Genomic DNA, 281,484 nt, shown 5'->3' with positions numbered 1-281,484 from the left:
GAGTCTGCAGGCGGAAAGCTTTGGTTCCAACCACTTCTTCCAGAGCCAGGGCTGCTGGGTGGTCTAGGGGCAGGAGGGCAGAACCCGGGCGGGGCAGGGCAGGCCGGGGAGGAGTGAGGGGTGGGAGTCCTGGGGTGGGGGAAGGTGGAATCCCTGTGAGTGGGGGTGGGGATGGGGAGAGCTGGGGGTCGGGGAAAGTTTGGGGGCACTGGGGGAGGGCAGGGGGGACTGGACACCGGACCACAGGGAGGGTCCTTGCCGTGCAGATGGAGATGACACCCCCTCCCTCCACCCCACAATCCCAGGTGGCTAGCGGGAGGGCCCATGGCCCGCACCGGCCCTCACTTTGTGTCTGGGGCTCCAGAACATGTGGCCCACACGCCCCCCTCCCCAAAGGGCTGCCATTTGGAACACATTTGCAGACACATGGATTGTTTTTAAGTTAATGCTTTTTAATTCACTGTTTCCCAGTTGTCGTTTTTTATTGCACAGGCGGATTCTGCCGGTGTGTGTTCCTTTCCAGGCGCCGGGGGCGGGGTGCAGCTTCGGGCAGAGATCCGCAGAGACAGCGAGAGGTAGACACAGAGACAAAGAGACGCCGGGAAACCGGCCAACAGTGCCTGGCCGGGGACACAGACCCCAGCGAGTGGAGAGTCCCAGCGGCTAGGCAGCAATGAGCCTCGGGCAGCCGGGAAACCCGGCTCCGGGGACCGGCGGATGCCTCCACCCAGGCCCCGGGCCCCTGGGTTTGAGCTGGCTTTCCTCCGGCGCTGAGGACGCAGGACCAGGCTCGGGAAGGGCTGCGGGACCCGAGATCAGAGGGAGGGAAGAGGCCCCAGGGGTCGGGGGCGTCCCTGCTATGGCGTGCTGTTTAGGAGCCGAGTCTGAATCCCGAGCACCCGCACTCACGAGGGGCGGCGCCCTTGCCCCAACCTCAGCGAGCCCTAGCTCCGCCACTTGTAGGACCAGAGGGGCCGTGGGGGCGCTGGTGGCCGCCACGCAGGCACAAAACGGCTTCGGGTCGGGGACCAGGGCTCTCGGGAACCGGAATCGCGGGGACTGTGGACCCGGCAGTTACCCAGAGGCTCCTGTCGTTACCGGTTGGTGGCTCACCCCCTCCCCTATCCGCGCCTAAATGCACGCAGCGCCAACGGCGTGGCAGCACGTGGCTGCCGTGGAGACAGCGCCCGCGCGCACAAGGCGCGCGGTCCTGGTTTCGGATGGAGCCTGTCCGGGGTCCCTGCCGGATTGCAGAGACGCGCGCGCTGGGGCAGCGGCTCCCTGGCGGGTCCACACTAGCGCGCGGCGTTCGGGCCGCAGGCGGCGGGCTGAGAGGCCGGGATAATGCGAGCTAATTGCCTGTTTGCAAACAGCCGCAGCCGGTCCCTGCCTGACCTCGGCTACCCCACCCGGCGCAGCTCGGGCCCATGGCTGGGGGCAGGGCGCGCAGGCAGCCCCGGGGACCAGTCGGGGTGCAGCGTCCTCCTCCCGAGCGCCCCTACACCACACACTGTGTGCAAGGCCTGGGCGTCCCGGGGTGGTGGGTGGAGGATCAATAGGGCAGAGCCGGGTCCGGGCACCCCTGCTCTTTGCACGGAGCGCTTCGGCCCGCCGCTGTTCCATCCCCTGAGCACCTCGCCCTCTGCGGAAGATCGGAAGCGCCTTTCGGGCCTGCAGCTCGCGGCCAGCATCGCGGCCAGGATCGGGCCGCCGGACCAGGACGGGTCGGGCCTTGGAGCCCGCGCGGGGAAAAGCCACGCAATTCCCGAAAGAGCAACATCTCTAAGCCATAGTTTCTAAGCCATAAGAAAGGAATGCGGCGCCACGCGTGCCGGGTCTGGTGCTGAGTGCAAGGCGGAGGACGGGTTTTACACCAATCCCGCCCGTGTGGACGGGGTCAACGATCTCGCGTTGTGGGTTTAAGGAGCCCTTGGCGGGCTGGGTTGGAAGGGTAGCGGGAAGGGAGTTATATTAATCAGGGGTGAAACTCAGAGAGGTCAAACTTCTCCCCTGAGGACACACAGCAGGGAGAGGTGGCTGGGTTTTCCGATTTCAAAAGTTAGGTTCGGACCGTGCGCACGCTCCTCCAGCCCTAGCGCACGCCCCCTTGCGCGCTCTGCGGAGTTGGGGGAGCCGCCGCGGCCGGCTCCCAGCGGGACCAGGGCGCCCTCTTGCGCTCGCGACCGGAGGCGCGCCCGCCGGGCCCCAGGGGGTTCTGAGGCTTTTTGCGTTTGTGCAGGCGAGGGGATGGAACGAGGTGGCACTTTGCTTTGCACACTGCCAGCGCGGTGCGCTGTAGGCCCCAGCGTTGAACACCGCTGCTTCCCACGCACTCCCATCTCGGCCCGTGGTTTTCTGCGGGAATCCATGAGGCTGCTAAGGTAAAGGTAAGTGTTCGCAGTGTACAGCCGGGGCTAGCAAGGCAGGCCCAAGGCCTCAGAAGCAGGAGCGGACACAGAGCCTGGATGTGTCTTCCCTCCGCCAGGCGCGCCTGGGCCGGTGCTGGGCTTGCGGCTCTCAGCCAGGTTAAAGAGGGCTGGAGTCTGGTTGACTCAGGCTCGAATTCCAATCTTGCTGTGAGAGCTCCAGCAAGCACAGACCCTCTCTGGGGTAGTCGGAGCGGTGTATCCAGAGCCGGCACCCGGAAGGCTAGGTCCTTCCTGGGGCAGAGCGCAGGCCTGGGACTTTAGGGGTGGGGCAGCTCCAGGGACCTGAGCCGCGGGGCTGGTGCTGACCTCAGCAGCCCTGCGCGCCACACACCTCTGGAGGGCGCCACCTCCTCCATACAGGAAGGATTGCAGAAGCGCCAACGTGGAAGCTGCTCCTGGAAGGCACACAAGAAAAGGCGTGCACCCTGCCCCCAGACTCGTGGAGGGCAAGGGCACCCTGGGACTCGCCGGGGAAATGAACAACCGAGGAGGTGGCAGGCACAACCCTTGCTCTACAGCGATGAGGCCCAGAAGGTCTCAAGGGCGCTCAGTGGGGACACGGTGCGAGGGCTGAGGACAGAAGACACATTTGGGGACCAGCAATAAGAATTGCAAGCCCCGTGTAGGGAGGGAGAGGCTGCCTGTGGAGATGGGTGCTGGGCGTGGTGCAGGTGCAGGTGACCCTCCAAGGGTTGCATGTGTTCATGGCAGGGACTCGCGGGAGCAGCGGCCCGGGGTGTGCAGTGAGCACTCAGGTGCATGAACCCTTGCCGACCTGGAGAGGGTCCCTCAGCCGGTGGATCAAACAGGGGCAGGGCAGGGTGGCCCGAGCAGCTGCCGCCCTGCCTTGGTTTCTCCACGTGAGGCTTTCGCGTCCTGTATCTGCCGGCTCCCTGCCCTTCCCAAGCTGCCTGCAGGATAATATATGGAAATTGCTTTGACCTCCTGAGAAAAGAGGGTCTCTAGGAATAGAGAGTTCAGCTGCTAATCCCGTCCCCCCAGACTTCCCACTAATTCCTGCTTCCGATGTCAGCCTGGCAGGTTGAGTTTAGCCAAAGAAAGAACAACTTAGAGGGATGATGGTTTTTCTAATGGCCCCGCTTCTCCAAACACACCCACACACAATACACACGCACACACAGCCTGGTCACACACCCACCTCACGCGCTGCCTTGCCTCGACCCCCACTCACACACGCGCCTCCCGCGGAGCGCTCATAATTGTGGAGAATAATGAGAGCTAACATTTGCACAGTGCCCGGCCGACAGGAGAGGGGTCCACCCCGCCCTGTGGCTTAATCCTAGCACCGGCCAGAGAGGCAGGGATTATTGCGATTATTAACTGAGGCTCGGCAAGGTTAAGTGACTCGCCTAAGGTCACTCAGCCAGTGGGTGATGGGCATGGCTTCAACTGGGGTCTCCTGGCACCAAATGCCATCCTCCTGCTTTTGTCCATTTCACTTCCTCCCCTCTTCCTCTCTCCCTCCCTCCCCTTCCTCCCCCTTCCTCCCCTCTTCCTCTCTCCCTCCCTTCCTCCTTCCTTCCTCACTTAGTGATTCCCTTGGAGTGGCACTGGCGGGCCAGGCTCTGTGCTAAGTTCTCAGCGCTTCACTGCACCTTGCACCTTTACGTCTCCACTTTACAGCAGAAGTCGGGCAGAGCTAGTAAGTGACAGAGCTGAGACTGGTCCCACAGAGTGCCTCGGGGGCCCCCTGGTGCTGCACCTCCCTGCTGCATGGCTGACCATCCCCAGAGGGACAAACTCATCTCTGCTGGTGTACGCCCCCCCCCCCCGGATCCTCCCAGGGCAGGGGCTGGGACAGCAGGTGGCCTGCCTTGGGCCCTGTAGCAGAGACCCCAGCCTGTCTCTGTCACCCACCCAGGCATTTCAATGGAACAGGCCCAGAAAATCAAGGATAGGATTTTCTCCAAAATGCCACTGGCATCTCTGGGGACAGAGTCACATTTTCCTAGTGATTACACAACACGGTAGCATTTACAATAGTCAGTCCATCCATCAATACCAGTCGGAAGCAGCAAGAACGTCCTCCCCACACCCACCCTGTGCTGACCCAGGCTGAGAGCCAATGCAGGACAGAGGGGAGGGGGAGAGAGCCCCGCCCTCCACAGAGCCAGGAAGGGCGAGATTTGCTCCTTTGAGGGTGGGGGGCTTCCTGTCATTGGCACCACGGATGCCCGGGTCCCACAGACCTGGATTCTGATCTGGGTCTTGTGCGCTCCAGCTGTGCGACCTTGGGCAGTTGTCACTTCTCCTTCAGGGACTTTGGCCTCCTCCCGTACAAACGGTTGCCTGTGCAAACTGAACGAGGCCAGGTTGCAAGCAGTGAAGACTTGCTGGCTGCTTGGTCCAATTTCCACAAGGAATTATCTACAGTCTCTTCTGCTCTATGCCCCAAAGAGGATGGAAGGAAGGCAGGTGGCAAAGGGGGTGACATTTGCTGTGCACTTGCCATGCCAGTCCGGAGGCCTCTGCCCTAGATGCCGAGCTGGAGGCTCAGGAAGAGCAGGGATGGGTGACCTGGTGCAGGCAAGCCCAGGAAGCAGAGACGGGGCAAGACTTCAAGGACAGGGATGAGGAGCCCCGCCCGCACGACTGACCCGAGTGACCTGGGTTTCTGAGGCTTGGGTTTCTTTGCTTATTTATTTAGTGAGTGTCCTGTGTGTTGAATGATGCCTACTGGGCACTGTATCTGTCCATTTTCTGTTGCTATAGCAAAATACCTGAGGGTCCTTTATAAAGAGAACAGGTTTGATTAGTTCACAGAATTGGGGACTGAAAGTCTTGGCTTGGGTGGCCCCAGCATCCAGCCTTGGTTGAGGGCATGATGAGGGCAGCTGGTGTCCCAGTGGCTGTAGTGAAGGCTGGACGAGGACATGGTGAACTGGCAGGCCAGAGAGACTTGGGGGCCAGGCTCACTCTACCCTGAATAAACTCCATTAATCCCTTCAGACAACCCTGTCCCCAGTGACCTAAGCTCCTCCCACCAGGCCCTGCCCCTTAATGCCCCCCCAATATTGCCACTCTGGGGACCCAGTTTCCAACAAATGAGCCTTGGGGGGCACAGCCAAGCCATCATAAGCACTTACTTGCTGGGACTGTTCTGGATGCTTGGTCTACAACCATGAATTGTGAGCAAAATTGCAGACATCATGGAGGCTGGATTCCAGTCACTGGGACAATGTTTATGCAAACAGTAGCAAACAGTGGATTCTGGCTGTGCTGTGTGTCTTTGGGCAAGCCACTCGGCCTCTCTGGGCATGCAGGTCAGTCTCTGGGGTGTTGCAGAACGACTCCTGCCTCGCGAGCATGGGTGTAAGCGGTGCTTTGCCAGCTGACAGGCCCGGTGCTCACGTGTACCACTCTGGGTCCATACACACGCGTGTGCTAGCCGGCACCAGGCTTCCCTGGCCCAGTAAGCACAGCACCTGGGGGACTCCAGAGCTGGTCCCACATTCCGTAGCATCCACAACTCCTCCCGGTAGAAATGTAGGGAGGAAACCATATGGCTCTGATATCCTGCCTTTGGGTTTGGTTTTGCCCCAAGACAACACATTCTGTTAGTTTCTCTGCTTGGAAATGATTTCCCAAGCTTCTTGCTCTAATAGATTTCAATTATTTTTCTAAAGTATATTTATTGGGGGGTGGGGAGGGAGAGAGAGAGAGAGAAGTGAACTGTCATATACTGGTCCCCAAATGCCTGCAATGGCCAGCCAGGAGCAAGGAGTCACAATCCAGATCCCTCATGTGGGTGGCAGGGACCCAGTTTTGGAGCCAACCCCCTTGGCTCCCAGGCCCTGCACTGGCAGGAAGCTGGAGTCGGGAGCTAGAGCCAGAATGGACCTAGGTACTCATGTGTGATGCAGGTGTCTCGACAGCTAGGCTAGGTGCCCATCCAATGGACTTCACCTTAAGGAGGCACTGGATGTTGAACCGGACACTGGAACTCCCTAAGCCTGGGCACAGGTCTGGCTTGAGGGAAAGGGACTTGGCCCTGGCCCAGATGCTGGAGGGGAAGCCTGATGAGGGCAGACAGATAGGGGTGTGACTGCCGTTGGTAATGTCAGCCTGGCTCTGGATCAAACCCTCAGACCCCACCAGCCTCAAAGAGCTTGAGACCGGTGTCTAAGCTTTGCTGACCTAGTGGCTCCCAACCCAAATCACCCATCACAATCCACCTCCTTCCAACAGTGGCCAACCCAGCTCAGCCACAGGCAGCCTAGCCCTTCCACCTATTCCTACCCCTCTTCACCCATTCTAGCCCGAACCAGGCCAACCGCACCCCTCCCAGCTCAGCCTGCCTTATGCCCAGCTAGCTCCAGGAGTCTGGCCCATTCAGCATCTCGCTCCCTCCTCCCAGTGTGCCTTTTTATCCTGCAGAGGCTGAACGGCTACCAACTATGTATTTCCTAGCCTGCCCGAGTTAGAGCTCAGGCTGTGATGGACGTTTCCCTAAATGCCAGATGTTCGTGCAAGGTCTGAATGCAGAATCAAGTGGGCAGAGAGGCAGGGGATGAGGCAGCCGCCCAAAATAATATTTGTAGAAACAAACGTGCAGAAAGAGAGACAGTCGCATCACTCAGCTTCAACAATCAGGAGCGTTTTCCCGGTTTTTTGTTATCTAGCCAAATAATTTCCTTGCCCCGTGTTTTGGAGACGAAGCCTGGCAGCACTTTGCTGCTGAGGTGTGCCTGCAGCTGGTGCGGACACGCAGACCGGCATGTCTCTGGAGCCAGCAACTGGGCTGGCGGCTTCCTGCCTTGGCAGCTGGCCTCCTGGTGGCTGCAGAAGGAGCGGCTGCCTTGGTGGTCCAGCTCTGCAGCCCAGCCTGGGGAGCTGGTGCTGAAGATGCAGCCCTGAGTCTGTTGTTTCAGCTTTCCAAATATTCTGCAAGCCATTAAATGCCATTAGTACATTTATTTCTGCTTAAACCATCCACACTGTGTTCTGTCTCTGCACCTAGAAGCTGATGAATCCCAAACCTAACCTAGTTTCAACTCAGTCTAGCTCCGCCCCAAACCAATCCATCCTAAAACCACCCAGCCCATCCTAGCATGTTCACTGTAGCGTGATTCAAATCAGCGGCGCCCAGCTGGACCCAGCCCTAACCAGCACACCCGACTCGCCTCTTTCCCTCTCCGTCCTTCTAAACTCACTGTAGCCCAGCCTGAGCCGACTCCCTCAACTCGTCACTTATTTCCAGCCAACCTGTATGACCCCATCAACTCACCCCAACACAATACTTTCCCAGGCCTGCTGCCAGCTCCTTACTCAGTGACGCTCAGCTCGACCCATCCCATGGGAATTGCGCGACACAGCCCATGGGATTTCAGACGTGTTTACTGAGCATCTCTGCGAGCCACCACGAGGGAGCAGAGGGAAGCGGAACTTCTCTGCACCACGTTGGGAACATTCCCGTCCTCCTCCCGTCTTCTTCCCGCACATTTCTCCCCCCGCCACAGGCCTTGCTACTTGGCTCTGTCCTGTGCTTCTGTCCACCCGGCAGCCTCACGGTGCTTTCTGGGTGTTGAAGACCTCCAAGGGAAGCCTCTCTCTCTCACAGCCCTGCCTGCCTGGAGCTCCAAATTCTATGGCTACAAAGCATACCCACTGTAGCAGGCAGACTTTCGAAAACAGACCCCAAAGATGACCTGCCCCCATCCCTGCAGCTTGTGACCTTGTGAGACACTGCTCCGCCACTACTTCCTGTCTGTGGTGAGGCTGACTTACCACTGTGGTGAGGGTGCCCACTGCATTCACACGAGCCCCTGCTCTCTCCAGCTGGTGGCAGAGGAAAACTCAGAGATGCACAGACGGGGAACCTAGAGATGTCTGTGGAGACACAGGACTTGCTGCTCGGCTGCTGGCTTTGAAAGGGAGGGCACCATGTTCGCAGGAATGTGTGTGGCCTGAAGGGGCTGCAAGTCAGCAAGGAAGCAGGGCCCTCGGCCGGCACTGCAAGACCTGGATTTTGCCAGCAACACGAATGAACTTGGAAGTGCAATCTCGACAGAGCCATCCGCAAGACCCCAGCCGGCTGACCGTGGTGTTGTGGCTCATGGAGACCCTGGGTGGCAGGACCCAAGTGCTTGAGCCATCAGCTGCTGCCTCCCAGGGTGTGCATCTGCAGACAGCCAGAATCAGGAGCCGAGCTGGGACTCAGACCCAGCACTGTGATACGGGCTGCAGGTGAACTAAATCTTGCTGTCCCTCAAGAACGCCAAGCAAGCAGAAGTGTGCGCACCCCGCCGCAGCCTGCAGATGGGATTAGCAGGAATCCGGCCACAGCCCTTTTCTCCCCAAGTCTAAATGTTATGAGGGTGTTTCAAAAAGTTCATGGAAAATGCACCTTTATATATATATATTTTTGTGTGTGTGTGTGTATAAAGATTTATTTACTTATTTGAAAGACAGAAAGGCGGATCAGTAAAGGAGAAGCCAGGACTTGAATCAGCGCCCATGGGATGCTGGTGTGGCAGGTGGCAGCTTAAGCTGCAGGGCCACAGTGCCGGCCCCAGGCATTATCTTTGCATTGCATTGTCTGTGAACTCATCCAAGTCACTGGACAATGGCTGCAGCCCGCAGTGCTTGCTCCAGAGAAGGGCATGCAGGCTTACAAGTGACAGAAGGCCTGCTGCCCTTGAGAAGGACTGTGATGGCCTGGGCATGTGGAGCAGAGACCCCGCCCAGTCTCTGCGGGGTCTCCAGCCTCAGCACCATGCCCGTCTTCCCTTCTTCCTCTGCCACAGCCTCCACCTCCCACCTGCACCACCCCTCAGGGCTGCTGGTCTGCACTGCTGCCCACCCCTCTCTTTGCTGACCTCACTCTGCCGGTGAGAGGACACTGTGGGGACCGGTGGGGGCTGAGGCCAGGCGTTCCCAGTCCTGGGGAGCTGACGCTGAGCATTTAGCAGAGTGTTCATGCCTCTAGCCTGGGGGGGGGGGTCCTACCCATCTCTGGGCCTCAGTTTCCTCTTTAGCCAGTGCCTTAGCTGCCCTTTCAAGAGCCTTTTTTTTTCTTTTTAAAGCTCTCACCAAGGGAAAGAGATGAAGTGGTGGTAACAAAATCATTGCTTTCACAGCAAAGCTGTATCAATCAAAGCAAAATAGCCCCATTCAGAAAGCGCTCTCTGTGCTAAGCACCTGAGAACCCGCCATGGGCTTCGGCTAAGTCCCCTGCCTTATTAAACCGCACACACCTTACTCAGCCGGCCAGCGAGCCGCTCGGGGCTGAAAATACTTCCCCGCTGACTCTGAAAGTTGAGGGCCTGCATCACAGCACCCTGGGCCCCTCCAGTGTCCTCAGTCGCTTTGATGAAGTTACCTGGCTGCTCCCTGAGCTGTAGAATGGGGGTGACACTAACAAAGCCACTGCTCAGCGCTGTCAGAGCACCAAGTGAGAACATGCACGTGAACGCTTAGGTTAGTGCTACATACATGGTACCTGTTGGTATTCTTGTGTCTCTGGGCCAGGCAGGCTGGGTCTGTGGAGGGTGCCTAGTACGTGTATAGGAAAAGGAGGGAGGAACACAGGGACAAGATCAGGAACCCCCCCCCCCCATATATAGATATAGATATCTATCTATCTGGGGGGAGGGGAGAGGACCCCTTGTGCTTAGACAGTCTCCTTCATTTTCCTAAGTCCCTGACATCAGCAGTAAAATGGAGAGGTGGGGGAACACCTGCCTGCTTCCAGGTTTGCGTGGAGGTGTGTAAGGGGCGGAGGGGAGGCCTGTGCGGGCCCTTAGGGCCAAGGCTGAGAAGAGAGGAGAACGCTGATGCCTGGTCAGTTCCGCGCTTAACAGAGGAGAGCCTGTGCTCATTTTGTGTGTAAACTGAGGCAGACTCCTCCCACGCCCCCTGCCCCCCCACGCCTGTGATGAAGGAGCATGGTCCAGCCCAGATCTGGACTCTCTGCCTTCCACACGGGGCCTTGTCCAGGCAAGAGGAGAAGCCACTGGGGTCGCCAGGCGGTAGGAGGCCGGGCAGGCGGTACTCTGGGCAGGGGCACGGGTCTGGGCCAGAGACTGTGGCGAGCCTCGCCTGGGAGAGCCAGCCAGCCCCACGCACGTCCCACAAGCAGAGGTGCCGGTGGGGGGGGGGGGGCAGGGGCAGGGGCTCACCACGGGCTGCTCCAGGGCAGGGCTAGAGTTTCACTTTTTACCCAGCTCAGATGGGGAGTGACAGGGCTGGGGGCTGCCTGACAGTTCAAAGAGGATGTGTGGCTCCCGGGGTCGCAGTTCAGGGGGAAGTCATTCCCCAGCCCCTCGGCTGGGAAAAATGTCTTCAAGCTGTTCCCTCCTGGAGGGCTCTTTCCTGGCACCCTCGCCCCGCCCCCACCCTCTCCCTGCACTGCTGGGTGTGGGGCAAGGTGGGGTGGAGGGAGCAGGGGCGTGACTCTAGCCCCTCCTGCCACAGGAGGCCTGGCCCAAACATGGCCTATCAAGCTCTCTCCTTCCCGCTCATCTCACTGGGCAGCTTCTCAGGGTAGGCTGGGTGTCGGGCGCTGGCGGCGCTGAAAGTGGTGGGTCGTGGGTTGGGTGAGAGCAACAGACAGCAAAGAGGAGAGCCCGGGTAACAGGATAAACAGAGCTTCTGCCCACGGAGTGTTTGTCAGGAGCCATGGGTCTGACAGTTGGTCTAGCCTCTGAGCTTCTGGCGACCGTAGCCCCCCAAAGCCCAAGGCTGCTGGAAGGCAGCCTGGCTGCGTCCCACGGCGAGCATTGCCAGCTGTGCTCCTGCGCAGGGGCTCTGCAGGCCTGGGGGCCTTGCTCGCTCTGGGAGGAGAGGTGAGCCAGGGAAGCTTCCGAGAGAGACTGCACTGGGCTGTGGTGACGGAGCAGGCGTGGGGTGCTGGCTTGGTGGAGGAAGCACGCCCAACAGCAGAGTTGGTGCGAGGACCCAGTGGTGCGATGCCAGTCCCCTCTTTGAGGAGTACTTCACTCATGTGACTGCTTCCTCTCGGGTCCTCTGCTGGTGCTCCCCTCCTCCCAGGCCTTGCCATGTTGTTCTTCTTTCTAACCCACAAATCCTCCTCCATGTCCTTAACTTCAGCTGCCAAGTCTCTGCCAAGGTCACAAACTTATCTCCTCTAAACTGAGAACAGCACATCCTACTGCCTTCTTGACCTCTTCAATCTTATGCCAAAGCCCCCACCACCCCCCACCCCAGAAGGCCCCGGGGCCAGGGCTCCTGTCTGCCTGTACCAGCATCTGGCCAGCAGCCCCTCCCCAGGTCCCCAGGACAGCGGCTGCCTGCCCCTGTGCCCAGCTACCCGGCTGAGCCACCAGTAGCCACAGGCTGCCCACGCTTTCCCCATCCACCTTGCCCACGGCCATCCTGCCCATCTTGCGTAGGCCAGCATCTCAGGCCTACACCACAGCAACAGCCCCCCAGCAGGGCTCCCCGGTCCCTGCACTCTGGCTTGCAGTCTCATCCAGTCCTCATCGCTGTCACCAACATGGTCTCTCAAACACATCTCACACTGCTGCAGGCACTCACGGCTTGCTCTTGCTTTTAGGATAAGTTTCCAGTGGCTCCTGTGGCTCCGGGGGCCCGTGGTTCTCAGCCAGTGCCTTTTGCAGGTTTATCTTGCACGTGGCTCCCACTGAGCCATCACACAAGCAGTGGACTCTTTCTAGTTGTCTGGATGCTCCCGACTGCCTCCCACCCAAGTGCCTTTGAATGCACATGTGCCGCTGCTGGGAAGGCCGCTCCGGAGCCAGCCAGCAGGACGGTGTGCATCTGGCTCTGCACCGTGTCTGTCCCCAGTGCCAGCACAGCCGGTGTTTCTCCAGGGGAGTCCCCTCTCCTTTCCGGTCATGTTCTGCCGTCCAGCAGGCTGTGAGCTCCTGCAGGGCAGGGCCCAGGCCCTCAGCCAGCAGCAGCTCGGCAGATCCTAGCATCTGGAACAGTTCGGGTGCAGACCGAGGTTGGCCAGGGAAGCACCAAGGGGCCTCTGAGAACAGCACTGAGTTACCACCCACGCTTCACGTCTCAGCGAACACAGGCGCTCGAGCTCCACCAGGGCTGGCTGTGTGGCCTGGGCCCAGATCTGCACCTCTCTGGGCTTTCACTGACTGTCATGTTTGGGCTCGTGAGCTGGTGGCTCAGTCTCCGATTCCACACTAGTAAATGCTCTGATCTTGGAAAGAAGACTGGGGTCTGGAGAGCCCACTTGTAGAAGCCTCTGGACAGAGTTGAACGGTTCTGAGGCTGTGGAGGAGGAACATGTGGGGCGGGCTCATGGTCCATGAAACCCCCCTTTCCTGCTCCTGCTGCAAATGGGAGGTGACCACAATAAGCCCCACCCTCCACTCCCTGTTCTTCCCACACCCCTGACTGTTAGCCCTCACCTCTGGGGAGCAGCCCAGAAACCTCCAAGGTCATTGTCATAACAGGTGAGTGGCAGCAGTAAATGGAGGCCTTGGCCTCTCAGAGGGGTGAGCACTACCAGCGATGCCTTTATTCCTTATCCAGGACTGGGGTGATCACTTTTATTTTACAGTGGGGTAAACTGAGGCACAGAAGGGGGGAGGTCATGAGCAACGGAGTTGGCCCCATCTGAGGTCATTGCTCAGGGAGATACTGATTGATAAACCAAGATCAGCTGTGTGCAGGGGCAGACGCACTGGGCAGAGCCCTGGGAGTGGAGTCCGGAGACTCAGGTCCTAGATGCCCTGATTCAGTGCGGTGACCTGGGCAAGTCCCTCTGCTTCTCTGTGTCCATGATTCTTAGCTGCCTGCTGAGAGCAGAGCAAAGGATCAGGCCAAGCTGGCACAGCACGGGGAGAGCATTAGGATGGTGGTCTCAGCTCCTAGAGCTCCAAGAGGGGACGCTGGGCCCTCTGGGCAGCCCCACTGCTCTTATGATAACCTGCCCAGTGTGGGTGGGGCCTCTTTCACTCCCCCGGTCACTGATCAGGACAGAGGTGGGCTATTCTTACCAGGAAGCGGGGGCTGGGGGCTGAGGAGGGATCAGAGGAAGGAGCCCACTCCCCGCCCCTGAAGCTGCCAGCTTTTTAGAACTTGGCTCAGGTGCCCCTGGGCACGGCTGGCATTCTTTTGTGCAGGGTGTTGTCATCCCCGGGCATCCCTGGGTGACAGAGTGCCCGCAGTGCCTAATGTCACCCCTCTGCCCACGCCAGCACCTCTGTTGCTCAGAGCTCAGGGGTCCTTCTGTCCCATGCACTAATTGGAGATGCGCACCAAGATGGCCAGGCCTGTGCAGGGGAGAGCAAGCCGGGACACTGGTCGTCTTTCCCACCTGAGCCTGTGATGCTCAGACTGCTAGCCCAGGCCCTCCTGCAGCACCACAAACAGCCAGGACCCTCCTCTCCCGGGCTTCACCCCTGCTCTGACGCCCACCTGCTGGGGCACTCTCTTCCTGCTTTTACTTTGTACACAGTAGGGAGAACAGGTGTGGAGTTCAGGGGGCACCATTGCAGGGCTGGGCCTCTGGGGAGCTCCGCACGGGCATTCATTAAATCTGCAGCGTGGCCACTGCCCACCTCATGCAGGCGGAGCCAGAAGGTGCCGGCCAACTGGGAGAGGTGTGTGCTGGATGCTCCAGGAACCCAACCAGACCGGTTCCGACAGGCTGTGGCAGCGCGAGGGCGCTTGTCACAGTCACCACCCGTCCATGCCCACAGCCCATGTGTGCACTCACAGCCTGGCTGCCCACAAACACGAGTGTGCATAGAAGTTTGTCTTCCAGCCCCCCCCCCCCCATTTCAGGGGAACAGCCGGAGGCTGAGAAGGGAGAAGGGACCTAGGGGAAGAGAGAGAGGCAGGGGCAGAACCAGGGCAGCGCACGGGCGCCGGCTGCCCACACGGTGGCGTGGGGACCACCATTCACATGGTGCCCCTGCAAAAAGGAACGGCACCCACCTCCAGCCCAGCTGGACCCCCAGCGGGGCGACCCGGAACCAGCCAGACCCAGGCATTGCACCCCTCCCCCCGCGCGCTGGCGCGGCCCTTCGGCCTCCCCTAACCTGGGCGCGGGGCCGGCTGGGCCGGGGCCATTATGCGGGCGCATGGCCGGCCGCGCCGGGGCGCAGAGCAAACTTAACCTTCATTTGGGAGCGCCCAGCGGCCGGAGCGCGCGGCGCAGCCATCGATCGTCGCTAATGGCCTCGTCTAAATGCGAAGCCGCTGCCTCCGCCCCCCGGGTCAGGGCGCCCCCGCCCTCGCCCCGCGCTCCCTGCAAAATGGTGTTTACCAAAGTCAATATTGGCCCCGGCGCCCGCCCGGGGCAACCCGCAGCTCCGCTGGCCTCGCCCAGCCCAGGGCCAGAGCCTGGTGTCCCAATTGGCCCTGGCCCTGACCAGGAGTCTGAGGGCCAGGCACGCGCTGGTGTGGAAGGGTCACCTGCAGGGAGGAGGGGCGAGCGGTATGGCCTGAGACACCCTTTGGCCTCTCTCCTGGCCCCATCGGTGGGTGCCTCTGGGCCCCTTCCCCTTGGAGCCCTCTGGCCTGCCTGGCAGTAGAGGCCATGCAGGTTAGGTGCAGAGCGAAGAGGTGGACCCACAGGGGCATCTTAGCCAGAAGCTGCTCTAACAGGACCCGCACCATGACTCCCTCCTGGGTCCTTTTCAAGGCACAAGGACACAGCGCCGACTCCGGAAGTTTCTCCTGAATCCTGGCTCACCAACGAAGGGACCAAGGCCAAGCCTCAGCCCCTGGACTTGCTCACTCCTGAGCCCTGTGCCGCATCGCGCTGTCCACTGGGGACCCCTGGCCAGATCTGCTCTCCCAGACAGGTGGGTGTCTGAACTGGGGGGTGTGGAGGACCACACAGCCAGACCGCCAGGCAGTGGGTGGTGTTTCTGAGAGGCTAGCCATGTGGCCACGCCCTGCCCTTGCCTTTCCGTGCTCCCGCCGGTGAAGCTGGCAACGAGGTGGCCTTGAAGCTCATTGCACAGTGAAACCACCCTTTTCTTTCTTGCATTGCGGAACTTCCGGTTGATAAAGAAAACGTAGCGATTCCAACTGTCTCTTCACTCCTCCTTCCCTCTCTGTTCTCATTACGGAAAGGAACTTCTAAAGGAGAGCCAGAGACCACTTTGGGGGGCTGCTTCCAGAGACCCTGCTCCTTGACTCACCCTGCCTGTCAGGGAGACCGGTGACCCAAGCCTGCCATCTGGTGGCCGCGGCTGTGGTGACAGCCCTGCTCCTAGAAAGGGGGTGGCTGGGAATTCTCATACCTAGTATCTGGGAAACAGGAACTCCTGGAATCCCGGAGGAGCACTCCCTCAGGACTGGGGGATTGCAGAGTCCTGGCATCTTGTGATCACAGTAACAGCACCTACTATTCTTCGACAGCTTTCTCTGTGCCAGTGCATTGTGGGAGCTATGTATGTGAACCGGCTCTGCACACCTGCGTGTGGCCACACCCTCTGTCCCCATCACACAAGTGAGGTTCTCCTTGAGCCGTTTGTCCAAAATCATGTGGGGTGAGCACTGGGGGGACTGTGAGCCCTCGCTCTCCTGACCCCAGACACATGCTGTCAATCATATACCTACCTTTAGAATCGCAGGATAATACAGCGTGAAACAAAGTTTACAGTCTTAGAATTGTAGGACACCAGACTCCTACAACTGGAGACACTTGAGCCTTAGGAGCCGTGGAATACTGGGAAGAGACTATCTCAGATTTTCAGACTTAAGAACCACGGTTGGGGTGGGGGGCTGGGGAGGGTCTTTGGGGGTCTCTGGTTCTGCCCGTGGGCTCAGCCAGGGTAGGCACCTGGCTGGAGGTACAGGGCAGGGGGCGGGAAATGTGGGCTTCCTGTCTCCTGACCCAGGGTTCTTTCCCCTGTGGGTTTCTCAATCAAGGCTTTTCCAATCATACTCTTTTACAGCTGCTGCCATAAAGCTGTGGACTTTTGCTCCAGAAAGCACATAAAATAACCCATTATTTGCCTCTTAACCCGAGCTTCTGTTTTACATCTTAAGTCTAAAGTGTAAGCCTCATAAAAGGTAATCATCTAAGGCCTGTTCAAAGAGAAGTCATAAATTGGTCATTTAGCCCAATCAGTCTTTATTGTGCTCCTACGGGATCCCCAACCAGTCCAAGCCTGTGCCGCGTGGCGAGGAAGGGGGTGCAGAAGCCTCTGTCCCGTGTCCCACACGCGGAGCTGCCAGACTGCTCTGGGGAGGAGTGCAGGGATGCAGAGGCAACCCGGTGACCGACAAGTCACAGGAGGCCAGATAGCCTGAGGTGGGGGCCCGGGCGGGCCAGGGCGGGCCGTGCAAACCAGAAAGTGGAGGAGGTGCTTTCTGCCTTGCATTTTTCTGCTGCTGGTTCTGAAGCCTTGCCTTGGCCCTGGGCCCCGGGTCTGCAGGCCATTTCCATTATCACACGGAGTCCCCTCCGTCCTCGGTCAGCTTGCATGGGCACACGGAGCTTTCCCCAGGATCTCCCAGCTAGCGGTGGGGAAGCAGGGATCTGCTTTCTCAGCCTTTGCTTTCAGCCATGGTGCAACACTGCTTTAGAGCTGGGCCTCTCGTGACCACAGGTTTACGGTGGGTGATGTGCCAGGTGTGCAGGGCTGGAGGGCAGGAAGAGAGAGGGCCTGGCTAGCGAATCGCAGCTCCTCCACACCCCGGCTCACCCCCGGCCCTTGCTCTGAGCTTCCTTGCCACCTGGTGGATGAAGCAGACAGACCCCGGGGCTGGAGTCAGGCTGTCCTAGGGTGGGCCTAGACCCACCTGCCCCCGGCAAGCCAGACTCCCTGGAATCATCAGTTCTCGTTCCAAAACTCCTCACCAGAGGGTCCTCCCTGCTGTCTCCTTCCCTCTCCCTAGCTCCCCAGTCTCCCCAAAGACTAGGAGAGTCCAGGGAAGGCCCTGGCTGCCCCTCCTGTGGAGTGTGTGCCTGGGAGATGCTGGTCACTCACGCCCTGAGAGTGTCTGCTGCGGGCTCCAGGGGGACTGGGAGACGCCTGCGCCTGGGACGAGGCCCTTGGTCACTCCCCTCACATCGGGAAGTTACCAGCCCCTGCTCGATTCCTTCTCCTGACTGTAGATCCTTCCCTCTTCACACCCCAGGCCCCAGGCCATGTGACCCATGCCTAGGTTCACGTGGGAGTCTCCTCGCTCATTCCCCCTATCCTGCCCCTCAAACCAATGTGGTGGGCACTGCTCGGCGGAGACCCCCCGTTGCTCTCAGGATGCCATCGTGGCGCCTTTGTGGGGCTACCAGGCTACCCAGCATCTGTATCTGCTGCCTCTTGGGCTTTCCTTCATCCTCGTCTCTTTTATACCCTGGGGCCGGGACCTGGATCTGAATCCTCGCCTCCCCACTGCGGGCAGTGTGATCTTGCCCAGGTTACTCAGCCTGTTAATCTATAAACTGGGTGTGATGAGAAAACTTCCCAGACTTGTTGCGAAGATTCAATAACAAAACACTAACGTACTTACAACCTTGGCACCTCGTAAGCACCCAAGTTGCTGATCATTCGGGTTGAGTCGCAGTCGTGTGCATGAAGGCGCGCGCAGTCCCGAGTCGCTACTTCACAGCCTCCTGGAAGAGGCTGCTGCAGGATGGAGACAGATTCAAGAGGCACTGTGGGCTGGCCCGTGGCTGCTGTGCCTGGCAGTGTGCGGCAGAAGTGACCCTGTGCCGGCTCTGGGTCTGCTTCTAAGAGAGCGGGTGGGGTTCCACTTTGATCTCGGGTGCCTTGGCCCACCCTGCAAGGAGTCTGCGGGAGAGGCCCTGACACACAGGCCCAGAGCGCCCAGGGCTCTGATCACGCCCCCCAGGATCCGGACGCCTTGCCCCACTGCTAGCTGAGAGCTACTGAGTGACCCCAGGTGACTTGTGTGCAGCTGATGACCCGGCCAGCCCAGCCCTGCCTGAATTCTTGACCCATGAAATCAAGGGGTCATAATAAAATGATTACTGCTCTGAGCTACTGAGCTTTGGGGCAGTTTGTGCAGGGCAGGAGACAGTGGAAGCCATGGCCAAGGGGGGGGCTGGGCTCGCAGAGGAAGACTGCTACCAAGTGACACTAAAAGTGTTTATCAGTGTATTATTAAACATCTAGGGGCCGGCGCTGTAGTGCAGTGGGTTAACACCCTGGCCCAAAGCACCAGCATCCCATATGGGCATCGGTTCGAGACTCGGCTGCTCCATTTCCGATCCAGCTTTCTGCTGTGGCCTGGGAAAGCAGTGAAGGATGGCCCTGGTCTTTGGGCCCCTGTACCCACATGGGAGACGCGGAGGAGGCTCCTGGCTCCTGGCTTCGGATCGGCGCAGTCCCGACCATTGCGGCCAACTGGGGAGTGAGCCATCAGATGGAAGTCCTCTCTCTCTCTCTCTCTCTCTCTCTCTCTCTCTCTCTCTCTCTCTGCCTCTCCTCTCTCTGTGTAACTCTGACTTTCAAATAAATAAATAAATCTTTAAAAAATCTAATAATAAGAGATTGAAACAAAGTTTTAGAAAATATCTTAACATGTTATGAACTTAAATGAGCACATTGGTTTGCATAGCTTAAGCTGCAGTTACAAATGCTGCATTTTTGAATTCTCCAAATTTATGAAGCAAACAGATGAAACATATACAGAGTGGTTAAAATGGTCGGCTACGTTTCCACTTACAGCTATCCTGAAAGCCTGAGTTTCATGGTTTAATTCATTTCTTTATTACCTCTGTACTCAATGCTATATCTTACTAGGATTTTCTAAAATAAGATTTATTTATTTATTTATTTGAAAGGTAGAGGTAGAGAGAGTGAGAACGAGAGTGAAAGCGAGAGCGAGAGCGAGACAGGGAGTTACGGAGAGAATCTTCCACCCACTGGTTCACTCCTCAAATGGCCACAATGGCTGGGGCTGAGCCAGGCTGAAGCCAGGAGCCAGGAGCTTCTTTTAGGTCTCCCACATGGGTGCAGGGGCCCAGGCACCCAGGCCACCCTCCACTGCTCTTCCAAGCACATTAGCAGGGAGCTGGATCAGAAGTGGAGCAGTGGGGACTCGAACTGGCACCCATTTGGGATTCAGGCACTAAAGGCAGCAGCTTTATCTGCTGCATCACAGAGCCAGCCACTCTTAATAGATATTTAGATATGGATTTTGATACCTGGCTAGGGTGCAATAACCTTCAAATTGAAAAATAATACGGACTCAGACCAGGATTTGGGTCACCAACTGTTTCTCTCTCCTTTTCTTTTCTTTCTCTCTTTTAGATTTATGTATTTATTTGAAAGGCAGAGTGACAGAGAGAAAGAGGGGGAGACAGATATAGTCCCTCTTCTGGTTCACTCCCCAAATGACTGCAATGGCCAGGGCTGGGCCAGGCTGAAGCCAGGAGCCAGGTACTCCTCTCTCCCCCATGGGGGCAAGAGCCCAAGTACTTAGGCCACCTTTGGCTGCTTTCCCAGGCACATTAGCAGGAAGCCGGATTTGAAGTGGAGCAGCTGGACTCGAACCAGAACTCTTTCATGGGATGCCAGCTTTGCCAGCAGTGACTTCAGCCACTGCACCTCAACGCTGCCCCCCACCATTGATTCTTGACTGGGCATGGGCTGTGGTTGCTTCTCCCAGGAGTTTCAAGACAGAGCCAGCGGCTGACAGAACAGGCTGCCTTTTGGGGCTTAGTTCTCACTTGCTGCAATAGTCCAGTTTGTAAGTGCGGGTCTTTCACACCGTGTCCAGCAGCTGTGTTGCAACCTGCTTCTGTCTCCCCCAAAATGTTCTACAGTGCAAGTCTCACCCTGCCAGTGTTACATAACCCACTGTGCTGTCGCTGCGACATACGGATGGGGTCTGCGAGCAGTGTTTGAGACTTCAGATACTTCTTGTTTTCTTATCATTAGTGGGGTCATCTGGAGGTTTCATGAGAGGTGAGGGACTGGGCTGCCTGTTTTTCCTCCCCCCTAAAGCAGTCCGGTGATTCATCACTGAGAAGCCCCGGGAGGAATGCATGCCCTACTCGATTCCAGGGCCCAGGGCCTGCTGGGCCAGGTCCCCCGGGGCTCATCTTCCACCTGACTGCCCGCCTCCCCGCCCAGGCCTTTAGGTTCTCAACGTGCTTCTTACCTTTTCCATGACGTGGTGGCTTGCGCGTGGTTCCCTGTGGTTTTCCTGTCCCGTCTCCATAGCTAGAAACAGATACACGACAGTGTTTTATGAAGACTGACATTCACTAGAAAAAATAAAATAGGCTGTGTAAACATTCCCGGGCTTATTGAAATAATAAAAGTGAATAGATCTTATTATGTTTACCTTCTAATTACAGCCACCTTTTTGTCTGCTCCGTGTTCACTTTCCGGGGGAGTGTCATGGAGGCACAGCTTCGCGGGAACTTGCCTCCTCCTTATGAGCCAGGTGGTTCCTCCCCTGCCTCTCTGCTTTGTCCCCGTGATCACAGCTTGGCTGGTGGAAGGCACTAAGGCACCTCACGCCGCTGGCCGCTTTGGAAACACGCGGCCCTGGCAACCGCTAGAGAACCCTGCTTTCTGGCAGCAGCCGCGCTCACCCTCTGCTTTGCTCTCCGAGGCGCAGGCGCACCGCCCTCCCACCAGATTCCTGTTCTTTTCTGCAGAAAATGGCACGGCTGCCAGGCCTGGGTGCTGGGAGAGAAAATCTGGCCCTGCTGCCCTGGCCCAGCTCTTCCGCAGGGTCTCCTGCTGTGCTGCCCACAGGTGGCCGCTCTGCCACGATGCACAGCTCTTACCCGTGTGGGCGGAGCCATGGGTGCCGCCCCCCCCTACAGCTCACTCCCAACGTTCCTCAAGGATAGAAGCGTGGGGAGCCCCCCCCCATTTGTTTGATGGAAACGGTCGGGAACGATGGAAGAGTAATCAGTCGAGGATAATATAGCTATACTCTCTGTGCTTTCTCTTGCAGCCCTGGTGGGTGAGTCCATTCTAAGATCACTTTTAAAGCATTCCCTGCCTACCTCCCAGTCCACCTCTAGAGAGAGCCTGGGTCCCGCCCGACTCGCCCCTGCCCCTGCCCAGACTCCCCCCAGCATGTCTGTGTCAGAAATTTGCACTAGTTCCCTAAGGGTGGATAAAAATGAGTTTGCTCTCATTCCCAGTCTGGTGGACACTGGTCCACTCTCCCCGGTGTTAGGACCGACGGCTGGCCTGGATGATTAACGCTAGAAATGCCCACCTGCTTGTCCTCAGGATGGGCCCAAGACAATGGATATCAACAATTGAACTCCAGTCGGCACATTTCCCAAGTTCAAGCTACTTAGGCCCAGGTGACACGGGAGGGACATGCACACTCAAGCTCCGGGTGAACTGTGTCCCATGCAGCCCTGCCATTTGCTAGCACTAGTCCTCTAGGTATTGTGTCCGGATAGCTTTCTACCTTCTAGCTTAGACTATTTGGTGAACTACTGTTAAATAACGCACACACACACACACACACACACACACGAGCAGGATGGCATTTAACACAGCCAGAGCAAAGAATAGCATGTTTTGTGTCCTTTCACTTTTAAGGCGGTAATAAAAATCTATAGAAATACATCACCGAACACAACCACATGTGATAATTTACATGTGCTAATACCTACTTCAACTCTGTAGATGTTCCCAGAAGGGGACTGGAGGGCACTTGCTATATGCGATGCCACCAAGTGGCCTGTTCTGTGGTTGCCCGAGACAAGTGGATATTCTGCTCCCAGGGCAGAAGTCACACATAGCTTGCTCTTTTTTTTTTTTAATTCTTTTTTACTTGTTTTAAAACTGGGATACATTCTCATGACTTCAGAGAAGTTTTAAAGGACGCACCATATATTGAAAAGCCCCGTTGCCCACTGCTGTGTCCTGCCGCCCAGCCACTGCCCCCAGAGGGTCCAAGGCCACCGGCATCTTGTGCCCCTTTGCTGAGCTATTTTATGCACTGTCGGATGCATGTGCACATGTGGTCTCCCCCACTCGTTTTAAGAAACCTAAGTGAAAGCACACCACATGTGCTGTGCAGCGCACGTGTTCCCGCTCCTGGCGCAGCAAGAGGATCGGTCCCGCGCACCTCATGAGCAGTTGCAGGCGTGGCGCTGGTGAGGGTTTCTTAGCGTATGTGCCTCTCTGCCATTGACCGACGCTAATGCTCCACCATTACAGACAACGCGACCACCGGGAAGTCTTATATGGCCATCACTGCACACAGGTGCTCTCTGCAAGGGTGAATTCCTGGCCCTGGGGCTGCTGGGACACCGTGTGTGCACATGGGTTTGATGTTGCAGAATTGCCGTCCAGGGGACACTTCTGTGGGCGTGGGAGGCAGGTGGCCTCTACAAATCCTTGCCGACAGGGCACAGTACTGAAGTTTTTCATCACAGCCAGCCTGGTCGGTGCAACATAGATCCGACTGAGGTCTTAATTTGCCTTCCTGTTGTAATCATGCGCGTCTTTCTGGATAGTTCAGAGCTGCTTGTGTTTCTGCAAATGGTGTGTTTTAAATCCTTTGTCTATCTGGGGAGGTGGGGGTAAGATGTGGATCTTTTTAATTGATTTTCAGAGTTTACCTTTTGAAGGAAATTTACTTTGCCTGTGTTATGAGTTGGAAGTATTTTTTCCCAGTTCATAATCTGCTCTTCAACTCCCTTATAAATAGTTTTTGCATGTTTGCTTTTCCATATGAACTTTAGCAAGACTTTGTGAAGTTCCAAAAAAAATTCTGCTGATACTTTTATTGAGTGTTTTTCCCACTGAAGAAAATTTATAGTCTTTTATAGTCAAATTTATCAGCTCCCTCCCCCACCCCCCGTGTGCCGTCTCAGTTTTGTTGTGTTTAGAAAGGTCACCTTTTCTCTGAAGTTATGAAATCCTTCCCTGTGCTTCTTCCGAGCGTTCTCGCACTCAAGTCTTTGATCCTTTTGGAACTTGTCCTGTGGTAAGATGTGAGGCTGCACTCGGCTTTAATTGGCTGCAGGGACTGCTTGCTGTTTCCATGCTGTTTATTGAGAGCTTCATCCCCCCCCGCCCCACCCCTTTCTCGATGCCACCTTCAGGATACACACATCCTAGCTGGCAGTTTAGACTCTTGCTGGATTTTTCCCTCCATCCTGGTGCTCTGTTTGTGTGCCAGCGCCATATTGTTTTAATAAATGTGGCTTTAGAAATGTTGTTTTAACTATACGGTTGGCCATCCCTCGTTACTCTTCCTTTTTAGACTTTTCTGGAATAGTATTGCATACTTACATTGCCATATAAACTTTAGAATGGACTTACTCAGTTCAAAAAAAAAAAAAAAACCCACTGTTGATCTTTCCATTGGGATTGCATTAAATTTTATATTAACCCAGAGGGAATCGACATCTTTATGACGCTGTGTCTTCCCCTTCGGGATCATTCCCCTTTGTTCCAGTATGTTTTTATGTCTCTCAGGAGTGCTTTAAAGTTTTCTTCACATAGATCATGCGCATTTCTGGTTATTATTCCTTAATATTTTGCCTTTATTGTTGTTATTGTAAGTTTTGTTCCTGTCACGCTGTAGGCTCTGAACAAATGATATGTGTATATATTCGAGCTACTTATTTTCTATCCAGTTGAGTTACTACTCTCAGTCTCTTGGTTGATTCTCATCTCTTCATTTTTTTGGGTTTTCTGGTCTACTTTACTGCATTGGCTAGGACTGGAGCCAACTGGACTGGTGCTGGAGATCCGGAGGTGAACCAGGTATTATTTCTGTTCCCAGGGAATCTCAGTCTAGTGGGGAGATAGTTCCAGAAGTAGATTGTCTGAACACGCTGTGCCGGGTAAGACGAGAGAGCAGAGTGAGTCCTGGTTCCAGGGCTGCCCAAGGTCCAGATGCTGAGGTTTCCGCTGGAGGGTCCAGGAAGTGGCCTCCTGCCCCCAAATCCGCACCGACACCTGCATTCCCTCCTGTGAGCTGAAGGGGGCGCCCCTCCCCGTGCCACCCGCAGCCCCTCTGCTGGGATCCAGGCCCCTCCTGCCCGCCTGGGACCATTCGTTGTTCAGCCTCAGGCTTGCTGCCTGGCCCGCTCAGCTGGCTCCTTCACAGCACGCTCCCTCCTCACCCATCCTTAAACACCAAGAAACCCTCACATGCCAGCTAGAACTGCGATCTCCTGTAGTGCCGCTCTCCCCTGCCTGGGACAACTGGGTGTTCTCCTCTCAATCCAAAGGTCAGCAGCAGTGACCTTAGGAGGCTCCTTCTACTAAGCACCAGGTCCCTCGTAGGAATGCCCTTCTTGACCCCACTGCCTGCTGACCTCCTGCTCGTGTCTGAGGACCCAGCTTGCAGGTCACTTCCTCCGTGAAGCCCTCCCGGACGTTCTGGACCTTGTGAGCCCCTTCTGCTCTGGAAGCCCCCTGCCTATCAGCCGAGTGTGGTGAATGACGTTGTCTCCCGGCAGAGAGAAGGCCTTGGGGCAGAGCTGTCGACTCTCGCAGCTCCAGAACACACGTCTGACGAGCGGAATGATCTGGTGTTTTTTAAGATTTATTTATTTATTTGAAAGTCAGAGTTACATAGAGAGAGGAAAGGCAGAGAGAGAGAGAGAGAGAGGTCTTCCATCCGCTGGTTCATTCCCTAATTGGCCGTAACGGCCAGAGCTGCGCCGATCTGAAGCCAGGAGCCAGGAGCTTCTTCCAGGTCTCTCATGCAGGTGCAGGGGCCCAAGGACTTGGGGCCATTTTCTACTGCTTTTCTAGGCCATAGCAGGGAGCTGGATCAGAAGTGGCGCATCTGGGACTTGAACCGGCACCCATGTGGGATGTCGGCACTGCAGGCGATGGCTTTACCCTCTAGGCCACAGCGCCGGCCCCCAGAATGATCTGTTTAACACCCACAGTAATTCTGCAAGGCACAGATGAGGAAACTAAGGCTCAACATAGGTTGTCACTCAAAGTCCCAGGGTGAATCAGTGGGGAAGACACTTGGGTCAAGTCCAAGTTCAGGTCCAAGTCATGTCTCATCTACTCTCTGTCAGGACAGAGGATGCTGAGCTTGGAGCAAACAGGTGTGGCATCTCAGCTGGGAACTTTCCAGAGGGCGCCCTTTAACAAACCGCTCCACCCCCACGTGTTCCGTCCTTTCTCTGTAAAATGGGCACAGTCACGCCCTCTTCCCGCTGGGGCTGCTGTGCAGAGCCAATGAGCATCCGTGCAGGCTCCTGGCAGAGAAGGACTCAGATTCAGCCAGTGTTTAACTAAGTCCCCCACCGTGTGCCCGGGGCTGTAATTACCCAACCTCAACCCAAGGGATTGCTCTGTGAGTGTCAAGGTGGCGGAGGGGCTGGGGGCCGTCTGCAGCGGCAGCCCTCACGCTCTTGCTCCTCTCAGCAGCCCGCGATGCTCTGTGGCGGGCATGGGGGCTGAGACGGGATCCCTGCTGCAGCACCCAGCTACATTCCCAAGCACCTGCAGATGCTGGCTGAGCCTCCGGGCCAGGGGCACACACTCGGGCCTCTCGCCCTTGGATCTCAGAGGCTGCAGCCGGCCGTGGGCTCTCTGCGGAGAGGAGATGGCGCAGAGACAGCCCTGATGAAGAGTTTTACCAAATGTTCAAGGAACCATTTTAATTCAGAATTGTCCTTGATGTGCCTCAAATTTCCTTCAGAGTATTCTAGAAAGTTTTACATTTATTCCGATATTGAATTGTAAATAGAAATCAAACACAGTCTAATGATGCTAAGAACTGGAAAAGGGAAAGTAAATCATTAAGGATCAGTGAGAGGGTTCTCTCTTAATGTTCCCACATGTGTATTTTCATTTTACGTGGTCGAGACAACACTTCGTACATAGATTATAAACTGTCTTTCTGCTCCAAACTAGCTTGCAAGCAAGTCCTCAATTAGGATCAAGCTGTGTGTGGTTATTTCTAGTAGCTGCCCAGCACTCGGGCTGCGTCTCCTTTCCCCCGCCAGGCTTCTGTTGTTGGGCGCTTTGTGTTCACGCATGCGCTGTTGCGCGGATGCCGCCCTGGGCGTCCTTATGTGCGAGTCTCGGACCAGCGGTGGAATTAGGAGGGCGAGTGTGAAGATGCTTGGTCCAAGCTTCCAGAGTAAAACCTGCCACTTTAGAGAAAGAGAAATACTGGTTGAAATACGGAAAAAGACTTGCTTCCTTTCATACGGCTTCTTCCGCAACTGTGAGTTCCTCTCAACACGCGTGGGGCCTTAAATACTATTGTATTGTTGCATTCGCTCCGTGGTAATATCAACCGAGTGCATTAGCACAAGCTGAGTAGAGAGAAACAGCTGGAGAGGCAGAGCAAGTGTTAGGGGAAGGCACCATTGTTGCACATCCGTGCTTCTTCCTGCCCTGCTTTCTGCTTCCGTCCCCACCAGGCACTTGGGGTACTTTGGAGATGGTGATGTTTCGAAGCCAGGAAAATGAGGGCTGAAGACCCGGAGATGTGCCCAGAACATGGGGTGGAGCAGGCAGGCCAAGGCAGACTCCAGCAAGACCGGTCTGGGAAGCTGCCACCTGCTGCGGGCTTGGCCCATCTCACAGACAGACTCTAGGTGGCGCTGTGGGCGCAAAAGTTTTGAGTTGAGGAATCTGGGGCAAAGTTGTTAGGTATCTGGGAGGAACAGAGGAAGGAGGTGAGCAGAAAGGATTGGAGAGAGAGAGAGAGAGAGAGAGAGAGAGAGAGAGAGAGAGAGAGAGAGAAACAGAGAGAGGGTGCCTCAGGCTGTGCTTGGTCCTGAAGCCACAAAGTTAGCTGAGGGCTCACTCCTTCCGTCACCCAATAAGCATTGCTGAAGGCCCACCTTGCCCTGGCCATGGCAGATAAAATCCTGGCTGGGCAGCCCATCCCTGGGGTCGTGTGGCTTATGGAAAGCAAGAGGGGCCGACATCAGCTAACCCCCAAGTGAGCAGACAGTGGCATCCACTCAGCCTAGAGGCTGGGGGCTGGCAGTGGAGGAAGTGAGCGGTTTGCCCAGTGGAAGGTCCCTGAGGCAGAGGTGAAGGTAGCCAGGAGAGGAGCAGGGGAGAGAGACGAGCAGGTGCAGAGGCTGTGAGGAGAAGAGACAGGCATGGTGGAGGAACAGAAAGGAGCATCAGGGTCAGCTTGGGGGTGGGGGCAGGGAGAGGGCGGGATGAGAGATCCCGTGTGGCCCATGCAGCCTCGTCAGCTGAATGTGGACACGGACGGGGACTATGTGTGTCTCCCGCGCTGAGGGCCGTCCCTCTCGCTGGCCTCTGGACTTGGACACATGGAGGGGTGTCGGTGCCGCCGTGCAGGTCTTGGAAGAGGAAGGTCGTGAATGTGACTTGGGGTACCTTTGTGGGACAACCATTTTCTCTCTGCTCTTCCTTTCTTGAGTCACAAAACAGGGGCACCCAGGCTGGGAAGCCCCTGAGAATACAGTGGACAGGTGCAGCCTGGCTGCCCTCTCCCTCTCCTGACCTGGAGGGTGGTCAAGTTCCCCTCCGCTCCCCTTCCATGTGGAGAGGCCGTGGGGGCCAGGACCCTTGAACCCTCACTGTTCCCATTCTTGGGGCTCAACAGGCCAACCCCGGGGCCTGCAGGGTTCGCTCCGCTGAGCCATGCTCACCTCACTGCCCCACCCACTTGCCTGGGGGCAGTTGTAAGAAGCAGGGTGGTGGCCACACAGTCACACAGCCACGTTAGCCGACTACTGACGCGCTCTGCTCATCTCCCTCTGTGTGATTCCCAGTCTTCCTCTTTGCTGCCTCAGGCTGGGAGAGACGGGTCGGCTTACTGCCCTAGAGCCAGCTTAGTGCCGGTGCCAGATGGGTCTGAAGCTTGGAGAAGAGGCCCTGACCAGAGGACAAATCAGAGCCACCAGTGGGAGATGGGACTGGGGGAGAGGCGCCGAGGCCGGGGGCTGAGCCACGCAGAGCTCAGCACCTAAGGCCTGGGAGAGAAAGGCGGTGGGCACAGTCGCCAACACAGGATGGGTAGAAGGGAATTCCCGAGGGGCCGGTGTCACGGAAGCCTGCAGAAGAGGGACTGGCCAGCAGGGGCACCTAGATTAAGTGACAGGGAGGCCACTGTGATCTTAGCAAGCCATGTGTGGCCGAGTGGCAGAGATGGCTTAGCCAGCCTACAGTGGAGAAAGGGACTCGGAGACGGGACGGAAGTAGCCGGTGTGGACAACCCCGTGGATCAGACACCTGCCATTCGTTTCCGGGGCCTGATTGCTACAACATCTCCCCAGTTTGCAGACTGCCCTGCTGCTGGGTCTTGCTGAGAAGCAGAGCCTGCTGACCGCTACACATCAGGAAGGTGCCAGATACTTGTCTTCCCAGCTGGCCTGTGCCGAGTGAGCTCAGGGCAGGGCCTGGCAGACAGGAGCCTCACCCCAGATGTGGGGTGGGGAGCTAGATCTGGAGACGTGTCCTGCAGCGAGGGTGGCTGTGGAAGGGAGCTCTCCTGGCTGGCAGGGCAGCAGAGGTGGTGGCCGGTGCAGGGCTCGCCGTGGCACAGGAGCTCGGGGAGTGATGATGGAGGTGAACATGTAATCCCTGGCCCATCTCCCAAGCTGCTGCCAGTCCTGTGAGCCAGCCCAGTGCTCACGCACCTGCCTCCCGGCCAGGCCTGGTGTATCTGCCGCTTCTGTAACGGATCTTATTGAGGAGCAGCTCAAGTTCATATTAAGGTGCATAACATGCCTGTCACCCTCAAAGTTACCTGTGCCTTTCACCATTTCCTCTCCCATCTCTGACTCCACTGAAGCACTTGTTTCTAGGTTTATCGATTAGTTTTCCTGTTTCAGAGGGCTTTTGCTTTGTTTTAAATTTTTATGTATTTGCTAGAGGCAGGAAGAGATAGAGATGATACGGAGATAGCGATAGGGAGAGCGAGAGCGAGAGCGAGAGAGAGAGAGAGAGAGAGAGAAATTCCCATCCACTCCTTCACTCCCCAAATGCCCACAGTAGCCAGTGCTGGGCAGAGGCCAGAAGCCCCGAACTCAATGTGGGGGGCAGGGACTCAAGTACTTGAGCCCTGACCTATATCTCGCAGGTTGCACATTTGTAGGAAGCTGGAAATGTCAGCTGGGACTCCAACCCAGGCCGTCTAATGTAGGCTGCGGGTGTAGTAACTGGGTCTCACGGCGGAAGAGAGGCGTGGACTTGCCATCCTCGAGGCATCTGAGCACAGGTGTTGGGTGGGTGAGAAGCTTGGACTTTCAGGGAAACTCAAACATCTCTTCCCTGGCCTCTTTCCGCCCGCTCGCTGATGCTGAGCTCCGTCTGTGCAGGTGCTGGCTCACCTGCAGGGGGCGTGTTTGTAGGAGAGGGCTTTCCTTCTTGCCCCTGAGGAGGGCATTGCCCTACCTGATATACCACAAGTGTGGCCGTCCCCGGCCCTGTTGGTGAACAGAGCGGTGTCCCGTCTCTGGCTACTGTGAGTGAAGCTGTTACAAACGTCTGTGGAATGGTCTTTGTATGGACATATGTTTCAATATCCTTTTAATCAGTTCCATTTTTGCTGAAACCAGCCAGAGCTGACTTCGGATGCTCATGGCCGTGAGCTCCGGCTGCAGCAGAAGGGCAGCCGTGAAAGTACCTGGCAGCTGGGCGGGGATGCGGATCAAGGAGAGGACTGTGCTTGTAGGCTCTAGAGGACTGCAGGATGCTTGTGTAGGGTGGCTCAGGATCTGGCGGGGCGGGGCGGGGCTGGGGACAGTTGTTGAGAGAAGTCCTCGGCCTGACCCCCTGCAGAAGTGCGTGCGGAGAGAGCCTGGAGCCCAGCGTGGAGCAGCAGGAAGCTGAGGGAGCCCTGTGGAGGGATGGAGAGAGGTCTAACAGGCTCAATCCTGTTTCCACTGGTGGCTCAGGGCGAGCTGCTTTACTGTTGGAAAGCATTCCTTCCCCACTTTAAAGAAAGGGAAACTGAGTCTCAGAGACATTCCACAGGGAGCCTTAAGATGTTAGGCGGGAGCAGCAGAGCAGGGATTTCACACGCTCCCCCATTTAGTCGATATTGACTGGGTCCTGCTGTAGTCTCAGTGGTGGTCCCGGCCTTCGCACCACTCTACCAGGGCTGCGCATCCTCACTCTTGCCTTGTGCGTTCCTGATGATGCTGGGCTCGGCCAGCAGAGTCCTTAAAGGAGCTGTGTTTTCATGATTGCCGCTAGAAACACGTGCTCAGAAAGGCACAGCAGGCTAATCCTCCGTCTGCGGCGCCAGCATCGCATATGGGCGCTGGTTCTAGTCCTGGCTATTCCTCTTCCAATCCAGCTCTCTGCTGTGGCCTGGGATAGCAGTAGAAGATGGCTCAAGTCCTTGGGCCCCTGCATGCACATGGCAGACCCAGAAGAAGCTCCTGGCTCCTGGCTTCGGATTGGCACAGCTCCGGCTGTTGCGGGCAACTGGGAAGTGAACCAACAGACGGAAGACCTTTCTCTCTGTCTCTCCCTCTCACTGTCTGTAACTCTACCTCTTAAATAAATAAATAAAAATCTTTAAAAAGAAAGGCGTTGCGCCTTCGGCCTGTCCCAGGAGGAACACAGCTGGGCCAGACCTGAGCCCAGTGCAGCTGGGGGCACTCAGCAGCTCTCAGCGTGCGTCCCGGTGCACCGCTGCACCGGGAACAGCCAGGCAGCTCCTGAGCACAACCATGCCTGTTGCTGTGAGCTGCTAGCCGGGGGCGTGCGTCACTGATGGGTACGGGACAGGTCCTGTGCCGACTGCAGAGATGCACCAGGTGCTGTCACTCTTCTCGGACTCCCCGTTTACTGAAGGGGAGGGTGGCGTCATCTGAGATTTAAAAAAACAAATTCTAATTTCTGAAATTCATATCTACATCTAAGAGACAAAATGCAAATTTTCTCAAGGCTTTCTTTTAAGGGGAAGCAGTTGGCAGGTGAGAACTGTCCTTGCTGAGCTGCAGGGAGCACTTAGCAGAGCCTGGTCTGTGCTGCCAAGAGGCAGGCGAGCTGGCGGGGTCTCTCTGGAATGATGTTGCCAAACACTGGGCTCAGCAGCTCCACGACCAGCACCAGCAACTGGCTTAGGAAGTGACATGAGCTGGGTTCTTTATTCTGGAGTTGGATGGAAGCACAGATGTTAATTATTTGACCACTTTATTATTTTTCTCAATACATAACAATGATGTCTCTGAAAACGTTGTAGCTTGCAGAGGTCTTTTTAAAATCAATTAATTTTAATTTATTTGAAAAGTTGGTGGAGGAAGGGAGAGGGAGAGGGAGAGCGAGAGGGAGGGAGGGAGGGGGAGAGAGAGAGAGAGAGAGAGAGAAAGAGAGAGAGATTGATTCCATCTGCTGGTTCACTCCCACAAAGGCCCCCCAACAGCTGGAAGAGTATTTGGGGTAGAAGGAACAATGCGTGTGAAATCCTAACACAGAAAGACTCTGGGATGGTTGGGAGTCATATGGAGACCAGGGTGATTGATAGAGGTTGAGCATGGAGAGGGGTGGAGTGGGTGGTATCAGAGGGATGACCAGGGCACTGGTGGGACTGGTGATTTCACTCTAAGTCTGGGGTTCCCTGAGCAGGAAAAGTACAGGCTGTGATTTCCACCATGAAGGAGCACATGGCCTTGTGGTGTGCAGGTGGAGGGTGGGTGGTGACCTGGGCCATGGGGACCTGGATGGGAGGCTGGCAAGAGAGGGTGGCTGGCTCAGGGCAGCCGCAGTAGGGATGAGAGGTCCATTTCTGGGTGTGCTCTGACAGTTGAATCATCAGGATGGACAGAGCACAGGGGACGTGTGCTCGGAAGGACCCTGTGTGTGGGGGCACCATTGCAGGGACATGGTGCTGGGGATGTGGGGGCAGACATCCCAAGCTGGGCTTTGAATATGCTGAGTTGGAGATGCCTTCTGATGTCCAAGTGCAGGGGTTCCAGTGGTGGCTGGGTGTCAGGGGAGGGGGGCTGTTAAGGGACTGGGGAGAGTGTTCAGTGTTATGGAGTGCCCGAGGCACTAAGGGAGGGAGCATGCCTAGGGAAGATGCCATTTAGGCAAGATCTTGGCCACCTGCACGTGCCATCCCGTGGGTCGAGTGGACAGACATGTGCGGGAAGAGGAGGCAGGAGGCGCTGTGATAGGGATCTGAGGAGGGCAGGGTCAGGCTGGGAGCCACGAGCCGGGATGACTGGTACAGGGCAGCTTGGGCTCCACAAGGGAGAGGCTGGGCCGTGCCAGTGCCTGGCTTAGAGTAGCTGGGAAAGCACACGCGGTCTTCCGGCTCTCTGTGCGCATGCCTGCAGCCACTGCCTGCCTGTGCAGTGTGGGGAAGTCACTCTTGTCTTGCAAAACCTCAGTGTCCGTGTCCGTAAAAGAGGGCCAGCAGCACCGACTTCTCGGCGTCCCTGGTGGCCTGCGAGCGAGATGTTAGGAGAGCTCTTAAGACACTGGGTATTAATGGATGTTTGTTGCTGGCCATGGCTGTGTGAGATGAGAGCTTGAACGCTGTTTGTGAATGCAGATCTTATTTAAGCCAATGAGAAGTGATTTTTCTTTACTGTTTTTGTTTGTATAAAAGGAACAAATTTCATGTATTTCATATATAGTTTTTTTTCTTGACAGCTAGAGTTAGTGAGAGAGAGAGACAGAGAGAAAGGTCCTCCATCCGATGGTTCACCCCTCAAATGGCCACTACGGCCAGAGCTACATCGATCCAAAGCCAGGAGCCAGGTCTCCCACGCGGGTGCAGGGACCCGAGCACTTGGGCCATCCTCCACTGCCCTCCCAGGCCACAGCAGAGAGCTGGACTGGAAGAGGAGCAACTGGGACTAGAACCGGCACCCAAATGGGATGCCAGCGCCACAGGCGGAGGTTTAACCAAGTGAGCCACGGTGCCGGCCCTCATATATAGTTTTAAAGAAGATAATGATACTTCCCACCCTCCCCTCCCCCCTCCCCCTCACTCCTACCCTCCCGGCTCCTTTTCTTTCTTATTTTTATTTTAATTTTTACAATGACGAGATTGGTGAAGCCACTCCTAAGGTCTCATGTGCAGTCTGTTGCTATAACGTGTCGCCGTAAGGAGGAGCCGGGAGCTTGTGGATGAACTGAAAATGCTGCCCAGCTGACCGTGTGGCTAACACGACCTTGATTACGGGCAGTTGCTGTGGCGTGTTGCATCAGTGTGTTCTCAGAGGGGTCTCCCGGAGAGAATGCTCACTCCAGGAGCCTTTCCCTGCGCCCCCTGCCAGTGGCCTGCTGTCCAAATGTCACCTGCCGATTGATCTGCTGGAACTCTGCGAGGTACTAAGAGGAAAGAACTTCACTTTTCTTCCAGCCAGCCCTTCAGTGGGGCCCATGGCAGACCCTCCCCACCCCGAGGGCCTCTCCCGGGGTCCCACCGCCTTTCTCGTCACTCTCAGCTCCTGGAAGAGGCTCCTTTCTGTGGATTGATAATTCCTGGAAGTTTCTCACTGAATTCAGGGTAACTCCAGACCTCTTATCCTCACTGGAGGCTACCCCGCCCCTCCCCCAGGGAAGGACCCTTCATGGGTGAGGTTCGAACGCTGCCTCTTTCCTCTCCTCCTCCCTGCTGCACTGGTGTCGGCTCCCTTAGCTGGTCCAGGCACAGCTTCTGCTTGCCCCACTGGGTGTTGGCTCTCCTTGCTGGTCCAGGCACAGCCTCTCCTGTCACTCCCCTGGCCTGCAGGGTGCCCCTGGGCAGTGGCACTTAGTCCATGCTGAGCATCGGGCTCTTACTTCCTGCAGGACAGATACTAGCATCATCCCCATTTACAGATGACAACTCAGAGAGGTTGAGTCACTTGCGCCAGGTCAAACAGGTTATCAGTAGCAGGATGGGGGCTTGACTCTAGGCCTGTCTGATTCTAGACTTGTGTGTTCTACCACTCATCTGCCTCCCTCACCAGCTCACTCTTAAAAAAAAAAAAAAGATTTATTTATTTATTTGAAAGGCAAAGTTACAGAGGGGGTTGGGGAGAGAGAGAGAGAGAGAGCCTTCCATCTGCTGGTTCACTCCCCAAATGGCCACAACAGCCAGAGCTGGGCCAATCCAAAGCCAGGAGCCAGAATCCTCCTCCAGGTCTCCCACGTTGGTGCAGGGGCCCAAGGACTTGGGTCATCTTCCACTGCCCTCCCAGGCCACTGGCAGGGAGCTGGATCAGAAGCAGAGCAGCTGGGACCTGAACTGGCACCCACATGAGATGTGGACGCCATCCATTACGCCACAGCACTGGCCCTACTGGCTCACTCTTTATCTCTTGGCTCACTCTGCCAAGAATTACTCTTTTGTATTCTATGGGCATAATGGGGATTCTTTGAATGAAGTCACTTCCTGGAGTGCACCTTGGAAACACGACCCCACGGTTCAGTAGAATGAGGCTTCCTGTGTCGCATCATAACCTGTCCCCACTGCAGCTTCCTAGAGGTGCTATTTATTCCATCCACTTCCTGTGTGCTGTTACTTACATTTTATAAAGTTGCATTTTGCATGAAAAGCATCTCCTGAGTGTTGATTCAGCATCTATTCGATGTCCAACACTGGTTCAGTTCAAGAGGGAAGGTAGTTTCCGAACTTCGACATGGAATGTGTTTGGAAAGTTGAAACATGTACAAAGCTTGCCAACAATCCCAGGATGTATGTGGTCACCACCCATGTCGGGTGCAGGAGCTCGAAGTAGAGGCCGGGAGGATGGGAAAGGGCAGGGTCTGGAAGAGGACGTCACAAACGTCTTCCTGGAGAATATGGGGCTGGAACTGAGCCTCGCAGGCCTGGTGGAAGTCGGAGCAGTGAAGGTGAGAAAGACATGTTTCGTGTGTTTGCCACAAGGAGGGAGCAGGGGCCCTGCGAGGGAGAGACCGACCCAGCGTGGGTGCAGGAGGCCTCCTTCCAAAGGAGCCTCGCTTTCAGAACCCTGAGCCTCTTTGCTCCCTGCTTGGGGATTTTTATGACCCCATCCATCTGTTTGCAGTCAGCCTCAGGTTTGCTTTGAAATTCGAAAGCTGAAAGGGAAGTGTTATATTGGAGCCAGAGCAGGAGGCTGGGCAGCTCTCTCGGAGCAGAAGGGAGCGGCTCCGGCGAGCACAAAGAACATAAACCACGCAGGCCGAGCACCTCTGCTGCTGGCCTGCATCCTGGGGAGAATGGGATCCGGGTGCTCGCAGGGGTGGTGGAGGATCCGCCGGGGGCGGGACTTCCGCAGCCTCCACGCCACCAGCAGGGAGCCTGCGAGGGTGCGTGGCCCAGCATGGAGATGCGAGGGTCCTCCAACGGGGGGCTCGGTGCCTGATCCGGATCCGGCCGGTCTCTGTTTGTTTCTCTTTCCTGCTCTGGCAGACGGGCCTGGGCCCGCTGGGAGAGTTGGCTCGGCCTGCGTGCCTCCTGACTTCTTCGGCCCAGCTGCCACCCCCTGCATTCCTTAGGAGTCTCCAGATCCCAGAGGGACAAGAGTTGTTTCCATCCTCTCGAATAAAATGGCAGTCATTGATCAAATCCAAGATCCACAGTAGGGCCTCCAAGCGCAGCCCCGAGCCCTTACTCCCTCAGGGCCACTGGCCCGGAGGCCACTTCCTACCTCCTATGCTTTGTGGGGCTCCAGCCCGCTCCCCGAGTCCTCTCTCCACACCCTCCTGCTCTGTCACTCACAGAGCCACCAGACGCTCCCAGCCCCTCCACCCCGGCCCCGTGTATTTTGGAAGTCCTCCTGGCAGGCTCTGTCTGATCCGTCCCGTCCACACTCCACCCTGCATGGCTGCTTTCCCTGCCTCCTGTTGCAAATACCCCCTAAGCCTGCTCTCTCTGCGCCACAACCAACCTTGCACCCTGGGTGTGCTGAGGCATTCACTGCAGTGTGCTTGGCATAACTGCTTCCAACACAGATCTGGAGCGCCTCCCCATGTGCTGGGGAAATGCGCTTTCAAATTTACTTTCATTTTATTAGAATGAGGTGAGGGGGAGAGAGGGAGAGAGGAGAAGACAGGAGAGGGGAGGGGAGGGGAGGGAGGGAGGGAGGGAGGGGAAGGGAGGGAGGGAAGAATCTTTCATCTGCTTGTTCACTCCCCAAATGCCGCAACAGCTGGGGCTAGACCAGGCAAAAGTCAGGATCTGGGAATTCAATCTGGGTCACCCATATGGGTGGCAGGCACCCAAGTATTTGAGTCATCACCTGCCTCTCAGGATATACGTTAGCAGGAAGCTGAAATCAGAAGCAGAGCCAAGACTTGAACCTAGGTATTCGGATGTGGGGTGGGAATAGCCCAAGCAGGGACCCAACCATTGTGCCAAATGCCTGTCCCAGACGGTCGCCTTAAAAGCTAGTCGAAGGGCTGGAATTGTGGTGCAGGGGGTTAAGCCACAGCCTGCAGTGCTGGCGTCCTCCATCACAGTGCTGCTTCCAGTCCTGGCTGCTCTGATTCTTCCCAGCTTCCTGCTAATGCTCCTGGGAAAGCAGCAAAGTTGGCCCAAGGACCTGGGCCCCTGCCACCGGGATGGGAGACCAGGATGGAGCTCCTGGCTGCTAGCTTCAGCCTGGCCCAGCGCTGGCTGTTGCAGTCATGCAGAGGCGGGAGTCAACCAATGGACAGAACTTCTCTCTCTCTCCCTCCCCTTGTCCTCTCTGTCATGCTGCCTTTGAAATAAATAAATAAATCTTAAAAAAAAAAAAAAAAGGCTCCAGCCACCAGGCAGCAGCTAGTTGGTAGGCTTGAGCATTTGATACAAAGAAAATATTTTTTTTCCTAGGAGGTGGCTTTCAAAGCCCGGCAGTTAAATGCAAAGGTGGGAGGGTGGAGCAAGACCCTGAAATTCGCTCCAGACAAAGCTGGAAGGCGGATTAAAGATCACCCACCGCAATCCCTGCATCTGTCACACGGGGCCCCTGCGTCTCAGTGATGTTCCCTGTGAAGTCAGGGGCAGAGCGGGCTGGAAGCCAGTGTGGGGCCTGAGTTGGCCACACCTCTCCATTTGTGCCATTTGGGGTCCCTGACTGAAGGCTGGGGGGTTGAGGGTTGAGGACATGTGCTGTATCCATGACCACAGCGGGTCTGGGCCCGGGCCGCCTGCCTTTGAGCACATCATGCTGCTTCCCACCCTGGACAGCTGCCGCTCTGTTAAGGAAACCACGCAGGGCTTGGGAAGAAAGCAGGACCGCTCAGGATGCTTCCTTTCCCACAGTGGAAGCGTCAGCGGCTCTCAGCCTTCCCGATCCAACGTCTCATTGTATTGCGGATGTCTCACAGTGACTGCACTGAGGTGAGACTCAGGGATCATGGAGCACACCTACCAGAGGAGTTTTAAAGTTAATATGGGGAGGGGCAGTGCTGTGGCACAGCAGGTAATCCTTCACCTACAGCGCTGGCATCCCATACAGGCGACAGTTCTAGTCCCAGCTGCTCCTCTTCTGATCCAGCTCTCTGCCGTGGCCTGGGAAAGCGGTAGAAGATGGTCCCCCTGCACCCATGTGGGGGACCCAGAAGAAGCTCTGGGCTGCTGGCTTTGGCCTGACCCTGTCCCAGCTGTTATGGCCATTTTGGGAATGAACCAATGGACGGAAGAGCTCTCTATTTCTGTCTCTCCCTCTCTCTGTTACTCTGACTTTCAAATAAATAAATAAATCTTTAAAAATGTTAATGTAATGGCCCAGCTATCAGGAAGAAGAAATACAAGGAAAGTAGCTTACAGTAACACCACGTGTCATTCGGCATATCGGCATCAAACGTGCACAGTACCACTTGCAAACATAACGCAGCCGTCAAAGCTTGCACCCGTGAGTCACTCCACGTGTGACAGCTGAAGTGCAGGGTGCCTGTGTGTGCCGCTCCATTGTCAGTCGGGGGCTTTTTGGAAATGGCAAACAACTCTCGGTCAAGTTAGGAACAGAACACAGTCTTCTGTCAACACACGTGCATTCCTGTGAGGTCCCATGCACATTACAACGTTGCAAGTAAATACTTTGTGTTGTGTTAAAGGATTTAGCTTCCAGGCTCAGATAATCACAAATGGGCTTTGCTCTCCTAGTGAATGTTTGGCAAAGCTTGGACAAATTGTGCAAGATGGTAGACAATTCTTCCTCTAGGGCTCTTTGCCGGTCACCAGACATGAATGACCTGTGACCACAACCTCTCTCCTCAAACTGTGTGAAATGCCCAGCCCTCCACAAGCTTCCCAAACACCCCTGAGCAGTGACACAGCCCCCAGTGGGAAGCACTAACTCAGAAGTGTTCTGGAAGCCGAGTCAGGGCGGGAGGCTCCCACCTGTGCTGGGCCTGGCCGTTGGCATTTCTTTCCGTTCTGCTTGTGGGGAACACAGTCTTGGACAGCACTTATCAAGCACATGCCTGTATTTTTAAGACTGTTCACTCAGGGTATGTAACAATGAGCGAGTCTAGATTCTGCAGACATGGGCCTTGTTTTCAAAAGCTGTTTAAGGGTGTAAGGTACACCAAATCCATAACTCAAGATCGAATGCCTACAGAGCCGGGGACATGTGTGGTGTGAGGCGGGGCAGACCCAGGGCCGGCTTCCACGGGGAGGTAGCAATTCAGCTAGGCCCCGAAGAACAGAAGGGCCGAGAGATGGACGTGGTGACTGGTGGGAGCCGGGGTGGTTCCACCTGGCTGGATTGTGGTGTCCAGGGGAGGGCAGGGGCCACATGGTTGGGGAGGTCGCCTGGGCAGACTGCAGAGGGCGAGGGAAGTAGGATCCCAGGGAAGGAGGGAGCAGCACCGTCCCCTGTTAATTCCTGCTCTTTGAGGAAGTGTCCTGGCCTAATGGTGAGCTCCATGTGTTTTGTTTTTGCCACTCAGTGTCTGCTTCTGGGAAGGATGTGTCTCCAGCTCTGCCCAGGGCAAGGCCGGCTCCTGATGGCTCTTCGCAGCATGCATGTGTTTTTTATACCGTGTCTACATGAGCGGGCTCTGAGCACAGGGCTCTGTTTTGGAGCAGCAGGCTTTGGGAACCCAGGGGAACCAGACTTCGGCCCAGGGCTCCGAGTCTAGGTGAGCCACAGTGTGCCAGAAGAGGGGAGTCCAAAACTCAGGCTCTGCCTCCACCTGAAGGCACCGAGAGCCCTGGGGAGACGCCTCTTGGCGATCCTGTCTGTTCAGGCTGGGCCTGAGTCCCAAGGTGGAGACCCAGCCTCTCCAGCCCCCCCACCCCCCCAGCCTCGCTCCTCCCTCATCACCTGTTGGGAGCCCACTATCACAGGCCAGGCCGAGCAAACACTGCCCCCTGGTGGCGGGTTCTAGCAGGCAGGCGAGCCACTGCCTTTCCTTCTTTTCTTTTCTTTTCTTTTCTTATTTATTTATTTTATTTGAAAGGCAGAGTTACGGAGAGCCAGAGAGAGAGAGAGAGAGAGAGAGATCTTCCATCTGCTGGTTCACTTCCCAGATGGCCACAACGGCTGGAGCTGTGCTGATCCGAAGCCAGGAGCCAGGAGCTTCTGCCAGGTCTCCCATACCGGTGCAGGGGCCCAAGCACTTGGGCCGTCTTCTACTGCTTTCTCAAGCCATAGCAGAGAGCTGGATGGGAAGTGGGGCAGCCGGGACTCAAACAAGCGCCCATATGGGATGCCGGCACTGCAGGTGGCGGCTTCACCCACTATGCCACAGCGCCGGCCTTCTGCCACTGCCTTTCAAGTCCAAATTCCTGTTAGGTCCAGGGAGGCACCTAGGGTGTGTGCCTTTGGGTGTGGCTCCGGTGGGCGAGCTGCTGCAGAGGGGCCGAGCGAGGGCAGCTGAGCAGAGGCCACCCTTCTTGGGGGAACCCTCAGTAGTGGTCAAGGCCTTTCCACTCCTGGCCCTTCACATGACTTCATGGAGCAGGCATAGGACAGAGGGGCGGGCGGGGCTCAGTAACTACCTTCCTTCCTCCTCCTCATCATGGCCACCACCACAAGCACAGCACCACAAGCACTCGGGTTCTACAAAGCACAGGTGCACCCACTTCACCCTAGGTCCTCATGGTAACTCTGGGGTTGGGGCTCTCCTTTTCCATTTTTTAATGGGAAAACTGAGACTCGAGGGGAGGTAGAGATTGGCCCGGGGACATCAGGCTTTTACGCTACACCCTGCCACTCCTCCATGTTTCCTGCGGCTCCCTGCTGCCTGTTGGGCAGCGTCCCCCAAGCCTCAGCCTGTGGGCCACAGCCCCTGCTCCTGAGCCCAGCTGGGAGGCCCCCAGCGGCAGTGGCAGCGGCGGCGGCGGCTGCTGCTTCAGGGCCTGGCCTGTGCTGCCTGCAGGGGCGGCTGCGGTAACAGCTAACAGGGGCGGGGGCCTTGGTCTGCAAGGCATTTTCACATCTGCTATGACTTGAAAACCTCATCACCACCTGGGCCAGGACGCTTTAATCGCCCCCGCTACAGAGATGAAGGAGTGGAGCCTGGGCGAGGGCAAGGGACAAGGTCGGGGCTCAAGGGGGAGGGCTGCCCGGCTGAGTCCCAGAGCCTGACCTCAAGGCGCCTGGCCTCCTGGGAAGCTGGGTCACGAGTCCCTGGGTGAGGATCCCCCTTGCCCAGTCGGTTGCGGCCACTCAGCCTGGGTCCCAGCCTGCACTGTCTGCCTGGACCTGCTGAGTCTGACCCCAAGCAGTCCCTTCTCCCTGCATCCACCCCCTCTTGCCTGTTTCTCTGTCTCCCCGCCCAGGCCCCTTCCAGGCGACTTCCTTGTTCAGTCTCCCTCTTTGTCTCCACCCTGTGTGTCTATCTGTCTGTCACTCTGGTGCCCCATTCTCCTCGAAGTCTGCACGTGTTTCCCTTGTACCTCTCTAGGTATTTCCCCCTTGTTGCTGTCTCCTCCTGCTGCTCCCCGCCCAGCCCACCTCAACCCCAGTGTCTGGTCTGGGGGTCTGCGTGCCCGCCTGTCCTGGCCTGGGAGCACCCGTCTTCTGGTTTTAAGCTGTATTGCTCTCTGTTGGTGACGGATCAGGGAGGAAGAGATGGAAAAATAAGAAAATAGGAAACACAAGAACTGTTTGGCAAGCCCAGAGCCGACCGACATCAAACATGATTTTAGGAATATTTTCTGAAAATAATTTCATTTTACGATGCCACAACAGTGGCGGCCCGGCCTGCCTGGCTTGCTGCTGGCGGCAGTGAGTGCAGCTGGAGCCCCCGCCCTGGGCTCCACCCGGCCGGCCCTGCCCCAATTCCCAATTCCAGAATTCCATCCTGCAGGCCAGGCCACAGGGCTCCCTCTGCTTTGGCAGGCCTGGAAGGGAGGGAGGAGGGAAGGGCCTCCTGCCCGGCTCAGCCAGCCCTGGAGCTCCCACAGCCCTCAGTTCCTGGAGCCCAGGTGAGCAGTCCGGGCTTCCTGTTCCCATCTACCTGTAGCCTAGACGCGCAGCTGTCCACACACCTCCTGTATTAGAGAGCTCCATGAGCAGTGGGGTCTGGGAAGCCCCGCCCCTCACTCAGCCAAAGCTCCTCCCTGAGCTCCCCCTGCCCCCTGGGCCGGGCTCCTGGCTCTGTGGCTGTGCAGAGGGGCCTCCCATCTGGTGTGGCTTATGGGATGGGGGTCCCCTGGCCCCAGGGATCTCTTCTCAGCTGAGGTGGCCTGTTTCTCCACAGCGGGCTCTTTAGAGGGAGCGGCTCGGTGCAGGGACTCCGTCTGGCAGCGCAGCAGAGGTGGGCCAGGGCTCCTGGGGCTCCCGCTGCCACAGGGCTCAGGGGAGCTCCTTGGCCGCTCTGTACCCGAGACCCTGTTCCTGGGTCGCAGCTTCTCCTCCAGGAAGGTCAGCAACTGGGGAGCACCCAGAGGACTGCGGCCCCCAGGGCAGGTCACTGGGCCTCTGGGCAGCTGGAGGGCAGAACCCAAGGTCCTGAAGGCAATCCCGGCCCTGGACGGGGTGGGAAGCAGGACCAGGCTTCCTCGCTGCAGCTCCGGGACTCTGTCCCATTGTGGGCGTGGCCCTGGGACGTGGGAGGGGCTGGCAGCATGGAGCCCCAGTTGGGTCCTGTGGGCCTGGTGCCTGCCTGGCCCAGCCTGCAGCACAGAGGGGCTGGACGAAGGTGAGGAGAAAGGGTTGGGTGCTTTTCTACCTGGGTTCCGGTCCTGCCTGCAGCACGTGCACGCTGTGCAAACATGGTCAAAGCACTTAGCCTCTCCCTGCCTCTGTGACTGCATCTGTAAAATGGGGCCAAGGCAGAGCAGCTGTGAGAATTAAGTGATTTGATACCTGTGACCACCGATGGGCACCTCCAGGTGCTCAGAAGACCGGAGCTCCCCGCTGCCATGTTGCCGGTAGCCTTCGTCTGGGGTGCAGCCACACACCCCATCTTCCAGGGCCAACGAGCGGTCTGGTGAAGACGGCTGGGGTTTTAGAAACAGAGCTCTTCCACTGCAGCTCTCCTTCCCCCGCGTTCCAGGGACAAAGGCCGGCCCCGTGGGACTTGTAGCCCCGACGCCCCGTGCGGGCCCCAGGCAGCTCCCGCACTGTCCTCTCCTCCACCATTCTTCCTCACGCACCCACCATCCGTGAGGCTGCTTCTAATCACTCGGCAAATTCACATTACCCTTCAATCCCATTCCTCCGTGGACATTTTCTTTTTTATTTATTTATTTATTTATTTATTTATTTATTTATTTTTATTTTTTGACAGGCAGAGTGGACAGTGAGAGAGACAGAGAGAAAGGTCTTCCTTTGCCGTTGGTTCACCCTCCAATGGCCGCCGCGGCCGGCGCGCTGCGGCTGGTGCACCGTGCTGATCCGATGGCAGGAGCCAGGAGCCAGGTGCTTTTCCTGGTCTCCCATGGGGTGCAGGGCCCAAGCACCTGGGCCATCCTCCACTGCACTCCCTGGCCACAGCAGAGAGCTGGCCTGGAAGAGGGGCAACCGGGACAGAATCCGGCGCCCCGACCGGGACTAGAACCCGGTGTGCTGGCGCCGCTAGGCGGAGGATTAGCCTAGTGAGCCGCGGCGCCGGCCCCTCCGTGGACATTTTCAAGTCCCTTCGGATGGTGTGTCTACAGCGGATGCAAACCGCTGGGTGTGGGGCTGACGCGACAGAGACACACACCTGCGGTCCCGGCCTAACAGGGGGCTGATGGGACAGTTGGCCCTCCCAGCGGGGAGGGACGACTCCTGCACAGCATCTCGGAACCAACAGTGCTGGGCTGTGCAGGAGCTGTAGGAGTTCAGCAGACCAATGAGCGGGCTGGGCAGGTCTCAGGGAGCCCTGTGTCACTCCCCGATCACTGAGGAAGTCTCAAAGCCGGCGGCGGACACTGTCCCTTCTGTCGTCTATGGGGGTCCCTTTGGCTGCAGAGGGGGTGGGGGCTGGACGGGGCACAGGGGGAGGTGGCAGTGGCTCCAGTGATGGCCTGGGAGAGCAATGCGGGACATCTCCAGGTCTTGGCGTGGGAGGGAGGGCGGGCCCAGGTAGGAGCCCTGTTATAGCTCCCGGGCAGCCCCTTGCCCTCGCCTGTGGGCAGCTCAGGCGCCTGGTGGGGTGATCCCCACCTCCCTGGTATGAGGCCTCTGCAGCCGCCGGGCTGCTCTCGAGCTGCACTCCCAGATCCTGCCTGATTCTCTGCTTGGAAAACAGGCCTTCCAGTGGCTCCACTCCCCTGCCGCAGCTCTGCCCTGGAAGCAAAGGCAGTTCCCCTCCCAGCTCCCCCAAGAGGCACGCCTTCCGCACACACAAACACACCAAGCCGCGGGCTCCATAGTGTCTTTTATTAATATATTATGCTACAAAAATATTTTTGGCAAAATAACATTAATAGCATCTTTCTTTGTCTTCCATTATACTCTTAAAGAACTCTTGGTGAGAATTCACAGCGGAGACCAGAGAATACCTTCCAGATACAGTAAGATCCAAAGCTCGTGTCACACAGGGAGTCGGGGTGGGGGCCATCTGCGATCTCAGTGAGGCTCAGGTAAGGGCCAAGGCTCTGGCGAACCCTCCTCTGGCCAGGGCCGGTCCTTGTCACCAGGGACCGAGATGTCAGAGTGCTGTCGGTCCCTGGCGGCTCACTGGCAGCATCTGAGGCTTGGATCCTGTACTCATTCCTGCTGCAGGATGGGGGATAGAAGGGACCATCAGGGGACACTACTCTGTCGCCCTTCGGCCTACTGCACACTCCCAGCCCTACGCCAGCCTGGGGGTCCCGGGAGGAAAGCCACACGTGAGCCTGAGGAGGGGTCGCACCTCACAGCCATGGAGCCCCAGGATTGCACACGGCCTACCTACCCGCAGCCCCGGACAGCCCAGGCAGGAAATGGGGTCTCTGTTTGACAGATGGAGAACTGGGGGTCCAGAGAGGGGCCAGGACTTGCCCAAGGTCACCGAGCAGAGTGAAGCAGTATGGAAAGGCTAGGGAGAGGTGCTGCTGCCTGGAAAAGGCTGGTGGGGGGATCCCTCTGTTCTCAGGACTCCCCCCCTCCGCCGAAGTCCCCCAAGCCCCCGCCCGCTTGAGGGGAGCGGGCAAGCCTGGCTGGCTTGTTGAGCAGCAGGGAGGGGCTGGCGGGGCTGGCGGGGCTGGCGGGAGAGTGGGAGGCTGGACTGAGTCCTGAGCCGTACCCGCTTAGGCGGCCAGCGGGGGTGATTTTTTTGGCTGCTTGGACGGATTTTTGTAAAAATAACAACGTTCAAAGAACCTGAGCAGTACAGAGCCATCAGGGACCTAGGAAGTCAACTACGCCAGAGCCCCTCCAAGACCTCCACTCTACTCCCACGTCTGCGGCGTGGGCCCCACGGCCCTGCTCGCACACCTCTGCTGACGGGCACCTTACCACCACCTTCCCACAGCTCTTGCTTGGTGGAAATGACTCCTCTGGCAGAGCTAAGCTTTGCCTCTGCTTTCTTTCCTTCATTCCTCTCTTCCTCCCCCTCTCTCTGCTTTCTTGCCTCTCTACACAGCTGTTGAGCACAACTGTGAAGTCACGTGACCCCTGCCACTCAGCTGCTCGTAGTCCGATGGGGAGCAGACACACCATCAGACAGTCGCAGCTCTGGGCAGTGGGTATTGCAATAGATGCTGAAAAAACACAAGGAAATCTGACAGGCTTCCCGGAAGAGGTGCTATCCGGGTTGATCCTCAAAGGATGAGTAGCTAGGGGGATGAGAAGGGAGTTTCCAGGTTAGGGGGCAGCAGGTATGGAGCGTCCTGTCTGTTCTAGAAACACGATTCCATCTGGCCAGGCATAGGTGGGAGAGAGGAGAGACATGGCCGACGAGGCCAGCAGAGATGGACCAAGGAGGATCTAGAAGTCCAGGCTGAGGACTTCGGTTCTTACCCCAGGGCCACTGAGTACCCAACACCAGCCCTGCGAAGGGCAGGTGTGCTCACAGCCAGCACAAGCCCCTACACGTCTCCAATTCCCATCTCAGGCCCAGCGCCGCAGGGCCCTCAGCTGCCCTTGGGGCTCCCTGGCGGCCTGATTCTGCCACCTCCGCCCTGGGTGACGGGGCTCTTGCTGCCCCTACCTGCTGCAGGGACCTCAGACAGGCCACTGGAGGGAGGCCAGGAGACGAGGCTGTTCAGGGCTCTTGGCCATAGGGTCAGGGCTCCTGAGACTGGGGGCTGGGCCACGGCTGAGCTGCCAGGCCTTCACCAGCTTGGCGGTGGGCCTTGAGGTCAAGCAGCAGAGTCCCGAGGAAGGTCCACAAAGCCCTTCGAGGAGCAGGGCCACTGGGTGAGGCCAGGTGCACAGAGCATTCTGGAAGAGAGGTTGAGTGGCTGCTCCTGCAGGCTGATTCCCTGGCCTGGGACGGGAGGGCTGCAGTGCCCAGCCCCTGCCGATTCCTGTCTGTGTGCCTCTTCTCCTGGGACTTAAGTGAGCTGAGGGTACCCGCAGCCTGACCCAAAGGGATCCGTGAGCTCCATTTGGCTCCGGGTGCCTGGCACACAGTGGCTCTGCTCGCTCTTGGCATGCGCCCGTCTAATCAGCTCACGGCCTCTTGTTCTCTAAACTCTCACGTACTTGGTCGAGGGGGACTTCGGAGTCCCCAGGCTGCCCAGAGGAGGGCGATGGCAGAGACGAGGGCTGGGTCTGCCTGAAGCCAGGGCCAGGCCAGGACACTGCAGGGCGTAGCTGCTCGTCCCATCTACGTGGGCAGTGAGTTCCTGTAGGCCAAGGAAGGGGCTCAGACTCAGCCCCGGCACAGGGCCCGGCGCTGCCCGTCCTCCGCAGTTCCCTTCTGTGTTCACTGACGTTTTTGGCCCCAGGCCTGGCACAGCTCTGGGCACACGGTCAGGTGCCTGGACTGTTTACCCAAGTGCTTCATCTTTAATTAACCTCAAGCTCCCTCCCAACATGTCTCATGCCGTACTCTGCCCCAAACACAGCGGTATCTGGCCTGTGTGTTTCTAATTCCTTGACGCTTATCTCATTCGCCTCGCTCTCGACACAATCCGTTTGATGTCCAACTTCTGACTCTGTTTTCTAAGTCAGCTAAGCTCCTTCCTGCTCGGAAAGAGGAAGGCGCATCTGTGCCAAGGAGAAGCGTGCTCCAGCGCTGGCTGAGGTCAAGTTCAGTTTAGAGTGTGGTGCCCACGGGGTTGCCTGGCCCGTCTGAAGCACAGCTCCTGGCTCCTGCCAGGTCTCAGGCTCAAACACGTCCATCTGGGCTGAGCTGAAAGGAATTCAGCTGCCGGCCAGGATGCCCCAGGGGCCTCTGGCTCTCTAACGAGCTGCCTAGACTTCCAGCATCTCAGACGGGAGACAGCTACCATGCTGGGCGTGATGGCCGGGTGGCCCAGCCGCTGCCTTCCAGGAGTCCCCGTGTAGCGAGGCTGGGCGCATCCCCGGCTATGCCGCCTTGGAGAAGTGTCTTGCTTCTCTGGGCCTTACACTTGCTCTTACTGGTATTCTGATCTGTCCAGAGAGGGTTCCTGTGCGCATCCGGGTCCCAGGGAGCCATCAGTCCAGCTGCCTGGGGCCTCTGGCCCTGCAGCCACCACCCTGGGCACACAGGGTGAGGTGAGTCTCTGAGTCTCAGTCACCTGCCTGCCCCCATGTGGCCGCTCTGCCTCCCCAGGCCCCACAGCTGTCCCCAGCCCCAGCCCCAGCCTGCTTTAGCAGGGACAGCTCTCAGGAGCTCCTGGATTTGATGAGTGAGGCACGGGATAGGTGGGACCCTCAGTTGGGGGGCCTTCAGTCAGGAGGGCCAGGAATGACCAGTGAGACAGCCTGCCTGGCTGCACTGAAAAGCTAGTGCCCGCCCCTGTTTGGGCCACACCCACCTCCCTTGGAGTTGCCTGGGCAGGCAATGTGGCAGAAATGACCGTGAGGGGCTGGGTGACCTTGAGCAAGTCCCTCCTCCTCTTTGGGGATCCAGTTTCTTCATCTGTGAAACGGGGCTGACCACACCGCACAGATCTCGAGTGACGATGTGAGTGTGCAAAGTGCCTGCCCTGCTGCAGGCTTGGGACACACGGTGGCTCTCCTCACCGCTAGGACAATGCCACTCCTAGAGCCCATGTCCCTGTGCCGGTCCTTCTGTGCCCACACCTGTGCTGTGGCCCAGCTCACCCCGCGTAGCTGGGACTTCAACAGCTTCCCAGGGGTGCGTGCCGGACCCAGGACACCAAATCAGGGAGGGGCTGGCCTCGGGCAGCCCCTCAGGGCCCACTGTCTTTGGCTTTCAGCTGGTTCATCTGCCATTTGGTTGGGGCTACCTTCCCCCTGCCCCGCCCCCACCCCAGGCCCTTGGAGGTTCACAGACACTCAGGGGGTCCAAAATAGCAGCATTCTCTTTCCTAAACCCCTCCCCAGGCCTGGGACGTGCCCTTCCAGGGCAGGGGAGCAGGTGGGTGTTCACACCGCCAGCTCCCACATCCAGCTTCACAAAAGCTAAGCCTGTCTGCCTGCCCCTCTCTCGGAGCACCCCATGGTGGGAGAAGCCAAACCCGGACCCAGGGGCCCCAGGCGAGGCGATGAGGGAGCGAGCTGAGTTCAAAGCCATGGTCCACATGGGGCCACAGACGTGCTGGGTTGGCATTGCGGCTAATTCAGGGGTTATGACATAGGCCACATAGAAATAGCTTTATCGGTAGAATAAATACATTTTTCTTTTTTAATATGGACACATATTTTACAAGAGAGCCCCATAGCACTATGGGAAATTAAGATCCTTCTACAAAAAAGAAGATGTAACTCGGGCACGATAAAGCTCTAGTGTTCTAGCCAATCCCGTCAGCTGCTCAGCTGCCCGTGCAGGGCTGGTGCCCCCTGGGGGGGGGGCGGGGGCCGGGTGGCATGGGGTGGCCGAGGTCAGGAGGGCCCGAGGCTGTGCAGCAGGAAGGGGGCCGCCAGGGCGGCCGCGAAAGTAGGGAGGAGCCCAGGGGCGGGACGAGGGCGGCTGGGCGCGGAGCTGCTGGCCGGGCCTGGCGGCGGGTCCTGCTGCTGGAGCTGCTCAGACGGCTGGAAGGGCGGCTTGGCAGTCCCGGAGCTGTGGGTGGGCTCGAGGGGCAGCGGGGGCGGCGAGGCGGTGGTGCTGGGCGGGAGGAGACACAGGGCAGAGTGACCGTCAGCAGCGGTGACCTGGGCACAGGCCTGGGGGCTCACGCCTGACCGGACAGCCCTTTTTTTTTCTTTTTTAATAAAATGGGGAGGGCACCAGGTGCTTGGGCAAGGGCAGGTGAGTGGCCCGGGGTGGGTGAGCGGCTTGGGGCCACCGGGACAGGCTGGCTGAGCTCTGCCCTCCTGTGCCAGGCCCTGGGGCTCAGGCTTCTAATGTGGTCACCCTGGGGGCAGGTCCTGGGCAGGAGGAGCTGCAGGGAGGAGATAACTCGGTGACGGCATTCTCACCGCTGTCTATGCAGCCTGGACCTGCCACTCTCCCCTCCCCGGCTGCTGAGATAAATGGAACAAAAGAAACAGCTCTCATTCCTTCTCAGCCCTCCTCGCTGGAACCACCCTGCTTTGGGGGTGCACGGGGAGCCCAGAGCCTGGGTTTGGGGCTCCCTCTCAGCAGATGAGCAAACTGGGGCTCGGAGGGGCCACCTGGGAGCCAGGGTGCAGAAGAAAGGGCAGGTGCCCGCACGAGGCAGGTGCCCTGGGGCCCAGCCTACTGGGCTGAACTGCAGGGCAAGCAAAGATGCAGCTCTCCTTGAGATTTTAAAAACAGAATCCAGGGGCCAGCATCGTGGCGCAGCAGGTTAAACTGCAGCCTGTGGTGCCGGCATCCTGTATCAGAGCTCCAGTTTGAGTCCCGGCTGCTCTGCTCCCCGTCCAGCTTCCTGCTGATGCACCTGGGAAAGTAGTGAATGACGGTGCAAGTGCTTGAGCCCCTGCCACCTACGTGGGACACATAGAGACCAGGATGGAGTTCCTGGCTCTTGTCTTTGTCCTGGCCCAGCATCAGCCACTGCAGCCATTTGAGGAGTGATGAGTGAATGGCATATGGAAGATCTCTCTCCCTCTCTCTAGCTCTGCCTTTGAAATAAATAAATCTTTTTTTTTTTTTTTTTTTTTTTAAAGCAGAAGTCAGTTGGGGAGGTAAGGGTGGGATTCTTGGCCCCAGAAAGCTGGGCATGGCAGACAGGGCCCTCGGCCCCTGGGAAGGCAGGAGCCTGCTCCAGCTGGTGTGTGCTGTGCCGCTGGCTTGCTGGGTGACTTAGGACAAGCACTGCTCTCAGGGCTTCAGTTTCCCTGTCCACACACTGAGGTCAGAACCACCCACTGACTTCAAGTTGCTTTCCAGCGGTGGCAGCAGAAGCCAAGGTGCGACCCTGGGCAGAAGCCCAAGGCAGAAAGCAGAGCACAGAAGGCCAGTGCCTGTGGCAGCGTCGGCACAACCGCAGAAGGCCCTCCTGGAGCAGGGCTGAACTGGAGCCAAGCGGATCCCTAAGAGCTGTTGGGGGCCAGCCCCAGGCCTCAGCTTTCATACCAAGGCACGGGGCAGTGGGCTATGCCCTATGGGGTCTCCTTACGGAGCTTCAAGGAGAGGCACGGGAGACCAGGCTTGGGGTGCCCAGCGCCTGGGGACAGGGCTGTGCTGCCTGGGGGTGGAGCCCTGGATGTGACTGGGCGGCAGGGAACGTCCTGTAATCCCAGTCTGGGCCTCTGCATCTCTGAGCCAACAGGTCAGAGGGAGGCAGAGATCCAGAGAGGCCGACTGGCTGCAGCCTGGCCTCCAGATATCCAGAGCCCTGCACACCTTCTCGTATCTTCCTCCAGGCTGGGAAGGTCTCCACCGTTCCCTGATCCTTTCTGGGGCACAGGCAGACAGCTTCCGTCCCTGGGGCTCTCCCTGGGGCTGAGGCAGTTTCTCTGTGCTGGGACTCCGTACTGGACAGCTGTCTGTCCTGCTGTGACCCGAGACTCTTCCTGCTCCTGTCCTGCATGGGCACTAACCATGGAGCTGCACAACTAGTCTGGGTCCAGCATGGTCCTGCCAGGCCGGGGAGCTCACAGCACCCACCCAGGGTAGGGGTGGGGACCGGAGGATCTCAGATCACACGATGACAGTCAAAGACATCAACATCAGTGACAACTGACAGTGTCACTGGACACCTCGGTGCGCTCCAAGCTTTGTCTCCATTGCTAAGTCCCCAAGTGTGTACAAGGAGAGTCTGGGATTTGAACCCTGTTCTGCTACATTTGTGCTTTTATTCACTGAACGCCTCTCTCTCTGGTTTCTTATCTTCTGCCTCTATTCAGATGGGGGCCTGGCCTCACACAGGAGCCTTGAGCATCTGAGGAGGAGGCGGGGAGGTGCTCGGAGGCACTGGGGCTGGCCAGCTCCAGCAGGAAGGACCGGCAGGCAGGAGGTGGGCAGGGCCCTTCCCTGGGGGACACGGTGTTTCCACTCCTCCTGGGGGCTGCTCGAACCTCAGCGGAGATGAGCTGGGACACGTGTGTCCTGGGCTCCTGCCCTTGCCTGCTGGCACTCCCCAAGGCTCTGCATCCATCACATACGGATGTCACCTCTGTCCCTTGCACTTAGGAGATCCTCGCTTCCCTACCCTGTCCATAATCCCTGTCCTTCCAGTACTGATGGACCAGCCTCTGCCCCCTTCTTATGTTCCTCAACCCCCACCCCCGCCACGTCCTCCCACACCTGAGAGTGCCAGCCGGGGACTGGGAGAGCAGGAGCCGGCCTGAGCCCAGAGCTCGCTCAAGGCTCTGACTGCACAGTGGGAGACACCGACAGATGGGCCGGTCAAATCCCGTGCTGCACGGGAATGGCCTCTGCCCTGCTTAGCCCCTGGCCCCTTGCTGCCCTGCTGTCCCCCGCCCTGGCTCTCAGATGAGAGGGTTCCCTAAGGATGCGCTGCCCCTGTGTAGCCATCCGTGAACCCAGCCTGGGCCCTTTTCATGGGGCCCCATAAATCCTCCTGCCACGGGCTGCTGCTTCTCTAAACTTCCTCCGCTGTGTTTACATCGTGGGTAATGAGGGGCGAGAGGAGGCCGGCCTGCTCCACGTGGGGGCCCGGCCAGCCACTGGCAGCCTGCACCCTCCCCCAGCACTCCCAAGCCCCCAACAAGGCCTGGGGCAGCCCCAGCAGTGCAGACAGCGCTGGTCCCCAGGGCCTCCCAGTGAGGACCTGCAGTCAGGGTGATTGTGCAGGCACAGGGGCACCCAGGTGGGCTGCAGGGAGGAAGGGGCAGTTACACGATGGTCATCGATGAATGTGGCCTCTGTGTTAGACAGCCCTGGACGGCATTTGGGCTCCATGACCCTTATGTGGTCTCAGGCAAGCCACCTGGCCTGGCAGGGGTATGGAACCAGCTACCTCCCCTGATTCTGGTCAGGACTGGGGACACCATCGAGGTGAATGCCTGGCATACAAAGAGCTTGACAAATGTCTACTTGCACCCCACCCTGAGCAGAGAGGGAAAGGTGTGGAGGAGGCCAGGGCATGGCCTGTGGCAGGTGGCAGCCCCGGGAGGATGAGGTAGGCAATCCCCGGGAGAGAAGGGGTGGGGGAAGGAGAGGGAGGCTCTGCCTGGGGTTGGGGGACCTTTCCCACTGGGGGGCGGGGGACACTGCAGGGTCTCCAATTGAGGAGGGGCAACGGCCAAGGGCAAGACTCGGGTCAGGACACCCCACGGGAGTCCGGGTTGCAGGATCACAAGCAGAAGATGCGCTGGGAAGGAGACGGGGGTGGGGTGAGGAGCTCCCATGTGCTGGTTCACTCCCCAGGGGCCTGCAGTGGTGAAGCTAGGCCAGGCCGCTGGGCTAAGTGCCTGTCCTTCCCCAGGGAGACCGAGGAGCAGACAGCACTGGACGAAAGATGCCCCAAGGAAGACGATGCTGTTGGAAGGGTTACAAGTGGGCCCTGCTCCCAGACAGCGCTTCTCGCTTGCTCTCTCGGGAGACTGGCAACGTGGGGATCCCGGGCCTCTGGGGCCATCAGAGCCTGCTTCCGTAAGCAGCAGGCAGGGGTTTCCAACCAACGGGCCGCTCGTCGGTTGGAAACTGGCTCTCCTACCCAAGCAGACGCGGGAGAGTTAGCCAAGCACAATTTACCTGCTGGGATGGAGAAGGCGCTCCCCTCTCGCCAAAGAAAAGCTGCTCTTTTCTGCCGAAGCTGGGCTCTGTGCTTCAGAGCTTTGTGTTGCAGAAAGGAAACTGTTTGGAGTCATTTGCCGAAATTTACCTTTCAGACATGGTTAGGGGCCAGGGCCCGTGGCCGGAGCTGACAAGCCCAGCCTCTGTGCGCTGCGGGCTGGACCTGCCGCTGGCAGGGTTTCTCGCAGACCCTGGGCAAGGCGATCAGGGCTCTGAGTGGCCAGCCTAAGGGGGGTCCCGAGGGCTGTTTGGCCATTCCTTCACCCTGCCCTACCACCGCAAGGAGGCGCTCTCGCTCCCAGCTAGAAGGGGGGCGGTCCATGCTGGGTGCCTGACCCAAATGCGTCACAGCCAATGTATCTATGGCGATGCCTCCTGCTTGGGCAGGGCCAGCCAGGGCGCTGCAGAAGTTCATTTCCTGGTAACCCAAGTCAGGCTTTTGGAAGTCAACACCCATGGGCTCCCCGGGCTGGACTTCCTCAGAGTGCAGAGCCCACCCTTCAGGACAGTGGGTGGGGCCGTGTCAACCTCTGTTAACTGCTCAGCTACCTCCACACCAATTAGAAAGTGCGAATGGGGGCCCTTGCTTGCTCGTAGGGTCCTGAACAAACTCCCCTCCTAGGGACCTTGGCTCACCACCCAGAAACTCAAGATTGGGTCAGCGTTTCGCACAGCTGCTCAGGTACGCCCTCGAGAACAGCTACCCTGGCCCCCACCCTGCAGATTCTGATTCGTGGGGTCTGTGGTGGGGCCCGGGGATTTCCTTCTTGGACAAGTACCCCAGGTGATTCTCTCCGAGGTTGCTGATGGATCTGAAGGGCCCACATGGAGACTCTGAGACTCCTGGGCCCACAGCAGGGAGCGCCATGTCCAGCACTGGGTTACTGCAGTTGGAAGGACTCTATCCCTCCTTGGGACACCCTGGTGCCCAGGTCACACTGTTCCCAGATATGGGAGTTCCTGCCGCACAGCGGTATCTGCTCTGTATCGAAAGCACAGGTAGAGTTTGCAGGAAACAACCTGGTGACAGGCAGGCTGTGGGGTTGGGGGTGCAGGTGGCGGGAGAGACATCCAGGAAGAGGATGGAGGGGTCTTAGCAAGGCAGGAGGGCTTCTGCACCCGGCCACTTTCAACAAGGTTCATCACGAGTTCTGCATTTGTTCCTGAGACCAAGGGCATCAAGCACCATTTAGCAGGTCGGGTCCCCCTGCGGCCTCCTGCCGGGCACTGATCCCACAGGCCCCCCAGGCACAGGGAGCTCACACCATTTAGGCATAGCCAGCCTATTGCAGTCTCTCCTGGTGTCACCTCTAGTCCATGGCAAATGGAGCCCACTAGGTGTGTCCTTGGAAAGCTGAGTGCAAAGCAGATCCTGGCCAGCAAAGTACCTGCCTTTCCTAATAGAAGCTTCTGTCTCCTTCATTTTAAAATTATTTAAAAAAAAATTTATTTGAGATGCAGAGGGAGAGAGAGAGGGAGAGAGTGCGAGTGAGCTCATCTGCTTGGTTTTAGCCCCAAATGCCTACAACAGCCAGGGCTGAGCCAGGTTGCAGTTAAGAGGTTGGAACTAAATCTGGGTCTCACCTTGAGTGGCAGGGACCCACGCACGTAAGCCATCACCTACTGCCTACCAAGGTGCACGTCAGCGGGAAGCTGGGGTCAGCAGCAGAGCCGGGACTCGAAGCCACGGGCTCTGATGTGGGATGCAGCCGTCCCAGAGGGTGGCTTCACAGCTAGGCCAAGCACCTGTCCCAGCTTCCTCATCTCTGAAATGTGGACAACTGGGCTTGCCCTGCCATGAGGACAGAAAGCAAACAGGATGAGAGTGTGCTCTAAGAACCCCACAGATGACCAGAGGCCCTCGGGGATGGCAGAGAGCAGATCTTGGCTTCTGCTGGGTCCCTGTAGGCCACACCAGCTCAGAGCAGGCCTTGCCTGGCAACAGTGCCTGGCCATGGCGGGTGCCGGTGGTTCCCAGAGGCAGCTGCCCCTCCCCCAGCTCACCTGTCCTCGAGGCGGACCCAGAGGTCATTGAACTGCCGTGGCCGCTGGTGTCTGTTGTGCCTCTTGTGCCACTTCTTCTGCCGTCCGAACTCTTCCAGCTGGCTGAGGCTGTCTGGCAGCAGGAGGTGTGGGGACAGGGCCGGGTCCTCCTCCTCAGCGGGGGCTGTAGGGGTCGCGGAGGCCGCCGAGGAGACGGCTGCGGTGGGGGTCACTGGGGCTGGGCTCGCTGAGGTCCCCTCTGGAAGGGGTGCAGGGCTCCCGGAGGCAGGGCTGCAGAGGGGTGAGGGGACAGCGTGTGAGGCACACATGTGTGGGAGCGACGAGGAGGGTGACTCGGTGGGGAGGTCGTCACAGCCAGAGACCAGATAAGGGTGCCCTGCTGGCCGGCCTGAGCCTCTGCCCGGTGCTGCCACGCCCTCTTCCATGGCTTAGTCAGGGACTCCCTACGGAGCACCGCCCTGCAGCGGGGACAGGATCACAGCACACACGACCCTCCGGGCGTGCTTCCTGAAGACCAAGTCGGAATGGAACACGGGGGTTGCTGGAAGGCATGGACTGTTCAGGAGATGGGAAAGCATGGGTGGGGGTGCTGCTTGGGGCAGGGGTGGGGGCTCGCCAGAAGCCCACCTTTTCATTACACCTAGCAGGTGTGCCATTTGTTTAGGAGCCATTTGTCTTATTACAACAGTTACGAATCTAACAGCACCTGCTGGGTCCCAACACCAAACAGGGGAGCCCAGACAAGGAGGAAGCGAGGCGGCAAAGCCTGGGGCTGTTCTCTGGGGCACTGTAGATCTTTGTTAGGGTCTAATTTATTCAACCATCCTGGCCAAAGGGGCTGTAGGGGAGCTACCTAAGTTTGCTGTGACTCAGTCTTTCATTATATGAAATGGGCGGGGGTGGGGTCTCTCAGGCAGTGCCTCACTGGGAGCCGTGTAAGTGCTGTGTAGGCGGATGCAGGCGAAACACATAGGAGAGTGCCTGGCAGCGGGGAGCAGCCGAGCAGCTCACAGGCCGAGCGCCGCTGGCCGTGGTCTCAGCCCAGCAACCTCGCTGCCCTCAGTGCCTAGACTGTGCACCTGCCAGCGGAGGCAGGCGCAGGTGAAGCAGTCAGCGCTGAGCAGCAGGGTTCGCATCCCGGCCCTGCCACTCACAGGCGGCGTGGCCATGGGCAAGTTATCGGCCGTCTGGAGCAGTCGTCAGCTGCACCACGGTGGCAACACTGCTGCCTGCCTCTCAGGGGACGTCCCGAGGACAAATGAGATGAAGTCTCCACACAGGGCCTGGCTCACCGCAGGCACAGCAGCCCGCTGCAAGGCAGACACTCCCGCGTCACCCGGCCGTGTCTGTGGCACTCGGGCTCTGCACAGAGGGCTGTGCCTCCACTTCCCTGTCTGCCTTTCTCCTCTTAATTCCCTCCCATCCACGGCCCCCACGGAATTCTTTCTGGGAACAACGGGCTTTGGGAGAAGACCGCGAGTGGCCTCAAACTGTGCCCGGGTGGGCAGCCCACCCCGGGAGGCCGTGCCCGAGACAGCAAGCAGCCCATCTGACCCTCCATTCTCGCACTGCATGGTGGGTGAGGGGCTTCTCTCTGGAGGAAAGAAGGCCATCAACTCGGCCCCCGCGGCAGCCCCAGATTCCCGGGACCCAGGCTGCTGGGAGATGCTGCAGCTGTCGGGGAGCTAATTCAAAACGGGCCGACAAAGAGAGAGAGCTCCAAGGAGCACCTGTGGCCGGGGATGCTCTCACTGTGGCGGCCTCCTGGCTGTCCCCCCGTCTCCGCCCTGTGCAGGGGACTGAGGCTGGGTGGGGGTCCTGGCAGCAGAGCCCACGCAGCAGGAGCGCCTGGGCTCCCATGTGAACAGGAAGCTCCCAGCCCTGCCGGCCTCCCCTGCCCTGGCCAGGACAGACACAGAGTGGTGGGGTAGGCTGAGGGGAGAGAAGAGGAACTGAGGTTACCCTGGAACCCGCGCCCTTCAAACGCATGCCTGCCTCTGGCCCCCATACCAATTGCTTTGGGCTGGGCTCCAACAGTGCAGGCTGGCAGAGCAGTCCTGGCGGCTTGACTCAGGGGACAAGAGGAAGGAGACCAGGCTGGAGCCCCAGTGCAAGGCCGGCAATAACTCTACCAGGGCCCTGCAGCCAGGGCAGTGCCAGCTTGGGGCCAGGCAGCTGGCGGGTGGCTCAGTGCTCCGGGTGACTCCAGAAAGTCCTGCCTTTCTCTAGGTGGCCCTGGCCTCGTCTCGGAAGATCAGGGTCTCAGGCATTTCTGAGCAGGAACAAAGAGTGGTCAGGATCTCAGGGAAGCCCTAGAGCCAGGCGGCCACTTAGATGAGCTGGGTGTCTTTTTGCAAGTGACTCCACCTCTCTGGGCTCAGATAGGGATGTGAGGTCCCCCTGCTCTGGGTTGTGGTGAGGACTGCATGAGTGACCAGCGCTCACAGCCCAGCCCACGGCCAGCAGTCAGGATTGGCTACGAGGATTCAGGCTGCTTTGGGACTCTCGGAGTCTCGTGAGGTCAGGGACGGGGCAGAGGTCACTCTGTGGCTGCCCTGTGGGTTGGTAAAGAAGGTCTCCAGGTAAAGGCTGGAGCAGGCACTGAGTCTCAGCATCTCAGCCTTGACCTCCAGGGCTGCCCAGGACCTAGGGGCCAGCTGCCGCTGACACCTCTGCTGTGCCCAGGCTGGGGCTGGTGCTGTGGGCCCACAGAAGGGTGAAGCTGGTCCTTTGCCCTTGGGCAGTGCCCCTAGGGGGGTTGTGGGTGGGGCAGGACCCCGCTGTGGGAAAGGAGAGTGGCTGGTGGTGGGCAGAGGGGTGTGCCCTGGCTGCAAGTTGAGGCTGAGGGCACGGCTGGAGGTGGCAGCGGAGGTGCCACCTGCAGTGTCAGGAGGTGAGGAGCAGGCGGGGAGGGGGCAGCAGGGCTGGTGTGGGTCTGGACACGGAGGAATGACCAGACATCCTCTGTAGTCTGGGCTGGGCACCCACCCAGTCCCCGAGGCAGTGACCCCCGAGTCATACAGAGTCCTCCCACCCCTACCCACTCTCCAGTCTCTAAATCCAAAGCTGCTCTCAAATCCCAAGGCTGCTGGAATTCCCACGGCCACACCCGGCCCCACCCTGACCACTGGTCAGTGGTGCACCGTGTCTCACTCCCATCACCCCTGCAGCCCAGGCCTCCACCCTTGGCAGCTTGGTCGTGAGTTGTGTCTCCACGAGGCCTGTTTCGCCTGCTTTTCCGAGCTCTCCCCTGCAGGCCTGGGCAGAAAGGCAGGGGGCAGCCCGTCACCGCTGGTCCTGAGACGACCGCTTACCTGAGGATAGCCTGCCCCGCGGGGGTGTGGTCCACCTCCAGCCCTGCCTGCCGCAGGACATCGATGACGGTGTTGTTCCCCAGAAAGTGACCTGAAACACAGGGACGGGGCAGGCTCAGCCACCAGCCACCAGAGACAGCTTCGGGCAATCCCCAGGGCTTGCCTCTGTACCAGCGACCCACACCTAAGTCGAGGGCCCAGACTCCCTGAGAGGTAGTATGGCTCAGTGGGTAGTGTGTGGTTCTGGAGCTAACCCTGCCTGGGTCCAAATGCTGGCTCTGCTGCTAACAGGCTGCACCTCTCCACGCCTGTTTTCTCATCTGGACAGTGGGAGCGATCGCGGTTAGCAGCTGCCAGTGTTGTGACAATTACAGGCAACAGCGCCTGGGGGTGGTAAGGGCTCCCAAGTGCTTCTGGGTATGCCCCTGCTTCAGGCATTAGCCAATCCCAGCTCCCGACTGTCCAGTGGGGCAGCTGCCAGCAGGCATGCAAGGGTCAGCTCCAAGGTCTACGGCTCCTCTTTGTAAAATGCCTTCCTCCCTTAGCTCAGCTCGGGTGTTCATAGGTGTTCGTGTTGCTCACTGTCTATTCAACCTTTGAGCACACAGGGTATCCCAGGCCCAGGGAGCCTCTGAGGACTTGCCAAGGTGTAAGATCTCAGTGGGGGAGACCACCCAAACCCCGCTGACTGCAGGGCCCAGCGCTGACAGAGGCCTTGGGGAGGTAGAACACAGAACAGAGCCCTCCAGGGGCGGGTCGCTCAGCGGACACTTATGGTGCACTTGCTCTGCAGCCAGCTCTGCCCTAGGCATGGATACAGAGAGGCACAGTGTAGCCCAAAGCCTCAGAGGCGGGGTAGCAGGGGGCGGGAAAGGATCCCCAGGGGGCCGGGTGCTGTGGATGTTGAATGCCCTGGGACACCCCTGTGCCCCCCCCAGGCCTCAGTCTCCCCACCTGTTCAATGTGAGCAGGGTGTGGGTGGTCAGGGCGCTACTCACAGGGACAGCCCTCTCCCCTCCTGCTCACCATGCACCCTGGAACCTTGGGGGAACCCCTGCACCTTCACTCTGATTGCCTGTGAAGGGTGGTGACAGGAAGCCAGAGATCAGCGTGCTGACAGCCTGGGAGGTCCAGGAGAACAGGAAGTGGAGGAGCTGTCTGGGGGCAGAGACTCAGTGGGGAGCCAGGCTGGAGTCACAGGGGCTGCAGCCCTCCACCCACAAGCCTGCGCTCCTCTAGGCCGGCTTCACACCATGCCCCCCCCAGCCCCAAGCCCCTGAAGTTCCACCTGGAGGTCGCTAGGAGAGATCACCGGACTGCACTTGGTCCAGCATCCCCCAGACTCACTGTGAGGCCCCAGGCGCACCCACGGCCCTCTAGTGCTCTCAGGAGCTCCCCGTGTAAAAGGGAGAACAGTCACTATCAGCAGGCCCCTCAAGCTCTCGGACCCCCGGGGAGGCTCTGGTTTGCTCCAGAGGCCCTGATGAAAGAATATTCCCTTTCCGCCCCTCCCCCCGGCCCTCCCCTGCCTATCCATCATTCACTGAACAAATACTGAGTGCCCACTGCACCGCACAGTGCGGAAGAGGTAGGGTCCTGTTCCAGGCACTCCCAGTCTGGAGAGGCAGGCTCCTGTAGCCTGGGCACTAGCTGGGATACAGACAAGCATGGGAGATCCTGGGGCACCCAAGAGGCATGTAAGCCGTCTAGGGGCAGGCGGACGGCCTGGAGGAGGCGTTGCTAGCTGAAGAGTGGGAGGGGCCAGCTGGGTGAGGATGGGAGCCCAAGGCACGGAGCACAGAGTGTGCACAGACTAGGAAGGCAGTGGGGTCGGAGTCTCAGGCTGCCCACAGAAGGGATGTGGACAACACAGCAGCAGCAGCCGCTCCTGAGCTCGGGGTCCACACGCAAGCGGCTTCCCTGCCACCAGCCTCAGTCTTCCCTGGGTGTCAAAGGGACCCAATGCCCCCTGACTGGTTCCTGGGGGCAGCTGCACAGCCCTGACGGGGCGGAGGAGCGAGTGTCTTCTACCAGAGTGCAGTCCTGAGAGAGGGGCTGCAGCCGGCCCTGGGCTGGGCAGTAGGGACCCCTTCGCGTGTCCCCATTGCATGATGGGATCGAAGGGCGGCAGGAGCCCTGGACTGCACTCCTGCTGGAAGACAAGCGTCCCCAGGCCCCAGGGTTCCTACAGCTCCAGGGACACCAGCCCAGCCTTGGGCGACAGAAGCAGCAGCAGCCACAGACTTCAGGGCTGGGCAGGCTCTTAGGTCCTGCTGGCGCGGCCATCGACGGCCTCAACCTCAAGCACTTAAGTCCAGTCAAGACCTTGACTGCTCTCCACACGAGCCTGACAGAGGAAGTCACACACTGAGGCCACAGAAGTAAGTTACCAGAGCCCACTCTTCCAGATCCTGGCTGCGCCTTCTTGAAGCCACACCCACCTCCTCCTTGCACACCTCCAGGAGGCGCTGACCCCATGCTGTCTGTGCCAGAACCCATGACCCATTCCTGCTCTCTCTGTGGTCCTCTCAACACGCCCTGTCCGGGGGTGGGGGTTCCTCTTACTCACGCCCAGTACACGTGGGGGCCTGGGATCCTGGACCCCTCTATCGCTCTGCTCACACGACAGGGACAACAAACCCCGCCCACAGCTGGTTTCAGTGGCCGCACAAGGCTGCTGCCGTTGCCTGACCCAAATGCCCAGCAGCCCACAGGACGTCTCTACCTACCCAGCCTCAGAACTGGCAAAACCCATCCCCCTTCTCTCCAGGGCTGCCTGCTACCCAAGCCCTCCCAGCCTCCTGTGCACTCTTCTCCCCTCCCCTGCTAGCCAGAGCCCTGGCTATCACCTCAAATCTCACAGAAGTCGCCCTCCGTGTTGGCCAGCTCCCCTCCTTCCTGCAGCTGGCTGTCACAGGGAGCTGACAACAAGCCACCGGAGGGAGACTGTGAACTTGTCGAGGGCAAGGGCTTGCCTGGTTCATCTTTGTCTAAGAGCTAAGCCCACATCTGGCACAGCATGGCAGTGTCTCCGTGAATGTTTGTTGAATGAATGAGCGACAAATCCTGTTACTCCACCTTCTCTCCATGATCTCATGCTATCCCTGGGAGACTTGAGCTCACGGATTTCCCCGGTGCAGCCCAGCCCTGGTCCTCGGTGATGCTCTTCAGACTGCACCAACCCCAGGAGCTCAGCCGCTGGCCCAGCGCCTGAGTTGGGGCCCAGTGCATGCTGACCCCAGGGGCTGGTAGAAGGCCTGGGGCTTGTCTCTGAGGTCAGAACACCTGAGCAAGGCTCCACACCCAGCCTGGGACCTGCACAGAAGGTCCTGGAAGGTTTCCAGTGGAGCCGCCAGCACTGGGGCTCGGCCTGCAGGACTTGCCCAGGCCCCGCCGGCCTCCTGGCCACCGCTCAGCTGCCCCTTCCAGAACCGACAGCTGTTCTCGGGCCAGCGCTCTGCAGGAAGGCACATTCCATTTCATCTGCTGGGGTCCTGTGGGCAGCGGAGGAGGGGAGAAGGGAGGCCCGTGGGGATGGGGCACAGAGGGAGGGCAGAAAGACACCGAGAGGATCGTGGGAGAGGAAGAGAGCTGAGATCGAGGGAGACAGAGGGCAGAAATCAGAGAGGAGAGGGCAGAGGGCCCAGAGACAATGGTGTGTGTGTGGGGGAGACACACTGAGACAAGGATGCAAAGATGCAGACATAGGGGGAGGACAGGAGAGAGAAGAGAGACATCAGGGGAGGCTTCCTGGAGGAGGGGTTCATATTGCGAGGGCTCCCAGGATTTGCGGGGTCCAGAGCAAGATGCGAGGAAGAAGAAGAGGAGCGTGGAGCTGGAGGGGGAATTGCAGGTTGCAGAAATGGGGAGGCTGGGCTGGCGATTGTGTCTCCTGATGCCCTAAGCTAGGTCTCACTTAAGGGACACTTCTGTACAAGCAGGAGAAGTGTCCCTGCCCGAGCTGGGGCACGAGCTCTGGGAGCCATGCAAGGTGGGCTGGGCACAGCCTGAAGCCGCAGCTGACCCTCGACACACCGGGAGGTGGGGCGGACAGAGAACCTGGGGGTCTTCCCCGGGGGTTTCCTTTCCTTCTCTGTGCCTCAGTCTCCACCCCCCCCCCCCCCCGCCAACCCCGACCTGTGGGGCTGGGCCACGTGGCCTCCCAGGTCCTGCAACCCCTCTGATGCCATCATTTGATGGCCTGAACACAAGCTCCCGCTCAGGGAGTCTCCCCGTACCTGGAGCTTCTCAAACACAACCTCGTCTCGCACTTGGAGCAGCCCTTGGAGGGGCCCCCATTTTACAGATGTGGAGACCCTGACACCGGAGGGGACTTGCCCAGGTTCTCCCGGCTGGGGACTCCTTTCACCGCACAGCCCAGTGCTCGCCCACCGGAGGCTGCGAGGGCAGGAAGTTGTCAGAAACACACATACCTTCCTAGGTCCACCAGACTGGGAGAGAAGCCCTGAGCCTCAGCGAGAACAATGCAGCAATTAACAGGGCAATTTCGAGGCCTTGCTGGGGGCCGGGCGGGGAGGAGGGAGAGCCAGATGTTCCCACAGAGGCTCCAGGCCATTGGGCTCCCCTCGGCCAGCCCACGTGTTTTCTCTCCAGCAAGTACGCTGGGTTCCAGTTCTCTCCTCCTGGAAGAGGCACCCTGGCAGTATTTACGTTCTGTCTGAAATTAATGCAAGGGAAACTTGCAAACGTGGGCGGAGCTGCCAGGAGCAGCCTGCCGGATGTCAGGCCACCTCGAAGTTTGTTTTCCCGAGGAAGTGTGACAGGAGGGGTGGACAGTGGCCCCCTTGGGGACACCGAATCTCCTAGGGAGCGTGTGGCGGGACGCGGGCAGGCCCAGCAAGGACTGAGGTGATGCCTCCTCTGTACCCAGGCTCACCCCAGGAGCTGAGGAGCACAGCCCCCACCCCGAGGCGCTCACGGTGGAGGCATAGATGAACAAGCACATCCTGCTGGGACAACCTGGTGAGCTCTGCCCGCCTGCAGAGGGGCGGGGCCTGGGGCGGGTCCGGGTGGTAGGGATGTGAAGTGAAGGGGGGCTGGGCAGCAGCGAGGGGCAGGTGGGACACGCCCTGGAATCCTGGTGGCTGCAGGACAAGGCCGAGGGCCAGGTTTCAGCTGTGTCTCCGGGCAACGGTCCCGCTGTAAGGGAGTGAGTGCTCCATGATGGGGGAGTGTAAGCAGAGGGTGGACAAGTGCCTGACAGGCCCGTGAGCCGCAGGGGCTGCCCTTCTCTGCAGGCTGCTAGCCCCGGGGATGCAGGGCTGAGCCGGCCCTGGGCTCCAGCTGGCCAGCTTTTGCCTGCAGCCAGCATTGCGCAGGGGGACGGAAGTCCCGAGAAGGGCAGCTCAGCTGGCCATCCCTCCCTCACACAGGAGGGGCCAGGTGCCGGTTCATTTGCTCACAGCAATCCTGCTTGCCAAGGCCACAGAGTTGCCCAGTGTGGCAGAGAGGGGCAGAGGTGGCCCAAGCCCTGGCATGTCACAGGCTGTCTGGGTCAAGGGTACCCCGTGGAGGCGGATGCCGAGGTGGGGGCTCCCTGGGGCGGATGCCGAGGTGGGGGCTCCCTGGGGCGTGGAGGATCTGCTCTGGGGCCTCTGACGCCTGCCTGACACTTGTCCAGGCTAAAGTCCCCTCCAGGGCCTCCCCAGGGCATGAGCCGGTCTCCCAGCTATCTCAGCCAACTCTCTTGTCTAAAACCTCCAGGGTTGGAGCCTTTCATTTCCTTTGGACCAAGTTGTACTTTAATTAACACTTGACTTAGCAGCCAGGAAGCCCCCCACTCCCTACCCCCAGGGAGTCCTGTCCAGCACGGGAGGCATAAGCAGGTGAGGGAGGGGGGTTGACTGTCCTGTGCCTGGGACCTGCTACAGGTCAGGCACGTGCTAGGCCCTGAGAGTCAGACGTGGCCACCTTCCTCCTGAGACCGTCCAGACACAGGCAGTGACTCCTGGGAGTCCCAGTGCCCAGCCCAGGGTCCCCATCACCATGGTAACCACTCTTTCCAACCTCCAGAGGCTCCATTCCTAGAACTGCAGCAGCCCAGAGCCCCAGGGAGCCTGGTGCCAGACACTGAGGCCTGTCCTCTTAGCCAGCCACGTGGGTAGGGACAGGGGCCCACCTCTGCTGAGCCTCACTGTCACCTGGAGCTAAGCCCAGCTCCCAGGATTTCTGGGCCTGGCTGGCCTAAGCCTGTCCCATGTGGGGGTCCTCGGAGGACCACAGGTTCCCAGGGGTTCTGGAATAACAGGGGCAAGAGCAGAGCTCCCATTCACAGGGTGCCTGCGCCCCGCAAGTGCAGGTGCATCGACAGAGGGGACCCGCCCAGGGCTACTCCCAGGGGGAAGTGCTGGGCTCCCAACTCGGGCAGTCTGGCTGCCCCGCCCCCCGCTCTTCTCCTCCCACACCTTCCCTTGCCTTCCCTGTACCAGCAGGTGTGCTGAGCCCATAGCTGAGATTCACGGGTGCTTGCTCACCGGGAGAGCAGCCTTAGAGACACAGCTGGGACACAGGCACTGTGTCCCTCCCAACTCTCCACTGTCACAGAGAGAGATAGCTGGGGACAAGCCAGGGTAGGCTGGCCGCTCTAAAATGGGGATAGCGACCCTGGCCAGGGATCGCAGCCCATGGTGGGCGAGCCAGCTGCCGGGTATTGGGCGGCCGGGCCCTGTGAGGCACCATGGGCAATTCAGTGACACTGTGGCCTTCTGCTCCACTTGGGGACGTGACAGGCCGTGGGTGCTCCCCTGGGAGAGGAGAGAGCAGCTGGGCGCGTGCTCTCTGTGACCAGCCGTGAGCTCAGGGTGTCTCTGTTCCTGAGACGCGACCGCGTGGAGAAGCGGGGCTGGGGGCAGCAGGGTGGGGGTGGGTGGGGCTTGTCCCGAGGACTCTGGGGATGATGAGAGGCAATGGAACACAGCGGGACCAGCCTCCAGGAAGTTTAACTGCTTCTTACCTCCTCCAGGAAGCCTTCTCTGACTGACTCTGCTTCCTTTCCGCACCAATCACTCAAACCTCTATCAGGCAAGCATGGAGCTGCTGAATGTGGGGGATGGACAGCTCTCGGAAGGCCACAGGGAAGGTCTACCGGGCTGTTCCGTTCCCACCCTGTGGCTTTCACTAGACTCTCACTCGTACCCCCACTCCCCTTCTCTGCTGGCTGATTCTCTCCCTAACCATTCTGCTGTCTTAAACCCCACCCTTCTCAGCACGGAAGCCCCTCCTCTGGCCTCTGCCTGCATGGTTTACTCAGCAGGGCCTGGAACTCGTTTTCTTGGTGGCTCTCAGACCTTCTCTCTGGTTGCCCCAGCCTCACTTTCCAAGGGTAGAGGTGATGATGCCACTGGGCCCCCTGGCTCCCACAAGGGCGACAGAGTGCGGTGGTGGCAAGGGGCTCCTGTGTTCAGGGACTTCAGGGTCGCTGCATCCAATCCTTCATTCCACACGTGGGTCATGGGCGCCTTCCCAGTGCTCGGGGGTGGACAGCCCAGACAGTGAGCTGACAAACCGGGAAGCCAGCAGGATGGGGGAGCCCCAGGAGGAGGCCATGGAGGGCGGGCAGGGGAGGGGCAGGGCATTCTCAGAAGAGGCCCCAGCAGTAGCTGGCTGGTTTAAGGGAGGCTGGCGCGAGGGAGGAGAGCCCAGACAGCGTGACCACCGCTCACTCTGGTTCTAAGCCTCTCTGACCGCCCACCTGTACCTCCCGTTACCTGTCTGCCCAATGGCACAGTAAACACCATCCCGCCTCCCTCCACAAGGAGCCGAGGGCGGAGCGGGTCCTAAGTGCAGATTTGTATGGTGTTCTCCATGCAGAATGGTGCCCACCCTCTGGGAGCAACGCTGCTGTCACTAATAAAACACACACCAACAGGCACTGGGGCTGGCGGCCTCATATCTCTCCCTTCTCTCAAGCCCGAGTCTTCACTGCGGGTCTGCTTGCCCCGACTGTGGCCCATAGCACTTCCGCTGAGGCTGCTGGGAGACTGCAGGCTGAGTGTGCTGGCTGTGCGGGCGCCTGGGGTACAGACACAGCGTGTCTGCACTGTCATACACTTCCCTCCCGCTCTGCAAGTCCTGCTGCCGCGGGCATCGGAACCAGCCGACGGGAGATCTCTGCGTCTCTCCCTGTCACCCTGCCTTTCAAATAAATAAATAAACCAGTCTTTAAAAACTCCTGCTTGCTGTCTGGGCTTCTGCCTCTGGTGGGGCGGGTGGTAGCAGTGCTACGGAGGGGATTTGCAGGTCCCAGAAGGCTCTTTCTGGGCCAGGAAACAATGATAAATCGCATCAGAGCTCAGCAAAGAGGAAATCCTGATGGATTGGTGATGTCTGCTATGCACCGGGGCCCAGGCACAAGCCTGCCACACACCTGCCTGTCTGTGCTAGGGACGGGGGATGCTGGCTGGCAGCGAGGGCCCCTGAACCTGCCACAGTCCCAAGTCTCGATAGAAGACTTTGTCCAGCAACACCGAACAGCTAGGGTGTGCGTGTGGACGTGTCCACCAGCCTGCCTCCTGCTTTTCCCGTGCACCCTCTCAGGGATCGTCTCTTGGCATGTGAGCCGCGCCAGCTCAGGACGCACTCACCCCAGAATTGCCAACACCTGGCAGGTGCTCCATGAAGCCATGCATGGGCCAAATCCCAGGCAATCAAGTGCAATCCTTCAGCCACACAGTACCTCCTGGGCCCCGGCCTGCTGGGGAGCTGGTGGGTGGGTGGAAGGCAGTCTCATTCCCAGACACTGGAAGGAAATGACGGCTGCCTTCCTAGGTCCTGGGATGTGGGTTTTCTCAGCATCTTCCCTTGTTCAGCCCCCCAGGAACCCTCTAGCCTGATTCTTCTCCTGCAGGAGAATGAGTAATGCAGGAATGAGAGAAGCTGGGTGGAGACATGAGGCAGACAAGGCAGACCAGGGATCCGGCATCTCCAGCACCCATGCATTTCAAACTCCGAGAACCAGTGGTCGTCATGCATTCTATTACCCCAGGGGGCTACAGAATTCTAACTTCCTAAAATCCAAAACGCTTTGACCCAAACATCCCACTGTCCAGAGAGCACCTGGTTCTAACACCTATCTCACATCATTGCATTCTAACATCCTGGCCCATAAGAGCCTTCTGGGACCTGCAAATCCCCTCTGTAGCACTGCTACCACCCACCCCACCAGAGGCGGAAGCCCAGACAGCAAGCAGGAGTTTTTAAAGACTGGTTTATTTATTTATTCGAAAGGCAGGGTGACAGACAGGGAGAGACACAGAGATCTCCCATCGGCTGGTTCCGATGCCCGCGGCAGCAGGACTTGCAGAGCGGGAGGGAAGTGTATGACAGTGCAGACACGCTGTGTCTGTACCCCAGGCGCCCGCACAGCCAGCACACTCAGCCTGCAGTCTCCCAGCAGCCTCAGCGGAAGTGCTATGGGCCACAGTCGGGGCAAGCAGACCCGCAGTGAAGACTCAGGCTTGAGAGAAGGGGGAGGTACAAGGCCACCATCCCCTGCCTGTTGGTGTGTGTTTTATTAGTGACAGCAGCGTTGCTCCCAGAGGGTGGGCACCGTTCTGCTTGGAGAACACCACAAAGATGGTGCAGGAGATGAAATCTAGGGGACTTCCTGTCCTGGTCAGATGTGGGGCTGCCCCTGGCATGTGTGTCAAATGCTCTCCCCTCTCAAACCAAGGTCTCTCTCTGCAGGAGACCTCACCGTCTGCATCAGTGTGGAATTTGGAGCCATCAGCTGCAGGTTCCTTACTTCTCCCCATTAGACGACTGCCTGCCTGCCGCACCTCCTCCCCTTTGGCTATAGGTGAGGCGGTGCCCTCCTCCAACCAAGGACAACCTGGGCACTGGCCCCAGGCCCTGGCCTTCTTGGAGGCTGGGGTTAGCAATTCTTCCCCCTCTCTCTGCACCCTCGGCCTCAGCCACCCTAGACTCTCCTTCCCACTGTATGAAGCATGCTTGGTTATCTTCCAGTTCTAAAAACAGGTGGGTAGGTAGGGCCGGGCAACAGCACGGTCACTGACTTCATTTCTCCAGGTAAGGATTTTGAGACCCATTTTTTGTTTTAAACAGTTTTCCCTTCACACGCAGCAGAAAGGAGACACTTTCAGACCAGAGGAAACCTGCTGGCACCTGCAGCCTCCTGGACTAGAAGATCATGGGGCGAGGGGCTGTTCAGGCTCAGCCTGGCCAAATGCACGGCCCCCTGGGCTGGCGCAGCCTCGGCAGCACAAGCCCGGTGTATTATGGAAGGCCTGGGCTTGCACAGGGACCACAGCCGCCTACTGGAGAGGCAGGCTTCAGTGTGGGCCCCCAGATGTCGCCCAGGCCTGCTCACCGCATCTGCTGAGGTGTCCCTGGAGGGGGCGTGTCTGAGGAAGGACAGACGCACTGCCCTTCCCACAAAGCTGCCGGCGCTCCTGAGGATCTACAAGGGTGCCCTATGTGGGGGACCACGGCCGGACTCGGAGGCGAAAGTGTGCCCACAAGGCCTTGGGGAAGCCATTCGTCCCCTGTGCGTCTCAGCGTTCGTCTGTAACAAAAACTCCTTTGGTGGAGTTACCGCGAGGGTCAGAGGTGACGTGGTAAGACAGCCTGGAGCCGTGGCTGCCACACAGTGGGAGAGTGGGTCTTTGGTTATCAGCGCCCTCTACACGGCAAACAGCTTAGCCCTGGGCTCTAATACGTCTGGACCAATCCATGGAGGCAGGTGCACTATCCCCATTTCACAGATGGGAGACTGAGGCCCTGGGAGATCTTCCCTGCCGTCCCTTGGCGCTTGGCGCTGGAGCCTCCCCTTGCACCCCGGCTGCCAGACTCCAGAGCTCCTGCCCTTCACACAGAAGCGCCTTTGGAGCAGAAGAGGGGCGTGGTCAGACTGCTGCCAGACTGCAAATCCCTGCCTGTCCTGCGGAACCCTTGGGTGGGATTCTGGAGCCAGCGTGGACTGGGTGGGGTCTTAAGGAGCACTGGAGGGCCAGGCTGGCAGAGACTCAGTCGCTCACCTTCGCTTGGCCCGCCCTCCCTGAGCTCCAGGCCCCCGGGGGCTTCCCGCTGGACTCTGAACTGAGCCCGTACTAGAACGACAGCCCAGTGGGGCCTGGCTCGGACACGTGGGAAGGGTGGACTGGGGGTGGCTGGGGCATCTCCCAAGCACGTTTCTGCTTCCTGGGACACTTCCTAAGGTCTGGTTCGCAGAGACCTTGGCACAGTGGACCAGCGCCCTGGGGAGGGGAGGGGCGAGGCCAGGCGGTTTCCTGGTGGTGTGGAGCCTTCCTCTCTCCTCCTCCTCCCCCCACCCCCTGCCACATCAGGTCCTCTGCATTCTCTGAGGACCCAGAAGGGTATGGATGACAAGCATCCAGCTGAGACCCGAAGTCCCCACTGCCTGGCAATCTGGGGAGGTCCCAGAATGGCCTGCAGGAGGAACCCGGACTCAGCAGGAGGAGATGGGAGGGTGTCCCTGCAGGTGCAGTGCACAGACAGAGCACTGGCCCCGGCCTGCACTTAAATCCTGCCGCCTGTCATCAGACATGGGAGTTACATGCCAAAGACTTTCGGCAGGCGGGAGGGGACTTCTCTCCCTATAGACTTCATGGGGCTGCATGCCGTACCAACACGCTGACTCTGTGCCAGGCCTGCTCTGTGCCTCCCCGCCCCACACATGGACACAGAGCCCTTGGGGCCCAGCTCTCAGGCTAGGATCCAGCCTTGAGAGCCCCTGACTGTTCCTGAGTTTTTCCCATGCCAGTGCCCTCGTCGGTGGGCAGGCCTGAGCTCCAAGGCTCTGTTCAGCTTCGAGGTTCTCCGTTTGAGAGGACAGTGGCTGCATAGTGTGGGCCATCGGCTGCAGTGCGGCTGAGCCAGAAGGGGCCCTGCTGTGCCCTGACTTTTCTGCTGTCCTGTGTGAATCTGCTCACAGGCCTGGGAGCAGGCCCAGGACAGGGTATCACTTCTGTCCTTCTCTCATTCACCGGCTTGTTCATGTACTGCTACGGCACGAATATGGCTTGTGTGTGTCCCTGGGAAGTTCAGGTACTGGGAGTTTGGTCCCCAGTGTGGCTCTGCTAAGCGGTGGGGCCCAGTGCGGGGAGGTCCTTAGGCCCCCTGGTTGCTCTCACCCCTGCGCATGCACCGCCATGATGCATGCCATCCATCATGAGCTGTTAGAGCTGGGGCGCCCTCACAGGGACTTGCAGTCTGCACAGTCCACGGGCCAAGTAAGCGCCTTTTCTTTATAAACACCAGCCTCAGGGATCTCGTTACGGTCCCGGAAAATGACAGCTCTGCTCCCCCTGCTCACACCTGTTACATGCTCCCAAGGACACAACAATGATTAAGTGAATCCTGCCCCTCTGCAGCCCGAGGCAGGGTGTGGACAGAGCAGTCTGGGGTGGGGAGAGGGCCGGGGCCTGGGGCTCATGGATGCTTGGACCTGGACACAGCAGTGGAGATGGACAGAGTGGACGGGTGAGGTCTTCCTGGTGGCCTGCGTACACTGGCCAGGCAGCGACGACTGAATTTTGGGAAACACTGGAGCCGGGCATGATGGCTGCGTGCTGGCTTGGTGCCTGCAGGGACATTTACGTCTCCATGAACTTGGGGTTTCTGGAAAAGGAGGTTGGCGACCAGGGCTGCTAGCAGCCTGGGATTTTTGTCTTTAGACTCTCCCACTTCCTGGTCCACAGGGGTGAGCAGGTGTTGACCCCCCCAGGCCCTAGGTAACCCTGGTCCTGGATGCTGGGGCAGGGGTACAATCACCGAGGTGGGCCATGTGGAACATTGGGTCCCTCAAGGACTGGGGAGCAACCTGGGGGTTGGCTGGATTCCCCCCGTGAAAGTCAGCTGGGGACTATCCCAGTGCAGGACTCACGAGGGAGGCTGCGGGAGGCAGCTGGATAGCGGGTGGGGGAGGGGCTGGAGTGGTCTTGCCTTCTCCACCCGGTCAGCCAAGGTCCAGTACCAGTAGGCTCCCCCCAGGAAGCTCTTCTAGGCCACCCTGCAGGAATCCCACCCTTCCCGGAAGCCTGTGTGTGAGCAACCTCCAAGCCAGGGCTGCCTCCTCTTGCTCCGATGAGGAAACCATGGCTGCAAGATGGGAAGGGCCTTGCCAGCGGCCACAACTGGCAACGACAGGCTCCAACAGGAGCACAAAATGCTTCTTGTCCAGCTGCTGTGGCCTTAAAGAAGCTGTACCAGAGGACTGCGTCCCCCCCGGGCCCCTCGCACCTGTCTTCACTGCACTGAGGGCCACAGAAGAGGAAGAGGGGCCCAGACGGATGCACCCTTTACTCTTACTCAAGTTCAAGAGAAGTATTTGTAACTGAACTGGGGAGGAGGTAGACCTTTTATTTAATTTTTTAAATGATTTTATTTATTTGAAAGGCAGAGTTACAGAGAGAGAGAGGAAAGACAGAGAGGGATGAGAGAGAGAGAGAGAGAGGAGAGAGAGAGATTTTCTGTCTGCTGGTTTACTTCCCAAAAGGTCACAAGCACCAGGGCTGAAGCCTGGAGCCAGGAGCTTCTTCCAGGTCTCCCACACAGGTGCAGGGACCCAAGGGCTTGGGTTATCCTCCACTGCTTTACAAGGTGCATTAACAGGGGGCTGGATCGGAAGTGGGACAGCTGGGACTTGAACCGGCGTCCATATGGGATGTGGGCTTAACCCAGTGTGCCATAGCGCCAGCCCCGGGGGTAGACCTGAAACAGTGGACATGCCCCATTGTGAGTCAGAATGCCCACAAGGGAGGCCTGGCTGTGGGCCCTGCAGGGCAGCCTGTGGGTGACAGGCCCTGGACGGGGAGGGCAAAGGTTGCAGGACTGAGTGCAGCGGCGGACATGGCAAGCACGCCTGAAATTCTCACAAAAGAGGAGGTGACAGCTGGCAACCCGGACTGCAGATGACACGAGTAAGAAATCAGTGTTTGTTGCCATCAGCCACTGAGCAAAACTGCCTACTACGAGAGGCAAACACAATATCCTGGTCCTAACCTGGATACTGCTGTCACCAACAAAGCCAGACACGGCAAAAGGAAGAAAGAGTGAGGGAGGACAAGAGGGAAGAAAGGAAAGAGGGAGAAAAATGCCGAGTGGGTCCTGCACCTAACCACAGGGACTTCCTTTGGCAAGAAGAGGGTAGATCCACTAGCACAAAGTGTCAAGTTCAAGGTTCCACATCGTGATGCTAATGCCTGTATTCATTATTCTAATACTCACCATACGGTGGCTGCCCTTTTGAGTTCTTTCCACTTAGCCAGTTATTTAAATAACCTTTAAACTATTCTACAAGGGGGGTCTTTTCCATCCATCAAATAGTGGTTGTAATCACTGCCCACTGATAGGAGAGGGGATGGAGCCTTTGAGAAGTGCAGGGGTTGGGCTGGGCTCTGCAGCCATGAGCCCTCCTGGTTTAGCCCTGGCTCCTGTGGGTGGACAGGAGGCTGGGCTGAACCATGTGAGCTGCCATTGTCTGGGCTCCCGGCATGGCCACCTGGCCTTGGGAAGGGTTGAAATCCAGCCTATGCTGCGCCTTGGATGCAGAGGTTGAGACCACCACGTTTTAGACTCCCACCTTTGACCAGGAGTGGGAGGTCGGCCCTGGGTCCCGGCTCTGCCATGGAGCAGGGTGTGGCTTTTCCTGCCCTCTGTGGGCCTCCACGTGCCCCTCGCTGAAGAAGAGCTCAGGATTCGGGTCTAGCAAACCTTCCCAGACTCTGCCCATTCTCTTGCCCACTCGGGTCCAAACCTGCTCCGAAGGCAAAGAAGCAGATCTTGTCTTCGTTCTCCCGCAGAAGCGCCATGACCCGCTTCCCCATGCGCTCGTTCCTCTTGTAGATGAGCTCCTGGCGGAAGTAGCTGTCGATCTCCTGGGCGGTCACCTGCTCGTGCGGGGGCAGCGTGGTGTTGATGAAGTTGGGCAGCTGCAAGGGCAAGACAGAGGCCGCCTTCAGCGCTGGGCGGGGCCAGCAGGTGCAGGGAGCTACGCACAGCCTGGTGGGGCCCGGCGTGTGACTTTCACAGGCTCCCCCCAACCCTCCAACCCCCAGTGGGCTAGGTGTCTGTCAACTGCAGGAACCTTGGCGGTGAGCACCGCTACTCCAGGCTCACAAGTGAAGCAAGCAGGCCTGGAGGCGCTCAGGGACCACGTGGAAAGTGAGCTGGGGCAGAGCCTCGCGCGGGCACTGAGCAGCCTGCCCTGTGGCTCAGCCTTGCTCACTCAGCTCCCAGACACCAAGGCCCAGGGAGCCTGGGATGGGGCTCATGTCCTTAACTGCTTCCCTTCAGCAGGCAGCCCAGGGCTCCCAGGCCCAGCTGTGTGGGATGGAGGGGCACCCCAGGGGTCCACTGTAGCAGGAAGGCCACGGGCTATGGGGTCAGGCCGGCCTGGATTTCCGTCCCTGTCTGACACTGGGTGGTGCTGGGAAAGTTACTCAAGTTTTCTGAGCCCCGGTTTTCTCATGAATTAGGTGGGACTGACAGTGCTGAGGGGATTAAATGAGATGGTGGGTGCTGTTGTGGCTGCGCTGGACCTGTCCCACCCTAGAGAGATGCGAGGGGGCAGTCATCACCTTTGGTTTTCCCAATGCCTGAGCCACCATCCACAGCCACTATATCTCCCAGTCCCTGGCTCCACTACTGCCTAGGACACAACCCAGATTCCTCCATCCCAGGACCACAGCTTCCTCCGACAAGGATGGCTCACTCAGCAACCTGGCTTGGAACTGTCCCACTCCCTCACCTCTGGGGCGGTCACCCCACCGTCATCATGAAGCCATGCAGTCAACGCCACGTGCTCTTGACCTAGGCAGAGAGCCCCTGGATTCAAGGACAGAGCCTTGGAGATTCTTGGAACTCAAAGCCTGGGTGAGGAAGGTGCCCGGTAGAGGTGGCTTGAGCTTGAACGCGACGTGGTGCTGACAGCTGCTCCCCCTCCCGTGCTCTCCCCACCTCCGTAGCAGGTCCAGGTGCTCCAGCACCATCCCCGCCAGCGTGTGCGGGCCACCGAGGAAACAGGCAGGCAGTCGGAACCCTCTCTCCCCACACCCATCAGTGTCATCCAGGTCATGGTGGCGGACAAAGTCCATGGAGGCCTGGTATGAGCAGACTGATGTGCAGATCTTAGTCCCCTGCAGGGTCACCCATCCTGTCACCTGGCTTCTAGAGTCACTGCCAAGCCATTAACTCTTACTCCAGGGAAAACAGAGTGGTTCAATGGAGGCCGAACCCCAAGGGACTCTGAGGAGCCTGAGACTTTGGCCTCTGCACTCTACTGGCCAAGAGCCAGGGAACCCACTCTCCTCCCCGACCCAGAGTGACAGAGGAGGCACCGGTGTTGTGGTGTAGCGGGTAAAGCTGCCGCCTGCGACACTGGCATCACATATGGGTGCCAGTTTGTGTCCCAGCTGCTTCAATTTTGATCCAGCTCCCTGCTAATGCACCTGGGAAAGCAGTGGAAGATGGCCCAAGTGCTTGAGCCCCTGCATCCACGTGGGAGACCTGGAAGATGCTCCTGGATCCTGGCTTCAGATCGGGGCAGCTCTGGCCATTGCAGCCATTTGGGGAGTGAGCCAGTGGATGGAAGATCTCTTCTCTCTCTCTCTCTCTCTCTCTGCCTCTCTGTAACTCTGCCTTGCAAATACATAAATAAATCTTTATAAAAAAGAAAAAAATTAAGTGCGGCATGGAACTCTTCTTTCAGAAAGACCCTGTTTGCTGTTCTGGGATAAGCAAGGCACTGACACAAGTGGTATCGCTAAACTTATGCAGTGCACAACCTGTGTAGCTGTACACAGCAGCCTTGACAGCGCCCCATCAATCAGGGCCTGCACAGAGCTCAAGTCAGACAGCAGGATGACTTGGGTTGGAATCCCTCTTTCGCTGTTTACTAGAAAGTTACTTGGCCTCCTGGAGACTCAGTTTCCAAACTGGCAAAGTGGGGGTACTCTACCTTGTTGTAGGGACTAAACAGATGCATTTAGGAAAGTACTTAGCACAGTGCATGGGCAGCGGCTGGGACACACCTCGCCTGGGGACTGGAGCTGGCTTCACCTCCTTTCCCTTTACTGTCAGCAAAGGGAGGCCTGGGGCAAGGGGTAGAGACCAGGCATCAAGGGAAGACAGCATCCTGCTCCCCGCCCCCTCTGCCAAGGGTCCCTGGGGACTGTGGACACTCCCCCCTGCCCCGGCCCCCCACTTCCTGGCCACAGATGTGCACTTGTGCTGAGATGAATTCCCATTCATTCCTCAGGGGGGCTGAAGAACATTAACAAGGACAAGAGCCACAAAGTTCAATTTCAAAGCCGTGCAGGCGTTGGGCCAGACGCGCAGGTTCCCCAGGCTGCCAGGCCTTCTCTGTGTGTCTCCTGCTGATGGGCCTTGGCTCCGGGCCAGGGCTGGGGGCCTGGGTTTGGGCCAGGGCTGGGGTGGAAGCAAATTAATGATGTCATTAGGAACGTCAGGGGGCCTTAAATCTCCAGTGACAAGTTTAAGTGCAGGATGCACAATCACATTTTCAAGAGCACTTCCAAGGTCTCCAGGGGCCTGGAGTGAGAGATCTGGGCAGGGCTGGGGTGCAGCCGAGGGGGAGGACTTGGGGTAGGCTCCTTTGACTGGCAGCACCAGCTGCGTCAGGTCTGCCGATGCCCTTGACCTCAAGAAGCCCCTTCCCTTTCCCCCATGCATCCAGCAGCCGCTCTGGGAACTGACGTGTGTCTGGCTTTGGGGCCACAGGACTGCCTCCAGTTGGGTCTGTGGTCCTCGGTGAGGCTGACAGGCCAGCAAGGGGGCCAGACATGCACACAGGAGCACTGTGGGGGGCGGCAGTGAGCGAGGTGGGAGCAGGAGCAGGCACCAGAGGGGAGACCCCGTGTCTGGGCTTGTGCAGCCAGGCCGGGGTCGTGGCTGCAGGAGATGGCTCATTCTCGCCTGTTCAATATTTGGAGGCTGACTTGCATTTGAACATTCACTCTCAAAGGCTCTGGGGTTGGACAGCACATCTATCTATGTGGCTACTCTCCACTGAAGGTGGGCTGGGGGCTCAGGAAGGCTTCCCAGGGGAGCCCTTGGATGTCCCTGCCCGTGCCAGGGCATCCACAGCGTTGGTGACCTGGGGCCTGCAGAGGCCAGGGCCATAGCCACTTCTTTCTTTCTCTCTTGCTCTTTTTTTAAGATTCATTTATTTATTTGAAAGGCAGAGTTACAGAGAGAGGGAGAGACAGAGAGAAAGGAGAGAGCAGTTGAGCTTCCATCTGCTGCTTCACTCCTCAAATGGCCGCAATGGCCGGGGCTGGGCCAGGCTGAAGCCAGGAGCCAGGAGCTTCTTCCAGGTCTCCCATGTGGGTGCAGGGGCCCAAGGACTTGGGCTATTTTCAGCTGGTTTCCCAGATGCATTAGCAGGGAGCTGGACTGGAAGTGGAGCAGCTGGAATTTGAAACAGTGCCCACATGGGATGCCAGTGTTGCAAGAGGAAGCTTAACCCGCTGCACCACAACGCCGGCCCCCATAACCATTTCTGAAGGTGGGGACTCTGTACTGGGGACACAGCCTGTGCCCCACTGTGTTCAACCTGGGCCCCGCATCTGCCCCCGGCCTCCAGGAGCACCTCATCATCTTCTATACCGCAGCCTGGGGTGTTGTTCCACCGGACAGCGTCCTGCTCTGATTCCCCAAGGCTGCCGGCCCTCAGCACGCATCCCCGCGGGACCTGCCCCCTGCCCTGTAGATGGCTCCTTCAGGGACTCCCACGTCCCCTTCCCTTGCTCACACAGCCTGCTGCACCTGCCGTCCCTCCCTGCCTCTGCACCTGGGGACCTCCACCCTCAAACTGCTTCCCCTGTCACCTTCTCCGGGAAGCATTCCCTGACTACAGCTCCATAGCCTCCGCAGGGTTTGAGGCCTCCCCACCCCTTGTGGGCTCACCCTAGCTACCCTAGGTCTCCCTGGGTCTGGGGGTTGCCCAGGCCCTGCTCAGTGGGCCGGGTTATGCCCGTGTCCCCCTTGCGTGTAGCCTGGGTTAGGTTCTAGACTGGGTGGGCCAAGCCACTCACCCTCTGTCCCACTTCGTATGTGGGCACTGCCTGGTGACCCCCAACACAGCTCCTGCCTGCCAAGGACAAACCAGTGCCCTGGACAGAGACTCACAAAAAATCGGAGTCTGCCACCTCCTGAGGTCTCCTCATGTCTCCCTCTCTCGGCTGAGAAGCAGCCACAGCCTGGTCAGGGCCCTGACCTGCACACCTCTGCCCCTCAGCCTGGCCACTTCATGGCCAGGCCATCCAGAGTGATGGCCAGGGCCCCTCTGCCACACAGCTCCCTTGGCCTCCGTCGCAGGAGACCACACAGGGCAAGTGCCACGAAGTGGATGACTGGTGAGATTCCTTTCAGCCTCCCGGTGTGAGGGCTCTTCCCTCCTCCACCTGCCGCCACCTCCACTGAGTCAGAGCTCCCTTTGAAGCCTGCGTCACCTGAGGCATGGCTCTGCTCTTTCTTTCTTTGTAAAACATCTGTATTTAAAAGGCAGGTGAGGGAGAAACAGAGACAGAAAGAGGGAGGGAGGCAGATGGGGAGAGAGATCTTTCATTTCATTTGCTAATTCACTCCTCAAAGCCAGGAACCAGGAACTCCACGGGTCTCCCACAAGTATGGCAAAACTCAAGTACTTGAGTTATCATCTGCTGCCTCGCAGGTGCATTAGCAGGGAGCTGGATCAGAAGCGGAGCAGCTGGGACTTGAACAGGCACTCTGATATGGGGCGTGGTGTCCCAAGGGGCAGCCTAACTCCCTGTGCCACGACGCTGGCCCTGTGCCTTCCTCCTTTGTGCTCGCATGACACAGCTGCACTCGCTCGTGGGACAGTCACTCACCTGGGCAGCACACCCTTGCCTGCGAGGACTATGGCCCGGGTTGGGTGGACAGCACAGACACAGCATCACAGCCTGGCCCCTGGCTGTGTCTCCAGCTTAACTCTCACCCTTCCTCCTGCTCTCTCTTGTCCTTGGTGAATCAAGTACACAGGACTCTTTCTCTGGAACATTCCTCCTGCCCCGTCTGTGGCCAGCTCGGGTTCTGGCAGGCACCGTTCCTCCTCTGCCTCCCAGCCCCAGCCCCTACCCCCAGCCCATGCACACACGTGAGCTGTTCCTTCCTCGGGCTCCTCTGCACCCACTCCTCCCTGCCTCCCGCAAGGCCAGGGTCCCATGTGGCTGCAATTGCTTGTTGGACTTCCCGTCTCCCCTGTGAAGCTGTGGAGTCCACCTCAAGGGTGGCTCTCCCTGATGATGCCCCTTTTCATGTGCCGTGCCTGGCATCTCCAAACCACTTCATTCATTCAAGAGTCAGCAACTCAGTCAGCAACTATTTACAGAGCCACACCTTGGGCCGGGCGCTGCTCCAGCCAGTTTATATATCGGCGAAAGCAGCAGACCAGATCCCTGGGTGCAGGGAGCTTGCATTCCAGAAAGGAGGAACGGAAAAGAGGGAGGAGCCTGTGAAGCAGGTGTAGAGTGTGGTAGAAGATGACGGGGGTCACAGGGAGAGCGGAGCTCAACAGCGGAAATGAGTGTGAGGGGGCTGCAGGTGCACTCCTCCATGGGGGGGGGCGGCCGCATCCAGACTTAAGTGTTGAAGGCAGAGAGGGAGGGAGCTGTGGTGATACCTGGGAAGAGCACCCCCAGCAGGGCAGAGGGTGTGGCCAGTGACCAGGTGCCAGCAGCTGAGGGTGTGTGGGAGGCAGGGGGGAGGGCGGTTTGGGAGTGGGGCTGAGCATGGGGCACACGGGCTGTCGCAGAGCCTGGCTTCCAGCCTGAAGTGTCCTGAGCTGGGAACTGGCCCGATCTGCTGAAGTCACCTAATGCACGGCCAAGCACCGTGACAGAGGGAGCACGGGGCCTCGGGGCTCCTGGGGGAACATCCGACTCCCTCTGGGGGCTTGATAAGGTTTCCCAGAGGAGGCAGCACTGGACCAACCACAGCCCAGTGTGAAGGATGCAGGGCTGAGGGGGAGGAGCTGGACGAAGGCAGTGTGAAAGGATTGGCTGTGCTAGCACAGGGGTCCCAGAATAAGGTCTGGGGGGAGGGGCATCTAGGTCATCCTGGAGGGCCTTGAACGCTGCAGGAAGGGTCTCAGAATTTGCCCCGGGAGGTCTGGAGAGGCCTGCCGGAGGCTGAGCAGGGCTGAGCTGCTCTGGAGCCCCTGGTGGCTGCTGTCTGGCCCTGGGCCGGCCTCTTCCTTTCCTGCTCTATGGAGGCTGATAACGCTAGGCTCTGCTTGCCTTGGCTGGAGAGACGGCCCATGCCTGGCACATAGTAGGTAGCTAAACACAGTTGGGGGGGGGGGTTCCTGGGGGCTGGAGGAGGGGCCTCACCTGGGACGTGTCATGGTTGAAGATGACGGCGTTGAGGTCTCCGCAGTTGTAGTGTTTGATGAGATCCTCTGTGGTGTAGGGCGCCTGCAGGCTCCCGGCCCGCACGCTCTCGTGCTGCAGCAGGGTCTGGTTCAGAGCAAACAGCACCTGCGCCGAGGAGACAGACAGCCGTGAGGGCGGTGCCCAGGGCCCTGGCTGGCCTCTGGGCCTGGCCCTCCACCCTGTGGACCTCAGGCAACAGGCCTGAAAGAGGGAAGGAGCGTGGAGCCCAGGCAGGGTGCTTCTGCACTCCTGTTCCTGATGCCGGGCCAGCCGGCTCCCATCACAGCCCTCTGCCCCTGCAGGTTCCCACTCCTGCTCCGGGTCTCACGGCCCTACTGGTAACGCACTGGCATGTCAGTGTGGTTGGGAGTAATGGGGGAGATTCTTTTTATTACAGTGCTTAGAAGTGTCCTAGAGGGGCTGGCATTGTGATGTGGTTAAGCCACTGCCTGAGACACTGACATCCCATATGCACGCTGGCTCAAATTCAGGTTCAAGTCTACTTCCCATCTGGCTCCCTGCTAATGCACCTAGGAAAGCAGCAGATGATGGTCCAAGTCCTTGGGCCCCTGCCACCCATGCAGGAACCTTGGATGGATTTCTAGGCTCCTGGCTTCATCCTGGTCCAGGCTTGGCTGTTGGCAGCCACTCGGAGGGAGTGAGCTAGTGGCTGAATGATCTCTCCCTCTCCTCTATGTAACTCTGCCTTTCAAATAAATAGATCTTAAAAGAAAAAAAAATGAGGTGTCCTAGAATGAGCATGGACTCACTTTGTAATCAGGAGCGCTGCAGACAAAGCAAAACAAACTCAGGAACAGAAACAAACAAAAAGCCCAGGCAGCAGTCAGGGCCCCCTTCCGAGGCAGCCTCTCTGGAAGCCCTCCTCTCCCAGGGCAGGGCCTGAAGCCCTGCGATCCCACAGCCAGACCCATACTGCCCTCTGGGCCACTGAGCCTGGCTCCTGGGGGCACAGCTGTGCCCAGCCATCCCCGTTGGCGGGCAGGACGATTTGGCATGCCATGATAAAAGGCCAGGTGCCCGGGGCCACACCCTGGAATCAGAGTCCTTGCATTTTTATGGGGCTCCTGGGGCATTTCCTAAGCAGCCTGCCTGTGCCTGGCCCTGGAGGGAGGATGGCGGCTGTCATGGACACAGCCTTCCTAGGAACAAGATCCCAAAAAGGCAGCCTGCCCAGCACTAGCTGGAGAAACTGAGCCCCGCGGAAGGGAGGGGCCTTGCCCAGTGCACACACAGCTGCAGGTGGAATCGCTTTATGGGGCAAGCATTCCGGACTCCTCTGGCCAGCAAGGAAGGAGGAGCTGCTCAGAACCGGGGTTAGTGAGTCTGCAGCAGACCTGTGCATCATTGTGCACAGCCGTGTGTCCCCGGGCGCAGCCCACGCCTGCAGTCCTCAGGCCCTGCTCATTCGTTTCCCACAGTGCCTTGGGCAGCAGGCCCCCAGCCCCTTGGCTCAACCCATTGGTCTCTCACTGGGTTCACTGCCACAGTGCCCCCCTGCAACCTCCCGTCTCCCAGCCGGCCCATCTTCTTCTGCCACAGCCCTCTCTGAGACACACAAATGAGATGCCCCCCCACTTTCTGATTTTGCTCATACTTTCGTGGGTCCCTGCCGCCTGTAGGTTCAAGGGCGAGTTCATCAGTAGAACCTGACCACCACCTGGACTTTGCTGTCAGCAACCTCCTTGCCCACATGATCCTCATGCCGCTACACACTCCAGCGCTCAGCATCCCCCCAGCACAGCAGCTCCTACCCCTGTGCCTCTGTGCGTGCTGCTCCTCACCCATGGGAATCCTGCCCCCGGCATCTTCCTCTTCACACTCAGGCCGGGCCAGCCCGTGAAACCGCCCAGGCTGCTGCCTTCTCCATGATGGCGGACTGACCAAAGGATGACCCCCAATTTAACCTTCCCCTTGATTCGCGCCCTTTGCCATGAACTTTGTAGCTCCTGCCTGCTGACGCGGGGCTTGCTTCAGCCTATGGGATGTCAGCAACCATCACAAAGGCCTGGAAAGCAAATGGGTGCTGCTGCCACCACTACTCCGTGCACCTCCGCCCGCGCGCTGAGAACAGCCCAGGCTAGCCTGCTGGAGGAGGCAGACATGCAGGGCTGGCTCGCCCAGCCAAGGCCTTCCTAGGCCAGCCTCCAGCCAGCTGGCTCCCAGCCATGTGAGTGAGCCCAGCCAAGATCGGCAGAGCATTCCTGCAACTGGGCCCGGGGACAGCAGCAGCGAAGGCTACTGCTATTGTAACGCAGCATCATAGTGGCGACAGGCAAGTGACACCACGCTTCCTCCCAGCGTGGTGAGAACAGCCCAATGTCTTTGCTGCTTAGCTGCCTACCTCAGTAGGCTGTGAGCTTCTAGAAGACCCAGAGGGCACCTTCATTCTGAATCTGCAGCACACGGCACAGTGCCCCATAAAAAAGAGGGTGGCACTTTACCCTATCTTCATCACTATGATATCCGCCGTGCTCACTTCACACTCCGAGGATGCCCCACGAGCCCTGGAACTCCAGCCCTCTGCGTGTGTTTTGGGGCACACCACTGCCACATGGCAGCAACCACTAGGGTCCAGAAACACACAATCTGAACAACGCAAGCTCAGGCCATAGACATACACACACAGCTTGGTCGAAACGCTGACACAGGCAGCAGGGCCACGCGTGTGCTCCAGGACTACCAAGCTGCTCCCCTTCCCGAGCTGGCTGGAGATGAGGTCACACCCCCAGCCCCACCTCTGGACTTTCTCCAGGCCTCTAGGCTCTGGCTGCCACCACTGAAATCCGATCTGTAGCCATCTGGCTCAGGGTGTCGATGGCAGCGCCGTGGCTGGGGATGGATTGCAGGAGGCAGTGGCCCTGTTGCTGTGGACATTGCCAAGGCAACAGCCACTTCCTCCCACCCGGCACATGCCTGGGATGAAAGTATCCGTATCGAGCTGATCCCCGCTCTGCCCCTGGGGGCCCTGGGACATGAGGACTTCCCGTGACCACACCCGTCCGCGGTGCACACCTGCCCCACTGCTTCTCAGAGTCAGCTGGGCCAAGGCCCCATCTGACCCGTGGTGATGTCATTGGCTTGGACGGCCTGACGACCTGGCTGGGGCTCAGAGGCTCCCTTGGACCTTGCTTGAGTCCTGGAGTGGCTTCTGCAGTGGTGAGAGCCCCGGGGAGCCGGGAGGCCATCGAGTGAATGAAGTGTGTTACAGTCCATCAGGTGGGCAGTGCAGCCCAGGCACAGAGGGAGTGTGGGGCTGAGTATTCCTTAACTGCAATACAGAGGAGAGCAGACCAGTCCTTCTGGGCTTGGAGCTAGACGAGCCCCGAGAAGTCATGTGCGCAGGGGAGCTTCAAACCTTTCTTAGCCATGGAATCTTTTTGCTGTTTTGTTATTGTTTCCCAAAGGAACCTTGCTTGGAACTCAGAATGTGCAGCAGTAAAAATGGAAACTTCCCTGGCTGATGTAAGGGAGGCAGGTTGCAGCCTGAAGTCCTGCTGGCTCAATGCCCCCCTGGGCAGGGACTCCCCAGGCCTCCCCGTGGAGCCCACAGGTACCTGGAGCCCAGTTAGAGAACCACGGATCTCACCCTGTACCCTCAATCATACAACAGAGGAGAGCAGGCAGGTGGGATGGGGCTTTTTGGCCACACGGTATTATGGGCAGGGCAGGCTCAACCTCAAGTCTCCTGACTGTCGGCCCTGGGACCCTTTGCAGTGCCCTGGGCCACAAGTCCGAGGCTGGATTCCCTGAAGACCATCTGCATCCACACCCTTGTTCTCTCTGGGGCTGTGGGACACAGTCAGACACCACCAGGGAGGATTTGCTGTTGATATATCACAGACAGAAAGCAGAGGCCAGGTGCCAGGGGTGTCTCCGATGGAGGCCACAGGGCTCTCAGAGGGTCTGGTGCTTCCCTGGGTCCCCAATCCTCCCTGCTCCTGCCTACTGAACCTCCAGGTCTTCCATGAAGGGTGCTCGCTGATCTTGCATCATAGGCTCTCCCCCCACACCTCCAGCCTGGGAGCCACCCTTTGTGATTCATAAAGAAGTCTTGTTTATAAAGATCTTTGTTTATGGAGCACTTACTACGTGGCAGGCACTTTCTAAGCTCATGGTGACATCTTTAACCTTTACAGAAGCTCTGAGGCAAGTCCATGGTCAGCCCCACTTCACAGAGTTAAAAACCAAAAAGCTGCAGGAAAGACAGTCAGAACCTTGCCAAGGTAACAAGGCGGAGAGGGGTGGAAGCAGCATTGGGTTCCTCTCTGAAACCCGACCCCTAGTTCAGCACGGCTCACCAGGGCCTCCTCCTGTTCTTCCTGGGAGCCAGCCAGCAGGGACCCTGTCCCTGTTCCTAGAGGGGGTGGGGGTGACAGGCCAGAGGCCACAGGGCTGCTGAAGGCCAGAGGTGTACATGCAAGGACAGCAGTCTGGCTGCAGCCAGTTCTCGCCAGGACGTCAAAGCCACGCGGGCTCCTTCACAGGCACTGTGGGTGCTCCCGACTAATGAGGGAGCCACACTCAGCTGTCCGTCCGTGCGGCACACACCCACTTTCAGCTGCTTCTCCGTGGGGATCCGAGATGGGCGGAGCATCTGGGCATGCTGTCCACCTGCACGCAGCTCCTCCTGGAGGCAGCAAGGCCGGCATTGCAGCCAGGGCGGTCAGTGTCACCAAGGGCTGGCCCTGACCTCTGCCACCCCCTCCGTTGCCTGGAATTCCCAGGCTAGTGCTGCTCGGACTCCCAGACCCATAAGCTTTCTGCTCCTGGCCACCTTGGAATAAGAAACCTTGCATGCAAGTCGGCCCTCGCTAGGATAATGTTTATGATGAAGCTCTGACATGGAATAACAAACACTGCTGGGGGCAAGAGCTGCCTTGCTGCCCCTGGCTGGCTGGTGGGAGGTGCAGCCACCTCACCCCCCCACCAACTGTGGCCAGGGCCTCTGCTGAGTGTGGGTCTGGAAGTTAAACCCGTCTTTGAACCCCAAGCCCCAGGGCCGGCATGGGGCGGCACGAGGCAGGCGCCAGGGGTGGGGAGCAGGGTGGGGCAGGCTTGCGCTTGCAGGGCAGTCCAGGAAACAGCTCCCGAGGCCTGGCCCAGCACTGTCATTGTGAGGGGAAGGCAGCCAGAGAAGGAGGGAGGTTGAGAGCTAGGGCCCCTCGGGCCAGGTCTGGCTCTCAGGTGGGGGATGTGAGGTGGACCCATGACCACTGGCAAGGCCCCTGCAGCCCGGGGGAATCAGAGCAAGGATGGGCATGGTAGGTGCTGCGAAAAGACAGACACAAAGCACCCCTTGCAGAGTCCACCTGCTGGAGGGGTCAACAGAGGATCAACAAAACCATCAGCAGACTCCTGACACAGGCGCATCATGGCCGCAACAATGGCTCCATTGAAGGGAAAGCTGAGACGGCCTCAGGCCACGGGGGATTCCTCGTGCCTCTGAGTCAACACACAAAGAAAGCAGTTACTGTGCAGCCCGTGACCCGTCCTGACTAGCAGAGAGGCTGGACTGCCGCCCCACAGAGAGGGGAGGAAGAGCGGGGAACGCAGGAGACCCTCACGAGGTTGCTGGTGGTACCCTGCCCTATGATCAAGGCCAGTAGAAAAGGACGGCCCCCACGCCGGCAGGACCCTGGCGGCCCAGACCCTTTGGGGGTAAAGGCTTAGGTCACCTGCCAGGTTAGCAACCATGACCAGGGGCCGGCGTTGTGATGCAGTGGGTTATGCTGCTGCCTGCAGTGCAGGCATCCCATATGGGTGCCAGTTGGAGTCCCAGCTGCTCCACTTCCAACCCAGCTCGCTGCTAATGCATCTGGGAAAGCAGAAGATGGCCCAAGTCCTTGGGACCCTGTACCCACCTGGGAGACCAGAATGAAGCTCCAGGCTCCTGGCTTCAGCTTGGCCCACCCCAGTTGCTGCAGCCATTTGGGGAATGAACCAGCAGAAGGAAGATCTCTCTCTGTGTCTCTCCTCCTCTCTGTGTAACTCTACCTTTTAAATAAGTAAATACATACATAAATATTTACAAAAGCAGAAGCATGCCTAGCTGAGGTACAGGCTGAAGGCAAAGGGGAACAGGGAACAGATACGAGAAGGTAGTAATGGGCCCCAGCTCCAACCACGTGATCAGGCACAGCATCAAGAGGTTTCCTTGTACTTGTTCTATGTTTGTGAGTGTATGTGTGTCTATCTCAAACACCTTTGCTTTCTTCCCTCTCTTAACCACTCATCCTGTAACAGAACATTCATTGACTGTTTTTTAAAGATTTATTTGTTTACTTGAAAGCAGAGTGACAGAGAGAGAAAAGGGGGGAGGCAGAGAGAGATTGATTTTCCATCTGCAAGTTCATTCCCCAAATGGCTACAATGGCCGGGGCTAAGCCATGCGGAATCCAGGATCCTGGAACTCCAACTGTGTCTCGCTTGTGGGTGCAGGGGCCCAAGCACTAGCGCCATCTTCCACTGCTTTCCCAGGTGCATTAGCAGGAAGCTGGATCGGAAGTGGAGCAGCAGGGACTCAAATCAATTTTCTGATGAGAGATGCTGGCTTTATAAGTGGTGGCTTAACCGCTGCACCACAACACCAGCCTGCTATTGACCCTGCATGATAGCACTTATGTATGGTTAGTGCAACATCACAGTAATTAAGTTACAGGATATCAAGGGAGCAGGAAACATCACCAAGGACTTGATATTCTCTTCTGGGGGAAAGTTCATTCGTGTATTAGTGCTTTTCCGGTTGGACATAAGACAGCAGCCTCATGGAGGGCGTGCTGTGACTTGCTGCCGTCTTCATTTGGAGACAAAGTGTGGATTAGGGAAAAGCACATGGGGGCTTGAAAAGGAGTGGGCTTGTGAGGGTTTATTTTATGGGCCAACTTGGCCAAGTCAAAGTACGCACATATTTGGTCAGACATTTTTCCAGATGTTTCTGCCAAGGTATTTTTAAAATAGATTGACATTTAAATCAGTAGACTTTGAGTAAAGCAAATTACTCTCCATAATGTGGGTGGGACTCATCCAATTAGCAATGGGAGAAGTCTGATCTCCTTCAAAGAAGGAGAATTCTGCCAGCAGACTGCCCCTGCGCTTGAGCTGCAGCATTGATTCCCTCCTGGATTTCCAGCCTGTGACCTACCCTGCAGGCTTTGGACTTGCCGGCCTTGCAATGAATCCATCCGCATCTCTACACACGAACCTTTAGACAGATGCATACGTTCCCTTGGTTATTTTTGTCTGGAGAACTACTAGAGTAGGTGCTGCAGGAAAGGGGACAGAGAGCGCTCAAGGAAGGGGGATCAGCAGATGCAAAGGCCCTGCACACAAGCAAGCAGACGCAGAGGCCAGGGCGCCGGGAGCTGTGTAAACAGGAGAGCAGTGGGCGGTGAGGTCGGAGTTGGGCACGCCCGACCGCAGGCGCCATTGCAGAGGTGCTGGGACGGTACTGCACACCATAATCCTTCCAGATCCGGACTGTTATCCCCAAACGCTGACCAGTGAGGAAGCTGAGGCCTGGAGGAGGGACCTGAACTCAGGTCCAGCTGAGAGGTCCTGGGTTCTTCCTGGTCTCCCGGGCCCGAGTTGCCAAGCTGTGGTCTTCAGCCACAGGTAGGAAGGACAGACATAAACAGACAGGGAGGGGCATGTCCATGGGGCCCAGATTCAGAGCAGTGAGCTGGGCAGGAGGAGGGACGTCAGAGCCTCAGCCGTGGGGCGCCATCACGGCTGACACAGAGGCGAGGAGGGAGGCCAGCTTTGCCAGAGTGACCATGCCCCCCTGTATGGCCTCCCTGCGGCGTTTCACTCGGGACTCTACCCAGCAGAGCCTCCTGCCCAGCCCAGGAGCACTGTCTCTACCTGGAAGCCTGGAACATATTCCCCCCTCCCCGCCCCGTTTACACCGTCCCTTGTAGTAGAGGCTCCTTCCTTCAGGGAGACTCCTCTGGGACTAGGCTCTAAGGGGGGGGGGGGCCCTGGCCAGGTCCCCCAAAGCCCGTTACGCTGCCAGGGCAGTGGCACCCGAGGTTGTCCTACTGGTCAATGCCGGTCCTTCCTGCCGGAGGGGCTGAGTGCTCCCAGGGCAGCCACTCCCCGGTTTCAGGCTTGGCTGTTCCCGCCATGGCACAGCGCCCGGCATTTCCAGAGGGGAGGCGTGAGCCGCATGGGTAGAAGGCACTGACGGCCGAGAAGCTTGCGAGTCGCTCGCCCCAGGACCTTCATCCTGAGCAGCGCTATGCTAGGACCAGCTCGCAGCTTGCAGCCGAGCCCTGGAGCCTGGGCCAGATGGCTCTGTGAGAGCTTGGAGGCGTGGGGGCTGCGCTTCCCAGGCTGTCTCCTCCGGCCCACAGGGACGAAGCCTCAAAGGTTAGAGCCTGCCAGGCTCTGGCGGAAATTTACTTATTTATTTTCCTCGCACCATCGACGGGCACCAGAGCAGTGCCGACTGCTGCCCGCTTCCTGTTCAGGACTCTGGGGCTCCCAGGCTTCCGGCTCAGAGTCCCGTCTCCGGACCCCGGCTACCAAGCAGCAGGCGTCCAAATAAACACAGGGTTTCCTGGAGCTGGGCCTGGCTCTGTGCGGGTGTGCGGGGTCAGGGATCCAGGTATCATCAGACTCTTCACTATTGCCCTGGGCAAGCTGGCTTCCTTCCCTGGGCGCTGGTTTACCCACCAGGAGAAAGGAGCAAATCACACATTCATTGAACAGATACGAGGATTTTTTTTGAGCACTTCCGTATCAGATTCTGTACCAGGCCCTGGAGCTACAGCAGGAAACGCATCACCTGAAGATCCCTGCCTTGATGACCGGAAAGACATTGGAGTGAGGGCTGCTACGTAGAAAACCAAGCAGGGCACTGTGTATGTGTGCGAGCACGCATGCGTGTGCACGTGTGCGCATTTAAAATCGTACGCAGGACGATGCCAGGGAAGGTCATGATGAGAAGCGACACTGCAGGAGACATCTGAAGGAGGTGAGGGAGGGGGCCGGTTGGGTGTCTGAGAGAAGAGTGTATGGGGCAGCGGGAACAGAAAGTGCAAAGGCCCTGAGGCCTGGTTTTGAGGAGCAGGAGGGGCCGGCACGGTGCACAGCAGTGAGCAAGCCGGAGCCAAGAGAGGAGCTCTGAATTGGGCAGGTGCCCCACAGGAAGCAGACGGCTCACTGCCAGTGAAGTGAGTTTCGATGAAGTGACTCCAACGGAAAGAGTGATGGAAGAGTGCTGAGTGATGGGACTGTTTGCAAAGGCACGGGCAGGGGCTGGTGCTTCAGTGAAAAGCAGCCATTGGGGGGGGGGGATGCTTTTCTGCTCCTAAACCTTCAGGAGAAGGGAGGGGACCACGGACTTGGATGTGGCCAGAGCCATAGGCTTTGGAGAGGAGTCTGGCTACTGGACCCAGGCCTGGGCCACTGCCAAGGAGAGGGTGGGGCGGGTGGAGGCAAGAAACACCCCAACGTCCTTCCCTTCCGGCCTGCCTGTCCCTGCCAGCCCAGGGCACACAGCAGGGGTGGGAGGGCGCGTCCGGCAGGCCGGGGCGTTTCCAGCGCAAGCTGAGAGGTGATGGGGAGGGGGCCAGGTCTGCAGGACCCACTGGACTCAGGAGATCTTTGGCTCCCCCGAGTAAGACAGGAAGGCAGGGGGTGTTTGAGCAGAGGCCCGCGGGGGCAGCTGTGCCAGTCCTAGAGCCGAGGGCGGCGGGGGTGAAGCCAGGAGGTCAGACTGAAGATGAAGCAGCTCTGCCCACCTCACTTCCCGTCGAGCCCCAGGCACAACCCGCAGAACCATGGACTGGGCTTCAGGCACAGCTGTCCCCTGCTGTGTGCGATGCCGGCTGCCTCCTCCACCCGGCCTGCGGCGGGGCTGGCTGAGCCTCTGTTTCCTGGGCGGGCATCGGGAGGCCTGACTCATCTGGCTTTTCTGTCCTTTTCTTTGAATGCTTCGTTTCTCCACCCAAAGACCACCCTTAAAGATCCCAGTGTTCTCTGTCCTTCAAGTCGTGCCAGGAAATGCTCATAAATCCGGAGCCACCCACATGATGACAGCAGTCCTGGGCCTGCAGGGAGGCAGCTAGCTGGGACTGCTGAGCAAGGCCTGCAGGCCAGGGGTCTCCAGGAGAGGAGCTTACGTGGGCTCCGTCCTGTTGGTGTGTGCAGAGGTCCCCTGGTTTTTAGGTCTGGGGACTCCAGAGGCCCGGAGTCCAGTGCTGTCAGCTCCTGCCCAGGCCAGCTGTGAGCCCACGCTCTGGGCACAGTATGCTCCGGACTGAAATGAGAGGCGTGGGAGTACCTTCGGCTCTGGGAGTCCCATTCATCAGGCCCCGTGTCTCAGGACCTGGCCGCCCTCCATCTCACAAGTTCAAGGCCATGGTTCCAGGCACTTTGCATAGGGACACTCATTTATCCCTCATCACAGTCCTGTGGGCCAGCACTATGGATCCCATCTCACAGACAGGAGCCCGAGGGACTGAGAAGTGACGTAGCTGTTTCCCAGTGCTGGGGCTTTGTGCCCAGGGCTGTGGCTCTACCCTGGGCCTGACCCTCTGAGCTTGCCCTGCTTCCTCTCCTTCTGCTGTGAATTCTCTGTTCCCCGTTCGTGACCACCTCCGAGTCCTGAATGGGACACCCTGTGTATGGGGCAAAGAAACAAATAGCATCCGGAAGTCCCAGAGAATCATCTAGATGCAACCATTCTCTGGTAGAGCTTGGAGCAACTTCAGGGTGATGGAGGAGGCAGGAGAAAGAGGTAAGAATGACACCAAGTGGTCAGCTAATGATAAAAGGAAACTCGGGGCGGGGGTCAGTGCCTGCACCCCGGCCTAGGTGTCGGTGAAGCTGGCACGTACTTTAAGTTGGGCTGAGGGGGTGCAGAGGGAGGTGTGCCCATGGCACAGGTGGCGGCGTAAAGGTGCGTCAGTCTGACTCTATCCAAGCGGCCCACACGGCCCTTCTCAGCCTGGACCTGGGACAGTGCACACATCCCCTGGAAGCTGACAGAATGGGTGGGAACCAGAAACGAGCCGACCAAGACCTAGGGAGGGACAATGGTCTTGGTGGGAGGTGATTAGGCGGCGGCGGCCATGGTTAAGTCATCGCCGTGACTGCTGCTCAGCTGCCGCCGCCATTGGTTCCAAGCACATCGCTTTTATTTTTCCTGCTGTCCCAAGCCCTGCCCTGCTGACACAGCTGCTTCGACTTCAAAAGACAAGTCTGTATTTTCATTTGCAAAATCAGTATGAAATTCCTCGAGGGCCTAATTCCTCTGGTCTGACCACACAGCAATTACCCATTTCCAGAGAGGGTGTGGGGGCCTCACGAGTCCCTCGGTGGTGTGCAGACCTCCGCTGTGCTTTGGTCCTGGGCAGGGGCCAGGGAGCTGGATCGGAGCGGGCACCTCCTGGTGGCCCAGGGTGGAAGGAGAGGAGCTGGCTCTGTGAACACCCAGTGCTGCTGGGAGAAACCCTAATGCGCCCCAGGCACGTCTGCTAAGCCATGGTCACCAAGCGTTTCAAACAGCTGCAGAAAGGACAGGGTTCTGGCTTCAAACACGGGGCCTGCACCAGGCCAGCACGGGAAGTTCTTGCTCCAGCTGCTCCAGGGACGTGGTGTGCTGTGTGAATGTGAAACAGGCCCTGGGCCTCAGCTTACCCACCTGCCAAGTGGGGAGAATATTCTGTCCTACCTCGTGGGAATCAGCAACCTACAAAGCTTGTACAGCATTATCGCCTTTCCTTAGGATGGACGTACATATGCACACGTGTGTGCGCGCACACACACACACACACACTTTCAGGAACATCTGTTCCCTAGGCACAGCAGGAGGTCCTGGAAGGCTCTCCTGCAGGTGTTCTGAGGGAACCCAGAGTTCAGCACTTAAGGACTGGATCCCTCCCTACTTCGTGGTTCAATAAGCACTAGTGGCCTTGCGCTGGGTGCTGGGGCCACAGATCCAGATCAGTACCCTTTCCGCCCCCGAGGAGTTCACAGCCATGGGTGGGACTGGACAGGAGGACTTGCCACAAGATTAAGCAACACTCATTAAAGCTAGGGCCGCAGGCGGGACAAGGTGGGATGGGAGCTGGGGGGGTGGTGGGGTGACTCTGCAGAGATCCCTGCAGGAGTAGCACCTGCCATGCACAAGAGACAGAAAAGGACTTCCAGGTAGCGTCCACAGCCCATGCAAAGGAACAGTGGCTGGGTGAGCTCAAGGATGGGCCGGGGGCCACGAGAAGCAACGAGAAGCTATGAGAAGCAGTGGGAGCAAGGAGCAGAGGCAGGCACTGAAGCTCAGACTTCCAGTGGGTTATGGGGAGCCACTGAAGGTCCTGAGCAGGGTGACCAGTTGGCCTTCTGAGTTAGAAACTTCCCTCCGGCTGCTACGGGGACAAACAGCCCTGGTGCAGGAGGTGTTACTGGGCCCCAGGGACTTTTGGGACAGGGAGGAAGTGAGGAGCAGCCACCCTCCAACCGAGACTGCCCATCACTGCCCCCTCTCCTTCCTGGATTTGAGGAATCAGAGAAGCTACTGGATGATGGAGGAGCAGAGCCCAAGTGGCAGGAAGAGAAGGAGACCGTGTGTGTGGGGGGGGAGGCGGGGCCCTGTGACACTGAGTGTCCAGGCCTGGAGGCCCCTCCAAGGGCACAGCCAAGGACGCTGCTGCCTCACAGACAACTTCTCTTGCTTTTTGCGGGCTTGAAGTCACAGGAGACACTTCTGGCGACAGGATGGGAGCCCTGGAGACTTGGGTGCTGCCGTGAGACTGTCTAGTGAGTGAGAGTCCCGAGATCCCGCCCGGGGCTCTGCAGGGTGCATGGAGCACCGCAGGCTGCAGAGGGCAGCCAGGCAGCCAGGTCGCACAGCGAGCCGGGGGACGCAGCGGGTGGCAGAGGAGGTGGCCGTCTGCTGCACTTGGGCAGCTCAGCTCTCCCGTGCCTCCTTATCCCCTCCTTCCCCCACCACAGAACAGGAACGTGTTTTTAAACCCAAGGCAAAAGGCTGTGAAGCTGAAATCCGAGCCTTGGTCTTGGGGAAAGAACACAGAGAAGTGAGACACATTCTGGAAGAGCAAAGACCTGCTCCCACGCAGCCGGGAGAGACTTGGCGCTGCCTGCAGCTTCCCTGATGGGCAGGTCTGACTTGGGAGGGGGCTGCGGCGAGGTGAGGGGAGCAGAGGGGGACCCTCAGAATCGCTGGCTCAAGGGGCTGCTCTGCCTCCAGGATCCATGCCAGGCACCGGGAGGGCAGCTCCAGCCTTACAACTCCTTCTAGAATCTTCTGGGGGAGGCTGAGGCACTCCTCTGCCCTGCTGGTGCAGCCACTGGTTGTGCCAGGTCAGTGGCACGGGTCCTTGCCAACCCCTACTTGTCTGTGGCCCACATCTGGATGCACACCTCCTCTGGGAAGGCCTCCCAGCCTATGTCGACCCTTGCCCTTGTGAGCCCCTGCAACCAGCAAGCACAGCGCAGTCGCGGTGCCAGCCTGTGGCATCAGGGGCTCTAGGAGACGGAGGGCTGCATGAGAACCTGTGTGGGCACCAGAGAGCTGCAGCTGGGCTGGTTCAGGACGGGAGTGTGGGCTGAGCTGTGCGCTACCCCAGCCAGAGAGGCTAACCACAGACGAAGGTGCATGCCTATTCCCAGCTGGGAGACTGAGATGAATGTGACTCAGTGACCTGCTTCCTAACACCAGGGGCACCCCCCACGCAGCCCGACCACTCCCCACGGTCCCGTCTTAGACAGGCCTGCCAGGCCCGCTGTGACCTGGCCCCTAACGGTTTATGTCTTCAACCTCACTCACCCTCTGCACTCTCCCTTTGTCTTCCTCTGGGCTGTTGGGACACACCGTACCCTGGGAGCTTCACCCTGAAGCCCAGGTTCAGGCTGCACTTCCTGTTCCGGGCACTCTGCTCCTACTCAGGGCGCAGTCGTTCTAACAAATCACAAAGGAGACCACCGTGTCCCCAGGCTCAGTCCCTTTCTGCCCTGGGAACAGCAACGCCTTTCGGCTCAGCCTCTGCACGACCTCAGGGCCTTGTTATTCTCCCAGACTCCTCCTGCCCCTCCTGCTCTGTGATTTCACAGATTTGTCGAATGTGTTCTCCCACCGCAGGGCCTTGGCACACATTGGTGTGCCCTTCCCAGCATGCCCCTCTTTCGCCTCAGTGAGGTCTAGGCATGCTGCAGACACTGGCTGAAAACCCTCCTGCTCACAGCTCTCCTGTGCCCTGACCCTCTGCCATCTGTCTTCACACAGGTATGTAGTCATCTGCTTGCTCAGTGTCTTCTAAGGACTGCAACCACCACTGGCCATCACCTCTGCCTCCCAGGGTCTGCACTGGCAGGAAGCTGGAATCAGGAGCCTGAGCCGGGACCCAAACCCAGGCACTCTGGTGTGGGATGCAGGTTCTTCACCCCTAGGCTAGAAGCCCACGCTGGTGGTTCCCGTTGTTCTCCCCATTTTACCGACCAGCAAAGGACAGGGTGGGTAAGTGACTTGCCTGGGGTCTCCCAGCAAGAGGGTGGTGGGTGCATAAACACAGTGTGGCGATTTTAGCCACATTTCCCTAGCAACTGCTCTGCAGACACAGGGAGAGTGAGTGGGCCCCTGATCCAGTCATCCTCAGGGTCTCAGCAGCAGTCCAGGAGCTGCCCCTTGCAGTAACCTCCTAAAGTGAAGAAAGCAATGGGGAATGGATTGGGAAGGAGGAAGAGGTCCTGGGGCAGCCGGCTCCTTTCCTGTTCGGGGCCTCCTGGATGGCCAGAGCCAGCGTTCAGAGCCCGTGGCTGGCGCTGCTGTGGGTACCTTCTCTGGTCCCGAACAGACGTCCCTCCGGAGATCCACCCTGCCTCTCCACAGCGCCCCCTCCTGGCCGGCGACCCGGCCCAGCAGCTCTCAGCCTGGTCTGGGGGCCTGCACCCAGCGGCAGCAAGCCCGGGTGCACGGGTGCGGGGTGGGTGGCTTCAACCCCGGCTCCTCCTCTGCCCCTCTTTGAAGGGGATCAGATTCCCCCACAAACATAACTGAAGGAAAATATAAGAGAGAAAAGGTCTTTGTTCTCCCATTTACAGCGTCAGAAAATATGTAACAAATTAGCCATTTATGAGGCAAGAGAGGGGCGCCGGCAGGCGCGCACGCGGGAACCTTTCGCGGCGGCGCAAGGGGGCGACCCAGGAGGAGTGCGCGGTATAGGTCTGCCACTCCCCGCAGCCGGCACCCACGGCGCGAAGGGCGAAGCCAGGCCCCGGCCCGTCCACGCTGGGCTCTGAGACAGGCTTCCGGAGCGACGGACGGCCCCAAGCAGCTCCACGCACAAGCCGCGCTTGCAGAGTCGCGGCGCATGCGCTGGGACGCCTCTGCACACTGGGCTCCCAGCCCTCTGGCCTCTGGCCTTTCCTCAGTGGTTCCCCCCACCCCCGCCCCCACCTTTCCTCTCCTTCCCCATCTCTGACTGGAGCGGTTTCTGCAGATATCTCTAAGGTCCGCCTAGGCGCTCAGGACGCCCTAACTCTGGCTTTGGCACCTGGGAAGTGCGCATGACTTTTCTCCCAAACCTTTTCCTTTTGCTCCCATTCCAGCTACAGCATCGGTGTGAAGGCGCTGTGCGTGCGCACAGGGAGGGTGGCTGGCTGGGCGGGAAGGGCCCTCAGCTGGGGCCGGGAAGCCCAGGATCACCACCAGGCCGGATGGGAGCAACTGGGCAGGTGCCCCTAGGGCTGCCGGGCTGGGTGTCTTGACCCAGTTCTGGGTTTGATGGCGTGGTGCTGAGGGCACACGCTGGGCCTCTCACATTCTGTGGCTTTGGTACCTCTTGGTTTGGAGTTTCTGATTCCAGGGTCAGCCCACATGGCTAGGGCCTTGTTTCCCGCGCTTGATGCTGTGGCAGGGCTGGGCCCTTGGCTGGGCGGCAAGTGCTCTGCAGATTTGTCCCTGCCACCAGCCATGGGGACAGGGCTCGACTCCGCTCAGGAGGACTGCTGGCCTTGGAGAGGGAAGAGGTGGGAGCCCGCGGGCTACGCCTGGCTCGGGTAAGGAATCCCCCGATGAGCGGGGAGCTGGGCTTCTGCGGGAATCTCTCGAGTGTTTGGTCTGCGGTTACAAACACGTCGCCTTCCCGGACTGGATTTTATTTATTTTGATTGGATAACTATTCTTCACAAGGCTGAAACTGAAGCAGCCTGGGGTCCCTGGGACCCTTTCTCAAACTTTGGCCTCACCCACTTTAGAGGAGCAGCTTGGAAGTACTCAGCAGCGAGGAGCCATCAGCCTCATTGTTCCCGGTCCTGGAACTCGGCGGCAGCTGGACTTGTGACTCGCAGCAGGGTCAGTTGCCCCTGGGTTTGTCCATGGGGATGGGCTGATAGCTCCTCTGAGGGTGGGTGGTGCCCAGAAGGACTTCCCATTTTGGGAAACAAAGGTGACACCTACCCCTCCCCCATCTCTCAAGTTCAAGGCCACCGCTGCTGACAGTGTGGGTCAATCCTTCACCTAAGTGGCTGGGCTCTGCACGGGTCCTGGGGATGCAGAAGTAGAAGTGGACATAGCTGCTGTCCTCCAGCATGCAGGCCAGGGGCACAGGAGCAGATCCTCGCAGGAAGGGGCAGCTGTGGCTGGGCCCCTTGCCACCAAGCCACAGAGGACCAGTGTGCCGAACTGGCCTTCACTTTCTCCCTGAGGTCCACGTACAACGGCAGCCCCTCCCCACGCACTTGCTCTGCTGTGCCTCTCCGGAGCCTGCATCCACCTGCTATAGCGCCACATTAGCTACTGGTTCACTGTGTTTACTGTTCTTCCCATCATGCCCACTGGGAGGTAAGGCCTGTCTGAGGGCTGGCATCCTTGTTTGGTCTGTCTGCAGCCCTTGCCACAACAGAGCTCCATAAGTGTAGCATGAATGAGCCACAGTCCTGGGTCCTCCCATGCAAGTTCAATGTTCCCACTCCTCCATCCCTGAGCACAGGGGACTGCTAGTGCCTGCTAGTGACTGCTAGTGCAGGTGGTGCTGACACGGCCAAGTGCAGGGCTTACTGATAGACAGAGCTCAGACAGCAGGAGCTTCTCGGAGGCCCCACAGCAAAGGAGCCCGTGTTCGTGCTCGGGCTGCACCTATAGAGCTGTCCGATCCCCGGCTGGGCCAGTGAGGGCTTGGCCCACTCCAAGCGTGGTGGGGGCACCAGGAGGGAGCTCCCACAGGCAAGGACTGGGCGTGCCCAGTGAGCCAGCAGCAGCGGGCAGGACACTTCCCACTTTCCTTGCTTCCCGAGCTGGCCGCCCTTCTCGCTGCTCCCCAAACCCCAGGCCCTTTGACTCAGGTGCCCACCCTACTCTGCTGGTCCCAGTTCGTATCCTCTCTCGCCAGGCAGGATTCATGATGATGTTAAATCGACAGATACAGTTCACTGAGAACTTAGAACTGTATGCAGACACACACACACACACACACACATGCAATCTCATTTAAGCTTCCCAATTCCTGCAGATCCGTTATTAACACTCCGGTTTTTAAGATAACAAAACTAAGGCTCTGAGAGGTTGCACAAGTTACCAGGTCACACAGGTACTGGCAGGAAGTTTGGACCCTCAGTGATCTTCCCCCGCTCTTGGGCCTGTCCTTGGCTCCCCTGGACAGGTGCCTATTGGGAGAGCGCCCCTGCCTGGTGTTTCGGTCCCCTCCTCATGGCCTCTCCTTGTAGAAAGTCTGGCCACCCCATGAGCACAGGTTCTCCCCATCTGAGCCGAGAGGGGCTCCTGTGTGTCCCAGCAGCCTGGAGAAGCCCAAGGCTTGTTTTTCACCCAGTGGTGCTGAGTAGGCAGCAGGCCGGGGGCTGTTCTGTGTAAGGCCTTGGGCTCTGGAGCCTGCTAGGGGACAGAGAACCCCATTAGCAGTCACAGACTCTGGCTCGACTTTCCCTGGGCATGCAGGTGGCAATCAGTTCACCTCCTCCATGTGCTCACCTTGGGAGCAGGAAATCCCAGGGCTACCTGAGGAGTGTGTGTGTGTGTGTGTGTGTGTGGCGGGGACCATTGGATCCTGACTCAGCTCCAGCACCTGGCTGTGGGAGCAGGGATCAGCCCCAGGCCTGGGGCCTGGAAGGAACCTCTCTGCCTCTGCAGAGCAGAGTCACCTGCCAGTGTCCCTGCCAGGCAGGCACTCGGGGCTGACCACACCTGTGCAGCAGGAGCTCCATGCTGCCAAGTGGATGTCACATCCCTAGACCTCTCCAACAGACAGCATCGTTCACACTGAGATGGGGGGACAGGGACCCCCATCTACGCAGTCCCCTGGCCCTCCAAACTCATGTGTACCCCACGGTCCTGAAAATGCTGGCAGAGATTTGGGGCAGAACCACCTGTGGCAGCCAGTCCTCCTCCAGCATGCGGCCCAGTCACCCGCTGGACACCCCTCATCTGTCATCATCCCTCTTCAAAGCAGCGCTTGCAGACATTTGAGGGAAAAGCGTTCTAAGGAGCAGGAACAATGAGGAGCTGCTGATTAACTCCCAGCCAACCAGAAAATGTAATTAACCTCGCCGCCCGCCCCCGGAGCACTGTGTGCTGTGTGTTCCCTTTCTCCTGCACACATTCACACGCACACATACACGTGCCCACGCACACGCTCAGCCACATTCAGACTGCAAAACTCACCACTGAGGCCCCACACAAACCTCCCACCCGGACACACACCTAGACGCACACAGCCGCCCAGCATGCGTGCACACACGCACAAACCCGCACACTCCTCTAGTGGCCATCCCGAGACCCTTGCCTGATCATTCTGCTCTTCTGGCCTCTCTTGCTCCCCCCCACCCAGAGCAGGGCCCATTCCGAGGGTGACCTCTGCACCCCGCTCCCCCGGCCATTTATGAACATTAGAAATGAGGTCACTGCTGGGGTGTTAGTTCTGGGGCAGAGTGCACACAGGGAGCAGGCCCCTGGGCTCTGAGCTGTTTTCATGGGCAGTGAAGGGTGGGGCCTGTGGGGAGCTGGGCTGTGGCGACGAGTCCCGGTTGTGCTGCTTGCTCAGTGCCCTCGGCTGCACCCTTGACCTCTCCTGGGTAGGTGCTCATCGTAAAGTGGGTTTTCTTGGAGGCTTGTGTTACAGGGACACGCACAGTGCTTTTCAGTGGAACCCCTTCACCCAGTGAAATAGGTGCTGTTAACATCCTCCTGGTAAACAGTAGGAAATGAAGGCACACAGACGTTCAACTGCAAAACACAATGCTCTTCTGTAGCCTTATCCTTTCCCAAGAAGCCTTTGCAGGGGCCAGTGTTGTGGCACAGCAAGTTAAACCACAGCCTGCGATGCTGGCATCCCAAGTGGGTGCCCATTCAAGCCCCAGCTGCTCCACTTCCGATCTAGCTCCCTGCTAATGCACCTGAGATGGCCGTGGAAGACGGCCCAAGTGCTTGGGCCCCTGTACCCACGTGGGAGACCCGAGTGGAGTTCTGGGCTTCTGGCTTTGGCCCAGCTCAGACCCAGCCCTGACCGTTGTGGCCATTTAGGGAGTGAATCTGCGGATGGGAGCACTCTCTTTCTCTCTCTCCCTTTCTCCCTGCAACTCTGCCTTCCAAACAAGTAAATCTTCTTTTAAAAACACAAAAACCAAAAAGCCTTTGCATTGTATTGCCAGAAGCTGAGGGCCAGGAGACCAATAATAAGGACACACTTTTTGTGCACCACAGGTGGTGTGCAGGGGAGGCTGTGGCCGCTCTCAGCATGTCACACAAAGGGTTACCCAGGCCACCGGGGCCCCTGGAGCATCTGAGGGCCTCCAGGGTATTTATGCCCAGAAAGCTCCCACCCCAGGACTGATCCCCCCCCCACCTCGAGGGAGGATGGGAGGTGACACTGGTGTGGCCATCAGGACCTGGTGGAACCATCAGTGTGATGGGTCTATTGTGGGCTAGGCTAGGCCTAATTTCCTATTCCAGGCTCTTGCTTTTTACTTAGAGAAGAATTCTAAGTACAGGCACAAGCACTACATGCAGCATGATAAGGTTTATTTACGGAGTGAGAAGAATACACAGGCTCTTGTGGGTTTTATTTAGGGAGAGTGGGCCAGGAAGAGCAAAGAGGGACTTCCATAGCCTGCTTTCCCTGGGTCCACGAGCGGAGAGAGAAAGCCCCCTCCCTTCACCGAGCTTCTGTGAGCTTCAAAAGGGGAGTGGTTACATAGTACTGCCCCAGGACCCAGGTAAGGACCCAGGGACACCTGATTGACAGGTGGGTTGATAGGATTACAGGGGGGTGTGTGGGGGGATGGGCTGCAGCTCATGAACTATCTGTCTCCCTGACTTCTCCCACATCAGGCTGGTGCTGGTGCTGGTGTTGATGCAGCCCTGGAGAATGCAGGCTCTTGCCTGGAGATCTGGCGCAGGCAGGGAAGGCACAGGGACTGCACACGCCGCTGCACGGGAGCAGCCGGCGGAAGGCCTGCCCGGCCACCACAGCATCAGCACGTTCCCGCAGAGAACGCACTGCAAATCCTGCCCTCCAACCCTGCTGCGCCCAGGGTCCTGCCTGGGGCTGCAGGCGTGGGGGAGAGGGAGAGGCCATGAGGCAGGCCCTGATGGGCTCTGTCCATCACACACAAGCCAAGACAGAAAGGCTGGCTTGGGGCCGAGACTAGAGACTTAGCTGAGGTCGAAGGAGAAATACCTATCTTACTAGGTCAGGGATGGGGAACCTCTCTTTGCCCAGGCCCGTTTGGGTATTTATAACACCATGAGGGCCATGCAAAATTATCAGCTTAAAAGTTAGCCTGCCATAGATTTACTGCTTTTCAAGTGCAGCCTGTGGCAGGGCCAGACCACACGATCTGAGGGCCTCACACAGCCCACGGGCTGGACATTCCCCATCCCCATCCTAGATGAAAAGACAAGGCTACTTTTATCATTGTGTTTGGCTGTGGTCTAACTCATGACATGCAATTTATTTAAACTAAAATATAATTAAGTAATGATATGTCATGTATTTTACACATGTGATTGATTTGAAAAATCTTTTTCTTTCTTTCTTCTTTCTTTCTTTCTTTCTTTTTTTTTTTTTGACAGGCAGAGTTAAAGAGTGAGAGAGAGAGAGAAAGGTCTTCCTTCTGTGGGCTCACCCCCCAAATGGTTGCTAAGGCCAGCACGCTGCGCCGATCCGAAGCCAGGAGCTAGGTGCCTCCTCCTGGTCTCCCATGCGGGTGCAGGGCCCAAGCACTTGGGCCATCCTCCACTGCACTCCTGGGCCACAGCAGAGAGCTGGCCCGGAAGAGGAGCAACCTGGACAGAATCTGGCGCCCCGACCGGGACTAGAACCCGGGGTGCCAGCGCCACAGGTGGAGGATTAGCCTAGTGAGCCGTGGCACTGGCTGAAAATTCTTTATTTACGATATACAACAGAGAATCTGAGACGTTCCTCCTGAGTCAGAAGGCGTTATGGTGTGAAGACACACAGCTGGGGCAGGCGCTGTGTGGCACAGGGCCAAGCTGTGGCTAGCAACATGGGCGTGCCATGTCAGAGCCCTGGTTGAGTCCTGGCTGCTCTGCTTCTGATCCAGCTCCCTGCTCAGGTGCCTGGGAAAACAGTAGAAGATGGCCCAAGTACCTGGGCTCCTGTCACCCACTTGGGAGATCTGGATGGAGTTCCAGGCTCCTGACTTTGGCCTGGCTCAGCCCAAGCCATTGCAACAATTTGGGTAAAGAACCAGCAGATGGAAGATATTTCTCTCTCTCTCTCTATTTCCGCACCCCCCCTTTTGTTGCTCTGCCTTTCAAATATATAAAATAAATCTTAAAAAAAAAAAGGCACAGCTGAGAATCTGGGCCCTGGTGAAGGGATGCTTCCAGGGATCTGGTGTGTGGAACGTGGTGTTCAGGAAGCCAGCCAGTTCCCTGGGTTCTGCTCTGTGCTGACCCTCCTGTGCAGTGACCTTGGGCAAAGCCAGGCAAATCTTGGGTCCCAGTGTCCTGCTCTGCCGCTGGGTCCCAGCTCTGTGCCTGACCACGAAGGGAGGCTGCAGGATGGGAGCAGGAGGCTGCTCCAGGGGGTGCTCCCCAAGCCAGTCTCTGCTTGACCGCTGGTCTGTGCGTGTGTGAGACAGAGGAGGCAGCCAGGGAGTTTCCCTGGCGGGGCCACTGGCTCGGGCTCTGGAAGTACGAATGGGGCAGGGCAAGCTTCGGGCAGCCTGGAGCAGTGCTGGAATTCCCAGACCCAGAGGTGCACTTTTGGCCTCTCTGCGCTGCAGCTGGAGCTCCTGGCTCGGCTGCGCCGGTTACCACCTCTGTCTGTGTGGCCAGTGGCGAGCCTCTTGGTCTCTCTGCGCTGCACACAAGGCCCTGAAGTTGCCAGAACGTGACACATTTGGGGTGGGGACAGCCAAGGGAGCTCTGACAGGATTAGGGTTCTGGAAAGATTCCTCTAGAGCCTGCATTTCCCTCTCCTCAGATCCCCAAGGGAACTGGCTCGTCCTGCTTGTGGTAAGGTCAAGGCTGCGGGCAGACTGAGCAGGCACCTGTTAGGAAGGTGGTCACCAGAACAGCCACTTGCCGCTGCTCGAAAAGTGGGGGCTGAGGCCCAGCTGGAGCAGTCCCCAGCCCCCGGGGTCACGACAGGTCTTCCCTCTGTTGGGGGGCAATGGCTGGGGCTGGGCCAAGCCAATGCCAGGAGCTGGAAACTCAATTCAGCTCTCCCATGTGGGTGCCAGGGACCTAATAACTTGAGCCATCACCTGCTGCTTCCCGGGGTGTGCATTAGCAGGAAGCTGGAATGGGGAGCAGAGCTGGGACTTGAACCCAGGAACTCTAACAAGGGATGAGGGTATCTTCATTGCCTGCCCCTAAGTAGTTGATTTAATCAAGCCGGGCCATCGCCACCTGAGACAGCCATTCCAAGGCTCAGTCAAACGAGCTGGCCATGGCGGGCAGGAGGTGGAGGGTGTTTGGTGCAGTGGTAAGATGTCACTCGGGGTGTCGGCATCTCATATGGGAGTGCCTGGTTTGAGTCCCAGTTACTCCACACTCCAGATCCAGCCTCCTGCTAATGCACCTTGGGAGGTGACAGGTGATGGGTCAAGTATTTGGGTGCCTGCTACCCATGTGGGAAACCTAAATAGAGTTCCAGGCTCCCAGCTTTGGCCTTGCCCAGTCTTGTCTGTTGTAGGCATTTGGGGAGTGAACCAGTGAATGGAAGATCTCTCTCTCGAGCTCTCTAATTCTCTCCCATTCAAATAAAATGGGAGCAAAAATGTCAGCTGGGATGCTGGGGCCCTTATAAGGAGGTGCGAGTCCCAGCAGGGGGAAACAGCCTCTGTCTCTCCCCAGCCCAGGACCTCAGGCCGGGAGCGTCCAAGTCCTCCTATTTATTGGGAACGGTGGCAGGCCTGCCCGAAGCATTAACCTCAGTGAGGCCAAAGGCAGGCCCTCAGCCAGGGAATCAGGGCCAGGACCTGAACCAGGCACTGTGGTCTGGGATGCTTGTGTCCCAGGCAATGTTTTCACCTCTGTGCCAAAACTGGTCCTGTCAGGGCTTTTTTCTAAGCCAGGATTTAGGCTCGGGGTCAAGGGGTGGGAGTGTGGGGGGAGGTGTGATATCCAGCCTCAGCCTCTCTCAGGAGCTGTCCTGGTCTTTCCTATTCTAGAAGGACTGAATTTTCTCAGTCACAGAGTGAGCCCTGGCATCAGGCACCCACATCCTAGAAAGCAGGGCTCTTAGAAGGCTGGGGTGTTTCAAAGCCTTGTTGGGCAGGTGCAGCCTGGAGTGGCCTCCCAGCAGGGGGCAGAGGCAGGACCAGGGCTCACAACAGGCTTCCTGTGCGTCTCTGTGGTGGATGCACTGCAGGTCCCCTCTTTGGTGTCAGCCCTGAGCCTGTGGTGGGGGCTGGGCAGGGAGCCACAACAGCTGTGGAGACTGAGGCTCGGAGGGGACAACTGCTGGCCCACGATGACCCAGAAAGAGCTTGTGCCCCTCTTGTCCTTTCGGTTGGGACATCAGGACTGGCCTGACCTTGGCTTTTCAAATGCTTCCAAGAAGCTAATTTTACATATCCCTTGGGGCAAGCAGCAAGGAATGTGCTGGCTTCTCAGGCCTCTGGCTGCCCACACAGCCCTATTTGGCTCCAAGGAGAAGCAGCCAGCCAGTTCCTGGAAGAGTTTCACTCCTTGCCCTCCCTGGGGGGAGAGGATTGGCATGGGCTGGTGGGGAGGGGAGCTGCGGAGTCAGGGGCGGCAGGGCCCCTGGCACGTCACTCTCTCTGCCAGTGTCCTCACGGTCAGTGGGGCTTGTGGTTCGGATCCACCTGCAGGAGCGGGTGTCCAGGCCTGGGGTGGTCTGGATGCAGCCCTGTCAGTCTCCACCCTCCCCTGGATGCACCCCTGCAGTGCTCCAGTGCGCCCCCTGCTGTCTGATCTGGCCCTGCTTGGGCCTTGTCTGCAGTCTTTCCTTCCTTCACTTGGTTCTAGGACCCAAACTGGCACCCAGCACCCACGGCACGCTCAGGGAAGACCCTACAAATGACACACACAGGACACCTCGGACGCTCTCCAAGCCACTGCCACCCACACGGCCCTTTGCTGTACTCCCCTGTTCTTGGGATGAAGCCCCCGGTTAGCGTCACGTCCACCTGGCCCCTTGTCACCATTCCCCCCGTGGCTACGCCCAGACTGTGGGGGGCCTTCCCTCCTGCTCACGCCTCTTCCAAGCCCCTCTGCCTGCCTCTCTCCTCCCGTCCTTCGCCATCCCAGCCATACCCATCGCGAGGCCCCTTCCTGCCTCGTGCTCATCTCCTGTGCTCTGGACACTTGAGCTGCTCCTTCTGGGACCTCACTGCCCTGGCCACTCACCGCTGCTCCATTCCTCGGGCTCAGGGGAATGCCCTCAATGCGTTTTGCTGAGCCCATTACAGACGAGGCCCTGGACAGTCAGCACCCAGCCGCTCACATGCCGGAGGTTTGTCCCCGAGAAGCGAAGCGACGTCACAGACTCACTAGCCTGGGAAAACCCTGCAGCCAGGCCTCAGAAGGACGGGACTCGCTCAGAGCCACCAGGGCCCTGGTGTCCCTGCCTCACAAAAGGGGACAAGACCCTGCTCTGCACGCCTTCGGGGATCAGACAAGATGGCGGTGGTGGAAGTGGCGCTAGTGGGTGCAGAGGCCCGGCTGGCCGTCCAGGATAACGGGCTTTATTCAGGCAGAGCGACGTCTCTCCGAGCCCTGCTATCTCTCTCTTTTCGTGCAGGGAACCAGCTCCAAGCAGCCGCCTGCCCGGGCGGGGAGAGAAGGAATCTTTGCGAGACGCTCTCTGGGGGACACTAAGATTTTTACTGCTTTGTGGGTTATGAAGTCAATCTCTGTTCTCCGTATTATATATCGCGCCCGAGCCCGAGAATGTTTAATGAAACTGAAGCAGCGAGCCAGCCGAGAAAGGAAGAAAGACGAGATTCATTCGCAGAGCCGTTTGCTCAGAGAAGCGGCCGGAGGTGGGGGCCCCGACTTGGCCTCACGCCCCCAGCCCTCGAGCGCCTGTCCGCAGCCACTGCCGGCCACCTGGCCTCACCTTTGAAGAGCACAGGCATCTCTCCCACAGCCGATGGGAGGGGTGCTCTCCCTTCACACCGTGGGGAGGGGGGAGAATCCCCAGCAGTTAGGTGGGGGGAAGGCAGCCACAACCCAGGGCCTGAGGGGAGAGCGGGGTTATTAATAGGTCTCACCTAGGCCCCGGAAGAATGCAGGGCTGTGAGCAGTTGAAAAGGTCAGCGTGGGCGACAGACACAGGCTTTCTGGGGAGTCAGGATGGATCCCGCATACACTCAGAGGAGCCTGGTGCTGTGAGCTGCGGTGGGCGCGGCGGGGGCGTCTGCGTGGGGTCGCAGGCGTGTGTGTGCCCCTCTGCCTCTGGAGACCTTGTCAGCGCCCAGGGAGCTTGCTGGAGATTTCAGCCTCAAAGAACGGCAGCTCTGTGGCTGGGCGGCTGCATGCCTGGGCGATCACTCTGCCTCTCTCTATAAAGTGAGGAAGTGGATTAGCTGGTCCTAACGACACTTCCGACGTGGGCACTGGAAGCTGTGCAGGACGGGAGGAACCTGGCTTCTGGCCCTCCAGGGACCCAGGCTCACATCCCCAGGTGGCCACACTACTGGCTGGCTGCACTGCCCTTGGCCTCGGTGTGGGGTCCCCAGGCCACGGCGCAGCAGTGGGGACAAAGGAAGCAGAGTCTGGGGCAGGCCTGGCACAATGAGCACATGGCTCTTTTCCCTTGTGCCAAAGGCTACCTGCATTTGAGTACATTCACTCATCCAATGAGGTGAGTACTTACTGGACACCTACCATGGTCCAAGCACTATTCTAGGTGCTGGGATGCAGTAAAGCACGCACGTGCGTGGGCACATGCACACACACACACACACACCCTTACTCTCTGGAGGTCATGTTTTATGACCATTGGTGTCTGCCTGTCCTGGAGTCCAGTGGGTGGGACCCTTAAAGAAGAGGCTGGATACGGGAGGTGGGGATTGGGGACCTCAGAGGATAGGCCCTAGACTGACATTTGCTATGATGATGGAAGAAGTACATCAGCTCTCGGGATATTGGGTTTTCTAGTCTGCAGAATGGGTCCACCACAGCAGTCCTCTTCTTGGGGATGATTCAGTGCACAGCACTAGTTGGGGCTTAATAAACGCATCCGCATTTGCTAGTGGAGGAGTAAGAGGGGCGAGAACATTTGTAAACTAGGGCTGTGATCCTTCCTTCTCTCTCTTCCTTTCAGAGCCCTCTGCACATATGTTAAGCATCATGTTGAAGGGTTGCACCAAGACACTCAGGAAACTCCAGCAAATACCAAGAGTTTCATGGTGGAGACTGACACTATTTGAGCACTTGCTGTATACAAGTCCTGATGCTGGGTGCTAGGGGGATGGAGATGAAGGACACTTTCCTTGTCCTTTTCACATGCAGTGTCCCTGGGGAGTCAGACAGCGCAGTCATTAATTATTTGTGATTAGTGTAGGGCAGCGGGAGGCTCAGTAGCTCACGGGACCCCAGAGAGGCATCACGCTCTGCCTGGAGGAGCTGGGAAGACCTTGTGACTCCCAGGAAAAGAGCCGTCCACCCGGCCACCGACAGCCACAGGTGACTGTTGGTCACCTTCAGGGTCTCCTGATTTTATGACGGTAGGCCCACATCTTAGGGAGCATATATGGTGCGCCGCACAGTCCACCAGGTCTGACCCACTGGAGCTTTGCCACATCCCTGTGGACAGCTCATGCATCAGCTGTTCCGTCTAAGCTCCGCAGTTAGCCTGCTGCTATCCAATGCTCGGGCTGCTCTGGTTGCTTCTGGCAAACAACCCTGGCAGAAAGGCCGCTAGCCACGAGCAAGCTCTGAGGCAGGTCACACAGAGACAGCCTTGGCGTGGGGTCTTCCAGAGAATGACCAGGACAGTGACACTCCTCGGAACTTGCACTGCAGGAAATCTGAACTCGTGTAAATACAGACGCCCGGACAAGGGAATGCTCGAGTGATGGTGGTGGAGTTCCAGGCACTGTGGGGAATGGCGGCAGAGAGGGTCCAGCCATGGAGTCCCCGCCTGCGTGCTGATCTGTCAAGGGATTCTGAATCCAGATTTACCCGGTGCTGCACCACGCTGCTCACTGATGTCCAAGTCCTTCTCCTTTTGTCCTAATTCCTAAGGATGCTTGGGCGTGAAGGGTAAACTCGAGTATGAGAGAACACGGAGGGAAAAGCTGCAGCCTGTTCCTGGGAACCCAGAAGGCAGCCAGCGTGCATGGGGCTGTGTGGACGCCCACAGCCAGGCCGGGGCTCAGGCCCAGGCTCCCACCTCTCACTGTGTAAGGCATGAAAGGCTCGGGGGAGCGGTGCAGCGCATGGGTGAGTGTCGAAGGCTCCCTGCCCTTGCCTCCACCCCCGCCCCGGCTCTGCATCAATAGTTGGGAGACTTTTAGTTCTAGTTTAAGGAAATCATTAGCTCATCATTAAGCTACCTGAGCAGACTCCAATGGCCACAAATGACAAAGAGTACTTAATGGGATTACTTCAGAAAAGCCACAAATTAAGCAGAAACAACAATAAACAAAAACAATAACAGCAAACCCTAGGGAGGGGAGAGAATCTGACTTCCAGGATTGCCACACTATATTATTGTGAATGTCAGAGCTTCAACAAAAAATAGGAAAAAGGCAGTTAACAGACAGTATCCTTGAGAAAGTCCAAAAGTTGGACTTACTGGACCAAGACTTTAAACCAGTTATTTTAAATGTCATCAAGAACTAAAGAATGACGTCTAAAGAACTAACAAATAAGAACGGTTCTTCACCAAATATGGACTATCAACAACGAAACAGCAACCACGCACACATATTAAAAATGCAAATCAGCACATACATATGTGGAGCTGCAATCTGCAGGACTCAAATGAAAACCTCACCAGAGGCACTCGGCACATTCACTCACGCGGGGGACTCTAACCTTGAAGACAAGGTAACTGGCATCATTCAGTCGGAGGGACAGAAGGATAAAGAAACAAGAAAACTGGGACACCATCAAGGGAAACGACACAGGCATAACGGGATTTCAAGAATAAGGGAGAAAGAGAAAGAATATTGAGGAAATAATGGCTGGAAACGTCCCACGTTTGATGAGCAATAGAAAACCACCTGGACAAGAAGCTCAGTGAACCCCAAGTAAGACAAATCCAAAGAGATTTGGACTCGTCATCATCAAACTGTCAAAAGTCAGGACAGGACGAGAGCAGAACCGTGAAAGCAACAAGCAAGAAGCGACCACCACAAAGCTCAGCGAGATAGACAGCTGAGCTCCTATCAGAAACCCTGGGGCCACGAGGTGAACGCTCAAAGGTGCTCAGAGGAAAAGACGGTCAGCGGATAGTTCCACATCCAGCAAAACTCTCCTTCAAGAATGAAGAAGTTTAGACGTTTTCAGAGAAACAAAAATGAGAGATATTGTCATGAGACGACCTTCAGGCCGAAGGGAAAGGGAGCTGGATTGTCCCTGGACTCCGCAAGGAGAAGTGGAGCATGCTGGGGCAGTAACCATCCGGGTAGATATACAAGAGAGTACTCGGGAATTTTTCATTTGGACCTCTTGTTTCTACTATACAATTAAAAAGCCACCCACTTAAAGCAGTTAGAAACCTCTGCTGATGAACTTGACAATGCCTAGGAAGGCACTTTGCATGACAATGACAGCACCAAGAGGAGGGAGAAAAAGAGGCTAAAAAGGAATGACATTTTTGTATACTACTATAATTAAGTGATATTAACACACATTTGTAATTTCCAGGGCAACCACTAAGACTGTAAGTCAAAAGTCAAGTAGTGAAAGACCTGGGTTCCATGACAGAGCTGTGCTTTCATTCTAGATGACTCTGGGCAGGTCTCTGCGCTGTGTGTGAAACAGCTCATCAGGTAGAATCCACAGGTTCACCTGTGCTGCTAATAAGGTAACGAATGCGCTGTGCACGTTAAGCAGATTCATCTTCACTGGACTGTGGGAGGCTTTGGATGTGAACCTTGCTCCTCGGCCTTCTTAGCTGTGTGACCTTGAGCAAGCTCTTCAGTCTCTCGGAGCCGCAGCTCACGCATCCGTGCCAGATGAAAACAGCTGTCCCTAGTCTCGAGGTCCAATGCGCTCACGTGTGTTGTCCTTATCGAGCAATGTGCTTGGCATCTGGTAGGTACCCCGTGAATGCTGGCGATTTGTCCGAACTGTGGGCAATGCAAGGCAGGGATGTCCTCTGCTTGTGTCCTCTCAGAATGTATGTTGGGGGTTAACCCCCAATGTGCCGGGATTTGGGGGTGGGACACTGGGGGTGATTAGGTCTCAAGAATGAGATTAGTAGTGCTACTGTTATGATCTGGATATGACTTGAGAGTGTCCCCAAGGGCTCATGTGTTGGGAGCTTGGTGCTCAGTGTGGCAGTGTTTGGCTGGGGTGTGCAGCCTTTAGGTAGGGCCTAGCAGGAAGTCCTTAGGTCACTGGGGTCACCGCCCTTGGAAGGAATTGATGGACTTGTGAGACCTGGCTGGTCCTCTTGAGGGGGCTGTTACAAGAGAGCAAGCTTGAACTTCCCTCTCGCTCTGCCTGCCTGGCTTGCCCTGTGAGCTCTCTCTGTAGTGCAGGCAGCTGCCCTGTGATGCCATCTTCCATGAGGGCCCCACAGAGCCACGCCAGGGCTGGAGCCATGCCCTTGAGCCTCTAAAACCATGAAACGGACAAGTGAATCTGCTTTCAAACTGAAGTGCCAAGCTTCAGGTACTTTGTTCTAGAGCAACAGAAAAGGGACTAACACGCTTATCCGAGAGAGCGCCCGTGCCCTCTGTGCTGTGTGAGGGCACAGCGAGGGAGATCCCAGCCATCCGTGACCCGGGAGGCAGTCCGACCCCACACAGGGCATCTGCTGGTGCCGGTGCTGGACAGCCCAGCCTCCAGAGCTCTGAAAGACAAGTCTCTGTTTAGAAGCCGCCCAATCTACGCTGTTCAGTTGCAGCAGCCTGGACTGAGACTGCCTCTTAGTCATCTCTGGGTCCCTGCAGCCCCGCCTGGAGGAGCTTCCCCGTAGACGGGTGTCTGCTCACCTCAACTGAGATGTGCTGTCCCTTCTGTCATCCAGACAGAAGCCTAAGATCCTGGGGAAGGTCACAACCCGGGGGGTGAGGGGGGGGACGGGATCCCAGTAGATCAGGGCTGGAATAAGGGCTGGGGGGGATCCATCTCTGTCCCCTGCTGGGCTCTGGGAGTCCACAGCCAGGCCCAGCAGTGCAGTGCACTCCTTAGCAGGAAATGTCACAACCTCAGCACCAAGAGGGAGCAGCTTTGCGTTTTTCCCACATGAGGACATCTCGCTCAGAATGGGTTCCTGGCCCTGAAAGATTTTTGGAATTCAAGGGTCACCAGGCCCATCTGAAATCTCCAAAAGGGGCCATCATGGCCTCCCTGGACTCTGTGCCACCCTCCCCTCCTTCACGCTGACCATCTCCAAAGTTCCCACTTCCTCTCCACCCAGACCCTGTCCGCGGTCTCCAGGAGCCTTCTCATGCTGGGTGTAAGTTCAGAGCCACCCGCAGGCCCGTGCAGGGCAAGCAGAGCTGCTGGAGCATGGCCATGCCTTCGCGGCCCAACTGCTCCTGAGAGCCCTCAGAGTCAGGGGTGGAAACCCCTCCCGGTCCGTGCAGGAGGGCAAATGGGCAGGGAGCAGGGCTAATGTTCCCTCCGCGGTGGGACCTTTCCCGGGCTCTGAGCTCCACAGGGCTCTCAGGAGAAAGAGGTGCAACTCCCGGTTTACCCCACAAAGAAACTGAGGCAGAAAGCAGTTACATAATGCACTCAAGTGCCCAGTGGGGCCAGAGCTGGCATCCAGGTCACCTCAGGGCAAAGCCCAGGAGCTGAAGCAGAGCCCCCGGCCCCTCCAGGGACGTGGCTGACTGGCAGGTCGGGGCTGCGTCACACAACCCCAGAAGGAAGCCGGCAGGGACAGGAAGAGGGACCACTGGCTTGCAGCCACACTTTGCCGTTGTCCTCCTGTGCGCCTCCCAAGAACATTGATTTCCCCTGTCGCACACATCCGCGGCTGGCTCCCGAGACACGATAACCTTTCTAGAAGTGATTTGCTCACAGATCTGGAGCTGTCCTAGCCAGAAAGAAAATGTTAGTTACCCTGCTTGGCAGGCGGGGCAGGGAGGGCTGAGGCCTCTGTGGGATCAGAATGGCCTTCCCAAGGAGGAGGGGCGCTCCCATCTCTGGAGGGGTCAGCAGTCTGAGCCTCTCAGCAGAGGATGCAGGTCATCTCTGCGGCTCCCGCTGGTCCCGGGAGGCTCTGGTTCTGTCTACAGCCTGCTGGGTGTCCTTGGCCACTTCACCGACCTCGTAGAACCTGGGGGCAGCTCAGGACCTGGCCAGAGCTCCATATTTGCTGCATGAACAGTTGTTTGAGTCTCTTTCAGGTTGTAAGAGTACAGAGGGCAGGACTGGCAAGTCCATTTCACAGATGAGGAAAGTGAGGCCTGCAGATATTTGTGCTCTCCACAGCAGCCCTATCCTCAAGAGTGGCCGCAGCTTTGCATCTTCACAGGGAGGACAGAGGCTGCAAGAGCCTGCTCCAGGGACAACCTCGGAGTCAATCCTGACAACGAGTGTATGCTGAGCCCTGGGCCAGACACTGTCCTCTGCCTCCCCACCCATGGGCACTGAGGCTCTGAGAGCTTCAGGACTTGGTCAAGGTCACACCGGTCAACCTGCGATCAGCCACAACTGCAGCCCAGATCCCCTGAGCGGGAGTCTGTTTCAACAGACCTCTAGGCCCAGCTCCTCATCCCCTCTGACGCAAGATGGGTGTGGGGCGGGCCACAGCCCTGGTCCCCAGCATCTCTCCCAGCACTCGCATGGGAAACAGAACTTGGCAAACCCGGTGGGATTAATTCATTACAGGCCTATCTTCAGGGTGGCCCCGTCGGCTATTGAGGCTGCTGCATACCTGCTGATTGCATAATCCATAAATACGTTTGACATCCTTAATTGGAATCAGGCCCCCCAGGCCCTGCCCACAGTTGAGTTACGAGCAACAAGCTCCCTGTTGGCAGTGCCGAGCTTCTGCCTGAACTGGGGCCCAGGAAGGAGGCATTGACTTGGGGAGCGATGGCATTTCTCAGGGATCAGGAAGCAGAGACGAGTCCGTGGTTCGAGTGTAAGGATGGGCATGGTCCTCGGGCTCTGTGGCTGCGGTCACTTCCCAATCCCCTCTCCAGAAAGTCTCCCAGGCCTTCCAAGCCCTGGTGACAGAGAAGGCTTCCCAGGACCCACACTGGTTTGATTTGTGGCTCTTTAGACTCTCTTGCTGGAATCCCACGCCCATTCTGCCTCCCCCATCTCATCTCCCAGGGTAGAACAAGCCCCTGGCCAGCTCACCACGCACGCCCGATGCTTCAGCACAGGGGGAACCCCCTGCTCCCCTGAGCATAGGCCCTCATCTGTTCCTAGGCCCACAGGGACACCCAGGCCACAGTCTGAACCACGGAACTGTCATACAACCCATCACGTCTTCTTTCACTCACTCATTCACTCAGTCATCAATTACTCCGGACCCCCTACCCCTTGCCAGGTTCCCTGAGGGCTGTGGATAGCAGGCATGGGGAGCCGGCACTGCAGAAGACTCCCTGCAAGAGAAGCCCACGGCCCAGTGGGAAAAGGGGAGGCAGGGGCCAGCGAGTAAGGACCTCAGCATGGACAGAACCAGGCGGATGGAAGGATGGTGCCCAGAGCAAGGGACTTGCCCCCGCTGTGTCACTCGATCACAAGCTGGCTGCTGTGCAGCTGTGAGCCAACAGCCTGGCCCGGTGTGGCTGCGTGACCCTGGGTTCCCTTCTGAGCGTCGCTCCAGGCAGACCACATGGACAACAACAACACTGGCAGGGATGGAAAGCAGAGGCTGCCCAGGGCTGGCCCATGGGCCCCGGCCCCTCCCACCTCACCCGACCATGCTGCAGGTCCAGGTGGTCACATTTTCGTTCACCTGCTAGGGAGCCCTGCCTGCCTGAGATGTCAAAGTCGCATCTTCTCAGCTCCCTGCCTGGCTCTTCTCACTCTGCTGGGGAGGAGATTAGTCCTACAGCCACCTCCCCCTCCTCTTCCTGGGCACCCGCTCGTAAGGAAAGCTTGCAGATGACATGAGCTGCAAGTTCAAACTCCAGCGAAGAGCTGCTTTGCTGCAGGGCAGGCAGGGGGCCAGAGCTGGACGTCATCGGCTCCAGTGTGGCCGGTACTGGCCGTGCAACCCTGGACAGGTGGGTGACATCTCCAAGCCTCATTTTCGTCTGCTCCCATACGTACTGTACGGTGCGCTGGATGACTCATTCATCTGGACATGTCTGCCCCATTCAGATAAGATTCCAGGGACATTACAGTGAACAAAGGAACTCTGGAGCCTTTTGGGATTTCATTCCAGAAGGAGAGACAGGAAGTAAACAAGTAAACGCCTCTCACTGTGGGTGCTGAGAAGCACTAGAGAGCAGCACCCAGCAGGGTGATGCAGACCAGGGGGTGCCGCTCCACGCCATGAGGTCAGGGAGCGCTTGCCTGAGAAGGGGACCCTGCAGCAGACATCTGAAGGGGTTCAGAGGGCAGCCACGGGGGTAACCTGTAGAACATCCCAGACAGAGGGGGAGCCAGGAGGATGGGGCACGGAAACACAGGAGACCAGTGCGCCTGGGAGCGGTGAGAGGGGTAGGGCTGTGAAATGAGTTCTGAGTGGCCGCGGCGGTGCGGGCACAGTGATTAAGGTTCCGACGCACGCAGGAGCTCATGGCATCCTACAGTCACGGCTTTTCTTCAGAGCAGGGAAGGGGCCTTCGGAAGGCCTGAAGCCAGGGCTGGCGGACCTGACTTGCATTTCAGAGCTGCCTCTGACTGATGCCAGTCAGGGCAGAAGCAGGGAGCCCGGGGTTGGGGGAGAGAGGGTGGGCTTTGAGGGCGAGGAGTGAGCCGTGGTTACGCTGGACGCCCCTGGAAGGTACAGCCAACAGGATCTGCTGGACAGCCAGAAGCAGAGTTTGAGGGGAAGAGGGGTCCACTGTGTTGGGCTGAGTACAGCGGCCATGGGGCTCCATCATCTGAGATGAGAAGGAGGCGGCAGGGGCAGGCTGGGGCTGGGGAGCAGCGAGGGGCGGGTCTGGAGGCGCCTGTTGAGAGGTAAACACACAGACCTGTCCAGGACCGGGGCTGGGACATGCCTTCAAAGATGAGTGGTAATGGAGAAGGGAGAGGTTTGAGGACAGAACCCAGGAGCACTCCAAGTTTAGAGGGCAGAGTTAGGGGTCAGGGATGCAAAGGAGGCAGCTGGGAGGAGCTACCCACGCGGGCCAAGCCTGCTGACCGTGAGGTCCCTCGTAGAGGGCCGAGGGGTTGTGTGTGTGGAGCCTGCTCGGCAGGCAGACCCAGACCCAAGGCGATCAACCTGTCTCCCAAGAGGCCAACTCAGAACAGATCTTTCCAGAAAGCCAATGGTCGGGGCTGTTGACTCTCTCAAGGTGGGCACCCAGCCCCAGGCCCACCACTGGTGGAAGAAAGCCCCAATAGAAGCTGACTGCGGCCCTAATTCCTGGAATGTCTTTGAACCCCACGAGGAGAAGCCGGAGCTGGGAAGCCGGTAATTTCAGCCAAGTGCGCTGTGTTTGCTTAGAGTTTGCGTGCAGCGGCCAGTTAATTACTCAAGTAAATCATGTCACCATGCCCTGCAGCCCCAGTGCGACAACATCGTGTTGACCACACTTTTAAGAGTGATATAAGCCTCTGAGTGCCAGCTAAGAGGTTTTATGGGCCACCCTTTGAATGGGCCTCTTTCTCCCAGAGCCCACAAGAGCCTGTGTATCCACGCCTGCTCAGTGCTGGGTTGGGGGGAGGCGGCTCTTGGGGGCCACCTTCTTAGACAAGGTCTATATGAACTGGGCTGGCTGGCAGCCCAGCTGGGAGGTGACAGAAGCCCTCCATCTGTGTCCCCTGCTCACATCATCGGAACACGTCACTCTCACTGCTCAGATGCCATCCAGCTCTCCAGCCCAGATCCATAGCTGTTCAGCAGCATCTGCCGGCCAGGCTCTGTGTGAGTGCTTGGAACTCAGGTGTGCCAAGGAGCAGGGCTCACCCTCCAGGCAAATGCAAGAGACAGGCAGAAGCTGCTAGGGTAAGGTAGCGTGAACTTGGTATTCCACAAGAGGCCGATTCACAAGGCAACGTGAGCACAGGCAGGGTAATGGATTCAGGAACACCTGTGGGGCCTACAAGGATGAGGTGAGGACAGACAAGATCCGGGGGTAGAGGAACTCCAGGCAGTGGAAGCAGCTCGAGCAGAGGCCAGGGGCTAGGGTGTCCTCTCCACTCAGTATCTGCACGAGTGTGGATCCCTCGACTTGGACGTTCAGAACCAAGGACCCTGGGTCCCGGAGTGGCGGGACCGTGGAATGCAAGACGGTGGAATGCACCTGGTCAGCTCTCCCCTGAGGGCAGATCCCTCCACCATCACCAACAGGAGGCACCTCCCAGGGCGGGTGGACATCTGGCTGGGGACTCCAACCTGCACAGGCGTCTTTGTCCCCAGCTAGCAACCTCCTGACGCTAGCCAGGAGCGTGCTCCTGACGGGAGCTATGCTTCGATGACTCGCCCCGCCCCTCCTCCCCACAAGCCAAGCTCACCCTCCTCCTGCCACCCTGGCCGGCTTTCCTGCTGGGTGTCAGGGAAAGTGCGGGTCCATGAGTGTGAGTGTGAGTAATTGATAGGCGGCGAGGGGCTCAGCCAGGAGATCCCAACATCGCCTATCTCTCGAACCCATCATTTCCTCTCTTTACTAAGAGGAGACTGACAACCACAGTGAGTGATTATTAAGCAATTATTTAGTGTCTGGCACTGAGCTAAGAGCTTTGCAGGCACGAGCTCTGGTAATCTTCAAAACAGTCTAGGATATAGGCATCCTTAAGCTCCTCCGACACAGTAGGAGCCAGGGGTTCAGTGAGTTAAACAACTTTCCCACAGTCACCCAGCTCATCAAGGGTGGAGCTGGGGTGGGGAGCAAGGAGCCCAGAGCCTGCTGATAGCTACAGTAAGACCAATAATAGTATCCTATGCTTTTCCAGGCTGATGTGCAGGAAAGCCATTGGGTGAGGGGGGTTTAATGTCTGTCTTTGGAGGCTCCGGGAGTAAGGCATGTGAGCAGACAGCCCGAGGCACTGTGGCTGCTGGGAAATGATTATTTCTCCATGGTAAGGAATAGTATTTTTATAATCTGAGTAATTGCCTCCTAATCCGTTTAGTCGTCATTCAACTCTGAGGAACATGAACACGTCTAATTCAGCCTGGGCTTCCCAGGACAACCCCTGGCACGGCGGGGTGCTTAGCATGCACCTGCTGAACGCACTGTGCCTCCTTCTGCTCCCAGAGGCCCTCCTCCCCCCAGGGCTGAGCCGCACACTGGGCACGGGGAGGAGGCAGGGGGTGCCTCTGTGCTCACCTTTGCAAGGGGACCTGGGGAGCAGCCAGGCCTATGTCTGGCTTTATGGCAACGCTCTCACAGCTGCTGGGCAGGGACTCCCAAGCTCTCTGCGCGGGAACTAACAAAAAAAATCAAAGAAGCAATATCCAGCTAGATGTGGTAACCCATTCAGCGCGTGTGCCCTCTGGTTAATTAGCAAACGTTAGTACAGGAGAGCTGAGGAGGTTTTTCTTTCCAGGGGAAACGCATCAACTGCTGAGGCATGGGAAAGGAGGATGCCAGGAGTGACTGTGAGGCCACTTTCATCCTGCTCACCAGTGCGGGCCTCGACTGCCTGTCCTGCTCATCTGTGAAATGGGCTTGGCCTGCTCCTGGACTGTGAGAAGCATACCCTGCAGGTGGAAGGTCGTGCGCTGGTCAGAGGCCCGAGTTCTGATCCTGTTCCTCCAACTGGCTGCGCAACCATAGCAGGCGTTGGCACCGCTGGGGGCTCTGGTGCCTCACCTGTGAGAGCAACTGACAGCTGCCCCCTGCTCTGAAATGCCTGGGAGACTGCGTGAGACAGTGACATGCATGGAATGTGGAGGCTGGGCTCGTAGCTTCAGGGAACAAAAGGGAAAAAAAAAAAACCCTTGCAGGGGCTCACATGGCCTACCAACACCTGGGGGGCTCACTGGGGTCTCAGGGTTGGAAGCACAGCTGGGTGGGTGCGTGGACACTCGGTGAGTGGCCCCATGGGACTGCACTGCCTGCCTGGAAGCCACTGTGGTGTGATACGTGCAGACCAGGTTAAGTTAAAGCACAGAACCCCACCACGGAGGAAGGGCCAGGTGCCCTCTGACCCTCGCCCAGTAGCTACCTCCCGGCAGTGATCTGGGCAGACAGGAGTGTCCAGATCAAAGCACGGGGAGGAGCAGATTTATGGACCAGCGGGGGTTCCTCCCAGGTGTGTCTGCTTCAGCTCCTCCCCACAGGAGCATCTGCAGAGGGGGTGGCCGCCCTGGGGAGGGGGAGGAAGGACTGTTCCTGGAACCAGCTCCTTCTCCTGAAGCGGGTCCTACACTCAGGGAAGCTGGGCCCACTGCCCAGGCCCCGGTCTGCAGTGCTCCTCCCTGGGCAGGCAAAGCAGACCCATGCTTTGTGGTGCTCCCCAGGAGCACCTCGCTGCAGAGGACTGAGCCGTCACGGTGAGCTCCTGCCTCTTGGAGACAGGGCTCCCACGTCCAGCGCAGGGACAGGCCCTTCCTTCACAGAGCCCACTCATTGCACAGAGAGAGAAGCCACTTGCTTCTCGGAGGAGGTGGCTGCGGGTGTCTGCAGCAGAGGTGGGGCCGAGCCCAGGGACCCCTCCTGCCCACTCTGGCACTGTAGCTCAGGGATCCGGGCTCCAGAGAAAGATCCCCCTGCCCGCTCTGCTTGAATCCACTCGCTGGGCTGTGCACCAGCCCGGTCGGGAGGGGGAAATGTCCACGATATAAAAATCATACGAAAGAAATTATGGATGGAAAAATCATTACCTTATAAATTGGCCGAGCTGTTCAGAACTTGTAGGAAACAGGGCATATAAAATCCGTACGGCACGTTGGGGCTTTGCTAGCGCCTTGTTACAGCCCTCGGGCTGCAGTGAAAAACGTTCTTACCCAGAGAGGCCTCTCTTTCCTTTATTAATGACACAGGGTGGGGCTGACGCTGTAAATTCCAGCCACTGGGGGCCTTGGAGCTTGGGACAGATGCTCTGGTCTCTGCTCCATCCAAAGGAAGCAAGACAGTGGAAGGTGGCCTTCTCCCGCCCGGCCTCCCAGCCTGCAGACCACAGAAGCTCAACGAGGGGAGTGGGGCATTGAGGGCTGGCATTTCTCTGCTGAGCCAGTCCTGCAAGATTAAATCATCTGGCCCATTAATGAGCGGAGAATTTTAGGTGCCAGTCCTGTAACGGGAGTGCTTTGCGTCACATCATTGCACTCTTCACAGTCAGGCTGTGACCAGGATCAGGGCTCAGCCTACACTGACCTCAGTGCTCAGGCTGCAACCAGGACCAAGGCTTAGTCTATGGTTGAGCTCACTGCTCAGGCTTGACCAGGATCAAAGCTTAGTCTGTGTCCAGCGTCAGGGTTCATGCTGTGACCAGGACCAGGGCTCAGGCTATTCTGAGTGGGCAGAACTGGGCCCAGAACTGGTCACAGGCCACAAGGGATTCAAGAACACAGAATCAGAACAGCCAGCAAAGCCGGGCCCTTAGGGCGAGCTCGGCTCCGAGCCTGTGCTTTGCATCTGTTGTGGCTGGGGGCAGCATAGGGTCACACAGCTTGGAGATCTTGCAGCTCCAGTTCTCTCAGCCCATGAGAGAGCAGAGCCAAGCTAGAACCCCCGAGTGTTGCCTGAGTCCCTGGAAGGGCGGGGGCTGTCTGTCCAGGGCACCTGACCTCAGTCCAACATGGTTTCCCAGTTGCCCTCACTTCCTCTGCAGCCGAGCAAGGACTGGAAGCCATGGCCTGTCAAAGCCTGGCTCCGGAGTCCTCACTCCCGGCTCTTCTCCACCACGTGTCATTGCCCTGGGAAAGGTGGGGGCTTTGTCTGTCCTTGACCATCTGCCCTTGGGACGTGGCCTCACCCCCCTGGCTCTCCCACTGGAAGTCCTTTCTGTCCCTGCCCCTAGGAATTCACAGGTGACGCCCCAACCCCAGCACCGGGGCATGTGGCTGTAGCCTTTCTAGACGGGATGGCCCCATCCAACCTGACTACTGTTCCTACAACAAAGGAGACCGGGTACACAGAGACATCAGGGGTGCACTTAAGGGACCGTCGTGAGAAGGGCGAGGCAGCCACCGTCTGCCAGCCAAGCGGAGAGGCCTCAGAGGAAGCCACCCTTGCCAGCACCCTGACCACGGACTCTGCCTCCAGGATGCTGAGAGGCTGCTGTTGAAGCCCCCAGTTCGAGGCGCTCTGTGGGAGAGCCCTGGCAGACCAGCACAGGGGCTCCCCAAAGCTTACCAAGATGGGCCCTGAACCCGAGTCTTCTGCCCCCCCAAGTCGGTGCTCTTCCTTTTGGACCGGTAGGCGCCTCTCCAAGCCCCCACCACCCGGCAAGCAGGCTGTGAGACCACAGGCGCTGCATCTTCCTCCAGGCCCAGATCGCCCTGGGACACTGGCACTGCCCGTCTGCTGTGTTGCTGAACCCCTGGTAAGCCCGTGGGGTTGGCTTGCTGGGTCAGGGGGTGAGCCAGGCAACTTTGGGCTCAGGGGTGGGAGAGAGAGGGCAGAGCAAGCCTGGCCCCTGAAGGCCAAGTTGGCTGCCACTGGCCCCCTTGCCTTTGTTCCGGCTGCGGCTGGCACCCGGCATTACACAACCGCCTTCTTGCTCAGGCTCCACCCTTTGCAGCCAAAAGTGGAATCCCCTGATGGGACATTTGGCTCGACCTGGGCTTTCACAGGCCTGTTCCTTCCAGAAGGACATGCAGACCCAGCCAGCGCTGGCCCACAGACCCACAGGAGAGTTGCAAAACCGAGGCATTCTCCCGGATCAGGTTCCCCTGCCTTGGGTCTTTGAGCCCCTTGTTTATACAGAACAAACCTATTTCCCACCCTGGGCTGGGAGGCACCGGGCCAGGGACAATTGTGTCATTGGGTCAGGGCACAGGAGGGGGCTTCTGGGGGGACCTCCACTAGCTGCAAGCCTTTGAGGGGTGCCCCTGACTCCTCACAGAAGCTGGACTGGCTCTTGTCCGCCAGGCAGAGACAAAGGCCAGGACACTGAGTCAGTGAGCAGGTGACAGATGCTGCAGCATTTTTTTCATAGCGCAGTCTCCCGATGGAGAGGAATGTCTCTGGTGGTGCTCAGCTTGCTGGCAGGGGTGGGACGCAAGATGGGAATTTGAGGAGAGGGCCCAGGCACCACGTGGAAATTGGCCCAATTGGATCTAGATTGGCCTGAATCTTCATGAGTGAGCCTGTGCCCTGGAGGGTTGTTGGTGGTGGTTGTAGGGCCAGAAGATCACAATCCAGTAGCAAGGGCACAGTGACAGATGGCAGTTCAGGAGGTGCCACCCGTGGCATGCCACATGCCCTCACCTGACCCACCCCCAGCCCAGCAGGGGCCTCTCTCAACCTGAGGCTTTCTCCAGCTGTCAGACCCTGATCTGCCTGCACAGGCCAACGCTCAGGAACTAACACCTGCCTCCCCCTGGGCCAACCCACTGCAGAGGTCACAGGGGGACAGCTCACTCCCCGCCTCTTCCATGCACCTGCTCGCTAGTTTCCAGGGCATGTGGCTGACGGAGCTCCTCTGCCCAAGCACAGCACCCTCCATGCTCATCCTTCCACACCCCTCCAGGTTCACATCTCCCCAGAACTGCACACCCAGAGCAAGCGGAAGCTGTTCAAATCCCCACACACACAGAGTGGGAGATGAGGCCAGGGGCAGCTCCTCAGAAGAGACCCCAGGGCCAGCCCCTGCAAGGGAGTTTCTGAGGCGGCTGGGGCAGGGTGTGGAGGACTGAGCCTTCCTGGCAGTGCAGCAGGAGAGGAGGCTGGGGCGGGCCCCGCATGGCTTCCTTGTCCGCCAGCCCAGGGAAGGGGGCTTGCCACCCACTGGCTCGTCCCCTGGGCCTCCTGCCAGCCTCCCTTCCCTTTCTCTAGCCGTCCATACATTGCTGATCTTTGATCCAAATCTCTGCCCAGCTGCCTACGCCTGCCTACCTCCTGCTCTGGAAGTCTAACCCAGTGCCTCTCCTGCTGCCTGATGTCTCGACCCTGGCCCCTCCCTCCAGGCCTGGCTACCTCTCTCACTTCAGAGCCCTTGTGCGTGACTTGGGATATGGCCCATAGCAGGATGTGGGTGCATGTTGGCTGAATGACCACACAGGAGCCGCAGGCAGGCCCGGACACAGCCTGCAGAAGAAGCCCTGCTGGCTCTCAGCTCCTTGGGCTGGTGAGGATGCTCCCCCCGGGAGTGGTGGAAGCGGTGAGCTCTGGGGCAGCCTGCCCGGCCCCTCCTGTCTCGGGACGCCTGGGAGCCTTCTGTGCGCTCGTGACTTTCCCTCTTCCCATGACCAACTCTGCCACCCTCCACAGCCTTCCAGAACAGAAGCACCTTGTCCACACCTCAAACATCATGGACACCAAACAGTCAACACGGGAACCCAGCCCGGTAAATATGGAAGCCTCCTGGGGTAACAGCCAGGGTTTAAGGAGGTTGACAGGGACGTGTCCACGGCGGCAGAGTGGCGAGTACAGAGGTCAGAGACCGGCGGTGGGCATGGGTGCGGGAGAGGGCAAGGGGAGGAGAGAGGGAGGAGACTGAAGTTTGACAATACCCTCAGGAAGAACTGGAGAAGTGTCAGGTTTCCAGAGACAGAGGCTCTGCTTTCTCTGTTGCTTCCTTCGGCAATCGACCCAGTGTCCCCAACACAATGGGAGCGAAAATCAGGCCTTGTGTACCTCTTTCCCGAAGCTCCCATCGGCCCCACGTGGCCGACTGACCGATGAGGAAGCTGAAGCTGGAAGCTGAGACATAGCCCCTGATGACTCAGCTAACCTGGGCTGGGATGACTCAGCTAACCCATGTCAGAGGTGGGACAGAACGCGGGCCACCTGGCTCCAGAGTCTGCACTCTCGGTCCACGTGAGTAACATGGTAGGCCCTTGACAAGCATCTCAGAAGTGCAAAGGAACAACCAGAGAGCAGCAGGAGCAAAAGCAGAGGAAGCTGTCGGGGTCATTTCGGAGCTCGACGCCAAGGTCTACGGCAGGAAAGCAAAACAAAGAAACAGCCACTGTCCAGAGACTAACCTCAAGCCCAAGTCCCCACAAGCCGCAGCTGTGACCCCTGGCGGGCTGGGCGCCTAAGAAACCTCGGGGGCTCTGGAGCCAGGGCTGGGCGCAGACTGCGGCCTGAGACAGATGTGGCAGGGCCGGGAGGGGGCCGCCTGGGGAGGCCCGAGGGGCTCAGCAGGGCTGTAAGGCTCCCTTTGTTGCTGCCGGGGACTCGAGTTCCCAGCCAAAGTAATCCAAGCGGCCATGCACAGGGTTCGGCTTCGGCTCCCCCCGCCTCCCGACCCGTGCTGGGATTCGTTTTCAAGATCCCCTTTGAATGGTATAAGCCTGACTCAGAGAGTTGAAAATAGCCCCGCCGGTGGCTGCGCAGCGCCAGGAATCTGAGCCGTCCCCACGGTCCACCAGGGCCACTGCTGCCGATTTGGTCACGTCTGGCCCAAACTCTCCGGGAACTCCAGTGGGCAGCGGGACCTGCAGACGCTCAGAGCAGCCAGGCCTGCCCTTAGCTGCCTCTGAGCCTATCCATTTCTGCTCTGTTCCAGGCACGCCACTTCACCAGGCAGGAGGGGTTCCCGCCATCCCCTCCACCCAGCAGGTGAAAGGATCGTGGGTGGGAGGGGTGTGGAGGCCCAGTCATACGTCCCACCTCACCTGCCCAAGTGTCGTGGGCACCAGAGCTCAAGGCACAAGAGCTGCCTGAAGCTGAGTCCCTTAACCTCCCTTTCAAATGGGGGCGATGGTGACAGTGGCTCTTGGAAGGCCCAGCTGAACTCTCATACTTTCATGGAGGTTTAAGAGCTTTGCCTCCCTGGCTTCCCAAAGGCAGCCAAAGCCAGTGGGGCAGGGACAAGGGGCGCCTGGGAGAGCCTCACCCAGCCCCTGGAAACACGCTCTGCAGAGAAATGCCTTTTCCGATGAATGGTGGCTACGCAGAGCGGTCACTGCGCAAACACTGTGGACGGGGGCCAAGGGTACTCACTGGAGGATGCTCACGCCAGGGAATGTCAAGCTTTAGGGCCTGAGCAAACACCGATGCCTGGGGGTCCACATTCCGCAGCCCGCAGCCTGGGGCCCAAACCCACCGGTGGGTCTCCGCATTGTGCCCCAGTGGCCTGAGCGGGCTGGGGGCAGGATCAATATTTGCCTGCACATATTGGGTCCCGTCTGCAGCAGCATCTGTGTTTGGACAGCGCTGCCTCCCGCTGCCCAGCATCTCCTTCCAAATGCGTTCAGGCCCAGTGGGTCCCCGTAGGACACGGCCGCTGGACTTGGAGACCAAGGGCAGGGGTGACTCTGGTGGGACTGTTCACAGGGTCTGACTGCAGCCTTCCCACGTGTTCCAGAACCAGGAAAGTCACGCAAGGAAGAGCCTACAAGGATCCTAGTCTTGCTCAGGGCTTGCTTCAGACCATGTTGGTTAGTCAGATTATTCTGGAAGAAGTCATGTTGGATTCCTCATTTCTCCTTCTAAACTCACTCATCCATCCACCCTTCCTTCCTTCCCTCCCTCCATCCATCCATCCATCCATCCCATCTCTCACCTCCCCTTCCTTCTTCCCTGCCATCCACACTTCCTTCCTTCCATTGACCACCCACCCACCTATCCTCCCTCCCTCCGTGCACCTACCTATTCACCTGCCCTAGCAACCTTCTTCCTTCCTTCCTTCCTTCCTTCCATCCACCCATGCGTCCTTCCTTTTATCCATCCCCTCCCCTCATCCCTCCCTCCCTCCCTCCCTCCCTTCCTCCCTCAACCCATCGATATTTACTACGTTTCAAATAGCTTTGTAAGTCTGTTTTCTCAGCGGTCATTGGCCCTGCCCAAGCCCCTCTCGCCTGGACAACCACAGCCGCCTCCTACCCAGGCTTCCTGCTGCCTGCTGCTCACCCTCCAACTTATCCTCCAGGCTGCGGCAGAGTGGACTTTGTGGTTCACAAATGTGATCACGTCTCCCCCTGCTGAAGCCCTGCCAGGCTCCCACTGCCTGCGGGACTGGGCCTGCCCGGCCCCTTAGCTGGCTTAGGAAGACCTGGACAATTCCTCGCTGCTTCCACCCCCTCGGCCACATTCTGATACCCACCCACCCCCCCCACCCCCCCCGCTTCACACAACAAAAAGCTGAGCTTTGCAGTCACAAGGACATGGGTAGCTACTTTGCCATGTAACTTAGCTATGCCATCTGGGGAAGTCATTTAAATATCTGAGGCTTTGTGAAAATGGGGATGGGCTCTTGGGTATGAAACTAGGAAAACGGCCGGCGCTGCGGCTCACTAGGCTAATCCTCCGCCTAGCGGCGCCGGCACACCAGGTTCTAGTCCCGGTCGGGGCGCCGGATTCTCTCCCGGTTGCCCCTCTTCCAGGCCAGCCCTCTGCTGTGGCCAGGGAGTGCAGTGGAGGATGGCCCAGGTGCTTGGGCCCTGCACCCCATGGGAGACCAGGAAAAGCACCTGGCTCCTGGCTCCTGCCATCGGATCAGCGCGGTGCGCCGGCCGCAGCGCGCCAGCCGCGGCGGCCATTAGAGGGTGAACCAACGGCAAAGGAAGACCTTTCTCTCTGTCTCTCTCTCTCTCACTGTCCACTCTGCCTGTCAAAAAAAAAAAAAAAAAGAAACTAGGAAAACGTAGAATTCTTAGCACAAGGCCCAGGCACAATCAGTCAGCAGGGAAGGGGCTTCTCAGGTAGGGCCTGAACGACTCACCCTCCCGTGGCCCCGTTCTCGGCCCTCCTCCGATCTCTCCACTCCTGGACTGTGGCTCTGTTTTGATCTGGGCAGGACGAGGGGCGTGACGCTCTGAGCGCCTGAACAGAGGCTGCATCACGGAGCTGCAGCCGGAGCAGCCGTGTTTCATCCAGGCAGTGAAACGGCAGCACGGTGCTGGGTGCCTGGAACAGGGCAGAGTCCGCTGAGGTCTGGCAGCGAGGGTCTGCAGTCCGAGCGCAGGGCCACAAGCTACTGCGACACAGAACAGCGATGCTGACAAGGTGCCCGAGGCCCTGCTCAGGAAGCGGCATCGAGAGAAGCTTGGAGAGGAGAGGCGGCCCAGCAGTCACAGGCAGGCGCTCCGGCAGCTCACCCCGAGCCCCGGGATTGTCTGCTTGAGTTTCTCATGTTTTACTGAGGCACTTGGCCAGCTGGGGAGTGAACCAGCGGATGGAAAATCTCTCTCACTCTCCATCGCTCCCTCTTTCTCTCTCTGTAACTGTGCCTTTTGAATAAGTAAAAAAATAAGTCTTTTAAAAATAAAATAAAACAAAATATTTTGCACAAATAGAAAAGTACGGAGAAATTAAAAAAAAAAACCTTTGTATTGACCACTGAGCTGCAACTCACATTGATCATCCAGCACACTAACTTCACTCTTTAACAAAAATTAAGTGCAGAGACCCCAAAGCCCCACCCCCCGTCCCGTGCACCCTCCCCCGCCCTCCAGAGATTAAATCACTTCTGAGGCCAGAGCGCATCCTTTGTGTCTGCATTTTTATTTTATTACATGCATATGTGTGCATAAACAACATAAAATACTGTTCTGTGTCTAAATCTGCATAAGTAGAAGGCTCACATGTTGCTCTATGATTTGCCTTTGTAACTCCATATTACCTACGTGAGATTTCCGTCTGCACACAGGAGCCACTCATCCTCACCGCTCCATTGCAGGAAGACACAGTGTGAGTTGCTGCTCCCCCGTCCACTGCTCTGTGTGCAGCCTGAAACCCTAACCCCCAGTGTGAGTTCAAGTGGAGATGGCGCCTTTGGGATGAGGTCGAGGGGATGCAGCCCTCAGGCTCTCATGAGAGGGTAAAGGGGCCTTTTAAGGAAAGACCGGAGAGGGCTGGTCACCCTTGCCATCATGGGTGGATGACGCGAGAAGACGGCTGCTCTACAAACCATGAAGGGGCCCCACCCGTCCACCGACTGTGCTAGCGCCCTGATCTCGGGAAATCAACAGCTGCTGCTGAAGCCACCCAGTCCATGGAGCTCTGTGACACCAGCCCAGACTGAAGACGACGCCCACTGGCGGACAATGGCCAGGTCCCCTGCCTGTGCCTGTTTCATTTTGCTGTCAGGAGGAAGAGAGAGGGCAGGGGAGGAGAAGAGAAGCCACTTTCCTTGGGAGGCTGAACAAGCTGCTATCTGAGTGCAGGGCAAGCCCCCAAAATGCTGCTCGGCCTGGATGCGAGGCGTGGGGCAGCCCCTTTCGCCTCAGCCTGGATGTGTGGCGTGGCGCAGCCCCTTTCTCCTCCCCTTGCAGACAGGGGCTGCGCCATTCTCTGTAAGGGGAGGGAGACGCTTGCTTCCAGCCATGGACCCTGCTCCATTCTCCACTGCCCATTGTGGGCCCGCTACAGAGCACGCAGCAGGTGCTCGGGAAATATTTGCAAGTGAACGTGTAAGAGAGTGAAGTAAAATGAATGCGGATGTGATAATGAAAGGATGAGGTGGATGAATGCAGTTAGTTCTTGGGTTTAGAGTGAGTTTGGGCTGAGAAAACCATATGCCTCCACCTGGGGAAGGCTGTTTGGATGAGCAGGGAGTCCCAAGCCTTGGTTCTAGGCCCAGCTCTGCCACCGCAGGGCACACGAAAGCACTTAGAGAAAGTCTGAGTGTCTCCAGCCACATGACCTGGGGTCCCACACCACCCACCCCCAGGGCCTGGCTGCACACTGTGCACACACAGCTTCTCATTTTTCAAGTGCACAGTCTGGGATGGAGTCCTTGCTCACCACCTACAGTAAAGGAGATTTATTTCTCCCACAAATTCCTTTTATCCTCCTCCTTCCCAGAGACTTTGATGGATCTTATCTTGATAAATGGTGAGGCCGGGCCCCTGAGGGCAGAGAGAGGCGGGTGTGGAAATGTGAGCCTGGAAAGGAGAAGGAAAAGCCAAAAGGAGCAGAGGCCCTGGGCCACTGATGCACAGGACGGGGCATCCCAGAGCCCCTTGGTGGCTGGGGAGCCCGACTGAACAGGGCATTTTTATCAGCTCCGGTAAAGTTCCACCACCACCAGGAGGGCTGTGGTGACACTGCCCTGCTCATCTGCTAGTCCCTGAGCCTGCTGGGGCATGGCCTTGGTGGGCAGGCAAGCTGTGGCCTCGGGTCAGCTCTGTGCTTTGCATTTGACCATCATAAAGGCCCCTGGCTATATGGCAGGGCTTCCTGATAGGCCTCTCTTTCAGCCCCGGAGGGCTTAGCAGGTGTTCCCTGGTCCTCTGGCATCCCTAGCCCTCCTCCCTGAAGCCTCTCCCAGAGCTCGGTGTCTGAGCTCCCATGTTCTCTGCCTGCAGCCCTGTCAAGTGCTCCTCACTAAGGCACAATGAGCTCAGGGCCTGGCCGCATTTGTAGCTTTGGTCCTGCCCTGCTGCGTGCCCACCTGGCAACCCCCCATTCTCCTTCTAGGTGCAGAGCCATAGACCCCTTCTTGGTGCAGCCTTCCCTGATCCCAGGGATGATGGGGTTAAAAGCCCCTTCTTATTACCAGCCTCTGGGGTCCCTGCAAATTCCTCCTGATGGCTCTGCCCAAGGCCCGGCTGTTCCCTTGCCTGCACCTGTCCCGTGTCAGCGTCGCATGGCTGGACACAGAGAAGGCCTCCAGGAATGAAGAGGGCGTGGGGGAGCGAGCAAGCTCTCTCGGGAACCCTGGCAGCTCCCTGCACGCTCCCTCAGTTTTTGCAGCCCCAGTGGGACGCACAGCAGACACTCAGCAAGAGGCATCCAGGCCGTGTCCTTGGCCCATGGCTCACTTGCTTTACCTCTTAAGATCCGGGAGCCCTGCTCAGTGGCAGCCATTGCCTTCCCAGACAGACGCCGAAGGGAAGCCCCAGCAAAGGGCAATGGCTTCGAGTGCTCACACAGCCAGCAAGCCAGGGTGCAGATGTGAGCCCTGTGGCTCTCTCCGCCCGGACGCCTGTGCACTAGGGGACAGCAGGTGCTGAAGTCTCTCCTGGAAGCCTGGCCTTTGCCCTCCTTGGTGGCTGAGCGTGTAGACACCCCAGAGAAGGGCCTCGGGCTGGTGGTCTGCTGAGAGGCGGCTGGGGCATCTGGGGACAGTGGGGAGTCCTGTCTGGATGCAGGCACTGTGGTGGCTTGGTCAGGGTGGCATCCTGTCTGCTGCCTAAACCGAATGCAGCCACAGTTACATTCCTCCCGCCACACACTCACTCACAGCCACCCGCACACCGGTCTCTGTACCTGTTGCCAGGCACCTCTGCTGTGGGCAAGGGCCCAGGGGAGCGGCCCCTTCTCCAGACCCGAAGCCGCTCTCCTGTGCTTGCCTCCTCCCTGCAGTCCCCTGCTTTGCGGGCCTGTCCCTTTCCTTCCTCCTCGTGCCCTCTGTAAGCCCTCTGGCCTGCCCTTCCCTCCACCAATGTTGTTACTCGGAAACCGATGGGGCTGACCAGGGGCCCTGCCGGCCCATCTGAGCATGGGCTGGACCCTCCCCCTCCCCCCACCTGCCCACCGTCCCTGCAACTCTGCTTGAGGCGCGTGTGCTCTGGGGCATGACCCGCCTTAGTTCTGACTTGGAACTCTGGCCGTGGAATTCAGAGGTCCTGCTGCAGTGGCCCCTTCCTGGCCTGGCCTGGGGTGGGAAAGTTTCTACATGCACCAGCAAGCTCATGGGCAGTGCTGGGGAAGAGGCCTGCCCTAGCCATGGCTCACCAGGGATCACCCCGGTCTGGCCAACCCGCCCCCGTCCCTACCATGTCCACCTGCCCAGATTGGAGCAATGTGACAAGGCTCTACCCAGAGGCCTGGAGTGTGGTGTCCTTGGCACCTGGAAGCCCTGGTGCCACTACCTCAGGGCTGATCTCATTCCACTGGACATGATGATGGTGACGGCTCCTCATGCTGACAACTTTGTGGTTAACCAAACCTTCCAGTGCTCGTGAGCTCAGTGAGACTGCTCCACAACGCTGCCGGTCCTGCCCACTGGTGTGAAACCAAGCTCAGGGAGGTGAAGCACCTTGCCCAAGGTCATACAATCTGCCTGCTCAGATCGCATTGCCTTGAGCACCTGCCAGGTGCCAGGGACCAGGCCTGGTGCCAGCTGCCGGGGCTGGGGCGGTGAATGGGACAGACGTTGGTTCTTGAGAGCTTTCACTCTCCTGCAGAGCTGAGGGCTTGTGGATCTGAGCAGACTTGAATCAGCGTCCCACTCCTCCAGTCTTGCAAACTCCCAGAGGCTCGGCTGGCCCTGCTCTCTCCAAGAACTGCTTTCTGCCCAGTCAATGCCAGACGCTCGCCTGCCTGCCTGCCTCCGCGCTCACCCCAGTGGCTGTGACCTTGGTGAGTCAGCCCTACTTGAACATCCTTGTCTCCTTCCCTAGTCTCTTCATGAGTGCTCCTTGTTACAGACAATACCCCGAACAGGCTTGCCAGGGCTGGAGTTTACTGGGGAAGCAGTCCAGGCTGCGGAATCCCTGTTACAAATGACCTGGAGTCCTGGATTTTCGAGTGCCAGCACACACCTTATTTTTCTCCTCCAGGCCCAACCCTGCTGAGCTGAAGCCCAGAGACGTTCGCTGGCTCCCAGAAGAACCAGTTCTGGTTCTGGCCTAGACGACTCCAACGACCCCAACGATCCCTTGCAGTTTAAGTTCTCTGGCCACTTCCAACAGTGCTTCTCAATCTTGGGGCGAGTTCTCCCCCAATCCTAGGAGACATTCAGCAATGCCTGGGAAGCATGTTTGGTTGTCACTAATGGGGGGTGGGATTACTGCTGCCACTACTGGGTGGCAGAGATGCTGGGGAACACCCACTAGAGCACGGGGCAGTCCTCTCTCCCCTCCTAAAATGTCCACAGGGAAAAGGCACAAACTACAATATCAGAAACGAAGGGGGGCAGGATGGCTCCAGTGCTCGGCTTCCTGCCACCCACGCGGGACACTGGGATTGTGCTCCAGGCTCCTGGCTTCGCTCTGGCCCATTGTTGGCCATCGTGGGCATTAGAAGAGTGAACCAGTGGATGGAAGATCTGTATATGTCTGTCTTTCTGTCTTTCAAAGAATATACAAATTTAAAGATTGAAAAAAAAATAAAGGATGGGACACCACTATAGATCCCATGGACTTTATTTTTATGTATTTGTAAAAAAGATTTATGGAGCTGGTGCTATGGTGTAGCAGGTAAAGCCGCAGACTTCAGCGCTGCTGACCCATATGTATGGGCAATGATTTGAGTCCTGGCTACTCCACTTCCTATCCAGCTCCCTGCTACTGTGCCTGGGAAAGCAGTGGCAGATGGCCCAAATACTTGGGCCTCAGAACCCTTATAGGAGACCTGGAAGAAGCTCCTGGCTCCTAGCTTTGGACTGGCTCAGCTCTGGCCATTGTGGCTGTTTTTGGGGAGTGAGCCAGGGGACTGAAGACCTTTCTCTCTGTCTCTCCCTCCCTCTCCCTCTCTGTAACTCTGCCTCTCAAAGAAAATAAAAAAATATTTAAAAGGAGATTTTATTTATTTGAAAGGCAGAGTTACACACACACACACACACACACACAGAGAGAGAGAGAGAGAGAGGTCTTCCATCTGCTGGTTCACTCCCCAAATGACTGCACTGGCAGAGCCCACACCAGGCTGAAGCCAGGGCCCTGGGGCTTTATCTGGTCTCCCAGGTAGGTGCAGGGGCCCAGGGACTTGGGCCATCATACACTGCTTTCCCAGGCACATTAGCAGGGGGCTGACTGGGAAGTGGTGTAGCTGAGACTCAAACTGGCACCCACTGGGATGCTGGCATTATAGACGGCAGCTTAACCTGTTACACTGCAACACCAGCACCCCATGGACTTTAAAAGAATAACAATGGGACACAATGAACAACTCCATACCTACAAACGTGGTAACTAGATGAAATGGACCAGTTTCTTAAAAGATAATCTGCCAAACCTCATCCATGAAGAAATAACAACCTGAATAGTCTTATATCTACTAAAGAGATTGAATCAATAATTGATAACCTTCCAAACAGAAGGAACCAGGCCCGCATGGATTCACTGGTGAACTCTACTAAGCATTTAAGGAAGAAATTGCAACAACTCTCCAAATCGCTTTCAGAACCTAGAAGCAGAGGGAGTTCTTCCTAACTCATTCTGAGAAGCCAGCTTCACCCTAACATTCAGACCACAGAACAACGTCACAAGGAAAGAAAACCACTACCAATACTGCTCAGGAGTCTAGATGCAAAGCTCCTTAACAAAATGCAACAAAATGCTAGCAAACGGAATCTAACAACGTATATAAAGACTACACATAATCACTACATGGCACTTGTCTCTGGTATACTGGGCTGGACCAATATTCAAAAATCAATGAATAGGCCGGCGCCGTGGCTCACTAGGCTAATCCTCCGCCTAGTGGCGCCGGCACACCGGGTTCTAGTCCCGGTTGGGGCGCCAGATTCTGTCCCGGTTGCCCCTCTTCCAGGCCAGCCCTCTGCTGTGGCCAGGGAGTGCAGCGGAGGATGGCCCAGGTGCTTGGGCCCTGCACCCCATGGGAGACCAGGAAAAGCACCTGGCTCCTGGCTCCTGCCATCGGATCAGCGCGGTGCGCCAGCCGCAGCGCGCCGGCGGCGGCGGCCATTGGAGGGTGAACCAACGGCAAAGGAAGACCTTTCTCTCTGTCTCTCTCTCTCACTGTCCACTCTGCCTGTCAAAAAAAAAAAAAAAAAATGAATATAACTTATCACATCAACAGACTAAAGAAGAAAAGTCACATGATCATATCAATGGGAAAAATATTTCACAAAATTCAACACCTATCCATGATCAAAACTAAGTAAGCCTTGTGTGTCAGGTACCCTTTTGTTATCAAAATAAAAATAGCTAAGGGAAGCCACTCATGAAAGAAGGAGGCTCACTTTGGCTCAAGGTATCGGAGCTTCACAGTTCAAGAATGAACAGTGCAGCTGGTTTGGCATCTGGTGACGGCACGCTTGCTGGGGGCCTCTGCGGGGAACGGAACATCCCAGAGCAGGTGGGGTGTGTGTGGAGGAGAGGTCACACGGCTAGCCAGGACACAGCAGGGCTAGCCCCAGTGTGGCGCTCACCAACCTCTCACAGAACTACTTTATGAAGGCACGCCCCCTACTGACCCTCGGACCTCCCACCCAGCCCACCTCCTGAACACCATAATTGGATTAAGCTTCCACCCTCTGAGTACCATTAATTCACGACTTTGAGCTTTAAATGCCTACACGCGTTAGAGAGTCAAATCCTGTTCAAACCATAGCCCTAGGAATAGAGGCGGGACTTCCTCAAGCTGACAAAGAGCATTTATGAAAACATTACAGCTCATTTTTTACTTCTTGGTAAGAAATTGGAAGCTCTCCTGCTAAGATCAGGAACAAGGCAGGAGTCTCCTCTCACCACTACTTTTCAGCATGGTACCAGAGGTTCTAGCTAGCGCATTTAGGACAAGACAAGGAAGTGAAAGGCACATTAACGAGGACAGAAGAATTAAAACCCCAGATGACAGGATTATCTGTGTAAAAATCGGTAAGACTTCACAAAACCTCCTGAAACTAATAAGCAATTGTAGAAAGTTTGAATGATACGTGATTAATATACAAAACTCAGCTGTTTTCCTCTATTCTACCAATGAACAAGTGGAATTTGAAACTAAAAGCACAATGCCACTTGTATTAACATAAAAAATACAATGGTTTTATATAACGCTAAGAAAATACATAGAAGATATTGAGGATGAAAAACGCTTGTAAAAGAAATCAAAGAAGAGCTAAGTAAAATGGAAAGATACTCCACGTTTGGGATGAGAAGACTCAGTACTGCCAGTCTCCCAGTTATCTGCAGGTTCAACGCAACACCAATCAACAGTCCAGGAAGTTATTTTGTGACAGGCAACAAACTGATTCTAAAGTTCAAATGGAGAAGCCAAAGACTCAGAAGAGTGAACACAAGGTTGAAGAACAGAGTTGGAGGAATAATGCAACCTGCCTTCAAGACTTGCCATAAAGCTGCAGTAATTCAAACAGCGTGGTATTGGCGGAAACAGACAACCAACTCAACAGAACACAGCAGCCAGCCCAGAAACACTCCTACGAATGCAGCCAACTGCAACCCAGCAAAGGAGCAAAGGAAATACAGCAGAGGAAAGATGACCTCTTCAGCAAATGGGGCTACAACGAATGGTCCCCGCAGACCTCCGCCCGGCCCGAGGACCCTCTTCCCCAGGACCCCGATGGTGGAAGGGAAGGGCACATAGTGAAGCCAGGGAGGAGCCCTGGGTCTGTGTCAAAACCTTGGTTTTCCTACTTGGAGCTGCGTGTCCTTGGGGAATCCGCCTACCTCTCTGAGCCTCAGATCCTGTAGGGGTGGTCTCTCCTCTCCTGTCCCACGGCCACTGCCCCGTCCAGGCCTGTGTCACTGTAGTGAGGTCACGTCCTGACAGCAGCCTGGCCCCACCGTCATCCCAGCTCCTGTGCTGCCCCGAAGCCGTGGCTGCCCGCACGGTGAAGTCCATGTGCTCTGGTTCAATCAGTGGCTCTGCCCTCCTCACTCTGGCCACAGGGGCCAGGTGGGGAGATGCAGGTGCACGGTGTGCCTGGGCCTCCTGTGTCTCCCGCCAGGTGAACAGGCAGCACTTCTGCCTGCAGCGCCCAGCACCCTCTTCCACCACCCCCAGGCTACCGCTCACCTTGCAGCACCGGGCCCCAGTGTCACAGCTGCTGTCATCCTGGCCACGCGGGCTGCCAGAGACACCTCCATCACCATGGCTGCCCTGCATCCTGAGGGGCCTGGGCTGTAAGCATCTCAGGGCAGCACTGTATCCTGAGTCTGGCTGAGTGGCCTGGACGAACGGTTGCTTGCAGGCATGAATGAAGACCCAAACCGACAAGTTACGGGCTTCAAGGGCCAACAGAGTACCTTCCAGCCACTCCCTCTGTGACCCTCACCAGACCCCAGGAGGGATCTTTGTTATAGGAATCAGACCAATGTCAAGAGCCCGCCAGGAGGCCCTAGCGGGTACCAATGCCTGGCAGCATCCAGTGAGAGCCATGTCCTCTGAGCCAGGTACCCTGCCTTGTCGCATGGGGCCTTACGGTGGTCTCAGAAGGGTGACATTGCTGTCTCCACTTCATAAATAAGGCAACCGAGGCCAAGAGAGTAAAGAGATGAGACTGGAGTGATGCAGCAAGAGGAGCTGGGGTTAGGGAAGCCACCCTCCCGCCTTGCTGCCTCGATCCCAGAGTGGCAGCTCTGCCAGCTCCAGCACAGAGGATGTCACAGACCTGTCCTGAGGTGGCCTTGGCCGGGGAAGCATGCTGCTTCAGGGGCCAGCTGCCCAGAATCCCCTCCCTCCTGCTCTCTCTCCATTGGCTGGGGGCACGGTTAAGGGTCCCCAGGTGTCCCTGTCCTGGGAGTGCAGAGCCCCTGCCCTGGGCAGACCCCCTTAGACTGGACCCCCAGCCTCAGTCGCAGCTGCTCTCTGATCACCGAGTGGCACAGCAGTCTCTCAGGGAGGCAGCTGGGGGCCTGCCAGAAGACCTGACGGCCGGCTGCAGGGGAGGCTGGCTGCACAGGGGTCCTCCCCTGGAGCAGGGCACGAGGCCCCTGTCTGGAGCAGCACTTCTTGCGTGGGGGACTAGTCATCACCCCCTTCTGCCCCTGGCATCCAGCTGGGCCCAGGCTGCTCCTCCTGCAGCGGGGACCAGGTAGCCAGGAGCGGGCGGTGAATTCTGGTTTCCTCCCCACCGGTGGTCTTCCCAGCCTTCTTTGCTGACTACTTCCTATTCCGCAAGCTGACTGAAAGGCCTGCCTCCTCGCACGGCAGGTTCATAGGGACTGAGTTCCTCCCCAGATACCGGGAGGCTGGGCCTGTCTGCTTGCGCACTCTTGATTTGCCTGGCCAGCTCGTGCTCACGCTAAGGTTTCGCTGAATCTTTGACGACTCCATGGGATTTTGGTGGACACTTGGTAGTTCATCTTTATGGAAAAGAATAAAATGTCATGGCACGGGCAGTTGTCCAGGGAACCCAGGAAACTCACCAGAAAGACATCGGCTTCTCTCTGCCCAGCCCTGGCTCCCACCCTCGCGCTAAGCCTCACGGTCTCATTTGTAAAATGAGAGTTTGGAGCCGCGGGTTTCTCCCAGCCCTGTGGCCTTGCATCCTGGGCGCTCGTCACTTCCTTTAAATGGTGAGGATAATTCAGACCAGACTGCTGCTCTGAGGCCAGCACGCAGAGCAGCGAGAGAGGCAGACACCCTCGGAGGGACGGCACCGTGCCTGCAGCGTGGCTTGGGCTCCCATCCCGATCTGCCCTTCTGCCCCGGTACCGAGGCAGGCGTCTCCGCTCATCCACGCTGCCCTGTGGCATCCCCCGAAGGATGAGGGGCCATGACGTCAGAACACAAGGGGCTCAGGGGAGTGCCTGAGTGCTAATCACGCTCCAGGTGAGCAAGCCCCTCGGTGGTGACCCTGTGCCCAGCCCTGGACACGTGCATGGCTGCCGCAGCAGGAGACCAACCTCAGCACAGGAACCAGCAGGAGCAAGCAGGTCAGTGTCACCGCAGCGCTAACTCCGGGCTCCGAGGTGCTCGTGCCTGGGGTGTGTGAGTCCCAGGAGGCAGGACCGGCCAGCCACCCTGACGGCTGAGATCGTCAAGGGCAGACACAGCACGTTTCCGCCTAAGTCCCCAAAGGGAGCCTTTAGTTCCTAGGCCAGCAGAGCTGGCTCAAGAGACATAACTGGACATGGTGTCATGGCTGTGTCTGCACCCTCTGCTGCTGTGAGGCCAAGAGAAAGCCCATCCTGCCTGAGAGTGCAGGGCTCAGGCTCTGGCAGGGCCATTTCCTGGGTGCTTCTGAGCTAGACGGCAGCACAGCCCCCCAGATCCTTCCAGTACAGGAGCGCTGGAGTGCAGGTAAGGGATCAGCCAGGCGAGGCCCCTCGGCCCCGCTCCTCCCGCTGCAGAACTTGGCCACGCTCCCCTCTGCACCCCTCTCCTCCCCACCCGCCCCGTCCAAGCCTGTTACTCCCCGACGTTCTAACAAGCGCCCAAATGAAGGCAGGCTGAAAGGCCTCGGGGGCCTCCATGTCCAGGAACAGGCTATTAGTGGATTTCAAAGGCTGGATTTGGCTGCAGAGCCGCAGCCAGCTAGACCCTCATTCTCGGGCCCTGTCATGGCCAATCTGCCCGCCAGCAGCTGGTAGGAGGAGACGTCCCTCCACCCGGCCACGCCAGCCCACTGCAGAGCCACCTGCCTGTCTCCGGCAAGGCAGTGAAATGCGTCATGACAAGCGCGCTTACGCAGCCCCTCTGAAACCGCTCTTGGCTGGGGCGTCTGCAGTGGAACCTCAGCTGACAAATAGCAAAGCTCACCTCCTGCCGACAGAGACGGCAGCACGCCCCTCCTCTCCTGGTTGTCACTGACATCTGGGCTTTCCCATCAGCATCTTCTACAAAGTGGGGGACCGTGGGGCGGCACACACAGGGGTGTGACAAGGCGGCGCTGGTGGTGGCAGGCAGGGGGGAGTGAAGTGACCAAGGACGCACCAAGTGGTGTCTCCACCTGTGGCTGCCTAGCTGGGTCCCGTTTGCTTGTCTGAACTTCAAGGGGGGCTGTTGGGAGGGTTACGAAAGGTTGTGTTTGAGCGGAGCCTTCCACGTGTTGGCTTCCCTCCATTCTTTGGAAGGAAGGAGAGAGAGCAGGACAGAGAAGTGAGGCAAGAATCTGGCGATCCGTTCCAAGGACAGGCAAACATGCCCAGTGGACATCAGAAGTGTAAAATTGTGTTTTTGCAGGCTCCAGAATAACTTTCCTGTGACATTTTGGGTTTTAATGGATTCCAGAAAGCTGAAAGTCTCTCCGCAGTCAGAACAGGATGTTTAACTTTTGTCCTTTATGAAAAAAGTAAAAAAAAAAAATACAACAAAGAAGTAATGCATTCACTAATCTCTTCATTCACTGCAAGTACGTGGGAAACGTCGAGAAATGGGCTCAGAAAAAGCAAACACGAAATGGGCTGTTTCAGAGTGTTGCAAAATGTGGCTGGAATCAATAACAAAACTTGGGCGATGACCCATTGAAACGGATGCTTTATCAGGACGCAGAGGCTGGGGAGCTCCACGCTGGGAAGGCGCGAGTGGGGTTTGGACCCGGTTGTGCCTCCAGGGCAGAAGGGGAGGTGACCCAGATCCCTGGGGAGACACCCTCTCCTCTCCCCTGCTCTTGGATTCCCTCTTAATGGGAACATGGAGACTGCGTTACAGGAAACGTCAATGCAGTAAAGATTTTATTGATTTATTTGAAAGGCAGAGTTGACAGAGAGGGACACACACACACACACACACACATACAGAGAGAGAGATCTTCCACCCTCTGGTTCACTCCCCAAATGGCCACAATGGCTAGAGCTGGGCCAGGAACCAGGAACCCCATCCTGGTCTCCCACATAGGTGACGGGATCCAAGTACTTGGGCCATCTTTGCTGCTTTCCCAGGTGCCTTAGCAGGAAACTGGATTGGAAGTGGAGCAGCTAGGATTCAAACCTGAATTCCAATACGGGGATGCCAGCATCCCAGGTGGCAGCTTAACCCATTGCACTACATTGCTGGCCAACAGCGTTATTCTTTAATTTAAAATAACATGAATTCCTGGGGTAGGCATTTAGCTTAGTGCCTAAGACTCTGGTTAAGACACCCACATCCACATGGGAGCACCTGGCCCTAATACCTAGTCCTGATTCTGGCTCCTGACTCCAGTTTCCTGCCAGTGTGGACCCTGGAAAGCAGTATTCATGGCTCAAGTGGTTGGAATCCTGCCACCCATGTGGGGAGGACCCAGCTTCTGGCTTCAGTCCGACCTGCTCCTGGTCACTGCAGGCATTTGGGGAGTGAAGCACTGGATGGAAGCTCTCCTGTCTATCTCTCTCAAATAAATGAATAAAAATCCATAAACAAAGTAACAGGGATTGCTGAAGTTGAAGCTTTGTGAAGCCAAGGCCTGTGTGAATATGGCTGTCCTCAGGGCACCTGCCACACGGCCTGTGCTCAGTGAAAGCTTGTGATTGACGGAGGGAAGGAAGCAAGCAAGAAAGGAAGGCAAAGGGCAGGACCACAACTGGGGCCACAGCAGGGCTGTCACAGCGGGCTCCACACTGGGCGAGCCTTGCTCGGCTCTGCAGCAACAGCCCAGAGATGGGGATTTTGACTTGTGAGACCTCACCCTCCAGAGCTTGGTGGATGCCCCCCATCACTTCGGTAAAAATGGAGCTGTTTGTTAGTAAGCTAGGACCTCAATCCCCACCATCCCTTCTTGCAGGGCCCCAGTCTTCACTCTGCCCAAAGGGTCAACGGTAGTTAAAGGTCTGATGCCTCCGGCGGGGCGGGGTCTCAAACTGTTCCCCTTTGCTCTTTCCTCCCTCCCTCCTTCCCTCAAAAGAACCAGGCTCCCCTTCCATCTGGGCTTCTCCCTAACTCCACAGCAAAGAACTCTGATGAGTCCATTTCTCCCCACTTCAGGGCTGGAACTGTCTTACACATATTCACATGTGTTCATGTACAGCTGTCTCCTCAGTGCAGTTTTACACAATGAATGGACTATGATTAACAGGAAAAAGAGAAGGAAATGTCTCCACACTTGCTGAACATAAAACACGTTGAATAGTGTCTGACTCTGAGCAGTGAGGCCCAACGTGGCCTGGGAAGGAAACTCACAACCACCAGATCAGCCAGCCTCGACAGGTGCACCTGCCCCAGGGTGCACCTGCCCCAGAGAGCACCTGGGCCTTCCTCTGGGATGTCCACAGCCTCCTAGGCTCAGAGAGTCACCAAGGGGGAGCTCAGAGAGACACCAAGGAATGGTTCTCTAAACCTTGTGGCTTTGGAACTGACCAGTTGTTGGCCAAACTTGCTTCCTCTTTGTCCAGGTGAAAGGCAGGGCGAGAGGCTTGAAGGACATAGTTCTGGTGCTCCAGGGCCATTAGATAGTGCTCAGAATTGCACGGCCTCTGAGCACAGGAGAGCTGAATCAGAACACACAGGCATGTTCCCTTCCAGTCACACGCAGTTCGAGAGAACAAGGCAAACCACAACCAGAGAGCACCTGGAGGCCATGGCAACAGCCACACTAGGGAAAGGGTGCAGGGGAGCTGCTGGCGGAGGAAGCTCTCTGCAGACCTAACCCAGCAGCCCAGCAACACGGTGGGAGCCCTGGCATGGGTCAGGGTCCAGCCAGGAGACAGAAAACACACAGCAGTTGGAGCAGGGGGTAACTGGCACAGCTGGTGTCCCTGGAGCGGGACTGAGACCCGAGTTACTCACCCTGGGTAAGGGCTGCCTCTGCTCTGCTGGCCGGGAAGCCTGCAGCTAAACGTTTACTGTTCCATCAGCCAATACGCTGGCTGGACTCTCTTGCACTCCCACCCCCTCTGCAGCTACAAGAAGGGGGTCTGCCTCTCAAGGCAGAGCCAGAGATGGGGGTTGAGGGGGGGCTCAGCGGCCAGTGGTCAGAGCCCTCCCCCATGGGGCAGGCAGAGCCAAGCCCCGCTTTGAGGATCCCAAACTACACAGGGACCGTCAAGGGGAGATTCTGTGCTGCAGCACCGGCAGGACAAGCTGCGCCCAGAAAGCATTTTCACAAAGAGCTGAAAGCCCACAGTGCTTCCCCTCCCCCAACTCCCGTCTCCCTCCTGTCCCTCTCCTCTCCTCCCCTGGCCTCAGGGAGAATGAATCCCTCTCCTGGGTCCCTTCCACTGGGGTAACAGTCACCGGGCACTGGAATGACTCCTGCACACACCCACTCCCATCTCCCAGAACTTGCATGCGGTGTTGCTCGCTCCCCCTGCCCCAGGCTCGTGTTGATGCTACAGACACAGATGAATCCCCACAGTCCCTGTCGTCAAGGCACTCAGCCTGCAGCGGGAGTGACACAGCCGGGCAAGGCGCTGCGTCACAGGATGGCATGGCACCCGGGTCAGCTTGAGCTGTCAAAGGACGTGCAGGGATCTTCCAGGCAGATGGGACGTGGAAGGGCAAGGGGGCAGAGAGACCAGCATCCGAGAAACGTGGAGGCTCTGGATTCCCGAAAGCAACGGGACCTCTGGGAGATGCCTTCAGTGTTAGGACCTGACACAGAGGTGATCGCGGTCAAGGCAATGACGACAGCTGCCCTTGTCTGTGTTGTAGCCTGTTTCCTGGGTGCCGGATGGCATCCTAAGTGCTGCACACATACCAGCTCCTCTGAATCCCTCAAATGAGCCTGCGAGCTATGCAAACTACTCCTGCTTTACACTCAAGGAAACCAAAGCACAGTCATTTGCCCAAGGACACGCGAGAAGGAAGGAGCTGAGAGTTACTAGGGCTGACGGCAGCGAGGCAGGCCAATGTGGGGCTGTGAGCACAGAGCCCAGAGGATTCGGGAAGCCCCTGCACACCTGCGGAAAGGACCGCCCCTGCCCCCTACCCTTACTAACCAGGACCAGACCCAGCTGGGATTTTGAATCTGATAAGAGGCTAGCTGGCTTGGAGCCAACAAGAACTTCACTCCTTCCAAGAAAATTACATTGTTGCTTAAAACAAAAAGAAAAGAAAAACACCCCTGGCTGCCCCCCATTCCCAGCTGATGCCTGGTGAGGAATATGGGGCTCCCATAATGATGATGTCAGAGCTTCCTGGGGGGGTCTTTCACCCTCAGCGGGTTGCGCCCTGCAAGGCTCTCACTTGACACCTGACACCTGTAGGGGAGGGGAGAGGGGGTCAGCAGGAGGGGCAGGTGAGTGAGAGACAGCTGGTCCTGCCTCCCTGCTTTTCGGCTGGGAAAGGCAAGGCACAGCCTGTCCGAGCACCCCGTCATCTGACCCTCTGCTACGATGCTCTTTCCTCGCCTCATTCAGCCGTGTGCTTCTGGCTCCCCGCAAGTCATCAGCTCTCTGCACCAGCAAGTCCTGGATCTTGGCCTCTGCAGCCATCAGGGGCTTCTCTGAGGACAGGGAAGGACCAAGAGGGTCAACAGGTACCTGTGCCTCCTGGCACCGCTGTGCTCCCAGGGATATCTGGGGTATGGGTCATCCTGTGTCTGCTCCTGGGAGAACAAGTGGCTCCTCTGATCCCATTGGGTTCCTGGAAGGCTGGGCAGCTAGCTCTTGTGCAGGAAGGTCAAGTGTGTGAGGTAAGGCTGATGGACCCAGACGCTGTAATTCCTGCTGGGTGGAGGCAGTGGGAGTCCCATCCTCTCCACTGGCTCATGTCTGTTTTGCCCTCTATTGTCTAACCAGCTGCAGTCCTCCTGGACCTGCGTCTGGCCTTCCAGGATGACTCCCTGCTCCCTTTCCTGGACATAGCTCAGGCTGCTGTGGCTTCAAATGACCTTGACCAGGCAGCTGTTTCCTTTGACCTTACTGACCCCATTGGCTGCCACTTTCCCTGCCAGTCCAGGGAGATGTGAATTACAGGGAGGGAGGAATGATTAGAGCAGGGGTGGAAAGGTTATTGCCAGGTCCAAAGAGCAGGGCCAGCAACCGAGCTGAAACCCAGGTGTTCTGATGCCCAGTCCAGCTCCTGCACGTCTCCTCTCTTGCTGCAAGTCCCCAGGGGAGGCAGCCGAGCAGGGGTGGGTAAGGATGAAAGGGGAGAAGGGAAGATGGGCTGAGGGAGGGGAGAGGGCATGGCATAATCAAAGCAGGAGTCTGAGAAGGCCTGGGCTGCTCACCAAGCACATCCCTGGCCAAGCCACGGGCACCGGCTGCTGACCCGTGACTCAGCAGCTGGACGGCCCAGGTCCACGCCCCAGCTGGTGACCAGCAAGTTCCCCGCCTTCTTGGGGCCTCTGTTTCCTCAGCTGTAAGTTGGGGCTGACACCACTGCCTGCCGGACGGGGTCTGCATGCAGTTGGATGGGATGAGATATTTCCTGGCACACGGTGCCATAGAAGCAGTAGCTCTCGTTTCCAATGCTAAAAAGCTGAGATTCACATGGGCGTCTGCATATCACCCAGTGGGATGAACACGCGTGCTCCTAGCCTAAGCTGGCGTGCTCTGTAGTGGGCAGGTCCAGGCCCAGGCCCAGCCTTGCCTTTCCCAGGGTTCTCCCTGGATTTGTGAGCATCTCTAGCGTGTGCCGCAGGGGGCCCTTACAGGGACTGCAATCCCACCATCCAACACCCCTCTACCATCCAGGCTCAGCCCATGATGCGGCTGCATCTGCATGCGACACTGCACTCGCTCCCCAAGGACTCCCCAAGGAGGCTAGGACTTGATGTCGCTTCCTGCAAGAAGGAATCGGGGCTCCTGGCCCCACGGTCAGTAGAGGCATGGAGCCCAGCACGGGGGGGTGGGTTTCCCTGGGGTTTGAAGGGTCCAAGCCCACCTCACAGAAGCCATCCCAGGTGAACAGAGCCTTCCACCTTATTTGCTTTATCTCAAAGGAAAAGGCAGGGCTTGGGGTGAATCTGGCTCCCCTGGGGAAGAGAGGAAGCTCTGAGGAGCTTGAAGACCGGTGGAGAGGGTCCAGGGAGGCTGGAGGGTTGGGGGTTCGAGGTCCAACCTGGGAGTGGCTGCTGTCTATGGGGGCCCTGCAGGGCTCCTGCTGCGACAGCAAAACACCATAGGCCTTAGAAACAACACTCATGTCTCAGGCTGGGCAGCCTGGGATCTGGCACCAGCAGATTTGGTGTCCGGTAGGGACCTGTTTCTGGGTCTCCAGAGGGCACCTTCCTGCTATGTCCTGGCTCCCCAGGGATTGTGATTAATTGGTTGGTTGGTTGGTTTTTAATTGACACAGAGAGAGAGCGCTTCCATCCACTGGTTAACTCCCCAAATGGCTGCAACGGCCAGAGGTAGGATTCAGGAGTTTCTTCCAGGTCTCCCACGTGGATGCAGGGGTCCAAGCACTCGGGCCATCTTCCACTGTCTTCCCAGGCCATAGCAGAGAGCTGGATTGAAGTGGAACAGCCAGGACTCAAACTGGCGCCCATATGGGATGCCGGCACTGCAGGTGGATGCTTACCCTTCTACCCAGTGCTGGCCCCTTGTGTTTCTTAATAAGGGCACTGATCCCATTCATGAGGGCTCCCAAAGGCCCCATGCCCTAATACCACCATCTTGGGTGCTAGGATTTCAACATATCCTTCTGTGGGAGACACAAACCTTCCGACCACAGCAGCCCCCTGCTTAAAGCCCGGGAACCGGAACAGGAGGAGGTTGGAAGGTGAGGTCTCCTAGTGTGTCCATGTTGGCGCTGGGCACACCATCAGTATTGCCATTGGTTACCACAGTTGGTAGGTAGACACATCTGTTTCCACTCCAGTGTCTAAAGCAGCTCCAAACACACGCTCTTTCCAACTGAAAGAAGCAGAGGCAGCCAGCCTGTGGCCGGGGGAAGAGGCCGCACCACCTGGAGCAGGCCCACAGGACCAGGGCAATGGGGTCTGGGCCTCTGGGTGCAGCATGGTATACCAGGTGTGTCTACACCACAAGACTGACTTCCGGCCGGCGCCGCGGCTCACTAGGCTAATCCTCCGCCTAGCGGCGCCGGCACACCGGGTTCTAGTCCCGGTCGGGGCGCCGGATTCTGTCCCGGTTGCCCCTCTTCCAGGCCAGCTCTCTGCTGTGGCCCGGGAGTGCAGTGGAGGATGGCCCAGGTGCTTGGGCCCTGCACCCCATGGGAGACCAGGAAAAGCACCTGGCTCCTGGCTCCTGCCATCGGATCAGCGCGGTGCGCCGGCCGCAGCGCGCCGGCCGCAGCGGCCATTGGAGGGTGAACCAATGGCAAAGGAAGACCTTTCTCTCTGTCTCTCTCTCTCACTGTCCACTCTGCCTGTCAAAAAAAAAAAAAAAAAAAAAAAAGACTGATTTCCCACTCCAGTGGAGAAGACCTGAACATGCTTCAAACACCACAGGGCCTAAGTGGCCCCCAGGGAGCCTGTGAGGGCGCCAGTCCAGCATCTCCAGTGGGCCAGGCCCTGGGGACCACAACATTGCCAGCACCTCATTTCGCTAGTTCAGAGTCTGATTGGATTCATACATGGGGCTGAGTGAACACTGACCTACACCAAGTAGGTCTCTGCTTCCTAAGACAAGACACCGGATGTCTGCGTTAGAACACGGAGGGGCTGGTATTGTGCTGCAGGGGGCTAAGCTGTGGCCTGTGACACTGGCATCCCACACTGGTTTGAGTCCTAGATGTTCGCTTATGATCTAGCTCTCTGCCAATGCATCTGGGAAAGCAGCAGATGATGGCCCAAGTACTTGAGTCCCTGCCTGGATGGAGTTCCTGGCTCGTGGCTTCTGCTTGGCCCAGCCTTGGCTGTTGTAGCCATTTGAGGAGTGAACCAGCAGACCAACCATTTCTCTGTTAGTCTGCCTTTCAAATAAATGAGTAAATCTTAAAAAAAAAAAAAAATTCACATGATATAAGAAAATGCTGGTGCTGCGCAGGGCGGTGGTGGGGGTGGGAGTGACCAGAGCACCTGCTGCCCAGCGTCAGAGCTCTTCCTGGCCAGGCTGGGACCTTGTCTTAGAGAAAGCAACTGGCTGGCCTAACACTTCAGGACACAGTGCACGGTCTGCAAGCTAGGGACTTGCCAAGGGAGCCCAGGTCTAGCGGCGGGCAGGTGCAGGGCTGTAGGGCTCCTGGGTCAGAGCCTGCCTGGTGTTTCTAGGGAGGACCACACCTTTGGTGTTAAAAGCAGATCAGCCCCTCCCCAGGGGGAAGCAGTCTGTGCTCCCTGTTGTTCTGGTCTCCTCCCTCTTTCTGTCCCTCCCTCAACCATACACACACACACACACACACACACACACACACACACCTCGAAGGTCACAGCTGCCAACAAGCTCCTTCCTCATCCAAGAAAGTGACTCATTCCACCCCAGGAGGTCACCACGCTTCCTCATTGTCCCTGGCCCTCTGAGCACTGTGATCTTGACCCCCGCTGTGTCTCGAGCTAGTCACAGGTGAAGGTTGCCCCTGGCCACAGCCCTGGCTGCTGGTGCACCCACATGTATTCATCCTCGTGGCACCCACCACGCCTTCCACAGGGCTTCGTGCCACACTGACACTCAGTCGGCATCTGCACAAATGAACCTGCCACAGGACAGTGTCACAAACACATCCAAGACAGAGGATGTGCTCGTCCATTCAAGAGCCACGACTTACAGAACACGGAAAGGAGACAGGGTGCCCTCCAGCCCCTGGAAGCCCACTCGGCGCCCCCTGCCCTAGCAGTAATGAGGAGTCTGGAGGCAGACAAGCCCCATTTGTCCTCCCGCTGCCTTCTCTAAGTCTCCATTCTATCAGCTCAGCGGCGAGGGCAACCCTGGGACCACAGAGCAGCTGGGGCCACTCAAACAGTGCCTCATGGCAAAGAGTTGCCAAAATCCCAATATACAACATGACGTCACGGTTGCCATGATTAGGACAAGACAGAGTCAAGGTCCAGCGTTGGGGACGGCTGAGTCCTGGCAACCCTGGGACTGTCACTGGCCTGGGGCACCGACTCTGCTTCTGCCAGCTGGTGCCGTCTGCCGAGCAGTCACTAAGTCACAGCGTCAAGAGGTCTCTGGGGTCGGCGCCGCGGCTCACTAGGCTAATCCTCCGCCTTGCGGCGCCGACACCCTGGGTTCTAGTCCCGGTCGGGGTGCCAGATTCTGTCCCGGTTGCCCCTCTTCCAGGCCAGCTCTCTGCTGTGGCCTGGGAGTGCAGTGGAAGATGGCCCAGGTGCTTGTGCCCTGTACCCCACGGGAGACCAGAGTAAGCACCTGGCTCCTGCCTTTGGATCAGCGCGGTGGGCCGGCCGCAGCGTGCCGGCCACGGCAGCCATTGGAGGGTGAACCAACGGAATAGGAAGACCTTTCTCTCTGTCTCTCTCTCTCTCACTGTCCACTCTGCCTGTCAAAAAAAAAAAAAAAAAAAAAAAAAAAGAGGTCTCTGGGACACACACAGAGGCAGCGAGGGTGTGTGTCATGGGAGAGGCTGGAGATGTTCTGGCCACCCAGGACTCACAGCTGTGTGGAGCAGGCGTCACAGGTGCACGCCAAAGAAAGTCATGGCCCCAGTCCCTAGCCAGAAACACTTGTGGCAGCACCAGGCCCTTGTGTCCAGCAGAGCTAGGAGGGCCCCAGGGTGCCCCCGGCCCAGAGTGCATTCATTTCCCTAGTTGCTCTTTAAGTACACACATGCTGAACGCCAGTCGTGCACTGGCACTGGCCTACACGAGGGGCCTTCTCTGGTTTGTTTTCATTCCACATTTGTTCTATAAAAAGAGCTTGTGAGATTCCTCCTGCGGGCCAGGCCCTGCAGGTGCACCTGTGAGCAGTGGTCACACAGGGCCCTTTATGGTCAGGTGGGGAAGAGCAACAAGAAGTCAGGCTTCAAAGCACAGTAAGTGCCACCAAGGGATCCAGTTAGAGCTGCAGAATGATGCTAGGGACTGGCCTCATTCAGAAGCACTGAGTCAGACAGAGCCACTTGCAAAAGACTTGGAGACGGTGAATGAACAAAGACGTGGTCTCCCATTAATACAACACCACGCACCCACTGAGGATGCATTAAGATGCCTTTAGCAAAGAGGTTATGCTGAAACCCTGTAGCGTGCACGGATGGCAGAGACCCCACGGTGCAGATCCCTGCAACACACAGCCCGCATGGCCATGCCAGCGCAGGTTTTCAGAGAAGAAATTGCGAGTAGAAATAGAAGTCCCAGGAGACTACGGAGGATGTCACTCTCTTCTGAGCGGAGTTTGAAAGATACAGGCACCATCCAACACCAGAGAGCATGTGACAAGGTTCTGTTTCTTTTTCAAGGTTAAACAGATGAGAGACACAAAAGCGAGGAAAGAATTCTCTCTGGAAAATCAGGTGCCGGCAAAGGAGGGAGCACACAGGTGGATGTGAGTTAGCAGGAAAACTGGGTTGATGTATGTGTCTGGTTATTATGTTTTTTTTACAAATAAAACAAATAAGCAAATAAGGAAAGAAAGTAAGGTTACAGGTAGGTTACTGATGACATATAATAAGCATTACAATAAAATCAATAGTCCAAGCAGTCTCTAAAAGTTTCAAGGAAAATCTGTATTAGGAAAAACTATGCACTGATTTCATTTTTTTTTTTTCAGAATAAACTTATCCTGTAATTCCATTTCCCCACTACTTTAGGGTCATTATTTGGTTGTTTGAAAAGAGATGGCAAATGCAAATGTCATTTATCATTGCTCCCAGGAGGTGCAGAGGGGGCAGAAGTGGGAGTGGGGAGAGGGCGGACATGGGGCAGGGGTGGCCACGGATGTGACTGACGTGTGGCTGGAGGACCCAGTTGGCCACTCCGCTCCGCACCAAGCTCCTCTCCTGCTTCCGCTTCAGGCACCTCTGAGGGTCCCTCGTCAGGATAGCCGCCGTTTCACCCCTTCCCCACTCCCAGCAGCCGGGAGACGTAAATAAGGAACTGAAGGCGCCAATCGGATCACTGGTAAACTCTTTTGGGGTGGAGGCTTTTATTTCTGTGTTTTGCACCAGGAAACAATGACTGTGAGTGAATTGGGCTTTGAAGCCACTAGGTTTGCGGTCACTACTACAGGGCACAGGACACTGACTCCAGGTCAGGTTAAGTGCTGTGGGAGGACCGAGGGAGCAGCTGGTTTGGGGCCATCAAGGAGGGCGTTCACGTGGAGGCGCCCTGGGGAGGGGAAGTGGAGGCCTAGCAGGTACACAAGTTGTCCACTGCCCCCATAAGCTGTTGCAAGTCCTGCCTGGAGGAGTATGCAGTGTGGTAGGAGCCTGGGCCCGGGTGGTCCAGTTCTGCTCAATTCTAGAACCAGTTAGCAGGCCTCTGTGCCTCTCACAGGCAGCTGTGTGTGCCTACCTGAACTTATATGTGGGCTCCACCTGCCACCATTTCCTTCTGTTTCTCAGTTGTTCAGAGCCAGAGTGGCACCGTTTGTTGGGGGCCTCAGGGAGCAGTGGGGGAGCAGTCGAGGGCTGGCAGGGAGGTGGAGAGCACCACCTTGGAGGTCCACAAATTCAGGCTCAGGGGGCTGGAGCACAGCAAAGTGTGTGTTTTAGCCGCGAGACACCATCCCACATGGCACACACCCCGTAGCCAAGAATGCCTTCGGTCTCCCCTGCTTTGCAGGATTTGGTCATATGCCTGTGATAACTTGTGCTGGCCCTGCCGGCCTTGGAGCAGACAACGCATGTATGAGCAGAGGCTATGCAGGTGCAGGTCTGCGCCTCTCTAGGTCCCTGTGTGTCACGGGGCCCACCTGTGTCTTTGTCCATCTCTCTGCACGCCCCAGGTTTCCACGCAAGCCTGTGACCAGGGAGGATGCTCAGAGAGAAGACGGCTGCCCGATACAGGTGTTGAATCCACACCACGGGCTCTGCTGAGAAGTTCACGTTCGTTTCCTCACCTTCATCCTCATGAGAACACCGTGAGACGGTGCTGTTGCTATCCCACTTTACAGCTGAGGAAACAGGCACAAAAAAAGACCAAGAAAGAAACCCAAGGGAATGCTCCAGTAAAAAGTGAACCAAGGGCAGACGGAGGCCTGATTCTGAAGCTGTGTCCTTGCGGCCACAGGTGTTGCCCGCGTGCCGAGGTGACTGCGTTCTCATGGGTCCTGACTGGCACACATGCAGGCCATCAGAACACACGTGACCAGGCTGCCCCGGTTCACTCTGTGCTCCTAAGCCCCTGGGTGTCCGTGTGTGCTGGTGGCACCCTGGTGTCTGTGTGTCCCTGCGTAGCCATGCATCCCGCTGGCCCGGGTCACGTGCACACACCTGTCAGAAGTCACATCAGGCTCTGACACGCCACTTCTGGGGAAGGGGTGGCTGCCACACTCCCTGCCGTGTGAGCTGAGTGTGCCTCCTGCCCTCCGAAGCTGGAGCAATCCACAGACGCCCGGCTCCACAGCCAGCAGCAGCTGCACCGCTGGGGGCCTGGCTGGGTTTATTTTCAGCAACCGAGGAGGCCCTGCGGCACTTAATTAATTCCACTCCCCAGGCAAACACCAGCAAATTCAGGGCTCCAAAGGCAGAAGCATGTCCGCTGGTGCCCCCCGCACTGCCACCGCATGGGGACCTCACTATGGCAACTCCACGTGTGTGCCCGAGCGCCCGCCGCGATGCTCTCGCTCACTCCCCGACGCTGGCTCCTCATCCCCTCTGCTCCCCCTATGGGGACAGCTCTGGCCCACACCCCTGCTGGGGTCTCCATTCTCAGCTGCCTCACAGATGAGTTCTGTGCCGACCACTACACCGCACAGTTAGGAGGTCAGCGGACGTCCTGCGAGCTTCGCGATCGGGCTCAGGCAAACAGCTGCAGGCTGGTTGGCTGCGGGGAAAGTGTCCTTCCAAGGAATGAAGGAAGGTGGGGGTGAGGAAGAGGCCCCCGCAGGGGCAAATCCGGAGGAGGTGCCTATCAGGACGAGGCGGGCAGGGGTCTTTGGCAGAGTCAGCCACCACAGGCTGCGGTGGGAGTCTGTCAGGTGCCACACTCCTGTTGCACCCTGAGCTCATAAAACGGCCTTGGGCAAGTCACCGTAATAGCACAGCAATCTTCAAGCCCAGTTCTCCTTTTAAAAAACGTGTGCAGGTAATTATGGTAATTATGGTCATTAGGTATTGCTCTAGGAGCTCCCGCCTCTGCAGACATAGCGCCTAGGGCCTGGTGTGTCTTATCTCACCCAGGCTGCAGCTGGGGAGGGGAGTCCCGTGAAGTGAAGTCCCTTCCCAAGGACGCAGGGGGTGAAGCAGCGGAGCTGGCACTGGGTCCCAAGCTGGCCCTCTCCCACCCACAGCCCTTGCTCTTGGCCTTCTCTCAGCTCTCCAGTTCTCTGGGACTGATGTTCAAGTTCACTTCCAGTTGTCCTGAGAAGTCTACTGCCACTGCAACTCACACCCTTGGAAATGCCAAGATGGAGACATCACACTGGGTGGGAAGGCAGAGAGGAGACAGAGCTGGGCCTGTATCTTGGAGCAGCTCTCCTAAGACGCCGGAGGGGTCAGAGGCTGACACCCAGGGCTGTACTGCAGAGTGGGGACATCTGGACCCTAACCAGGCCCAGAATAGACGCCCCACGGCGTCCACAACTTCGACACCACAGCAAAAACACATTTGCAGTCTTCCTGTGCCAGCTCCGGGGAGGCGGATGCCCAAGGGGACGGCGCACGCCAACCCACGGGGCTGCCTCCGTGATGTGTCACTCAGACGTGTACAAGCCATCGGCTTCATCTTTATTCAGCAAGTTTGCTCTGACTGTTCATTTTAGTGAAAGTCAAAACCACAGAGTGCGTGGGGGGTCTGTTCCCACCCCACATCCCCAGAAGTTCTGAAGTTCCCGAGCCAGCCGTTGTCTTCCACTGGGATTTCCGGCAGCTGAGTGACTGTGCCTGGCCCCCAGGTAGGGAGGGCGAAACGCACCAGGTCAGAGAGAGAGACCACCACGTCGCAGGACGAAAGGTGGCATTGGCTGCATAATGGAAGGCCGCACAGCTGCCACCTTGCCCTGCTGGCTCTTGGGGTTCTCTGGTCTCCCAGGAGCCCTGAAGGAGGCTCCTTCCCACCCTCTTGGAAAATGCAAGGGGCCAAGTGACTTGCTTGGGCCAACGCAGTGCGAGTGGGAAGGTGCCCATGGCTTCTGGGCAGAAGCCCTAAGGGCCGGCGTGAAGCGTGCCCGTCCTCTTGCCCTTGCCCCATTCCGGAGAATGGCCACTCGGAGGCCCCGTCTGCTTGTGGCATTCGCCGGGGGGAAAGGAGAAACAGACCTTTATCATCTGAAAATACCAAGGGTGCTGGGGATGCTCACTTCGAGGACCACCTTGGCCAGCCCGCCCATGCTGCCAGCCCCCAGGGGCTTGCTGGGAAGGCACCAGGTGTGGCCCGGTCTGGCCCTCCCAGTGGTGGCCCCACCTCAGCCCCTGCCGCTCAAACCTGGTCATGGCAGCCCTTCCCTCTCCATTACTCACGACCGGGAGAAGTGAGGGCCAAGGCCTGCGTGGACCTGGCCCAGCTCCCCTCTCTAGCCTCAGCTCTGGGCATCTCTTGCTTCACACTCTAAGCCCTATTCGAACCAAAATTCTTTTGGGCACTCAGTGGCATCACACTTTCTCTGACCTCCAGAACTTTGCATATGCTGTTGCTTACATCTGAAATACTCTTCTCGTGGAGCCAGCATTGTGGTGCAGTGGATAAGGCTTCCACCCTAATGCTGGCATCCCACAAGAGCGCTGGTTCGAGGCCCGGCTGCTCTACTTCCGAACAAATGGATGAAAGCGCCCTCTCCTCTCTCTCTAAAACTCTCTGCCTTGCAACCAAATAACTAAATCTAAGAAAAAAAAACCATAATCTCTCTTTTCTTTTGTGCAGCTCCTACACATGCTTTGGAGCTCAGCTTCGCTCCTTCCTCCTCCAGGAAGCCCTCCCTGTCTCTCCTGGGCCACGAGAGCTGCCTTCTCTCTTATACACTATGCCTCTGTTCATTTATGGACAGTGCCTCTACTGGGCTGTGGGTTCCTTACGAGCGAGGGCTCTGTCTATTTTCCTCCACAGGCTCTCTCTAGTGCCCAGCATTGTGGCTGTCAGGGGACAGCTGTCAAACCCCGCCCAACAAGTGGACCACGGGTCTCTCCACACGCAGGTGCTCTGACGGTGAGAGGGGCAGCGTCTGCATGTGCCTGGCGGGGAAGGCGGGGAGTTCACGGTGATAGACGGGGGCCTTTCATGTGGCTCGGGGGCAGGGACACTCGGAGGGCAGCAGCCCGGGGCCTCCTGGGGAGCTAATGGTTTTCAGGAGCCATTTGGAAAGCAGTCCCACACACAGCCCAAACAAAACACGACCTCCGGGACCCCTTGTCCTGAGCGCTCAGCCGAGATGCGGCTCAAAGCGCTCTGTGAATTATTGTGTCCACATTTCTCACTGATAAATGACAGCCTCATGCTCCATTACCAAATGCTGGTTGTAATATTTAATCAAAGTCGAGTTTTATGCCTCAGTTGGTTTTGAAAATAATATTTATGGGTCTGGAATGCCTTCAGCCTTCAGGCATACGGCCGGAGAGAATCTCTGTCTCGCGGCTATTGGACAAGAGTACAGGAAGCAAGGCAAAGAAGCTCTTCCCCGTGGCCTGTTCAGCGCCAGGTCCTCTCCTGGGTGTCAGAGATACCAGGATGGACGCACACTGGGGCCAGTCCTCAGTGTCTCCATCCTCACCCACACCCTAACCAGCCTCCTCCAAGGAGCCCTCGGGGCTCTCTTCTCCTCCCAGTGCTCCTGGCTCTTTGCCATGGCTCGGCCCCTGGGTTGAACTTTACCTTGGAAGACCTGGCCATTCCGCTGGAGCGCGAGCTCCCTGGGGCGAGCAGGCCTTGCCCCTTGTTCCTCTCCCCCGCCCCTGTGGCTGCAAACCTTGGCAGTAGGAGCGAAAGTCCACTTGCCTGGACAGAACTGACTTCACAGCTTCTTGACTTTGCACACAGAAGTGCTAAAGTTACTGATGCTGCTATGAATCACTCCCGGCACACAGGCACTTGTCCCCGAGCTCTGGGTCTCGGTGAGTGTGCCCAGCGAGACACCTGCCCGGGGTCTGGGAGCCTGCCCTCTGCCCCGTTAGTTGTTTGCTATTTTGCTCATCCACTCAACAATAACAGCAACAGCAAAACATGTGAGAGGCTCAGCCGCCACCAGGCCCACAGCCAGCGGTGAACGTGCCAGAAGGGTCTCGTGGGGATTTTACCTTCTAAATGGTAGTTTCAACTGCACATCCTTGCAAAAGGCCATGGCCCTGGTCCAGGCCTTTTCCTCTCTAATAGGCTCCTACCTGGCTCCCTGCTCCCTGCCTCCAGCCTCTCTCACCTCCGCATCATCAGCAGCACACCTGGCTATCGTGGGCGTGGCGTGAGCACAGAGAGCAGCAGGCCAGGGCTCCTAGCACTACACGAGAACCTGGATAAGCTTTTCCCGCCTCGGCCTCTCGCTGCAGACCCACACCCGGAGTGCAGCTCGGAGGCAGACCTGCAAGTGAGGCCGGCCACTGTCTTCCCACCTGTCTCGGCGCGACATTCCCAACAGCCAGGGCCAGGCTGTCGCCCCTCCTCCTCCTCCCATCCTCCCTCCGCCCCACGGAAAATGAGCCTCAGCGAGATCCACCGTGGCCTGCCCACGGGCACATGGCCGCAAGCGTGGGACCGAAGCTGTACGTCTTGACCTTCGACTACAGGGCTGCACCTATTCCAGCTAACGGCTGCACCTGTGACACAGAAAGCGGTGGGACCTGGGAGTCATGACTCAGCTTCCCCTAAGCAGGGAGCAAGAAAAATCTTGTCTTGGGAGAGAAGCTTGCCTCTATCTCTGACTTAGCATCTTCACCCTGCGGGGAGACTGTGAAAGCCCACGTGGCGTGCACTTACAGGATAAAGCCAACAATTAGCAGCGTTCACCTGCACAAAACACGTGGTGGCTCGTGCTGAGGGCGCCGAGGGCCAAGCAGTGTTACCGCAGACGGGGGCCCCTGAGGAGGGGTGGGCACTGCTGCCCCTCAGCCTGGGGAGCGGTGGAAGAAGGGGGCTGAATCGGGAGCTGCCGGGCCGGGTTCCTGCCCTCCAGCACCGCCCCCAGCTCCCCCACACCAGCCCTGGGTGCTCCCGCCACCCCCAACAGCTTCCTCTCTCATTAGGACGTCTCTGACAAGCCTGAGGATTTACAACGTGAAATGTTTCCATTTCCCCGACATGACGCCTCTGCTTCAAAGCGCCCGCGCCTGCCCTCCGGAGCCCGGGACGAAGGTGACTTTGCGAGGAGACAAATGAATCACGGGGCTGACACCCATCCCTTTCTTCCCCTCACAATACATCTGTTTATGGTTGAGCGAGGGCTGCATGGTGCTGTGATGAATCGGCTCCTCCTCCGCAGCCGTGTCCCCAGACGGCTGGGGGAGCTAAAGTGTCTTCCCGGAGCATCTGCTTTTGATCTCTGGTCCTTTTAAATCTTGGGCTAAAATCTTGAGCCTGACGGGCCTGAGAGGCAGCTTCCAGCAGCAAAGCAGTGTGAAAACCCTCGGCGGGGGTCACGGGGCCCCTTCCAGAGACGGCTGCCAGGATGTCCGCAGAGGGGCTGCGAGCGGAGCAGCGTCTTTGAGCCCAGACGTGAGTCCCATGGGGTCCTGGGGCCGCGCCCTCACCTGCAGGTGCAGTGCCCCTGGGCGGGGGAGAGTAGGGGGGCTCAGGCCCATTACCCCACAGAGGTGCTGCTGGAGCGAGGCGGAGCCTGTGACCTCCTGCTCATAAGAGTCACCGGCCACTCCCTACTCCTGTCCCTTCTTCAGGTCTGAAGCGTCACTTCTTTAGGGCACTGCCCTTAACCACCTGCAAACCGGCTGTGACAGTGACTGCCACCTGCTCCCACTTGCAGGCAGACAGGACCGATGCTGGGCCTGACCCCTAGAGCCTCCACAGAGTGAGCCTTGTCCACTCTCACAGGTGCTGGCAGGTGTCTGCCCCAGGGCAGAGCCGCTGACCCTCGGGTCCTGAGTTTGCCCTGGCCCACCGGAAATACCCTGGATGGGGCTGCGAAGCCACTGGTTAGTGCCGCCCTAGGCTTGGCTCCCCCAGGCCTGCACTTGCGGCAGTGAGTGGACGAGGCCCGCCTCTCACTGGACAGCGTTCTTCCCGAGCTGAGAGACCACCTCTCTCCTTCACCGCTGGAGATGTGGCTGCACACAGCACCTGCCGCACACAGGAAGAACCCAATAAGCAGCTCCGGCCGGACTGGGGGGCCCCGGCACTTCTTGGCTGCGAGGCAGCTGCCCAGAATGTGCAGTCAGGAGCCCAGCTCAGCCCCCAGCTCAGCCCAGCACCCTCGGACATTTCCCATCACTTCTCTGAGCTGAAGTCTTGCTTATTTGTCAACTGGAGCACAGCACACACCCACCTCTTGGGGTCGGTTGAGGGGGAAGGGAATAGCACAGCAGGTGGCTTGCAGGTGCTCATGGGACATCAGTGGCAGGAACCTGCACCTGAGAATGCCAGAGGTGGATGGGACCCAGGAGCTGGCCCTGTCCAGGGCTGGTTGTGCCTGGAACAAACTGTGGAGGAGGTGAGGCTGTTGTTATCAGGAGGTCAAAATACGGCCCAGAGAGGTTGAGCAACCAGGTTAAAAACCACAGCTGCTGAGACTCGATGGCCAAGGGGTCTGTGGAAGATGACTCTCTGGGTCTCCAGAATCCTGCACAAGGACAGTTTAGCCTCAACGCACCTCCCCCGACGCCTAAGGCATGGGCTCTGCAGCCACACCGTACCAGCTACAGACCAGCTGGGCAACCTCGGGCACAACTCTGCCCTCTCTGAGCCTCAGCTGCCCCAATTATAAATGAGGAGGCGAACACCCCTGTGGACCTGTGGACGAGACAGGTCCCAGTGTGCGGCTGTGCATAGCAGAGGAGTCCCCGTGAGCTCAGTGATTCGCTCCTTCGTTCTGTGAGCTTTTTAGGACCTGGATGGCAGGTTGAGCCTCCCCCCGCCCCCACCCCCCCGCCTCACCGGCCTGCCACGCCGGTCATAGCAAGCCTGGATGTGCTTCGCTGTGCCAAGCTGTCAGCAACAAGCTGTTAGCAGTCATAATAAAATCGGTAGCTCTGGCTGCAAATGGCAGAAGCAAGTGACACAGAGTTGGGTCACAGGGTCAGAGGTCGCATGGTAACAGCTGCAGTGGCTGTGACGGACATAACAGCAGTGAGAGGGACGAATGCCTGGCGATGCCAAGAAGTGGCAGGGCAGCGACCAGCGTGGTCGTGGTGACGGCTGGCACAATGGAGCAGCAGGCGCCACCCAAGTCTCCAGTTTGAAGGTCTTGGGAAGAGCAGTCTGAGCTGCAAAGCTTCAGCAATGTTATGGGTGTGTGTATGTGTGTGTGTGTGTGTGTACTGATTTCTACCCACAGTGGAGTTGCACAGACAGCACCCAGGGTTCCGGGCGCTCTGCGGAGGCTACTGTGGGGGCAGTGGCGGGGACAGTCCCACCCAGTCCTGATGCAGCGTCACCTAGCCAGGGGCCCCCTCAGCTGGGGGACATGGGCACCTCCCCTGCCGGGCACAGACGAGTGAGCAGAGTTCCTTGTTTTCTGCTTCATGCTTGGCTTTAGCTCCGTATGCATGATTGTTTAAAAAAAAAGATCCACTTTCTAGGAACTGATGCTCTCACCAGCCCACGGAGTGCTTCCCCAGGCTGGAGGCAGCGGCCAGCAGCAGGACAGGGTGGGCTTGGCGCATCTGACGGAGGAGAGCGCCTCACTCCATCACCGGCCACGCAGTACTTCGCTTTCCGGGCGTCACATTTGCAGGAGAGCCTTGCTTTCCCACACCAAGCTGTCCGCGGTCCCTCGGCAGATTCTGTGTTTCACTTGGAAGCCTCTGGACGGTGCACTGGGCGCTGCTCGAGGGCAGTGCCTGGGCCAAGAAGCCGCTGACTACACGGATGCTGGATAAACGGACAAAGCTACCTTCCGAGGGGGGGTCCAGGGACTAAGGCAGAAAAGGCCTGAGAAAGCTCCCTACCCGTAGCTGGGGCAACCGGCCGCGTCTGTGGGCCGCCTGGGGACTCTCAGACTCTGCGAGGGTGCGGGTCTGCTCAGCACGGAGGCTCGGTGACGGTGACGGAGTGCGTCTCTGTACGGTGACTCTGTGAGACAATAGTCTTCCAGGCCTGGCATTGTCTTCACAGTCCAGGGCAGGCCTCTCAAACCCCGCCCTCCCAAAGCACCTGCTGTGGACCTACCTACTGGGAACTAACTGGGCTCCTCCTCAAACTCGCTTGTACGCTCAGCCTACGTTCACATTCATTTCCTTACTTTTCTTCAATAATTCCAAAAGTATCATCGAGTACTGAGTAGAATAAGCGGGGCACTGTTCCATGCGCTGGCACTAAAGTGACGTGCAGTACGGGGTGGGGTGTTGGGGGTGCACACAGCAAGAAAACTCAGCCCAGGGCTGGTGCTGTGGCACAACCGGTTAAGCCATCACCTGTAATGTCCACATCCCATATGGGTGCTGGGTTGAGTCCCAGCTGCTCCACTTCTGATCCAGCTCCCTGCTAATGCACCTGGGAAAGCAGCACAAGATGGCGCGAGTGCTTGGGCCCCTGCACCCACATGGGAGACCCGGATGGAATTCCTGGCTCCTGGCTTCTTCATGCGCCAGCCCCGCTGTTGCATCCATCTGGGAGTGAACCAGCGGATGGAAGATCTCTTTCTTCTCTCTAGCTCTCCTTCTCTCTCCATTCCTCTGGCTTTCAAACAAAGAAGCAAATCTTCAGAAAAACAAAGACCCCTCGGGGCTCTGGGGCAGGATCAGCTGCCTTGGCACACACACTGGCTCTGACAGGAGTGCTCCCTTGGGCAAATTCCTGACCTGCCCTGTGCCTCAATTTCTCTGTCTTTGTAAAGGAGATACAATGACGTTTGGTCACTGCAATGGGCTTGGGCAGACTGAATGCGTGAACCACAGGAAATGCTTTGAACAGCTCTGAACGCACTGCACGTGCTCAGTATGTCATGGGTGTTCTCACAGCAGCCAACATGGGAAAGGCCCCGTCCTCACTGAGATTACACGACAGTGGGAGACAGACAACAGCACCTGTGCCCACAGACACATAATCCCTGGCAGTGCAACGTGGCCTGCAGAAAAGTGGTGCTGGGTAAGGGAGTGGGATGTGACCAGGGAGTGCTATTGGAGGTAGGGCAGTCAGGGAGGCTTCCTGGCAGAGGTGACATTTAAGCAGGACACCGAATGAATTTCTGACCATACAAGACCAAGCTGTGTGGTTGTCAGGGAGCCTGGAGCTGCATGGGCGGAGGGGTAGCAACTGCTGGGTTGGAGCATGCCCTCCCTTTCTCAGACCCTGGACAACACAGGCAGGATTTGGGAAATGTCCCTTTCCCGGCCCATCTTGTACCCCCGTGTTCCCCTGGCCCCACCCCCACCTTCGCTCTCCCCCAGTCCGAGGGGCTCTTGGTTGGGGCAGGGCAGGGAAGGTGCAGCCCTGGGGCCTCTGCTTGGCTGGTTTCCCCAGCTGTGAGCGGCAGTGTGAGGGCCCCCTGGTTCTCGGTGCTCTGGGTGGCCCTGGAGGCTGGCACCGAGTCTCAGGCCCCACGTGGGGTTCCACGGACGGCAGGCTGATGCCATGCTCCTTCCGCGGGGGCCGAGGCTGCCCTGGCCCCGTCACCGCCCACATCACCTGGCAGTCATGTGCAAGGGAAAGTTATGGGGACAAAGTAGACCGTGGAGAGTGTCACAGGGAGCTGAGGGGACAAGCTGCTGGCTTTAGAGTCTGTTTCGGGTGTCGTCTGAGCAGCTGGCATGTGTGCAGGGACTGGCAGGGCCTCAGGGAGCAGAAGAGGGGTCTCTCTGTCATGTCTCCCAAAGGGACAACAGGACTCCACGGTCCTGAGTTTGAATCCCAGCTCCACCACTTGCTCCAGGTGAGCATCAGGAGTGACACTTCCCCTGGTTGGGCCTCAGTGTTCCCATGTGAGAAATGGGTTGAACGATAATCCCTGCTCTTCCTGCCTTAAGGAGTGGCAGACTAATAATAATCCGAGTGGCAACGTCTGCCTCACGTGTGGCTCACACAGCCACCCACTACTGCATCAAACTCTGGGTGCAGAGACCCCAGCCCCAGCTGCAGCCCCATCATCCCTGGCTGTGTGCCTTGGGCAGCTCACGTCTTATCTCTGAGCTTGAACTTTAGCATCTGCAAGCATCACATGGGCTTCAGGGCCGCTGCCACCGTGAACGGGGGCATGAGAGGGAAGGGGCGTGCTGAGGCTGGCTGTCCTCACTGCAGTAGTAGTGCGGTTATTACTATTACTGCGGGACTGAGCAATGGTACCCGACCACACCAGGGCTCGAGGGGCTGCTCCTTCTCTCACGGCATGCTGGGATCCCAAAGCTCCACCAACACAGCACAAGGCTGTGGTGGAATGAGAAGGCCGTGCCAAGATGGCCACTGGCAAGCGAGCGTCGGTTACTCAGGAATGGCTTCGGAAACCACATGGCAACAGAGCCTGTCTGGCAACAGGCTGTGATTGGTTAGGGCATAAACTGCCCCATTGACTGGATTGGCTGCCTTGGCTATATAAGCTGCTGTACCAACTGAAATAAACGAGTCTGCAGGCTGCTCGCCACACAGCCGACTCCCGGGGTCTGTGTGGTGACACTGCGCCTCTTGCCCTCACTGTACTCCTCTCAGAACGAATCCACAGCAGCACATGGCAAGTCTCGTCATTTAGGAACCAGGCATTGGCAGTGGGTGAAGATCTCTATGGGGCTGACTGCCCAGGGCATGCGTGCCCTACAGACATGCAGCACTGTGTGCGTGCAGGGGATCATGGGTGTGCGGCCTGCCACTGCAGACACGCAGCTCTGGCCAGGAGGGAAGCCAGCGTGTGGCAGGCTGGAAAACGCGGCCTTTCTTTCTAGTCGATCACCAAATCTCTCCTGGTACGTGCCGAGCGAGCACAACAGAATGATGTGGATAAGGCTCCCAGCTCTCTGCTCCCCCCAGACTCTGAGACGGGGAGCCAATTTGGGAGCTGATCCCAGGAACACGTGAAGCACTGGGACAGGAAGAAGGATCTGATGAGGAGTCTGCTGGGAACGCATGGAGGCCGAGGCAACCGAGCCGCATTCCCGGGACCGTCGGGGCCAGAGAGCTGGGCGTTCAGCCGCCAGTCCCCTCCATCGCTGCTCCCCGGGGCCCCAGCTCCCCCTCCGGCCCGCCAAGCCCACAGCAGCCTCTGGCAGAGCTGACTGACTCCAGCTGCCAGCAAAAGGCCTGGAGTGAAGAAAGGCGGCAGAGGCGCTGGGCCTGTGGCTGGAACGCCCCAGGGGCCGGAATGGGAGAGCAGGGCAGTGCGCCGTGTGTGCGGCTCCATGGGTTCTCCCTGTTGTCAAACACCAGGAGCACAGCCGGCGCGGGAGACTGCCGGGCAGCCACTGTTCCCATTACCCACGACTCCATCACCAGCTGTGCTTCTGGGCGAGGCCAAAGTCAGATCCTGTTTCTTTGATTCTCTGTGGTTTCTCCCTTAAATCTGTCACTTCACACAACATGTTATCGATGTAGAACACATATGAGAAACAGACAGAGGCCGTAAGTCACAGCTGGCCGGTGACAGCAACACCGAGAACGTGCCCGGGCCCCCAGAGGCAAAGCCCCCTTTCCCGGCCTCACTTCAGCTTTTCCTGTCTTTAGACTGCACGAGAATGGAGCCATACAATGGGCATTCCTTTGTATTTGGCTTATTTTTTTGTAAAATATTTTTATTTATTTATTTATTTGAGAGGCAGAGTTACAGAGAAAGGGAGAGACAGAGACAAAGGTCTTCCATCCATTGGCTCACTCCCCACATGGTTGCAAGCCAGGAGCCAGGAACTTCTGGGTTCCCCATGCAGGTGCAGGGCCCAATGACTTGAGCCATCATCCACTGCTTTCCCAGGCCATAGCAGAGAGCTGGATCAGAAGTGGAGCAGCCGGGACTTGAACTGGCACCCATATTGGATGCCGGCGCTGCAGGCGGAAGCTTAGCCTACTACACCACAATGCCGGCCCTTGTATTTGGCTTATTTATTTTTAAAAACCCAAACCTCGATATTCTGGGAGTGAATAGACAGAGTTACAGAAAGAGGTAGAGACAGAGAGAGAGGTCTTCCATCCACTGGTTCATTCCCCTAATGGCCACCATGGCCAGAGCTGAGTTAATCCAAAGGCAGCAGCCAGGAGCTTCCTCCAGGTCTCCCACATGAGTGCAGGGGCCTAAGCACCTTTGCCATCCACTTCGCCAGGCACACCAGCAGGGAGCTAGATTGGAAGTGGAGCAGCCGGGTCCTGAACTGGTGCCCACATGGGATGCCGATGCTGCAGGCCAGGGCTTTACCCTCTGCACCACAGTGCTGGCCCCCATTCATGTTATCGCCCAGGACTGTAGTTCACACAGCTTTGCTACTGTGTCGCATTGCAACATGAGACTAAACCGTCAGGTGCTACCACCCATGGTAGTAGAGAACTGGGTAGCTCCCAGTTTCCGCTGTTATAAAAAGTGGCTCTAAGTACATTCCTGTCCATTCTTTTTGGGGAGAATATCAGTAAGTTTTTTTCCACCCAGGAGTGGAAACCTCAGCTTACAGGGCATACTTCAGGCTTGGCTGCCAGGATCCTGCCCTTTCCCGAAGCCACCTGTCAGCTTGCACCAGCAGCACGAGAGGGGTCTGGTCGTGAAGGACCCCTGCAGGGGGGCAGGAACGCGGCAGGGCAAAGCTCTGGCTGTGGGAGTGGGCACAGTGCACCCCTCATTCCACGAAGAACTCGGACACCTTGTTGCTGCACGCGCTGCCACGCGTGTGGAGGATGCAGACGTGGTCCAGAGGACACAGGGGCCTTCGGAGGAACGGCCAGACAAGGCCACAGAAATAACAGCACAGCAGACGGGGCGAGCTCAGGGGAAGGACTCAGCTTCCCGCCCGCCCCCCAGCCCTGCTGCAGCTCAGGGATCTCGAAGTGTACCTCAAAGCGGCTGCGAGACCCCCAAAGAGCTCCCCGGACAAAGTCAGCCCCGCAGCTCCTGACTCACTCCAGAGACGCAGACTTGGCGCTTGCTGGGAGAAGTCCAGGTGAGGGCCGAGGGAGAAGGCCTGGCGACTCACAGCCTAGCCTCTCCCCACCCCGAGGGAGAGCCACCGGGGGTCTCCCGCAGTGCAGGCTGGCTCGTCCCCACCCCCAGCCCTGCTCGGAAGTCCAGCCCCCCAGCAGCCTCTCACTGGAGTCCCCCATAAAGCACAGCCTGTATCTGACCGCTCGTTCGAGTGCTGAGCAAGCTGTGGGCTGCTCTGCCGAGCAGAAGGAAGTGCGCACATTTCCAAGTTCAACAACCTTGGTGCCAGGCAGTGGGTGCCCTGGGACCGCCTGGCCCTGGCCCCCGCCGCCCCCTCCTGCTACAGCAGAGAAAGCCTCCTTGTTGCGGAGAGGAGCTGGTGAGGCTGCCTCCGCGTCTCGCTGCCCCGAGGACCAGGTGTTTCGCTCGGCAGCAAACCAGAGCTGTCCTGGAGCCAGCCCTGCTCAGCCTCTGTCACCCCGTCCATCACCCCAGCTCAGCTGCAGGCCCACGGTGGCGGGAGACGGAGTTCGCTCCTCATTTATTTTCGACACGTCTCTCCGGGAAGGCTGCATGGCAAAGCTGTGGGAATGGCAGCACCAGGAAGCCCATGGGCGATGCTTCGGGCTGCCAGGGACCCCTGGAGCACGGATGGCCTCAGGACCCGCTGCTGAGGAGGGGCGGAGGGGGGTGCAACCCCAAAGCCTCCAGGACCACCTCCTGTGCCCGTCATGTGCCCCACTGGGGAAGGGCCAAGAGCTTCTGTGTGCCCCGGGCCCCCAGCAGCACACCTCACGCCAGCAACAGCTGCACAGGGCCACACTGTGACCTGCAGGCCCTAAACCACAGGCTGTCCCTGCCTCTGTCATGGGCGCTCTCCTGGGCCACTGTGGGCCCCTTCAAACAGGCCATCTTTATGAAATGCAACGACTACCCTTCATATATTAAAATAACGCCTCCCCAGGAAAGCCCTCACGTCAGGGCGGCCGCACAAAGGGACATTCACAGGCTGGCAGCGGGAAGCCGGCAGGGGCTTGGCCTGGGGCCCAGAGGGAGAAGAGGACCGGGGGCTCTGGGCTCTGGGGTTACAGAGAGGAGGGTGGGTTCAGGCAGGCAAGGAGGAGGGCTGTGGGGTCTCTGAGCTAACAAAGGAAGTCTGGGTTCAAGGCCAACGCTCAGCCCATTGGGTGCTGCTGGGGCTCCCCATGGGTGTGACGCTGGTCATGGGGGCCAGCATCTAGTCCCCAGTGCTGTGACCTGCACTGCCCTGACCCCCTCTGGAATGCAATGGGGTCTCAGGTGCCAGGATCTGCCTCCCAGGGACACCTCAGAGAGCACGGACACAGAGGCCCAGCCTGAGGGTCCACAGGAATGAGGCGGGCTTGGGGAAGCAGGGCCTGCCAGCCTGGCCACGAACACGCGTAGAGGCACCTCGTGCTCTGGGCTCCCTGTGGGAAAGCAGAGGGGCCTGGGTGCTGCTGCTTCCGGAGCGGGAACCCCATGTCCTTGGGCAACAGTCTCCTCCTCTGAGAAGTGGGGATCATGGCAACTAATCTTAAAGGCGTGTCATGAAGACTGAACAGGACAGGCCCAGGATATGCCCAGGAAAGCAGCTGCACAGAGCAGACGCGCAAGCCTAGCATTCTCTCCCTAAGCTCCATCATGCGTCAGGACTTTCAGATACACAGATATTTAACTCTGTTCACGGAGCTCCGAGTCTAATCAGTAAGAGCAAAAGGAGATTTTAAAAGGCACACACACACACACACACACACACCAGGTTCATGGAAAATGTGTATTTTAGAAAACTATGCAAGGGGGCCAGCATTCTGACTCAGTGGGGGACAGCTTCCCGTATGAGCGCTGGTTTGAGTTCTGGCCGCTCTGCTCTGACCCAGCTCCCTGCTACCACACCTGGGAAACGGCAGAAGATGGCCCAAGTATTGGAGCCCCTGCCACCCATATGGGAGACCCGGATGGAGTTTCAGGCTCCTGGCTTCAGCCTGGCCCAGTCCCAGAGGTAGCAGCCATTTGGGGAGTGAAACAGCAGGTGGAAGATTCTCTCTCTCTCTCTCTCTCTTTCTCTCTGTCGCTCTGCCTTTCAAATAAATAAAATAAATCTTAAAAACACTATGCATGGATTTAAAACTTCTTTGAATCAAAATATAAATTTCTCTTTCAATTCAATTTTCCAGACTTTTTCACAAACAAAGTTATGTATTTGTGTATCTCACTATAAACACAGAGGTAGAAACACTGTGTAAAGCTTCTGAGGGCTAGTACACATTTATACTCAGCCCCTACTGCGTGCTGGGCACAGACTGCTCCCAGCAGAACCGAGCTCTGTCCTCCCGGATCCCAGAGCGCGCTGGGCGAGGGGCAGGACGGACAGCATGCACGCTACCCAGTGGGGACTGTGACGGGAAAGGGAGGGCAGCATAGGAGACTGCAGTGCTGAGAGGTCCCTGGGAAGGGGACATTGGAGTAAAGACACATAGGAGATGTAAGATGAGAGAGAGAGAGAGAGAGAGACAGAGAGAGAGAGAGAGAGGAGGTTTCCAAATGCCTGCACCAGCTGGGGGCTAAGCCAGGATCTAAGAACCCCATCCAGGTCTTGCATGGGTGACAGGAACCAAGTGCTTGAACCATCATCTGCTGCTTCCCAGGTGTACTAGCAGGGAGCTGGATTGGAAGCAGAGGCAGAGGCAGAACTTGATCCCAAGTACTCCGATACTGGACACGTGCATCCCAAGCAGGTGCCTTAACCTGCTAGGCCACAGCTGTGCAGGTGCCCCCGTCTCCCCCCGTCCCAGGTCCCCCAGCATCACTTTCTGAGGGAAGCTTGTTCCAGGCACAGGGAGCAAAAAGCCTTAAGGGGAGATGGCCCTGGTGTCTCCAGGGAATGGCAAGGAAGCCAGTGTGGCTGTGGGGGGCCCCGGAGGCCACTGTGCAGCCGTTTCTTAGGGTACCCTGTAGAATGTCCCTTGACAAAGGGAAAGGAGTTCACTGAGCAGGGAAGAAGGAAACTCAGAGGCTTGTCCAGAAAATGGGCTCTTGCGCAGGTGCGGTCCCTGGAGGGTGGCCGGCAAGGGGGTAGGTCTGTGAGCTGAGACCCAGCAACAGGGGAGCTGTGTATGAGGAGGACAGGGCCTGGGCCCCAGGGCACCGCACCTCAGACCCTGCATTCAGTCTGCCTCTCCCTAAGTGCACCCCCGCCTGCACCCTGGAGCAGTCAGCTTCCTCCTGCGGGAGCTCTCCTTCAGGACTGAGACTGCCCCATTCACAGGTTAGACAGCCCTAGCACGCAGGAGGGCCTAGCACCCAGGACACTTCTGTGGCATGAAGGAACGGGTGCACCAATGAAGGAAACACAGAATGCACACATAAAACTGTGGGGGTCCTGGGCAGGGGAGCAGAGGGCTAGGACACAGGGCGAGGACACTGCTGGGGCCTGGCACCCAAACGATGCCTGGCCCACGGCGCCGACTAAGACCCCAGCAAAGCCAGCCGGGCGCGGCCTCCTCGGCCCCTCCTGCTGGTGACAGTCACCACGCCCTCACTCAGGTGTCATTAGGACACGCATGACGTGGGAGGAGACTCCCATGTGACGGACTCCAGAGTGGCAGAGTCTGCCGCCCTGGCGGCAGGGCAGGAAAATCAGGAGGAAAAGAGAGCTCCAGGGAGTGCAGGCCCCGCGTGGGGTCCGCAGGGGAGCCAGCGAGGCAGGGGTGGCACAGTCGGGAGGGGGTTAGGTGCTCGCACCTTCACGGAGACCTTTTGGAAGCAGAAGGAACCTGGCTGGAAATGCAGACTCTCGCTCCTCTATGTGCGACTCTGACACTCTAGAAGACCACAGGGCCTTGGGAGCTTGCGGCAAACCCACCGCAGGCTGCGTGCAGTCCTGATCGGGGCCACGCTGCTGGCCGTGCAGGCTTCGTGGCACAGCTACTCACACGCTGGGCCACGGGCGCAGCTCCACCTTACCCTCCCACACCACAGCGCCTGAATACCGATAGGTTTCAGATACGAGGGTGGGCATCCACCCTGCTCAGCGGCAGGCGTCTTCACGTGGCCTCTTCCTTCACTCGCTCCCTCGTCATTCAGCAAGTTCTCACGGCTCCACGCGGCTGCTGGGGGAGGCCCCGCTCGGTCCCTTGTTCGTTGGCAAGAGCCCAGGGAGTGCTGCTGCTTGGCTAGGAGACCCTGGGCAGGCCCCAGAGGGCTCATCCTGCACACCCTCAGTCGCTGCGTGTGTCCCCTGGCTACGTCCTCTGCTTCTGTCTGATTCCTGCCCCCGGGCGGGGTTCCTGTGAGCACAGAACACCACAGTGGGGCATGCAAGGGAGTCTCACAGACTGAGGGCCTCCAAGGGCCTCCTACAGCCAAGGAGCGGGCCTAGGCCCTGTTCTCATACACACCCTGGACAGCAGGTCACCCAGAACGGGACCTGGCGCGAGGACCTGCCAGCACTTCCGGCTCAGCTCCTCACAGAGCTTTGGTCTTTTCCACCGAGGCCCTGCCAAGGCCAGCTGCATCACACGTGAGCTCAGTGATGGGGGAGGCGGGTAGACACCTGCCCTCGGAAGTCTACCAACAAACCTTGGAGCGGGAGAGGTGCACTACATCCTAGCGGAGGGAATCCAGGAAGGTTTTCTAGAGCAAGGGGTGGCAGGACATTTCAAAGAAGGCAAAGGACTCGGGCAGTGGTGTGTGCTTGGGTGGTGAAGGGGTGGTGGTGTGTACGGTGTTGGTGTATGTGTGGTGGTGTTGGTGGTGTGCATGGTGTGTGTGGTAGTGGTATGTGTATGTAGTGGTGGTGATGTGTGTGGTGTGTGTGGTGATTTATGTGGTATGTGCGGTTTGTGTAGTGGTTTATCTGTGTGGTGGTGGTGTATGTGATCTGTGTGGTGGTGCGTGTGGTATAGTGTGTGTGTGACCTGTGTGGTGTGTGTGGTGGTATGTGGTGGGGTGTGTATGTGATCGGTGAGATGTATGTTGTGGTGTGTGGTGGTATGTGTGTGTGATCTATGAGGTGTGTGTGGTGGTGGATGGTTGTGGGTGGTGCAGTGTGTGTGTGATCTGTGGTGTGTGTGAAGTGTGTGTGGTGGTGGGGTATGTGTGTGATCTGTGTGGTGTGTGGTGGTATGTGTGATCTATGTGGTTGTGGGTGGTGCAGTGTGTGTGTGACCTGTGTGGTATGTGTGTTGGTTGGGTGTGTGTGATCTATGTGGTTGCGGGTGGTGCAGTGTGTGTGTGATCTGTGTGGTATGTGTGGTGGGGTATGTGTGTGATCTGTGAGGTATGTGGTGGTGTGTGGTGGTGGTGTGTGTGTGATCTGTGTGGTGTGTGTGGTGGGGTGTGTGTGTGATCTGTAAGGGGTGTGTGGTGGTATGTGGTGGTGGTGTGTGTGTGATATGTGAGGTGTGTGGTGGTGTGTGTGGTGGTGGTGGGGTGTGTGTGATCTGTGTGGTGTGTGTGGTGGTGGGTGCTGGGGTGTGGGTGATCTGTAAGGTATGTGTGGTGGTATATGGTGGTGGTGTGTGTGTGATCTGTGAGGTGTCTGTGGTGGTGGGGTGTGTGTGATCTGTGTGGTGTGTGTTTTAGTGGGGTGTGTGTGATCTGTGTGGTATGTGTTTTAGTGGGGTGTGTGTGATCTGTGAGGTGTGTGTGGCGGTGTGTGTGGTGGTAGGGTGTGTGTATGATCTGTGAGGTGTGTGTGGTGGTGTGTGGTGGTGGGGTGTGTGTGATCTGTGTGGTGTGTGTTTTAGTGGGGTGTGTGTGATCTGTGTGGTATGTGTTTTAGTGGGGTTTGTGTGATCTGTGTGGTGTGTGTGGTGGTATGTGGTGGTGGTGTGTGTGTGATCTGTGAGGTGTGTGTGGTGGTAGGGTGTGTGTATGATCTGTGAGGTGTGTGTGGTGGTGGGTGGTGGTGGGGTGTGTGTGATCTGTGTGGTGGCGTGTTTTAGTGGGGTGTGTGTGATCTGTGAGTGTGTGTAGTGGTGGGTGCTGGGGTGTGTGTGTGATCGTGAGGTGCACGTGCTGGTGGGTGGATAGAGTATTCCATAAGTTCCTGTGCGTGCCGATGCGTCCGTCCCGGCTGTGGCGGGCAGGGCAGGAGGCCCCCAGGCCCACGGTGGAGGAAGGACTTTGTTGCTGTAGCTGTAGCAGTGCTCTGGGATGCTTCTTCCCCGTCAGACCCTTCTAGATGGCCTCCGCGGCACAGAGGCAAGGGTGGTGATGCCTCCACGGCACAGCTGCCGGCTCAGGGTCCTGCTTTTCCAGGAGCGGCCCCCATGCAGTGAAGCCCCGGGCAGGGGCGGAGCAGGGCAGTTTCGGATGCCAGCTTCCCCAGCGGATGCAATCTCAGGGAGCCACACCTCCCTCTGACCAGTCTGCCGTCTCCTCCCATCCTTCAGGGCCTCTCTAATAAACATTCCCAGGAAGACACCCGGGGAAGGGTGCTGGGAGAGGGGACTGCTGGGAGACAGCACTGGAGAAGTGGGCGGGGCCTCCCTAAAGGACCTGCTGGCCCATAACGTCCCTGTCCCCATTCAGGCTTCGGTTTCCTAACCCAGTGTTGCCGCTCTCAGAGGCAAGGGTGGTGATGCCGTGAGAGGTGTGAGCCAGGCGTGAGCCCCGGGCCGGCTCTTGCCTAGGCCTTGTGCACCTGCTGCTTGGTGGGAACTGCGCAGCTCTGCTGCACCTGCTGTTCTTCCTAGATGAAGAAACAGAACCCAGGACAGGTTTGGTAACTGCCTAGACCTCGTGGTAGACAGTGGCAGCACCTGGAATTAAACACAAGTCTGACACTGAGTCCACAAGCCTGTGTATTTCTCCCAAGGCGGTCTCCATTCCCACACAGAGCAAAAGCCCTGAGCTTCCGGGGGTCTGAGCTGCTCAGACCCTCTGTGTGGCTGGAAGGGAGGAAGTGGATGCCACCTTTCTCTGTGGGTGCTAAGTGCTCAGACCATGGCCAGCATCAGGGCCTGCGCCTGCCCTGAGGCAGGAGCCCAGGTCTGAAGAGGAATCTGGGTTCAGTTTGAGACCCTCAGCTCGTAACATTAACTAAGCGTGACCCCACGGGAGCCTCCTGCTCTCTCCACCCCAACTCCATCTTTTCAGCAAGAAAGAAGGAGAAGGGGGTGGGAGCGGGCGCCAGGAGTGAGGACACTGGTTGGAAGGGGTCCTATTCAACCTTTTATCCATCATCAAAACCCGCCGTCGTTAGGGTAGCTGTACCCGTCTGTCCCAAAACATTTACAGACAATCACACGAGCGAGGGTAATGACTGCAATTACAACTGAAGGGCCGGCTTGATGAATATTAAACAGCTTTGAACATCAAAGTAGCGACTGAAGTGGAAACCTAATATCTCCCCTCCCAGCCCCTTCCGCCCTGAGAAACGCCAAGGCAGATGGCCTGGCCCTCTGCAGGGCTGTCGGCAGCAATCTGCGAGAGTCACCAAGTGGCACTTTCGACAAGTCCTTCTGTCCGGAGGCTGGCCTGAGAAATAAAGGGATCTGCATTGCCCTCTCTGCAGTGGTCAGCAGTGGGCTACGCCTATGAGGGGCGGCCAGGGTCTCCCTCCGAGGGGGCTCGGCTCAGGGACCACTGCAAGGGACATCTTGCTGGACCAGCAGGGCTCAGCAGCAGCCCCTCCCCAGTCCCGTCCTGGTTCTGCGGCCACAGCACGCCCACCTGGACACCACACGCACATTCTCTTACGCACGAGACAGAGCCCCTGTGCTCATGGAGTTCACCGGGTGATGGCAGAGGCAGACCACAGGTCATGCCCTACAGACAGGGAGCAGCTAGCTGCTGGGAGACACACTGGGAAGGGAGGGGAGGCGTGGCCAGGGCAATGGAGGAGCAAAGCTCACGGGGCAGGCCGAACTGCGCTCCCGAAGAACCCAGCCCAGCTGGGGAGACAGGCACATCGGCAGTGGATGGGACAGGTGCCATGGGAAGCTCCAGGGTGATGGGCGGTTGGGGGCTCCTTGACCAATCAGGGAAGGCTACAGAGAGGAGGTGACGTGAGCTTGGAAGCGGGAGAAACTCTCCTCCATTTAGCTTCCTCCTGATCCCCCCGCGCCCACTGGCCTGCCCACTCTTGCAGCTCAACCTTCACCTGCCTGGTTGCCACGGCTGTCCTGGTGGGGGCCGTTCGTGAACTGCCAGACGACTGGAAGCAGCTTCCTGAGAGCTGGATGTCCCACCTTGGCCCCGGGCGGCCTTTACCAGGGAACAGGTGCTGCGCTTGCTGCCTCCTCCCAGACCCTGGCACTGGTGCAGCCTTGTGATGATGGGCTCTCAGGTGGGGTCTCTGCTGTCAGCTGGGGTGGAGAGAATGAGCAGCCCGTGTGACCCCCATAGAAGTCTGGGGAGGACCGAGACCCTCCTTCCCATAGAGAGCACCCCGGAGGGCCTGGCAGGCCCCTCAAGCCCTCTGCCTGCCCAGCTGCCCTGCACGCTCAGGCCAGGGCGCGACAATGGACATTCTATGAACGTCAGTCCCCTGTGGCTGTGCAGCACCTGAAATGCGGCTAGTGAGGCCGAGGAAGACAGCCCAGTGCTGTTGGCACTGAAGAGCGCAGGTCTACTCACAAACCCACCCTGGTTCCCCCAGCCTGCCGGAGGTCAAACCTGCGGGACTCAGGACCACGCCCCTCCCTCCGCCCCGCTTCTGTTCGGTGAGCTCAAGACTCAGCCCCTGGAGGAGGCTTTCCAAGGCTAATTGCGGCGCCTCCTCCGGTCTCCCATAGCCCTTGGCTTTCCTCTGATCACGGCACCCACCGTGTGCATACCCGCCCTGATGACTGAGGGAGTGTGCCCTCTGGGGCGGGGCGGGGGGCTTCTGCATGCTCTGTGTACCTGGAGACCGATGCACACTCCTACCTGGGGGCTCCTGCACACCTGCCAAGCCAGGACCCAGGTAGGACAGACCCAGCTGTTCCCCTCCACCCTCCCAGCTGAGTCTCAGGGATTTGGAGACAGTCACTGTTGAGTCTGGGGGCTCCTAAGGAGGCATGGAGTTGGGCCCAGAGAGGGGTGGAGAGTCTGTGAGAAGGGAGGGGGAGGCACTGGCAGCTGTGCCTGCATGGACTCTGGAGTTGGGCTATGTAGCAGGGAGGCCAACAGGGAAGGGCCACGAGAGCCTAGTGGGGTGGGGCTCCGAGAGCACTCAGCTGGCAGGTGGCAGGTGGACGGCCCTCCCGCCCTGAATCGCCACACATGCCTCTCATTACCATAAACGAGAATGGCTGCTAAATCCCGCATGAGGCTAAAAACTTAACACCCAGTAAACATTTATTGATTGCACATAACCCTGATTAACCCCCCTGAGCACCGGAGGCTCTGCTAGGGTGGGCTACAGGATCCGTCTGCCTCCTCTGGGCAGGTAGCTCTCCTGCCTCTGCCTCCCTGCTCTGCCCACAGCCATCAAGCACAACCTCCGCAGAGCCCTGTGTGATGAACCCACGACTCCTTCACTCTGGAGACAAGAAGAGATACACACATTCCCCCCAAATCCAAGTTCAGCATAAAATAGCCGGAGGTCAGGAACAGGGTACTGGAGGGAGTGGATGTCCACAGTGAGTATGTGAGGGATGGCTTCCTGCAGGAGGAGGAACCTGAGCCTGACCATGAGGTGAGGAGGACGTGATAATGGGTCGGGGTCTGGGAGACCGAGCACCCGGGACGGGGGAACGAATTTGCACTCTATTCTGTAGGTAACAACACTTGCACAAGTTACTTCAAAAGCTTCATGGAAAAATGAATTAAAAGATAAGTCTATTTTGGTGCAAAAAATTTTGTAATTCATTCTTAGTATTTTGCCAAATACACACTTCCTGAGCAGGTGGTTAGCCTAGCAGTTAGGATGCCTGTGTCCCACATCAAAGTATTGGGTCTGCTGCCAGGCTCTGGCTCCCGACTCCAGGCTTCTGCCATGCAGACCCTGGGAGGCAGCAGTGATGGCCCAAGCGCTTGAGCTCCTGCCCTTCCCAGGAGGCCTGGACTGTGATCCTTGCTGCCAGTTAGGCCCTGGCTTTGGCCCCAGCCCAGCCCCAGCCATTGCAAGCATCTGGAGAGGAAACCTACAGATGGGATCTACACCTCTCTCTCCTCTCTCTATAGGATCTACACCTCCTTCTCCTCTCCCTCTCCCTCTCCCTCTCCCTCCACCCCTGCTTCTGTTCTCCCACTCCCTGCCTGTCAAACCAACAGCAATTTAGCAATCCCTCCCCAGCACATTTTCCATGAACTTTTTGGAGACTGCTGGTATGAAGAGTCCTTTCCATTCCAGGTCAGTTCTCAATGGGGCCAACTCCAACCCTGCCAGCAGCCCTGTTCCCGAGCCACAGCAGAAACATGGAGACGTGGCTCTGCACCCCGACAGCATCCTCTACCCCGCGCCGAGGGTGCCGGCTGCATGAGAGGACCGTGGACTCCCAGGAAAGGGACCACGTGCCTCCCCTCTCTCCTCCAGCACAGCCTGGCACAGGAGAGGAGGCAGAGCCGTGCTGCCCCTCGACCCAGCTGAAGGCTCATCTCTAACACTCCTGCCCATCCCTCTGCCACAGAGCCCCAACCTCCCGCCCGTCACACTCACCTCCACGCCCAAATCCCACTGCCGGCGCTCTCCGTCCACTTGAGGCACGACTGCCCTCCATATTGTCTATGTATGCTCTGCCTTCTGGGGCCAGTGTTGTGGCCCTGCGATGCCACCATTCCATTAGGCACTTGTGTCAGCCCCGGCTGCTCCACCTCGGATCCTGTTCCACGCTAATGCACTAAGGAAAGCAGCAGAAGATGGCCCAACTCCTTGGGCCCCTACACCCGTGTGGGAGACTCAGATGAAGCTCCTGGCTCCTGGCTAAGCCCTAGCCATTGCAGCCACTAGGGGAGTGAACCAGCGGGTGGAAGATCTCTCTGTCTCTCCTTCTCTCTGTAACTCAGCCTTACAAATAAATACATAAAAATCTTTTGGGACTGGCACTGTGGTGTAGCAAGTACAGCCGCTGTCTACAGTGCCAGCATCTCATATGGACACCGGTTCAAAAGTTCCAGCTGCCCTACTTTCTATTCAGCTCTCTGCTATGGCCTGGGAAAGCAGTGAAAGATGGCCCAAATGCTTGGGCCCCTGCACCCACATGGGAGACCCAGAAGAAGCTCCTGACTCCTGGCTTTGTATTGGTCCAGCTCCGGCTGTTGTGGCCATTTGGGGAGTGTGCCAGCAAATGGAAGATATCTCCTCTCTCTTTATGCCTCTGCCTCTCTGTAAATCTACCTTTCAAATAAATAAATAAATCTTTAAAAAAATCTTTTTTTTTGGCTTTGAAATATATATAAATAATTTTTTTAACTTTTATTTAATGAATATAGATTTCCAAAGTACAGCTTATGGATTACAATGGCTTCCCCCCATAAACACCAGGGTACTTCAAAAAGTTCTTGGACAGTATGTATTATGAAGAAACGATGCACGAATTCCAAAACTTGCTTGACCCAAAATACATTTATTGTTTAATTCCATGAACATTTTGAAGCACCCTCATATCGTGCCTTCCTTCTTTGCTCCCAATACAGGTGACTGCCAATGCTGCAAGTCACAGGGATTAAGTTCAACAAGCCTCCCCTCAAATGAACCAGACTGAACTTGGCAAACTCAAATTCAACACAAGTTATCAGCACGCTGAAACCCAGAGCCAGACGCTGTCGAGCACACAAAGGCAGCCACACGGGTGAGTGTGGCCCCGAGGAGCTCAGAGTCAGAGGGGTCGTGGCGGGCAGGGGCACTAAGAATTGGCACCAAGGAGAAGTCACAGCTGTGGGGACAGTGATGCACGGGGCTGGCATACTTGGAGGGATCAGTGTGAGTGGAGTGAGCCGTGTGTAAGTCTCTGGCTGACACCTGGGGTGGGCAGCAGGAGTCGCCTCACATGTCTGCAGCACAGAACCGGCTGCAGAGCGGGGCAGTGCGGGGGAGGGTGAGAGGGAGGTTTTTATTCTGGGGAGGGGCACCTGCTGGCTGTCGTCCCACCTGGATTCCCCCAACCCCAGTCCCCACCAGCTACACCTGCCGACATGGTGAATTACCCCAGGGCGAGAGGTCTTCTCCCACTGCAGCCATCGCTCAGCTTTCTGGGCCCAGAAGCAAAGGAACAACAGCTCAGAGCGTGTCCTGGACTGGACAATGGTCACGCTACAAGCACGGGCAGGGCTGCGGTCAGAAGCCAGGTTTCCTGGCTCCCAGCACTGAGTGCTCCCGGTGCATCCCCTGCAGCACAGAGTAAGGCCCCGCGCGATGACAGCATTGACAGCCGTGTCAGGCGCTGCACAGCACGTGGCAGGACCACTCGCTGCTCTGTGGGGCTCACTGAAGAACACGCAGCTCATTTCGTCTTGAGAGCAAGCCAGGTGAGGAAAGCGGGGCTCTGAGGGGCTCCCTGGGGCGCTTACGAAAGGTCAACAGGGAGTGCAAGACAGAGCCAGGCTTAACCCTGGCTGTACAGCACCACGCCACGTACCCACAGCCACACGCTTCCGGAGAAGCCCGGGATTCACATCCCCACCTTGGCCTTGCCCTTCATCTGCACCTCTCAGCAGCAGGGTCTGAGCGTGGCGGGGCTCTGCCCAACCTGCCTGGGGGACAGGCCCAAGGCCCAGGCCTGGCCTGGCTGTGCTGCAACCTGCTCGGTAGCGGCGTGGCTGGGAGCCATGGCGGGCAGCCACGGCACAGGAAAGTGTGACTTCTGCACGGCTGCACTGCGGTCCAGCCACCCGGGGGCCCGGAGACTTGGCCAGCATGGCCTGTGTTATGACAGGCCCGGGAACCCTAAAAGCAAAAGACAGCTTAATAACGCAGCCAAGGAAACACAAGTTCCTTGGCCTGGCTCTTGAGGGCAGCCAGGAGCTTAGCAGGGTCGAGGGGAATCTGCCAGCCTCCATCTCTTGTTACCTCCAGCCCAGGGACTGTGGGCTCCAGGAAAACCCTGTGCCTGCCCCACTTCAGCCTCTTCCACAGACAAGTGCAGCCTGGCCCTGGTTAAGGCCTCCACGGCTTGCGCCGGACCATGCCAGGCAGCCCCTGGGAGCACCAGCAGGGTTCTGGTGTCCAGGGGAGGAGCCTGGCTCCATGGCACATATGTTCCAGGCACACACCCAAGTGCGGCTCTTCGGGCTGGGCTGCCCTAGACCCTGGCAGCTGGGCCTGGGTGGCTCAGGCTGCACCCAGCAGGTGCCTTGCATATTCCCATCCTCCTTCCACTGCACAGTGAGGACACGGAGGGCTCAGGCAGGACTCAGGGCTTGCAGGTGCCTTGTAACAAAGGAAGGGAACCGAAACTTGAACCTGGGGCCTTAGAACCCAATTCCCTGCACACTTATGTCTGTTCTCAATTTTTTGGAAAAAGATTTATTTATTTATTTGAAAGAGTTGGAGAAAGAGACAGAGAGAGAGAGAGACAGGGAGAGAGATCTTCCATGCACTAGTTCGTTCCCCAAATGGCCGCAACAGCTGGAGCTGGGCCAGGCTGAAGTCAGGAGCCAGGAGCTTTTTCTAGGTCTCCTATATGGGTTGCAGGGGCCCAAGCACTTGGGCCATCTTCTGCTCTTCCCAGGAAATTAGCAGGGAGCTGGATCAGAAGTGGAGCAGCAAGGACACTAACCAGCAGCCCTAAGGGAGGCCGACATCACAGGTGGCAGCTTTACCCACTACACATGACGCCAGCCCCATCATGTCCTCACACTTTACCCACCTACCAGACCAGGTCCCAGGCCCCTGGAGACCACGAGAGCAGCAGAGGAAGGTCTTACTCCAGAAACCAAGTCGGCAGGAGAACCCTCGTGGTGTTCCGTGGGCCCCCTTCCGTCTGCGTAATAATTGACAGGGAAGAGCTGAGCTTGAGGGGTCCCTCGAGCAGTAAAATGAACGTCTGGAGGTGTCACTGAGGACCTCGGGGGGCAGGCGGGGGCACCTGGGTGTACGGGGGATGAGGAAAGAGGGACACGCTGAGAGTTTTTGCCTCTTCTCTCCCTCCAGATTTTCTGGATTTCTTTCTTTTTTCTTTTTCTCCCCATGAACACATAGCCTAGTAAATGTTTTCTCCCACCAAACTGGAAACTTGGGAATGATCGAAATGTGTTCTGTGGCCACTGGAAATTATGCCTTGAATATGGGTTTCCTGCAGCACAAAGACGTTCAGGCTGCATGAGGAAGTGCATACAGGAGGCTTCCGAAGACAGTGGGTCACAAGGATCCTGCTTTTATAAAAACACATTCAACTGTGTGCATGTGGAGATGACACACAGAGAGAGGGAGACACACATATTTGCATGGGGGACCGTCTAGAGGGATATGCTTTGAATGTTAACAGTGGTTATCCCACCCGATGGTGGAATTTTATAATTTTTTGTCTATGCTGTTTATAATGATTACCTACTTTATAAGAACACATGTACGGTTTTTTTTTTTTTTGAAGAGGAGAAACAAAGAAAGGAGACACTTTGCAATCAGATAGCTGATGGGCTGAAGGCTTCTGAGCCTCAGCTTCCTCACCTGTAAAATGGGCCCCCAGTGTCCACTCCCATGGTGGCTGCAAGGTTTAAGTGAATGACACAAAAAATGGGTGTGCGAGGGGCTGCTTGGTCTGTCTAGCTCCTCCTCTCCACTCTCTCGGCCTCATGCCCCCCTGGCCACCTCCTCTGTACCCCGACCTCCTTCGTCTTCCTCTAGCTCCTTCTCCTCCAGGTCTGTCTGGCCTTGTCATCAACCTGACAGCCAAGGGGCCAGCTCAGCCAGGCACCTTCCTCCCACCAATGTCACGACAGGGCAGTGAGGCCTTGCAAGGGCCCTAGATCTTCACTTCCCTCCTGGAGACGGTGTAAGGGGAGGGCAGAGTTGGCATCAGTAACCCCGGCTGCTTGCGGCCCTTTGCCACGCCCCAGCTCACTGCGGTCAGCACTTGGGTCGCTGCTTCCAGAAGGCAGAGCTGACCGTCACAGTGCTGCAGTGCACAAACCCAGGCCGGGGGTGGGGAGGGCCGGAGGTGACAGTCTCTCCAATCTCCCGCAGCCCCTGCAGCTGACCGCCTACTCTCCAGTCTGGGCTCCTGGCCGGCCCCTGCCTCCCTCTGCTGCGTGGTGTGCTCTGACTGACACTGAGCATCTGCTAGCCACCTGTGAGACACAAGTCATCCTCACTGTAGCAGTGGGCAGTCGGTGCTCTTACCACCCCATTTCACAGGCTTGGAAACTGAGGTCAGAGAGATTACATAACCCACCCAAGGTCAGAGGGTAATGCACCACCTCGGATGGACTTCCAGGAAACACAGCTTGCTGCAAGGGACCTTCCTGTCCACCTGGCCTGGGTCGGGATGCCTCCTCTCAGCCTCACAGCTCTGCTGCCCACGGAGGTCTGGCCACCACACAGGGTGTGTGTGTTGGGGGGCAGAGGGTGCGGGTGTCTTCAAAACACTTGTGCTAATGGAATTTTAAAGTTACTCTGGTACAATTTTTTTTTTTGAAATCCAGGCATAGCTTTTTCATACTATACATTTTCCATGAACTTTTGGAGCTCAAACAGGAATACCTAACCAGCAAGATTCGAGGAGGGCCAGAGAAAGTCGTGAGGCTCCTGTCACTCAAAGAGTAGCAAGAATGGGTCAATGACCCTGAGTCACAGAGCCCTGGAGCGGGCGTGTGGCGTGCGGTTAGAAAGGCTCAGACCTGCCCTGGACCAAGTCTCTCCTCCAAGGCTCTTCATCCACAAGACAGACACAAAAACCGCCCGTCTCACACGGCACGCAGCTCTTTCACCCTCGCGCCCACTGCAACTTCTCGGTAGTAACAGAGCCCTCGCGCCCAGCCAGGCACACGGCTGTCCACGAGAGACCCGCTTCGCACGCTTCCTCATGGTGAGGTGAGGCCAAGGGACCAGTGTCAGTCCGAGGCTGGGAGTGGAACTGCCTGCCCTGCCCCTGGCCTGGCCCAGGCCTGCAACACTGATGGCGGGGCGCTGGGTCACCCCCGACTACAGGCAACACCTGGCGATGGCAGAGAAGTGAGACACGAGGGAGCCCCCCCCTCCCCGGAGCAGACTGCCAGTCCCGGACAGAACTTGATGCAAAGAAAACGTGTGTGTCCAGTCTAATGTGGTTCTCCCGAATGCACATGCCTGTTAAGTTCCTTGCGATGCCTGCATGACACTGCCACGTGCAGGGACACTCAGGGGGTGTAGCACACGGGGCGGGGGGAGCATTCTCAGGCAGGAATTAACTTTCTCCACTGGAGCTGCTCTCAGGCCCACCAAGATTCCTGCTGGTGGGATAGGATGGCTGGCGTTGTGGCGTGGCAAGTAAAGCCGCTGCCTGCAGTGCCGGCATCCCATATGGGTGCCTGTTCATGTCCCAGCTGCTCCACTTCCAATCCAGCTCCCTGCTAACGGCCTGGGAAAAGCAGTAGAAGATGGCCCAAGTGTTTAGACCCCTGCCACCCACAGAGGAGACCTGGATGAAGCTTCTGGCTCTTGGCTTTGGCCTGGTCCAGTGCTGGCCATTGCAGCCACCTGGGGAGTGAATCAGTGGATGAAAGAGTCTTTTTTTCTCTCTTCCTTTCTCTCTATAACTTTGACTTTCAAAATAAATAAATAAATCTTTAAAAACAAAAAAGATTCCTCCGAAACCATAGTACTGGTCACGACTTTCCTCTCAGGCCTCTCCTATGATGGAGACAATAAGAGAGGGGTCAGCGCTGTGGCGTAGCAGGTAAAGCCGCTGCCTGCAGTGCCACCATCCCATATGGGCACTGGTTCGAGTCCCAGCTGCTCCACTTCCGACCACTCTCTGCTATGGCCTGGGAAAACAGTGGAGGAAGGCCCAAGTCCTTGGGCCCCTGCAGCCGCGTGGGAGACCTGGAAGAAGCTCCTGGCTTCGGATTGGTGTAGCTCCGGCCATTGCGGCCAATTGGAGAGTGAGCCAGCAAATGGAAGACCCCTCTCTCTCTTTCTCTACCTCTTCTTCTCTCTCAAAGTAACTCTGACTTTCAAATAAATAAATCTTAGAAAGAAAAAAGAGAGAAAGACGCAGGCATCAGGCAGCAAGCGTCTTTTCTTCTTCGCAAAAGGACAGGCCAAGGAGCTCCGGCACGGCAGGAGCTTCTGGACTCATCGGGGGCAACCCCGTCCATTCTCCAGGAAGCACTCATTCGGCAAACGCTGCTGACAGGGACAAGGCCCTGGACACGGATCCCAGAGTCCTGTTCTGGAGGGGCTCATGGGCTCTTAGGAACACCTTGTGCCCCCAGCAACGCCACAGCTCCCACACGCAGGCCCCATCCTCTCTGTCCCTGTCTTGTCTGGTTCCTTGTCTTGCTACCACGGCCAGCTACATTGCTTGTGTTCATAAATTGTTAACAATCACAAGACAGCAACAGCCAAGCACGGAAAGCTTGGGGCTGTGTGTGACTGTGGGTCTCGCATCCTGCCACTCAGTGCCCAGAGCTCTGTGCTGTGCACAGTAGGGCAGTCACAAGCAAATGTTGGAAGATGCAGGGTCTGGATGCGGCTTTGTTTTTCTTTGTCCCAGGCCTAGCACTTTACCCCTCTTGGAGGAGCGGCCTGAGGGAGGCCCCGGGGTCAGAGGCTAGAGGTCACACATAAAGCAAACTTCCCTGAACGAGCGAGTGGGCAGAGCAAGCAGCAGGCATTGCTGAGCCGTCCTCCTTGTTCCTTGCCACAAGATATAAACTAATCTATTTAGCTAGAAAAACATGGTTTATTGCAATCTAAGTAATTTGTATTTCTTCTTCTACCACAAGATGTAAACTAATCTAGTTAGCTAGAGCAAGTTGGTTTAACCAAATTCAGAGTAATTACCCTCCAAAGCAAAGCGATGCGTGTGTGTTTTTGGTTTGCTGGGCTTCCCCCTCCCTCCCTTCAAGGATTGAGACGTAGATGAACTTATGATTAAATAAAACCCAGCCGACTTCGGGTCTGCCGGGGCCTTGGCCTTTCTGGAGGGTCCCAGCCTCCATCTCCACCACCTGGGATTTCCCGAAAATGCGCTGGAGGTGGCATGGAAAATGCAGTGTGCTCTGGTGGAAAACCAACTTGTAACAACATTTCCTGCAGCAGGGGAGTTCCAACTCACTGGGAGGGCTTCCAGAGGGCCGCCCGGGGGGGGGGCTGGGGGACACCGGCTCAGGCCCCCCACCCCGAGGTAGCCCTTGGGGTGCCCAGCCCAGTACTGCAGTGGGAACTGATTCTTCTCAGGCCCACCTCTCCTCCCCGCCCATGATCATCTCCCAGGGTAGGGGAGGCTGAAGCTCACGGGAAAATGATTTGTCCATAGCCACAGCCATGGCAACCCAAACCCCAGCAACGGCGACGGCACGTGCACAGCTTCTGCTGCAGGTGGCTGCCCGGCTCCCTGAGTGTCTGGGAAGCCCCTGACCATGAGAAAGCTCTTCTCCCTTCTCCAGCTGTTTCCCCACTGGGCCCAACTCCACTCTCAGCGACCGTGCATGGCAGCCCTGCAGGCAATGGCTTTGTCCTCCCCCAGCTGCTCCTCTCCAGTTGCTGCAGGACTTCCAATTCCCTGGCTTCCCACTCGGTAACCGCCCCTGGATGGGATCCACTCTCCGTGAGCACACGGGAGCCCTGGAAAGGGCTCAGCCTTCCTCCAAACTGCCCTGCGGTGGGATCGCGGCTGGAGCGAGCCACCAACGTGGTTCCGACGGCAGGGGGATGGTTAAGAGTGACCTAGAGGTGCTTGCAGCCGCTGGAAAGGACAGTTCTGGGACAGGCGTTTGATGCTGCTTGGAATGGCCACATCCCAGGTCAGAGAATCTGGGCTTGAATCCTGGCTCCACTTCCGATGCCAGCTTTCTGCTAACGTGCACCCAGCAGGCAGCAGGTGATGGCTCAAGTGCTTAGGTCCCTGCTACCTACGTGGGAGACCTGGATTGAGTTCCTGGTTCCTGGCTGTTGCAGGCATTTGGATAGTGAACCAGCAAATGGAAAAGATCTCTCTCTCTCTCTCTCTGCCTCTCAAATAAAAATAAACTAATAATTAAAAACATGATCCCAGCATCTCTTCTGCTCTGGGCCCTTAGGCCAGAGTCCCCACTTCCCTACCTGATGGCTATAAAGGACACTCAATGTGCCTGTCTTCTTGTCCCCCGAGGCCCCACACAGACCCAGCACAGCACATGTGGTGGTCAGCACCCCAGGAAGGTGGCCCCCGATCCCAGCAGCCTGGGCAGTGTGGGGTTCCGACTCCCCCTCCTCCTCCCCTTCCTGCCTGGCCTTCCAACTCTGGGAGAGAAGCAGCCTTGTCCCTTCCGAATCATGACATCAGGAAGAGAGGATTCCGAAAGGAGGAGAAAGCCTTCTGGGTGTCCACACAGCTCAGTATCGTCTCTCTTTTTTTTTAACAGTCAGAGTGGACAGTGAGAGAGAGAGACAGAGAGAAAGGTCTTCCTTTGTCGTTGGTTCACCCTCCAATGGCCACCGCGGCTGGCGTGCTGTGGCCGGCGCACCGCGCTGATCCGATGGCAGGAGCCAGGTGCTTCTCCTGGTCTCCCATGGGGTGCAGGGCCCAAGCACGTGGGCCATCCTCCACTGCACTCCCTGGCCACAGCAGAGAGCTGGCCTGGAAGAGGGGCAACCGGGATAGGATCCAGCGCCCCGACTGGGACTAGAACCCGGTGTGCCGGCGCCGCAAGGCGGAGGATTAGCCTAGTGAGCCGTGGTGCCGGCCAGTATCGTCTCTTAATCCACACACCAACCCCACCACCGGGTACTGCCGCCGCCGTTTTCCAGGCAGAGTCTGAGGGAATGGCAGAGGCAGCCGCGGAGCCCAGCCTCTGTCCTCGACCCCACCAGGCCCCTGTCTGGGTAAAGGGCTGGGGCTGCTGATTCTCTCACAGTTTCTAGACTCTCTGTGGACATCCGGTGTGCCCAACACACCACCTGGCAGGGAAGTGGGGGCAAACGATCCAGCTTTGAAACACACCCTGGCACCTGGCAGCTGAGGCCTGGAACTCTGACCCCTGCCTGTGTCTCCAAGGGCCCTGCTGGGAGTGGCCTTGGTGAGATGACCCCTAGCCTGGTGCTCCCAAGGTTGGGAGCAGCATCAGGAACAGGAGCACCAGGCAGACCACAGGGTGGCAGGAATGTTTTTTTCTTTCGGCTCCCTCCTGGGCTCCCATCCTGGTGACCTGCAGGGACTCTGCTGAACTCACTCTTGGGGGCCTTGTGGGTACAGTGAGGGAGCCAGGGGTGACATGAGGGCTGTGCTCATGAAGGGAGGGCTGGCACTCATGAGCAGTGGGATAACTGGAATCAGGGGTGAGCGTGGGAACGCAGGCCCCGGCTTCCATCCCAATAGACACAACTGCCCCGGCACTCATGGGGCCTCCCTCCCTCTGCTGCCAACCCCTGCAGGGCTGCACCCAGCCCCTCCATGGAAAGGAAGAGCTCCCACCTGGCACTGGGCAGGAAGCTTGCATCAGCAGGATCTGAGCTGCACCTTGGTGGGAACATGGAGATGGCAGGCATCCCCCCAGCTCCTGCGAGGGCCCTGGAGTGAGCAGAACTGGTCCTAACCATTCATCTGTTCACTCACTGGGCGCTGGCTGGGCCTGACCTCAGCAGGTTCTAGGCTGGAAGCTGAGTGATCAGTGGTGAAGCCGGCAGACACAATGCTCTGGGCCTGGTGCCCGCCCTCCAGGAGCCCAGTCATGGGGAAGGCAGAGGCGTCAACAGCTCAGGGACAGTGAGATAAAGATCAGTGGCAGACAAGTGAAGCTGGGAGCAGGGCGGGGCAGGCAGGTTGTCACAGGTGTATTCCAAGCACCCAGAACAGTGCCAGGCACACAGCAGGTGCTCAGTCTGCATGCCGTCACCGCAGCAGTGACCTGACGACGGGGGCAATGGAATCCAGGCAGACAGGACATCAGGCACAAAAGCTGGGGGGAAGGGGTGGGTTCTGGAGAGCACGAGACCTGTGCAGAAAACTAGGAGCAACTTCCAGGAACTTGGCCTTGGGAGGCCAGGGATGGGGATGGGGGCTGCAGACCCTCGGTTAAGGCCCCTAAAAGCTGGAAATCTCTGGGCCGAGACCACACAGTGTGTCGGGGATGGATGCTGGAGCCGAGGCCAGTGGGCCTACGCCAAATACACAGGAATCACACTTGGAGCCTGCACAAGGTCATTCCCACTCCACCACACCCAGCCACTTCACCCAGGGCTGTCATCCTGAGGCCGCTTGAGGGCATCTTCGCTGACCCCCGAAGACTCCAGAGGGAAGCTAAGATGCCCGGGCTCCCCTCATTTCTAAGGAGCTAAGTGGAGATTCAAAGCCAGGGGATTAGGACACACACAGGTGTGCTTTCACACCCCAAGGCAGGACTAGCAAGGAGCCAGTCTCTGGGCAGCTGCCCAGACAGAACCATCGTGGCTCTGTCTGGTTGGGGGTGGGGCTGTCAGTCTCCTGTGACAGCGCATGAGGCAGCAGCTGAGTCTGGTGCACACCCTGGGAGCTGACTATGCATGAGGTGACCCTCAGCCCGCCCCTGTCCGCAGGCGGTGACCCCAAGCTGCCACACAGCCGCGGATGACAGGTCTCAGGGAGACACCTGTTTCTCATTGCAGGCCCTGTGGCTCCTTGGCAGTGGCTGTTTGTTTTGTGTGCATGCGTGCGCGGGTGCAGGATGGGGAGGGCAGAGCCATTTCTGCAGGTCTGCAAGGCCCCTGGGGTTGCTGGCGAGGCTACAGACAGCCCTGGAGGAAAACCTGAGTGGGGCAGCTGCGGCCAGCAGCAGGCACGAGCTGGTTCGGTCGCCCCTGAAACGCACAAGCAGCAGAGGGAGACAAAGACCCCTGAGACAGATGGGCCCTTCACAAGGCCTCCCCCACCTGCCGCCCACTCATTCAACACTGACTGGGAGTTTATAAGGAACCCACTGCCGTTGGGAGCCCGAGGACCACAGACAACCAAATGGGCCCCAGCGCCATGGAGCCCCAGGCTGGTGTGGGGAGCACGAGGGAATGCGGTGCACAGGGGCGCCTGCAGAGGGCTGGCCGACACACAGGGTGGGACTACCACGCCCATCACGGAGGGCTTTCAGGAGGAAGGGGCACTTGGTGGAGTCTTGGAGGTCAGTGCCGGTGGGAAAGGAGAAAATGACCCCTCGCACAGGGTGGGGGCTTGGGACACTGCACACTGGCTGCAGAAGCAGCCAGCAGGGCAAGGGGCTGGCAGAAGACAGGGCCAGACCCCAGGCCCTTCCCGCCTGCTAATGCCACCCCACCTGGCCTCATCTCTTCCCCATCCACACCCACCACCCCTTTTTTTCTTCTCTTGTCTCCTTTTCCTCCCACTCTCCCTGTTCAAAGCACCCCACTGTCACCATCCCAGCTGTGACCAAAGAGGCACAATCTAGAAAGCTTGGGTAACGTCTCCGTACCAGCCAGAGCACTTTACACAGTTGAGAGTTTGCTTCAAACGTTCTTAGAAGCACGCCATACTTCCCCATCTCACAGCTGAGGCTCGCTCTGAGGTTGCACCCAGAAGCAAGACACGGTGTTCGGCTGTCACGCTGAGTGCAGCACACCGAGGACCATCCCCAAGGACCCCCCAGAAGGGGAACGCAGGCATGGTGAGAGGGGCGGCTGATCCTCATCAGTCTTCCCAGGCTCCACAGGGCTAGAGACCACTGTGGCTGCCCTCCTTTCTCTTCTGGGGCACGCCCTTGCATGCCTGTGGCAGCCCCTGACACGCGTGTTGACCCACAGGCGTGTACTGCAGCGGAAGTGCTCCAGTGTCAGCACGCCTGGGTGTGTTCTCGGACGAATTCCTCTTTCCCAGTACAGAGCCTGTGCACATGGCCCGTGCTGTCCCGTCCTCATGGCAGGTATTCCAGGAGGAATATCCCATAGGGGAAATGCTTGGGGCCAGAAGTGTTTCAGATTTCAGATGTTTTCAAATGTTGGAAGTTTTGCATGGACATCGTGGGCTACCTTGGGAAGGGACCCAAATCTGAACTTGAAACTCACTTACGTTTCACATTCAGTATCTTTGTTGCACTTGAGTCTTGTACATGACTCATTGAGTGACATGAGGTGTAGACTTTTTCAGTTCTAGCATCACTTCTGTGCTAAGTGTTGGATCTCGGGTTTCTCAATTAGAAACACTGAATGTGTAACCCATGAGTCGTACTTTGGAAATTTACATTCATTAAATAAAAGATTAAAAAAAAATAAAATAAAAAAAAAAAAAGAAACACTGAATGTGTGTTCCTGTTTTTCAGGAGGAAGCAGTGAGAGCCAGAATACAGCAACTGAGCAGTCAGAGGTGCTGCTTGGACTCGGAAAAAATCACCTCTGCTTTACTCAGCAGCCAAGGCTCGGGCAGAAGGCCACCTTCTTTCTAGAGCCTTCTGCAGCCCTCGGCGTGCCTGGTGTGCGTCAGGCCCAGGCTGCAGGATACTCACGGAAGGTGCGGGCCACCTGTCTCTGGGGCTGGGTTCTGAATGCTTTATTTACTGCAACTGTCGGCACCTCCCTGGCAGCTGTCCACCTGGCAAGAGCTCCGCAATCGCATGGCGGGAGGAGGAATAACGTTGGGAGAACTTGCTGTCTGTCAACACAGGGCCACAAAGGCTGTGACTGCCCTGCGCATGGGACGCTCGTGTCAGGGAGACAGGCTCGGAGGGGCCGAGCACAGAGTCAAGGCCTGTCCGGATTCCAAGTACGGAGCCTTGATCGCTGCCCTCGGATAAAGAAGTCCTTGTTGGCCTTCTCCTCCCTCCTTCCTGCCTTCCCTCTGAAGCCATGTGGAGGGAGAGACCCAGATAATGACCTGGAGGATGGACCACAGGCCCCGGTGGGTGCCCCCCGCAGACTGGGGAAAAGCAGTGACCAAGGTCAGAGTCAGGGCTAGCGGGAAACAAACCCAGGAACTCCCGCAGGGTTGGGGTTCCTCCTGTCCAGGCTGAGGACAAAGGGATGCGGGAAGCTCAGGTCTATACACCCCAAAAAACCACGTCCCTTCCCCTCTGCCACGTGGGAGCTCTCGCTCACCCCTGGGGTCTCTGCTTGGAGGCCACTCCTCCGGGGAGTCTTCCTGGAGCCCCTTCCCCGCCGGCCTGCCACTCCCTGGGGGTCCTCCAAGCTGCCCACCGTGCTGCGCTCCTCTGCTCCATTCTGGGTCTCTGTGGTTAGCACAGGGACGGTGCTCTGTGTTTGCTCGTCAAAGGAACCGGTGCATTCAGGAGCCAGCAAGTCAGGAAGAAAGTGAACAAATAAACAATCAAATGAACAAGTGAAAAGTGAACCAACAGGTGAGCGGGTGGATGAGAGTGGCTTGGTGGGCTGGCTGCAGGAGCAAAGGAACCGTGTTCACCGAGCCCTTCCCACAGCAAGCTAAGCGAGGGGACAAAACATCTACACAAGGAGCCCTGGAATGCAAGGTGGGCCACGTGGCAGAGCCTGCAGCCCACCCCAGCGGGAGAAGCAGTAGGTGGAGAGGAGCTTCCTGCCCTCCAATCCCCCCAGGGAAGCGGGGTGGGGGGTGGCTCTGCCATGGCTGGGCTCCACCGTTACCTGTCTGGTGACCTCTCTATGGGTTTCAGTCTCCCACCTGTGAAATGCGAGGGGTGGGTGGTCCTAGACAGTTCGTAAGGACCTTCCAGCGAATCAACACACAGGGCAAGGGTTCTAAGGAGGCCGGCACCCAGGGCATCTCCAGGTCAGTTCCTGTGTCACTGCTGGTGACCCCTCTGATCAGCTCAAGCCACCAGTCCTTCCAGAGCCTAGCGTTATGCAGCAAGTGCCCAGGAGGGGGATCCAGGAGGGTTTCCTGGAGGAAGAGGTGCAGGTGCCGCACCATGGGGCAGATGTAAACAGGTACAGAAGTGTTGGTGGGAGGGCTTCCGGTTTTGGCACAGGGGGCAGTGATGCTTCCTTAGGGAAGGGGAGTCAAAGAAATGAAAGGAATCTGGATGCGGACAGGCCCTGGCTTCCTCCACAGCCTCCCCAGAGCAAGCTCTGCAGACACGGGTCTGCGGCTGTCCAGGTGTGTGAGAGGCTGGCGTTTCTGTAGTAAGATGGGATTTCTCGTGGTACCTGGGGATGAGGGCATGGAACAGGACCCGGTGCCTGGCAGAGAGAGGGTGCTCAGGGTCCCCCGGAGTCAGAGGAGCAGGTGTTCTCATCATTCTGGGACAACAAAGGCCTTGAGGCTCAGAGAGCAGATGGGAGGAGCCCAAGGCCACACAGCAAGTCAACCCCAGGTTTCTGGACTTCCTGCCTCTAGGCCGAATCCTCAGGAAATCAGAGGTCAAGGGCGCTAGGTGTTTAAGGCACTGGCCTTCCCGATCCTCAGACCTGGACTGTGGGACTCAGAGCACATGTGTTTTGTTCACAGGCCTGGGCCTCCTTCAGGGCAGCCCTGGGTCCACCCCATGGGCTCTGTTCTCAGGAAGCCTCTCTGGAAGCTGAGAGGCCTTCTGTGGGATGGTGTGACATGGGTGAGCCCTGGTCTTCTGGGTACGGTTCCTGGAAGCAGCCAGGAAAAGCTTGGAGAGAAAGAGAATTTAGCCAGGGTACGGAGGTCCCTGACAGTGCCTATCCTCTGTCCAGGGCTGTCCCTTCCTGTAGAACAGGAGTCCTCTCTTCCTTCTCCATGTCTCTGCAGTGCTCGGCACCCAGCTGCAGGCAGCAGGTGCACTGGGAGGCTGGAGGGCCTCGCAGACAACACTTGGCCCACTGCGCGTGTTTTGCAGATGGCTCAGCTTGGGTTTTCTCACACAGCAGCAGCGGCTCACCCAGGCTACAGTCCACCCTCCCGGACTCCACAGGCAGCACTCCTTTGCTAAGGTCACTTGTTTACTATTTGTCTGTATTTTGTTGTGGATAGTTTAGGGAAACCATATGTTACCTGTGGATAATGAAACTGAATGACGCCCTGCCTCCTAGCTTGTGAGCACATTCAGAGGGAAGGGCACTCAGGCGCCATAAACCAAAACCTCAAACCACACAGCAGCCCCAAGGTGCACCTGCCCTCCCTCTCTGCAACCCTGCTCTGGCCAAGTCACGGCTTCCTGGGGCCCCTGGAGCCAGGAGGAGGGCTTCCCAGCATCCGGAGGCGGGTAAGGCTCCCCCCGACCCAGAGGCTCTGGTTCCCAGCAAGGAGCGCCTGGGCCTCAACCCTACTTGTTCTGCCAGGGCTCCCGCTTAGCAGGGTTGTTGGTCCTGGCAGCCCCGGGCCAGGCCTGTCCTTCTATAACCCCTGCCCTGGCAAACCACCCAAACTGCTCCGGATTCAGCAAGGGGGCGGCTGGCTGCGGGTAAAGGGAGGGCGGCAGGTCCCTTTCTGTTGGAGGTCTAGCCATTGCCCCCCACTGGCTGTAGGTGTAGTGGGGCTGGGGAGGGTGGGAGGGGGTAGGGTGAGACCCCTCAAACAGTTTTACAGGAGGAGCTGGTGCCCATCTCAGCCCCGCCCCTCCCTCCTCCAGCCCGCCCCGCCCCCAGCCTGCTGCACAGAGCTCACCTGACAGCCTTTCCTGAGTTCTGGTGTGTGGTTGGCTGAGGGAGGTGAGGGAGGCAGATACTGTGCACATCGCCGTTCCTAGGTTCCAGGAGTGGATGGAAAACAAGCCCCATGCGCAAACAAGTCCATGCAGCGTCCGGAGATCACGGGCCCGGTGGTAGGCACATGCTGCACTGTGTGACGCAGGCAGAGGCCACAGAAAGGACTGCTGGGGGCAAGGCGGGCGCCCTTGAAGGGCCGGCAAGGACTGAGAACGGCAGGCGGCGAGGGCTGGCAGCTGAGCAAAGGGGAGAACAGAGCTGGCTCGGCCTTTGGAGAAGACCTGGCACACATGGACAGCGGCCCCGAGGGCTGGGTGGGCTGAGACCACCAGAGGTGCCAGGTGCAGCCTTGCAGTTGGAGTGACTCAGTCCCGCAGCCCTGTTGCCCTGACAATACGGTAAACACGGGGCCTGTAAATCCACTTGCAAACATCCACTCTTCCGGCGCCCTGTTCCCTTCCAAGTCAACAAGCCCAAAGCCATCCACAGAGCGTGAGGATGGCAGTGCCAGGCGCCATGGAGCCGCTGCAGGCAGGCGAGAGGGCAGGCCTCGGTGGGGGGGCTCCTCCTCACAGGCGGCAGGAGAGGGGCAGGCAGATGCCCCAGCCGCCATCTGCACTGGAAACCCTGGAGGCCACTGGGGACGCCTGCTTGTCGTCAGGAGGGACCTCCCCAGAAGGAGAAGTGGGGGTGCCATCTGAGATGGGAGGTGCTGAGCCCAGGACGCCAAGAAGAGAAAGATGCCAGAGAGGGCTGGAGGGCTGGGCAGTGGTGGAGACGGGGGAGGACACTGCACCAGGCGCCGCCAGGACTGGCCGAGGCCGGTTCCCTCTCTGAGCTGCTAATCCTTCACCTGCAAAGTGGGGCGATGTCCTCCTCACCCCGACTCTGCACAGATGCCCAGTGGGAAGGGAAGGAGCCACAGCCTCCCCAAGCAAGGGTCAGGCTTCACGGATGGATGCGCCCTTGGGGAAGGCCCAGCTCTGGGCACTCAAAGTGTGGTCCACAGACCAGACGCACGAGCATCACCGGGAAGCTTGTTAGACATGCCCCGCCCTGGCCCTCTGCTTTATAACAAGATCCCTGGGTGATCCACGCGCACGGGCACGTTTCGGAAGCACGGTTCTAGTTCATTGCACCAGCCCCTCCCTGTCGCCAGTGAGGCCCGGAGGGAAGAAGGCAGGCATGGACCCAAGCAGCAGTGCTGTGCAAGGAAGGGTCACAGACCCTGACGCTTCAGGATCCTGGGTTCATAGGCCGCCTCTGACCTAACGTGCTCTGAGACCTGGGGAGAAACCCGGCTGATGTCTCGAGCCTCACCATCTGCCTTTCGGGACTTTGGTGAAGACGGACGTGAGAGGCGTGACAGGCACAGCACGCACCGCACACTGAGCGCCCCCTGCAGCACCCACGGCTTCTAAATTCCACACCCCTGATTCCTGGGCCTAAGGGTGCTTTTCTGCTTCCAACCGTGCAGACACAGTGGCTGAGCTGAGAAGAGAGGAAAGGACAGTAAAGCCCCAAATGCCCAAGCTGGCTTATCTTTAAATTCTGAAGAGCTCCCAATCGAGTCCTCCATCAAAAAGTCAGTCTACAAATGCCCAGTGCCTGAGTACAGTGCATAGCCCAACCAAGAAAGCTCCTGCCTTCTCATGCCCCCATTCTCATGTGCCTGGGTTCTGGTCACCCTTCAAGGCCCAACCCAAATCTTGCCTCCTCCAGGAACTCCATGACTGATGCCCATGTTGGAGCTGATCTCCCAATCAAACCCTAGGGCTTTATCAGACCTTACAAGTCTGCCTAACTCCTTGGGTCCCTCCTGACCCTCTTTGCCTAGACCACGTGGAGTGCTGGTCCCAGGCCACGGGAATCTCCTGCCTCAAGGCTTTCGCAAAATGCTATTCCCTTTGCCTGGAACAATCTTCTCTCAAAGACACCTCTTCCTCTGATTCCTGCTCAGCCTTTAGCTGGAGAGCCAGGAGGGGGTTAGGCCAAGGAGGTACCTGGACCCCAAACTTAAGGTGGCCCTGGCTCTCAGTTGCCAGCCTCTCAGTTGCCAGGCCCTGTGCTTGCATATCTTGGAGTATCCTTAAAGACTGAGTGCTGGGTGCCTCCCTTGCCTCACCGTGGTCCTCTGCCTTGGAGGCCCTGCTCTGTGCCTGGGGACTGTCTGTGCCCTGCTCTGAAGAGCTTGGGAGACTGCCGACTCTGCTTCCAGACACCAGATCTGAGACCACTTCCATCTTGCCCCCCCCCCTTCATTCCCGGAGCCTGGTGTAGAGCCCAGCGCTTGCTGGATGCACACCGATGACCCAGCTGCCCCCTCCGTGCTGCCAGATCCCATGGCAGCCCCTAGCACCTGTCCCCTCTGCCTCTCCACAAAGCTGGGCTCATCTCACTAGCCTGCAGTCCCTGGGGCCCAGCCTCCGCCTCCACATGCCCGGTACCCAGAACTGGGCCTGGCACACAGTGGGTGCTCACACACGTTCACTGGATGGGGCTAGGCCATTGGGAGGGTGTTCTGAGGTGGCTGTCCAGGCACCACGTGCAGTGACGACTGGACTTAGCTTGGGCAATCCCAACAATGTCCTCCCCTCTCTCCTCTGCCCCAGGCTCCTCTCTCCAGCCACATGGGCCTATCAGAAGCATGTGGCTGGCTGGAGCTCCTTGGAGCATTGCAACCTTTCACTCCAAGCTCCTCCAGCAAGGCGTTCAAGGTCCCCGGGGAGATCCAGCTGTCAAGACTCACTCTGCCACCTCCTGCCAGCTGCCATCACCTTTGCTCTTTCTGCTCCCTGCAAACCAGCCCCCTTCTCTCTCTCTCTCTCTCTCTCTCTCTCTCTCTCTCTGTCTCTCTCTCTCTCATACACACACATACACACACACATGACTGCATGGACCCCTCTGGCACAGACACCCTCTCCCCACACTGCCCTTTAAGACTCACTCTGGGTTCCTCCCTCTCTAGGGCGCCTTCTTCTTTTACCTCTGGGCCGTGTACATACTATTCTTTCTACTTGCACACTCTTCCTGCTGCTCTTTGCCTGTCTAAGTGCTTCTGGTCCTTTCGCTGCCCTGAGTGAAATGCCCGCTCCCAGGGTCCTGCTGCACTGTTCCAGTGTGACTGTGCAGACCTGGCTCCGCCCTCCTGCCCCCTCCAGCCCTGACTCCCCTTCACTGCCGTGCACTGCCGACAGACCCTCCCTTGCCCCCAGCACCTGGCCAGGAAGGTGCTCAGGTGCACAGTGGAGGCGGGGATGAACGGAACACCCTCCTAGTTTCCTGGAATTCCCACCGAGGCCCTCCCCTCCGCCCCTCTCGAAGGTACATCCCGAGCCACGGTCAGCCAAGGTTTAGGGTCCAATTTCCTGAATGCCTTTTAGTGTCTGACAGAAGACGCCAAAGAAGAGAAAGACCAGGAGGCCGGGTGATTTATGAGGGAAGCCTCGGCTCTGACAAAGTCTTATCCCCAGAGATTCAGGCCTGCGGGAGCGAAGAGCGCGGCTCCTTCCTGGGGGGTGGCGGGCTTCGCCGACTGGGCGAGTATCTGCACCTTGATCCCTTCGGATCCATGCTTAGCTCCTGGCTGACTCCAGCGACCGCCAGCTCTACAACCTGGGAGGTGGGGAGAGGAGCCAAGGCCTCGACGACGGGGTTTTGGGACGCGGGAGAGTGGGAACAGCCATGTGACAGGCAGAGGCACGCAGCCTGGCTTCTGGGTCAGTGAGCTACTCCGCGTTTCTTCACTATAACTAAGCACCAGAGAGGGGCCGCTCATGAAGGAAAGAGCGTCACTGCGGCTCAGGGTTTTGGAGCCTCACAGTCCAAGCCCAGGGCCCCACTGGTTGGGCCGCCTGGTGAGGCTGGGGGACGGTGGTGGTGGGGGACACAGGGAGGCATGCCTGCATCGAGAGCCAGGGTGTGGAGAGAGAGGGTGGGTCCGCTTGGCTTTTGGAGCCAAGCCTCTGGTGAGAGCCGAAGGCAAGGGCACACCCTCAGCCACCTGGGGGCTTCCCCTGGACATAAGCGGGTTCAGCGTCCACCCTCTCAGTGCCATCAACTATGAGCAGGACCTAACCACCTGCGTCAACCCGGGCGCCCACCGTATTCACACCAGAGCAGCTGGTGGCGCCCACTCTGGAGCACAGTGAGTTAGGCTCCACCTTCGAGCTTGGCATCCCATATTGGAACGCTGGTTCCAGTTCCAGCTGTTCCACTCGGCATCGTTTCCTGCTGGATCTGAACGTGCCTGGGGGGCAGCAGAAGATGGCTCAAGTGCATGGGCGCCTGGCACCCACACAGCAAACCTGGATGATGTTGCTGGGGCTCTTGGCTTTGGTTTGGCCTGGCCCAGCCCCGGCCATTGCAGTCATTGGGGGAGTAAACCAGTGGATGGAAGATTCTCTCTCTCTCTCTCTCTCCCCCCCACCCCCTTCTCTGTCACTCTGTCTTTCCAATGAATCTTTTTTAAAAATAAATCCATAACTCTTAGCAACAGACAGAAGCTAATTTTCCACACATCTCCTGGCCACCGCTCCACTACCCCCAAGCAGCCCGTAGCCTGGGAATGAACCTCTCACTGCTACAAGTTACACAAATCCCCTCCCCTTCCAGGGCCCTCGCCTTTGGCGTCCTGGGTGGTTAGACCGTGATCATGCCCCTCCCTCTACAGACAGGAAAACTGGGGCCCAGGGAGGGAAAAGACCCAGCCCAGGGCCCACCAGCAGCGGCCGAGGGACAGAGCTGGGGCCAGACCCACACCTGTTGACTCTCCAAAGGCCACGCCACACCACGCGGTCTTCTCAGCGCACCTGTCCAGGTGGAGGAAACGGAGGGTAGGGAAAGCAGGAAGCTCAGGCTGCGTGGGAGGCTCTGCAGAGCTCCTCCTAGCCTGGAACATTCTGTAAGGCCGCCAAAGGCAGCAAAGCAAGAATAACCTCCTCATTTTCAGCTAAGGAAGGAGAAGCCTGCACAAGACAACCAGCTCTTCCGCAGGCAAGCGCTCGTCCACCGAGCCGTCCGCGCTGACCGAGCCTATACGCCCGGCACTGTGTCAGATGCTGAGGATCTCACAGCGAGGCAGACAAGAGAGGTCACAGCCCCTGCACAGCTGGCATTCTGGTGCATGTCAGGAGCCACAAATGAGCAAGCGGCTGCACGCTGGCACGCCAGAGAAGCCGAGGGAAGGTGGCCGCGGGGCCTGGAGCAGGCCTCCCACCGAGAGGCGGGCTGTGTGTCCCTGCACGGGAACCCCTGTGGGCTCCGACTGCGCTCTGACGGGAGACAGAAGCGAGGCTGGGCCAGTCTGACTCGGGAACAGGGGCAGCTCCCACTTCCTGTCCCTGGAGCACTCCTCCCTCTTGGAATCCAGGCTGCCGCGGGAGGAGCCCGCCTATGCTTCTGGAGACACCATGTGGAGAGCCCCTGAGACTACACGGAGAAAGGGAGTGTCCCAGCTGTCCCTGCCTTCTAGAGTGAAGGTTTCTAGAACTCTCCGAGCCAGCCTTGCTGCCAGCCCAACACCCCTGTGATCTCAAAGGATGCTCCATGGAGCAGAAGGGCCCAGCTGCTGCCTGCCCGAGTCCCTGGCACACCGATCAGGAGCGGATCAGAGGACTGTGAGGCCACTAGGTCTGGACAGCTTCTATGGGGTATCCCCAGCGGCCAAGCGGCGCTGAGAAGAGGGACACAGACTGACAGGGAGCTCCTTTCTGAGAGTGGGATCTTGGCCAGAGGCCCTAACGGAGGGAAGGAGCCAGCCAGGGGGTGATCCAGGGATGCGCACACCAGGCAGGGCGAGCACAGAGCAGCAGGGCTGCGTGGGGAAGGAGGGTGGCTCCTCCGAGGAACGGCAGAGCGGCCCGGGCGGCTGTGGGAAGGAGGAGAGAGGTGGAACGTGCGGAGTGACCCAGTGGGGTCAGCTCACAGAAGGCCTCAGAGACCCCAGCCTGGGCTTCGGGCTTGGCCCTATGCATGCTGGGAAGAAGCAGCGGAAAGGCTGAGCAGGGGAGCAGCTGAACTGGACTAATAGAGCCTGGGGCTTCTGCAGGAGGAGACCCAGGAGGCAAGCAGCACCCGACACGGGCACTCATCGGACTGCCACTAGCACACGTGGCCTGGAGGTGGCGGCAACAACAGAGAGGCTGGGAAGAGGCAGGACTCAGAAGGCAGAGTGAGCGGAGCTGCAGGGCCCTCAAAGCATTGGGTCTGGGGGCGGACAGGCCCTTGGGTTTTTGGCCTGCACAGTAGCTGAAATGGAGCTTGGTGAGGGGTCCCTGAACTCAAGACTTGTTTGGTGACGGACACCCAACAAGAGCTGCAGAGTGGGCAGCTGGAGACGGGGGTCCAGAGCTCGGGCCTAGCGATTTGAACTCGGGAGTTAGCAGCACGCGGCCAGCCTTCCAAACCCTGGCCCCAGCTCGAAGACACCTGCGTGGTTTCCTTGGCCGTGGAGTCAGCGGGGGTTACCTGGAGTGCAGACGGAGAGGGCTTGCCAGGGAGAGAGCTAAGAGGACGACCATGGGATTTCCCCAGGGCAGTGCCAGCACCGCGAGGACTGAGAGTCACGGGATGGGGCAGGGAGAGAAACATGACAAGCAAGGAGGGACAGTGAGGACCGGCATGGTGGAGCCCCAACCCCCAAGGGAAGCTGGGGACTGACTAGGCAGGAGCTGGGGCGGGAGCTGTTTCTAATGGGAGGTCCTAGTCACTGTCGCTGAGTCATCAGGAGAGGGGGCTTCCGTGCAGGGGGCGGAAGCAACAAGTAGAGCCAAGATTCGGTGCACAGGAACAGGACGCAAGGGAGCCAGCGAGCGAGCAGGTGCAGTGGATCCACAGCAATACCAGCACACGGCAGAGCCTCGGGTGCTCCGAGGAGACAGCACAGGGGACCAGTTCCAGCCCCACCCCTCAGTGTCTGGCTGAGCGGGCAAGTCTCAGTTTCCTCTCTGAACATGGCCTCCCACGGCCCTCCCCAGGGCTGCCGGGAGGACTGCACAAACTCACAGCCGTCCGGTGACGTGCTCCAGGACAGGAGGCCCTGGCAGCGTGGACACTGGGGTCTCTGACCCCGGAACTCCTGCATGGGTTGCGAGATCTTCCTGCTGCACAGCTGACCTCTGGGGTCTGAGCTTGGTGGCTCTGCACCAGCCCGAGAGGGGACGGGTGGCCGCTAGCAGACCACGCCCTGCCCTCTGTCACCCCCACATGGCACATCCCGCGTTGGTGGCGGGGAGCTTCTGGTGGGCTCCTGCGCGTACACACAGGGCCTCCCTGCAGCTCGCTGGCTTTGGAAACGCGGCCTCCCTGCTGCTCTCCCAGGACCACCCCCTCACCTTGGCCTCTGAAACACCAGCTCCGCCACCCCCTCCAGAGAACCTGCGCAGACTCCCTCCGGCCCCATTCCGGGTGTCCTTCCTCTGGGCCCAGCACCTGCACACCCCTCCCTCTGCGCATGTGGTGGGCCCCGTGAGGGCCAGCACAGTTCCAAGTATCGCTGTGAGCCCAGGGCGGCCTCCGTGGGTGTCTGCCAGACCAGGCGCTTCCAGGGTGGCCGATGAGTCGGGGGAGGAGAGCAGCAAGCCAGCGCTGCTTCAGGGACCTCTGTGCAGATGGAATGTTCTAGGCCCGTGCTGTCCCAGACGGTGACACTCAACACACGCACGTGGTTAGTGTGATGGTGCAGTTGAAAAGCTGAATTGATTTAAGTTGGTTTAAGTTAACTTTAAAAGGTCACAGATGGCTAACACCTGTTGTATCGGACAGCCTAGGTCGAAGGCAGGAGGAAAGGGCTGGGAAAGGATGGGTGCTGGGGAACATTCGGTGTGTGCCAGGCTTCCGACCCGGCTAACGAAGGTCCTGCAGGACGGGCAATGCTATGGTCCCATTTTACAGAGGAGGGAATTGAGTCTTGGGGACAGGCGTGACTTGTCCTGGTCCCTCAGCTCGACGAAGGCACAGCAGGCCTCTGGTTCTCCCTGCCACCCTCGGCTGAGCCCATGCTGCTCCTGACCCTGGGGGTGCTCTTGTAGAGGACCCCTCCCCATGGCACCCGTTACTACAGTCCCAGCCTGCAGGCCCGGCCCAGCTGGGAAGGCGCGTCCCTGGGCTCGCAGACGTCTGGGGCACAGCCCGTGTTGGGGGGGGGGCACCGGAGGGGTGGGGGGCCCAGGGCCTGCGAGCGTTCTGCCCCCCGGCTCTCCCCTCGCGTGAGCAGCGCTGGGGAGCTCTCTCGGTGCTGTTGTAATTTATTGTTTCTGCTCTAATGATTGCTCCATGTCTGATTATAAATGCCTTCTGGCTGGGGGCCCAGACTCACAATTCCCATGATCTGCTTCCAGAGGGGATGGAGCCACACACGGGACTCTTGTCTCTGTGTCGTCATCGGCCACACTTCCAAGGGAGGAGGGGCCCAGGCTCGGAGGGAGACGTCAGAGGGGAATCTGGCGGCCTGGGATTCCAGTAGGAGCCCCTGGATCCCGAAGACCCTCTGCCTGCTCCACGGCTCTCACCGCACGAGGCAGAGTCTGGGTCGGAAGCCCTGGCTGCTGCAGCTCTGGGTGAAGGGGCCTCCACAGAACGCAGCCTGGCACCACCAACCCCTTGCTCCAAATCCCTCCCACTTCAGGAGGCAGCGTCAGTGTCAGTCACCGGCAGCGGGAGGCCTGCTCGGCGGCCCGACCATGCAGGTGAGCCGGGGATGGCTGCCCAGGACGTGGCTGCCAGCATGGCACGGCACACAGCACTAGAAGCCACGCCTCCTGCCTCGGGACAGTCTCCTCGTCACCAGGCCCCGAGAACCTTCTCTCATCCTCTCCCCAAACCTGTGGGCCAGGCACCATCACGACCCACTTTTTTTTTTTTTTTTTTTTTTTGACTGGCAGAGTGGACAGTGAGAGAGAGAGACAGAGAGAAAGGTCTTCCTTTGCCGTTGGTTCACCCTCCAATGGCCGCCGTGGCCGGCGCACTGTGGCCGGCGCACCGCGCTGATCCGATGGCAGGAGCCAGGTGCTTCTCCTGGTCTCCCATGGGGTGCAGGGCCCAAGCACTTGGGCCATCCTCCACTGCGCTCCCGGGCCACAACAGAGAGCTGGCCTGGAAGAGGGGCAACCGGGACAGAATCCGGCACCCCGACCGGGATTAGAACCCAGTGTGCTGGAGCCACAAGGCGGAGGATTAGCCTAGAGAGCCACGACCCACTTTTTACAGATGCGGGAACAAAAGCTCAGAAGGGCTAAGTGAGTCGCCCGAGGTCAAGCAAAACGATAGAGCTGGCCATGAACTCGGCCGCTTCCCATGCAAACCTGAGCCTCACACCACGTGTGTGCACCTGTCGTCACCGCGGTTCCACTGCTCGATTCCCTGGGGTAGAGCTTCTGAGGGCAGGGGCTGGGCGGGGCTGGCTCCCACAAGCTCTGGAAATGACCACTGAGCAAAATCCACAGGAAGAAAACTACTATCCAAAGGAGGTAATAAAATTAGGGCAGCTGCTTGTTACCTGCTGGAACTCAAAAAAGAGCAGGGGGCAAATTCTTCCATGAGGAAGCAGCTAGGACGACAGAAACACATGCTGCATCTCAACAGGGACTGAGAGACCTGGGTTTTCTGGGTTAGTCCTAATTTTAAATGCCATATCCCATTAGCCTCTTACGTCACGGGAGTGACCTAGAAATCCCAATAGTTAGATATCTAGACACCATCTCCTATAGCATATTCCAGGCCTGGAAGAGGCAACCCAAAGACCTCACTTTTTTAGAGTTTGGGATCTGAGAAAAAAGCCACAGCAGAAAAGAATAGGAGCGTTAGAGACAAGCAGACACACATTCAATTTCCATCTTTGCCACCCATTAGCAACCTTGGATAAATGATTCCCTTTCTCTGAGCCTAAATGCAAAAATGGGGCTGAGACCTGCAACCTGACGGGGCTGTTAGGAGTGGCGACCAGGACACCCGAGGAAGCACTGGGCATGGCACCGGGCACAGCAGGAGCCCGAGAACTCTGAGGCCTCCCCTCCTCTTGGACATGGTCTGGGAGGGCCGTGCTCAGCAGCAGGCTCTGTGGAATGCAGCGGGCAAGCCCTGGGCAGGCCAGTGACCAGGGAAAAACCGGTTGAGACTGGGTGACGGGTGCCTGTGTGGGTCGGTCAGGTAACGGGCCGCCCGGGAAGCAGCCCTCACGGGAGCAGAGGCCCCTCCAGCAGCTGTGAGCCCACAGCACACTGCAGGGCAAAGGCAGCAGCAGAGCAGAGACCCGGCAGCGAGGGGGGTGAAGAACCGACAGACAGTGGGGAGCCTTCGCAGGGCTGGAGAAGCCGGGGCGGGGCCGGTGGAGATCGGGCGCAACTTGCACGGAAGGCCATCTAGCTCCAGTTCCAAGGGGCACCCCAGGGACAAAGACGAAGGTGGCCGGCGCCGTGGTTCAATAGGCTAATCCTCCGCCTTGCGGCGCCGGCATACCAGGTTCTAGTCCCGGTCGGGGCGCCGGATTCTGTCCCGGTTGCCCCTCTTCCAGGCCAGCTCTCTGCTATGGCCCAGGGAGTGCAGTGGAGGATGGCCCAAGTCCTTGAGCCCTGCACCCGCATGGGAGACCAGGATAAGCACCTGGCTCCTGCCATCAGATCAGCGTGGTGCGATGGCTGCAGCGCGCTGGCCGCGGCAGCCATTGGAGGGTGAACCAATGGCAAAGGAAGACCTTTCTCTCTGTCTCTCTTTCTCTCTCACTGTCCACTCTGCCTGTCCAAAAAAAAAAAAAAAAAAAAAGACAAAGGCATGAAATCAATGAGAGGTTTACACAATCAGATTTCCACTGTATTTCAGACTTGAGGTGCAGCTCAACCTTCTCCTACCGTATCCTGCTCCCCCCAGCTACGCCGCTGGCCAAGATCACCGCTCAGTGCTTCACTTTTCTCAGCTGTAGAACAAGAGTGACCACAGGATCTGTGACCCTGGTACGCTGCAAGGAGGAAGTATGTGGAAACCACTTACAGCACGCTGATGGGCAAGTGAGGGTCACTATGGTCATCGTCGCCACCACCACCACCATCGCCATCACTGCTGTCACCGCACCATGAGAAAACAGAAGGAGGCAGAGTCTGAGGCGGACTCCGACGCTCACTCCTCTAACACACACAGAATTTTTACAAACAAGCTTCCTCTCCAAAGTGGGAGCCCAGAGAGCCCCAGGATGGAAGCAGGTGTCACGGAGACGGCCTCCCGGTACACACACCAAGGTGTCTTCTCTCAGGGTCCCCCTTTCTGCCTTCTGCCCTGCTGGTGCCAGCTGTCCTTCAGCTGGGCTGTCACCACCAGTGGCTGGGGATGGACGGCACCACTCCAGATCCAGAGACACAGAGAGAGGGAGAGGAATCAACCCTCTGGGCCTTGGAGGGTTGGGGGAGGGGCACCATCCATCACGACTTCCTCGCTCCAAGGGGAAACAGAAAACCCCATCTCCCCACCCAGATCCCACAGAGGTCTCCAACGCTATTATCATGCTCCAGTTCTTCTACCATTATATATTTTGCCAGCCGCAAATGGGGCCTGAATTACAGATTGTGGCCACCAGACCTCAGGCACCGGCCCACAGAACAAGGCTGGAGGGGAATCAGCGGAGGCCAAAGGGGAGCCAGGCCCGGGCAAGACCGGCAACTGAGCAGAGAGGGACCTGCGTCCGCCACAGCGCATCCACTCGTAGGGTCCATCTCTCTCTGGGGAGCCGTATACACCAGTGAGGTACCAAGGATGCAGGTGGAGAGGGGGCCCAGGCAGGTGCATGAGAGAGCACAGGGGCCCCTGGAACGGGGCCTGTGCAAACCTTCCCACCTGCCCACTGTTCTTCTGAACAACCGTCCCTTCCGTCTACAGCCCTGGGCTAAGCATAAAGGCAGGCATGGGAGACACAGGCAGTGCACATGGAGTATGTGTGGTGGATGCGTTGGGAAGAGGAGGCAGCAAAGGACGACGTGGGGGCAGCGAAGAGCCTCAACCATGGGTGCCTGGGGACCCAAGGAGCACTGTGTTCCTGATGCCCCCAGGACTGTCCCCTCCCCGCTCAGTCATCAGTTCCACCTCGGGTCGCACAGCCCAGGGCACCTAGAGATGGACAGGGCCGCCGTGGGCTGGGGTTCCGAGGACCTCCCCTTAGAAATGCAGTGGCCAGGGAATGGGTGAGCAGGTTTCTGGCCAGGGAATGGGTGACCAGGTTTCAGGGACAGAAGAAGTCCTCCCCGAGTGACACAGCAGCACACAGCTGCGAGGAGTGCACCCAGGGCCACGGGACAGCCGCTTCTCGGCACCGTGCTGCGTTCTGTCTGCGTTCTCCCTCGTAGTCCTTGCAGTGGCCTCTTTACAGACAATGCTGACGGCACCACGCAGAGGCCAAGCCACTCGCCAGTCACCATCAGCGAGGAGCTGGGCGAGGGTCTCACTGTGGCATCAGCCACGAGACTGACAAATGGGAGCTCTGAGCGGGCAAGGGACTTACTCCAGGTCACATGTGCATGTACCGCAGGCACTCATTCAAACACCTACTCAGAGGAGCTTCCCAGGCCTTGCCCTAGCTCACGCCCCTGGGGTCCTGCCTTCTGGACTATTCCATGGCCTCTCCCTCCACCCCAGTTCACCTCCTACACTGTACCCACAGTGCCATCTGCCACAAGCAAAGGCAGGCATTTTGCGGGGTTTCCGCTGCTCCAGTAATGACTCTGTCTTCAAAGGCCCATCACAGTCTGCCTCCAACCCAATCCAGCCTCTGGTCCTACCCATCCCCACAGCAGCCTTTATTCTAGCAACAGGAGGCTTCTCCCTGAGCCCAGTCACCAGGCAGGTCCTGGGCCTCTACTCACATCCTGCCCCTCTGCTCAGACCCTGCAGGCCTCTTCTCTACCCGGGGGGAACGAGTGCCGCCCAACCAGCAGCCAGCCCCTGTGGGACTCTGCTGCAGCCCGGCCGCCTCTCCTGCCTCCCGGGAAGGCGGGGTCACTGTCCACACCGCCTGATCTTGAGCATCTCAACAAGTCGCTGGGCCAGAGAGGACAAGGACCAAAAGGAAGACAGAATGTGTTTGGGGCACCGTGCAGACAGGGACTGGTCCCAGCTCACTTTCTACTTGAGGGGACTGTGCCTGGGGTTCTCATATCTCTGGAAGGACCACGCTGGGGCTGGTGCAGGGGCCCCGTACCTGTGGCGCTATGCTCTGCACGTGGGAGCTGGTCACTGCCCACTCCCTTTAGAGGAACCGTCAAGAGCAGCAGCCGCAGCAACACCAGAACCCCCAGGCCTCCTGTCTCTGCTGCAGGGCTCTGACCCCATCCACCAGGCCAGCCCCCTGAACAGCCCCTTGCCACTCGGCCTCGGACAGAGTCCCATCTGCCAAGGCCCAACACAGACAGCGAGATTGGGGCCTGGCCGGTCTGTGCACGATCAAGCGGCAGAGGCGGGATGCAGGGTAAAAATAGACAGGCTTCAGTGGGGAGAAATAAAGCAAGCAGTGTGGGAGGGGAACTTGGGGGGCATGGCAGTCCAGGAATTTGGAGGGGAAAAATGCCCATAATGGCATATTTTCCAGCAGTGAAAAACATTAAGACCCACTTTAAAAATGTGGTTCTCACCACAGCTATTCCTGGACCCCAGCCCAGAGGAGCAGTCGGGGTGGATGAATGACACGCTCTGCCCACACTCACCCACTCTGGCTGGCTGGCTGTCTCTGCCCCAGCCATCGTGTGCCCAGCGCACCTCCTCTGCAGAGGACGCCACAGCCAGGCAGGCCTCCAAGCCGCTCTCCTCACCCACCCGTTTCCCCAACTCAGAGAGACCCAGGAGAGGAGAGGGGACTACTCAAGGTCCCCTAACCTCGGTGGCAGTCAGAACCAACGCATGGGTCTTCAGGTTAGCCATCCCTCAGGGCTTCAACACACCACACTGGGTGAACCACATACCTGTGGACACACATGCACAAACACACAAACACTTGTGCATGTGTAAATATGCACCAAACTACACACACAGACACACCAAGAATACATGTGTATGTTAAGTACATAGAGACACACACATGTACCAATATTTACATGCACACGCACAAACAGGTGTGTACACACTTAACACACACAAATGCAGCCCTATAGGAGAATTCAAAGTATACCGTGAGCCAAAACTGGAGTTCCAATTGAGCTGGCCATCATCTTGCTGGGGGAACTTGGCCATCTCCACTCCCAGCTCCCCTTCTCCCCTTCACAATTTGCCTACCAAGCCTTGCCTGCCTCTCTGGGCCATTGGGAAATGAGCAGACAAGACAGAGCAGCAACTGACGAGCTGGGCTGACCAGCCTTTGTCTGCCAAGGGGCAGCCAGCTCGGCGGCTCTGCAGCCCAGCTCCCTGCACCTGGGCCCCCCTCTGTCGCACAGCAGCTGTGTGCTCCCTGGACAAGTAACTTCACCTCTCTGTGCCTCAGTGTCCTCACCTGCAAAACAGGGATGACCACAGACCTTACCCAGGGGCTTCGGTGTGAGGATTCAATGAATGAGGGGTTGTGAAGCTCTCAGAACAATGCCCTGAAACACTGTAGGTGTCCTATTAAGTTTAGCCAACAGAGTATCATCATCAAATCAATACTCATTAGCCTGGCTTTGCTCATTGCAGCCCAGGGGCTCAGCAGCATCTGGGGAATCAGCAAACGCCGCGCCATCCGATGGACTCGCACCCTGTGTCCTGGAGAAGTGGTCAGAAATGACACCTGACCGCTTTCGTTCACCAGGGACGCCAAGAGCTCCTGGCGTCCCATCCAGGTTGTCAAGATTTCCACCTGCGGTGAGCAAAAGCCTGGCGCCAGAGCAGTCCCAGCTCATTGGCTCAGAGCGCGGAAGCACCTGGGAGCAGAGTAGGGCTGGGCGACCGAGGGGCAGGGAGGGGCGGCAGGGGGAGTGGGGAGTGGAACGGGGGCCGGGGGGAGCATCCCCTGAGCTGTGGTGTTTACACGTGTGCCGTGTCCTGCTCCAGCCATCAGCAAGCCCTCCTGCAGAAAACCATCACCCTCCGGCCAAGCAGGGCTCAGGCTCCACGCTGTTTCCTGCATGAGCCCAGCAGGCTGCGGCTGCGGCCCGGCAGCTGCGATGACTCCCCGGAAGGACAGCCCCCGACACCCACCTAGCGCCCCCAGAACAGGAGGAGGCTCCAGCTCCCAGGCTCTGATAGAGTAATGCCAAGGCTGACGACGATACTCGCGTCCGTGGGAACAACTGTTACCACTTACTGCGTGGGTACTAGTGCGAGGCGGCCACTGCTTTAAGCTTTCTCTGCGTGTTCACTCACTGGGTGCTTTTAACAACCCAGGAGGCAGATCCTACTCTGAGGAGTCTTCAACAAGTTCACAGAAAATGTGTATTGTACAAAAACATAATGCATGGATTTCAATTTTATTTTTCAACAAAATGAACTTATCTTTTAAAGAGGGAGGGAGAGATCGTCCACTCTCTGGTTTATTCCTCAAATGGCCACAACAGCCAGGTCTGGGACAGGCTGAAGCCAGGAGCCGGGAATTCCATCTGGATCTCTCCCATGTGGGTGCAAGAGCCCAAGCACTTGGGTCCTCTTCCACTGCTTTCCCGGGCACATTAGCAGGGAGCTGGAATGGAAGTGGAGCATCTGGAACTAGGACCAGCACTCCAATGTGGGATGACACCCTTGCAAGTGGCCACTTAAGCCACTGCACTGTAATGCTGACCCCTAAACCCAATCCACAGATGAAGAAATGGAAGCGGTTAAGGAGCTAGGTCAAGAGCACACAGTGAGCAGGGGGCAGAGCTGGGATTTGAGTGAGGCTGGCTCTTCCAGAGCTCACGCTTCCTGCCTGCCAGACCCAAGTGTTCACTTGCCACTGCCGGGTATTTTAGAGCTGTTACTGGAGTTTTGTTTTCTCTCTTTGTAAAAATTGTTTATTTATTTGAAAGGCAAAGTTACGGGCCGGCGCCATAGCTCAATAGGCTAATCCTCCGCCTGCAGTGCCGGCACACCAGGTTCTAGTCCCGATTGGGGCACTGGTTCTGTCCCGGTCGCTCCTCTTCCTGTTCAGCTCTCTACTGTGGCCCAGGAGTGCAGTGGAGGATGGCCCAGGTCCTCCCGCATGGGAGACCAGGAGAATCACCTGGCTTTTGGCTTTGGATAAGCACAGTGTGCCGGCTGCAGCGCACTGCCAGAGCGGCCATTGGGGGTGAACCAACGAAAAAGGAAGACCTTTCTCTCTGTCTCTCTTTCTCACTGTCCACTCTGCCTGTCAAAAAAAAAAAAAAAAAAAAAAAAAGAAAGGCAAAGTTACTGTGAAAGGCAAAGAGAGCAGGACAGGCAGAGATAGAGAACTTCCATCCTCTGGTTCACTCCCCCAAATGGCCACAACAGCCAAGGCTGGGCCAGACTGAAGCCAGGAGCCAAGCGCTTTATCTGGGTCTCACTCATGGGTGCAGGGGCCCAAGCACTTGGGCCATCCTCCTCTGCTTTCTCGGGTGCATTTGCAGAGAGTTGGATTGGAAGTGGAGCAGCCGGGACTCGAACCGGTGCATATATGGGATGCCGGCACTGCAGGCAGCAGCTTTACCCACTATGCCATAATGCTGGCCCCTTGTTTTCTCTTTTGAAAGCCCAAATCCAAATGCACTTGACCCCAGAAGAAGACCCCAGGCTTTGGAGCCAGAGAGCGGCAGGTTCAAAATCCAAACATTCGGTTGCTTTGTGCCTTTCCTCGCTATGAGCTGTGGTTTCCAGTTCTGAAGATTCAGCGAGGCCAGGCACACACAATCTTCCACACAGGGCTGTGGTATACAGCTCGTCCAGTGGATGCCAGTTTCTTTTGCCACCTTGGTAAGAAACTTCACAGTAGGTAAAAGACACTTCTGTTCTCCCCCTGTAAGTTGTAAAAGGTAATAAATACCAAGTTACAAAGTGTTTACTGGGCTGCTACTCTCTGTTAGTGGAAGCCAGTATGAGGGGGCCAGCGCTGTGGCGTACCAGGTTACTCCGCAGCCTGCAGCGCCTGCATCCCACGTGGGCGCCAGTTGGAATCCTGGCTGCTCCACTTGGGATATAGCTCCCTGCAATTGGCTTGGGAAAGCAGTGGAAGATGGCCCAAGTCCTTGGGCTCCTGCACCCACGTGGGAGACCTGGAAGAAGCTCCTGGCTCCTGGTTTCAGGCTGGCCCAGCTCTAGCCAATGCAGCCATTTGGGGAGTGAACCAGAGGATGGAAGACCTCTCTCTCTCTCTTTCTTCCTCTGCCTCTCCCTCTCTCTAACTCTGCCTGTCAAGTAAAATAAATAAATCTTAAAAAAAAAATAAAGAGAAGTGAGTTTGATGACTTCTTAGGCTTCATGGGAAAGGAGGTAGGAGAGAGGAGAGGAGAAGGGAGGGGCAGGGAAGAATAATCTTGAATAAAAAGCCAATGCAGTTTCATTTCTATCGGTTCCGGACCACAGAACAGGATCTTAGTTCTGCAAATGTCATGGAAGTCAATGCAATTCCTGACTTCAGATGGGGAAACTGAGGAGGACAAGGTCGCACGCCAAGCCCCTGGCACAACCCAGGTACAACTCAGGTCCCCTGGCTCCCTGGCGCCCCACGAGGCACGCATGTGAACATCCTCTATTTCAAGAAAGCAAGCACAGAGTGGAAGCCTTCCTGGTCTCTCTCTTCCGCAGCTCCACGGGAGATTCTTCAAGGAAGGACCCCACACTGAAAGGACACCTGGGCTCCCAGGGAAGAGCTATGCCATCACATGGAGTTCACTAGACTCCACACACCTGCGACCTGCCAGGCTCCCTGCATGTGGCCCTCCACACACTACCTCGACCCTCGAGCCTGCAGCAGTCACGTGATGTTCAGCCACACAGCCAGCGGTACCTCCTGCAGCCTCACAGACGCAGGGTGCTGTCAGCGAGCAACACCAGGGCCTGGCACCTCTGAGGCAGGTCTCCAAACCCCGAGACCTGTGAGGGCCTCCACGGCAGAAGCTCTGGCAGCACAGGTCACGGGGCCAGACGGGCCACAGGACATGGAACTCCTGGCTGTGTGTAGGGGGAGGGCAGACGAGCCTGGGCCAGCTGGGGCCCCTAGCGCGGAGCTGTGGATGCTGGGCTTCTCATTTGTTGAATGAGTGAATAAATGCATGAATGAAGAACCAGTGGAGGAAGAAGCAAGGACAACGGGAGGTGCAGTGACTTCTGGGGGGTGGGGGGCCGTGGGGGTGTGCTTGTGCAATGTGGGGAAAACCTTCAGGTTGTCTATGACACAGGCAAGACACAGGGACAAGCGGAGGGAGGGACACGGAGGAAGAGCCACAGAGAGTCTCAGGCGGTCCATTGAGAAGCTCCAGGGGGGCCGGGCAGCCAGGGCCGGGGCCCGCAGACGCTGCGCTGGGCCTCAGCTGGGAGGCAGCAGGCTCTCCCACAGGGAGGAGGAGAGCAGCACACGGCCACGGCCACACAGGAGGCAGAGATGTGACCCACAGGCTGATGCACAAGGGGGACCACCTCGGGGTGCCTGGGCGGGGGGGGGCTGAGAAGGAGCCTGGCAGATGGAAAAGGCGTTGGAATTCTGGGAGTAGCGCACCCCTCCCACAGCCCCGTGCCCGACGTGAGATCGAGTCTGACCGGTGCAGGAGCACAAGTGGCTCAGTGTTTCTGGACTTGGGGCAAGTCTCAGAGGGCCGTGTGGGCTACAGGGCAGGCTCAGACTTCAGAGCCTGGGCAGCAAGGAGCCTTGGGAGGGAGGGGCTGCGTGTGCATTGCTGTTCTGAGCCCTGTGGCAGCCGTGGGGGGCGGGCGGGAGGGCAGAAGGGGCATGTTCCCGGGACCGGCGGGTAGAGCAGCCAGAGTGCACCCTGGGCTGCGCGGAGACATAGCAGGGGCTCAGAAACTAGTCTGAGAGAAAGAGGCTTCTGGCAGGGTTTTATGAGGTCCGACAAACAACTGCATGCCCTTTGCCTCCACTGCGGCCCCCGACGCTGTACTGAGAGCGTTTGTTGATTTTTGTTATTAAGACATGATTTACGTACAGCAAATGCACCCTTTTGAGGGTAGGGTTTTGCAAGTTTTGACAAAAACATATATCCATGTAACCACCCACAGTGAGATACAGAACAGTTCCAACACCCAAAGAATTTGCCTGTATCCCTTTGCAGCAAACCCTACCCCCGTCTCCCTGGCAACCACTGATGTTTTCTGTCTCCCTTTAGCCGTGCCTGTCCTAGAATGTCACACAAATCAATCACCAGGATGCAGCCTGTTGAGCCCCACTCCTTGTCCCTGGGGATCACGCATGGCGGCAGCGATGCTGGTCCTGCCTCAGGAGGGCCTGCCCTGACCCCTGCTGAGCAGCACCCCGAGACGCGGGTGTGCCACAGCTTAGCCAGGCCTCCGGATACGGACACATGGGCTGTTCCCACGAGTGCTTTTGAATGAAAATAGGATTTGACCGCACTTGGGGAAACTGGGGAAGCGGGATTTCTGGGCACGTTAGTGTATGTTTCACGCGATGAGAAACCAGAAAAGCGGCTGGAGCCGCAGGGCGTGAGCTGCTCCCGAATCTCGTCATGTGTGGTGTGACTGGCAGTAACGCAGCCATTCTCCAAGCAGGTGGTGGCGTCTCACTGCCGCTCCCATTCATGTTTTGCCAACGACTAAAGACAGGCAGCATCTCTCCTGGGCCATCCCTGCACTCTGCTGAGAAGTGCCCAAGTTTTTCCCGATTTTTTTTCTCTGTATTTAGTTCTGTAAATGTTCTTTATATGTTCTGCATACCAGTTCTTTATCAGATACGTAATTTGCCTTGTTCCTCATCCTAGGGGGAAGTATTCGATAGGGACCATTAAGGACGATGTGAAGTGTGGGGGTTTTGTAGCTGTCGCTCAGGAAATCAACAAGGTTCCCTTCCAGTCCTGGTTTGCTGATTTTTTTCTCACGGGCCGTATAGACATGCCGAAGGCTTTCCAGCACCCATAGAGACCATCACACACGTTCTCCTGCACTCTGCTGATGCAGAGAGTTGCACTGAGTTGATTTTTGAATGCTAGCCCAGCCTTGTATCGCCAGGAGAAGGGCTGCTTGGGGACGCTGTGTTACCTCCTTGATATTCTGCTAGACCTGACCGGCTAATACCTGGTTGACAATATCTGCAGCCGTGCGCATGACACAGGGTTATGCATCTCTGGTGTCTTTCCCCTGTAAGGTGCTTGTCTGGCTCTGGTGTTAGCGTAGTGCTGGCCTCCTGGAGCTTCTTCCGCCACTCTCTGTAGGCCCTCCCAGCTGGGCGGTAGCTTTGCCAATCCAGTCCACTTCAGAGACTGCAGCACCCTGCACACGACAGCCCAGGGGTGCAGACAGACGAGACTCGGTGCTCCCTGCGAGCAGGGCAGGAGAAGCAACCTGAACAGGAACCATCTACCGAGCGCCTGATCCCTTGCCTGCATTTTGCTAACACCAGCACCGCATCCTCACGGAAGCCCTGGGGGCCAGTGTGAACAGTGGCCATGGATTGACTGTGTCCCCCCAGGGCTCCCACGCTGGAAATGGGACCCCCCAATTCACATGGCACTGGGTTTGGAGGTCGGGCCTTGGGACACAAGCAGCTGTGAGACGACACGTGGATGTGATGGACGGCACAGGTGAATCCATTAGAAGAGAGAGTTGAGTACCCACACTTGCTCCGTCTCAGCACTGACACCCTCTCTGAACACGGACGTGCCCAGTAGACCCTCGCCAATGCTGAGCAGACACCAGCGCCGGCTCTTGGACTTCCCAGCCCCCAGAACCGTGACCCAAACAGACATCTCTGCTTTATAAACTCCCCGGTGCCAGGTGTTTTGTAACAGCAATGGAAAATGGACTGAGATGAGGACTTCAAGGATGAGACAGCGGGGGCTGAGGGCAGCTAAGTGACTTCTCCCAGCTCACACAACCCTCACGGGAAGGATGGGGCTCTGAACCCAGCTCCAAAGCTCGGGATCCCCTACCACATGCTGTCATCTCCACCCATATCGATGAGAACCTACCATGGTGCAGCTATTTCACACACTTTGTCTTTTGTTGCTGTCAGCCGTGGCGATGTCAGGAGCCACCTCACTCTCTCCATGCAAAGATTCGCTTGCTGCTAGATACTAAACACCAGGGATGACGGGGCAGGTGGCCATCAGCATAATCACGTAACTAACACGCATGGCCGGGACTCGAATGCAGAGCCTGCCGAGCGCTGGAAGAGCGCTGGAACCGAAGCCCAGATTGGGGGGGGGGGGGACTCCCACCTGGCACTCGCCTGACGCGCCCAGAGAAGGAAGCCGCAAGATCCCAGAGGGCCAGCGGAGCTGGAAGTCGACTGAGCTAAGAATCTCGGTAAACAACAGATGGCGGACACGGCCCAGAGAGCGAGTGAAAGTCAAAGTGAGCCGGGCACGGAGCTGGGGCTTCCGGGGTCAGGTCGCGGGTGCCGAGCAGGGCTGCCGGGGCCTTCCCACAGGAATGGCTCGAATCTGCAGAGCGCGCCCCTCCCCACACAAACCTTCCCCATCCTCAGCCCCACCTTGCAAGGCTGTCTGCAGTCCACACCGACAGGCGAGGAAACAGGCTCGGCCGGGGGAGCCGCCTGCTGCTGCTGCTCCCACGCAACCACAAAGAACTTGGAGGCCTGGCCCAGCGCTCCTCAGCCAGAGAGGCTGGCAGCACAGCAGACCAGCCTGTGGGGGCGGGAAGTCAGATGGGTGTCCCAGAAGGCTCTGGGGTTGTGGCATAAAGGGTGAGGCCACTGCCTGCAGCGCCAGCATCCCATATGTACTCCGGTTTGAGTCTGACTGCTTCACTTCTGATCCAGCTCCCTGGTATGGCCTGGGAAAGCAGCGCAAGATGGCCCAAGTCCTTGGGCCCCTGCACCCACGTGGGAGACCAGGAAGAAGCTCCTGGCTCCTGGCTCCTGGCTTTGGTCTGGCCCAGCCCTGGCCACTGCAGCCATCTGGGGATTGAGCCAGAAGATGGAAGCTCTCTCCTTACTCTACCTTTCACGAAAATAAATTTTTAACAAGGCTCTGGGACTTTGGTGGCTGTGCGGTCTCAACACTGCAGCAGCACAAACTCTGGACTTCGTGGCCATGGACTCTGGAATCTCAGAGTTGGAAGTTCTGAAGCCCTGAAGTCACGGCTACAACATCTCGAAGGCAAAGACTGTGGAGAGGTGGTGCTGGGCTCTGGGTCGTGGGGACAAAGGCTTGGGCACGTGCGATAGGGGCTGTCATCCTGAGAGCATTTCCTGGTTGTGGGTTTGCTTTAGGGGCAGCACACACAGCAGCTAACGACCAGTAAGCAAAATGGCTTTGTAAGGGTTAACAGGGTCAGACCAAGCATGAAACTTCCCAGGCAGGCCCGAGCCTGGGTACTGGAGTACCTGGTGCTAACAGCACCTCTCTCAGGCCATCAGTTCTGTGTCTCCCGATGCTCTTGACCAAAGCCTACAGGGGTCCACGGTGGAGAACAGCAGATCCCATCCCAAACGTCCAGACCGCCCGCCCTGCCTCTCTCCACCCCTGGAATTTAAAAAATCAAGACCGGATTTTCATCCTTTAGGAGAATGAGTAAGAGAAAGCCCAGACCAAGACCTCATCCCAGATTCTTTTCTTTGCACGTGGGAAGCAGAATACAAACTTCCAAGACCCTCCCGAGTGACAGACAATCTCTGTATTCCTCCCTGGAAATCCAAGAAGTCTCCTCTCCCTCGCTGTGCCTCCTAGGCACCGCTGACCGCTCGTGGCGTCTCCCTCTTGCCGTCCGTCTCCAGGACTCCCAGGCTTTCCTGGCCCTCGGGGGGTTTCTCTCCACCACCCTCATGACAGGTCTGGAAGACTTGCCAGCCACGCTATGTCAGTGACAGCACCGAGGTTCAGGAGCTCCGGACGTGACTGACATCAGGACACACAGGCGGGAGCTGTCGGGGCTGGACCTGAACAGAACTCAGAGTAAACACGGCAAATCCGTCATGGTGAGAGCCACTGTGAACCACACCAGCGCCACACTTGCTATTCTGAATGCTCTCTGTAGGTTCATCCCTGGTGGTGTGCCATGCCTCTCTCTCGAAGTTGAGGACACTGGGGTCCAGAGAGCTAAGCCCAGGGCCCGGAGGTCGGCCTGACCCTACAGCTATTGCCGCCCAGCCCTGCCCAGGCTCCTGGCCGCTCCCATCAGCCTCCTCTGTGACTGCACCTGCTAGGCCCGGCTCCTCAGCTCTGTGTCCCCAGGGACCCGGAACTTTCCAGAGCAAACAATAAAACCGTCTAAAACAACTCCTCTGAAAACCGAGACACACCATTTCATTCATTCATTCATTCATTCATTCATTCACCTATATGTACCAAGGCCCTAGAAAGTGCCAGGCAGGGAGCCTACCATCTAGCGAGGGAGGCAGAAATGTAACCAGGAGGCAAACGAGTACTATCAGTTCAGGAAGTGACGAGTGATAGAAAGAAAGGAGAGAAAGGCAAGGAGTGAAGGATCATGGGCATTGGGAGACCACTGAAATCAAAAGAAGCCCTACCTGTCACACACACACATCATGAGAAGAGAGCCCCAGAAGAGTGAGCTCACGTGCAAAGGCCCTGGGGCAGCAACAAGCCCCATCAGCCAAGACGGAATGAGACTCGAGCAGGGAAAGCAAAGGAAGCAGCGTCTGTTAGAGCTGGGAAGGTGGACAGGGAGCAGACCGGGAGCAGCTCTGGATTCTATGCCACGTGTGACGACGAGAGGGAGGAAAGAGGGTGCAGACAAGCGGGCCATGGGTATCCATCTGCGAAACAGCTACAGAAACTCAGGCGGTCGTGGTGGGAGGGGCGCCGGGGCTCACCTGGTCCCTGACCCCCTGGTGCCTGCTCCAGGAAGGAGGCGGGCGTCACACCTGCCCCTGGTGCCCACAGTGGCCCTTGGTGCATTTTTTATGCACTGATGGGCTCCACACAGAGAGGTCTGGGAGTCCCAGAGGCGTGCTGGCCCCAAGGTGCTACAGGGCTGGTAGGCCAGGCTGGACCACAGCCCAGGGCCTCAGGCATCCTCTCCCTTCCTTCGCAGCAGCCAAGCCCGGCGGGCAGCAGCAGGCCCAGTGGCCCGAGGGCAGACAGGCAGGCGGGCACAGGGAGAAAGGAGGACACTGTCTGCCGACACCAAGCAAAGCGCAGGGCCCGACGCGGGGGAGTCTCTGGGGAGGAACAGGCAGGCCTTTCTTCACTGCTGCCACGACAGCCCGCTGGACTCGATTCTTTGCCATTTCACCCCAAACAAATAAACCTCGGCGAGCCTGGAGCACTGGAGCCAGGACCCTGGGGCTGCAGCAGCCTGGATGCCCCCTCCCCAGGCCCAGGAAGCTCATGTGCCTGGTGGGCAGGCGTTCCTGCTGCCCTGAGCCTTAGCCGGCAGGGGCAGGATCTGGGACCAGTGGCCTGAGGAAGTCCCTGCCGATGTGGGACGGAGCTGCTCCTCCCAGGTCAGGGGGCCTGGCCGTGAGCCTGCATCTCCCGCCCACTTACCTTGTCCAGAGGCTCGCTCTGGAGTGTCCTCACCGTAGGGGGGAGGGGGGAGTGGCACCCCCTCCTCCCTACTTCCTACAGTAACACCCCCTCCTCCCCAATTCACAAAGTGACACCCCCCTCCCCAGTTCACAAAGTGACACCCCCCCCCGACACCTCCAAAGTGGTGTGCCCTGCTCAAGTTTCCCACATGAGGCAGGCACGGAACACCAGGGGCCCCTCCCACGTCCTAGTGCTCTGCGTGGCCCATCCGAGGCTTGGGGCCCAGGGCTACAGGAGCTGGGTCTTCTGACCCCTGAATCACCCAGCGCTGGAGCCTTCTCACGCCCCGAGGCGTCCTCCCTGGTGCTCACCACAGCCGGGAGAGTGGGCTCCGGGCTCATCTGCAGGTACCGGCCACGGTGCCAGGTGCCACTCCAAGCACACTCTGACCCGAGGCCCCCACCCTACCATGTCCCCTTCTTGCCCCTGGTTCCTGGCCCCTGTTGAACTCCTCTGCTGCCCCTCCTACTTGCCCAGCCCTCCCCTTCGCTGAGGCCCAGCTGTAGCTCCTCCCCTAGGAAGCCTCCCCTGCTCCCTCCTGCCTCTGGCCCTGTCCTCCTTATAGCCACTGCTGCCGGTCCAGATAGCAAGGCTGCCCCCTGAGACCCCAGGAAGACTCGGGGCAGCCCTGTGACAGGGTACAGAGGGCAAGCACGCCCACACTGGCCAAGCCCAGGGGCCTTCGTGCATCCCTCTGTCTTTGTCCCTGTGACTCGCTCCTGGACGCACAGGTGCACTCCTGTTGCTCCCACCTGCCCGTCAGCCTCTCGAGGGCAGTGTGCACCACGCCCCCAGCAGAGCCGCTGCAGGCCTCCGGCGACTCGTGCCCTCCTCTGCTTCGTTGGCATTTGCTGAGCAACACACGAATAAGACGTTTCACTCGCTCTCATGGAACGGCTCGCCCACCGCACCTGGCTCCTGGGGACACCGTGACCTCCCCAAGGGCAGGGCCACTCTCTCTCTCCCGGGTCTTCTCAACCGTCAGCTGCCCTGAGAAGTCCTGGATCTTCTCTCGCCCTGGCTCCCGACAGCCTCAGTCCATGTCACAGATGAGGGGCCTTACTGGCCAGTACCCATGTCCCCGTGTCCCCAGGGCCCAGCTGTGAGTGAGGGTTAGGGGAACGTTTGCTTTAACTTCCTTAGCCCCTGGCAGCGCCTGATTGAAGAACCCACAGAGGACTGCTCAGCGAGAGCAGCCAGGCGGGCAGGACGCGTCCCCGCGCAGATGAGGCTCGGAGGGGCCTGGACCAACCCCGAGGAAGAACTCGCAGCTTTTTAAGAGGAAATCAGGACAGATGAAAATTGAACACATACGTACGTGCAAACGCCTAATTCCTTCCTTGGAGCTGCGGAGAGACGTTTTCATAGCTTTTCATGACATCATGTCAAATATTTCCAGGCATCCAAGACTGAGTTTGGCCCTAAGTACCATGTATTCGAGTCAGATGGGCCTTTGCTCCTAGAATCACAGGGCTCAGCTGGCACCAGAAGCTTCCTCAGCCTCGACTTCCCAAAGGCTCATTCCCGAGCCTTCCGGGCAAGAAGCAAACCTCTCCTGCGGGCACGGTGGGGCTGAGCAGGCACAGAGGTCAGCACGGCGCTGGGCTTGACAAGAGAGGCACACACAGCCCGGCAACCGGATCTCCCCAGCCCTGCACCTAAAGCTGCTCACTGCACCTCTTGCAGCCTCTCTATGTTGTTATTTCTTTTTCTTTCAAATTGGAGAAGCAGAGAGACAGAGACAGACAGAGACACACACACTCACGCAGGAAGCTCCTAAATACTGGTTCCCTCCCCAATTCATGCAAATGACCCAGGGCTGGCGGCCCAAACCAGGAACCAAGAACTTAGTCCAGGTCCCCCTCATGTGTGGCAAAGACACAAGTACTTGAGGCATCACCTGCTGCCTCCTATGTTGGAGAAGCCGGAACTGGAGCAGAAATAGGACTTGAACCCAGGCACCTGCACAGGGGCTGCAGGCACCCCAAGAGGTGCTTTAACCGCTGTGCCAAACACTCGATCCCCCAATGTTAATTAAAATGAAGATGACAAATCAGCATTTTAACAAGCATCAAGCCTGCCAAATGGATTCATGAAATAAAACCAGGGCCGAGGAGCTTTCTCTGGGCCTCAGGAGGTGCCTGGGAACTGTGAGGGGCTGAGTGAGGCCGGATCTACCCAGGGCTCCTGCCTCACTCCAGGCTCCTTCCCGCAAACGGCTTGGCCTCCTTCATTCCTGTTCAAATGACTTCCAAGACAATGTGAAAAGCGGTCAGTTTCTCGTCTTTCAATAGTTCTTGCTTTACAATTGGACACGATTTCATGCAAACAGGCATCTTCCAAGAGCCCACTCCATGCCAATTATAGGAGAAGTTTTCAAGTCGCAGCTCCAAAGGACTGCACAGACAAGACAGGCCCAGGAGCAAGCAAAGGCTGATGAGAGTCAGATCATGGTGGAGCTGGGCAGGAGGTGGCAGGCGGGTGGGGTTCCAGGCGGCTGGAGCCATGGGCCACCTTCTGCAATCAGACTTCCCTCCCTGTCACCTTCCCTCCCACACCAATCACCAAGGCCACAGCGCCATCTGCCTAGCTCCCTTCTCCTGGAAATGCCCTCCTCAATCCACTGACACCCACGCAGGGGTCCCCTTTGCACCAGGTGCTTTCCAGGGCCATGAGACCACAGGTGGGCATCAGACATGCAAAGCTCAGTCTGGTGGAGAGACCGACCCTCAGTGAAGCAGGCAGGTGCAATGGAGAGAGGCTGGGGGGAGGGGCTACAGAGCAGGAATACCAACAGTGTTCTTGGGGTAGGGAGCAGCTGAGGGCTTCCCAGGGGAGGTGCCGCTTGAACTGACACTTGAGTCAAGTCACTGGGTGGAGCTGTGACGCAGGCGTGAGTGCGGTGTGCTGGGAGGCGCGGATGCCAGCAGAGGGGCCGTCCTGAGTAAGGCTGTTTGGAAGCTGGGTGCGGCAGGAAGCTGCCTCTCTGCGTGCCTCCTGCCCCCTTGGCCACCCTGACCCCCTCTTTCTGAAGCTACTACGTCTGCTCTCCCTCCTCCTCCGAACCAGAGCATGGCTGCTGTCCCAGCTTCTGTCATTGGTCTCCTCTCTCTCTCCACCCCTGCACGCTCGTGGCTTCGCTCTGCCCAGAGGCCTCCCCTGTCTTTATCTCCAGTCCAGACCCTACTCCCTAGGGCCCAGCTGCCTGACAGCCTGTCGGTGCGGCCCCTTCGCTTGCACCTCGAGTCCTGCGGGAGGGGAGTGGAATTCGCTTCTACCTGCAGCTGGTCTCGCCTCCGGAATGGCTCCCCGGCTGCCAGGGCCCCTCCTCCCCGACATCTCCCCCCACTCCTCCTGCCTCCGCCTGGGCCTCCGCACTTGCAGGCTATGGATCCCAAGCGCTCTTAGCCATGTCCTTTCCCAGCCCTTGCTCACCTTCTGCCCCTGCACCTGGGGCCAGCAGTGTGCGCTTGGTGCCATCATCCCGGTCCTCACTCTCACGCCCCAGGGACCCTACACAAGCAGCCTCGCCTGCAGGGCTCCGCTGCCCTGCCCCGGTCTCCCAAGTCCCACCCAGGCTTCTCCTCCCGGGCCCAGCCATCGCCTTGGCCCAGATGCCTGGCTGTAGTCAGGCGCCCAAGCCCTCATGAAGCTTCACCTGAATCCCCCCGCTCTGCTAGAAACACCCAGCTCTGGTCACCCACAGCCTGACCACCCCCGAGACCTCTAAGCCTTGGTGAAGTCCTTCTCCCTCTAACCCACGGCCCCCAACGTCCCTAGGCCCCACCCTCAGTCCATTCCAGACGTGGTCCTGAGGTCGAGTCCCCAGGCCAGGCGTCCGCTGGGCAGCACCCCCAGGTCTCTGGCTTCCTGACACTGAAGCTCAGTCGTGCCTGAGAGGCACTGGGGTGACAGGCAGCGGCTAGGCCTATGTTTCTCTGCTGGGCGCTTCGATGGAGCCTGAACCCTGGCCTCCCCAGCTAGCCCCAATGGCCCTGTCAATCTTGCCGGTGTCCTGGATGCTGTTTGCTACCTCCCTGCCATTCAGAAAGAGAGAGTGTGCTGGGGAGAGAGGGGTCTATGGCTTAGACTCAGAAGCAGGAGGAAGCTGCCGGCCACTTGTTCCACCCATGACCTCTACCACTGTAGAAAGCCGCTCTGCAGATGAGACCTGAGGGGATGGAGAGCTGTCGCCTCAGATGCCCAGCTCCGCCCACCGCAGCCCGCCAGCTGTGGTGCTCCTCCTCCGCCCTTCACCCACCTAGAAAGCCAGTGCCTACAGGTGCAGTAATAATAACGGCATGAATGGAAGTGAACACGCACCACAAACTGCTCCAACACTCTGCATGGATCCATGGATTCATTTGGGCGGCATGGAAACCCTCGGCAGTGGTACAATTATACGCCCATTTTGTGAATGAGCAAACTGAGGCACTGGTACTAAGTGGTGCAGCTGGCAGCTGAACACAAACAAGCCGCCGCAGCACTCTTGACGTCTCTGGGTTTCCTGGGCTCCCACACTCCCCCTGAAGGAGGACCAGATGCACAGAGCTGCAGTCAGAGCCCTGCCCAAGGCCTCCAGGCAAGGACAGACCAGGTCCACTGAGAAGGAGGGGCATCTACCGCTAGGGCTCACCAGGGGACCAGGCAGGTGTGCCAAGCGAGGCCTGGCCGGCAGATTTCACGTAGGAGCCAAGCCTCCATGACGCCAGCGTCCGTTCCCTGGTTTGTTCACTAGAGACTGAGGGCGAGCTTGCCTCTGACGGTGTTAACAGCGTTTGTCCCAGGGCAGTGAGCAAAAGCTGAGTTCAACATGCATGCGTGTTTACCTGAGGGGTGGCTCCCACGTGGGGCTTAGCAGCTTCCTGAGAGCAAATGGGTGTCCCGCAAAATGCACTTTCTGGGTGCTCAACTGCTCGGCGAAGACTATGACATTGCCCAAGGCTTGAACGTGCTGCCCCACCTCTCTCCATGGCCACCCCAGGCCACAGGTGCAACACAGAAACATCAGAACCCATCCCTCCTGACCCACAGGCCAGGACACCTCCCACTGTCCCGAACCTCTCCCTGGGGACCGACGCACTGAGTGAACGGACCACTCCTTTCAACACGGGCCTGAGGGGACGTGGCAGCCCCCTGGGTCAGGAAAGTCAGGAACAGCGCAGGGCCGGAGGCCGGCAGGGGCGACACGGGGCTGGGGGCCAGCCCGGGAACACGTGGGCTATTTGTTTGCTTCGCGCTCTTGTGCGGCGGTGAATTCCAGCTGAAGTTCCCCGGGGCGTGCTCTCGCATGTGTGGCACACCACCACGTACCCATCTGGCAGCAAGGCTGACACCTCCCCCGGCAACAGCCCTGGAAGCCTCCAAGACACTTCCATGTTTGTCTCCCAGCAGCAGCAATGCAGAAAGGAAACGGAGAGAGAAGCCCCCCGGAGCCGGCGGCCCCGCTTCTGGCAGGGCGGCGAGTTAACAACGCCTTGTCTGCACTAGGAGTGCACACACATGTGAGGAAGTGAACTTGGGGCGGGCCCAGAGGCTGGGCTCGCCGAGACACTTTGCCAAGCCAAAGAGAGACACGGGCCGTGGTGAGCATGAGGTTGCAATCTGAGGTCCCTCTGCAGAAGTGAAGAGAATTTGTTCTGGGGATTTTTTTTATTTAACATTCCCTCGCTTAAACAAACCCTGGTGGAAAGAGCTCCTGCTCCGATTGTCCATGGACGGGTTCCCTGGAACGTTGGACGCAGTCTCTGGAATGTATAGATTTAACGAGCCAATTTGGAAATTAACAGAGATGAAAAGGGAGCGTTCTGGTCGCATTACCCACAGGATCACTTACCTGAGTGGAGGGCGGGAGGCCGAGGAGGTCCCCGAGTGGGCTCGGCACACTGCAGACCCCAAGCCCCCAACCAGTCTGCAAAGTTTGGGGTGCACCCATCCACTTGGTGAGGGAAGGACGCGATCTTCCCGGAGAAATGCTGAAAGCGCAGTTTCTAAACTTCTAACTGAAAAAAGATCTCCCCACCCCAACTCTGTTGCGTGTCGTGTCTTGAAATATTTCCCCTGCCAAACACACCAAGTCCCTATCCCGAATGGCTCTGTCGAGAGCCAGGTCGAGGCTTCTGATCAGGAAGAAGATAACAGAGTTGGAGCCCTGGATATTGATACATCTGGGGGATGAAAAACGAAATTTGAGTTATCTGCGCATTTTGCTTCCAACAGTTGTTGTTTTTTCTGTTTTTAAATACTGAGCAGCCTTGGAAGTTTGGCTATTACCTCCCTCCATGGCTAGGGAGCTCTGGGGCCCAGGCTGGGGTCAGCCACTTCATCCAGCGTCTCTCAAGTTTCAGATGAGCCAGTGGAAGCTGGTGGGGCGGGGCGGGGGTGGGAGCAGCCTTCAGGTCCCGTACAAGTCGGCGGCCCCGGGAAGCCTTCCCTGGGGAGGCTGCTGCCCCGCACCCCAGCCAGGCACCACTCTCCTCTAACTCTTCAGGGCACTGAGCCATCTCACTCTTTCTTCAAAGAGTAGGGGCTTTTTGTTTTTGGTTTAGAAGTGTATTTGGGGATTTTAGGCACTGCACACGATTCTTCCTCAATAGCCTTTGATTTCTCTTCCAGGACTTGATCAAGTAGGTTCAACTCAAGCATTAAGAGCAAGGTTGTGGTTTCCACCCAAAGTCCCTGGAGAAGACCAAAGAGCCCAGCAGATGAGGGGGCGGGAGGAGCCATGACAGCAGCAGCAGCCCGACTTTTGGGAGAACTTGGGGCTGCCTCCTGCTTCCTTGAGAAATGGGGTATGTGGCAAGGACGAGGACCACATCGCCGGCCTGGGCTGCTGATTACACACACCGAGCCTTCAAGAGGTGCTCATGAAGTCCTGGGGAGGAAGCAGGGGCAGCGTGAGGGCAGCCAAAGGCCCCTGGGCTGGCCTGGCGGCCCCTAACTGCTCTGCTTCCCTTGTCCTGAGGAAGGCTGCCCGCTGACCCTGTCCCATCTCTTCATCCTCCCCACCGCCTCTGGGGGCGTCTATCTCTGTGGGGTCTTGGACAAGGTGTCCGTACCTGAAGATGACAGCACACCTCTCCCCTGCTTCAACATGTGGGAAACGGGCCTGCGTCTCCCTTCCTGACACCAGGGATCGGGCTTGTCCTGTCTCACTGAGTCCCTCTCAACGGCGCAGGAGTCGAGGTTGTGAAGAGCTGGGGTACTCATGGAAGGTTTCCGGAAACTCCAGGCTGCCCCTGGACCAAGGGAGGAAGAAGCCCCTCTCTCGCCACTCCCCATCCCCCGTCCAGACGGACAGCACGTGGCAGACACTTCTCATGGTTTATAAAACCCAAACAAACAAAAAACCCCAGCCGCGCCCGGCCACGTGGCCACGCAAAGCCCCACGTGTCACTCAATGAACTGTTTGGGGCTGTTTACAGAGAAGCCTATTAATTCTTTTGAATGTCAGCACAGGGCCAAGCATGTGAGTCCCCTGTAGTGACTCTGGCACAAAAGCGGGGGGGAGGTGGCAGGGCTGCGTGCTAGGACATCTGGGAGCTGCAGGGCAGAGGGGCCGTGGCCAGGCCCTGGGGACGCCAGCAGCTGCTCCCTGGCACTGAGCCACACAGCCCAGAGTCGGCGCCGTTCCCACAGGGTGGTGGCCAGTGTGTCTGGCCTCCCAGCTGGGCACTGGGCTTGGTGACACTGCATCACCTTAGCAGACAAGGAGGGGAACACCTGCTCAGGCGTTCGGGAGCACGGTGAAAGGAGGCACCTCCCAGACCGCCTGGTGACTGAGCTGTGTGTGCCCGGCGCATGCGCAGATGTCGACTGGGCTAGCGCTACTTAGCCCCATCTCAGGAAGGGATTTTGAAAATCACTCAGGTCAGGGCCGGTGCTGTGGCGTAGCGGGTAAAGCTGCCACCTACAGTGCTGGCATCCCATATGGGCGCCAGTTCCTGTCCTGGCAGCTCCACTTCCGACCCAGCTCCCTGCTAATGGCCTGGGAAAAGCAGTGGAGGATGCCTCAAACCCTTGAGCCCTTGAACCCACAAGGGAGACCCGGATGAGGCTCCTGGCTCCTGGCTATGGCTGGCCCAGCCTAAGCTGTTGCAGCCATCTGAGAAGTTAACCAGTGGGTGGAAGCTATCTCTCTCTACCCCTCTCCATAACTCTAACTTTCAAGTAAATAAATCAATAACTTTATAACTTAAATTTATAAATAAATAACTTTCAAGTAAATAAATCAATCTTTAAAAAATCAACCCTTTAAATATATGCTTTAGGGTAATTCAATTATATTTAGAAAAGTTGAAAAAAATCTTAAAAACTAAAACAGCAGGACAGTCACTTGTCCAACGTTTACATGCCCTGCTTGGATAGCTACCCCAGCTCTGCAGGCACAGCTCCCAGGAGGGCGCTCACCACCACCAGGCAGCTGCTCTGAGACCGCACTTCTCTATCAGCAAAAGGCTTTCTTGACTGAGCCAAAACGGGCCTCCTGGAAGCTTTTATCCATGCTGGTCCCGGAGCTGGAGAGGCCACCAGAAACCAAGGGAACTGAAGTATCCTCTCCTGTCCCGTGCATCGGGAGAGTGAATAAAAACGAACACACACATGCTGGTACTTTGCTTGTCCCTAAGTCCCATCCAGCAACTTCTCCTACCCAGAGCACATGTTCCAACACCACACCACACTCACCCACTCGACTCCTGGAACACCTCCCTGTCTCAGGGTGAAACCACTTAGCTTAGCTTGGGTTTGCTTATAATGCTGTTCTGTGGCATCCTAGCTCACAATGGAGTAGAAGAGCCAGTCACTTGCAAAGGATGCCCAGCCTGACTCTGCTGGGGCAGTTAGGGAAATGGTCAGGGAGACCCAAGGACCTAAGGACTGGGGAATAACTGCAGCCCGGGTCACCCTCCTCACCAGGTTCCAAAGCTCCCGGGCACACGGCTAAGTGGAGCGGCAATGGATTTATCAGCGCATTTTCAAAGCACCACAATACTCTACATGGTGGGGACATCCAGCCCACAGGTCCCATAAGGCCCTGAAATCATTCAGTCCTGGCCCTACCAAGGCAACCACAGGCAGGACTCAAAATTCACCAAATCTAGAGCAGGCTGATTTTTAAGCTGGTGATTTTGTATGGCCCACCAATGATGTTATAAATACCCAAAAGGCCATGGCTGGCGCCGTGGCTCACTTGGTTAATCCTCCACCTACGGCGCCGGCATCCCATATGGGCACCGGGTTCTAGTCCCGGTTGCTCCTCTTCAGGTCCAGCTCTGCTGTGGCCCCAGAAGGCAGTGGAGGATGGCCCAGGTGCTTGGGCCCCTGCACCCGCGTCAGAGACCAGGAAGAAGTACCTGGCTCCTGGCTTTGGATCGACGTAGCTCCAGCCGTAGCAGCCATTTGGGGGATGAACCAACAGAAGGAAGACCTTTCTCTCCGTCTCTCTCTCTTACTGTCTCACTCTGTCAAAAAAAATGGCGCTGGGCAGAAAAAAGGGTCCCCACTCCTGTTAGGCTGGAAAGAAACCCTCAGTGTGTTTCAGTGAATGGGTACGAGCAAGCTGCTCTCTGAATCAATAACAATTTACAATATTAAAAATTAAATTTACAATATTAATAATTTAATTTACAATAGTCATAGAGTAAAAATGAGTGACCTTCATTTCATTTTAAATGAGGCAGCCTAAAAGTACCTGAAAAGAACTCATTCATTATTGAGGACCCCTGATTCTCCTAAGAAAAAAGAGTTGGCTATTGTATGTGACAAACGGAGAGCTTGTCACTGATTCATTTTTATTTCTTATTGTAGAGGCAGGACCTCACAAAGAGACAGAGACAGAGATCTTCCAATCTTCCATCTGCTGCTTCTGTCCCCAAATGCATACAAGAGCTGGGACTGGGCCACGACCACAGCCAGAACCTGAGAACACAATTCAGGTCTCCTGTGTGGGTGGCAGGGACCCAACTCCTTGAGCCACCCCTGCTGCCTGGCAGGATGCGCACGGGTGGGAAGTCAGGAGCCAGAGCCAGGAGATGCAAGTGTGGGATGCAGGTGTCTCAACCACGAGGCCAATGCCCACTCCACAAACACACTTTTTTTTAAAAGAACTATCATAGTTATATTTTATGTTGTTTATTTTTGTTGATTTATTTTTATCTGAAAGCCAGAGAGACATCTTCCATCTGCTAGTTCATTCCCCAAATGCCGGCAGGAGCCAGGAGCCAAGAGCCAGGTCTCCTACGTGGGTCTCCCACAAGTACCTGAGACATGACACGCTCCCTCACAGCGTGCACGTTTACAGGAAGCTCAGAAGTAGAGCTGGGACTCGACTCTAGGCACTGCAATATGGGATGCAGGTGTCTCAAACAGCATCTCTCTGTTTTTTTTTTTTTTAATATATTTATTCGACAGGTAGAGTTACAGACAGTGAGAGAGACAGCGAGAAAGGTCTTCCTTCCATCTGTTCACACCGCTATGGCCGGTGCTGTGCCGATCTGAAGCCAGGAGCCAGGTGCCTCCTCCTGGTTTCCCATGTGGGTGCAGGGGCCCAACCACCTGGGCCATCCTCCACTGCCTTCCCGGGCCACAGCAGAGAGCTGGACTGGAAGAGGAGCAACTGGGACAGAACCTGGCACCCATATGGGATGCCGGCGCCACAGGCAGAGGATTAACCAAGTGAGCCACGGCGCCGGCCCTCAAACAGCATCTCAGCCAGTGCACCAGACGCCTGCCCTCCAACCCTTGAAAGAGGGTTTTCCACCTAATACCAAAGGGTTATGATTTTATTACCTCGGTAATTCACTCTGGTGGGAGAGCTCACTCTACATGGACGTTGCCTCTGGGAAGCAGCCCTGCGTGTCATCTCTGAGTACAGCAAGGCTTTCAAGGACAAAGGACACGAGTGATTTGATGGGCATGTGGTGGGCACCACGCAGGCTGACCGCTTCCCATGGTGACTCGAACTAGGTCAGAAACTATCTTCTACTGGAGACACTTACATCACCTGCTTTCGAAGAGATAAGACCTGTCGCAATGAGCATATTAGCAGTCAAAACGAACATCCTCCGGCCTCTGGGCCTCTGATTAGGAAAGTCAGGTGCACGCTTCTTCGTGCATTGTCCATTCTAATCTGTTCAGCAGACTCTTCTCTTAGAGAACCCAAGAAAGCGCACTGCCCGCTGAGCCTTTGATAACAGTTAGAGTTTAACTCCCCCTACAACCTGAGGCCCCAAGTCCCCAAACCAGCTGCCGGAAGGTCAGGACTCTGGCAACAGCCGTCACGAAGGGACAAGAACTCTCAGTTGCCTGGGCAGCTGGAATAAGCACAGTCAGTGCCCGACAGTGTTCAGTCCAAAGTCATCCACTTGAGCTTTATTGTGTTAATTTGTATTGATTTATTTTTATTTGAAAATCTTAAATCATCTATCTGCTAGTTCATTCCCCCAGATGCATGCAATAGCAGGAGCCAGGAGTCAGGAACTCCATCAGGTCTCCCACATGGTGCCAAGTGCTTGAGACATGGCCTGCTCCCTCATGGGGTGCACATTAGCAGGAAGCTAGAATCAGAAGGGGAGCCAGGATTTGAACCTAGGCACTGCAAGACAGGACGCAGGTGTTTGCTAACCCGAAGTCACTCAGCACAGGATCACACACACACATACTCCAAGACACCTTTGCAGTCCCCTGACCCCCTCAGCATGGATGAGCCCCCAGGGCGGATGCTCCAGCAATCATCTTGGGCACGATCTAGGGGTGGGAGGGGGCTGCAGGGTTTCTTTCCCCTGCCTCACTCCTACCTACACAGCACAAAGGAGGGGACTTCAGAAAGCTCACGGAAAACGGAATTCAAGGGTAAGTCTATTTCAGTGCAGAGACTTTTGAAATCCATTTTTGAAATTCATATTACTTTCCAACCTAGTCTGCGTTTGCCTCCCATGACGGCTACCTGTTGCAGAATGTGAGCTGTAGGAGAGCCCTGAACACCGCTTTGTCTTGGAGTTGCAATAGCAGCATCGAGGATACACCTGCTATAGAGCAGGCGCCCAGAAATACTTAGCTGACTGAACGAAAGAAAAACAGTGGCCGATCCAGCAGCCTAAAGATGTCAGTCCTGGCACGCAGACGGCATGGGGACACTTGTGGCCTCTCCTGTGCACAGTACCCATTTATCACAGCCTGCAGGTGCAACAGCGTCTCCACATCGTTCTCAACCCGTATTTCAGGCAGCCACTACCTTCAGCCCCTCAGGAACACAGGGAGAGAGCTCAGCTTGGAGATCCTGATCTTGGCCCAGCCTGTTCTCACCGAGGCCCGGAGGGTGTGCGGGCTTCCTTGTTAGTTCCTGCTTTCCTGAGTGCGTCTACAGGTGGAGACGGAGGCCTCCTGACCTAGGCGACCCCACGCAGAGGCCAGTCTCTGGGCTCTGGCCCATACCAGATAGCTGGGAGCCTCATCTGCGTCTCAGCCAGTCGAGTGCTTTGTGCAGAGTGGCCGTTCTCCAAGAGTTCACACTTAGCTCCTCACCTGCAGGCCTCCTGGGAGCTTCACAAGGTCTTGCAGGGGGCACTGGGACCACCTTTCCCTGGGGCTCTGTGGAGAAGGGACTTGCTCATGAGCACACAGCCAGCGAGGGACAGAGCTGGGGTTTGCACCTAAGCCTTCGGCTGACGAGCTGGTGAGGTCTGCGACGTGCCAGAAGCCGCACTGCGCTGCCCTTAGCAAGGGCTGCCTTCTGGCTCTGCACCTTGGCCCACGGCCAGCCCAGGGACAGCCCTGAGCAGGGGGCAATGACGGCAGGGCTGACAGCCGGCCCCAGTGACCTGCTCTAAAGGCAAGGGTCAAACACAGCCAGGCTTCACGAACCCAGCGGCCCTGCAGAGCCAGCCCTGGGGGTCAGTGGGGTACCAGGTGAAGCCAGCAAGATGGCGAGGCCCCAGCGGCCCAGGCATCATGGCTACCAGAGGGGGCAAGCCCTCCCTCAAGGCTACCCCATCCCAGGGCGGGACCCCACTTCTGCTGTGCGTCTCTTGTATTCCAGCCTCACCTCCCCGCCAGCTTCGTCCCTGTGCCAAGCTCGAGGGTGGGTGGGAAGGGCCCGAGGGAGCTCCCCTGGGCTCTGCCAACCCCAACTCTGGATTCAAGCACTTTACTTACTTTCAGGGCTCAGCTAACGTTGGCAAATGAATGAATGGGTAAACAGGTGAGTTCCCACAGACCTCTATTGTCAAAGTCCTCGTAATCAAACACCTGGAGAGTTTTATTATACATATATTCGCTCAAATGTTTATGAACTATGTACTCTTATAAAAAGGCAGAGTGCTTGGATCTGGGACATAGCTGGGAGAAAAAAAATGGCAGTTTTCCAACAGGTCACTTGTCCTTGTCACTTCCCCAATTTAACCATTTTGCATGTACATTCCACAGCTGTGTTTAAACACCGTCTCTCCTATACTCAACACCCTTGCTGGAAAACAGCCAAGCTCCACACGCTGACCTGCCAAAGCTCACTCCCACCTCACCTGCCCTCCCTCATGCCCCCTTTTCCTCCTTTCATTGGCTTATGCGCCAGCCCTGCCTCAGGTACCCTTCTCACATGTACTGGTCAGCTACTGCTGTGTAACAAGCACCCTAAGATTCCACACTTACAGCAAGGGTCACTCCTCACCCACCCGTCTCTGGGCCAGCTGGGCTAGGCTGGATTTTAGCTGTGTGTCCACCTGGGCTCGGCTCTTCATGTGGATCGGGCTCAGGTCTGCTGCGTTCCCTCTGGGGCAGCAGCTACGTGGCAGAGTCTCTTCTCGGGGCAACGGCAGAGCACAAGCAGAGAAAGCTCAGCCAAGCAAGCACACCTAAGGCTCGGCTTGCTTCCTACCTGCTGCTGTCTCACTGGGCAAAGCAAGTCACATGACAGAGGCCAGTGTCCAGGAGCAGGAAGTACACTTTGTCCATGGTGGAGCCACTGCAAGCCACGTGGTCAAATCCTACATCACTGGGAGCTGGGGGAGGGGAGCAGCAGGGAGTGAATATTTTTGAACAACAGCCTAGTCTAACCCATCATCTGTGCCTAAGGAAACTGGGTACTGTGGTAAAAGAAGTCAGGCGTGGAGACGAGAGGCCTGGGTTAGAATCACGGCCACAAATCCTACCTTCCGAGAGGCCCAGACGTGGCATCTTCCCCAAACACCTCATTCATTCAAGATACAAGCACCAAGAGTCCACGGTGTGTAGGAACCTCATGCCAGACCCCGAGCCAGGCTACTGCACAAACCAGCCTGCTCTCCTGAGGGCGTGGACGAAGCTCCTAGGCCTCGCAGTGTCAGCTCCCTCGCCCGCCAAGGGGACAGGTAACCTGGCAAGGCAGGAGAAACTCGGGGAAGCTGGCCCCGGGTGCGGTTCTGGCATCTCCTTGGAAGTGATCCCTCAGCGGCCTGAATGCTGAAAACAATCCACTGCCACGTGGGTTCACCGGAACTCTCGCTGTCCACTCGCCCGAGCCCCCTCTGTAAGCCAGACAGGTGTCCTCGCCCGATGCCACACAATAGGTGTTCCGCGTGGGGCCGGCTGAGCAGGACCCGCAGCCTCCTCAAAGGCTTCTCTCCCTCTTTCCTGGAAACAGCCTCGAACGCTGAGGTTTCCACCAAAGCCTTCCCATTCACCCAGAAAGAAAAATGCAGCTAATCAAAGCAATCTGGACTTTTCTTTCCATTCCCACCACCCTCCCCCCCACCCCGAGCGAAACCTCGCTAAGTGATTAAATGTTATAATAAGGATTTGGCATATTTACCTTGTCAAAGATTGTGCTCTTGCGGTATCTCACGGAGCACAAACAGAAGAAAGAGCCAACAGTGAGATGGACCGACCAGGAAAGAAAACAGCAAAACCTCAAGATAAGTCAATAACCTCTAATCACACACAGACGGGGCTGAGCGTGGAGCTTGCTGGGCCTTTCCGGCAAAAATCACGCTAATTAAGTAGTTATAAAAATTATTGTTATTATTAGCAGCGTTATTATTATTATAATAAATTAAATACTGGCCAGGAACTCAAACGTCTTTCTTCGGGATCTGGTTTCCTCCGGTTTTCTTGCACGCTGGTTATATCCGGCCGAGGTTCCCGTGCCCGTGGGAGCCACTGAACTCCAATCGTGGCACTGGAGAGCTTCCAGGCAGCGGGAAAAATCTTGCAGATCACTCCCTTGTTCACTAACACCGTCACGGGCTGCCTGCTCACGCGCCCCTCCAGGTCACACGCTGCAACCCCGCGCCGCAGTGCAGTGTTGGGGCGCGGAGCCCCTGGGAGGCGCCGAGCTCCTGGCAGTGAGGACACAGGGAGAGGACAGCCGGCTGCCACCTGGAAAGGGCCCTCACCAGAATGCCACCGAGCTGGTGCCCTTGTCTCAGAACTGTGAGAGACAAAGGTTTGCCGGGTATACGCCCCAGGCCACAGTACTCTGTCACGGCAGCCCACACTGGAACACCGATTTTGACCCCATGCTGTTCTGTGGGCCACAACCCTACCTCTCCAGCACTCGCTCTCTGTAACGCCCCAGCAGGAACCCTGGCCACACGGCCCCCCGTCTTCTCCATGCCCTTCACATGTACACGTGTTTCCGTCTCCTCCAAAGATGGCCCCCGCCACCCCGTAGGCCTCTAGGTGTCTCCAAGGCCTGGGCCCTCCCTCCCTTGTGGGTAACTCTCCATGTATGACTGGGTGGCCTGCTGGACACACCCTCCCCACGCCTGTCCCTTTCCCGTGCTCATGCCTTACCTACTGGCCCAGACAGGGACCACGGCTCATGGCTAAGACAGCACTGCACAGGATCTGGTGTTCTGTAAACACCTGCTGACACGTGTCACTGCAGCTGGGACAGGAAAAAAATAAATTCCCAGGGGCTGGGCCCTGGGAGAGGCTGGGCAGCCTCCTGCTGGGAGCCCAGCACCAGGGGTCTGAGGCCAGCAGGGGGCAGGAGCCCTGGCGGCTGGCAGGCTCCTGACACCCAGGATCAGGATTGCTGGCTGCCCCCTTGCATCTGGCCGTCCAGGAGCATCTGAGTTGGCAACAGAGCACTCGCCGGAGGCCTCCAGCGACAGGATGCAGCTCACAGGTGCTCCCAGGGGCGCTGCCCAGAAACGAGGTTCCAGGGCAGCTTCTCTGACCGACACATGGATTTGTGCTTTTCCCTTCCACACTTGCTCCTCCCCCAGCCTCCCCACTTCAGCCAATGGCACCGCCACAGGCAAAACATGCAAGCGCCGTCCCAGCCTCCTGCTTTCTCCACATGCAACCCATCAGATGCAACGCCTGCTCCACCCCAACAACAGGGTCAAGCCCATCTCGCTCGCCCCCTAGGCCTGAGCCACCATCATCCGCTGCCTGGCCTATTCCAACATTGTGCACAAGGGTCTCTCGGCTTCCTCCACGCTGGCTCCCACAGCCCAGGCAATCATTCACATTAAAAAGGAAATTAGAGCTCTCGCTTCTTCAGACCAATGGCTTCTGATGGGGGAAAGAAACCCAGTACCTTCCTGTGGGCCCAGTGAGATCCCCCCACTTCCTCCTTGCTCAACGCCCTGTCACAGCCCTGTGCACACACAGCTCAGGCACATCCTTTCTCTCACTTGAACAGGCCTCAGGGCCTTGGCACTGGCAGTTCCTCCTGCTCCCAAAGTGCTTTTTCCAGGTATGCGTGGCTGGCTCCTAAGGGCTCCTTCTCCCTGGAGCCCAAGGAAATGAAGCAGCTACTGCCCTCCAACCCGTACTCTAGCTCCCTGATCTCTCTCCATGCTTCTGCTCTAGCTTCTCTTTACACCCTTGTCATGCCCTACGGGGACTTACCACTCATTGCTAAGCCCTCGCTAGGGTGAAAGTTCCATGCAGGAAGCAAATGTTCCCTGTTGCGTGTACCAGTCTGTTTCTAGCCTCTGTAACCACGGCCAGCTCACACTCAGCACTGGAAACACAGTTCTCAAGGGTGGCGTAACAGCTCACGGCGTAGGCAGGCTGCCCTTTCCCAGTGGACAATGTGGACAGCCGCGGAGGAAGAAGAGCAGTTTGCAGGCCTCAGCTGGGAGACGGAGGTTAGCGTCAACCCTGACTGGTCACGCTGACCGCTGGCATGGGCGCTCACTAGGATAGGACGAGACAGCGTTTGACCTCAGGCTCTCCCTCCCTAAAATAATAATTACAGCCTAATGGCATTAAAAATATCCAATTAGTCCCATGGTTGGATAAGTATCTGAGCAGAACTCAAGACCATCAAGGCCATCTCAGAGGGGCTGGGTAAGTCTGAGACACAGCCATGGCCAGCAGGAGTCAGGAGGCGACTGTGAGATGTGGCAGGAAGCCTGGAGGGGACCCTGCATCAGGAGAAGGCCATCAGGGAGAAACCAAGGACCCCTGCACGAAGTGTGGACTGAAGCTCATGTGTGTTGGCTCGTTAACCGTCACAGACGTATCCTACTAAGATGCTGATAAGATGGGGGCGTCTTCTCAATACTTCTTAGAATCACTGGCCAGGGGTTCAGTCCAGCAGGTAAGAAGCCACTTGGGATGTGCACACCCACATCAGAGTGCCTGGTTTGAGTCCCAGCTCTGCTTCTGATCCGTTTCCCGCTAATACACACCCTGGGAGGCAACCGGTGACGGCTCAGGTACTTGGACCCCTGCCACCCATGTGGGAGACACAGAGTCCTGGCTCCTGGCTTCTGCATGGTCCAGCCTCAGCTGCTGTGGGCATTCTGGGGAGTGAACTGGTGGATGCAAGGTATCTCTCGTCCTCCCCCCTCCTCTTCTCTTCTCTTCCCTCCCTCCCCTGCCTCCATAAAATCACTTAATTAAAAATAATTTCAAAACTTAAAAGCCATCTTAAAATGAGCTGCATTTTAAAAACACCATTGTGAGGTGTCTGGATGTCAACAACAAATGCTGTACAGATCTCCCGTGAGCCCAGAGCCCAGGCGGCGGCGAGAAAACAGTGTGCTCTGCCTTGGTCATACCGCCTGCTACCAACACACCTGGAACACTGTCCAGGCAGAAGTCCTGCCCACGCCTCCAGGGCCACCAGTGGCTCTAAATGCAGAGAGTTTGAGCCAATGACAGGCATAACAAATGCTCCCACACCCACCTCTGTGGATGAATCATGGTTGCCCACCACTCTCAAGTTCCTCCAGCCACAAGCACTGCCGAGAGCCTACTGGGTGCCAAGCCCCAAAGAGCAAACGCAAGCTGTGATAACACAGGACCTGTCCCTGTGGTCTGGCGGTGCGGGGCGGGCTAGCAGTGGCACAGATGTCCAGAGACAGGTCGTGGGAGCTGGGGCTCCTGCAGGAAGGGCCAGGCTGGACTCAGAGCAGGAAACAGGATTTGGAGAGGCAGGAGGAAGGGGAGAGGGCACCCCAGGTGTCTGGCACCAGCTACAGGGAGTGGTCTGATTAGAGCTTCGGGGCCCGCAGGGGGTCGCTGGAAGAGGAAGTTGATTAAGTTGGGCAGGGGCCAGAGAGAAAGGGGCTTGAAGCCACTCCAGACCCAGGAATCAACACCTCCTCCAAGGAGCCTTCCCTAAATACCTTAGCCATGAGCGAGCAAGTTCCCTCTTCTCTCCTGGCACCCGGACTTCACTCAGGCCCCTTTCACGGGCTGTCTGGGTTCTGGGCCCCTCTCCCCTATCCACCTGGAAGCCGCCTGGGAGCAAGATCTTCCCTGCCCATCTCAGCCTGCTCTCTAGGTCCTGCACAGAAGCACAGCTCAAGGAAGCATCTGGGGAATGAATACAACAGGGACTGAGAGAGTGGATTACAATCTAAGAGGCCGATGCCAGGACTTCACCCCTTACACACCAGGGAGGCCTGCAAGATTTGCAGAAAAACGCAGTCAAAACCTTTCCTGTTATCTCCCAACCCCTTCTCCATTTACCCCTCCCTGACTTCCCAGGAATCATTTGTGCACCTGTTTCCTGTCTGTCACCTCTCAGTGATGCCACAAACACTGACCGATCCCCTGCTACGTGGCAGGCATGCACAGGTGCCGAGGACACAAACACCTCTACTCTCAGGGAGCTGATGTCAGTGAGGGGACGCAGAGCACCAAGTTAGTAAACCGTCCACAATGCCCATGGCGACAGATGCAGGGAAAGACGAAGGCAGGAAAGAGGACAGCATGTTTAAAGTAAGGGTTTTTTTTTTTTTTTTTTAAAGATGTATTTATTTATTTATTTGAAAGGCAGAGTTACAGAGATAGAAAGAGATCTTTCATCCACTAGCTCACTCCCCAAATGTCTGCAATCACTAGGCTAGGCCAGGCCGAAGCCAGGAGCCAGAAGCCTCCTCTGGGTCTCCCATGTGGGTGAAGGGTCCCAAAGACCTGGGTCATTCTCTGCTGCTTTCCCAGGTACATGAGCAGGGAGCTGGATGGGAAGTGGAGCAGCCAGGACTTGAACCAGTGCTTATATAGAATGTCAATGCTACAGGTCATGGCTTTAACCCTGTGTGCCACAGCACCAGCTCCAGGGTTTGTAATTTTAAATATGGTGGTCATGGGAACCACCTTAGAGCATCTGAAGGAGGTGGGGGCAGGACATTTTTCTTTCTTAAAATTTTATTTACTTATTTCAAATGCAAAGAGAGAGACAGACAGGCAGACAGAGAAAGAGAGACCTCCCATCTCCTGGTTCACATCCCAAGTGCCCCCAGCAGCCAGAGCTGTTGCCAGGAGCTGGGCCAGGCCAAAACCAGGCGCTCAGAACTTAATCAGGGTCTCTCCCACGGGTGGCAGGGACCCACGTATTAGGCCATCACCTGCTGCATGCAGGAAGCTGGAGTCAGAACTCAAATCTAGGCACTCTGATAGGGTTGCAGGCAGGCGTCCCACTACACCGAACACCACCCAGGAATATTTGTCTTTTGTCACGCCTAGGACCTGGAGCAGTCCTGCGCATGCAGCAGGCACAGATGAATAAACCAATGAGCACCCGAGGGTTTTTAATGACATTTCTCGTTTGGAGATCCCTGTAGATGCACATACACTGTGTGCTCTTCACCCAGGCCCTTTCCGCCCCGTGCCAGCCACCGCCACAGTAGCATCCCGCATAATGACAGCACACCATCCAAGCCAGGAAGCTGCCATGGACACAGTGCTCCATGGGGGTTCCCGTTCCGTCAGCTGTACGCCCCCTCACCTGTGCATCCGTGTCCTGCAGTCCAGGGAGGAAGCAGAGCAGGGGAGCTGGATACCCAGTCAACAAGCAGGCTGAGCATAGCTCACATATCTGAGCCGCACTGGCCCTGGCAACCATGCCCACAAGGCAGGGACGGCTGTCCCCATTCCACTGTGAAAACTGAGCAGTGTGGAGGGGACATCACACAGTAGATAGAGAAACCGGAACCCCAACCCCAACTGTCCAGCTCCTTCCCAAGGACACTCTCCCAAACACAAGAGTGACCTGAAAGGCGAATCTGCGGAATCAAGGACCAGGAGGAGGGAAGGGTTCCAGGAGACACGGTGGGGGAGATGAGGCTGGAGTTGATGAGGATGCCTCTGGGGCGGTCAGTTAGGGAGAGCAGGTGCATCATGCACGGGAAAAGGAGATGCAGACGGGGAGGGAGACGTCCCAGTCCAGCCCCCGCTTCAGTCAGATGCGATCACAGGCCACGCACATCTCCGGGGTTCATGCTTCTCATCGGTACGGCGCTGGGAACGGCCAGCTCTTCCCCTGCGCCATCACTCTGTGCTGATGTTCGTATGACCCCTCCCCACCCCCAACAGCACACATGCTGAAACTCAACCTCGATGCGATCAGGAGGTAAGTCTTGGTTCAGGACACAGGGCCTGAAGGAATGAGCTCAGTGTCCTAACAAGGGGCAGGGGAGGCCAGGGCTCTCGGTGAAAAGGTGCCAGCCATGAAACAGAAGCTGGTCCTCACCAGACCCCGCATCTGCCGGCGGACTTGATCTTGGGTTTCCCAGGCTCCAGAGCTGTGAGCAATAAATCGCTATTGTGTACGAGCCATCCAGTCTATGGTATTTTGTCATCAAAGCTTGACTGGGCTAGGACAGCCACCCCGGATGACTGTAAGGCTGAGGAGTGATGAAGAGGCAGCCTCTTTGCAAAGCACTGCCAAACCCAGATACAAGGCAACCCAACAGCCAGCCTGCCTGCGGTCGTTCCCCAAGAATGGCTGGCCGGCCTTCCCAAAGACGAAAACGCAGAACTGAGGTCGGCTCACACGGAGACTCCTGCTCTGTTTACAGGAGACAGAGAGTGTGTGTTCCTATTAAATGCCTTTGCATCCCGGCGCAGATGAGAGACCCAGGGCTGTTTATGGCATTGGAGACTGACTTTTCTCATACACAAATCGGCTCGGGCCCCATCAGAGCGGACGCCACCCCGCATCCAGGCTCCTCCCCACTGCCCCACACATGGTTTGAATTTATTGGTTTTAGCAGCTTTCATTTATATTGTGTGAGGATCGTGGAATGACCAGCAAACAGAAGCTCTGATCCGTGCCCTGGAAAAAACACAGAAGCACGAGGAAGGAGGTTGTAGGGAGGGCTGGGACGATCTCTGCCATCTAAGGGGACGCAGCTCCCTAACCCCCATCAGTGGCCCGGGAGAAGCCTTAGCGGCCCTTCCAGAAAGAGCCATCAGTGGAATGCCACAGCCTCCTCCTCCCCACCACCAGGAGCCATCGGAGCACAAGGGTGAGAAGCTGTCAGTGCTCACAGCTACCCAAGACCGAAACACCAGGTGCTGCAGGGGGCGGGCGCGTGGTGGCCCAGATGTTCCACTTCCTGGAACCGAGTGCTGGGGAATCTGGGACAATGGGGTGGCAGAACCAACAGGTTCCGTGAGATGGTGGTCACGTGGTCCCACAGCAGCTAGGACAGAAATGGTGCTGAGAGCTCTGGCTCCCTCCCAAGAGGCCCTGGAACGTCGACCATGGCTGCTTTCTTCAGCCCCTTTTGCAATTTCCTTTCTAAGAGCAAACCCCTCCTGCGGTCCTGCTGTGAGAGCTGGAAACCCCTCTCCTCTGGAGCATCCCAGAACTGCTGGATGAAGGGCAGCTCCTTTCTCAGGAATGTCCAGGTGAGCCCGGGTGTGGTGTCCCCATGTGACCAATGAGTGATCCAGTTGCACCGAGTGATCCTGGGTGTGACCCGTCTTTCCAACGAGTGATCCACACGAGTAATGAGTGAGCCAGCGTGACCAAGTGAAGTTCGTATGACCATGAAGTGATCCGGTCTGACCAAGTGGTCCTATGTGACCAACGAGTGTTCCCCTGTGACCACAGAGTAGATGAGTGTGTGAGCCAGAAGAAATGCTGAGCTGTGGAACACAGAGGCGGGGGACAGCAGCCATCTGGGACACCCGGGAGCAAGCGTGACCTTGCTCACGTGGCTATGAGCGTTCCGTGATGCGCCCCGAGTGCTTCTATGACCGAGCGCCCCACCTCCCCATGCCTCTGCTAGTTTTCTCCACAGTGAGAGACGCTGTTCCCTGAACCCGGAGAGCCTGCGCTCCGGGGCTGTGACACCAAGGCCAAGTCAGGTACCAAGGAGGGAGGCCCGACACTGTCTATGGTCGCACACTCGCAACAGCGAGGCTAACCCTGACGGCGAGGATGTAGGCCACTCACTCTCCTGATGGCATTCCCAGGGGGCTCAGGTGACCCAAGCCTATACAAAGCCCCAGCTGCCATGAGCACAAGGGGTTCAGGACCCAGCAGGAACACCACGAGCGAATGGACAGGTGGCAAACAGAGCGGGGAGTCCCAGGGCTGGGGGGCTGGGGGGATGACACCCACAGACTGCCATCGAGACTGACAGCTATCACCCACTGGCCACCATCCAGCCGCACAGCCCACAGCCGGCCCTGCTCCCAGGCTCCCCAGCAGCCTCCCTCCCCAACCCCAGCTCCTGGCAAAGGCAGTCCCTGGCTGTCTTGTTCCAGAGCCGCAGTCTTCCCGGGAAGGTCGTTCGGAAGCCTGCGTTCCCTGCCCTGTCACCTCCAAACCTCTTAGTCCGTACCTCCCATCCCAGCAGAGGTGCACCCCTCCTCTGGGTCACTCCCCACTTTTCCTGACACTCAGGGGTGCAGAACGCAAGCACTGCAGCCAAACCTCTGCACTGAGACGCGGATCCTCCTCTTAGTGCCTGTGGGCCCCAGCAAGTGGCTTACCTCCCTGGGCCTCCGTCTCCTGTTGTGTGAAATGTATGCGAGACTGCTGCACAGGTGACGTGGAAGTGCCTGGAAGGGCTCAGAGGGCTGAGTGTTGGGACACAGCAGGTTAAGATAGCTAACACCCACATCCCGTATCAGACAGCTGATTCGAGACCCAGCTGCTCTGCTTCAAATCCCACTTCCTGCCTATGTGCCTTGGAGGCAGTGGATGACGAATCAAATGCTTGGGCCCCGGCTGCCTACATGGGAGACCTGGATGGAGGTCTTGGTTCCTGGCTTCAGCTTGATCCAGCCTTGGTCGTCATGGCCTTGGGAAATGAACTAGTGGATGGAAGATTTGTCTGTCCATCTGTCTGTCTGTTCCTCTCTCTGTTCTGCCTTTCCGGTGCGTGAAAATAATAAACTTTTTTAAAAAGCCCCCACCAGCCCCACAGTCAGCTCTGAACCTCCCTCCCGACACGGTGTCATTTCCAGCAGAGCTGGTTAGAGGAGTGAATGAATTCAAGAAAGGAATTCATGAAGGTGCAGTGCATATTTTCAGACAGAAAAGGAGAGAAACACAGGGGCACTCGGGGCTACCAGGAGTGCACGCAGCTTGGCTGACCAAGGCCTCCCCAAGCTTCAGGCAGCTCGACTCTCCCCATAACGGAGTTGCTGCTGCCAGCACCCACCCTGTGTGGCCGAGGAGGAAGAGGATGCTTCGGGAATGGAGAGGCCCCAGTCATGGATCTAACCCACGGCTGAGTCAGGCTCCAGCTGGGGCCCCCATCCCTCCTTTTGCTACATCCCCACTCCAGGAACAGCAGAGGAGCAGCGTGGGGAAGCCCACGCAGAAGGAGCACCGTGAGACAGCGCACAGCACAGATGGTCAGGAAAAACTGACCACACTCCGGGTGTGGTCGGACCACACAGCTCCCATGAGGCCCACAACCACCCCACCCCTCCCTGCTGCACATGCGAGGCAAAGGAATCAAGAGCCATGTTTTCTATGGGATGGGCTTCCTGAACTCAGGACACAGACCGAATACGGGCCAGTAACAATAGTTACAATGACTGCTACTCAACCCCCGCCCCCCCGAGTTGACACGCGGAGCCCGTTACCGTGCACCAGGTGCTGGGCTGTATGACTCACTGAGGCCTCACAACCATGACAGGGGGTGAGCGCTTCCGTGAGCCCCATCCCTCCAGATGTGGAAACAGAAAACTGAGCCACCCAGCCCAAACAGGAGAGCCGGAATTGCAACTCCAGTCCAGCCTCTTTCTTAAAGCATCAAAAGGTCTGCACCGAAGTCCCGGCTCCATCATTTTGCACAAACGACTTAGCCTCAATGTCCTCAAAATGGGGGAAACAATAGTTTACCTTTCAGGATTGCTTTGGGAATTCACCTTGGTAAACATGGGGTCCAGCAAGAATAGGCACGGAGTAGCCGTGGGTGTCTTGGGGGACGGATAGGAAAGGGATAAAGCCAACAGAGGGAGGGGGAGGGGTGGAAGAGGAAGGCTTTGTCTGTGCACCCTCCACATTGGCAGTCTCCTCAATCCTAGAACCACCCGTCCCCTCCAGCTCTAGGGGCACCAATCTTTTTTAACCTGCAAGGCCAAGGCTCTCCCTCAATGCCGCCTCCATCAGGAAGACCACGTGCCACCACACCGATGGAGGCAGGATGAGATAAAATCACCTGCAGGCCTCGGCATGGCGGGCTCCGGAGTGCCAGGCCCACGCACTGCCACCGCGTGGCTGCCATCGACATCCAGGGTGCCTCGGTTTACCCATCCTGTGACCATCCACAGCTCCTCCAGCTGTATCTTAGCCCTGGGGACAGAGCTGAAGCTCACAAGTGCCCAACAAGAAGAGGATGCCACGCTCACCTGCTGCAGTCGGCGGGGCCACCATAAGTCCCAACTCCTGGCACTCTGTGGGACTGACAGCAAACCCCGCCCCTTTCTGAGCTCAATAATCATACTGGCGAGAAAAGGAAGGGCCAGGCGACGGCTGCCCGGCTTTGTGGAGTCCTCTTTGTGGAGGGACAGGAGGCAACCTGCTAGCACAAGCCGAGGGGCTCTGGAAATTGCCAAGGGCGATGCAAGTGGCTGGGATCCTCACTGCCAACGTCTCAGCTCAAGGCCAAGCAGCGCAGGAAAGGGAAACCATGTGAACCAGGCTGGACAGATGAGCCAGAGAGATTGTCCAAAAGGCTTTCTCTCCCTGTATCTTTCTTTCTAAAACAAGGCTTTCCAGTGCAACCCAGGGCTTAAGTTACCACCAGCCTGGCGGTGCATTAAGTCCCCAGGAGATAACGCTGGCCAGGAAACTTTAAATAATCTGACGGAGGAAGGAGGTAAATCCTTTAAATAGAGGACAACGGAGGGCAAAAAAGCCGCCCAAGCCTTTCATCTTTGCGCCCTGGCTTCCCGGCGCAGGGCTGGCCGCGCGCCCAACTACTGCCTCTGGCACGGGAGTGCGGATGCGGCTCGCCCCGACGTGCCAGCTCCTCGCGGGACCCCTCTGGGGTCGCAGCCGCCGCCTTCACTGCTCCTGCCCAGAACGGGCACTTGCATGCACATGTGCAGAAGCCAGCGCAGCCCAGGGACACAGCAGCACGCGGCCCCTCCCTTGCCTGGAGATGGGCATGGTTGGGTGCCCTGCCCAGAGGGGCTTCAGAGGACCTCGCAGTGTGGGGCGGAACTCACCCGCAGGCAGCCCCCAGGTGCAACACTCACGCTCTGGCCTCCTGCATAGGCACCTGAAGCGCCCTGAGCCCAGAAGCCCACAGTCTTGGCCCAGTTAACATTCCACTGCCTCCACCTAGGCTCCAGCTTGGCTTCCTCCAGGCTGCCTTCCAGATGCCCAGCTTGGATCTCCAGAGGAGCCGCTCTCCTGTAACGCACCATACGGGCCACCGTGGCTCTCACCATGCCGGCTCCCTGTCCTACCAGGCGAGGAAGCACGCGGCCATACCACCCTGTCCTTGGTCTCTGTAATCTCCCACACATACCTCACGTCTGACACACAGTAAGAACAAAAACAAACAAAAACTTTAAAAATCGTACAATGACCATACTTAAAAATTCAAATAGCTGTGAACTGGTATCCACTGAGTACTGTATGCTTTATGCAAAGCAATTCTCATTGCAACCCCCTGACGCCGACAGGTAGGGAAACTGAGGCCCAGGCAGGCTGCGTACCCAGCCAAGGTGACGTACGCTCCTAAGTAAGCACACTGATTCTGGGCTCTGGGCACGTGCCCGGACGCCTTCCAGGGAGGGGAGCCCTGAGCTGAGTCTGCAACAAGATATGTGAACATATTCAAAGACTGATTCTGGGTTCAAAAGGGAGACCTGGCCTAGGAGGTTCCTCTAAATAAGGGAGTGGGGGAAGGAGCGCTATACAGAGCACGTAAGCTCACAAGGTAAGGCGAGCGCAATGCCTGCTCCTGCCCTTGACCCAGTGGGCAGGAAAGGCAGAATTGTGAGTCTGAAGCGGACAGAGTCTCGGGGTGCACTCACAGCAGGGGAACGCGTGCACTGGCTGCAGGGGAGGGGGGGGCTCTGCGCACTGGCAGGAAGCCACCTGGCCTGACTGAGTGGAGGGGGCTCACATAGAATCCAGCAGAGGGTGCAAATGCAGAGACTGCACGTGACCTAGGGCTCTGGGCTGTCACTCAGCGAGGGCCCCAGGGTCCCGGCTTTGACAGACCTCCTCAAATGACCTCCTCTCCTTCCCAAACACGGTGCTAAAAGCCAAGCATGTGGCTGCACCTACACTGCCACTATGGGGTGATAATTCGGTGGCAGTGTGATCTGGTGAGCAAGGCCACAGAGCGGCATTTATTCAAAGAGCACGTGGACCGCCCTCAGGGGCCCTTCCCAGGTCTGAGCAGCGAGTCAGCCAGACAAGAGAAAGCTGGCAGGTTCGGAGGTGCAGGGAACAGCATGAGCCGAGGCACAGAGGCAGGACCAAGGTGTGGCTGGGAGAGGGAGGAGGGGAGACGGCGCAGCTCGGCACCCCTGGAGAGCACAGGCCGAGAGAGAGCAAGCGAAGGCTCCAGTGGAACAGCCCACAGTGAAAACATGCAGGGGAGGTGGGGGCCTTCGCTTGTACGTAAGAGATGAAGAAAACAACACTCCTCCCCCGGACAGAGAGGGACCCACCCAACGGGTTCCATGGGTGTCACGAATGGGCCCCTGTAGTGGCCTCAGGCGGCAAGTCTGAGGCCAAGACAGGCTCCCCTTTCAGCATCCAGAAATGCCAACACCCCAACCACGGAATACGCCACAAAGCCCCAACCACGGGATTCCCCACAAAGCCCCAACCATGGAAAACACCACAAAGCCCCAACTTTAGGACTGGAGCACATTCAGTCTAATTTTGTAATCAGTTGTGAGCGCATTTAGAGCTAGGGTAGAACCAGGAAAGAAAGACTGCCTAAGTAGTAATTATAAAGTCAAGTATATAAGTGCTGAAAGAATGTCATAAACGGCCATGAAGAACTCCACGGAGGGGAAAGCTATGTGTGGCCAGGCCATTAAGGAAAGCTTTGAACCTTGTCTTCCTAAGCAGATTAGATCTGGGAACATTCTAGGAAGGCTTCCTGGAGGAGGTAGGGCTTGGAGCTGATTTTCTAAGGTCTCCGAATTCAGAAGTAGAAGAGAAAAGGAGGAAATTCCTGGAGAGGGAGGGGCCCAGCCCAGGCAGTGGCATTTCCAAGCTCCGGGCAACAGTGTGGTATCGGGATACCCAGCCCAGACACAGAGCCTGCAGATCCTGGAGGAGCGAGCGGCTCGGCGAGACGGCTGGGCAGCCGCTGAGCCAAGCTGAAGGCTGGGCCAGTGGCCGCCTGTGGATTAAGTGGGCAGACAGGGAGCCAGTGATGGGAGATAAAAGGGAGCGAAGTGGATACGAGGTAGAAGCAAAGTCGGGAGGGAAAGAGCGTCAGCAGCGGCTGGCAGGAGGCAGCGCCGGCGGCCGCCTTCCATTTCCTCCCGGGGAAGCCGCATCACCAGGCGACCTCCTCTTGGCTTGCAGAGATGTCCAAATGGGAACCATTAACAAAGGCACGCTCCCATTTTTATCTCCATCAGAAAGCGCTTTGCCGGGCAGGCTTTCCGTCTTTGGCCTGGGACGAGAGAGCTGGTGGGGGTGGGAAGGAGGGCCGACAGGTCTGTGGATGGGGCTCCCAGGGATCCCTGAGAAGGGCCCCTGCCTAAGAGCTGAAAATTCTTCAAAGCGCAGAAGCCAGGATTTGGCGACGTGAGGATTCCCCGGGTCTGCTGTTCTGCCGTCTCCTGGGCCGGAGCTGGGTGCTGCTGGGAGGGTCTCTAGGCCTCAAGTCTCCCTACTGGAGACTCCAGGATGCCCCGGCTTCCTGGCCACCTCTGGCCTCAGGGATTCACTCTCTGACCAAGGTCCCAGGCCACCCTGTGCACCTGTTTCTGAGTGTGTTTTTCCCCTGCCTCCAGAAACGACCTCAGGTGTTCAGGAGTGGACTAAGCAGGTGATGGAGAGGGGCGGACAGAGCCTGCCGGGCCAGCAGGGCCTCCTTCCAGACATCCATCTGGACACAGAAGGGCTCACCCGAGGGACTTCCACGGGGTGTGGCAGAGGGTGCTGGGTGGGAGACCCTGCGGTGGGAGGAGCAGGAAGACGCTCTCAGCACAGTCTCCGTGCCCGGTTCACTCCCTGCCACCTGAAGTGGGCACGCAGATCTGCTGTCAGGCCATGGGGTAGGGTCTAAGCTGTGGACACAGAGTGCCGTGGGCTGGGACAAGGGTGTAGGGCTCAGAGATGCCCACCCTTGGAGGACAGGAAATCAGAGAAGCAGGCCCAGAGATGGCAGGGAGTGACAGGAAGGGAAGGCAGGAGGACAGAGAACCAGGACACAGGACACAGGACAGACGGGTGTCAGTGCCCACTGCTGTAACACAGGACGAGCACCACCCCCCCCCCCCCCGGGCTCGCAGGCACCACTGGTGCAGGCTCAGGTAATGAACCCTGCAGATCCGGCCTTGGCACGACTCAAGAAGGTGCTCTGCTTGAATGAGCAAGGAAGCGAGTGCGGGAGAGGGCTCGGAGTGGAGGGGAGGATCCGGGCTGGGCAGGGGTCCAGCAGACGATGCCACCCCGGGCTGGGGCTGTGCGCGCCGGCAGGCTCTCTCACCGGAACCAACAGGCTTCCGGACAAGTCGGTGGCAGCAGGGGCCCGACGGGGCCAAACCTGCAAGCTCAGCCCAGCAGCGGCTAAGTTAGGCTCCACATCCCAGGGCAGGTCGGCTCAGGCCATCCGAGACGTGGGGACCGAAGCGGAGCCGCCCAGACATCAGAGCCGGGCTGATGCTGGCCCAGAGACAGGAGAGGACAGGCCAAAGTCCCAGGCAAGGCAGTGGCGAGGTGCGGGTGGGTGACGGCTCTGAATCTGAACTTCCCACACAGTAGCAGGCACTCAGCCTCTGGAGGTGATTAGGTCGCGAGGGTGGAGCCCTCCTAAGGGCCTCGGTAGCCTGGGTTCCGCTGCAGCCACGTGAGGACACACAGACGGAAGTGGCCCTCACCGACCCGGACCTGCTGGCACCCTGACCTTTCCCTCGCCAGCCTCCAGGGCTGTCAGCAGTGCGTTGTTTATGAGCCCCCCAACCCTGGCATGAGGTACGCAGTGGCTGCTGCCCACACAGACAACCCACGTGACGACTCGGACATTTTGCATCCTCAGAGAAGGACGCGGAGCATCTAAGAGGGACCTCCCACCGCGGCTTTGCTGACTCACTTCCTACACTCACCATTGCTCCACAGGGGACAGGCTGGGCTCGGCCACAGCGCGGGCTCTGGCCGCTCGGCCATTCATCCATTCAGTCACTCTCCAAATATTTACCGGTGGTCCTTGGCATCGGGGCACAGGAGCTCCATGCACAGGCAAGGAGACCGGTCTTTCTTCCGCTGTGCAGGCTTGGCCTGGACGGGGCAGGGGCCGTCTTCACCGCGGTCCCTTGCAAAGCCGGGGACGCACTCCAGCGGGGAGCTCTGATTTTAGAATTACCTTGAGATCTAACTTAGAAGTTAGGGAGAAAATCCGTCTCAGCACTTTTCCATGTTCGTGTTCTCTCTATTCTCACTGTCTGTTAGCAAGAAAGGTCCCCCGCCTTCCAACACACACCATTCACCAGGGAGTGCCATCGGACTATTAAAAACAGAAAGTAGTTTCCAGCTCAGACACCTGAGTTGGAATCCTGAGTCCACTGGGCCCAACTGTGTCCTGCCGGCTGTGACCATCGACTCGGCAGTCCCTCTGGGAGGAGAGCAGCACCAGGAGCAAAGACAAACCATGAATGGTGATGTGATTTTCGATCGCTAGGGAGGGGCCTGCAGAATTTCACAGGCCGTTGGACACCTGTGGAAGGCCTGGTGTTCAGCCCCCAAGCATGCACGCACGCGCGCACCTGGGATGCGTCGGTGCAGTATGTTTGTCAAAGCACACACGGCAAAGCATGCACTAGGGTCCTCAGACCTCAGAGAACCTCCTGGCTTGGGGGCTCCTCAGCCACGGTCCTCGGCACAGAGGAGGTTGTGGAAGGAGAGGTCTGAGGGCTCCTGGAGGGAGAGGGAGAGGCAGCCAGAGGGGCAGCAGGCCGAGCCGACGGAAATCCGCTTATGCCAAGATGGTGCTAAGATCCACACGCCAGGCTCGGGTGTGCTCAGGTGCCTGAGGGTGAGGCTCAGCCCACCTCTTAATATGCCAGCTTCACTTTGTTCGGTAAAAGATGGACCACAGATACGGCTGCTGGAGGCAAGGCTGCTGCTCGTCCCACCGCTCCTCCCTCCCTCGGCCCTGCCACAGCCCGTGCTCTGCCAGGCACGGAACCCACGTGGAGGTGGTCATCTTACTGGCCCCACCCTATCCAATGTCCCCAGCACGCAACCAGCTCAACCTGGAAAGTCGGGAAGCACTGCCCCACTGGGTAGTCTATGGCTTCAGTGCGGGGCTGGGCCTCAAACCTGCCCACCAGCCTCCTGTCTTCCGTTTGTCTGCAAAGCTGAGCTAGCTACTGCACGTCAGAGTAACCTCTGGGCGGGCCTGCACCATCCCCACTCCCACAGCATAGTCAAAGGAAGTAATTTCTCTACAAGTGCCATGTCTCCCAGAAACAATACTTAAGCCCTCAAATCCTCAATGGGAGCAGAGACAGAAGAAAAAACTAAAGGAAGAAGAGGGCAGATAGCAGGCGCCTAGAGAGAGGGGAAACAGCCCGGGGCGGCAGGAAGAGCACCCCTTCCCAGAGAGTCAGGCCCATGGCGCTCCGGTCCCTGGCAGCCATGTGACCTTGGGCGAGTCATTCGACCTTTCTGGGTGCCCAGCTAAGAAAACCATGGGGATGCTGAGCGCATGCGCCGAAATGGAAAAGCATGTGGAGCGTCCTGGAGGGCGCCTGGCACGTGGAAGTGATTAGAATCATCCTATGGAATGTCAGGGCTGGAAGGGGCTGGAGAGATGACCTAATGCGGGTGTCTCATTTCACAGACGGAGACGGCAGCGCCCGGAGAAAAGAACTGACTTGTCCAAGGTCACATGGCAGAGCCACGGCGATGCTGGATCTAGAACCTTCCATTCGCACCTTTGCTTTATTTTGAAATCAAAGACCAAAACCTATCAATAGACCCGATCTTTCCAGCCATGCAAGGTAGGGGAAGCTTTTTCAATGCTTTCTCCAGCCCACGGACTCCACAGACCACAGCTTGCTTTATCCACTTAGTGAGCAAAAGTGTGGTATTTCTGTCCAGAAACAACAACAACAACAAAAACAATATAAATTTTAAAAACACCCAAATTAACACAAACAACACAAAAAGTAACTCAGCTTTCTTTTGCACACCTTCTTCTCTCACTCCCCCCCCACAAATATTTTGCAATAACAGTAATGCTGCAAGGAAAGAAAAAATAAAAATCTGATGCACTTAACAGATATTTTGGTACAATAATGCATCACAGATGTTCCTATCAAGCTGTGCACGCGCACATGCAATTTTACTGAGAAGGCTGTTGTTGCATTTCTGGCTATGGACTGTGGGCTCCCTAACACCCCATCTGCCCGGCCTCCAGAACCTGGGCCCTCCCAGTTCGCCTAAGGCTGCCCAAGGCGGCGGAGGAGGGATTTCATCACCTCCATCCAAAATGATAACAGGACAAGTTGGCGTGGCTGGATGCTGCGGCAGGTGGTGAAGCGTTGTAGATTAGGGAACCAACAAGAGCCCCGTCTTTTTTGTTCCAGGCTTGCTTTCTGCAGCCCTTTCGAGAAGCCAGACCCAAGAACAGCCTGCAAAGCAGGCCCGGGCTGGTGAGGGGGTAGGCGCCATGAGGACACAGACACTGGCGTCTGTTTGATCTTCAGACATGGGCTTTGGGGACTGTCAGCAGGCTCCCGGCCGGCCGATGGATGGCTCTTGGGAACTTCTCGGAAAACATAGCCTCACGTGCGCTTCCCAGGCTTTCAAGCCCGCAAAGCCCTCACACCCGCTTGAGCTGCATTGCTTCCAGGCCTGGAAGAGGGAGAGCTGTGCTGTTCTAAGAGGGACAGGTGAGGGCCAGAGGTCCCGGGTCCCTTCCACCCGCTGGGGGCGTCCTCTGGGTTCCTATAAGGAGGGTGTGCTGAGATGGGCAGCAAGCGCCAGGGGGCCGGCACAGATGCTATGAGCTCTGGAGGCCGGCAAGGGAGAAGTCACTTCAGAGAGAGAAGCCACTCTGTTCAGACCGCACAGGGCCAGCGAATATTCGGATCCTCCCCCGTGGAGCAGGAGTCAGGCGTCCTCAGAGCCCTGCGGGGCGTGACTAACTGCCCAGTCCTCCTGCCACTGGGGCCCTCTGGGGACGGACTCCACAATTATGGGACAGCCAGCGGGAGAACCGACAAACATGCCTTTCATTTGGCCGGCAAATCAATCCGGCTTCTTCCCTCCCCGGGGACCATATTGCATTTCCCCTGGACAAACAAAGGCCAGAGACCTCAGAAGGGGGATCACTGCCTGCCGCGGTTTCCCTGGTGAAGGGCTTGCAGGTCCCGCTCCGGGGCTAGCCTCGGGCTTGGCCAGTCCACCGGGCTGCCTGCTCCATGGGCAGCCTGCTCGTCTCCAGGCACAGATGTGAACTCATTGTTCCCAGGGCCTTGGAGCTGAGTTTGGGGCCAGTGAGTTGCAAGTGACCTCTGCCCATAGGGACATTTGGCTGGCTCGGGTCTCTGGCAGGCAGAGACTTTAACCCTTTTCAGCCCCCACTTCTCTCTGCCCTCATTCCCGGAGTTCAGAAGTCAGAACGACCAACCTTTAAGCCGACGCACGTCTGTAAAACGATGAACCCCCCCCCAAACTCTGAGGAGGCAGTGCTCAGCTGCAAACAGCCGCCTGGCACTGGCCAGTCCACATCTTCCTCGCCTCCCCCACACACGTACATGCCTCTGGTGGCATCCACGCTACCATGCCCTCAGGACAGACCCCTGCCCTGGAGACATCAGGGCCTTGCAAAAACCTGAAGCCAACCAGCACCACCCTCCTCTTGTTTCTGATCAGCCTCATGCTCCCGAAGCAGAGACGCACAGCCAAATCTTTACTCCAAACCCCGGCACACGCTGGCTTCCCCTCCTTGCACCCCAGCACCAGAGTGCCACCCCACAGACGGAAGCACTATGAGCCGAGGTGCCCGAGGCACCCAGGGGCTGCCAGCACTGGGCTGGGGCCGCCCCCTGCCTACCTGGGAGAAGTTGAGCCCGTTGAGCGGATGGCACTGCTCCTCCACCCTCTCCACGGCCCCGGTGCTCTTCTTCATCTTCTCTGCCTGCTGCGCCAGGTAGAGGTCAAGCACGGGCACCCCGCGGGAGCGCACGTCTGTCTCCGTGAGCGAGTTCACCATGAGCATCACCCACACAGGCCTCTTGCGCTCCCAGTTGCCCGCGATGGCGTTGAACAGGTAGTCGGCGTACAGCCCCTTGCCCCGCTGCGCAGGGGTCATCCACGAGGGCATCATCAGCTTCACATAGTCCAGGTGGCGCTTCAGGCGCCAGTAGAGCTCCCGCGGCAGCACGTCCTGCAGGTTCTCCCCGTGCGGCAGCAGCTGGCAGCTGGCCAGGGCCGAGATGGTGTAGGGGTCGGTCAGGTCCAGCTCGAAGTAGACGCGGGCGCTGGCCTGGAAGGCCGCCTTGGAGTTGTCCGGGATGAAGTCCCAGACGCGGGTGTAGGGGACGTGGATGGTGCCGAACAGGTAGGCTGGGGGGTCCCTCCGAATAGTCCACAGGAAGGAGTTCAGGTCTCTCTGCTGCAGGGCGAGAGGAGAGGCACGGCCAGTGAGGCTGGAGGCACCTGCGCTGGGGCAGAGCGGCGGTGGCAGGGGCAGGTGGCCATGCAAGGCAGAGACCTGCGCTGGGGCGTGGTCGACAGCTCAGAGACCCACACGCACAGCGGAGTGGGCCGTGAAGGCACGCTCCCGCTAGGAGTAGCTTTTGCTGTGTGTCAAGGGCTGCCACAGCACCTGAGAATATTCAAGCTTGGCCAAGCCAAACCTGCCCCCGGGGTGTTTCCTGGGGAGGGGGGGGGTGGTGGCCCACAAGCCCTGCTCTGGCAAAGAGGGAGGAAGTCACAGAACTGTTAAATCCAACCATTAGAAGATACACGCCAGGAGCACTTTGAGAGCAGAACCCCTAGTAAAAATAGCACACCTATTTAAACAGCTACTTGCCATTCCTCAGGGCGGATAGAGTTTTCTTTCTGGAGGGCAGGGTGGGGGTGTCAGCCACTGTGCTCCACCAGCTGAGACCAGGGGTGAAAAGTGCTTTCAGACCCTGCAGGGCCAGGTCTAGGAGGAGAGGAGTCCAGAGCCTCCGAGGCCCAAGAAAAGGATGCTCTCTGGGCTACCCCCCCCGCCCCCCGCCCCCCGCCCCGGCCTGCAACTCCATTGCCTGTCCCTTCCTGCTTCCCACCAGCAGTGTGCCAGCTTGCGTGTGTGCGTGCTTGCGCACAGGGGTACCAGAAGGACTTGCTGATGTGGGTCATTTCTCCAGGTCCCCATCAGGGCCAGTGGGTAAGAGGCCATCCAGAAAAATCCTGGGAGTGCCCACTGGTCACTAGAAAGATTTAGATCAACCAGTAACCTTTTTCTGCCCAATTCTGGCTTGGGTTGGGACGGGTGAGTGCGGTGAACAGGACCAGACCCTACTGAAAACCACACATGGTGGACGTGGCCCAAGCACACTGCCAGCGTCCGGCGGCCGCACACGGAGGTCGGCCAGGCGCGCCTCGCCCAGGGTCCACTGCCTCCCTGCTATCTGCCGGGACTGCCGGCTGCCCACGCGGGGTTACCGTCCGTCCGTGCACTCATTTATGCGGGGAGGGGAGGGCTCCGAGGGAAGGCTAAGGGTTCCTGATGCTGGAAGGAAGGCAGGAGAACCACGGGACCCCCAGGAAATGAGAGACCAGGAGGTCCTGGCGTTGCCTCCCCCGACCCCCCCCCCACCCTTGGTCTCCCCGCTTTTCACAAAGCAGCGGCACCTGAAGAGTTCGAGCTGCGTCCGCGGCCGCAGCGCGCGCGCGAGAGGGCAGGGAACCGGCACCGGAGGAAGACTGCCCGAGGTCAGAGTGGGAGGACCGGGAGAGGGAGGCAAGCCCGCGCCGGGCGAGGGGTTGGGTGGAAGTCGGGGCAGAGGAGGGCGAGGAGTGGCGGATAGGCACAGGGCCCCGCGTGGGCAGAGAGGCTGGTGGGCAAAGGGGGAACGAGTCGCAGAGAAGGAAGCCCAGGAGGGGCCCGGGGAACGGAGACGTCCAGGCAGGACCCGACGTCCAGGACAGAGCCGGAGAGCGTCCGCGTACGGAGGAACCGGGCGAGCGAGCGCCCCGTCTCGGCTCTGGCTCCGGCCGCAGCCCGGACAAGGCAGCAGCAAGCGCAGGGCGCAGGGCGCAGGGCGCCCGGCGGGGCGGAGGTGCGTGCGGGAGGCAGGACCCACAGCGGCGCCCGGGCGGGCTGCAGGGTGGCGGGGCGGGCGCTCGCTCACCGATCCGGGCGGCCGGCACTCTCCTCCGTCGGGGCTGCGGGCGGCGGCGAGGAGCGCGGCGAGCAGCGGCCCCGCCACGGCGGCGTGCATCCTGCCGGGGCCCGCGGGGCGCGGGGACCCTCCCGGGCGGCGCCCCCTCGGCAGGGCGGGGAGCCCCCAGCTGGGCACGGAGGTTCCTAGGGAGCGCGGGACGCCGGCCGCGGGATGCTGGGAGCCCTTCGGGGCGTGGCTGGCTGTCCCTGCCCGACCTGGGGGTCCCTCTGGGGCGGGGCTCCGTCTGTGGGAAGCGGGGGACCCTCTGGGAGCGCGCCACCCCTCAGCAGGACGCGCGGCCCCGTCGGCCAAGCCCGGGGGTTCCGGGGTGCGCAGGGGTCCCCCAGCCACGTCGGGGTCCAGGGGCGCGCCGGCTTCCCGGGGTTATGCTGAGCACCCGCGGCGCGCAAGGGTCCCAGGGGTGCGCGGCGCTTCAGGGGGCGCGCGGCGGGACAAGTGCGGCGGAGGGCTCGGCGGGGCGGGGGTCGGGTCCGGGGCGCCCGGCGGCCCCCGAGCCCCGCTCAGAGGGGCGGCGGGCGGCCGCGCGGCCGCTGCCCGGGCTCCGCCATGCTGCTCCGCGGCCGGGAGGGAGGGAGAGAGGAGGGCGGGAGAGCGGCGCGGAGCCGGGCCGGGCGGGGGGCTGGGGCCGCCGGGGCGGGGGGAGGGGAGGACCCGGCGCGGGGGGCGGGGGGCCGCGCCGGGCCGGGCCGGGCCGCAGGGAGTCGGGGCGAGCTCGGCGCCCGGGCGCGGCGAGGCGGGGTCTAATGGGCATGGCAGGCGCTCGCTCGCTCCTCTCGCTCCCTCGCTCGCTCCCTCACACACGCGCGGAGGGAGGCGAAGCCCGCAGCAGCCACTTCCCAACTTTCCAAACTTCCCAGCGCAACTTTTTCCTCTCCTCCCCTGCCCGCGCCTCCTCCTCCTCCTCCTCCCTCCCTCCCCCTTCCCCTCGCCCGCTGCGCGGCGAACCGTCGCTTCCGCGCGCGGCCGCCAGAGGGCGCCGAGGCCGAGGCCCCGCTCGGCCAACCCAACGTCCGCGGACGCGGTGGACGCAGACTGGGCAGGCTGCTCCAAATGTGGGGACGTGGACTGCACATGTGGGGATGGGCCCTGGCTGTGGATAGCAGGCGCGCAGGGCAGCAGTGTGCAGGCGCTCCTAGGCTAACTGGGAAGGCGGCCGTCGCAGCGAAGCTGGTAATCCTTACCACCCTGCATCGCATCTGTGTGTCTCATGTGGACATGCCCTCAGTAGGTCCCGCATTAGAGTGAGACTTAGAAGCGGGAAGATGCCTCCTCAGAATGTGATCGGACACTTGCTATCACACGGGGCCATCTCGAAACCATTACACCAAATCAAAGAGGCCAAAGGCAGGAGGATGTATGTTGGGTGACATTTACAGGAAATGTCCAGAGCACATTAACCCCGGGTGAATGGGGCTGCTCGCAGTTCTGTCTCCGGGAAGACATTACCAGGATTGAGAGGGAAGGAGAAAGAATTAACAGCGCAGGACCTCAGGGGACAGAACAGGTTCAGGGCCCCAGGGGACAGAACGGAGGCCTCAGGAGTGCAGGAGGCAGGTGATGGCTCCGCCAGCTTCTCACCTGAGGGTGACTGGGGTCCACGCCTCCAGTGGGAACAAGCTCAAGAGCCTCCCCGGGGCTCCCTCCCTCCCCTAGGGCACTTCCTGCCCACTTGCCTTTTATTGCATTTTAATTAAGTTGTTCAATCAGATTGGTACCAGGAATCTGTAGGCTCCAACGGCCAAGCAGGAGCAGAAGCCTTGTAGCGTAACTAAACCAACAAAGTCTGCCTCTGAGCAGAGCCAGGAGCCCAGGCCCTGCCGAAGGGCGTCTCTCGCAGGCAGGGAGGTGAGGGGCTCCACAGAAGGATCTCTGCTCAGGGCCAAGGCTGCCTTCCGCCAGGTCATCACCTGGCCATTGGCCACAGTAGATGGGCTTGGCCTGGCCCCTGGGCCCTGTCTTCTCCAGGCCCAGCCTTGGTTGGAAGTTAGTCCTTGGTGACTGAAGGGTGTGGCTGCCGTTGTGGGTGAGGGAGAAGGGAAGCTGAGTCTGGGACCGCGTGCCCCAAGGGCTGACCTTGCTGGGCGCAGTCTGAAGTGAGGGAAAGCGCGGGGGAAGATGCAGCAGGCACAGAGAAGGGTGCCACCCCTGGCAGTGGGGAAACAGGCACCGGACGCGGAGTGCAGTGGAGGATTAGAGATGCAATGCGAGACAGCGTCGTTTAAATACAGAAACCAAAGCCAAGATCACCCATGCTGCCGCCAGGTGGGAGAATGCAGAGCACGGGGAGGCAGCCCTGGGTTTGGGCCCCAGGGAGCCTGCCCTTAGGAAGGGAGAGGTGTGGGCCAGCTGGAGGCTCTGAGAAGCAGAGGAGGAAAAAGGCCAACCCAGTGCTGTCAGGGAGGGAGGGGCAGGAGAGGTGCAAGCTGACCGTTTTGGGTGGGCAGCAGTGGGAGAGGGAGGATGGGGGGGTGAGTTTAGGCAATGGCAACACTATGTGCCACAGCCCGGGGCTGTGTTTGGCTGTAAACAGTGCCGATGGAGGCTACTGGAGAGGAGCAGGGACAAGACTGCACCAGGAAGGGCCATGCATGAGCTGGAAAGCCGCTCATCTGCTACCCGGAGACCACCTCTGCTCACTCTGGAGGGCGGCTCCGGGGTGTGACAGCACAGGTGTGCCTCAACTCTTGCTGCTCCCGGGGTGGGCACAGGGAACTGGCTGTCCTGCTCTGTGCACAAGAGAGAAACCACAGAGGTGGGAGCAGGGTACAGCCATGTAAGCTAATGGTGCTGCTGCGATCGTGGGTGTGCAGGTGTCCCGAGGAGGTGCTCCCGCCACTTCCTGTGGCTATGCCCGAAAGTGGGGTTGCTGGAGCTGTAGTACTTCTATTTGTAATTTTTCGAGAGCCCTCAATAATGTTTTCCACAATGACTGCACTGATTGGCATTCCCACCAAGAGCATGCAAGAAATGGTCAAAAGTACACTTTTAATGATAATGAAAACAAGGTCTGAGGACCTAATGGCGCGGTGTGGGTGGCAATGAATGTGTTAATTAACTTAATTATAATAATCATTACACGATCTATGAAGGCACTTCAAAAAGTTCATGAAAAAGAGGAATTAAAAGATAAGCTTATTGTGGTGCAAAAACCATTGAAATCTATGCATAGCGCTCTCCTTGAACTTTTTGAAAACCCCTTGTATGCCTGGACTTGTTTTTTGCACCAGAATAAACTGAGCTTTAATTGCATTTTCCATGAACTATTTGAAGTACCTTCATATATGTGTATTAAATCATCACTTGGTACACCTTTTTCAAAAAAAAAAAAGCTTATTTATTTTCCTACACTTAAAATGCAGAGCAACAGAGAGGAAGTGGAGAGAGAGAGAGGGAGAGAGAGAAGTCTTCCTGCTGGTTCACTCCCTAAATGGCCAAAGGAGGAGCCTGGGACTCCATCCTGGTCTCCCACGTGGGTGGCAGGGGCCCAAGTACTTGAAACACCATCTGCTGACTCTCAGGTTGCATTAGCAGAGCTGGATCAGAAGTGGAGGAGCCAGGACTTGAACTGGCACTGCAATATGGCATGCAGCATCCCACACGGCGGCTCAACCGCTGTGCCACAACAGCACCTTGAACACACACTGTATTTGCCAAATAAATGAAAGGGGGAAAAAGTGATTTACAAGTGGCAAAAGGCACGTGAGGGCTGGGTGAGCGAGGTGACGCTGCTGTGAAAGTAACTCCAGGCTCAGGCCCTGAGACGCAGACGAAGGGACTGGGGCGTCTTCCTCCAGGAGGGAGGATCTGCATGAGCCTGTGCAGCAAAAGAGGAGTTTGCGTCGATGGAAAGAACCTTGCTGGCATCCAGGGCAAGGGGCATGCTGCAGGCATGGCATTGAGAGCAGGGCAGGGCCGGTGGCGTGGGGGCTGCTGCAGAGCCGTCCTGTGGCAGGTCCTTCATCCAGAGGGCCTGGGCGACGTGACAGGTAACTGTATCCCCATTATGCGGACGAGGGAGCTTTGGCTCAGAGGGGGGCGTGACATAGTCCAGTCCCAGAGCTGATGATTCAGACACCTGCACGGTCCAGTTCTCTCCAGTTTCCTCCAACACCTAGACGGGAAGGGAGCACAGGCCAGACTGTGCGCAGCCTTTCAGCACACGCACACACACACACACACACAGTCCCTGGGGGGCACATGGCAGCTGCTGGGTTGTGTCCCCAGGTCCAGTTAGGCCCATGGGATGATTGTCACAGAGGAGATTCTTGCCTTTCCCTTCAGCCTGAGCCATGAGTGGCTCCATTCCTCTGTGTAGGATGCAACAGAGGTATGGAGAGGGGGGAAAGAAATGTACTGCCTGAAACAAAATACCCCGTCGCGCTGACCGCTAACTAGCACCTAGACCCCAAGTACACACACAGCTGCTTTATGTAATGAAGGCTGTGGACCATGTTCCTGGATATAAAATAACAAACCACATATAAAGTTTTACGTCGCTGTGTAATTAGCAGGGATCTGTGAGGGCGTGAGGCGAGCAGGGTGAGGGCAGGGGCTAGGGCCTTGGGTACAGCCAGCTGGGGAGGACAGAGCATGTAGGCTGGAGCCCAGAGACAGGCGCTGGGACCCCTGCTCCCCACTTGGACCTTGGGTAAGTCGTTTAGACTCTGTCAATTTCCAGTGTCACATCTGTCAAGGGAGGGTGGCGCAAGCGTCATGGCAGTGGTTTTGCTCCCCTCCCTGCCCCCAGGGCCATTTGGCAATGGGACTGATGACATTTTTGATTGCTGTAATTGGGGCGGTGCTACTGGCATGTAGTGGGCGGAAGCCAGGATGCTGTGAAAGAGCTTACAACCCGCAGGACAGCCTCCCTGCCAGCCAAGAGCTGGGACCGGGTCAAGGCTGAGACCTCCTTCCTTACAGGGTTGTTATGTGGTGTTATAGAATCATTACTCCCCCCCCCCCATTCTTTTTTTTTTTTTTAATTTATTTGAAAGAGTTACAGAGAGAGGTAGAGACAGAGAAAGAAGTTTTCCATCCACTGGTTACTCCCCAGATGGCCGCAACAGCCGGAGCTGAGCCAATCCGAAGCCAGGAGCCAGAAGTTTCTTCCAAGTCTCCCACGTGGGTGCAGGGGCCCAAGGACCTGGGCCATCTTCCACTGCTTTCCCAGGCCATGGCAGAGAGCTGGATCAGAAGTAGAGCAGCTGGGACTAGAACCGGCACCCATATGGGATGCGGGCGCTTCAGGCCAGGGCTTTAACCTGCTGCGCCACAGTGCCAGTTCCTCCCCTACTCTATTTGAAAGGCAGAAAGAGGGACAGATGCAGGGATGTCCTCCATCCACTGGTTCTCTCCTCAAATGCTCACAGCAGCCAGGACTGGGCCAGGCTGAAGCCAGGAAGCAGGAACTCAGTTTAGGTCTCTTGTGTGGGTGGCAGGGACTCACCTACTTGAGCTGCTACCCACCACCTCCCAGGTGCACACCAGCAGGAAGCAGATCTGAAGTGGAGTAGCAGGGACGTGGAGCAGGTAAGCAGAGGTAGCGCGTGGGCGTTCCTAGCAGTGTCACTCAGCTGCTGTCCCAAATGCCCATCCCTGCTACTAGTTTTTAGTGAGCATTTACTATAAGCCAGGTACTATTCTGTTTTGCATTTAAATGTGTTGAGTCTTTCTTATTCATAGTAAAACTATGAGGGAGCTTGAGGAAACTGAGTCACAGGGAGAAAACTTGCCCAAAGCAATGTCCTAGGAAGTGGCAGAGCCAGGGTGTGAATCAAAGAGCGTGGCTGCAGAGCCACAAGGCAAAGGTAGGAGTCAGCTTGGTGTGTTCAGGAAGCGGAGAGCAACCCAGCGAAGCCAGACCTAGGTCCTCCAGAGAGAAATTCCAACAACAGAGAGACAGGAAGGGCCCTGTAGAGTCTGGTTGTGTAGGTCCAGCCCAGGAATTTGAATTCCCACTTTGCTGGGGAGCTACAGGGGGTTTTTTAAAGAAGAGTAATGTGATTTGATTCACATGTTTTTTTCAAAGAAAAATTTATTTTTTTTAAAAAGACAGAGAGCAAGCTTCCATCTGCTGGTTCACTTCCCAGATGGCCACCACTACCACAGCTGGGCCAGGCTGAAGCCAGGAGCTTCATCCAGGTCTCCCACTTGGGTAGCAGGGGCCCAAGCACTTGGGCTATCTTCTGCTACTCCCAAGTCATTAGCAGGGAGCTGGATCAGAAGTGGAGCAGCCAGGACAGGAACTGGTGCCTATATAGGATGCTGGCATCGCAGGTAGCGGCTTAGCCTGCAACACCAAAGTTCCGGCCCAATTCACATGTTTAAAGCTCATGCAGGCTTCAGTGTGCAGAATGTCGGGGTGGCAGTGGGACATTCAGGGAGCTCAGTGAGGACAGCAGGGCAATGGACAGGTGAGGATGATGGTGTCTGGGCCCAGGGCAGCTGTCATGGAACTAGAGGAACCGGGGGAAGGGGTGGCGTGAGATTTGGTTCATGCACAATCAGAGTCAGCCAGGAGTGACTGTCTTGTGACAGATATGATGTGGTGTGAGGGAGGGAAGGCAGTAGGGATAATGATGAGGTTTTTGTCTTGAGCAACTGGTTCTATTAGCTGAGATGGCAAAGGCTGAGGAAGGAGCAGACTTTTGGGAGAGTGTCCAGGGGCATCCAGAGTCCCAGTGCAGGCCACATGAAGCATGCACTGCCCACTAGGACCCAAGGGGAAGCGTTAAGAAAGCAGCCTGGAAGTGAGCCTGGGGCTCCAGGGGCAGTCAGGGCTGGAAGGCTGGATGGATAAATTTAGATTCATTGCACAAAGATGATACTTAAAGCCAAGGGCTGTAAGGATGAGACAGACAAAATTGACTAAGATCTAAGTCTAAGCCCAGGACACTTGCTCAAGTTTGGAAAAGATGTGCCCATTAAAAGAGATGGACAAGGGAGAAAGACCAGGAGAAGGAGGTGTTCAGACAGCCAATAAAATAAAACAGCAAAGTAACCACTAGATTTACTCACAGGGCAGCCAACGCAAGACCCTTCCCTGGGCCACTGGGGATGGACGCTCAGGTGAGGTGGGGTGAGAATAAACAGAGAGGCACGAAAGTGGAGACAGTGACAACTCTCTCTGGAAGTTTTGTAGTGAAGGGTAAAGAAATGAGGTGAGGTAAGAGCATGGGGTGAATGGAGACCCTTTTAAAAATGTGAGAATCTCGCCAAGAGCGAGGACCTTCTGACCCCAGAGAGGTGAGGTCGCTGGAGAAGTCCTTGAGAAATAGAGAGGAAGAAAGAGTCTTGAGATCAGAGACAATGGAGGGGGCTCCCTCTTCGGGATGTCGCCTCTGTTCCTACAGGAGGGGTGGCAGCAGGCCTCCGGCGTCTCCTGGAGAGAGATCTGAGCCCTCGCCTGGGCCGCTGGTCAGCCCCAGCCCTGACCACTGATCAGCCTGAGCCTGGAGTCCTGGCTCCAGTCTGGCCGCAGTCTGAGCTCTGCCCTGCAGACTGAGTGTCTAATGGAAGCAGCTCCCCCTGTGAACAAGGAGACCCTCGGAAAGAAACTGGACGCCTCAGCACGAGCCTTCCGAGGGCAAAGGCAGGTTCAGCAGCGGCTGGTCAGGCCCACAGGGGACAGGGTCAGGGAGGGTGGTTCCTGGGACTGGCCAGGGGAGGGCTTGGCGAGAGGGGAATCATCAGTGGGGAGGGTCACGGTAGGAGACAGCCAAGAACAGGAGGCCGGAATGTGGCTCCAAAGTTGGCATTCATTGGAATGAAAGCCCCAGGCGGGGGTAGGCAAGGAGAAGTGACAGAGGCTGGCAGTGGGGGCACATAGGCAGAGCAGAAGGGAGTGCCAGTGGGGTGGGTGGGGTGCCTGGTGGGTGTGCCTCTGTGTTTTCCTTCTATACCTACCCTTGCAGGGTCAAAGACTCGCACATTTATATGGCAATAGAGTTCATAACCGTAAGACGCGGTGTGAGAAAAGCCATCATGGCTCCCTAGCTCGATCCCTCCAGACCTCAGGTCGTGCCTCCATAGAGTGAAGACCCCAGTAGAGGTTGGCTCCCCGGTGTGTTGTGAGCCTTGGGGAGGTGGTGGCACTCTGCGGCCTGTGAAGGGCCATGCGAGTCGTGCTGTGATCCTTGGTGATGACATCTAGAAGAGGAGGCCTCGACCGTGCCTCCTGTCCTAGGGTGAATAGTCCCATGCTTTGCTGAAAAGCTACAAGTGTCACCTGCCACTGGGTCCCTTATGGAAGACATCGTGGAGGAGACGTCTGTGCCCTGGGGGTGCCCTGGGCCCCTGCATGGAGCAGTAGGGTAGCTTGATGAGTTGGTGAGTGGGCACTGTGATCCAGCCAGTGCTCCGCTTGTCAAACCGTGTGTCCAGGAAGTCGGCCAGGTCCGCACCTGACTCCCCAGGCTCCAGACACGCTGGTGAGTGGCAGCTCTGGTGGCACCATCAGCGCACTCCTCAAACACTTAGGCCGCCTTGGCTCTTGCCTGGTCCAGGAAAGGGGTGTCGGCTGACTTTCTGTCTCTAGGTATGGGCATCTTCCTGATGACTTTTTTCCATCTGATCTCTCCTCTACTTGAAGATCCTTCTTTCCCTTCAAACTCCTTACGCCCACCTCACTATTTTCTCAATTCAGAATTTGGGCTGCATTCTCTGCTCCTCCCATTTGGTGCTTAAAACCCCTTTTCATCAGTCTTATTAAGTAGCTGTTTGGATGCTGCTTATGACCTCTTGCTTAGCCAATTCCACTTTTAAGCGACTCTCACCATTTAGAAGCTGTTGTGCATTGGTTCCATGTATCGGCCAAGCTGTAGCTCATACTTGCTAGTTTTTGGTTTCAACCCTTGGGAGCACATGGAGCAAACCTCCTGTATTTTCTTCATGATGGATATTCATAGATTTGGATATGGCAGCCCAGTTACCTTACGTCTTTTCTCTTTCTCCCACTACTTACCTAAACAGTTTTGATTATTTTAATTACTTGTGTCTGGAAATAATACCAACATCTCATAGTTTTTTTCATTCATTCATTTATGAACTCATTCACTCAACATCTAGAAGCCCAGGGATCTGAGGTGAATGGAGATGGATGGAGTTGTCCTGGGTCTTACCATTACTTAGCCTGTCTTTGACCCATGCGGTTTCACTGTTCCACAGCTGTCTTCACAGGGAGGGGCCTTGGAATCCAGGCAGCCTCTAAAGTGGCAGAAGTTTTGTTGACTGCCCAAATGTAGTTGAGTTGGTTTGCTTGTTGTTGTTTTTGCCTTTGAACTCCTTCCTAATCTGTCCGCAGTGTCTTACGTGCCCATCTTTTTCTCCCCTTCTCAAATCAGCAGCTCATGGTCTAATCTATTCAGTGTCAACTGTTTTCTTCATAGTTCTAGGTCTCTTTTCCTTAAGACTTCCCAGCAACGCTCTGTGTAGCTGACATAACTAACCATTTCTAGCTTCAACATGTAGTACCAGTTCAGCACTAGGAAAGTATGAGTTTTTAAAAATGTGGGGTCAGGGCTGGAGCTGTGGAGTAGATAAAGCCTCTGCCTGCAGTGCCAGGTCCCAAATGAGCACCGGTTCAAGTCCCAGCTGTTCCACTTCTGATCCAGTTCCCTGATAATCTATCTGGGAAAGCAGCAGAAGATGGCCCAAGTGTTTGAGGCCCTGCACCCACATGGGAGACCCGGAAGAGGCTCCTGGCTTCAGATCAGCACAGTTCCGGCTGTTGCTGCCATCTGGAGAGTGAGCCAGTGGATGGAAGATATCTCTCTCTCTCTCTCTCTCTCTCACTCTCTTTCTCTCTATCTCTGCCTTTCAAATAAATCTTTTTTTAAAAAAAAAAAAAAGGAGAGTGGGTTCAAAGGATTATATCCTACACGGGGAAGGACTGTGGTTATACAGAGGCTTCATGTGGGTAGAGACTACGCCAGAGTTTTCTGTTTTGTGCAAAGCTTACATTCACAGTAGTTGCCACTGCTAGCCACTGTGACTAACTGATGACATGTCAGTGCACTTACAGTGTGTCAGGCATCAACAATGGGGAGTTCCTGTTATTTCCATCCTTACCTCCACTTGATCTCACCACTCTTTGAAGTTACGCTCGTGGAGTGTGTCACTCGTGGAGTGTGTCGTGCTATCTCACTGTGGTTTTAATTTGCATTTATGGAAGGACTGATGTTGCTGAATGTGTTTTCATATGCTTATTTCTCATTTGTATATTTTCTTTGGAGAAGCCTTTCTTCCAATCCTTTGCTCATTTATATTGGATTGTTTGATGTTTTGCTACTGAGTTGAGATTTTTTTAATATGTATTTTATAGTTAAGCACTCTGTCAAATATAGTGTTGTAAATACTTTATCCTGCATGTAACTTGTGTTTTCATTTCCTTAACAGTGTCTTTTTTCTTTTTTTATCTTAAAAATTTATTTATTTATTTGAAAGTCAGAGTTACACACAGAGAGAAGGAGAGGCAGAAAGAGAGAGAGGTCTTCCATCCGCGGGTTCACCACCCAATTGGCCTCAATGGCTGGAGCTGTGCTGATCTGAAGCCAGGAGCCAGGAGCTTCCTCTGGGTCTCCCACGTGGGTGCGGGGGCCCAAGGACTTGGGCCATCTTCTTCTGCTTTCCCAAGCCGTAGCAGAGAGCTGGATCAGAAGTGAAGCAGCCAGGACTCGAACTGGCGTCCGTATGGGATGCCGGCACTGTAGGCAGCGGCTTTACCTGCTGTACCACAGCGCCGGCCCCCTAACAGTGTCTTTTTAGCATCAAATATTTTAATTTTGAAGAAATCCAATTTATTGACTGCCTTTTATAATCTGTATGCTATTTAAGCCTGAGTTCACTAAGATTTTCTCTGCTCTGTTTTACTCTAGTAGTTTTATAGTTTCAAAGTTCACATTGAGAGCCGTGTCCCATTTTCAGTTAAATTTTGCAAAAAAACAAGCATCAAGGATGGCAGATGGCGGCTCTCCTCCAAATTTTAGAACCACTTTGTCCATTTCTGCAAAAAATCTGCAGAAGTTGCAGTTTTGGTTGAAGTTATGATAAATCTCTGTCAATTAGGGAAGAATTTACGTCTTAGTGATGCTGAGTCTTAGCATCCACTGACATGGCTTATGTCTCCTAAGACTGTCTTTTACTTCTCTCACAGTATTTCTATGTGCATATCTGCACATCTTTTGTAGACATGTCCTGAAGTGTTTCAGGTTTCTTATGCTGGTGTAAGGAGCAGGGGTTAGCCTAGGAGTTAATATGCTGTGTCCCATGTCACAATGTGTGGGTTTGAGTCCCATTTCTGGCTTCAGACTCCAGCTTCCTCTTCATCCAGACCCCGAGGGGCGGTGGTGATGGCTCCAATAATACAGTTCTGCCACGTGGAAGACCTGGACTGAGTTCCCAGTCCTGGCTCCAGCCACAGCCCAGTCCTGGCCATTGGAGGTATTTGGGGAGTGAACCAGAAGATGGGTGCTCATGTTCTCTGTCAGCCTCTCTCTTTCCCTCCCTCCATCCCTCTCCTTCCCTCCTGGTTTAACAAGTAGAAATCAAAAATGTTCAGTTTATGACAATTCCCTGTGAGTACATAAAGTTTGATTGAATTTTGTGCATTGCTCTTGTTTCCTACAACCTTGTGTTTTCTCCATCTACGAGATGATCAGATGGCTCTGTGAGGCCATCCTTTTCCTCGTTCTTGTTACTAGTCATTTGAGACTTTCTTTTTCTTCTAATCAGAGTGGTTAGAGGCTTATTGGTTTAATTGATCCTCTCAAAAAAATCAGTTTTTGGTTTTATTTTTACTTTCCATAATTTTTCAATTTTTTATTTCCTGGTTTTCTTCTTTTTTAAAAAAATTTATTACTTTTACTTCAAAGGCAGAGTTATAGAGAGGCAGAGGCAGAGAGAGACAGAGAAAGAAGTCTTCCATCGCTGGTTCACCCCCCAAATGTCTGCAACGATCCGAACCCAGGAACCAGGAGCTTCTTTCGGGTCTCCCACGTGGGTGCAGGGGCCCAGGCACTTGGGCCATCTTCCACTGCTTTCCCAGGCCATAGCAGGGAGCTGGATTGGAAGAGGAGCAGCCAGGACTTGAACCAGCACCCATATGGAATGCCGGCACTGCAGCAGTGGCTTTAAGCACTAGTCACAGTGCCGATCCCCTATTTCCTGATTTTCTACATTTATTTTTGTGATTCCCTTCCTCTTCTGCTTACTTTGGTTTTAGTTTTCTCTTCTTGTTCTCATTTCTTAAGATATAACCTTAGGTCACTGATTTTAAACCTCTCTTTGTTTCTAATACATGCTTTTAATTCTCTGTATTTTTGATCTGCATTTCACAAATATTGGCGTGTTGTGTTTTCATTTCCATTTACTTTTAAAAATATTTTAAAATTTCACTTGTGATTTCTTTGCTGACCCATGGAATATTTAGAAGTATGCTGTTTGATTCCAAAGTATTGGGTATTTTCCAGATATCTTTCTGCTCCTGATTTCTAATTGAATTCTCCTGTGGACAGAGAACATATTTTGTGTGATGTCAGTCCTTTTAAATTCATCAAAACTTGTGTTACTGAGTAAGATTTATCTTAACAAGTGCTCTGTGGACATTTTAAGATAATGTTTCTCTGTTGTCACTTGGTGGAATGTCCCACAAAAGCCCTTATTACCTTTTTTTTGGTCTAATTTGGTCTAATATTAATTTTGGTCAGTTATTGAGAGAGGAGTGTTGAAGTCTCCACATATAATTTTGGAATTGTCTACTTTTCCTTTTCCTCCTGTCAGTTTTTGCTCCATGTTCTGAGAAACTCTATTTTTAGGCATGTACACAGTTTGGTGATGATCTTCTGATTAGTTGATCCCATTTATCATTATGAAATAATATTTTTAAAATTTACTTGGTCTGATATCAATAAGTCCATTTCTACTTTATTTATTTATTTGAAAGGCAGAGTGGCAGAAAGAGACAGAGACAGACAGAAAGAGATCTTCCATCCACTAGTTCACTAGTAGGGCTAGTAGGCTGGGCCTCTACCTGCGGTACCAGCATCCTATGTGGGCTCCGGTTCATGTCCTGGCTGCTCCTCTTCCAATCCAGCTCTCTGCCTGTGGCCTGGGAAAGCTGTAGATGATGGCCCAATGGCTTGGGTGACTGCATTCATGTGGGAGACCTGGAGGAGATTCCTGGCTCCTGGCTCTGATAGGCCTGGCCCTGGCTGTTGTGGCCATTTGGGAGCCCACTTAGCCTACTATGCCACAACATCTACCCCCATTCCTACTTTCTTTATATTGGTGTTAACTGGTTTATTTTATTTCATTGAATATCTTTGTATGTGATATTAAGTAAGGGATCCAGGTCCCCTACTCCACACCTAGCAAGCTAGTTTATCCAGTGTGACATATTAACAATCAGCCTATATTGAATTGTCATATCCCTTCTGTTGTATGCTAATTCTTCTATATACATCTTTATGAGGCTCCTTGCAAGAAATAGATGCAGCCAAAATGGAGTAATTGGGGAGAGCCTGATGAAGAACCATCATGGTAATGAAACTAACAAGGGTAGGCAGGACAATCAGTAGAGATTCTCACCTTCCTCTCTCTAGCCCCCACTGGCCAAACAAGAACCAGAAAGGGAGGGATTGGCTGTCACAACCTGGAGAAAGCTATAGCTGCTGTTCTGGTCTTCAGACTAGGAACACAGACTGGGCCCATCTGCAGTCTGGCAGGGAGGAAGCTAAGGCACAATTATCCTCTGTCTCCCTTGCCCTCCAACCTCCTGCCAACAATGACTTGTTGGCCAACTCAACGTAGAATCACAGGGCAAGTGAATGTTGTTAATGCAATCTCAGGGGGCCAGACTCTGGGAGAAAGACAGAGTGGAGGAGGGGAGAGCCAGGATCTGCAGGGGCAAGCAGCAAATGTCCAGGGCAACCCACGTGAGAATGTGAGGGCATGTGCCCTTCACTGTCTGTTTTGCAACAATGACATCCGTCTGTTCTTGTGCCAGAGTTACCATGTGTTTATTCCCATGATTTTTTGATGTGTCAGTGTCTGCAAGGGTGAGTTCTCCCCTCCTTTGGTAGGGTTTAAAGTTTTTGGTTTAACTATGTTTGTGTTCCTCCATGTGCATTTTAGAGAAGTGTACTGAATTCTTAAAAAAATCAACTGGAATTTTGATTGACCTTGTATTAAATGTTTATACTGATTGCAAAGAAGGGATGCATTTTTAATATTAACTCATCCCTTTCTTTTTTATTATTTTTTTTTTGACAGGCAGAGTGGACAGTGAGAGAGAGAGAGAGAGAAAAAGGTCTTCCTTTTGCCGTTGGTTCACCCACCAATGGCCGCTGCGGCTGGCACGCTGCGGCCAGCGCACCACGCTGATCCAATGGCAGGAGCCAGGTACTTATCCTGGTCTCCCATGCGGGTGCATGGGAGTACTTGGGCCATCCTCCACTGCACTCCCTGACCACAGCAGAGAGCTGGCCTGGAAGAGGGGCAACCGGGACAGAATCCGGCGCCCCGACCGTGACTAGAACCCGGTGTGCCAGCGCCACAAAGTGGAGGATTAGCCTAGTGAGCCACGGCGCCAGCCAACTCATCCCTTTCACAAACAGGAATGTCTCTCTACTTTTTCACATCTTCTATGTGCTGTAGTAGTGTTGTACTCTTCTGTATCGAAGTCTATTGTATTCTTGGCTAAATTCGTTCCTAGATACAGAATTTCTGTGCTGACGCTGCTGTGAATGGTGCAGATGTTAATGAGTGCCTTCTACGTACAGGCCTGTGTTGAGCGATACAGATTCTGCAGTGACCATGAATGTCCCTGTCTCACAGAGTTGATGCTGCATAGGCTGACATCACACGTGTAAACAGACAAACATACACCCACACACTGGGTTGAGTGCTCGGAAACAAAGGTCCAGCCTTCCTCCCTGGCCCTTTGCCTGCCTTGTGTCATTTCTCAGCGTCCAGAGTTGCTGCTCCTACGAAGATCCCAACCAGATGTCAGAAGACATTTCCAGTCCCAGATCTGAGTCTATCTAGCCGGTTAGAAAGAACTTTAGGAAGAAGGCTTGGGATGGACGATCTTTCACGCCTTTTCAGCACCATCCAACTTCCTTAAACTCCTCCTTCTCTTCCCTCCTGCATCTCCATTTCCTCCTCCCTCTTCCTCCTCCCCCACCCTCCCTCACCCCTGCCTTTTTTCTCTTTCTTCCTGTTTCCCTTTCTCTGGCATGAAGATCTGGCTCTTAGGAGAGGAATCCACGCTAGAGGTGTACAGTTGAGAGAGAACCATTTGAAGTTGTAATGTGAATAAGACCAGTAGGCAGAAGGACATAGAACAAGAAAAGAGAAAGACTAAGCCTAGAACCTGAGGGACTAAGTCATTTAAAGTAAAATGATGGATGGCGTTGGAAGGTCTTTCAGAGGAAATCTGCCACAGATGTATTGTTATAGGGCAAAAGGTTTTTAGTCTTCCCTGAAGGCACTTTGGGACTTTAATTAATGACTCATAGTCAACCTTTTAGAATCCTTTTCGCATCATCTTCATTCTGGAAAAAGCTGGTCAAATTGATGACCTTCTGTGGTTTCAAAAGCATAGCACTAAGCACAAAGGATCCTCAAGTAGCCAAAGCAATCCCAAATAAGAAGATCAAAGCTGGAGTCATCTAAAAAGATGTCAGAACTTACTACCAAGCTGTTGCAAACAAACAACATGGTACTGGCATTAAAACACATAGAACAGTGAACAGAATGGAGATTCCTGAAAGGAATCCTTGCGTGTATAGCCAACTGATCTTTATGAAGGCACCGAAGTCATACACTGAAGAAAGGACAGCCTCTTCAATAAGTGTTACTGGGAAAACTGGATATCCATGTGCAGAAGGTTGAACCAAGGACCCCTACCTCTCACGCTGCAAAAACCAACTTGAAATGGATCAAAATTGTAAAGGAAGGCCTAAACTAAGATTGCTAGAAGAAAACAAGGCAACTAACTCAGGACGATGACTTTTTGGACAGAACCCCAAAAGCAAAGGCAACACAACTGGCAAATAGGATTATATCAAACTAAGAACCTTCTGCACAGCAAAGGAGACAATCATCAGAGTGAAGAGACTTCTGACGTGATGGGGAAAATGTTTGCAAATTATTCATTTGACAAAGGATTAATATCCAGAATACATAAGGTATAAGAAAACCAAGCAAGAAAGAAACAATCTAGTTATGAAGTGGATAAAGGATCTGAACAATCAGTTCTCAATAAGTACAAATGGTCAACAAGTACATGACAAGTATTCACCATCAGGGAGATTTAAATAGGAACCACAATGAGGTATCATCTCACTTCAGTTAAAATGGCCATATCAAAAGGAGAAAAGATAACAAATGCTGGTAAGGACGTGAAGAAAATGGACCTTCATAGATTGTCAGTGGGTAGGTATTCAAAAGAGAGGGAATCAGCACAGGAAAGAGATGCACACACTCCCGCATTCATCACAGCAGTACTCACTACAGCCAAGACACAGAATCAGCTTGGGTGCCTACCGACAGATGAAAGACTAAAGAAAATGTGGTATGCATACACAGCGGAATATTACTCAGCCATAAAAAATAACGGAACACTGACATTTGCAGTCAAATTGATGGAACTGGAGATCATTATGCTTAGTGAAATATGCCAGACACAGAAAGACAAAAGCATATACTCTCCCGCGTATGTGGAAGTCAGTAAACAGTTGATCTGAACTTAGACTAGTGGTCACTGCAGTCTGGGGGCTGGCAGTGGAAGGAGATAGGGAGAGGCTGGGTAACAGACGCCAAGCACACAGTCAGCTCGCAGTGACAGTTCCATTGCACAGTGCCCAGGGTGATAACAGTGCACAGTGATGTATTACAGATAGTAGGAAGAACTACAGGAGAGGAGCTGGTGGGCTCCAAACTCGAGGAAAAGAGAAGCAGATGGGCAGGCTGCCTAGCAGGCTTTGTTGGTTCATGCTGTGCATACAGGTTGAAATACTACGCTGTACCCAACAAAGCAAACAAGTATTACATGTTAATCAAACAGTTTAAATGCTAAAATAATTTATTAGAAAAGTATAATCTTAATAATTTTGTTGGCAAGATTCTGGAGCAAACCACCTCATTAACAGTTGCTCAATTTCTCCATTTATAAAATGGGTACAAGGAGATTTACTTGATGAGGCCATGGTGAGGGTAGAATTAGGTTCTGGGAAAGTAAGACGTTTCTGTAGAATCAGAAAGTCCTGGTGTCATTCTTAAAGATAATACTAAGGGTTAAATTTAATTTCTGTCTTTGACCTTTTCCGCCCATTCAGTGACTGACTTTTTGTAAACCAGTGTTCATTCCATTCTGACATCTCTCTTTCTGTCCTGCTTTCTCTGGTTCCCCACGCCCAGCAGCTGGGACATCAGAAAGATCCCATCTGCTGATTAATAAACAGACATGGTTCCTTTATCAGCTGATTGGGTTGGCGTCTCTGGTGTCCTTGTCTGAACGCTCACGCATTCCACCACGGCCTCTCTGATCTAAGGCCACAACCAGCCATGCTGGGGCTGGGCTGAGTCACATCGGAGCTGACTGTCTTTCCTGGAACTCATGGGCTAAATGTGTGTGAGTTTTGCCAAAAGTGGACACTGGCCACCTACTCAGAACAGGGCTGGCTCCTGGGGGTCACAGCATGGCAGAGTCCACTAGGGGTCCCTGCCCAGGGAGGGCTAATGCGCATGGAGAGACGTTCTATTGAGTACCCTCTCCATGCTCAGTGTGTGGAAGGACGAGGAGGGGTATCGAGAGATACAAATAAATCAGATACAGGGTCCTAGCTCCCCAGAGGAAAGGAAATAGCAGGGAACGGTGGCGGGTTTGGGATAGAAACTTCTGGTGGACTTTTGTGCATTTAGACTGGACTTGGGCTCTAGTAACCCAAATGAATTCGCACTGTGCCTCAAAGATGCAAACATCGTCCCCAAGTTCCTCTGAGCCCGTTGACTTCCGTTGGCTCTCCGCTCGCTCTGAAGTTTGTTTATTTCTCTGGGAGCTGCAGGTTCTCATGTTCACAGGGCTGGGCGCGGGCCTGGGTCTGTCCTCCTCCCGGGGCAGACGGAGCTGCAGCTTGATGTGGCTCCGTAGCCGGCCTCCTGGCCTTCCCCGTGCCCTGGGTGTTCCAGAGTGGCCGGGAGATGAAGGCGGGGGCTGTTTGCTTTTTTGGCTTTTGTTTAAGAGATGCTGCAGAAATAGAAGAAAACCCAAAGTCAGGAGGAGTCATTCTCCCCACTGCCCAGAAGTTTACAGGAGCAAAAACTACTGGGGTCGGGCGCCCACGCCGACGAGTGCTCAAGGCGTTTCCGGTTGCCCGTAGGTGCCGTCTGGCCCGTGAAGCTGAAAGTGCTTGCAGAAAGTCAGTGGTGGAATTGGGACCAAAATCCGCACGTTCATTCTCCCTGCCTGAGCCTCACCCTGCACAGCCAGGGAGGACCAGGGGCAGATCGGGAAGGAGGCGTGTGGCCCAGGACGGCTGGCCGTGCACGTGAGACAGGTGGACGATGCAGGGAGCCCACGGCCGTTCCCTTCAGGGCCTGTGCGGGGCTCCTGGGGGCTCAGGACGTCTTCCCCGCTTCGTGTTTGGTCTCTTCTCCCAGAAGGCTGGGCTCCTCACAAGCGCTACCTTCAACATAGTGAGACCGAACCCTTGCAGTATAAAGGCAGGACCCGGCCTCTTGTCTGTCTCCCTTGGCCCAAGCTGTCCTTGCTTGGCTTCTAGTAAAAGGGATTCATTGAATGGAGGGAGTGATAGAAGTAGCCAGATTCAGGAAGTCATTTGCTCCTCCAACGGCTAAAACCTTGTTGGCCGGAATTGTCTGGAGAGGTTTGTTCAGGGGAATTCCAGGTGTGGGGCAGAGGTAGCGACCGCTGAGGTGTAACCACCCCGAGGCCCACTGAAGCCCACCAGAGAGTCCCTGGAGAGCACAGCAGCACTGACGCATCAGAAGAAGCACCGCCGGCCAGCCGGGAACTTGCACACAAGCTGATGGTGCACCTCTCAGTCCCAAGTTCAGTGTGTAAGGCCCTTCACCCCTAACCTCCTGGGGGAGCCCAGGAATGGACCAACGGTCGCCCGGCTCCTTGCTCTCTGCTTTGTGATAACCACTGCCACCATGCCAGTGATTGGTTTTCTCTGTGGCTGACAAGCGGACGCAGGTTCCGGGGTTCTATAGCCACACCTCCAGCTCCTTGAGGGAGGTTGCTCTGTAACAATACCAAGGCTGACTGGGGAGGCAGCTGGGGGCCGTGTCTGTAGCCATGCCTGGCCTCTCTAGGGCCTGTTCAAGGCCGGCTCTGAGAGTCAGTGGTGGTGAGTGGGTGTTCCCATCACAGACAGAACCCCGGCTTCGGGGTCACACAGACCTGCCTACATCCCCGAGCTAAGTCTGCCAGTTCTTGGTTGTACCCACTCACATAACCTACTTTCTGAGCCTCCGCTTCCAAATTTGATTTTCACATGAAGCCCCATGAAGGTATATGAGAAAGCTAAGACTCAGAACGGGGGAGGGTTGCTCAGGTGTAACTGTGACCCCTGTGAAGGCGGGACCCGCTCATGGCCTGCCAGGCAACCGTGGCTCGGGGAGGGAGATGGTGTGCTTGGCCATCTCAGGGAGGAGAGCAGAGGCTTAACCAGAGTAGACCCTTCTCGGACCTGTCATGGAGTTCCTTGGTCAGGCACGGAAACCCTGCCCAGGTTACAGCTGAGAAGTTGAGATGCAGGGAGCAAGATGCGGAGGGCCCAGGGTCGGCCAGCAGGGGGCTGATGGTGGAGCTGGGTCTGAGCCCAGATCTCCAGGCTCCTGGCTCAGGGTCCTCCCCCTGCTTCTGCTTGCTGGGCCAGCCAAGCCCGGGGAGGGCACGCTGCCCTGGGGTGCTGCCCTCCTGGACCAGCCTCATCCCTCTTGCAGGGAATCTGCTGCCAGACTGCCTTGTTGCCCAGAGCGTGGGCAGCCGCCAAGCCTGGCAGCCTTTGGTGGGCATCCAAGTGGAGCTGCTCTTTCCTGGGCTGAGTTTAGCACACAGCATGGCTTCATCCTCCAAATATGTCCTGCCAGACAGGCCTCAGCTGCTGGCCGGCGGGGCACTTGGCGGCCTCAGAGAGCCTGGCGCGAAGGGGGCCGGGCCAACATAAATCATGGTTCTCGCCCGGAGGAAGCGCAGCCGCTCCCTGGCAGGCGAGGGCCCGGAGCTGGGGAAGGGGAAGAGCCTCCCACCGAAGGGAGCTGATCCCATGAGGGCCTGGTGACCTCAGGCCAGTGTCCCGGAGGCTCCGGCCTTCTCTGGCCATCTGAAGAGGGAGGAGGCTGCACCTGTCACTTCTGCATGTGTGAGGCTTTTCCCTTCTGCTCAGGGTGCCATGGGGGCAGGTTGCTTGTGTTCCGTGCAGCAGTGGGGCCGTGTCCCCTGACTTGGGGAACTGAGAGAACATCCTCTCCCATGAACAAAAGGACTACCCAAGGGCTGCTGTTGCATCTGAAACCTGCACAGCACAAGGCCACTGATGGGTGGATACAAGAGAGCTTCTCACTTCTGTCCTGTCCGAAGAGCAGGTGTGAGCTGTGCTCAAGTGAAACCAGTGGAGTTCATGGGAAGACCAATTATACCAGTCTTCCAACTCCTGGCTTTGCTGAGCACACATCCCCCTAACACCCAGGCGTTCATGACTGCGTCCACTTAACATACTCAGCGTCCAGGAAGCGCTGGCCATGGGTCAGGCACTGACCACGCCAGGCCCCGGAAGTGCCCATTCCATCTGTTCCATTGGTGTCTTATGTCGAGTCGTGGTCTACTGGGAAGGACAAGCACCTGAAAAGCTGATTCAGAGATAGGGTGAGCAGGGGAAGAGGCCAGTACCTGCGACTCAGCGTAGCATGACTTTCAAACAAGTAAGATGCAGATAAAGTCGTGAAAAGAAATAAAGCAGAGGAAGGAATCAGAGAATGCTGGGAGAGGGAAGGGCGGGATTTTAATACTGCGGCCAGGGAAGGAAGAACAGAAAGAGTGAAGGAAGGAGCCAGTGGAGCAAACAGCAGCCGCAAAGGTCCTGAGGCAGGACTAACTATTGTCCTGAGGACGACAGGAGGCCAGTGTCGCTGGAGCATCAGAGATGAGGTCAGAGAGGTAGCAAGGCAGCTGGCTGGACAAGTCATAAGCTCAGCCTTTTAGAACCGCTGACTGAATCCGCCTCCTCCCCCAGCTAGCGAGGAAACAGCCTGGAGAGGGGGCACTTGCACATGTGCGTCTTCTCTGTGTCCCTCTCGGCCTGGGCTGTGTGGCTGGGTGGTGTGGAGGAGCTTGGAGACAAGGCTGTGTCTCCCTGGCTTCCCCATCTGGAGGGAGAAGTCGAAACTCCCATGGTCCTTGCCACGAGACGGCAGACTGCAGACCGCGCTGCTCGGCTAACGGAAGCAGCAGCTGCTGTGTGAGAGAGGCGGGCGTGTGACCGCTGAGCAGCCCCTGATGGCTGGGTAGGACATCAGCGGGAACAAGCACCCAGCTGAGTCGTAGCCGGCGTGAATGTCTGTGACCAGGGGCGGCAGCATGAGAGCGTGGCGTCTGGAACCCTGGGTTACAAGCCTGGCTCAGCCTTGACCTTTGAGGCCACCAGGGAACACATCACTTTACCTCTTTGAGTCTCCTCGGGCCTCCCTGGGCTAATCCCTGCTCTGTGAATGCCAGTGAAGTAGTGCAGGGTGCTGTGTCCCCAGCCAGGGCTTGACACGGAGCACGTGCTGGGCAAGTGAGCTGTGCCTGTCCTCCCACCCCATCCCCCAGCATGATGTGGCTTTTCTCTCCACATGCGTCAGCCCTTTCTGTCTTTATGGAAGTCATTATGGGCCACGTGCCGTGGAACAATCCAGAGCCCCAGACCTTGGGCCATCATGCTGCACGTCTCGACTACACCGGTGGCGTTTTTACCCCGTTTCTTGGGTTGCAGGTGCATGGAGGCAGCAGCAGTGTCAGTGAAAGAGCTAAGGCGTCTTCCCAGGTTTTCATTGTGGCCAAGGACACACAGATTTCTGAGGAAGCTCACTTATCAAGGGCAGCAGTGGGCTGCTGCATAGGTCCCGGAGCTGGCCACCCTCCCCCAGCTGCATCTACATGGAGCAGACTCAGGTGACCCTGGGCATCTGGCCCTTCCCCCTCTGCCCTCCAGGGCTCCCAGCCTGGTCCGGCCCAGCCCTACCCTTGGCCCTGTTTGCTCTGCCTGGCCTAGAAGAACCAATCAGCGGAGACTCCCTTCTAATTTGATTTGAGTTATGGAGGGGAGGGGACAGAGCAGGGTGGGGAAGGCTCACACAAACAGGTTAACCCTTTCTCTGCCAAGGAAGGCATGTTTCCCAGGCACTTTGGTTGGGTACAAGTTCCTTGCTCATTCGATGACTCCTTCCGTCAAGAAGCCCTTCCTTCCATGAGTGTCTTGACACTGTTCTACCCTGCACCTGCTCCCCACCCCTGGGGAGGCTGAAGTGGAGACCCACGCGCACTAACTCGGCTTGAAGACTGTGGGAAAGACCCACAGCCCTGGGGGATGCATGGATCCATGCTCCTAGTCAGAATGGTCGGCTGGCTGTTCATGCGTTCATTCACCCAGACAACACTCACTCACACCTGCTGGGCCCTGCAGGCCTGGGCCCTGGGGAGGCAGAAGCGACTGTGACCGATTTTTGAGACCCTCAGCACTGGCACACATATGCCCATACATGTGTTTGCATGGGCATGTGCATTAGGCAGCTTTTTACTATAACCTGATACCTAGGACAAGCTATGAATGATGGAAAGAGAGGTGTATGTAGCCTACAGTTTTAGAGGCTGAAAGTCCAAATGCATGATGCGGGCTCTGGCCAAGGCCCTACAGCAGACAGCAGAGTGTGTGCAGAGAAAAGATCACGGGGCAAGCCTGAATCAGAGAGAGGGTGGTGTCTGGCCTTCCCTAAGCACTTGAGGAATGGTGACTTGTAAATCAGCAAGGGTAGTTAGAGCACTAGGAGCTGCAGGTAGTCGGACCTTAGGACCAGAACCGTGGTGGCCCCTGCGATCCTGTTAGCACCAGGACTGTCACCTAGCCCTCCCTCACCCACTGGAGCAGGTGCTATGAGGGGCTAGCAGCTGAAATGCTCAAACATCATGATAAAGACGATATCCGCCCTGGGGTTGCCATCGTGGGACTCTGAACCAGCCCTCCCTAGCCTGTGCCCTGCCCCAAGGCCAGCAATGCCTCTTGGGCTACTTTCTCCAGAAATGACCTGGAGCTCTGCTTCCAGCCCAGGGACCCTGTGCCTTTAAAAGGCCCTTTCTTCTCATCTTGGTTCTGTAGGCTCTATCCATTACCCCTGAATGGAAATTGCAGCTTAATTTTTCTTGCTTGAAGCCATTAACACTCTGGGCCCTGACAGGAAACACAGCTCAGCTCTAATTAGCCACAGCAAGCCCCCTGCAGGAGCTTCTAGCACAGCCCAGGGACTTCAAAGATAAAGGCTTCTCCATTCTCGCTAATCACAGCTATTAATGAGCCAATTAAGGGCATCTTGGGGCCAAGCAGGCGGCTCTCTTAGTACCTTGAGCAGACAGCTCTGTCGTGCTGTGGCGAAGCTGCTCCCCCTACAGGGATGGAATCGATTGTTCGGGATGTGGAGCCCCAGCTCCAAGGCTTGCCTGCGGGGGGTCCTGGGACCGAACACACGTTCTCCCTGAGACGCTTTCCCCAGCCACGGACAAGAACACTACTCCTCGGGAGAGGCGCGCATTAGCATAGAAATACACGTTGGTGGTTCTCAAACTCCATTGTGCTTCCGAGTCAGCAGTTAAGACTCCGCTAGCATTGCTGTTGGAGTACCTGGTTCCAATCCCGGCTGCTCTGCATTCAATCCAGCCTCTTGCGAATGCACACCCTAGAAGCAGCAAATGATGGCTCAAGTCCTTGGGTCCCTGCCGTCCACGGGGGAGGCCCCGACTGAGTTCCCAGCTCCTGTCTTTGGCTTGGCCCTGCCTTGGCCCTGCGGGCATTTGGGGAGTGAACCAGTAGATGGAAGACCTCTGGACGTTCAGTCTGTCTCTCTGCCTTTCAAGTCAAGTGAAAAGAAAGAGTATATGTATGAAGGAGGAATCACCCCAAGGCTGTGTTAGAGTCTCGACTGGCTTCCATACTGAGTTTTGGATTCGGCTGCTGGGGAGGGCTGATGGGCAAGAATTGGCATTTCTAACTGGTTCCCAAGTACTGATGCTGCTAGCCAGGGGACCACACTTTGAGCAGCCATGCTGCAGACCGCCCAAGGTATTATACGATCGGGAGCTGTTTTGAGAACTGTGATTGGACTCCCATCCGTGAATGCCACCCACTCCTCTCCTTCACCTCTGCCTCTGCCCCGGTTCTAGGAGCTTCCTCTGGGCTGCACGGTGTGGCTCCTCCAGGTGTGCTCACTCCTGGCACAACCACATCCTTGCCTGATCTCAGTGCCAAGATCCCAAGTCCTGGCATCGGCAAGGTTTGGTCTCCAGAGTCCTTTTTCAGGAAGGGCAGTGGTTGGGGGCTTCCTGATTCCTGAGAAAGCGAGAGCATGGAGTCTTTGGAAGTCTTCCTGACCCCTGAGCTGCACGGTGGCACTTGGGAAAATGGAGATGTGCAGAATGGACAGCATTTCCGGGCAGCGAGCCCAAGTGGAAGGAGGCGCGGTAGTGGGATAACGTGTGTGGCTTACAGGGTGGTTCCCCCTCCCCTGAAGTCCTAAATGAAGTCTAACTCAACCCTCACCCTGCATTCTGCCTGTTTCCTTAGGTGATGAGGACACGCACTCAGCCCAACCACTGCTTCCTGTTTGCACCTGCAGATAGTGTGACCCCCAGTTACACGGCACTGTGGCTGCGAAGAAGAGCTTTGGTGGTCAGAGATGATGTCATGTGTTCATGGTGCACACGCTCGCGGTGCTGGGTTTCACCTGGGGCTGTGGAGTCCTTGCCCCGACCCCTCCTCGTGCTCACCCACTCCTGGTCTTTCCTTGCTCTGCTCCACCACCTTGTAAGTCCTTTGTGCAGCTCCCTCTTGCTCACGTCTAATTCCGCCTTCACGCCCTGCTTGAAGTTTCTCGGGGAGCTTGTTCCCGAATCCTACCACTTTGGCCATCTTTCACAGATGGCCTTTCTCAAAGCACACGCTCGGGGCCTTGGGGGTCATGGAAACTAGCCTGTGACCGAGGTGTGCCTCCGGGGGTGTGGGCTAAGTCAGGTGAGTTAGGTGAGACACCTGGCTCTGCAGGACTTCTCAGAGCCTTGAATATCCTGCGATGGAGAGGGGTGTGTGACAAGCAGCATCTCCCAAACTTACTTCCCTGTGGGGTTCAGAACGTAACCTTCTCCCTCACGGGGGACCTTGGATGATACAGAGGCGCTGCGGCCGGCAGGAAAGGTGACTTTTAGAAAAGCCTACAGCGGGGACTGGCGCTGTGGCTCAGCAGTTTAAGCCACCATTGCGACATCCTCATTCCATATCAGAGTTCCAGCTGCAGTCTTGGCTGCTCTGCTTCTGATCCAGCTTCCTGCTAATGCACCTGGAAAGGGAGATGATGGAAAGCCCAAGCATCTGGGCCCCTACCACCCACATGGGAGACCAGGATGGGGTACCTGGTTCCTGGCTTTGACCTGGCTTTTGGGATCATTTGGGGAGTGAACCAGTGGATGGAAGATCTCTCCCTCTCTCTCTCTTTCTGTGTGTGTATGTGTGTGTGCGCGCGCGCATGTCACTCTGCCTGTCAAATAAGTAAATAAATAAATCATTTGGGTTCCTATTCCTGAACGTTCACCTCTTGGAGCCTGTCCCTTCACCTGTGACATGGCCCTTGCCTTGGAGGGCTGCTGCAAGGTTTGAGATGAACCTGACAGATCCTTAGCCCAAGATACAGGAGGGGCTCAATAAATGTATACTCCCCCCCACACACACCTTTTGCCTTTCCTGGTGGGAACATACAATCTGAATAAAAGAAAAACTGTACAGAACAAGGCGGGGGTTGTAAGTACTTGGCAGGAGGGTGGAGCCACACTCGAGCACCCAGAGTTGGGGGAGTGGGAGCTCCTCAGGGACCAGTGTCATCCTAGCAGGCTTCCTAGGGAGGTGTCTGCTGGGCCAGATGCTAAAGCTCAGTTCTCCAGCAAAGACCTGCAAGGGGCAGGGTTAAGCTAGCTTTCTGTCTTCCCTTTAAATCCTGATTTACTTATTGCATTTACGAGAGAGAGAAAGAGATCGTCCATTGAGCAGTTCACTCTCCGAATGCCTGTGGCAGTCAAGCCTGGATCTGGCTGAAGCCAGGAGCCTAGAACTCAATGAGGCCTGCTGCCTGGGGGACAGGGACCTAATTACTTGAGCCATCCCCTGCTGCCTCCCAGGGTGTGCAATAGCAGGAATTCAAAATTGGGAGCAGAGCTGGGATCTGAACCAGGCACTGCACTGTGGGATGCAGGTGTCCGGGACAGTGTCTTGACATTGGCGCCAAATGGCTGCCCCCCGTGGAAGGGCGGCTTGGAGAGCTGCACCCCTCTGTGAGCCAGACACAGCAAGGCTCCTCTCTGCATTCACCTTTTCCACGCCGGAGGCCATTCCTCCCCCAAATCCAGCCGACGCAGCACTTGCCTTCCCTTCCCGGGGCCTGAACTTGGCTGGTGTCTCAGATTCCCGCCGTGTGAGCAGCAGAGCAGGGCCTCCTGCTTGTGGAAATTCACTGGCCTGCTGCTCAGGCTGCTCAGAAGCCCTGGGCCAACAGGCCAGCAGGAGCCAACCAATCTGGGGTGTTGGCCTGGGCCCCACCTACCCAGCCCTGGCCCCAGAAGCGAGAGAAGAGGTGGAGCTGCCGAGTTTCTCCCTCGTCCACCCCCGCCCCTCCTGCCCCAACTAGTTCAGGAAGCTCTGCTTTGCACGAGGCACATTTTGTCCTTAGCTCATCTAGTCTGCATAACATCCCTCCAAATAGCATTATGTTTCCCATTTTACTGATGATAAGTCAAAGACTCCGGGAGCCAACTTGCAGTCAAGCTTGTCCAGAGTCCAAGCTTTCTCCACTGATGACCTGGGGCCATTTATTTCCCCGTGGGCTTTCCTTACTCACCTGGCCTGTCACCTCCTCCAGAAAGCCTTCCTGCTCTGTACCTGGGGCCATCTGCCTCTCCTCAGTGCCTTTGGCGGAAGCCGCGTTGCTCCACTCCCTCAGTCTGGACTTCTGGAAGGATGTCTTATTACTTTCTCCCCAGTGCCCAGCACAGCCTGCATATTAATCCCCATTGAGAGAAGGCGGAAGTATAATTTTTAAGACTTCTTTTATTTATTTGAAAGGCAGAGTTACAGAGAGAGAAATCTTCCACCCGCTGGTTCACTCCCCAAATGAGTGCAACAGCCAGGGCTGGGGAGCTCCAGAGCCAGGAGCCAGGAGCCAGGAGCTTTCTCCAGGTCTCCCATGTGGGTGCAGGGACCCAAGGACTTGGGCCATCTTCCACTGCTTTCCCAGGCGCATAGCAGGGAGCAGGACCATAAGTGGAGCAGCTAGGACTCAAGTCAGTACTCATATGGGACATGTGCAAGTGGCGGCTTGACTCATTGCACCACGGTGCCAGCCCCACGAAGTGGAAGGTTTGAGACCACACGGACATGGTAGGTGCTCAGCCTCGCCAGTCATTCTTAAGTCCCCGGTGTCTTCTAAGCCCGCCCCTTCTACCGCACAGGCGTGTTTTGTGGCACAGGACTGGGCTCCCAGCTCACCCAGCTGTGAGCCGTGACTCAGCTTGCTTCCTGGATTTCATCAGGGCCCCGAATACTCAGGAGCTGACCTCTGGTCTGGATACACTCAGGAGGGGCCCTGGAAGATCTCAGCTCCAATTCTCTGTCCCGGAACAAGCTGTGGTCCAGCATAGCTGCGTCAGAGCCGGAGCTTGCCTTGGCGCCCGCTATGGCTGCTACAATAATTAGTGAAGGCGCCAGTGAAGTTATGAAAACTAGGTGATAGGTGAATGGCGGTTCCTGCAACTTTCTTGGATTTCAAAGCCTGTGGGTTGGGGATTCAGGCTTTGGAAGTGCTTTCCAGATCACGCAGGGCACCGCAAGACCCTAGCAGGTTTCTGCTTCTCCCTTCAGTGGATCCAGAGGGGGCCTCGGCTGGTGGGACCGGGACTGCTAGGACAGCAGGCTCCATGCAGACACAGTGGCTTTGGTCCCCTGCATGAAGAGTGAACGTGCAAAGTAAGCAGGTCAGACAGCCCAGGGCCCAGAGCACCTCTGGTGCCTAAGTCCATTTTTTTCCTCTCCAGAAAGGGAAACTGAGGCCCAGAGCAAGATGTTTGCCTAGGGCCAAACATCTGGGAGCCTGAGCCATGGCTGGAGTGAACATCTGAGCATCCGTCTAAGAGCCCAGAAAAGCCAGAGCGATCCATGTCCATGAGGAATTCTGCCCAAATACTGCTCCCTGTATTAGCTGGGAAAAATGCCACAGGTGCACGGATTGGGATTATCCTATGGGTGGATAAGGCTGAGTATGGGTTGGTGAGGCATGTAGGGCAGTGTAGGCTGGCCTGGGACCCATGATCTCACCCTTCTCTTCCAGGTCTGCTCACCTGGTTCTGTCTGCCAGGTATCTGGATGTCCAAAGAACTTGTAGGCAGAATACATTCCAGAAAAGAACTCAACCAGGAAACCCAGTTGCCTGTGGCACAGGAAGAGGAGAGTCTGTTGGCAAACATCTGGAAGCTTCTACAGAAGTCCCATGAGGTACCTGTGGAAGCATCTTCACACCTCAGTAGTAGAGCGCCCACGAGCAGTTGTCCTGCAAACATGCGCTGAGCACCGTGCACATGCTAGCAACATCAGTGGCTCCCTATCGCCATAAGAAATAGACGCCAAGCTCTTCCCATGGTGCCCCTATGTACTTACCTGTCCTAGCTCTCACGCGTCATCCCCAGCCTCACAGCTGTCATGCCCGCCCAAAGCGCCCTCCACTTCCACACCTCTGAATCTTTATGTCTGGATTTTCTCTTCTCTTCCGTGTTTGGAGGAGGACTCCTTCTCCTTCCCCACAACCCAGGACCCAGGGAAGTGCTGTTTTCTCTGCTACGTCTCTCCCAACCCCCAGCATGTGCTTTCTCCAAAACGTACCCCAGATCCGACTCTTCCACATCCTCACTGCTACTTCCCGGGCTCACGCCATTGTCCTTCTCTGGCCTGCTCTGTGGGAGTTGGCGCCTATGGGGTTGGTCTCTGTTCTTCTAGCCTTTTCCCACCCAAGCCATTTCCTATGTAGCAGCCTGGCTGATGATTTTGGACGTCATGAATCAGATGCTATCAGTTCCAGTGAGTACCCTCAAGTGGCTTCCCGGTACATCACGTCCCCTGCCTGTCTCCCTATTGTCACCTCATCCGCTCTCTCCTTGTTCCCTGTGTCCCAGCTCCAACCACCACCTTCTCGTTCCTTTAACAAAACAGCCTTGCCCAGGGCCTTTTGCCTTCACGGGTGCCTGGGAGGCTTTTCTGCTAGCTCCTCTCCAGGCTGTCTCTTTTCATAATTTAGGAACTGGCTCCAGTATCACTTCTGGGAGAGGTCCTCCCTGGCCCTTCCACACAGTGGCCTCTGTTCTATCCCGCCTGATTATTTTTACAGCAATCATCCCCAGAGCAAGTGCTGTTATGTATTTGTTTCTACGTTTATTTTCAACGTCTCTGGCTACAACGTGAGCTCAATGGTGGCAGAGATATTGCCTGTGTTTATTGCTGTATCCCCAGTGCCCAGAACAGTCCTGGTGCTGACTGGGTCCTTGGTAAATAAATATCTATGAATGACTGCTTTAATCAGGATGCCAGTATACGACGTTTGTGCAAGAAGGAGATCTTTGTGGGATTTCTGGATGATCTGTGAAAAGGTAGGTAGGTAGGATTTGTAGATTTTTGTGTAGGTGGAGAGACTCAGAGCAGGTATCCGGGGAAACGGGTCGGGCCAGCAGCAGCGTTGAATGGTTGGAAAGAGAGAAGAGCACAGGGGAGGGACTGGCCTCAGCAGGGAGGCTGCTTGTGGAATGGGGACGGAGCTAAGGTTTGCTCTGTGCCTGGGCCAGAGGCTGGGGCTGGGCAACTGGGAGGCCGGGCAAGGCCAGACTCTGGGGCCCCTGGAAGGCCAGGCTGGAGAGCTGCTCCCTTCCCCCTGCCTGTGTCCCGTTCCCACATGCATTCCCTGCAGCCCTCCTCTGCACACACAGGGCATCATTCCAATGGAACAGGTAGACAGGGCCACAGGGACTTAGGGAGTCACAGAAACTCCTCATCAGAAATGGCAACGGTGCTCACCCCTGCTGGGTTTCTGAGAAGCTGGGGCAGAATTTGGATGGCTGAGTGTTCCCATCCAGCAAGCCGTAGAATCTTTGCCTTCAAGTGTGCTTAAGGGGAGTCCAGCCACGAATCTGTGAGTCGCACACTCTGCTCTCTGGGCTCACAGAGGCCGTCCTGTCTGCCCTCCTGTGCCCTGGAGCCCCCAGTCAGTCCCTCCTTGCACAGCTCCAGTCAGAGTCTTCCGTTCCCTCGTGCTTAGGTGGATCCAGTCTGCCTCCCTGCATTTCCTCCTGATTCTGGGGCTGCCCACCTGCTCCCCTGTCCCAGCGCACAGAGCAATGGCTGTCAGTCCCCAGGGGCTTGTGCCTGCCCCCCTGGGCCCTCTTCCCTTCTCCTCTTGGGAATCTCAGGCTCCTGTCCACCCCAAGCACCTCCTGGGGGCTTGCCCTGGTTGTCTCCACTCTGCTCCCATGGCTTCGGCGAATGTCTCCCCAGGAGAGTGCTGGGGCCCTCCGAGTGCACTGCACCCTCTTCCTTCCAATCCTACTTCAAGACCACAGAACACATTGCCGCTGGGAAGACAGTATGGAGCCCACTCCAAAAAGTAGAAGTCGGTCCAGCAACGCCACTGTCCCAGCCGCACTCCAAAGAACTCCAAACAGCGACTGGAACAGCAGTGTAGTAGTGCTCTGTGCAGCATCCATTGCAGAAGCCAAAAGCAGCAGCTCCTGGGGCCATGAGTGGGTGAATGGATAAACAAAATGCGCCATACGCCTGCAGTGGAATATGCTCCAGACTTAAAAGGAAGAGCAGAATTCTGCTGCCTGCTGCACTGTGGATGAGCTTAGAAAACACAGTGAAGGAAGGAAATCAGGTGCGAAAGGACACGTATCATGAGTCCGCTCACAGGAGACACCTGCAATAGGCACATGAATGGAGACAGAAAGGAGAATAGTGGTTGGTAGGGGCGGGCTGGCAGAGCAGCTGGGTGAACAGGGAGCTGTGTTTGATGAAGAGCTTCTGTCTGGAGTGATGAAAACCTTCCGGAGATGGAGAGTGCCGATGGCTGCGCAGTGGGCTCAGTAGACTTATTGTCACTGATGCATTTAAAAATAGTTAAAATGATAAATTTAGAAAATTATTTTATTTGAAAGAGAGATGGAGAGAGAGAGATATATCTTCCACCCACCAGTTCACTCTCCGCTGGTTCACTCTCAACAGCATGGCTGGGCCAGGATGAATCCAAGAGCCTGAAACTTAATCCAGGTCTCCCATGTGGGTGTCAGGGACCCAAGTATTTGTGCCATCACCTACTGCGGCCAGGTTGCCCCTTAGCAGGAAGTGGGAGCGCCAGGTGTCGCAACAGGCACTCTGATAGGGGATCAGGGGATCCCAACCAACGTGTTAACCGCTGTGTCAAATGCTTGCTCCACCAAATGAAAAATTTTGTTACATGTATTTTATGACAATTAAAACTGGTAAATTTTATATTATGTACAATGACCTCAATAAAAATGAAAAATTTAATAAATAAGAACGCATACCTACCCTCCATCCCTTGCTAAATTTCACTCATGCATCAGGCATTCATGAGGTGTCTACTACGTGCAGGGACTCTTGCCCACGGTGGGCCACGGCAACTGGCGGCAGACACTGCTGTTGTTCCTGATAACGCTAAGAGTCAGACGCTGGGTTCAGTGGTTCACATGGGTCCCTTTGCTGGACCCATGCAGCCTTCTCAAGTAACTGTTGTTGTGCCAATCTGACAAATGGAACTGTGGCCAAGTAGCGGGCTCAAGATTACACAGAGTTCAAATGCGAATATCTGATTCCAGAGGCTGTGTTCTTAACCTCTGTCCCTGACCA

The 281,484-nt window shown here is 57.3% G+C and overlaps 1 protein-coding gene and 3 long non-coding RNA genes across 5 annotated transcripts; 2 read left to right on the top strand and 2 right to left on the bottom strand.

The window, feature by feature from the left end:
- Nucleotides 1-16,479: 16,479 nt before the first annotated feature.
- Nucleotides 16,480-20,815, bottom strand: LOC127493693 (uncharacterized). The gene is made up of 4 exons (XR_007924142.3): nucleotides 20,676-20,815; nucleotides 20,490-20,551; nucleotides 17,867-18,090; nucleotides 16,480-16,999 (listed from the first exon to the last, which is right to left on the bottom strand). It is a non-coding gene; the product is annotated as an uncharacterized LOC127493693 (long non-coding RNA).
- Nucleotides 20,816-48,288: 27,473 nt separating this feature from the next.
- On the bottom strand, nucleotides 48,289-249,611 carry TRABD2B (TraB domain containing 2B). The gene is made up of 7 exons (XM_051856487.3): nucleotides 249,212-249,611; nucleotides 246,922-247,482; nucleotides 79,446-79,592; nucleotides 72,830-73,004; nucleotides 58,075-58,165; nucleotides 54,761-55,030; nucleotides 48,289-48,733 (listed from the first exon to the last, which is right to left on the bottom strand). Exons 1-7 carry the CDS (start codon nucleotides 249,299-249,301, stop codon nucleotides 48,511-48,513), a joined length of 1,557 nt encoding a protein of 518 aa, XP_051712447.2. The 5' UTR covers nucleotides 249,302-249,611; the 3' UTR covers nucleotides 48,289-48,510.
- On the top strand, nucleotides 62,909-70,048 carry LOC138850429 (uncharacterized). Its single transcript, XR_011390171.2, has 2 exons — nucleotides 62,909-63,057; nucleotides 68,158-70,048. It is a non-coding gene; the product is annotated as an uncharacterized LOC138850429 (long non-coding RNA).
- Nucleotides 248,476-279,144, top strand: LOC108177728 (uncharacterized). Of its 2 annotated transcripts, none has more exons than XR_001794539.4 (3): nucleotides 248,476-248,792; nucleotides 274,105-274,344; nucleotides 277,907-279,144. It is a non-coding gene; the product is annotated as an uncharacterized LOC108177728 (long non-coding RNA). The 2 variants fall into 2 exon arrangements; XR_001794541.4 differs by lacking the exon at nucleotides 248,476-248,792 and adding an exon at nucleotides 248,846-249,139.
- Nucleotides 279,145-281,484: the final 2,340 nt, after the last annotated feature.

This window comes from Oryctolagus cuniculus, chromosome 7, assembly GCF_051225735.1.
Source record: "Oryctolagus cuniculus isolate XC-2025 breed Fujian yellow rabbit chromosome 7, ASM5122573v1, whole genome shotgun sequence".
NCBI lineage: Eukaryota > Metazoa > Chordata > Mammalia > Lagomorpha > Leporidae > Oryctolagus > Oryctolagus cuniculus.
This window is presented reverse-complemented; position numbering and strand designations above follow the sequence as displayed.

Bases quoted from the DNA above. Each gene is read 5' to 3' on its own strand.
- TRABD2B (XM_051856487.3), bottom strand. From the start codon at position 249,301: ATGCACGCCGCCGTGGCGGGGCCGCTGCTCGCCGCGCTCCTCGCCGCC. The intron at 58,166-72,829 runs GTTTGGACCCGA...CCTGTGTTTCAG, and splicing joins CTTCTTTGCCTTCGGAGCAG to GTCACTTTCTGGGGAACAAC. The intron at 48,734-54,760 runs GTGAGCTGGGGG...CCTCCCGCCCAG, and splicing joins TGGGTCCGCCTCGAGGACAG to CACCACCGCCTCGCCGCCCC.